General features: G+C 45.5%; 2 protein-coding genes across 3 annotated transcripts in view; one reads left to right on the forward strand and one right to left on the reverse strand.

The window, feature by feature from the left end:
- The first annotated feature begins 23,149 nt into the window (after window positions 1-23,149).
- On the forward strand, window positions 23,150-189,337 carry ELAPOR2 (endosome-lysosome associated apoptosis and autophagy regulator family member 2). Of its 2 annotated transcripts, none has more exons than XM_075599549.1 (22): window positions 23,150-23,437; window positions 108,329-108,449; window positions 121,859-122,054; window positions 126,036-126,183; window positions 127,024-127,110; window positions 128,763-128,868; window positions 130,575-130,727; window positions 132,552-132,640; window positions 132,803-132,983; window positions 146,919-147,047; window positions 154,278-154,368; window positions 155,562-155,664; window positions 157,429-157,566; window positions 159,989-160,252; window positions 161,225-161,398; window positions 164,408-164,597; window positions 168,870-168,963; window positions 170,955-171,056; window positions 172,383-172,509; window positions 181,702-181,880; window positions 187,149-187,314; window positions 188,579-189,337. In XM_075599549.1, the coding sequence occupies exons 1-22, from the start codon at window positions 23,348-23,350 to the stop codon at window positions 188,636-188,638; spliced, it is 2,988 nt and encodes a 995-aa protein (XP_075455664.1). In that variant the 5' UTR covers window positions 23,150-23,347; the 3' UTR covers window positions 188,639-189,337. The 2 variants fall into 2 exon arrangements, with proteins under 2 accessions (XP_075455664.1, XP_075455665.1); XM_075599550.1 differs by lacking the exon at window positions 23,150-23,437 and adding an exon at window positions 70,363-70,382.
- A 45,880-nt stretch (window positions 189,338-235,217) lies between these two features.
- Window positions 235,218-270,000, reverse strand: part of GRM3 (glutamate metabotropic receptor 3) — a 379,631-nt gene continuing 344,848 nt past the window's right edge. The window contains exons 4-6 of the mRNA XM_075599552.1: window positions 254,129-255,195; window positions 251,428-251,602; window positions 235,218-241,702 (exon numbers count right to left, since the gene is read on the reverse strand). Of these exons, the coding sequence (XP_075455667.1) occupies window positions 241,626-241,702; window positions 251,428-251,602; window positions 254,129-255,195 (1,319 nt within the window). The 3' untranslated portion in view covers window positions 235,218-241,625. The remainder of the gene's footprint in view (window positions 241,703-251,427; window positions 251,603-254,128; window positions 255,196-270,000) is intronic.

Below are 270,000 nucleotides of genomic sequence, written 5' to 3' on the forward strand. Positions count from 1 at the left end.
TATTTTGGGGGCACATCCATTTTGTGTTTCCCCTTCCCCTTTTCTTCTTCCAGATCTGACTCAAGTTTCACATGGGAGACATCGGAAGACAGGTAGGGAACACCTCCTCTCCAGTATAGTACCTTGAGGGACTGCGGATCAGGTAAGATCCCAGGCGGGATTGCTGCTTTGGAAATTGTTAAGAGGGGGCATCCTGACACTGGTTAATGGGTTCAGAAGTCATTCATGGCTTTTTTTTTTGTTCGGTTAGTGAGGTACACACACACACACACACACACACACACACACACACACACACACACACACACACACACACACACACACACACACACACACACACACACTACTTTTCGAAACCCTACGTTTCTATGAAAATTTAAGTTGTTTTTTTTTGCGGCCCACCTAGACTTAAACCTTGTTTATTTGGCCCTTGTTGGCATTTGAGTTTGACATGCTTGTTGTAGGTGTTCTGTATGTTTCATAATATCTTAGTAAGACTTCTGTACTATTCTTCTCCCATTGAAATAACATAAGTCTACCCCTGTCATAAATCAGCTCTGGCTGACATTTATGACCTAAAAGAGAAGGCCTTTAAGCCTTATATCTTTGTGGCCATAATACTTAGACACACGTGAGTCATATCAATAAATTCAGTCGAGATTACAGAATATAAGATTACAGATATCTGTCTCTTGCCACCTCCTAAACATGAACGGTTTGGAAGCGTTTGATTTGTCTCATTGCAACGGTTACCAATCTGTATTTGTTATTCTTGCAAATAGGTGTCAGGCCAATGATATCTTATATTTAATATAGTTTCTCTTTTGTGGAATACCTCTGTAGCCACACCCCCTGAACCTTGCATAACCCTCCAAAGAATGTCTTTGAAGGGGCTTTTAAATGGTTTTGTTTATTTCTAGTGTCGGGGAGGCCATATTTTATTTTCATCTCTGGCAAAGCAGATGCTGGTTTGAGATAACCTCAGTCCTATACAACCCAGACCTGCCTTGACAGGCCATAAAAACAATTATTGTATTCTTTAACACAATTTGTACCCAAAGTTAACCACTTAAGTACCAGACGGATTGAAACACCCAATATCTCATTATATTATCATGACAGAACTAATGATTTGTTATGGAAGGAACTAAGGTGATAAGTGTTGGGTTTTGTGAGGAGACTGTGTTTGGTCAATAAAACAAGCATTGGTACCGGCTTATAATGCTTAGCTCTGGTGCAGCAACATGCACATGGCACACATTAACGCTGCATGTTATACTCAACTCCCCCTTAGTCTTTGCAAATTGTTCATCCAGGTGGGGTGTGTTTTACTGTGCTGAGGTCGTTTTAGAGTTCTTGGCAGAGAAGTTTTCTACGCCTCAACCTGAAACTCTGTTGAGGCTGGATTGCCTTCCTCTGTAGAAAGGATTACTGGAGAATCCTGGGCGTCAGGAACTGTGGGTGACACTGGAGCATCGACAGCTGGTTCCAGAGGAGGTTCACCCTGAGCCTTTTCTAAAGTGTAGTAACAAAGGAGGGAGAGGGAATAGGTGGTATGATTTTGAACCTCTCAGGGTCTTTCATCAGGCTAATCACAAAAACAAAGTGTGGCGCTCTACACTCTCATAAAATGTTAAATGTCTAAGTGAAAAAGTGAAACAATAGTGATCAGTGACCAATCAATGTGAATTTCTCAAACAACAAGTGAAGTGAAACTAATAAATGTGACATCAAACAGTAATTCGCGACGTCGGTGTTGAAATAACAAATATATAAAAATATATATTAGAGGTGTTAACTTAAACTCAACCCTTATAAAGACTGTTTCCAGTTGTCTTTCCAAAATGTGTTCTCTAAAAAGGTAAGGGGAGCGGTGGAACGCACCGGGTGAAGAGAAGAAAAAGAAATCTACATAGTGCAATAATGCTTGTACATAAATTGAAAAGTGTAGTGTAACTTCAAAGTTTCTACTCACAAAGGAGTGTTGAAAATAGGCAAATCCCAATCAATGGCAAGTGGTGTCCCAACTGTAGGTAAGATGTCAGGTGGTCCCGGTAACCTCAGGAAGAGAAACACAACATTAGTGCAGACGAAAATGCAAGGATATAAAATGTATAGATAGAAGACCTTTGAATTCAAGGCTTACACAAAATCAATTCTTTAAAGCATCATGAGCAGACAATATCCCCATAAGCCGTGTGATCCACGATCTCACCGCTCCTGTCTATGTGGGTCCGTCTCGCTCGTTCATTTGCTTACTAGAATATTAAACATATACAATACACAATTTAATAGTCAATCAATTAAAATATTATATATATATGTTTTATTTATAAATACTCATACTCATACATACATGTTCTAGTTAGGTCCACCAGGGACCTGATAAATTATATCACACTGTGACGGAGCGGCCTGTAGGCGAGGGCAGATAGACGCACAGACAGAGGGTTCCACTTAAAGCTGCAGTTCAGTCTTTTTTTATTTAAATTTTTTTTTTTACTTCAATAGTTTAATGTGGGCAATCTCTACTTACCTAAAGAACTGCATAGCTGCAGGTCAATTCGTTCTCCATGTATTGATCGGCGAAATTTGGTGACATCATTAGAGCTGGCATATGTTTTTCTTTTACTTCTGTCACTCAGTGGAAGCTCATGAATATTCATGAGCACTCCTGCACTGACATGTGCAAGAGGGAGGGCAGGGTTGAAAAAGGGGTGTGCCAGGGCTTGTGACAGGACATGAAGGGGCAGTGCCTTAGCAAATGGTTGTTAAAATAGAATATAAGAAATTGGTCTTGCAAAGTTGTTTTTTTTAAAACAGAAAATGCTAAAAGTATTTTTTTCTTACTACAGAACTGATTTATTAAAAAAAACACACATGCAGGATATTGACTGAACTACAGCTTTAACTGGATTGGTTTTATTAACCCCAAATCAGCAACCAAAACAACTGTGAACCTTTCCTATTACCTCTGTATGAGGAGAAACAACCACAGTGTGTCCTGTCCATTCAGCAAAATGCTAGAACCTCCCAAGTTAAAAAAGGTGGGGAGGGGTGAGCTCTGGGAGGTGGGGCCACTTACCTCCAACCAACTGTTGCCAGAGGTAATAGGAAAGGTCCACAGTTTAGTGTTAGGACCTGCATTATTTTGGGTTATACCTTGACGTGGTATGCAGGCTTATGACGCTTTAGCCAAAGGGTTTAACTAAATAACCAAGTAAATATTATTATTATTGAAGTATTTAAAATTTATACTTATTACTTTATATGTTTTGTCCATTGGATGTAGCATTGGGCACCCCTCTCTTTTGTTTGTATACATTGGCCTCGCTCAGTAGCACTCTTTTTGACATAAATATATATATAAATAATGTGGTCGGTGTTGGAGTTAGAGCGTGCTGGAAATGTGTTAATTTTGCCACCTGATGAAGGACCCTGAGAGGTTCAAAAGCTTGTAACATATGAACTGCTTGTTGGTCCAATAAAAGGCATCAAACCACCTACTCCCTCTCCCTCCTTTGTTACTACATGTAAGAAAGGACCAACACGGTGACCCACCCTTCTTTGCTTTACTAAAGTGGTGACATTGCCAGTCTTTCCCATCTGTGGTTTGCACCCTATAGGATACGGGTCCTGTTACGTCAGTAACTGTAGCAGGAACCCGCTTTGGTCTACCTCTATATCTTCTCGTGAATACAAGATCTACATTTAAGATGTCAAATGCTACAATACATTTAAAGAAAGGAAGAATGAAAGAAGAAAAATGGTAGTGGATAAAGTACAAGTTGTAAACATATTACCATCATGCGTATCAGTTATACAAGAGTATTTTAAATAACACACAATGTCACATGTTATTCCTCAAGTATACAGAACAGCCCCACCGCACCTGTTTCATAGTACCCCTCAGACCACAGTTTCTCCCGCATGAATCCATTACATTTGCATAAATGTCGTGCGATTTCACAGGTGCATAGTACCATTTGAACAAGATTTTATATGAATTCTCAATTATTTTTTTTATAGAGTTTGAGGAAGATCCAGTTATTCACCAATGCTGCTGCCACTCTTCTATTGGAATTTCAGTCCCCCTTTTTCTCCCATGTCCCAGATTACTTTTTGTTTATATTTTCAATATTCCATATACTAGTTTTTTGTATTTGTATTATATATTTGGATTTAATTAAATCATATGAAGAAATGATGGCCATAGGCTCTTTTTGGCATGTGACTATACATACATATATACACTGTAGAGGTGCACTTCAGAGATTTATTTGTTTATTTATTTGTGATATATTGTTTAATTTATTATGTATTTCATTTTTGATTTAAGATGTTGCTCATTTTCTCACTTGTAATGTTTGTGTATGTGCTTTACACTAGGTCCCCATTTTTATTGGGCTTTCTATTAATCCTTCAAGATGGGGATACTGTATACTGTATTCATACAAAATGCTGATTTTTATTCATTGACATTCTTCTTGAGGTTTATCTTATTGCGTCGATGTATGGCTCTAGTTAATAGAGTGTGATCACATTTTGTATGACCGGAGTGTTATTGTCGTTAGTTTTGTTAATAAAGTTTCTAGATTCAATTTCTCGACTCATGCGCGCTGACGTCACCTGTCCCGTGTCACCATGATGGTCCGCTATTCCAGGGGTTCTCAACTCCAGTCTTCAAGAGCCCCCCAACAGGTCAGGTTGCTGCTTCAGCACAGGTGGCTCAATCAATCAGGTTTTCAGGATACCCCTGCTTCAGCACAGGTGGCTCAATCAGTGGCTCAGAACTTTGATTGAGCCACTGATTGAGCCACCTGTGCTGAAGCAGGGATATGCTGACAACCTGACCTGTTGGGCGAGCTTGAGTACTGGAATTGAGAACCCCTGGTATATCCCATTAAATAGACCGTTACCATTTGTTCAATAACATCCGACAGCATGTTTAAAGCATACATGTACAGCATCTATTGGAAATAAGGTTGAAACAGCGTCTGGCTTATTTAACAAAATCGAGATAGCTCTGAACAGAAAAATGTACATTTTAAAATCCAGCTAATAGCAAGATATGGATGCATTTGTGTGATTTCTGGTGTTACTGTATAATGTAGGGTAGGTTCTGAAAGCTGTTACTATGGTACTGCTGCGCACACTGGCATACACAGAAATCCAGCCTGCGCTCTGCAGCTGCTGCTCTATTCCGCTTGCATATTAATAATGTCTTGTTATTCTGCAACATGAAACAAACACAGCTTAACATGACAAAAACATGCATGTTTTATCATAGGAAATAAGGTCAGCCATTGGTTATTTTGTGGAACGTACAGTATTATGTGTGCATTATATCCACTAACATGTAGAAAAATAGAAGCACCTGGATTTCTACAAATAAAAATATAATACAAATAATACATTCATTTTTGGACGCTGAGAGCAGGCGTCGTAGAACTGACCTTTTAGGAAAAGAGCATGAACGTGCATCAATCTCTTTGTATGCTGATTTAGGCCCGATCTATAGTGCCTGTGCTTGCTGCGCCGTGCGTGAGCGGCATTTATAGTTGGCTGACGTTAGTCAGCCTTTCTATAATGGTGCCGCGCGCACGGCAGGGAGAGTGGAACCGGCCAACAGAAAGAATTCGTGCGGCTACCGCCGTTGAAAATGTAAGTATATGTGTGTGTGTGTGTATATGTGTGTGTGTGTGTGTGTGTATATGTGTGTATATGTGTGTACGTATGCATGTATGTGTGTGTGTATATGTATGTACAATGTTATTAAAAAAAATATTAAAGGATTTATTTATTTATTTGAAAACACACACACATACACTCACACACATATACACACACATACACACACACATACATACTCTCACACACATACATACACACACATATACATACACATACATACAGTCATACACTCGCGCACACAATACACACAAAACGTGTGCAGCACGTGCACGCGCCTTCGCACAGGCACACGCGCGCGCACGTCCGCACACACTATATAACAGCCCAGAGGTGCAGTTACGCTGGTATCTTCCTATCCTGGAGTTACTGGTGTGTAATTGTTTGCAGCCATTTTATGCATTTCCAACCAAGGAAGTAATGGGATTGAATGAAAACCACCCAAAAAAATGAAAACAGGGAAAGATAGCACAAAACACATTTACAAATGTTAAAGTAATAAAGAGGTGTGTTAGGTAGGACACACTGCACACTATATAGGCGGCTATGTATAAAGGGAAGCAATTGAACTTTTTGCAAAGAAGCATTTCAAACAGTGGCTGGGGCAGCTTCATTGAATCTGTCATGTGACATCTGCTTGCATGTTGGTGTTTGGATTGTCTGTGGAGTGGTTGGGACCTTTTGCATGGGTGTTCAGTGCCCCACATTGTAGCGTGAAGGCGTTGTTGTTGGTGTGCTTTGCTCGGTGGCCGGGTCGCGCGCCCTGTCCGCCACAGCGGAGCCAGCGTGATGAGGCAGATGCTAGGCCTCAGCGATGCTATCAGGCAGCCCAGGGGTGCAGGAAGGCGAGAGATCCCCTCTGGGTCACGGGACCCACCTGAGCAGTGTGCTGGATTCCCTGCTAGGAGACCTAAAGGCTGGGACCCGCTGCGCCTTTCGGCGCGGGCGGCCGCGTGAGCGTTCCTCACCAGCAGGGGAATCCTCCCGAGCAGGTACCAGTCCCCCCTCGCTGCTGGCTTACTACACGCTGTGACGCGTCAGCCGCCAGGGAATGCAAGAAAATTGTGATCCCGAGCGGTGACGCGTCACCTGGTGTGGCTGTGAGCCAATCAGCAGCGGGGGCGGGAGCTGTCAGGCAGCTTCCTACACAAGTTAGTGTGTGTGTGTGTACACTACCTCCCCCCCGTGCCCTTTTTTACGAGGCTTTGCCTTAACCCTTTGGCTGCCAAAACGGGCTCCACCATGTGTTGCAGGCCCATCTGGCGGTGAGCGGGTTAACCCCTTCAGTGCTGGAGAGGCCCAGTGGCAGGCGCTGAAGGGGTTTGCCCGAAATACCCTGGGTGATGATGCGTTTTGTCTGCACCTGTTCAGCCGGCCCGGGGAAGTTCTCCTCCACCCGCTTGTGCAGCTGTTTGAAGCAGAGGCGCATGCCCGGTTGGGCATTGCTCCACTGATCCTCCCACTCCCGCCCGCTCCGGCTCCATGCTCCCTACAGACCACATATCGCGATCTGTGCCTGTCAGAGCGCCGCCTGTCTGCAGTGCGGGCGCGCTGACTGAGGGAGCAGGGCCTTAGCCTGCATGTCAGAGACGGCAAGGCACTTTCCAACAACAGGAGCGGCTAGAGGTAAGAAAAGGACCTTGGCTCGGGTTTCCCCCCCCAGCTCCATTAATTTTTGCTACCCCTCCAGAGATAGCCCACAGGTGGGTGAGGCTGGTCCTATGCCCCTGGAAGCCCTGGTGTAAGGGGTCAGGCAAATAGGCCTTTCCTGGGGGCCAGTGGGAGGGCTACAAAGCAGCTTTTCGGGCCCACAAGCCAAGGGTTAATGAGCTGCCTGGTCCCACGCTTTTGTTTGTGTTTATTTATTATACGGATACAGGTATACAAGTCAAGTGACAATGACACCTGAGGTGGTTAAATATCTCTCAACTTACCTCCCAAGGCTGTTCCATACTTTCTGCCCTGAATTAATAGCTGATATGTTGTTGCTCGACAGGGCTCATACAACATTAAAACCAAAGGCTCTCCGTCCTAGCGGCTGCCAGGAACTGTTCTTCAGTAGATTTTAAGGGGGCTTCACTGCTGCTGTTCCCAGATCTGTCTCCTTTGACTCTTCAGTAACTGAGGAATCTGAGATCGGTTAAGGAGGCCCTTCGCAACCAGAATATTAAATAGCACTGGGACTTTCTGTTTCGTCTCATTGTCCTGAAAGAGGGATCTCAGGTCTCTATTAAAGACCAGGTGATGCCTCGCGTTTCATAGAGTATTTAGGGTCGGCTTTATACTCTGGCGGATCATCAGCTGTGTCCGTATCTTAATGTTTCCTGCCACCTGAGCTGTGGTGGTGCTTTTGTGCCATTGTGGCTGCTTGGTCCCCTATCTGGACAACTGCGGTGTCTGTCCCTGAGCTCATGTAGGATGTAAGGACTCATAGCTCCCTAGCTGCTCTTTTCCTTACCCAATGGTGAGATGTATCCTTCACATCAATAGATTCTGTCCATCCTGTGGTTTTCTCTTGAACAGCGAACGCTTGGGTCGTTACAGAACTCTGCTTAATCTCTCAAAGATTCATGGATTAGGGTAGCGCTGTTTAATAAGGGCTGGTTAATTCCCTGTTTTTAAATTGGAGCAGTTGATAAAGGTAGAGCAATCCCATGATTGCCATCTGTTTGTATATGTTTTATACGTATGTTCTAATATTGCACCTGTAACTTTTTCCCCTTGAGCTTTTCATATATCTCTCCTAAGCGCCCCAAGGGGAGTGTAATTGTAGCTATTTATCACATAGTAATAAGGCCCAAGTCTTGCAAATTGATATGGGCTCTAGATATCAACACGACAGGTATAGGATGGGGCAAACCTATTCTAGTGTGTTCCCCACTCAGGAAGAGGGTAAAATTCATTGACACTATTTGTTTTATTCGTAAAATACCAATTAAAGCTATTATATTTGTATGTTGTACAGCTTGCCCCTGTCTTGTTGCAGAGGTTTTGTTGGCATTCAACCCACACTCACTGGCATTCAACACGGGGGTTGGTCAAATATGTCCCTGATTGAGTATGGGGTATATGCTCCCACTCCCCTGAGGAGAGGATAGAACGTGAACCAGAGACCTGGCTCCACACTTTTACAACAACACTGAATTTGGGCTGCAACTCCTTTTTGTTACCAGGGAAGCGTCCCAGGTCTTAGCCCCGGTGTGGGCAGTACCTAGGCCTTAGGCACACCCCCTTGTCACTCTAGGGAGCTGTTTATTGCAGCAGGGCATAGATTTAACCCTAACACTTCCTGCACTGGTGCCAGGACTTATGTGTTAGGCAGGGAAATTAGTAGCCCAGGGGGTTCCTGACTACATGCTCCCCCTGGTGGAACTCGCACGACCTCGCTGAGACATCCAATTTATATACCATCCGTTAAATTGGAGGACAGGGAAAAATTACTTGGAAACATTGAATACATGGGTACAGTTAGATTCTCCCTATGCCTAAGAATCTATACCTCTCAGTAGTAGTGCTTGGTATCAGGCTTGCAAACCTTTCTGCCCTCACCATCTGGTACAGTGATCGAGTAGCAACGCTTCTGGCCCCTCTCTGAGATATACTCAACCCTGTCCAAATACTGTAGATGTTACGGCCTACCTTCCATACGCTCATTAGGTAGTACACCTTTTCTTTGTTGTAATAGTACGCCACCGTGCAGCGGGCAGCTAGATAATCTAACACGGCCTCTCTGAGCCATTCCTCATGAAATAACTTTTTTAAGGTCAATTTACGCACACAGCGATGTGTATCAATAACAGTATTGAATAGTTTTAAGTTCATTTTGGGAGCATATTTAAGTCCTTTATCCAGAACTGATAACTCTGTTTGCGTTAGTGTAACCTTAGGAAGGTTAATAACTGTTCTAACCATGATGATTTTGAACGACAATCTAGAGACCTTTTCAACAGGTTTCTGTAAGGAATCGGGGAACGCGTCCTCTGCGACGTGTTCCCTGCTTACCTAGTGCTGCTGCCGCTGCTCCACTCCACTCATGCGGGCAACCCTGCTCTGATTACAGAGCGCGCTCGCACCCGCAGCTCTTCAGCCCCTGCCACGGAGCTTGGCTCCGCCCCCCCGGACGCGCCGTGCTGCTCTCGTGCATGGTGTGCGCACGTGATGACGTGCAAAGATCCCCAACTGCATGTCAAGCATCATTTGTGCCTCTTGTCTCCTGCAGCCTATCCCAGCTTCCACTGGGGCCGCGCCCCCGCTCCACCCCCTATCTGTCTGCCTATATATACCATGTTCCGGCTCTCAGTCAGTGCTCAGCATAATTCGGTGTAGCCTCGCTGCTTCCTACAGTTGCGCCTTGCCTTGTTCCAGTCTTGTCTTTCAGATAACCTCTTGTGTACCGACCCGGCTTGTAAGTGAACCTCCCTGGATATTGACCTCGACTACGGAGACTTCTCCAACCCCTGATCACGGCTAACGGACATGGACTATCCTACCATCTATAATCCCAGACCACGGCTAACGGACTTCTACGATTCTACTCTCTCCAATCCCAGGACCTGCAAGTATACCGATTAACTACGTTGGAATGTTTTATCAGTTGACCCAGCCCTAAAAGGGAGCAGCGACCTGGGCCGGTTCAGGGTAATTTCCAGGTACTTTAAATATGGCCGGGTATATATATATATATATATACAGTGTATAAAAAAAAATATATATATATACACTGTGTTAAAAGCATTTCGTTAGCCACAGAACGGTATCATCTATTTATTTTTTGATTATATATATATATATATATGCAAATATAACTGTATGCTCATCTGCATGTCTTAGGCAGGTCTGCAACCCCGCCTTTCCCCATTATCACCCAGCATACAGCACTTCCACTGCAGCAAGGGATTCTGGGAAATGACATGCAAATGAGCACACAGTGTCACTTTTTGCCTCAATAACCATTTTTAACATGGTTCCCTATAGGCTTAAGCTTGCAGCATGGTCACAGCTTTGAGCACAGCCAGGGTTAAGGTGCATACCCAGAAAACCACCCACAGACAGCTGTTTCGACCTTGATGGGTCTCATCAGTGTGGGGTTGATTTTACTGGGAATGCAAGAGAGGCTATGGGATAGGCTAAACCATAATACTGAGTTAAGTAATGATGAGTAAAAAAAGTGACAAAAACCCTCCACAGGAAAGCAAATATGCAAATATAACTGTATGCTCATCTGCATGTCTTAGGCAGGTCTGCAACCCCGCCTTTCCCCATTATCACCCAGCATACAGCACTTCCACTGCAGCAAGGGATTCTGGGAAATGACATGCAAATGTCAATTCCCAGTAAAATCAACCCCACACTGATGAGACCCATCAAGGTCGAAACAGCTGTCTGTGGGTGGTTTTCTGGGTATGCACCTTAACCCTGGCTGTGCTCAAAGCTGTGACCATGCAGCAAGCTTAAGCCTATAGGGAACCATGTTAAAAATGGTTATTGAGGCAAAAAGTGACACTGTGTGCTCATTTGCATGTCATTTCCCAGAATCCCTTGCTGCAGTGGAAGTGCTGTATGCTGGGTGATAATGGGGAAAGGCGGGGTTGCAGACCTGCCTAAGACATGCAGATGAGCATACAGTTATATTTGCATATTTGCTTTCCTGTGGAGGGTTTTTGTCACTTTTTTTACTCACCATAACTTAACTCAGTATTATGGTTTATATATATATATATATATATATATATATATATATATATATATATATATATATATATATATACACATATACACACACACACACACACACACACACACACACAGTGTATATATATATATATATATATATATATATATTTTTTTTTTTTTTAATTTTTTTTTAATACCTTTAAGCCCAAACAAAACAGCAACTGAGTATACAGAATACAAATGCAATTAAGTGTAGCCCTTTTTGTGAATCCCTGCACTAAGGAACTACTGATGCTGTGTTCTACCTGCGGCTTCAGGAGCTCTAAGCCTCCGCTGTTGGGGAGCCTGGGGTCATACCCTCACTTATCATGGTGCAGCGCCTCCACTCACCCAGGATCCCCATAGTAGAGGATCTACCCTGAGCAAGAAAACATAACAATCGTATTGTGCAACAGGCAACCTTTACTTTTGATACTAACTAATGGAATCATGCAGAGTACACATAACAGGCATAAGATCCTTATACTCTACAATCACAACATAATACACTGTGGCTCGGCCACACCTTGATAGGGATAATGTTCTGTACACAGGTGGCTCTGCCACTTTCCCAAGGAGTATGTCCTGCAATTAGTATCTGTATGAAATAGTTTGCTTCACACTAGTGCCCCCAATTAGTTAGTGGGAGGCGGGATCAGCGCCTGGTGACCGGTGTAGGTGCACTTGTTGACTAACGATACCTCCCGGTCACTACGGTGACCACACCACTTCACAAAGGGTCCGTAGTGTTGCTCCAGCCTTGCGCCGACACTCCGCTATGCTGTGTGGTCTGTTCTCCAGACCAAGATGGCGTCCGCGACTCCAGCAGCTGAACCCGCACTAATGGGATACGTCCCTAACTGCTACGGCCGTCCCTACAAAACGGCACCCTACGATGACAGGGGTAATACTCCTGGGGGCTGGGGAATGTATCTGACCTAAGCGGAAGGGTCACTGACCCTCCGCTCGCGCACACGAGGTTCCGCCACCTTCCTCCTTCACCTCTCACTCGTGTCTCCCACCGCCCACACGCTTCCTGTCTTCCTCTTTCCAGAGTCTCGCACCCTATTGGTCCTCAGCCTCAGCTGACTCTCCCACAGTTCAGAGTTCAGAGTGCAACCCCCAAAGTCCCTCCAGATTGGTTGCCTTTCACGCGCTTCCCTCACGCATGCGCAGCCTGACTATTCACACAGTGACCTTACTGGCAAAAGAACAGTATGGCGCTTCCTTTATTAGTGACAGCGCGGAACCCTATATATATGCATACACATCCTTACATTCTCCCCTCTCCAGAATCCAACGTCCCCGCTGGACTACCTAAACAACATATAAGAACTTATTTACACAGCCCTCTCTTCCCTAGATTAGGTTACACATTTCATTGAACAGTACCACCATAGATTGCACTGCACGAGCCCACTGCTGAGCCTCATAATGGGGTGCCCCAAATTGATCGTATGCCATTCGCATGGGAGGCTGACTGGTTCTTTGACTTCGCCGAGGTTGATTCTCCTCGGCTTCCTCTGCAGAGTATCCAGTCTCAACTGGTGTTTCCATCTCTACCCTTGAGGGGTTTTCAGCATTAGTAAAGTCTCTCTGAGGTGTGAAACATGGGCTTTGTGGATCTAAGGGCTGACTCACTGAAGTCAGATTGTCGATGTTCGGGCCAAGAGGCTCTTTACCCGTGGCTCCTTCGGGAGATGCCCCCGCGGCCGGAAGGCCCCTTTGAGAGGTTCCTTCCATCGGATCCTCAGAGGTGGCAAATTTTACAGTCTCTAGGCCATCCTCTGGGTTTTCAACTTCTCCATCTATTGGCGTAGCGGGTAATTCCAACTCGTCGTTCCCTACTTGAGGTATGGGAAGCATGTGATTCCTATGCCACACTTTTACGCGGCCTTCGGAGTCTTTGATCCGATACACGGGAAGGCCAGGCATCTGTGACTCCACCCCGTACACACCCTCCCGCCACCGGTCCGCCAACTTATGTTTCCCAGGAACACCTAAGTTGCGTAAGAGGACCGCGTCCCCAGGGTGAATTTCCTTGTGACGTACTTTGTGATCGTAACGTCTTTTATTTCCCGCATTCAATTGCGCTGCCGTTCGTTCAGCCAATTTATAGGCCTGCTGCAGACTGTCACTTAGCCGCTGTACGTATCGGAAATGCGTTCTATTGGATACCCCATCGGTAGATATCCGCAGTCGCACATCCACCGGTAATCGTGCTTCTCTTCCGAACATCAAAAAGTACGGGGTGTACCCGGTGGACTCATGCCGGGTACAATTATAAGCATGTACCATTGTCTCCACGTGCTTACTCCACTCCGTCTTTTGTGGGCTTGTCAGAGTTCCTAACATATCTAACAAAGTGCGATTGAACCGTTTGGGCAAAGCATCCCCTTCGGGGTGGTACGGGGTGGTACGTGACTTGGCAATGTTCAGTAGTGTAAGCAATTCCTTTATCAGTGTACTCTCAAAGTCCCTGCCCTGATCAGAGTGAAGACGATTTGGTAATCCATAATGAATTAAATACTTTTCCCACAGGACTCGGGCCACCGTTACGGCCTTCTGATCTTTCGTAGGGAACGCTTGGGCATACCTGGTGTAGTGGTTGGTGATCACGAGAACATTGCTAATGCCCCGGCTGTCGGGCTCAATACAGAAAAAATCCATACACACCAGATCCATGGGGCCCGAACTTTTCAAGTGTGCCATGGGAGCCGCCCTGGTGGGCAGTGTTTTCCTTTGTAAGCAGCGATTACACCTTCGACAATGCTGCTCCACAGACTCTCTCATCCTAGGCCAGTAGAACCTATCCTGTAGTAGCCCAAATGTCTTATCAATGCCCAGATGGCCATGTTCATCGTGAAGGGCCCGAAGGACCATAGTCCTCAAGCGTTCCGGTAGAAACAGCTGACGCCGATCGGGATGGTTATGATATGGTATCACCCGATATAACAAACAATTGTCCATTTCGAACTTCCCAAACTCATTCAACAGGAGTTTCACCAAGTTTTTGGGGGCTTGCTTAAGTATAGAAGGATTATCTTGTTGTACCGCTTGACGGGCCAGCTCCACTATGGGGTCTTGAGTTTGGTAATGCACTAGATCCCTCCACGAGATGATATTATCTTCCGTGATGTTCATCCCTTCTCGACCTTGATAGGCCCGAGGAATGGCTCGCGAGTGGCATCCCAAAGAGTCAGCAACCCGTAATTCCGAGAATGCTACCTGATTGTCGACTACCGCAGCCACGGAGCAGAGAGCACGGATCCCGGGACCCGGTATTTCTTCCCATACTTCCTCATCAGGGGTAGATTGAAGGCCAGGTCGACGAGACAGGGCGTCGGCACCTATGTTGGTGGGTCCTGGTTTGTATTTAAGGTTGAACCTGTAGTTGGCCAGGGCAGCTAACCAACGGTGTCCCGTGGCGTCCAATTTGGCGGACGTATTTATATATGTCATGGGGTTGTTGTCCGTGCGTACTTCGAACTGTACCCCATACAGGTAGTCGTGCAGCTTGTCCACCACTGCCCATTTTAGGGCCAAGAATTCCAGTTTATGGACCGGATAGTTCTGCTCACTAAGTGTCAAGCTTCGGCTCGCATAGGCCACTGGACGTAGCCCCGTCTCATACTTCTGATGCAATACAGCTCCCAGCCCACTAAGGCTAGCATCTACATGTAGGACATATTCCCGTTCTGGATCCGCATAGGCCAAGACCGGGGCCTGAGTGAGGCTAGTCTTTAAGTTCAGGAATGCCTGTTCACATTCTGGGGTCCATTTCTCCCCAAAGGGTGTTTGCGCCGTGACCCCCTTTCTCTCGGTTTCTCCTGGATATACCTTTAGAAGATCGTTCAACAGCTTGGCTTTGCTGGAGTAGCCTTCCACGAACCGCCGGTAATAGCCACAAAATCCCAAGAACGACCACAACTCTTGGATATTATGAGGCCTAGGCCAGTTCACCACCGCCTCTATCTTCCCGGGATCGGTGGACACCCCTTCGGCCGATACGATGTGGCCCACATACGTCACTGAGGCCCGACAGAATTTACATTTGTCCAGAGACAGTTTGAGGCCCTCCTCCTGAAGTCTATCCAGTACCTTCATTAGTCTCTCGGAGTGTTCTTCTAGAGTTCGCCCGAACACTATAATGTCATCCAGGTACACTAAGCATTCTTGCGGGTTCAGGTCTCCGAGAGTCTTTTCCATTAATCGCTGGAACGTGGCGGGTGCCCCACAGATCCCTTGCGGCATGCGGGTGAACTGATAAAACCCTAATGGGCAGATGAAGGCCGTCTTTTCTTGGTCTTCCTGGCCCATGTGTACCTGGTAGTACCCTGACCTGAGATCGAGTACGCTGAACCATGTACTTCCCGTCAGAGCGTTCTTCGGGGGTCACGGGGTATATTCTGCCCAGCGGCTGGCGCCGATCAATGCTCATGGGATATGGGGAGATGTTCCGCACGTATACCCAGGTGCGCTCCGGGATTTTTCCAGGCCACTTTTTGACGGAGGCCAACACCTCGTAGCCCAGCCGGTGCTCATCCTGGGCCACACTTTCTAGGGAGAAGAGCTAATCCTCCGGGCGTCGGTCCGGGTAGTGACATGCGGTGACCATCATTCTTCCTTCCCCCGGGGGAATTTCAGTCAGTCCCCACTCTTGGCTATAGAGCATCCCATGCTCCTCTTCAGTCGCGATTTTGCCGCAGACCTCTTGGAGGGCAGGGCAGGCGGCTAGGGCCAGCAGCGGGGCTTCTCCCGCTTCTTGCAAATACATGCGGAACACCGCGCGCACAATGTCAGCGTTAGTACCCAAGATGATTGGAGCGCTGGGGTGATCCTGAGGTTCAGGGCACACTAAGGCCTCCACTTCCATGGGATGATGTTTACCAGTGTTCAGTTGGGGAATGTTTAACTGCACTTTTACTACGCCGTCTATGGGGTAATCCTCATGACTCAATCCCCTCAGTCGCAAGGCATCCGCAGAGAGCAACGGTAATCGATGTAGGTGTTGGTCGTAGAAGGGCCGGTATACGATGGTCACCTGAGATCCCGTGTCCAGCAATACGGCGGCGTAGATGCCCTCGATAACTACCCGAATAATGGCGGCGGGCCGATTCGGCTGCTTGGGGATGGAGGCGACGCCTCTCCATCCTCCAGGGTCTTGCACGGCATCGACTGCGCGGGCCGGGACGCCGTTTTCCGTAAGGTGGGGCAACGGGCACGCAGATGTCCCATCTTTCCACACGCATAGCACTGAATTTGGCTGAGGTAATTCTCGCTTCTCCCGGTTGGTGAATTTCGCCCGGTCGGGAGACGTGGCCGGGGCGTCACTGGTGCGCTAGCATCCTCGGGTCGGGGTCCCCAGGTTCGGGCACGTCGGCCTTGGGTTCCACTTTCTTGACTTCCTTACTTCCGGGCGGGGGCTTTTTCCCAGGGGCCAGGTCACGTCCTAACAACACCGTCTCGTGCGCTTGGACCCGATCCATTAGGTCGTGAAACGATAAGGCTTGCCCGGGCGTTAGGCAGCTACTGACCTGCACCGACACGGGGTGTAGGGGTAGGAGCCCCCTCAACAGCTGAGTGGTGCGCAGTCCATTGGCTTCTATCCTTGGCAACACGCCCTTCCTCACCAGATTCCATAAGTCCAGGAGCGGGAGCTTTCGGACCTGCTCGGTCACTGTACCTAACGAGATCGTGGCGGGGACATGGCCCAGCGCGAAAGCACGATTCAAGGGAATCCCGCGCCGCTGGGCCCACTTGCGCACCTCGAGCGCCGAGGGCACCGACATGATGTGGGTTGGTTGCACAATAGAGAAAAATGTGGGGGCACCCCAGGTCTAAGTCTCTCAGCAGCGCCTCCAAATGTAGCCCTTTTTGTGAATCCCTGCACTAAGGAACTACTGATGCTGTGTTCTACTTGCGGCTTCAGGAGCTCTAAGCCTCCGCTGTTGGGGAGCCTGGGGTCATACCCTCACTTATCATGGTGCAGCGCCTCCACTCACCCAGGATCCCCATAGTAGAGGATCTACCCTGAGCAAGAAAACATAACAATCGTATTGTGCAACAGGCAACCTTTACTTTTGATACTAACTAATGGAATCATGCAGAGTACACATAACAGGCATAAGATCCTTATACTCTACAATCACAACATAATACACTGTGGCTCGGCCACACCTTGATAGGGATAATGTTCTGTACACAGGTGGCTCTGCCACTCTCCCAAGGAGTATGTCCTGCAATTAGTATCTGTATGAAATAGTTTGCTGGCACACTAGTGCCCCCAATTAGTTAGTGGGAGGCGGGATCAGCGCCTGGTGACCGGTGTAGGTGCACTTGTTGACTAACGATACCTCCCGGTCACTACGGTGACCACACCACTTCACAAAGGGTCCGTAGTGTTGCTCCAGCCTTGCGCCGACACTCCGCTATGCTGTGTGGTCTGTTCTCCAGACCAAGATGGCGTCCGCGACTCCAGCAGCTGAACCCGCACTAATGGGATACGTCCCTAACTGCTACGGCCGTCCCTACAAAACGGCACCCTACGATGACAGGGGTAATACTCCTGGGGGCTGGGGAATGTATCTGACCTAAGCGGAAGGGTCACTGACCCTCCGCTCGCGCACACGAGGTTCCGCCACCTTCCTCCTTCACCTCTCACTCGTGTCTCCCACCGCCCACACGCTTCCTGTCTTCCTCCTTCCAGAGTCTCGCACCCTATTGGTCCTCAGCCTCAGCTGACTCTCCCACAGTTCAGAGTTCAGAGTGCAACCCCCAAAGTCCCTACAGATTGGTTGCCTTTCGCGCGCTTCCCTCACGCATGCGCAGCCTGACTATTCACACAGTGACCTTACTGGCAAAAGAACAGTATGGCGCTTCCTTTATTAGTGACAGCGCGGAACCCTATATATATGCATACACATCCTTACATAAGGAACCCTCTTACTAACTGTGAAAACAGGAAAGGAATGTTATTTTGCTGTGACTACATCTGAAGAACTGTATGCAGAACAAATTGCTAATTGAAAGCTGCGAAGGCTCAGGCATTATGAGCTTTTCTCTACTACATTAGGCTTGGGAGTGATCATATAGTGCACAATAAAGATAACAGTAGGAGTCCTAATTAACAAAGGTAATCAATGAAATAAGCTGCTGAAGGGAGGTGTGTACAGTATGTAGCAGATACCCCTGTTCTTACAATAAAGTTAGCCTGAAACACATTGTGGCGTGAAGGGTTACATCAGGGGTTCTCAACTCCACTCCTCAAGCCCCGCCCCCCCCCCAACAGGTCAGGCTTTCAGGATATCCCAGCTTCAGCACAGGTGGCTCAATGAGAGGGTCCGTCAAAGACTGAGCCTCTCATTGAGCCACCTGTGCCAAAGCAGGGACTGATTTAGCGACCTGTGCTGAAGCAGGGATATCCTGATAACCTGTTGGTGGCCCGTGAGGACTGGAGTTGGCCACCAATGGTCTTCCGTGTTGGGACAAAACGTGGGAGAATAAATAAATGACTGCGTTAATTAATGACTGCTTTATTACTACCTTTATTACTACCTTTGGAGTACTAGTCTTTTGTATTTCAGCTCTCCCTGAACTGAATATGCTGACCCATGCACTAAAAATGGACAGTTCTATGCACTTCCGGCCCCCAGAGCTCCGTCAAATGCCCAATCCCTGGCCACATCTGCAAAGCTTATTACAGTATGTGTTGTCCTACTCTTGCTAAGCTCAATAACATTAACAACCATGCTGAAACCCTGGCCCGAAACTCTGCTAAAAAGTATACAGAGAGCAAACTCATAAAAAAAGACATCACACAGCTTAATAAGAATGACTTTAGTCTGTTTACTTAACTTCAGTATGAACAAAGAATTCTGCACTGTCGTTACAAGTAACACGAACTTCTCTGGTACTGGATGCTGTACCTGTTTTACTTGTTCCCCTTTACTTTTGGGCAGCACTTTTTTTATTTTTATGTCTGCTATCTGGATAAGGGACAATGATTGTACCTGCTTAAAAAATGCAACTTAGCAAGTTAAACGTGACAACATTGGATTTACCATTAACCTTTGCATATGCTACACTTTGATTGACAAGATTTTCTTTGGTCATGTAGAGTCATGGCAGTTACTTTAGAGAAGCTTGTTTGCAGGGTGTTATACCATTTAGGAGGGTCCTTCGTGAATGAAGTTATAGTATACAAGGCAACACTTCCCAGATCTCTTCTTCGAGTGAACACAATACTGGAGAAGAGTTGGGGGTTTGCAGCATAGAGTTTGAGGTTTCAAAATCTTCGGACCATATCATTTACTCTTTGAAAAACGCCAATGTTGGTCCCATTTAAAAGGTATCCCAACGTATAACAAATCACCCTTCTCCATGACCGGTATGCCTACTTGAACTTAGAATGACATTACAGTAGTAAGTGTCAATGGACATACCTTACACAGGTTTGTTGTCAAAATCATTTAGCACAATTTATAGAACCTCTCACATAAAAAGCAATTATTAAAGATTCCTGCTATGAAAAACAGTGTGATTTGAAGAACAAAAGAATTTTTTTGCTAAGAGACTTTTAAACATAGTCCTAGATCAAGATGAGTTAGATTGGGGATACCGTATGTGAAACATTCATGCTTATTTGCAAATACTGACATTTCTTTATAAGTGGAAAAGTTGCAAAACTGCCATAGAGTTGCCAATTGTGGTTAATTTGCTTGATATTCACATTCAAAGACGAAGACTAAGTGACACATTTCCAGAATATTTGTCAATTTCTATGATTTTCAAAGGTGTGTTTGAACTTTGAAAAGATTGTGAATGTTCGTTATTGTACATCTGCGTCGCCTCAAAGGTGGACGCCTGATGAAGATCCCCAAGAGCTGCTCCCCTCTGCACAGGACCAGCGTGCCAAGGGTTAACATTTGCTTTTACTTTGTTGAATGTCAACCCCACCCACTGGAATGTTAATGAGCCAAGAGGACAAAGAACTTTGTATTCGCAGCTGCATTTAATCTGAACCCCTTCAGTGTACATCTGCGTCGCCCTAAAGGCGGACAGCCTTTGGCGCAGCGAAGGGCAGCCAAAGGGTGTGTGCCATTTGCTGCCGTTCGCTGATGTTTGGTGATGTTAAAGCTTCTCTATTTCAATCTGAAACTCACCAGCCCTTTTATCCCCTGTACCCAATTTTCAACTCTCTGTCCATGAAATGTCTGTGAATTGACTGTATAACCTCTGTTCTTTTAATGTAAACATATATTGTTATAACTCTGTGCCCAGGACATACTAGAAAACGAGAGGTAACTCTCAATGTATTACTTCCTGGTAAAACATTCCCCTCAATACCCGACTAGCACCCTCTCTATCCACCTTTAAGACCCACCTTAAGACACATTTGCTTAAAGAAGCATATGAATAGCACTGTGGATAATCGTGGACACATGATACATAAAGCTTGGCCCCCTGCAGACGCACTTACTAAAATTCCCTCCTACTGTCTCTATACGTTCTCCTACTTACCAATTAGATTGTAAGCTCCTCGGAGCAGGGACTCCTCTTCCTTAATGTCACTCTTATGTCTGAAGCACATATTCCCATGACCTGTTATTTATATTATTTTTTATTTATATGATTACAACATGTATTACTACAGTGAAGCGCTATGTATATTTATGGTGCTATATAAATAAAGACATACAATACAATAAGTAAAATAAACTGTAGAAAAACAAACAAACAGAAAAAAGAAACTGCGCTTTTGTGACTGCAGATACAAAACAAATGGGGAAATCTTCTCACGTCTCCTAAAGATAAAGATGCTCTAATTCTGTAAGCTGCGAAATCGAGGTTTGGGCAATTTCACATTGGAAGTCCCATTGGCTACAACAGGCTTTTCTGTGCGAGATCGCTGAAACATCGACCTCACCGAATCTCACGGAATAAGATCTCGCAGAATAGGCTCTCACAGAATAAGCCCCAAATAATGAATTGGGAAATGTGTTGATAGGTCCTCGTTCACAAGTTAACAATAATGTATTATATATTTAGTGATTTAGTGATTGTACCTTTGAAATGGTTAGTTAGACACGACAGGCTGAAAGGGTTAGATACCACAATAATCTGCTCCGCTATTGGGACTCCCCTGGCCAAAGGAAGGGGTTAGGTTAACCACTTTACTGTAAGTTACAGTGGACATTTATTGACCTACACATTGTGATTTCAATGATTTCATATTAGTCTCGCTGATTTCATATGAGTCTCGCTGATTTCAAATGAATCTCGCTGATTTCAAATGAATCTCGCTGATTTCAAATGAATCTCGCTGATTTCAAATGAATCTCGCTGATTTCCTATGAGTCTCACTAATTTCCTATGCGTTTCACTGATTTCCTATGAGTCTCACTGATTTCCTATGAGTCTCCCTGGTTTCATGAGTCTCCCTGATTTCCTATGATTCTCACTGATTTCATATGTCTCGCCGATTTCATATGTCTTACTGATTTCATGAGTCTCACTGATTTCCTGTCTCACTAATTTCCTATGCGTCTCACTGATTTCCTATGAGTCTCACTGATTTCATGAGTCTCACTGATTTCCTATGAGTCTCACTGATTTCATATGTGTCGCCGATTTCATATGAGTCTCACTGATTTGTAACAGTCTTATAGACTCCAATGGAATAGAATTAGTTTAGGTCAAGAGCCCCGAAATCGTACACGTTTTGAGGTCGACATCTCTGCACTGATTTCCTTTGAGTCTCACTGATTTCCTATGAGTCTCACTGATTTCCTATGAGTCTCACTGATTTCATGAGTCTCACTGATTTTATATGTCTTGCTGATTTCCTATGAGTCTCATTGATTTGGAGTCAATCTCACTGATTTGTAACGGTCTTATAGACTCCAATGCAATAGAATTAGTTTAGGTCCAGAGCCCCGAAATCGTACACGTTTTGAGGTCGACATCTCTGCACTGTGACTACACGTGACAGAGGACCTTATGTGGTGCAAAAGCTTGCAGTGAACACCACATGCGGGTCCAATACAATCGGATCCTTTTTGACATGTTGTGGGTGTAAAATAGATACCACTACAGCACCTCTACTTGGGCTGGATGGAGACCCCTCCAAGCCAGTCCGAAAGTGGTCCCCTAACCTCTGCAGCTTATCACACACACCAACCTTTCGTGTCAGGCCGTGTTCAGGGTGGCTGCTATGCGACGTGCGCACGCACGTCCGTCGCAATTTCAGGTTGTTCAGTGGGAGTGTTCAAACTGAAAACACCACCGGCGGCAAAGTGCAGCGTTGACGCTGCTACATTTTGCCACTACAACCAAAAATCATATGTGGGGCTGCAGTCGCGTCACGTGAGCTGGTTCAGCGAACCAGTTCCGTGACGCGTTCTCCCTGCCCCCAAATGCGGGGGAGGCACGCTCGGACGCTCGCGTCCGTAGCAGCCACCCTAAGCTCGGCCTAATAGGTACAGCTGGTTTTACAGGAGCCAGGAACATGCAGTGTACTTGCTGAATAGGTATAGTGGAAGGGTATGTAAAATAACAGCTCAACACATGCCCCCCCTTTTCTTTATTATTATTATTATTATGCCTCTGTGTGTCACCCCTTGCACTGTCACACACACTGGCTGCCCTTTGCTGCCCTGGACAACTCATGCTCCCTGTCACTTCTCCTCTCTCTCCTCCCACCTCCTTTGTCTCTCCACCTTGTCAATGACGTCACCGGCCGGCTCGGTACAACGTTCCATCCCGTGCAGTGAGCAGGTGCAGCAGCAGCATCAGCATCATCTATGCAAGCAGCCTAGATATAGCAGCCCTGCACCGTGCAGCGCCGCCCCAGCAGTGTGCAGCACCGCCCCAGCCCTGCGCCGTGCAGCACCGCCCCAGCACCGTGCAGCACCGCTGATCTTGCCTTCATCAAGCTCCCGAGATGGGGTTTTTCTGTTGGACTGGATACCTTGCAATCTGCCTGCAGCTGCTCCTGGGGACAGCGCGGAGCACCCTGCCTCAGTGCAGAGAGGTGAGGCTGGGATTTGCGTTAAGCCTATTAGCTGCGATCTGTTACTACTGTAGCTCACTGTTTTCAGTACCGTGGCACCCAGCGCGCCTTTGTTTTGCAGAGCAGATCTCTTCTGCACGGTGCTGATCTGGGGATGTATCATAAATAAACCTATAAGTGTTGGCTGAGGTTACAGGGGCTGGTTATTTAATGCGTCTAGTATCATAGGAGCCCCCCACCCCCCCAAATACATACATTATGCATAGCTCCATTACCTTACTGCTTATTGGTGATCGTTGTCTTAACCCCTCTGCTGCTGGAGTTAGAAACGCAAAGGTACCCGGCCACCCCAACAGTGATGGAGTTAGTTGAACATTGATGTGCACCACTCTCAGTCACATTGTATTCCTGCGCACATCTGTGCAAATATGTCATGTCTAATGCAAAGACCACTGCACATAAACCCATTGTAATGCGCACGCAGAACACTTCTAATGTAATGTTAGCACAGTTACAATGCTAAGGATGTATTATTTCTGTCTCATAGTCGGATCACTTGTAATTGAAACAGTAAAGGGGTGAACTCATATTTATTTACAATACTTAACCCCCCCCCCCTCTCTACGTAATAATATGTATTTACACTACTTTTAATCCCTCTCTGTGTAAAGAGAGGCCTCTTGTCAGTTCAAAGAGATCCCTTTTAGGGGAGGAGGCAGATCCCTTCTTTCAGAAATATCCCTCCCAGTGCAACCCTTCTATATTCCTGCTGTTATCTGTCAAAGCAGATCAGCTGTAATGCAAAGAATGAACAGGCTCAGCAACAATAAGAATCATCCATGATAATGGTTCACATCCCACTGGCATATCCTGGTGGAACTGGCAGCACAAAGGAAGGGGAGACAGTCTAGGCTGATCTCCCTTCTCTTACTTTAGGAGCCAGGCTTATGAAATGGGTGAAAGAGCTGTCAAGGCTGGGATTCTGGTAACAGTACATTCTGCATCACTAGGCACAGGGTGCTGGCCATGATGTCGTATATTCAGACCTTCAGCCAACTTGTTACTCCCCTCAACACTGTGGGTAGACACAACAAGACTGAGTGTTGTGGTTGGAAGTTTATAGATAATGCACTATAAATAAATGACATATTTCATCCAGTGTAAACCAATATACGAAGATATCATTTTATTATATTACTCAAAATATTCATTTTGCAGGCGCAAACTCTTAGGACCATGCACAAAGTATAATTTCTGTGCCTGAAGCTTGCATTTATAATCTCTGGAAATGAATTACACATATATTGTGTTAGTCCCAAGAATAAAAGGTGTCACCCACTATTCAAGAACTCGCTCATGGTTGCATAGTTGCAACTAGCTAACAGCTACCACTGTATTTTCCAAAAAGCAACACATTTTAGGCAACCATTGTTTTCCCCCTTAATCCTTCCCAAACTGAATATAAGTGCCAAATAGCAAGTGCACTGTCTTTGATCTGATATACATTAGATTGTAAGCTCTTTGGAGCAGTGAGTCGGTGTTCCTGTAATTTTGACCATGTGCAGCTCACTGTACCCTCCTTCTTAATTGTGAACTGTAGACACTAGTATTGGAAGAAAGGGAGCAAAACAGCCATGCAGGTTTTAATTCCATGTTACCATAATGCTCCTCCTGTCCTCATGTCTTGCTGAGTGTATGTATATATGTATGTTATGGTTGTATATAAGGTGCAGTTTACTGGCTTAGTACATATGATATATATATATATATATAAAATTAATCCAACTGTTATCTTGAAACACGTCTGCAGTTATTATATAAAATTCATATTCTTCCATGGAAAAAGCAGGTTCGTTACATTTAAAAACATTTGGGCAGCACTTCACCATCAATTCATTAAATCATTGAAAAAATTATGATAATATCAAACTAAGAAACCTAAACACACAATATATTGTATGTGCGTCTTCAATATCTCCTAAAGGAACTGTGATTTAAGCAGCACCATTCATAACTAGCCATGAAGCCTCCTGGCTACTAAAATCCCTTTGCCCTAGGTCAGGGGGGCGGGAGATTTTTCGTGTGGAGCGCGGGCGGTTTGACACGAATACAAAATGGGTGGGTGGGTGGGGGGGGGGCACGAGAGCCGGGGAAGGGAAGACAGGGGTGCGCAGCTTCAAAAGTTTGCGCTCCCCTGCTGTAGGTGCTGTCTGTTTAGTATCATCCAGCAGTGCTAGGGTTAAGTCTCTTGCACATGGGCCTGCATGTGAGATCGCTGACCAGACAGACACTAAGGCCTCGTTCAGGGTGCCGGAGGCAGGAGTTGGAGGGCGAGCGTTCGCGTGTGCGCGCGTCAGTCTGCTGGGCGATGTGTGCACATCATCCCCAGCAGACATTTTCAAGAGTTGAGGAGGCGGGGAGGAGGCGGGGCTACAGACTTGAGCTTAGGGATCGGTGTTGCTGTCTTGAAATCATTCTCAAGAATGATTTCATTGGCTGCCGAGGTCCCAGTGACGCTGCTGCAGCTTCAAAAAACAAGTTGGGTTGTTTATTGAAACTGTAGCCAGCGTCAACTCCGTACTTCGGAGACAGGGCAGCTGCTACCCTGACAACCGCAATTCACTTTACATACATTGTTTCGGACTGCCGCCCACACGTAAGCACGCCCTCCCTCCCTCCAGAGCCTGAACCCTGAACGAGGCCTCAGTAACCAAGTGCAGGTGCGGGAGCCTGGCAGTTGAAGTCACATGTAAGGGGGGTGGCTGACTAGGTCTGTGATGTCAGCTGGGCCTGCTCAGATATTGTGGAAATCTGTGTCACATGTAAGGCCGAGCTCACTGTGCCTAATTCACAACGTGGCGTGCACGGGTCCGCGTTTGCGCGCCTCTGTCTGCTGGGCGATATGTGCTCATCCCCAGCAGACTGAATGACGCGACTTGGTGGTGGGACTTCCTGTAAGACGTCATATCTTCCTTCATCCATGTAATTGAAAAAAAGAAACAGTGCGTGTTTACATTTCACTCTAATTTCATTGGCTGGCGAAATACACGTGACGCTGCTGCAGCATGAAATTACAACTTGAGGCCGAGCTCAGACTGGCTGCTACGTCCGTGTTCTTCGGGCGCGCCCCTGCAGTCCAGCGATCTGTGCTCAAACGGCAGGAGTTGGGTCGCGGCGTTTGTGAGGCGTGGCGGGGGGACTGACGAACACGTCACAGAGCTGGTTTGCCTTTATTGGCTGAATCAGCTCACGTGACGCGACTGCAGCCCCAAATTTCCATTTGGGATGTGGCGGCAAAATGTCGCAGCGTGAACGCTGTAATTTGCCACCGCAAGCAGTTTCTAGTGTTGCAACTGTCATCCACTAGCCGCAAAGAGTGACGATGGCGCGCACGTCGCAACGCGGCCTGTCTGAGCGAGGCCTGAGTTGTCTCCCTCAAGTGTAGCAGCATCACGCTGTACTCCGCCGCCAGGAGTCGTTTATATTCGGAAAACTCTCATACAATAACATCAAAGAGTGCCAAACGTCGTGCAGTAGGCACAGTGAGCGGGGCCTAAGACATTTGATAGACCAACCAAAACATAGAAATCCCTTTAAAAAAAACATACTTTTCCCCCCCTAAGTCGACTTTATGGAGTCATGTAGCGATAACCAGTATCATTATACAGTACAAAAGGATATTTTTCACTAGTGGATATCCCAACCCAGCAGCTATCACAGTGCTTTAAGCCAAATTGTTAATAACAACTATGCTACTTAAATAAACCAAAGACCATAATTTTGCAATCTGTTTCCCATTCAACAAGCTACCTGAAAAACCTGCCATGTGTCCCCGAGGCATGTGTGTATTATTTAGTGTTTCTGAGTAACAGGGACATGGTAGATGTTGTTTGCATGCAAATACTGTTAGGTTTAAGCGTTGATACGGTCAGTGGTAGGCTACCACCAGATATTGACCCTAAATTATATTAAAGAGTGCATTCTAACCAGCACCCAGTTACTCAACAAACCGATCATGCCTAATGACGCTTCCCACAATGCACCTGTCTCAGCAATGACATTTCTTTCTTGGCAATCTCTCTTCCACGTTTCTGCCTTTCATTTTGACTACTTCAAGTCTGTTATCCCTTTGAAGAGAAGGTAGTGTGGTGCAATGGGTTCGATGGCTCCTCTTGCACTCAATGGGTTAGGTTACTATAAAAAGCAACGTCGCAAGATAAACCATCCATGATTTTGCATGATGAAAGTAAAACATTAATTGTCCTGGATGCTTGTTTTTCGTTGACCAATCAGATGATGTGTGCCCGATATGTATGCTGAAATATTCATTCTAATGACACACTAAGGCCCGGGCCATGGTGCCTTCGCCCGTGCGGAGGCTGTGAAGTGACCCGCGTGAAGCGGGTGCTTTCCCTGACCATGGTGGATGGGCCGTGGGGGACGTTCCTTGGGGCGTTCCTAGGTTACTATAAAAAGCAACGTCGCAAGATAAACCATCCATGATTTTGCATGATGAAAGTAAAACATTAATTGTCCTGGATGCTTGTTTTTCGTTGACCAATCAGATGATGTGTGCCCGATATGTATGCTGAAATATTCATTCTAATGACACACTAAGGCCCGGGCCATGGTGCCTTCGCCCGTGCGGAGGCTGTGAAGTGACCCGCGTGAAGCGGGTGCTTTCCCTGACCATGGTGGATGGGCCGTGGGGGACGTTCCTTGGGGCGTTCCTAGGGGCGTCACGGAGCTGGTTCGCCCTCATTGGGCGCTCCGCTCACGTGACCTGCGTGTCACCTCAAGAAATAAGTTTCAACTGATTTCTTGCACGACGCGCGCCCCCTCCCGCCCGCACCCCGCATGGACGCGATCACTGCCTTAAGTCAAAATTATCGCTCAGCGGACACCTCCGAAAGGTCTGCGGCACCATGGCCTCAGCCTTAGGATATGCCCAATGAGTTCATTTGTATATTTCACAAGCTCTGGCTACTGAGGAAACATTCTTAGAGCATGCTATTAACATGCTATTAACATGCTATTAACATGCTATTAACATGCTAGTACTGTAAATCCGCGGATTTGCAAATTATATCAACCACTGTTTTGTGGATTAGATTCTTATTTGGCACTAAATAACACCTATCAAAAATAAGTAAGCCAAGTGTCATTGTAGAAATCATTACATCCTTCTAAAAAGATTCACTTATTCTCCATTATTGGTCTGACATTGCGGGATTTTTTAAAACAGATGGACCAGCTATAATAATAATCTCAACTAAAGTTTGTTAGCACTGGGCAAATGCAGTTAACCACTTCATTGCGGAAGGGACCTGCACATAACGCTTTGCTGTCCCATTTAATGCTATAGTAATTAAATATTTATTTTGGTTTACTGTAGGGAAGAGGGGTGTTGTGTAGATCAGGGGAGCGCAAACTTTTGAAGCTGCGCCCCTGTGCCTGCTGTCTGCACTGCTCGCGCCCCCCTTACCTCTTTGGTCGGCGTCAAATGGCGCCGCGAGGTCGTGACATCGCGTCACGTGACCCCGTGGCATCATTTGACGCCGCGTTGCCATAGCTACACATCACACCAGCCATCTGAATCATGGTTAGTAGAGTTGCAGAGCCTCACGCGATCCCCCGGCATTTAATTATAATGCCGTGGGGACAAGCACGAGGCCTCTGCAACCGCCGCGCCCACCCCTGAAAAATTCCGGTGTCCGCGCGCCCCAGTTTGCGCACCCCTGGTGTAGATTAAACTTTCCCAGGTTAAAGACACGCCATGATGTCGTGTGATGTAAATGAAGTCCATGGGTCGAAAAGAATGCATACAGTACTAAATACAGCCTAGGGGTATGGGAGGATTTATTTAGTTCTCAAGAAAAATACCCTTTTAATCAGAACTGTAGCACATTTAAACGAGGCTGGTGGGAAGTGTGTGACTAATTTGTAAAGAGATGATGTTAGGTTAACAGTGGATTGGTGGTAAAAAGTAATTACCCCCAGGCTGGAGGCAGATAATACCTTTATTATTACCAGCAAGGGTTGGGTGTCTTTGATAGTAATGAATTATGCCCTAAATCTACTTAGCCATTTACATGCAAACTTTAAAATGTACCATGTTTAGACAATGGTTATAATTATAGCATTAGTCATTGTGAAGGGGGCATATTTAATTAAAATATATCTCGGGATTCCAGTTTTGTGTGCTTATTATTTTGTAAAATTAAAGTTTATTGTTTGTTTTTCTGCGTTTTCATTTTATTTGTAAAAATCAGTGTTTATCGGTATTACCAAAGTAAAACAAATGACACACACTTGCATTTGGTATTTACCGATGCACTTTTTTTTTGTAGTTTCCATACTCCCCTTTTTTTGCGAATTTTTGAAGCTGGTCAAATTAGATTTTTCAGAGGCTGTCGCCTCTGTGTGACAGCCTCTGAACCAATCAAAGACCTGGTCACCGGCGAAGGCAATGGTTGACGTCATCCGTCCCATCGCCGTCGCGCGCACTATAAGCGCGGCCTTAGGCTACGCTTATAGTGCCAGCGACGCGACGGTAGCTGGAAAATCAAATAGAGATGACTTCCAGCGATCGCGACCAATCCGTCGCGACACGCTTACTATAAGTGCACGTGACGGCGGCAATGCATTTGTTTTGCCTCGCCGTCGCCGGCACTATAAGCGCAGCCTTACCTGTGGTTGCTACAAGAGATGAACGCAAAAGAAAATGAGACTTCGCTTCTGGTTTTTATCAGCTTTATGGAAGTGCAAGAGGATCAGACGGTGGGGTTTTTCGGTTGAAACCTAAAAGCAGAATTCCCAAGTATACAGAGTTATTATTTATACCGTTTATATGGAGAGAGAAGAGGGAAAGAAAACCCCATACGGTTACATACGGTGTGATGGATAATTGATGAGATAATAGTGAATTTTATGGCAAAAAATGAACTTTTAATAGTCATTAACCTAAAACATATGTCTAAACAAGACAAGCAAATACACACAGCGAACGGCAAAGGGTGCAGTAACCGTTTAAAATACAGTGAGAATTCACATATGGATCAGCCTTATATAGGCATTTATGATCTAGTTCTCAATAATAATAAGAGGAGTAGCTAGAAGACATTATAAATTTATAATAATGAAAATGGGTTGGTGCCTGTAAAAACAAACAAGACCTAAGGTATTAAAGGACTCAGGCAGGTGGGACCAGTTAGGCAGTCTGCGGCAAGAAATTACTTTATGCGCGGCGCAGACCTATTGCTGAAAGTGCTCTGGCTGAAAGCAGTGGTCCTGCTGTGTCCGCATGGTAGGTAGCAGTTAGTATATATATACAGTGGTCGACAAATCACCAAAAAATCTACTCGCCACCTAATACCACACGTGTGGTATAGGAGTTCGCCACGATGTTAAATCCACTCGCCCGGGCGTGCAAATGTATAGGTTTGTCGAACACTTGGTTGACCGAAACGTTGGAGGTGGTGCCATGTTACACTGAATACAGCTTTATTGGACCTACTGGACTGTGTGCTGTCTCGTTTTTTCCGGACTCCAATCTGGTAAAATCTACTTTATATATATATATAGAAACCCTGTCTTCCCATAAGAGAAGGCACAAAAGCAGCAACACTCAGATAAAGCAAAAAGACATGTATTAGCTAATACATGTCTTTTTGCTTTATCTGAGTGTTGCTGCTTTTGTGCCTTCTCTTATGGGAAGACAGGGTTTCTATATTGATTTCTATGGAGCATGCACCTTGACTTTACATTTGTTGCTTGGAGTGCTGGCTGCTGCTTTTTGTTATATATATATATATATATATAGATATATATATATATATATATATACATATATATATATATATATATATATATATGACTAGACTGTCTCATGGTCCCTAACATAGATAGCTTCAGGAAGGGAGGAATATGTAAAGAGGAGGAAAGTGGGGAAGAGATGGTCCCAAGTATAGCACGCTATCTGTAGATAAGGCTAAAGATCCCACTCTTCCTCTTAATAATAATGTGTATTACATAATAATAGCCAGAGGACGGGAGACGCCGTTTGTATAATGGAGCGGCCGTCTCTCTCTCTAGTCACAGCTTCTACTACGCCCGGTCTGGCCGCTGACGTGTGACATCAGTGGCGAATACTGACGTACCTTAGGGGTGTCACGTCACGCTTCATCCGGGTGAACTCCGTTAGGGTGGCAAGGGACGCTTTTGAAAGCGTTTCGTTGCTGTGCCAACCTATGCTCTCCATTTTATTTTACAATTAGATTGTAAGCTCTTCGGAGCAGGGACTCCTTTTCCTACATGTTACTTTTATGTCTGAAGCACTTCTCCCCTTTATGTGTTATTTGTATTATTTGTTATGATTGTCACGTGTATTACTGCTGTGACACGCTATGTAAATTAATGTCGCTAGATAAATAAAGGCATACATACATACATTTTATGTATACTAGCGCTCCCTTTGGTCTCGAGCACTGTACCGGGAGAATATATAAGTTGTATGTATGATGTCATCAAAGTGTCATTTAAATGAGTGATATTGGATTCCTCAGGTACACAAATTGGGATATAGTCATACCATAACTCTTATTAAGAGTGAGAGTGGATTCCGCAGTTTAAATAAGCTTGGAATAATAATTCTAGAATATATAGATGTATATGAATGAACTTGAATAATCATCAAAGGATGGGATGCCTCTGATTGTTAGGGAGTGCTTAGTGTTGAAGGACTTGGGACATGATATACAGTACGATAAAAATGGCCTCCTCAGGATTCTGGTGAAAGGTTTATACTGTAGATATATATATATATCCGGTTGAGGTCAGAATTTAGGGATGTGTGAATTGAAAGACTTGTATTAGGTACTTGTGTTCTTTGCAGGATATTCAGAGTCCTGCTATAAGGAGAAGAAAACAAAGCCCTCGTTTAGACCAGGGGAGCGCAATCTTTTCCCCCTGTGCCCTCCTGCTGGCTGTCCTGTTCTCCTCGCGCCCCCCTCCCGCCCTCCTCCTTACCGTGGTTCAGGGGGGGGTGTAGTTAATTAGCGGGGGTGCGCCCCCCCCAGTTTGCGCACCGCTGATTTAGACCATTGGGACTCTGTGTTCTTAATGTATAAATCCACTTTGATTCGAACTGAGGGCGTTCCCGATCCCAATCTCCTTTACGTCTGTCATGGCGACCAGTGTTTGTATAACACACTGTAAATGGCGACCAGTGTCTGTAAACCTGTACATTTAAGAACTCTTTGTATTACCTCTGTAACGGGTATTCCACCCCACCCAATCTCACATATAGTGTGGGTGAGTAGAACATGCAGTGTTACCGGTGTGGTGCGTATACCTGCAGGCTCACAGGAGGTCTGAGCCTCCGCTAATGAGAGCCTGGGGTGAATCCTCTGGAACGGATCTTCTTGGTTCAGCGCCTCCACCTATGTAGGATTCTATGGAAATGTAGAATGACCCTACATAGGAACCCAATAAGAAAATACACACACAGTGATTATATATATACTAAGGGCTTTACTATGAACATATAACACATTACATAACCTTATGCATCTCAGGCCCAATGTCTGACGTTCCCACCCAGTGTCCTGTAATCCCCCACCCACATGTCCCGTACTCCTACGGAGGTCGTGGGTGACTGCGCAGTCACTAAGTTATCTATTAGGCCTGTTGGTGCACATGTGTAGAAATACCTTCCGAGCACTCCGATGCTCGGGCCCGCAACACACTTCTCAAAGGGTCAGACGTCCGTCTGATCCTTATTCAGGTACTTCCGCCGGGAACCCCAACGAGGGTCCCACCGCTTCCCGGGAACAACGATATTTCTCTGTGTCCCTACCTACCTAAGGGACACGTTCTGCACTATAGGCCGTCCCTATAAATACAGCAACCTATGGTGGCTTAAGGGTCAATCTCCTAGGGCCTTCGGGGTTGCCTATCCTATATAGGTAGGTCTTGTACCCACCCTACTCATAATACGGGCCCTGGGCCATGGATCCCCGGACTGGTTACCGCTATGAACCCCCCCCAGTTGCCTCGTACTACGCGCAACGCCGCCCTGGGCTATGGCTCCCCGGATTGGTTACCGCTATGAAACCCCCCCAGTGGCCTCGCCACTCGCAACACGGACCCTGGGCTATGGCTCCCCGGACTGGTTACCGCTATGAACCCCCCAGCTGTCTCGTGCCACTAACTCACCTAAACGCCTGCCGCAACGCTCTGCAGACTAACCTCAAACCCCTTATCCCTTGCTATCCCCCAGCTCTGACTACCATGAGTGGCAGGGAACCTCTCTAGGACTATCCCTGGCAACACTCCCTAACCTGGGGTAATACAGGGTTAACTAGGGCCTTAGTGCAGGGAGTCTCCGGCTCCTGCACCCTACCTCCTTCCTCTGTCTGTCTCCTTGCCCTGCTTCTTCCTGACTGACACGCAGCTTCAGCCCGCCAAATGTATCTATATCCCTCCAGGGCAGTCCTGCAGCCCTATTGGCTCCTATCAGGCACCTGGTGCCTGCCTCGCTATGCCTCATGGGAATTGTAGTCCCGAGGCCCTTACAATAACATTGGGGCCGCGTGCGCTCCTCCCCTCTGCCTACACTAGCTCCCAATGGCCGCCGCAATCTCTCCCTATGCTTCCCTACTCTCGCGCGACCTCCTAATAGCTGCCTTAGCTCTCTACCCCTATCTGCGCATGCGCGACCTATCTGGGGCTCTCCTGCCCTCGCGCGATCACTGCGCATGCGCGACTTGAGGCTCAATGGCGGCGCCCTGCTCTGCGGCCGCCGAGACCTTAGAGACGCGATCGCGGCCTTAGCAACGGCCCGATCGCGTCCCCGGCAACCGGCCGCAGGCAGGAGAAGCCGCGCTGCTCCCTGCTTGGCCCCCACCCTCCGGAATGGCCGTCGGGTCTGCCTCTTGCCGCTGGCAGTACCCGACAGCGTCCGTGGCCACGGAGGCGCCCGGGGGGGTCGCAGGGGGAAAAAGATGAGATGGCTACACTCTCCCCCTGGTGAAAAACCCAACGCCCTCGCTTGGGGAACGGCATCACATGGCACAATTTTACACAGTGAAAAATGACATGGCATAACCCGTACACTTAACAGATCGGCTGCAACATCCATGAAACCGGACACATCACACCCATTATTACCCGAGGCCAGCTGAGTATCAGCTGCTTGCTGAGACCATTTGTGGGGTGCCCCTAACTGATCAGATGGGGGTACCTCACTTTTGCGTCCGTGAGCCTCCCCGGGGTGGATCTCTCGGAGAGTACACCCTAAAGCGACAGCTACTGGCTCTTCGCTACTTCCTCCCCCTGGTGGAAGGAGTAGCACAGTGTCTCTGCATTGGGCCTTTACCCGGTCATCCGCGGCAGGGAGGCGGTAGACCAGGAGGCCAGGACCTTTCCCGCGGTCCACCACCTGGCGAATGGCACGCTCCTTTCTGGGTTTAAAGGAGGCCAGTCTCCCTGGATCTTCCTTTACACAGTCCTTGTCCACATAAGTTTGCGAGGCTTCCACTGAGAAGCGAGCACTGAACAATGTCTCGGTTTCACCTGGCAGGGGGGAAAAAGTAGACACCTTACCCCTGCGGTGATTCACGGTGGCCAACAGGTCCTCGGGGACGCTGTCAGTTCCCACCTTGGTGGTATCGGGACCTGCCCCCGGCCCTTCTGGGGCAGTCCACTTACGCGCTGAAAACTCGGTAGCGTTGGATCCCAGTCCTGGGACCACTTGCGTCGGAGCACACGGGCTCACACTCCGCTCAGGAACCGTAGCTTGGGCCTTCTCAACGGCCACCTCCATCGGAGTCGGTGGGGAACAAGAGGGTTCCTTACCATTCTGCTGGCTGACGATGGGCTTCCCTTCTTCCGGAAGGATCGACGGTAGATACTGGTCCACTCTCATCTCTGGACAGCTACCTTCTAATGAGGACACCTCCACCAGGACGCGATGCAGAGGGGAGCCCTTCGCCCGGGCGACCAGACTTAAGGAGCCATCGTGCTCCGCGGTCACCTGGAGGCTCACCCCCGACACCCCTGGGGCAGTCGACTCACCCTGGTCGTCTGTAGGTACTGGTCCCATGCCTAGGACCGATGGTACCTCTGTAGTAGGTCGGACTGACCATTGTAGGGCACACGGGCCCACAGCAGGGTCCGTATCCTCTGCATCATCGTTGGGGTGGTTCGCCGGTAGGCGCATCGCCACCAAGGGGACTTCAACCTCTTCACTGGAAACTTCTGCATGCTGGGGCACAATAGACTTCAGTAACCGCACACCGCAACATTCACAGTAGGACCACCATGTCAATGTCTCTCTAGAACAGTCACAAGTGGGGCTAAAACACTGTATGCCCATTTCTCCTTCCACCTCGACGGTCCTGAAGTCGAGGGGTCCCTGAGCCACATTGGCTCCCTGAGCGTGGGCTTCTTGCAGGCAGGAGCATATGAAGAGAAGAGACTCTACTCCTGGCGCACGCCAGGCCACATACACACTAGGGTGTATCCCTTGACAGTCTATCTCGTTTTCCTGCTCAGAAAGAAAATATTCTATGTCTACGACAATGCCCTCCTCCTGGTGAACAGAAGGGTCTAATGGCTGTTCACTGTGCTCACTCCCCCTGGTGGAATTTAAAGGAGGGGTGTGCTCTATCACTGAGTGACTCTGGCTCTGCACTGAGTCACTCACATTACGGGGGCGGGGCTCTGGTTTTCCCGCCAGTCCCGGATGGTTTTCTGTAACCTTTTTCTGAGTAGCCTGGCAGTCAGAAGCACGTGTGTCATCTTGAGTTGGCGGGAGCCGCCATTTTAGGTTGGACTCACTGTTAGCCTCCCCTGCTGCAGGAGCCTCCATTTTAACTGCAGTCCTGTCAACTACACTGCAGCTTTTTGCATAGATCATGAGACAGTCCCCTGCGGAAGACTCGGGGAGTGTTAATACATGGGGAACAGTCTCTAGGCATATGTCATGCGTGGTGAACAGGAGATAGGTAATCCCCCGGCCGTCAGTATCCAGCCTTAAGTCTGTCACCCGGGCAGTGGCCAATTCCGGGCAAGTTCTTACTTGGGCGCGCATAGTGGACAATTGCGTATCATGGGATACTCCGGCCACTACAAACACGCGCCTTGGGGATAATTGCCGCGCTAAGGCCCAGTCATCGACGTCTTGCGGTGACGGCACCGCCATGATGAAAAATATGAATGGGACAATTTGAAAAAATGAAAACAGGGCACCCCAGGTCTATCTCAGCAGCGCCTCCAAATGTAACGGGTATTCCACCCCACCCAATCTCACATATAGTGTGGGTGAGTAGAACATGCAGTGTTACCGGTGTGGTGCGTATACCTGCAGGCTCACAGGAGGTCTGAGCCTCCGCTAATGAGAGCCTGGGGTGAATCCTCTGGAACGGATCTTCTTGGTTCAGCGCCTCCACCTATGTAGGATTCTATGGAAATGTAGAATGACCCTACATAGGAACCCAATAAGAAAATACACACACAGTGATTATATATATACTAAGGGCTTTACTATGAACATATAACACATTACATAACCTTATGCATCTCAGGCCCAATGTCTGACGTTCCCACCCAGTGTCCTGTAATCCCCCACCCACATGTCCCGTACTCCTACGGAGGTCGTGGGTGACTGCGCAGTCACTAAGTTATCTATTAGGCCTGTTGGTGCACATGTGTAGAAATACCTTCCGAGCACTCCGATGCTCGGGCCCGCAACACACTTCTCAAAGGGTCAGACGTCCGTCTGATCCTTATTCAGGTACTTCCGCCGGGAACCCCAACGAGGGTCCCACCGCTTCCCGGGAACAACGATATTTCTCTGTGTCCCTACCTACCTAAGGGACACGTTCTGCACTATAGGCCGTCCCTATAAATACAGCAACCTATGGTGGCTTAAGGGTCAATCTCCTAGGGCCTTCGGGGTTGCCTATCCTATATAGGTAGGTCTTGTACCCACCCTACTCATAATACGGGCCCTGGGCCATGGATCCCCGGACTGGTTACCGCTATGAACCCCCCCCAGTTGCCTCGTACTACGCGCAACGCCGCCCTGGGCTATGGCTCCCCGGATTGGTTACCGCTATGAAACCCCCCCAGTGGCCTCGCCACTCGCAACACGGACCCTGGGCTATGGCTCCCCGGACTGGTTACCGCTATGAACCCCCCAGCTGTCTCGTGCCACTAACTCACCTAAACGCCTGCCGCAACGCTCTGCAGACTAACCTCAAACCCCTTATCCCTTGCTATCCCCCAGCTCTGACTACCATGAGTGGCAGGGAACCTCTCTAGGACTATCCCTGGCAACACTCCCTAACCTGGGGTAATACAGGGTTAACTAGGGCCTTAGTGCAGGGAGTCTCCGGCTCCTGCACCCTACCTCCTTCCTCTGTCTGTCTCCTTGCCCTGCTTCTTCCTGACTGACACGCAGCTTCAGCCCGCCAAATGTATCTATATCCCTCCAGGGCAGTCCTGCAGCCCTATTGGCTCCTATCAGGCACCTGGTGCCTGCCTCGCTATGCCTCATGGGAATTGTAGTCCCGAGGCCCTTACAATAACATTGGGGCCGCGTGCGCTCCTCCCCTCTGCCTACACTAGCTCCCAATGGCCGCCGCAATCTCTCCCTATGCTTCCCTACTCTCGCGCGACCTCCTAATAGCTGCCTTAGCTCTCTACCCCTATCTGCGCATGCGCGACCTATCTGGGGCTCTCCTGCCCTCGCGCGATCACTGCGCATGCGCGACTTGAGGCTCAATGGCGGCGCCCTGCTCTGCGGCCGCCGAGACCTTAGAGACGCGATCGCGGCCTTAGCAACGGCCCGATCGCGTCCCCGGCAACCGGCCGCAGGCAGGAGAAGCCGCGCTGCTCCCTGCTTGGGCCCCACCCTCCGGAATGGCCGTCGGGTCTGCCTCTTGCCGCTGGCAGTACCCGACAGCGTCCGTGGCCACGGAGGCGCCCGGGGGGGTCGCAGGGGGAAAAAGATGAGATGGCTACACCTCCATGTTGATCATTTATGTGTGTTGAGACAGGGGTATCGATTTTATTTCCAGTTGTACCCACGTGCTCGAGGATATGTCTCTGGCGACAGGTTTTCCCCACATATCTTTGTACACAAATACATCTGGCTAGGTAGACAATGCCTGTTGTAAGGCAGTTTATAAAGTGCCTGATCGTATAGTTTTTGTCTACTTTCCAACTGGGGAAGGTTCTCGACTGTGTCATGTAAGAATTTATAACATAAAAGTAATATAAGGAATACCAGCTGGAAAAAACAATGTTTTCATATATTTAACACTTTTGCTGCTTACATTTGAAGTATGAGAAGCATCCTGAACATGAATCTGTTGGGTTCAATAACATTTTATTCAGTGACACTATTTTGCCCTAACCCGATCACCTGCAGATTTGAGAAGTAGTGTTTTTACGCCACTGAAGGAGAGTCTGTACGAGATGTATCAAGTTCAGCATTTCTGGGCATTATTCGTCTCCCTTTTTCCCAGCGCCAAAATACATTTACCAGGTCCAAGGTGACGCGAAACCTGTTTGGTTGACAAATCTGGGTCAGGGTCAGCAACTTGACAGCCTGCCGTGTCTGAGACAATAAGAATTCCATATGTGAGGCTTATATGGTGGTGAAATAAGAGGGTGTCAGGGACAAGTCACTGATAAGGCCGTGTCTAATTACTGATAAATCACTCGCTCTGATTCTGCGTCTATTTTTTAAACCTCTGACACGATTAACACTTCCAGTGCTAAAGAGGCCCACAATGCTTCACTACTGCAAAATGCTCACGCGTGATCTGCATTAAGGGTGCAGCCTTGAAAAACTCCCGGGTTGATTTTGTACAAGGATTGAACATAATCAACTACCAGAAAGGGCTTTACAAATCAACGCAATAAAGACAACAAATTATATATTGACTTAATTTTTTTAATACGCTGGTGAACAAAACAAAGATGGTCACGTGATGACGATTAATAAAAAAGAAAAAAAAGAATGAAACCAATGTTTCTTTGCAACAGGCAATACACAAATCATACTCACAAAGGGAATAGTGAGGATATAACACCCATGAGTAAAACTGCAGGTCCACAAACCTGCTTCATTTGCCCCATTGCAATGTATAATAACTACTTTTTGCATTTCAGCACAAGCCCTTGTGCTGGTGGGTATCGGTGCTGTGAGCGTGCTGTACAGCTGCATGTGTTAATACTGATCCCAGTCACCTGCTTATCACTGTTTGCTTCTACATTGTTCACCGACTAAAGTCTGAGTCGCACTGAGCTACACCCCTGTTGTTCAAATATTAAAAGTACCTGCTAAAAAAATTAAATAATAGCCCAGGGACAGAAGTATTCTGCTCATTTGTAAGAACAATCCCTCATTTCCACCGGAAACTATTTCCCACTAAACCGCATGTGTCATCTTAGGCTGAGTCCCCTGTGCCGCTGAGCGTGCGGTGCTTGGCGAGGTTGCTTCTGGCTATTTCAATTTTTATGTCCCCGCTCAGGCGGAGTGCGCGCACGGACGCTCACCAACGCTTGTCGCTTGCGTAAACAAATAAAATCTGACTTTGAAACGTGCTCAGCTTGCCTGCAAAGCCCCCCCCGCGCGCGCTTGCGAAATAGCGCAGACACTCGTCGCTAATGCTTGGAGAGTTGGTGACGTCACCAGTCTCCAAGCATGAGCGCGCTCAGCGGCACAGAGGACTCAGCCTTAAAGAGCTGGTTCTCTGAAAGCAATAATTGCAGGTGTTATATTGCACATGTTTGGAGTCTATATATAATGTGGATACCATGCCAAAATCATGTTACACACACGCAAAAGGCTCTGCTTGTATTTACCATGTCACAGCATCCATTAAGCTACTGATCGGCATGCCCCCTGTTTCCATTCTGCGTTGCGTCCTGTTACAATCGCGGGAGGGGTTTCATGAGCACGTAGGTGGAGTTATGGGCGGAGTCAAAACATTAACGGTGGCACATAGGTATTAATGCTATTTATTGAGATATCTCAGCATTCCACAAAGTGGGTTAAAAAACGTAATTTCTACCTGCCAGGACTTCATCATCATCATCATCATCATCATCATCATCATTTACGTAAATACGCGCCTTCACTTAATGGGGCAGCGCAATACTTTGCAGTCAGTTTGAGAACAACTACAATTAAATACAACTATTATGTTTCACGAGACAAACAGGCACAGCCAGAATTATTATTATTATTATTATTATTATTATTATTGTTTGGTATGCTTAAAGCTGCAGTTCAAGCAATATCCTGCATGTGTTTTTTTTTGTTTTTTTTAATAAATCAGTTCTGTAGTAAGAAAAAATACTTTTAGCATTTTCTGTTTTAAAAAAAAACAACAACTTTGAAAGACCAACTTTCTTGTATTCTATTTTAACAAGCATGCTTGTTCCTATAGCAACCATTTACATTCCCCAGATTTAAAGATGTCGCCAAACTTTGCCGATCAATAGACGGAGAACGAATTGACCGGCAGCTTTGCAGTTCTTTAGGTAAGTAGAGATTGCCCACATGAAACTATTGAAGTAAAAAAAAAAAAAAAAATGGGAGCTTGAACTGCAGCTTTAAGATTATCTTTCTACACCAGTGATTTCCAACCTTTTTTGTTTGGAGGAACCCTTGAAGTATTTAAAAAAATCTCGGGGAACCCCTATCTGGCTGACACATATTAGGTTCGACAGGGGTCAGTCACAACATTTCACACCTCACGAGCCACCTCTATTTCCCACCCTCTACCCATGTATTTCTCTCCCATCCATCTCACTAACTCTCCCCCCCTCCCATGTATTTATCCCTTGCGTCTCACACTTACTCTCTCTTTTCCTCACTCGCTCTCCTCTGCCCCCCTCTCTTCTCTCACTCGCCCCTACCTTCCGTCAATTACCCCACTCTCACTCCATCCACCCTACAAAATACATACCAAAAAACCCCACCCCAAGGGGGGGAGGGAGGGGTCTGTGGTCCATAGGAACCCTGGTTGGGAATCACTGCTCTACACGGTATCGCATAAAAATGTATTTGATGTAAATATGATTGAGGAGTCGTAGGGTTAAAAGTGTGTGCTACAGTATAACGGTTTGAAAAGACCCGGGATACAAGCCCCTGGAAGCCGGATCCAGTAGGGTGACGGAGGGTTGGAGCCAGATGGACACGACGATCCGGAACTGAAGTCGGACGCCGACAGTCTCTCAGTCAATCAGTCTCTGCTTCAGCACAGGAGGCTCAATCATTCCCTGCTTCAGCACTGGTGGCTCATTCAGTCCCTGCTTCAGCACAGGTGGCTCAATCTGATTGAGCCACCTGTGCTGAAGCTGGCATATCCTTAAAACCTGACTTTGGGAGGCTTGGGGACTGGAGTTGTGCTCCCCGGATATACCAATGCTTTAAATATTTGCAACATTGTGAGTTGTATTGAGCTACCTTATACCGATTTAAATCTTTGTACTACGTATTGCACTATATGTGTGCTTTTTTATTCTCGCTGAGTATTCCTGTTTGAAGAAATGCTTTCCCGAGGGGGACCAGACACAAGGGCACAGATTCAATATACGGTGCTTTTGTTCTTGGCCGGGGGTCGGCAACCTGCATCTCTTCCCGTACCTACATGCAGCTCTCGCAGGTTGCCGCTCACTAGCTGCTGGGGGGGGGGGCCCGGCCGGCGCTGGTTGGGCCTCTATTTGCCGCCCCGGATCTCAGCTGCTTGGCTGCTTCCTGCGCTGTCCCATGCCGGGTCTCTGTGATGTTGACGTGCACCGGAAGTGCGCGCAGAAACTTCCGGCGCGCGATGACGTCACAGAGTGGGACAATGAGGAGGTCACAGCCACCGACCGGCAGGACATTGAGGGAAAGAAGCAGCAACCCAGGACAGTGAAAGCAGGGGAGAGCCAGGCCCAAAGTAAGTAAGTGTATGTACAGTATATGTGTATATATGTGTGTATATATATGCGTGTGTGTGTGTGTATATATATTTCCCAGAATCCCTTGCTGCAGTGGAAGCACTGTATGCTAGGTGATAATGGTGAAAGGCCGGGTTGCAGACCTGTCTAAGACATGTGAATGTACTCACAGGTGATCTTTCTATTTGCTATATGCTAACGGTGGAGGGTTCTTGTTACATTTTTCACCCACTATGACTTAAAATGTGTATGGTAAATCCTACCCAGCCTTGAAAATTGCAAAGCCAGTAAAACCAACCTCACACTTATGAGACCCAAAATGTCAAAACAGCTGTCTGTGAGTGGGTTCACTGGCTTTGCATCTAATCCCAAGCTGTGCTTAAAAGCTGTGTTAACAGCAAGCATTAGCTTATAAGGGTTCCATGTAAAACTGGATTTCAGGCAAAAGGTGACAGTGTGCTCATTTGCATGTCATTTCCCAGAATCCCTTGCTGCAGTGTAAGCACTGTATGCTAGGTGATAATGGTGAAAGGCAGGGTTTTTGTGTGTGTGTGTTAAAGAGACTTATTGTGAGATGCATTTTATTCCCCCACAAACTTTAATCAGGCTTAGGGAAAGGAAAAAATGTATGTTAATGCTTTTACAGTACCTATTAGTGTGTACAGTATATGTATGTGTTTGTAGGGTTGTAATATTCATGCATGTGTTGCGGTTCTGAATATTTTGGACAAAGACATTTTTTATAAAATGACTCTTCTTCCTTGAAAGGTTGCAGACTCCCATTCTAGGCGCTTCATAAGTTGGGCTAGTTTCTTCCTTTATACTATATTATTTGGACAGTGGAACGGTCTATTTCCAGCAGCACCTATAGAAACCATAGGGAAAATACAGGGTCACCTAGCATTTGAATTTTGCCCATTACGTATCTACAGTACATGTGGGTTTTTTTTTAGCGCTTAATGTTCCTGTTTATTGTAATTCTTCACATCATGTATAAGGAATATTATATATGTATTTGACCAAGAACGATCGGCTAAAGGTACGCCAAATATCTCCTTACAACAAAGATAGATAATAAATAGACCACATTATATTTTATATAGCAACACAGATAACCGGCTTAGTCACTTTGGGGTCTATAGCCCTTATTCTGTAAGCTGTGATAAGCACAGATGGTGTTCTATTGCATGAAAGACCATTTACTTTAATGGGGCCTTTACCGCTGATAGCACATCATCTGTGCTTGTTACATCTTACAGAATAAGGACCTATTCTAGTAGCTTTTAATTTGTCAGAGGAGCAGGACAGCTTACTATTAGGTTAGGAACTCCAGTTGTATATATGTCCCCTTAAACCACCCTCCAAATTAGGGAGAGATGCCTGTGTTAAAAAATGAACATACCTGAGGTGCCATGGGATATATGCGAATGTCTATACAAAGTATATTTAAATGAGTCACACATCCTAAAAGATATCCTTAATATGAAACAGTTTAAAGACCCTTGTGATGAAGGGGATACCAGTGTCAGACCCAACAGGAGTAGAACTCACAACATTACCATTGAGGGCAGCAGCTCTAGCATTGAAGTAATCCAGATGCTGGGAAGTAGTTTTCTCTCATATCTCCCATATCTCCCATATCTCTCCATCTCTCCCATCTCTCTTATATTTCCCATATCTCCCATATCTCTCCCATCTCTCCCATATCTCTCCCATCTCTCCCATATCTCCCATATCTCCCCCATCTCTTTTATATCTCCCATATCTCTCCCATATCTCTCCCATATCCCTCATCTCTCCCATATCTCTTCCATATCTCTTCCATATCTCCCATATCTCTCCCATATCTCTCATATCTCCCATATCTCTCCCATCTCTCTCATATCTCCCATCTCTCTCATATCTCCCATCTCTCTCATATCTCCCATCTCTCTCATATCTCCCATATCTCCCATATCTCTCCCATCTCTCTCATCTCACCTATATCTCCCATATCTCCCATCTCTCTCATATCTCCAATCTCTCCCATCTCTCCCATATCTCTCCCATCTCTCTCATATCTCCCATCTCTCCCATCTCTCCCATATCTCCCCCATATCTCTCATATCTCCCATATCTCTCCCATCTCTCCCATATCTCTCATATCTCTCCCATATCTCTCATATCTCCCATATCTCTCCCATCTCTCCCATATCTCCCATATCTCATATCTCTCCCATATCTCCCATATCTCTCCCATCTCTCCCATATCTCCCATATCTCATATCTCTCCCATATCTCCCATATCTCTCATATCTCTCCCATATCTCTCATATCTCCCATATCTCTCCCATCTCTCCCATATCTCCCATATCTCATATCTCTCCCATATCTCCCATATCTCTCCCATCTCTCCCATATCTCCCATATCTCTCATATCTCTCCCATATCTCCCATATCTCCCATATCTCTCCCATCTCTCCCATATCTCCCATATCTCCCATCTCTCTCATATCTCCAATCTCTCCCATCTCTCCCATATCTCTCCCATATCTCTCATATCTCTCATATCTCCCATATCTCTCATATCTCCCATATCTCCCATATCTCTCCCATCTCTCTCATATCTCCCATCTCTCCCATCTCTCCCATATCTCCCCCATATCTCTCATATCTCCCATATCTCTCCCATCTCTCCCATATCTCCCATATCTCTCATATCTCTCCCATATCTCTCATATCTCCCATATCTCTCCCATCTCTCCCATATCTCCCATATCTCATATCTCTCCCATATCTCCCATATCTCTCCCATCTCTCCCATATCTCCCATATCTCATATCTCTCCCATATCTCCCATATCTCTCATATCTCTCCCATATCTCTCATATCTCCCATATCTCATATCTCTCCCATATCTCCCATATCTCTCCCATCTCTCCCATATCTCCCATATCTCTCATATCTCTCCCATATCTCCCATATCTCCCATATCTCTCCCATATCTCCCATATCTCATATCTCTCCCATCTCTCCCATATCTCCCATATCTCTCATATCTCTCCCATATCTCCCATATCTCCCATATCTCTCCCATATCTCCCATCTCTCCCATATCTCCCATATCTCTCATATCTCTCCCATATCTCCCATATCTCCCATATCTCTCCCATATCTCCCATATCTCTCATATCTCTCCCATATCTCTCATATCTCCCATATCTCTCCCATCTCTCCCATATCTCCCATATCTCATATCTCTCCCATATCTCCCATATCTCTCCCATCTCTCCCATATCTCCCATATCTCTCATATCTCTCCCATATCTCCCATATCTCCCATATCTCTCCCATATCTCCCATATCTCCCATATCTCATATCTCTCCCATCTCTCCCATATCTCCCATATCTCTCATATCTCTCCCATATCTCCCATATCTCCCATATCTCTCCCATATCTCCCATATCTCCCATATCTCTCCCATCTCTCCCATATCTCCCATATCTCATATCTCTCCCATATCTCCCATATCTCTCCCATATCTCTCCCATCTCTCCCATATCTCTCAGGTGTCTCCGCTGTGTTCATTGTTTTGCACAAGAAACATTGACCTGGCACCCAGAAAGTGGAAATGGTGCGCTTTAAAAGCAACAATACTATTTTCCCCACTGATATACTGAATAGTGATACGCTTCTGACTTAAACGGGGCAGTCTCTACTAGGAAGAATGGGAACTAAGGACAATGACCTGCTTAAAGGTGCAGTCAACCCCCCCTCTTTTTCCCCCATGGGTGATAAGCAGCGGGTTTCAGGAGTTGAATTGCATGTATTTCAGCACTGGAGCCCTCCTGGTCTCCCCGATACATACCGGTAAGGTAGTGCCGGCACCTTGTACATGTTTAAATCCACTTTGTCATGCAGGCCCAATCGATCGCGGCTTCCTATATGCTTACGTAACGAGATTTAAACCACCGTTTTCTTAACCCTGGAAGGGACAGTACCAAAAGGGTTAAGGAAGTCAGTCTCTGCCAGGTCGGCTATGTTGGTTCTAGAGGAGTCGCACATATTTTCCCCACGATAAGAGGTTCTTCTGCTTGATATGTTGGGTGCAGCAGCCACCATTGTTTTATGAGAGCTCATAAGCTTATGATGGATTTTTCTTCTCTTGTTTCAATCTCCTCCTTACCTTCATGGCTCTGCACTCATCTGCTCCTCCCTACACATCAGCTTTGATCTCACGCTGCTATGCCCCTGCACGTCTCCTGCATTGTACCCACAATTGTCTCCTATACACCCCTTTCACCTCTACTGCTATCTCTCGTCTTAAACCCCTTTGTCTCACTGCACATTACCTGCGGAAGTCCCTCACACTCGGTATACACCAAGCACCATCTATCCCCACCTTTAAGTCTAACCTTAAAACGCCCTTTTAAATGTAAAATGTCATTAGTTTAGACTCCTGGCTACTGTCTCACACCTACAGTCACTCCTTCCAATCACTGCACTTATTCCCCCACCTGCTGTCTGTGTAAATGTCCCATCATACCACTTAGATTGTAAGTTCTCCGGGCAGGAATTTCCTTTCCTATTGTCTAATCTTATTTGTACTATAATTCCCTGCACTGTATTGTCTCTCTTGTAAAGCTGTGGGCGCTATATTAATAAAAATATACATACTGTACATACATAAAGATAATGCTGCAAATATAGAAATAAGAATAAATAAAACTATCTTGACAGAGCCATAAAATAACAATGAATTACAGTATTCTAGAACAGGCAGCTTGAATAGTTCTGCAAATTATATTACTGTAATGTACAGTACATATGGAGTTTTGAGAACCAATACAAAACAAAAACAGATGAACACATTATGTAATGAAAAGTATGATATAAAAAAATAAATAAACAAGAAATAATAGAAATCTAAAAATATAGCTGTTGTTCAGAAGTACAGCATTAGGTTTCCATGACACTGTTGCTTTTTGTTTACATGTAACAGTTAATTGCAATAATTTTTTTTTAGAATAAGTTGGTAGTACTGTACTTGATAGACTGGGCCCAGATAGGCTATTCAAAGACGGTGAAATTTATATGAAATACATATATATACATTTTAAACATTTTAAATTGAGATCTTTCTGGGTTACAAGTACTAATAACGAATAAAATATGGAATTCATTACCCGTCGAGACTGTGATGGCAGATACAATAGATATCTTCAAAAAAAAGTACTGTAGTGCACCTTTTTTAGAAAGGAAAGGTATACAGGGATATACCAAATACGTAAACATGGGAAGGATGTTGATCCAGGGAGTAATCTGATTGCCAATATTTGGAATCAGGAAGGAATTTATTTTTCGCCTTATGAGACATCATTGGACGATATGACTGTTTTTTTTTTTTTTGTTTGCCTTCCTCTGGATCAAAATACTGTAAATACAAATATAGGATACGTATCTGTCGTCTAAATTTAGCAGAGGTGGAACTTGATTGACACATGTCTTTTTTCAACCTCATCAACTACTGTAACTATGTAACTGCTGTGTAACTAAGGGCTTCTTTTATCAAGTCTTTCAGCTGGGAAACTGGTGCAAAATACTGTGAGCTATCAGCGCAGGAAATCCCTTTGATCTCACATGAAATTCTTTTCCTTGGTAAATTTGCTGAAGTTTTCCTTTACCCCAGTTTTGCAGCAGGGACACTCGGATAAATAAAATGCTCGCTTCCATCACTCAACAGTGAAACGATGGAGTACAGTTTCTGTTTACTAATTGAATACTTGATGGCTGGAAGTATTATTATCCGGAGATGTTTAGTGTATTCAGGTAGGCATGGAGGTCATTTCGCTGATCTAAAAATAGCATCTTCTAATTATTATTTTTTTTGAAACTCAAATTTGTATTGAAGTTTTTCAAGGGAGGGATGGGATAAATCAAAAGAGGGTGCGGGTACAGAAAATAAAAAAATAAAAATATTCACATAACAGAGGAAGAGCAGAATACAGTTTGGTGGAAGAGAAATTAACAACCGTGGGTTTAGTTAGCAAATCTCTACCCTAAACCTAGAGCTAGAGGGCCAGCTTTTTTTGGAGGGTGGGGGGGGGATAGAAGAGTTAGAAGGGTATAGCTGCCCCGACCTCTCTTTTACAATAGAATTGAGTGGGGGACCCGCACCCAGAATCCAATGCAACCAGACTTTCTGGAACTCTGTGCAGGTGTCGTTATTAAGACTAACCAACTTCTCCGTGCAGCAGACTTGCCAAACTTTATTTTTCATTTTGGAGACCGATGGGATACCTGGCTGTCTCCAGACTGCCAACATCTTCTAATTTTAAGGGCAGCTACAGTACAACTTCAGAAATACTAAGATTTTTTTTCATGCTTATTCCCCAAATACCTTAGCGTTAGAACAATATAAAAGAGAATCTTAACAGAAATAGCTTTCCACGCTTGGAAATGTTTAGACTCATATTGTTTCACATTAACTTTCGCGTCAAATCTCATACTTTTGGCATCTCCCTTCAGCTTCAAAATGTAGCTCTTCATTCTGTGTAATTGCATTTCATACGTTTTGCTTTCGTGCAGAAAATAATACTACCAGGATCAATGGTATTTGCGAAGGAAAGGAACCTCTAGTGACATGTTACCTGTGAAAGCATTATATGCAAGCTGCGTTATAATGCAATCAATAAATGTTCATCCCAACTGAATAAACGGGACTTATGGAAACCCCTCTTATGGAAAGAGTTGGTAAATATTACGAGCCAAACTAATGCAGATAGATTCGCATAATACACCATGGATTACAGTTTTAAAAATAGGACATTCTGTGTATGAGATAAATTAGTGCTTAGTATTATCTGACTGAAGGACAGAACTGTGCTACAGATAAGAGCCTTTTTTGCTTAAAAAAAATAGATTGCCATTTTTTAAGTACTGCTTGACCTAAGAATGAGCGTACGAGAGATTGCTTGTGTTAAATATATATTTTTAGTCCAAATAAATAAACCTAGGACTTGCGTGCACTTTAGAAGTACCCACATTGTGTCATTGTTTGCAATTACCAAGATACTAATGTAACGGGTGTTCCCCCACCCACTCGCAGATAATACTGTGGAAGTGTAGGAACATGCAAAGTTACTCAGGTGTGGTGCATTACCTGTTGGCTCACAGGAGGGCTGAGCTTCCGCCTTGGGGAACCTGGGGTACATACATCTCATACATCTCTAGGTGCAACGCCTCCACCTGGGAGGGATCCCAACGGAGTGGGAGGAGGCCCTCACAGGAAACAACCACACAAAGCGAATGAATGTAAAACAGGACTGACTTTACTGCATAGCAACATATATCAACACAAATCAACCTGCGCCACGGCGGACGCTAACCACACTGGGTGTCACGGCGGACACTAACCACACCAGGCGTCACGGCGGACGCTACCACCTCTAGGCGTCACGGCGGACGCTACCACCTCTAGGCGTCACGGCGGACGCTACCACCTCTAGGCGTCACGGCGGACGCTACCACCTCTAGGCGTCACGGCGGACGCTACCACCCACAATGTGACCCCACCCTGAGTCCAGTAACCCCCACCCAAATGTCTCGTGCTCCCAGAGTCAAATACCACTGTACATGTGTGTGTGTGACTGCGCAGCCACTATGTTTGGTGATAGGCCTGGTTGGTGCACGTGAGTTGCCGGTTACCTGCCCGGGCTCCAGCCACGGGTACCGCGATATCAATCCGCACGATCCGACGCCGTGCTCCACACCGCGTGGGTTGAAAGTCCAGCGCGAACAATGTCTCTCCTTGTGTTAGAGTCTTTGGTGGTGTCCTGAGCCCAGAACCCACCTCGCAGGGCCGCACGGCTTCCGCTCTGTGTCCCTGACTACTTGATCAAATAATGGGGCAGTGTCCCTATCTAGGGCCTGTCCCTAAGCTCCACAAGCTATTAGGTGGCTCAGGACCTAACTGGGACCTTGGGGGCTGCTGGCCTATGCAGAGGGTCACTGACCCCTGCACCCACCTCTTACCCCTAGCTGGTCCGGATCATGAGTGCCTGCGTAGCTGCAAAACCCCGCGAAATGTATCCCCTTGCTAGCAGGGGAATCTGGCCTTCTGATTGGCTCCCTGGCGTCAGGTGTCTCTGCCCCTAAGCACCCTGGGGGCTGGCAGCCTATTCTCGCGCATGCGCGAGCTATCTGGGGCCTCCCGCGCTAGCGGCCTCCTGCGCATGCGCGAGCTCACTGTCATGGCGGCGCCCTGCTCTGCTAGCCGCCGGGCCGGTGGCAACGCGATCGCGGCCTTAGCGACGGCCCGATCGCGTCCCCGGCAACCGGCCTGCTCGCCGCTCGCGTCCCCGACAACCGGCCGCAACCACGCGCGCAACGGGGAAGAAGGGGTGAGTGCGCGAGGGGGACAAGGGAGGGGGCGAGTGCGCGAGGGGGACCTGGCTACATCCTCCCCCTGGTGAAACTCCAACGTCCCCGCTTGGACCACATAACTTACTACTATACACAACGTTATATAATAAAAATGCATCTGGTACGAATACAACTTAGCACATTGCATTAACTTTAAACAAGGTTACACAATTCTGTGAGCATCACAATCACGGATTGGATTTTGCTCCGAGACCACTGCTGAGCCTCATAATGGGGTGCCCCTATTTGATCATAGGTTACCCGAGTTGGAGGGTACCTGGCCCTTTGGCTCCTACGGAGTTGTTCTTCAGCAACTCCCTCTGGTGAGTAATAAGTACAGTCCTGAGGCTCAGCCTCTTCCCTTGAGGGGAGAAATGTCTCTGAACAGTCTCTGTTAGGCACAAAGCACGGGCTCTGTGGATCCAAAGGCTGGCCTGTTGGTGCCACCTTAGTAGGCATTGGCCTACGGGGCCCCTTACCCGTAGCTCCTCCGGGAGATGCCCCTTCTGTGGAATAGTCCCTTTGAGAGGGTCCCTCCATAGGGTCTTCAGGAGTTTCAGAGTGGGTCTCGTTATTTACAGTCTCTTGACCCACCTCTGATAGATCGGACTCACCGTTGAGCGGTGTGGCCTGTATTTCTTCTTCTTCGTCTCCCACTTGGGGGATAGGGAGGAGGTGATTACGATGCCAAACCTTTACCCGGCCGTCTGTGTCTTTAATGCGATAGACCGGGAGGCCGGGCATCTGTGACTCTACCTCATATACGCCATCTCTCCATCGGTCTGCCAGTTTATGTTTTCCGGGGACTCCCAAATTACGAAGTAACACAGCGTCCCCAGGACGTAACTCTCGATACTTGACTTTGTTGTCGTATCGTCTCTTATTGCCAGCATTCAGTTTAGCTGTAGACTTCTCAGCCTGTTGGTAAGCTCGCTGCAAACTGTCCTTTAGCCTTTGCACATACTTGAAATGGGTAGCATTGTGTATCCCATCCGTTGAGACTCGAAGACGCACATCCACGGGAAGTCTTGCCTCCCGCCCAAACATGAGGAAGTACGGGGAGAACCCAGTGGACTCATGGCGAGTACAGTTGTACGCGTGTACCAACGTTTCTACGTGACGACTCCATTCTGTTTTCTGCGTTCCCTTCAGAGTTCCAAGCATGTCCAGCAGGGTTCTGTTGAATCGTTCGGGCAAGGCATCTCCTTCGGGGTGGTACGGCGTCGTCCGGGATTTGGCGACATTCAGCATTTTAAGTAATTCTCGGATTAGAGTACTCTCAAAATCTCGCCCTTGGTCAGAGTGGAGTCGGTTTGGAAGACCGTAATGGACGAAGAACTTTTCCCATAGCACTTTTGCGACCGTGATAGCCTTCTGGTCTTTTGTGGGGAAGGCCTGGGCATATCGGGTGTAATGGTCCGTGATGACCAGCACGTTACCGATACCTCGGCTATCAGGTTCGATACATAAAAAGTCCATACACACCAAGTCCATTGGACCAGAACTCTTCAGATGGGCCATAGGAGCTGCTCTGGTAGGCAACGTCTTGCGTTGAACACACCGGACACAACGGCGGCAGTGTTGTTCCACCGCTTCCCGCATCTTGGGCCAGAAGAACCGGTCTCGGACTAGCCCAAAAGTCTTCTCTACACCGAGATGCCCGTGTTCATCGTGTAGGGACTTCAACACCAGGTATTGTAAGTTCTTAGGTAGGACTAGTTGTCTCCTATCCGGGTGGTTGTGGTATTGCACCACCCGATAGAGCAAGTCATTGTCGATTTCAAATTTGTCCCATTCTCGCATGAGCAAGGCCACCAAGTCATTGGGCGCACGTTTCAGAAGGGCTGAGTTCCTCTTTTCAACGGCGTGCCTGATGATGCTAGCAACCGGATCTCGAATTTGATAGTCTACCAGATCTTTCCACCGGAACACCTTGTCATGCGTGAGGTGCATCCCTTTTGGGTCGCAGTAGGCGGCGGGGACAGCCTGCGACTGGCATCCCAAGGAGTCGGCCACTCGTAACTCGGAGAAGGCCACTTGGTCATTAACTATGGCTGCAGTTTTACACATAGCCCGCACTCCGGGGCCGGGAAGTTCTTCCCATTCCTCGTCATCGGGGGTAGCGAGTAGTCCTGGCCTTCGGGAGAGGGCGTCCGCCCCAATATTCAATGGCCCCGGCTTATACTTCAAGGAGAAGCGGTAGTTACTGAGGGCGGCCTGCCATCTGTGGCCGGCTGCATCTAATTTGGCCGACGTATTGATGTACGTGAGGGGATTGTTATCCGTCCTTACCTCGAAGGTGACACCGTACAAGTAGTCGTGGAGCTTCTCGGTGATCGCCCACTTGAGAGCCAGAAACTCCAACTTGTGGACGGGGTATCTCTGCTCACTGGGTGTCAGACTGCGGCTGACGTAGGCTACAGGCCGAAGACCTTCGGGGTGCTTCTGATGCAGGACAGCACCCAGCCCATTGAGGCTGGCATCCACATGCAGGACATACGGTTGTTCTGGATCAGCATAGGCCAGCACTGGTGCTTCCGTCAGACTTTTCTTCAAGTTCAGGAAGGCCCGTTCACACTCAGGCGTCCACTTATCGCCAAATGGTTGCCGGGCCGACGTGGCCTTTCTCCCAGTATCTTCAGGGAATATCTTTAGCAAATTGTTCAGGGGTTTAGCTCGACTAGAGTACCCCTCCACGAACCGACGGTAGTACCCGCAGAAACCGAGGAAGGACCGCAGTTCCGTGACATTATCGGGACGTGGCCAGTTCACCACAGCTTCTACCTTGGCTGGATCAGTAGCAATCCCCTGGGCAGACACGATGTGTCCCACGTAGGTCACCGAGGTGTGACAAAACCTACACTTATCGAGTGATAGCTTCAACCCTTCTTGACCAAGACGATCTATCACCTTCAGCAGCCTCTCCTCGTGTTCTTCTAAGGTCCTCCCGAAGACAATAATGTCATCCAGGTAAACCAGACACTCCCGGGGAATCATGTCTCCGATAGTCTTTTCCATCAGTCTTTGGAACGTAGCAGGCGCCCCACATATACCTTGGGGCATACGGGTGAATTGATAGAATCCCAGGGGGCAGACGAAAGCTGTTTTTTCCTGGTCTTCCGGTGTCATGGGCACCTGATAGTATCCTGATCGGAGATCAAGAACGCTAAACCAGTGACTCCCATTCAGCGCATTCAGGATCTCTTCAATGCGCGGAAGGTTGTACTGATCCGGAATCGTGCGATTGTTCAGGGTTCGGTAGTCGATACACAGTCGTACGGACCCGTTCTTTTTCCGCACCACCACTATGGGCGACGCGTAAGGTCCTCGTGATTCCGTCACAATCCCAGCGGTTTCCATGTCTTGTATGGCGTTCCTCACATCGTCCACATCCCGAGGGGCAAGGCGACGAGAACGTTCCCGGAATGGAGTGGCATCACTCATCCGAATGGTATGTTGGGCACTGCGGCTGCACCCCACATCCATCTCGCTCGTGGAGAACACATGTCGTCGTTGCAGCAACTGGGTGGTCAACCGCTCCTTCCACCCTGTGGACAGCGTCGACTCACCGAAATTGAAGTCCAGATCGAGTATCCGCTCCTGCGCGGTCGCCGCCTTCACCTGAGGCGTGGCTCCCACCCGGCTGACCGGATATATGCATCCCAACTTCTGGTCGACATCAAACTCCATCGGAAAAGGGGAGAGATTCTGAACATACACGTGGCTTCGAATAGGGATCTTAGCTGTCCATTCCCTTACCTCGGGTAGTACTCTATAACCTCGCTGAACCTCTTCTTCTTCAGGCTCACTCTCCAGCGAGAACAGTTGGTCGTTCTGGTCTCGGTCAGGATAACAACACCAGACGGCCATCTTTTGCACTCCCCCTGGTAATATGGTCGTCAGTCCTCGTTGACGATTGTAGAGGTCCCCATGACGCTCCAAGGCATACACCCGATGGCACTCCTCTCGTAAGACGGGGTCTAGGAGCGAATCGGCCAGCGGCAGCTCGTTGGTCTCTTTCAAGTAAGCTCGAATTATAGCTTGCACTATGTCCGCATTGGTTCCCAAGATGATGGGGTATTTACAATGGTCGTGGGGCTCCGGGCATACCATGGCCGCTACCTGCATAGGGTGCTTCTTGCCGGTGTTCAGTTGGAGTATGTCCAGCTGGACCCTTGCAATCCCATCGATGGGGTAGTCTTCATTACTCAAGCCCCTAACCTTCATATGTTCGGCCGGCCTCAGCGGGCAGTGTTGAAGGTGCTGGTCATAGAACTTGCGATATATTATGGTCACTTGTGACCCGGTGTCCAATAGGGCCGAGGCGTATATCCCTTCTATTACCACGGGCACGATGGCCGCGGGGCCCACTTGACTGCAAGCTTCACCGGGGGAGGCGTCCTCACTGGGGCCAGCGTCAGCCGGAGAATCCGTGGTTCCCTGAGGGGTGTTCACCTCAGGCCCGACGGTCTGGGCTCGGCATACCATCGATCGGGCTGTGCTTCTTCGGTCGGGAGGTTTTTCTTCCGGTTGGTCCTCCTTCTCCGGACAATAGTACGAGATGTGGCCCTTCTTCCCGCAGTTGTAGCAAGATACCTCACGGCGGTCCGGACGACTCTTATACGTGGATGAGGACCGCTCAGAACTACGACTTTCCCGAACAGACGACTTGGGGGTCGTTTCCTCCTCTGGTGTGGAAGGTTTCTTACTCTTTGGGGCCGAGGGGGCCACAGGGTCATTCTTGGGGGTAGTTTTGGATTTCTTTGATTCATGGAAATGGCGCTGCACTTCATGGTCTCTTATGTAGTCCATTAGTTCCCCGTACTTAGGGGATACTGCTGCGATCGGGGCGGCCCGCATCATTATAGCTATGTTGTGATCAGGCAACGACCCCTTGAGTAGCTGTCTGAACCGGTATCGGTCTGCTTCGGCCGCGGAAATGATATGCTTGTCCAGGAGGGTGCCCAGGGACAGCTGTAGGTCACAAACGAAGGCAGATAAATCTTGTCCTTCACGTTGTCGGAGGGCTTTGAATTGAGCCAGTAGCTCATCTTCGTCGTCTTTTCTGGCAAAGGATTTAATTAGCATTTCCACTAGTTCCTGGGCAGTAACTTCTCCTTCCACGCTCCGGTGCGCTCGCACTAACCGAGCGGCGGGGCCTCGGAGGCACTCGACCAGTCTTTGTCTCTTGCTGGCTTCAGAACACGACCACTCCTCTATGATTTGAAGCGTATGGTCCCTCCATGCCTCGATCCCCTCTTCTCCGGTGGGCGTCGGCAGAATCCCAGAGAAGGCCTTGAGTTTCCGGTAGTTCTGTGCTTGCGTCGAAATGGTTACAGCTTCGGCTAGTTGGGAGACTATCGTGTTCACGTCAAGATTCCCACTAAGGGCCTGACTACGGCTCCCCGTTCCTATGCTAGGCATGGTTGGGGTCCCGCCAGACCGTTGATCAGGGTTGGGTGGGATGAGCGGGCTCCGTGCCCAGCTGGCGGTACCTCCTAATCCGCTTGGGGTGAAAGAGACCCTAGGGGGGTCCACTCGGTGAGGCGTACTGGTCACTCGTTGGCTCGGGTGTAATCCAGTACTAGTGGACGCTTCTTCAGGAGATTGAGAGTCAGCGTAGATCATGCGGCAGTCCTCTGCGGAGGGCTCGGGTAGGTTTAATACCTGGGGGGCCGTTTCTAAGCATATGTCACTCATGGTGTACAGGAGACAGGTGATCCCTTGGGCAGCAATATCCAGTTTATAGTCTATCACCCGGGCGGTGGCCAACCCCGGGCAACTTCTTACTTGTGTGCGCACTGTAGATAATTCTGTATCCATTGCTACCCCGGTCACTGCAACCGCACGTCTTGGGGATACTTGGTGCGCTAAGGCCCAGGCATGGACATCCTGCGGTGACGGCACGGACATGATAAAAATATGAATCGGGCAATTTAGAAAAAAAAATTGGAACAGGGCACCCCAGGACTCGATCTCAGCAGCGCCTCCAAATGTAACGGGTGTTCCCCCACCCACTCGCAGATAATACTGTGGAAGTGTAGGAACATGCAAAGTTACTCAGGTGTGGTGCATTACCTGTTGGCTCACAGGAGGGCTGAGCTTCCGCCTTGGGGAACCTGGGGTACATACATCTCATACATCTCTAGGTGCAACGCCTCCACCTGGGAGGGATCCCAACGGAGTGGGAGGAGGCCCTCACAGGAAACAACCACACAAAGCGAATGAATGTAAAACAGGACTGACTTTACTGCATAGCAACATATATCAACACAAATCAACCTGCGCCACGGCGGACGCTAACCACACTGGGTGTCACGGCGGACACTAACCACACCAGGCGTCACGGCGGACGCTACCACCTCTAGGCGTCACGGCGGACGCTACCACCTCTAGGCGTCACGGCGGACGCTACCACCTCTAGGCGTCACGGCGGACGCTACCACCTCTAGGCGTCACGGCGGACGCTACCACCCACAATGTGACCCCACCCTGTGTCCAGTAACCCCCACCCAAATGTCTCGTGCTCCCAGAGTCAAATACCACTGTACATGTGTGTGTGTGACTGCGCAGCCACTATGTTTGGTGATAGGCCTGGTTGGTGCACGTGAGTTGCCGGTTACCTGCCCCTGCTCCAGCCACGGGTACCGCGATATCAATCCGCACGATCCGACGCCGTGCTCCACACCGCGTGGGTTGAAAGTCCAGCGCGAACAATGTCTCTCCTTGTGTTAGAGTCTTTGGTGGTGTCCTGAGCCCAGAACCCACCTCGCAGGGCCGCACGGCTTCCGCTCTGTGTCCCTGACTACTTGATCAAATAATGGGGCAGTGTCCCTATCTAGGGCCTGTCCCTAAGCTCCACAAGCTATTAGGTGGCTCAGGACCTAACTGGGACCTTGGGGGCTGCTGGCCTATGCAGAGGGTCACTGACCCCTGCACCCACCTCTTACCCCTAGCTGGTCCGGATCATGAGTGCCTGCGTAGCTGCAAAACCCCGCGAAATGTATCCCCTTGCTAGCAGGGGAATCTGGCCTTCTGATTGGCTCCCTGGCGTCAGGTGTCTCTGCCCCTAAGCACCCTGGGGGCTGGCAGCCTATTCTCGCGCATGCGCGAGCTATCTGGGGCCTCCCGCGCTAGCGGCCTCCTGCGCATGCGCGAGCTCACTGTCATGGCGGCGCCCTGCTCTGCTAGCCGCCGGGCCGGTGGCAACGCGATCGCGGCCTTAGCGACGGCCCGATCGCGTCCCCGGCAACCGGCCTGCTCGCCGCTCGCGTCCCCGACAACCGGCCGCAACCACGCGCGCAACGGGGAAGAAGGGGTGAGTGCGCGAGGGGGACAAGGGAGGGGGCGAGTGCGCGAGGGGGACCTGGCTACACTAATATCAATTGATAATTGATCAATTGATGACCACCTGGGAAATGATCTCAGAAGTAAACCACCGTGGGTAAGGACCTCACCCACAGCTAAAACCCGATGCAAATGTAACATCCTGGGGGTGATAAGATAAGATATCGACGGCCTTTGCTGTGTAACTGCTCCCCGGTGGTGGAGAAGATTTTAGTCTTGTTCATTTGAATGGAGCGGAAGTCTTCTCCGGCACTGGGAAGTGGATTCAGAGCATACAGTATTGAATAGGGGGATATGCATGAAGACAAAACTGGTGCAATTGTGGGGCAAAAAGACTGCACAAATCTGCCACATCCAACTTCTAACAAGAGAATGTAATCTTACATATGCCGGATGCTTTATTAGCTCAAGTTTTGCACTGACACATTGGGGTTGATTCACAAAGCAGTGATAAAATCAGTGCATTTGTGCCGACTATGCATTTATTTATCGCGCACTAAGACACAAGGCCAGAAATGGTATTTACTAAGAATGAACGCCATTTTTTTAAGGCCGATAAAAAAATGCACTATCCGACTTGTTTTTTGTATCAGTGCTATCGCGCTATACATCCTATAGCGCAGCGGTGCGCAAACTGGGGGGCGCGCCCCCCTGGGGGGGCGCAAGATTGTTTAGGGGGGGCGCAGGAAGCAGCGGCGATTATTGCCAGTAGCAGAGGGAAAAAGCCGTCTGCAGCTGCAATTTTTATTTTGGCCATTAGGTGGCGCTGTGCTGTGCTAAGTAACGTGCTGTGCACAGTAGCATCTCCCTGCTTCCTGCATCAGCTTTGTGACATGGGGAGAGGGGGTGAGTGAGACTGGGACATGGGTGAGTGAAACTGGGACATGGGGAGGGGGGGGGTGAGTGAAACTGGGACATGGGGAGGGGGGGGGTGAGTGAAACTGGGACATGGGGAGGGGGGGGGTGAGTGAAACTGGGACATGGGGAGGGGGGGGGGAAGTGAAACTGGGACATGGGGAGGGGGGGGGGAGTGAAACTGGGACATGGGGAGGGGGGGAGTGAAACTGGGACATGGGGAGGGGGGGGGGAGTGAAACTGGGACATGGGGAGGGGGGGGGGAGTGAAACTGGGACATGGGGAGGGGGGGGGAGTGAAACTGGGACATGGGGAGGGGGGGGAGTGATACTGGGACATGGGGAGGGGGGGGAGACTGGCACATGGGGGAGTGAGACGGACATGGGGGGAGTGAGACGGACATGGGGGGGGTTGAGACTTGGACATGGGGGGGGAGAGAGTGAGACATGGGGGGGTGAGACTGGGGCATGGGGGAGTGACTTGGTCATGGGGAGGGGTGTGAGTGACATGAGGGGGGTGAGAGTGTGAGATGGGGAGGGGGGGTGAGAGTGAGTGTGACATGGGGAGGGGAGGTGAAAGAGCTACATGGGGATGGGGATGAGAGAGACACTGGTGGGAGGGAGACACTGGCAGGAGGGAGAAAGACACACAATGGCTGGAGGGAGAGTGTGAGAGAGACACCGGGTGGAGGGAGAAACAATAGCTGGTTGGAGAGTGCAAGAGAGATACTGGGGGGAGGGAGAGACAATGGGGGGAGGGAGAGACACACAGGGGGAGGGAAAGAGAGTGGGGGGAGACACTGAGGGGAGGGATAGAGAGGGACTGGAGGGGGAGTGAGAAATACAGGGAGAGGGAGAGACTGGAAGAGGAGTGTGAAACTGGAAGAGGGGAGAGAGTGAGAGAATGGGGGGAGGGAGAAAGAGACACACACTGGGGGGAGGGAAAGAGAGAGTGGGGGGAGTGGGGGGAGAGAGGGGGCGACACTGAAGGGAGGAATAGAGAGGGACTGGAGGGGGAGTGAGAAATACAAGGAGAGGGAGAGACTGGGAGAGGAGTGAGAGACTGGCAGAGGGGAGAGAGTGAGAGACAATGGGGGGAGACACTGAGGGGAGGGATAGAGAGGGACTGGAGGGGGAGTGAGAAATACAGGGGGGAGGGAGAGACTGGCAGAGGGGAGAGAGGTCCTGAGAGATTCTAATGTGGCGGGAAGAGAGAGATTAATAATACTGCAGAAATGGGGACGCTATTAGACAAATACCATAATATTTATTTTTAAGTGATGTAATTTGTGTTATAAATACTTTTTTTGTAGACGCGTGGCGGGGGCGTTACAAAGCTGGTTCGCCCTCAATGGCTGAACCAGCTCACGTGCGCTGACGTCATGTGATTTTTATTACATCAGGCAGGGGGGGCCCGAGAAATTTCATGGATGAAAAGGGGGGCTCGGCATAAAAAGTTTGCTCACCCCTGCTATAGCGCGATAACTGATAGACAAAATTGCCGCATGGAAGAGCTGCATGGAGACGCTTGCACGGCTCTTACAGGCGATCGTGCAATAAAAAAATAGATTTTGATAATAGGGTGTGGGAGTAGGGGTCTCCTGAGCTGGACCGCATTGATTTCTGCCTCGGCGACCCCCTACTTCCTGAGATACAGACGCCGTTATGGGGTGCTGGTATCCCCAGTGCTTTTAAATCTCCCGCGTCACGTGACCGTGGGTTTTAAATAATGGAGGATCATCCAAAGGGAGTGACGTCACATCCTTTCCAAAAATTGACTATCACATGGTTTACTACAACCAATCAGATTGGGGCTATACATCTCACAATCTGATTGGTTGAAGTAACGTGACTGCAGCCAACTTGGTTTTGGTGACGTCATCTTAAAAGGAAAGGAAGCACAGCCTTTCTGATTTGGCTGGCTTCACTCCCTTTATATGACGTCACATCCAATAAAAAATAAAAATTGTCACATGGTTATCCCAGCCAATCAGATTGTATGGAAACCATTTCTCTGTTAAATATGACGTCACAGGTTTTATATAAGGCCTGTACTGTCTCATTTGATCCTAAGGCCGAGTCCATGGTCCCTGCTGGCGTGCTGAGGCGCGCTGAGGCGCAGGGAAAGGGGGTGCTTTTCCTGGCCTTGCGGTTGCTTACTGCAAGCGCTCTCAGCAGCCGTCAGGGGGCGGTCCGGGGGCGGGCGCGTCACTGGCCGGGGGTGGGCCAGTGATGTCACGGAGCTGGTTCGCCCTCATTGGGCGAACCGCTCAAGTAACCGGCCTGTCTCGCCGGCAAGCGGGGGAATTTTAAATTCCCCCAAGACCTGCGCTTCCGGAAGCGCGCGGAAGCGCAGGTGAGCCCCTACTAAAGCCGCTCTAATTGCGGCTGTAGGGGCTCAGTGCTGAGCGGGAGCGCGCGTCAGCACGCTTACGCCAGCAAGCAGCAAACATGTCCGGGGCCTAACAAGATGAAGGAGCGACAGCTCTTCCATATTGGATTACAATGGGTACTACAGATAAAGATACAGATGAAGAAGAAGAAAGATGACCCCCGTTTGGATTACAATTAACAGATGAAGAAAAGAAAGAAGAAAACAATTTACTGTATCGGAGGACCTGGCTTCTTTGTTTGAGAGCTTCCTGAAACCCCGGTAATTGGAGGATAAAGCCATTTAAAGGTAAGAAAAACCATTGAATGTATGTTATTTTAATTTTGCAGGTTTTTTCATCGCATATTTTTATTTGTTTTTTTTTTCATTACCAATTGATTGCCAAGTATTTATATATGCCCCTTTAGGGTTATACATACATACAGTGACAAGCAATGCATTTTTTGGCAAATGCTTGCTTTTATTTCTTTAAAATATATTTTGGTTGTTTGCTTTTTTTTTTTCCAAATAGTTTTATTAGGCATTGGTACAACAGGTGATTTACAGTTTAATTACATCGCCTAATACATAAACATTTTAACTTTTTCTGGGGTAAAGAAGGGGTCACCCTAGGTGACCCTGAAAAGGAGGTCCTCTAAGAGAGAGGACAGAGGGATCAAGGGGAGTGGGTAGGGGGGGGGGGAGGGAGAACTTCACAGCCTGGGGGCCCTATCTTTGTGGTACTTGGACCTACTAGGTCAGCATTGGGGAACGGAAGGGGTTGGTTTGCTCTTAATACTAGCTTTCTGTCTGTCAGGGCCTTCGTCTGTTGAAGAACCACCAGGGTTCCCATATCTTATCAAAGGCGATGAGCCTTTGCCTCAGCATTGCCGTCAACTTCTCCATTATCATTACTTCGCTGATCCTTTTTTTAATGGATTTTTTAGATGGTGTGGATTGTCTCTTCCAGGATGCCGCGATCTCACATCTGGCCGCAGTTAGAATGTGGGAGATTAATTTCCTAGTTGTCCGGGCAATACCTGGTATTGGCCTGGCAAGTAGGAAGGTCAGCGGTTCCATAGGTAGATCTAGGTCTGTGACCTCTTTTATTAAATTTTGAACCTTAGTCCAATACTTTTCAATTTCTGGGCAGGTCCACCAAATGTGGGCCATGTCCCCTCTATGTCCGCAGCCTCTCCAACACAGATCTGACGCCAGGGGGTATATCTGGTTCAACCTCGCTGGAGTGAGGTACCAGTGGTAGAGAATTTTATAAATATTCTCCTTCGTAACGGTGCATAGGGACGTTCCTGAGGCTGCTAGCCAAATTTCCTCCCAAATCTCCCTTTCTATTATGATGTTCAGGTCGGCAGCCCATTTGAGCATATAGTCGTGCTCTTGGATGCTTTTTGGGTTATACAAAATGGTATATATACTAGAAATTAATCCCCTTTGGTATGTGTTTGCTTGACACAATCGTTCGAATTTTGTAAGGGAGGGGAATTCTGGGGATGGGCATATCTTTTGGGCAAAATGTCGGATTTGTAAGTATTTAAATGTATCCAATTCCCTGATTTTATATTTGGCTTTGACTTCTTGAAAGCTCAGGAACGTGTCAAATCTCAGGAGGTCCGCGATCGTCCCGACCCCCCCCTCTTTAAGTCGGTCGTATAGTTTAGATCCGCAACCCGGTGGAAACTTTGGGTTGTTGGATAAGGGCGTGAGTTGAGGGCTAGCCGAGCACAGCCCGAATCTGGTCTTGCTTTTTGACCATACATCCCATGTGAACAGGGACGCTTGTAGTTTTAAGTTATGCATCTGCTTATCTCCTTTATCCAAACTCCATAGGCAGGCCTGCAGAGAAGGCATTCTGGCATATTTAGATTCAATATCGATCCAGCAGTGTTTGGCTGGGTCAGCATTCCACATGACAGCTTGTTTCAATTGTGCTGCTATGTAATATTTGTGTATATCTGGGACTGCCATACCCCCTCTACTCTTTGGTGCCAACAGGACCGATCTTGCAACCCTGGGTCTTTTGTCCTGCCAAATGAAATTAAACATTCTGTTTTGTATGCTCTTTAGATCAGCGCCAGGCACCTGGATCGGGAGTGTCTGGAAATAGTACAAAATTCTAGGGAGAATATTCATCTTAACTGAGACCATTCTCCCAATCCATGATATCTGGAAACCTTGCCACTGTTCCAAATCTTTTTTAATTGTTGCCCATAACGCTGGGTAGTTGTCTTGATATAGAGCATTGTAGTGTCTTGATATATTTACTCCCAAATATTTAATATATGCAGGACACCACCGGTAATTGAAATTCAGTTTGAGTAGTTTCACTTCCACGTCAGGTAGGCTAATATTTAAAGCCTCTGACTTTCCGCTGTTTATTTTATATCCAGACACTTTACCAAAGTCCGATAGTTCTCTTTGAAGGTTCGGAAGAGAAGTTTGGGGTCTGGACAGGGTCAGAATGATGTCGTCGGCGAATAGAGATATTTTAAAATTTGTTTCTCCAATCTCGACACCCTGTATATTTATATTATTTCGAATTTTAGTTGCGAATGGTTCGATCGTGAGGGCGAAAAGAAGAGGAGATAGGGGACAACCCTGCCTTGTGCCATTTTTAATTTGAAATCTCTCGCCCGTTCCCCCTGGGAGTTTAACCGCAGCGGAAGGGTTCTGGTAGAGAGCCCGGATTCCATCCAGGAACTTATCTTTGAAACCAAATTTTTCCAAGGTCTTATCTAGGAATAACCAGTCTATCCTATCGAATGCCTTCTCTGCATCTAGGCTCAGTAGCATGGCCCTTGTTTTGGATATGTGAATATGGTCGACTATGTTTATTAATTTACGTGTATTATCTGCTGCTTGTCGTCCTGAGACAAATCCAACTTGGTCTGGGTGGATGAGTCTGGGTAGTATGGGGTTTAGCCTGTTCGCGAGTATCTTACTATACAGTTTTAAGTCGTTATTCAGAAGGGATATGGGCCTATAACTTCCACACTGGGTCGGGTCTTTCCCCTCCTTATGGATTATAGCTAAATTAGCTGAGGACATTGAGTTTGGTATTGGGTTCCCATCCATAAAGGAATTGAACAGGTTCAGAAGGTGGGGTGTCAGTATAGGTAGAAATTTCTTATAGTAGAGATTTGTGTAGCCGTCAGGTCCCGGCGCTTTGGAGGATTTGGACGCTTTTACCGCCGCTGACAATTCTTCCACTGTTATTTTACCATTTAGCCTTTCATTCTCCTCCTCTGTCAGGGAGGGAAGATTACAATCGGTAAGGTAATTTATTATTGATGCTTCTGCGGTTAACTTTGGAATAGCGGAGTCAGATCTCAGATTGTATAGTTTGGTGTAAAATTTGGTGAATTCCTCCGCTATTTTTTTCTCATTATAGATTATCTCACCAGACCCATTCTTGATCACCGTAATCTGTGATCTTTTTTGTACGCCTCTTAACTTGCTAGCAAGAAGTCTATCGGCTTTGTTCCCCTTGTCGTAATACCTCTGACCCGTCCATTTTAGGGCTTTTTCTACGTTTTCTAATTGTATTTCTTTTAATTTGGTTCTGGTGGCTGTCAGTAATTTGTAAATTCTCCTGGACGGGTTCAGTTTGTGTTGCTGCTCTAGTTGTATGATCTTATCCGTGAGCTCTTTGGTTAGTTTTACTTTGACTTTCTTCCTATATGATGCTATCGAGATAAGTTGGCCTCTAATAGCCGCTTTGTGGGCTTCCCACAGGATAGCTGGGGAGTCTACCGTGCCTAGGTTTAGTCTAAAGTAATTCTTGAGGGCTCTTTTGACTTCTTTTTCTGTCTCTTTATTATTTAGAAGAGAATCGTTTAGTCTCCAATTATATGTGTATGTTTTTATAAATGGGGCCGTGAGAAATAAAGAAATTGGTGCGTGGTCTGACCAAGTGATTGGACCTATGTCTGTGTCGGTTGTTGCCTCTAGTACATTCCTGGTGGCAAGAAAACAGTCAATCCGAGAATAGGTCTGGTGAGGGGCCGAGAAAAAAGTGTAGTCTCTTTGTCCCTGGTGTTGTGCTCTCCAAATATCTACTAGGGAGAAATCCTTTATAATGTCTCTGAAATTTTTCCCCAATCTTATTGCTTGGGGCGGGGGTGGCCGACCCAGTGTGGTCGATTTGTCCTCTGTCGGGTTGAGTACCATATTTAAGTCACCTCCTATTAACAAAGAGGACAGATAGTCCGGGTCAATCTCTTCTAATACTTTTCTTAGGAAGTTCGTCTGATTTTCGTTGGGGGCGTAGAGGTTGATCAGGGCGATCGCGGACCCCGCCAGAGATCCATACACTACCACGAATCTACCCTCTGGGTCTGTTGTGACTTTTGTTAAATTGAAGGGGGTGCCTTGTCTAATCAATATAGCAACTCCCCTTTTTTTACTACTAAATGATGAGTAGTAACTCATAGGATACGTATTTTGAAATGTTTTAGGCGGCTCCTGCGCCGTGAAATGCGTCTCCTGGAGAAAGACAATATCACCATTGAGCTTTTTTAATTCTTGAAGGGCTAGCCTTCTTTTCTTATTATTCTGTAGTCCCTTTACATTGAGAGATACTAGTTTAATTGGTCCTTGTTTGGCCATTGTCACCCTTCTCTATCTCAACTTTTTAGATCCTGCTAATCCTTACAAGGACCAGTGGCTATATGCGTAACTAGATGGTACTCTCTTTTTTTGTGGGCCTTGGTTAACCAGGGTGTGAGGGAGGGGGGGAGGGAGGGGGGACCTGCTGGGATAGTTTCAGCAGGTAACAAAAAGTGAAGAAAATAGACCTTGTTCTGGTCTTAATGGAACAGGACCGACTTAACGGGCAGTCGGTTTGTCGGGTAAAGCACCCTTAGGGGGTGGGTCCGGTGGCGATAACCGACCGGAGTGGGCGAGGAAGGGACCCTATAGATCCGTGTATTACCCGCTATTCCCTCTTGTTTTCCCCTATGATGAGGGGGGAGTCATGGGAATGAGACTTGCCTCTATTTAGTGGGGAGGGGTAAGGGGTGGTCGGCACTAATTTGGGGGATATGTGGAGAGGGAAAGTTGGTCGTCAGGTGTTGGGGCCTAACATCTGCTTTAATCTTTTCATTTTGGTTGCCTCTACTCAATCTTGAAAGGGCCTCCTGACTTTGAGTATCCTTTCTGTTTATTATAGGTTAGACTAGGTTAGCGGGGTGTTATTTTTATTCCCCTTATTTGGAGTTGTACTCCTGGATGGTTCTGTATCTGGGGGGGGGGAGGGGGAGGAGGAGGGCGTGTGGGAGGGGGAGGCGGGAAGGGGGAAAGGAAGGGGGGGAAGGGGGGAGGAAGGGGAGAGGATGGGCGGGGAAAAGGGAATGGGGGGGGGGGGAAAGGTGGGGAGTATCAAAGTGTAGCAGGGGTTACCGGAAGGTGGTATTTACACCATGAAGTCATCATGTTTCCTATAAACTATCTGGCAATATGTCATTACATTAATCACTGCCTTGTGGGGGGGGGGCAGCATTCAGTGGGAGGTCCGAGTGTCTCTGGTAACTATGGGAATCTTGGGGTTAACAATAACCTTAACTGGGGGTGGAGGTAAGGAGGGGGAGGGGAGGTGAGGGGAAGGGGGGAAAGGGGGAAGAGGGGGGGGGGAGAGGGAGAAGAGGGGAGAGGGAGAAGAGGGGGGGGGAGGGTAGGCAGGGGGAAACTTATAGGTATACAGAGGTGCAATATGTACATTTAGACATCTTTTGTTTTAAGTGGTTTATACAATCATTTGCTTTTTCGTCGAATACCTCCTCATATAGATATACAGTCTACATTCTCTGATTAAAATTTCTTTGCCACCTTTGGATATCCTGGTTTATACACTCGAGTAAGCAAGGGGCAATGGGGAGGGAGGGACTATGGGAGAGGGGGGGGAGGGGGGGGTGGAAGGGGGGGGGTGAAAGGGGGAGGGTGGAAGGGGGGGGGGTGAAAGGGGGAGGGGGGGGGAGGGGTGGGAGTGGGGGGGAGGGGTGGGAGGGGGGGAGGGGGGAGGGGGGGTGGGAGGGGGGGGAGGGGGGGGTGGGAGGGTGGGAAGGGGGGGGTGGGAGGGTGGGAAGGGGGGGGGGTGGGAGGGTGGGGAGGGGGGGAGGGGTGGAAGGGGAGGGGGGAAGGGGGGAGGGGAGCATGTGTATGTCAGTGGGGAGCACAAAAGGTTAGGAATAAGCTTCTGAGCACTTTTGTTTTATATTGATTATGCAACCTTATTTCTTCCTCATTTCTCCAACCCTATCTATGGCAGTTCATATCATTAGGTTCAGAGTTTCACAATATGCTGTCCACATTCTTAGTATGCCCATTGAGAGTGTCACTAGGTGGAGAGGGGAGAAAATGACACGGGGGGAAAGGGAGCTTGGAAGGGGGGAAACGCTGGGGAGGAGGGGGAGGGGGAACGCTGAGGAGGGGGAGGGGGAACGCTGGGGAGGAAGGGGGGGGGGGGGAACGCTGGGGAGGAAAGGGGGGGGGGGAACGCTGGGGAGGAAGGGGGGGAAAGGGTGGGGGAAGAGGGAGGCAAAGGAGGGGGGGAGGCAGGGAGGGGGGTCTAGGGAATGGGGGGCTGGGATAAGGAGAGGGGCAGGTTATCTAGGTAAATGGCCGCAATGCAGGGGGGGGTGGGTGTTAATCCTTTTCCCCTCTGGAGCCTCAGTCTATATAGCTATTAAAGTGTTACCGTTAACTTGTAAGTAAATTGACTAACATCACACATATTCTAACTATGTACAACTTAAACTTTTATATCACAGACCCTTCTGGAGCAGGTCTTTCCTCGGAAACCAGGGGAGGTGTTCAAAACTCGGGGGAGAGGCAACTGCCTCAAATCACCCCTGGACCTTGTATAGTCCCTGTCCGGTAGACCCCTTCCTGGTCGGAGGGTTGCTTCGTTCCGTCTGGAGGGGGTCCTCCGCCACCTCTTTGCCTGGGGAAAGCAGAATCCAGGCCGTGTCACGTGGGGATGGTGTAGCCCCGCGAGACTCCGCTCTTGATCCGGCGTTGAAGGTAGTCGATGTCTCCTCTTCCCGCTTGCGTGGCCAGTCGGGACCGGTCTGGGTGAGTACCATTAAAAGGCTCTTCCTTCGGAGGGGGGCTTACAAGGGGCTGGTGAGGTCTTTGTTCCAGCCGCGGGTGGGATCTCGCCTCGGCGGGCTGCTGCAATCTTCTGGTTGCTCCTGCTCGTCTGGGGCTCTGCATCGCGGCTAGGTTATCTTGATTTTGGTTGCCTTTGCTCCGCTAGACGCTCAGAGGCTCTCGTCGGGGGGTCTTCAGGCTCCTGTCTCTGAGGGCCGCGTTCCTCCACGGGCCAGGATGCAGGGGGGGTCAGTCCCAGAGCTCGCACTACCTGGGGTATATCTTCCGGGTATCGGGTGACAAAGTATTTCCCTTTATGCGGTATTACCAATCTGAAGGGAAACCCCCATTTATACTTTATTCCCTTTTCTCTTAGTAAGAGAGTCAGTGGCTTCAGATCTTTGCGGCGGTCGATCGTTTTCTTAGACAGGTCACTGTAGACTTGTATGGGTTCGTCTCTGAAGCAGATCGAGTCCTTCTCCCGGCAGGCTCTAGTTATCTTCTCCTTAGTCGAGTAACTGTGCATTCGGACGACCACATCCCTTCTCCGGCTGGGGTCATCCGATCGCGGGCCCAGCGCGCGGTGGGCTCTATCGATCTCAAGGTCTCTTTCCTCCAGATCCTTGCAGACTGTGGTGAAGAAGTCTCTGAGGTAATCTCTGAGTTGGCCCGGGAGAACCGCTTCCGGGACCCCTCTTATTCTGAGGTTTTGGCGGCGGTCGCGGTTCTCCTGATCCTCAATGTCATCTTGTAGGGCGCGCACCTCTGCTCCTAGCCGATTAATTTCTTTGTCCGCAGCCTCTTGATGTTTGAGGGCCTCCTCTAATTTGGTCTCCAGTGCTACGGTTCTTTTTGTTAGGCCTTGTATGTCCTGTTTTAATTCGTCCACCGCTTCACGCAGGTTGGACTGTAGGGATCGATAAAGTTTATTATGTAGCTCTTCTAAGAAGGCCTTTGTTATTTCTTCCTCTGTGGGCGGCATTTCTTGCTGCCGGTCCCGCTCCGTTGCCGGTGACTTTGCCCCACGTGCGCCAGGCGGGGAGGCGCCATCTTGTTTTTTGGAGCCTGAGTCGGAGCTCTGCTTCGCCGGGGGGAAATACTTTGTAACACCCTGCCCGGGCTGGGTTTTTGTTTTATGGGACATGCCTGAGTGGTTAGAGGTTTGCCTCATATATTTTGCGGTCGGGAAAGTCGGGGTAAATCTATATTTAATTTGTTTGCAGCGTTAGGGTCTCAGGAGCTCTCCTCTTACCCCTCCGTCTCGGTCGACGTCATCGACACGCCCCCCTTGGTTGTTTGCTTTTAACTATTTCTGCTATTCATTTTATGTTTTGATTTTTAATTATGGGATTTTTTGTTGTGTTTTCAAATGTTTATTTCTGTTATTTTTTTGGTGTTTGCTTTTTAATTGTGGTTTATTTTTGGTCTTTTTAATAATGGTGTTTATTTTGAGTTTTCTTTAATTCATTGATTCTTTTGGTGTTTTAATTTTTAATTCTGGTGCTTATTTGGTATTTGCTTTATTGATTTCTGGTAATGTTGTGGTGTTTACTTGTTTATTGTTTATTTGGTGATTATTTTGATTTAATTTGGTATTGTTGGTGGTTGTTTATTTTTTGGGTTGACCATTGGCTGTGATAGTGGTAAATCATGCCCATATTATAACTGTGGTTTATTGGCATTTGTAATGTAAGGTAGCGTGGGTGGTGTCCCAGGATAGGGTAGTTAAGCGTCATGGGTGGGTAGCAGGGGAGGGTGGGTTAACCCCTTAATGACTATTGCGTTTACTAACCGATAAGGTGATTAAGTGGTTAGTGGCCATTAGTTTTTATTTTTTTATTGTACTGTAGCTGTTGCTGCCCATGGAGGACAAGGACGGTGATGAGGATGAAGACAGCCTTCATCATGGCAGGGGTACAGTAAGTGCAAGTTTTATTTACTTTACGCTGCTGGTTTATGTTTTATTTTAAATGGGCAAATGCACTATTATCCATATCTGGATAATAGTAATTTTGCCCATTACTGTACTGTATGGGAGGGTGGTAGGGGGGTGTATTTATACCAATGTATTGCATTTATTTTTTTCGGCACTGGATTGGTACCACAAACACCCGTGGGGACCTGGACACCCGTGGGGACCACCTGAAGACCCCCGTGGGGCCCCCGGACACCCGCGGGGCCAACCTGGAGACCACCAGACACCCATGGGGACCACCCAGAGGCCCCCGATGGCCTCAGGATTGATAGCAGTGTTGAAAAAAAAATAATATATGCTTTTATGCATCTCCCATTCTTTTTTTGAAAAAATATTGCGAGATTTTAGACACTGATAAACTTATGACAGCTTTGTGAGTAGCCGTTACTGACAAAAAATGGCGCATTTACCTTTTTTTCCCCTATCGGATGACTTTTTTTTATAAACCATTATTACGCGCTACTGCACTGTTATCACTGCTTGATAAATAGCAGTAGCATGCTATAAGGGCATTTATCGCCCACTAAACCACTTATCACTGCTTTGTCAATAGCCCCATTTACTCCCTGTCTGTCTATATATATTTTTACAAAATCGAACATAATCCTTCAGTTTTTTGCCATGTTACCGGCCCTGCTGGCACTAGCAGGCTGAATGTAATCCAAAATCACACACCTCCCTTGTTTGTCATGTTAATTATTTGTTCTGCAAAGCGTTGCTACTCAGAGTGTAAATAACCCTGTCTTGTCTGCTCATTGTGCTTTGTGGATTACAGAGAGATGAGCGAAACCTTTTTCCTCGCTCACCAATGTGAGTTTTAGAGCTTTGGCAGCAGCTAAAAGATGCATATTAAAATCATGGGAAGCAAATTCTCTACAGGAAAACCACAGATCAGCTCCCGGGAGGGGACACCTTATTCTTGCTGATTTCAAATTGCTACATTTATTGGGTGTTGAGTAGAGATGGGCGCATTTATTTTTTGCGAATTTGGATCTTTCTCAGATTGTTTGGTGCCTTTGGTCTGCGGATTTCTGCGAATCGAGCTCAAAAAGGGACATTTGTCTTTTCCGGGTTTTATTTATTTTTTTAATCGCTGACAATCCAATACACGGATTGCAGAACCTGCGCATTGGATTGGTAAAATCCACCAGCGGATGGTATCCTAATGGCGATGTTTGAGCCACGCAGCTTGAAACTGGAACAATCCGCCGACGGATTTGACACAGCGGAACGGATTTTGAATGGCAATCTGGGGAAATTCCGGAGTGTGACAGTTTCGCCCCTCTGTAGTGTTGCGGTGGCACATCCAACACCTTTATTAGAATATAACAATTTTAGCATGCAAGGAATACATCAGCATTAGTCACTGACTTCATGCAATCTGTTTGCCTACTATGTGTCCCTACAAGTGTCACTCAAAATGAAAACGGCAATACGTGTAAAACAGGGGGGCGCAAACTTTTCAGTCTGCTCCCCCCCCCCCCCCATTACCTTGTCTCCAGCGTCAACTGACGCCGTGGGGTCATGTGACGCGTTGGCCGAAGCCGTCGGAGACAAAGTAAGGGAAGTTACAGAGGCCTCCATCGTAAACACAAACAATAGTGTGGGAGTGTGCACAAGGATGCAAGGAGAGAAATATAGTGTCTTTGAGAGAGAGTCTGAGCGTATGCGGTATCCATGGAGATGCCGTGATTTTGGCTGAGGTGGCGTATTCTTTATTACATGACAGTTTGTATGGTAAAGCACAGAGGATTACGAAGGCCGTCTCCTGTCTAAATATTGTAGCCTCAAAAAAGACACATGGGGAGGGGGATTGGAGTGCAGTCATCCAGGGAAATGGGTGTTCATGGAGATACATCCTTAGGCAAGTTGCCTTAGTGAAGATGTTAGGTTGATTGGTTAGTAATCTATTAATGACAAGAGGGGATCTTTAAACCACGGTCAGTCAATGGCTCCTTGGTAGTTGAACTTGGGTCTTGGAACTTGGATTGTTGTTTTATAACAAAAATAAACATAATGGAAGATGTCAACACTGGGAACATCAGGTGTTTCACTCTAAACAAATCTGATCCCACTGATCCCTCTGAGATGTGAATCTGTTTTAATAGCATAGCCTGTCTTCTCCCTGAGGTCCGCAGTATGAAGAAGAGAGACAGATTTGTGTAAGATGAGTCATTAAATAAAGAGAATATTATTCATTGTCAATGCACTGTAATCCTTCCAATGTCCCAAACGGCCTCAATGCGCATGGAGAGTAGACCTGCCAGACTTTAATTAAATGCAGAATTGCAGGCGGCACTTTTAAAAAACATTGTTTTTCTAATCAATACAGTATATGCTGCCTTTGATGACCTATTAATGAAACCTAAACTGCTGATCGATTCATTCTCCTGTGATCGATCAGCAGAGATCCTGCTTCCTTCGGTTCATGTAATGGCTGACTTTAGTTTTGATCAATCCTTCAGTCATTGTAACTCAGCAGCTACAATGTATCCTGGTTTTACTAAGGTAGCATTGTCTATTGTTACAGTTTGCAGCTCAGCCCAGCCCTTTGCTATGTGTGATCATTTCTTGGCACTGCTGGGGAGGTGTTCTAAAACCAAAGGATGCTTATTAGTTCAGTACAGTATATTAAAACTCATTAAAAATGGAATTAAGAGTTGAATTTATTTTTTAACAAAAAATGCAGTATTATCTAATACTACAGACCTGATTTATTAACAAAACAAAAAAAAAGAATGTAGGATACTGAATGTTTTGGAGATCTACTCTGTACACACTTTGTACATCCACGAAGAACACTCTTTTTGCTGTAGCAAAATATATTACTGCCCTGACTGACCAAGGCAGCTAGAACTAGCACTTTGCATTACACATGAAAAATTACTAGGCATATCTTGATAATTGTTTTTTTAAATGTCATTTTGCCTAGAAAGATCAAACGTATGCACGATTAGCCCTTTGAGTTCACATTTTTAAAAAGCGAACTATGCGTTGGAATCACGTTAGCATGGGGTTTGTTTGTTGGTGAATTTGCTTTCAATTAGTATCTGCAAAGGCTTTGAATATGAAAATACACGAGATGTATTATTGCTTTGTATAGAAGCCTATTGCCGCCTCTTTTATTGCAGAAAGCCCTATATTTATCCCTGGAAGGATTGGTACTTGGAGACACTTTGAGTGCATTCATTCAAAACGTGCTCATTGATTGCAAAGCATTCCTGCAAACATCTACACATCATTAGTATTTTAAAACATCGGTGCTTACTACTTACAAAGCACTGTGTGATTAAATGTGCAACCCCCTGTGTGCTGAGCTCCACACACTCACACTGCCCCGTAGCAGGTTCCTCTCCAATGTGCTCCGGACATGTGGCAGTAACGGACACAAGCGCAGCCAATAATAACAGCTGTGGAAGAGGAGGGACTGAGAGGGACATGAGCCTTTAAAGGGGGGGGGGGGGGCGGCCATGTTGAGTTAGATCTGTGTGGACCTGAGTGCTATCAGGTTCGGTTGAGGATTGTACATGTGGCAGTAGCAGAGAATTACAGTCCAGACACGACTGAGTGTTCGAGCGCCATCGGAAGGAACCCTCAACAGCGACAAGGCACAGCGGTACCGAAGCACCCTTTTGGAAGCACAGGCCTGCAACAGTTAGTACACCATGAGCTCCCACGGTTTGCCGGCACCATCACAAATAGCCAATATTCCCAGGATCGGGTGGCTAATGCACCACTGACACTGACTCACACCCGCGCAGCGTTATTGGGAACTGTATTACTATTGTATATTGTGTGTAGTGACCCTTTGCCGAGGAACATGGGTTGCCCAGGTTATTGAGTATAGACTGTACCATCCGTATACTGTCTGCATTTCTTCCACCGTCTGACCGTAGGCCACGAGTGGCCATTTAGTATTAATAGAGACTCAAATCCCCACCTCAGTAATAATCATAAGTCTGGGGGCTAAAAAGGAGAGGTTACAAATGTTTATTTTGTGATTTCTGAGGATGCTCAGACACATAAAAGACTTTAAATGTACAGTATGTAATAATGACTGTGCTTATCTTTATTTTATATTGTGCCTTACAGAATTAGCAGGTAAAAATACAGGAAAGGATTATTTAGTGCAGAGATAAACGGACCACATACAACACAATGTGTAAGGTTGTTGTGGTCATGCATTGTAAAGAGGATTCTGTAAGTAAACGCTTTACATTTAAAAGAGCAGTTCCGCCTACTTGTTTTTTTTACACAGATAGGAAGCAGGGAGTCTTCTATTTCTAAGGTAACAGACTAACAGTACTGAGTTCAGTGCTTGGAATTACAGTTATTATACCCCCTAATGTGAGACACAGTGTCATGTACACTTAATGATGCAGCTACCTCCATCCAAGTGAATGGAAATAAATGCCTGTAGTGCACAGTTAGATATAGATATAGATAAATAGATAGATAGATAGATAGATAGATAGATAGATAGATGATAAAGTATCTGTTGTCAAAATTTAGCATAGGTTGAACTTGATGGACGTACGTCTTTTTTCTACCTCATCTACTATGTAACTATGTAACTTTGTAACTATGTAACTGTTCACGATACAGTAACTTCTATTCAAGTGAATTAAAGTAGATGACTTGTTAACTGTGCGATATCTTGCTTCTTACTATAGTGAATAGGGGCCCCTGTTTCCATATGTCAGGCGGAGACCTAATGACCTTTTATGACGTCGGAGTCGTTGGCATGAACCAATACAGCAACAATCATAAGAGCGTACCAACACACTAATTTCAGGTCAACAGATTGAGTGGAACGCTAATGATATCACACTGCGCTCCCCACACTACAAGTACACATTGATACGGTATGTTCCAGAGTTCCATGGCTCTCGGGTATTAGCTACCAATACCTGAAATGGGCTCTAGTCTAGATTAACATTCCCTCTCCTTTCCCTTATCCTGTGTCTAGTGGTTTCCCAAACTGTTCAGCTAAAACGTGACTGAATACATGGTGCCCCCAAGATACCAGCGTCCTAATCTTGCCTTCCAGTGGTGACTGGAATCGGATATTTGGCCACAACCAAATATCGTAGATCGAGTTTGAGAAGCTCGCACCCAGCCCAGTTATCCTAACAATCGGCATTAGGCTGCGCTTATACAGCCGGCGATGGCGACGTGACCGATGACGTAAACCGTCGCCATTGCGACGAGTTGTATTTGGAAGTTTAGGCGACGTCGCTGGATGACGTCATAAAAGGGGAGGGCAGAGGCACGGAGAAGCTCCCGATTGGCAGCAAGGGGAGACCGTTGCCGAAAAAATTAAATATCAGTGACTACCAGATTTCTGGTAGCACTGTCGCTCTGTCGCTTTGTCGCCGTCACGTGCACTATAAGTGCACGCGACGGCAACAATGCATTTGTTTTGCCACGACGCGACGGCGACGTCACTATAAGCGCAGCCTTACTCTGCTGCTTCTGCCAACCAACAATCCAGAAACTCAACGTTGAGATGAGGAAATAGACTGGGGATTTCCAGATTTTTAAGAAGCGGTTTCAATCCGGCTCAGCAAATCCTAGCGCTGTGACACATTTTTGGCAAACTCGCTGGAATTCTCATAGCTCTGTTAATTCAAAATGGCAAAACTGCTTAACATGTTGTCTCGCTAACTCAAGCCTGGCGAAATAATGTCAATAGATGCAGAATTTCATCACTCATTGCATACACCTCATACTATACACCTCATACTATACACCTCATGCATCGACCTTGGCCCCTTGCAGACACACCATAACTCCCTCCTACTGTCTCTGTCAGTTCTCCCCACGTACCACTTAGATTGTAAGCTCTTCGGGGCAGGACTTCTTTTTCCTAATGTTACTTTTATGTCTCACGTGCTTATTCCCGTAATGTGTTATATTATTACGTGTATTACTGCTGTGAAGCGCTATGTACATAGATGGCATTATACAGTATAAATAAATATATACATACATACATCATTATAAAAAATATACTGATTCCACAAAATATAATACAAACTCCATTTCTTTTTCTTAAATATTTATGTCCTACGTGTTAATTACAGTCTTTAATATTTACATTTTTCAACCCCTTTTGGGTGCTGTTGGTGACGTTATGTTAATTCCGCTTCAAAACAAAACAGTACAAGTCGCGCCAATTGGCTGTTTAACAGCATGTAATGTCTATTTTAATAGACGCCATGTAATAGATGCAATTTCTGTTATAAAATACAGTTAGTTGTCAAATGTTCTTCCGCTACTGCCATATGACCAATGCCAAACCGCGTGGCTTGACAAACTCACAGCTCCGAGAATATTCCCCTAACATTGTATGAGCTAAACTCGCAAAGGCTTCTGGGAAAAGGGAGATTGCTGGTTTAAGGTACAATCCTGTAATTTCTTTGTTTCAACATTTTGATAAAAGCTAACCGCCAGAGTGCTTTTTGAATCGCTGACTCTTTTTTATATGAAATAAACATGGCTGGCTAACGGTTTCTGCTTTCCGAATCCTAGTGAAGCATACGTAGGATTATGCAGAGTAGCCTCTGTGAGACAAATTCAATACCCAGAAATAGTTCAGTTACTGGCAGCAATGTTATTCTGTCTCTGGACACAGACAACATTGGCGTGGTCTCTTAGAACAGGGCTCAAGTGCCACCAACAGGTCAGGTTTTCAGGATATCCCTGCTTCAGTATAGGTGGCTCAATCTATGGCTCAGTCTTTGACTGAGCCACTGATTAAACCACCCTTGCTGAAGCAGGAATATCCTAAAAACTTGACCTGTTGGTGGCACTTGAGGACTGGAGTTGGCTATCCCTTCCTTGGAGAATGTAGGACCCATTGTTGATAAGGAAGACCCAGACTTATTCTGAATAAATAATTCACAAGCGGGTGTGGTATTGTACATTGAATGAAGTTGTCAATTTTAGATTTGTTTCTTGTTGCAATCATGCTATCAATCACAAAATGTATATGTAACAGTGTTTCCCCCACCCGGTGGGAGATTTGGCCATTACTGGTCGTGTGGTACGTGATACCTGCTGGTAACAGGAGGGCTGAGTTGTCCGCCGATGGTAGTGGGGTCACAGGATCAGGCTTCTGGGGTTCATACCTCACATATCTCCTTAGCAATGCAGCGCCTCCATCTGCCGTAGGCTCCAGTAACTGAAGGTGATCTCCCACCGTAGAACTATTACCTCTCACCCCAGTGAGGTCACGCACCAGGCAGGTGGTATATGCAAACAGGAACTGTTTATTACTCTTCTGTACAGTACAGGAATAACGGCAGGCTTCTGCCCGATGCAGTCTCGCAGCTATCACTGAAGGATGGTCCCTGGACCGTCACTACAATCCAAGGGCACCCTCAGCCGTCCTAGCTCTTCCCCACCTCCCTAGCAGAGGCAAAGGTATGGTCCACACTCTCCCCCGGAGGGAAGAGGACTGGAGAAGTCCCAATCTCAGCCTTTCCACTGTGTGACCTGCCTTCTTCAGTGGGGGAAGGTACAAATACAATTTTAGGGCGGTCCTGCCCTTAAGTACTGCCAGGAGGAGGGCACCAGGTCTGGCTCATGATTTGTCATGCCCAGGCCTGATGTCAGCGCCACCCGCTGTCACTCAAGTGCAGCTCCTCAGAGGGGGAAAACCCCATATCAACTTCTAACAACCTGATTGTACCAGGGTTTACTGCCAGCCCAAGGGCAGAATAGTAGCCATCAGGTGACCTGGCTACATATAGGATAAATCGGCCAGAACTAAACATACAAGGCACTTTTATTCTCCAGAAATTGACAACTTGGTACCATTTTGCAACATGGGGGAATATAAATAGTCAAACCAAATTTATTAAAGGTAAACAATCTTACATTTTAAAGCACGAGAATAAGAATCCATTTTGAAATGTGCCTCTAAGTGTTCAGGCCTCAAGTTACTGGTCAGATTTTGCTCACCTTTTCACATTAGGCTACGGCCCCGGTGTTGGCTGCTGCACGCGCGCGTGGCGTGCTTGGCGGCGCGTGCAAGGTTCAAAGCCGCAATCTGCGGTCTGTGCTGGAGCTGCAGGGGGAAAGACGGGGGGGGGCGAGGCAGGGACGCGGCCATTATGTCACGTGGCTGGTTCACCCTCATTGGCTGAACCGCCGCCGTGACGTAGCCAGCGCTCCGTCGCCGCTAGCAAAGACGAAATTCTTGTCTTTGCTAAAATGTGGTCGCGTTTCGCGCATTGTGCCACGGTGCGCAGGCAGCTACTGGGGCCGGCCCCATAGAGGGCTGTACCCTCTGTGCGCTGGGCACACCGTCGCAGCCGCAGACACCGGGGACTCGGCCTAAGGCCTAAGGCTTACCACATGATGCGCGATACGCGACCACATTTTAGCAAAGACAAGAATTATTTCTTTGCTAGCGGCGACGAAGCGCTGGCTACGTCACGGGGGCGGTTCAGCCATTGAGGGCGAAACAGCCACTTGACATCATGCCCCCGCCACGCCTCCCCTCCCCCCCACCTCGTCTTTCTCCCCTGCAGCTCCAGCGCAGACCACATATCGCGGATTTCAACGATGCACGCGCTGCCAGGACGCCAGGCACGCGTGCAGCAGCCAACACCGAGGCCGTGGCCTAAGCAGTTTGAAGTTTCATGGATACTTTGCACATTGCATAGAGTTTGAATATCCTACACTAGCTTTCTCACTCTGATTTTATTCTGTACGACAGGTGTAAAAGATCAGCTGTTTTTGATATTGCAATTTTTTTATTTTAGTTAAATAAAGCTGATAGTTCATCTGTTAACTGGCCCTCAAAGGTATTATTTATTCACGCACGGAAGTGTGCGCTCCATGGTTTTGTTGATAAATCCCTTTAGACTACATGGCACTTGGATGCACATTGTATTGGCATCAGATGTCTGTTGAGTGTTTAGTAGTGTTTAACGCGTTGCTCTTTGTAAGGTTGTATTCCTGACACGGTCTTGCTTTTTAGTAAAACATTTACTTTAATAGAGATATTCGTTATTGGCCTCATTAAAACAAGTGCCTCCCACAGCTCGGAAAGGGTTACCCCTCCTGGGACTCCATTTTCAGGTTGAAAAAGATTTGATGTCCCCAGTGTTCAATCTCAAATAACCATAACTGGCACATTCAGATTGACATTGAATAACCTTCCAAAACAGGAACATGCTGCAGTGACATATCCAATTTCTAGCTAATGTCTACTCGCATATTTGTGACACAGACTGTAATATTTAAGGATGGCAGTATGGCCGTTAGACCGGATTATTTTAGAAACAGGCTTTTGACTTCAAAACTAGAAAAACCAGATACAGCAGGGCCCCGCTTCTCGGCGCTCCGCTTTTCGGTGATCCGCCGATACAGCGGCACCGAGAAGGGGGCCGCCATGTTGATTCCTAAATCGCACAACGTAGAACGGGCGGTTGCGCCCGGCGCGCATGCGCAGAACAGGCGGTTGCGCGCGCAAACCGGGTCGCGCATGCGCAGAACGGCGAAAATGCCGGTTTGCGCATGCGTAGAACTGAAAATCGCCGGATCCACTTTCCGGCAATTTTCACTATACGGCGGGCCCCTGGAACAGAACCCGCCGTATACTCGGGGTCCTCCTGTAATATATTTTTCAATCCATCTGTCCTGATTGTCGTCTTTCAGATGTCTATTCTGGGTGTCACTCCCAGGGCCGCCATAACATAAATACTGGGGCCCAGGACAAATTAAGGGAGCAGCCCCCAGCGTACTGGGGGGGGGGTCCCTGAGGGGGGTCCCCGAGGGGGAAAGACCAAGATAAGAGCCTTGGAGGGGTGGAGAGAGAGGGAAGGGGGGAAAAGAGTGAGGGGTAGACAGAGGGGAGGGAGGAAAGAGAGAGAGAGAGACAGATGGGAGAGAGAGGTGGAAAAGAGAGAGTATGGGAGTTGGGTGGAAGAGAATGGGAGGGGGAGAGAAGGAAAGGGAGGAGGGAGAGAGAGACACACAGAGGGGGAGGGATAGATAGGGCCAATTTGATAGAGCCATCTGTGCTGATGCCACCTGATCTGTTGGTCTTCCTTGAGGACTGGAGTTGGCCACCCCTGCTCTAGTACAATAAAGACCAGTGCCCCACATCGTTGCCTTGGTTTGTATAGTCCTAGATATATTTGTTCGCTAATTTTCTCCAGTTTGTGCTTTTAGTCAGGGGGAAGATTCATTTATTCATTCACTTTGGAGACACACTTTAATACTAGGCCTATCGGGAAGGCAAAACCGAGTTTCTGGCGGATGTCTCAGGACTGGCTCACATGGCGTACCCAGAATTCTGTTCTGTTTTGTGCTGATGGTCTCTAAAATATACATGAAGTTCAAGGTGACTCTGTGTGCTCATTTGCACGTCATTACCCAGAATCCCTGTCTGCAGTGGAAACACTTTATGCTAAGAGGTAATGGTGAAAAGCCGGGTTGCAGACCTGAAATATGTGAATGTGCTCGCAAGTGATATATTTATATTTTGTAGAAATGATCATCCATGGAAAACCATTCTTAGTGGTCAGTTGATCATTTTTCTACAGCAGCGTTCATGGTGAAAATAAAAGGGGCTACAGAACAGCAACCTTAGCTTCCCTACTTCCAACCCCCATATTTTTAGAGGCAATTTGCATGAAGGAGTGGTTTGTAGAGAGGATCAAAGCAAATGCATTCTTTAGTTTGCATTACATAAGATATATATAATATGGAGCAGTTTTGTTCCATAGTTTCAATACAGCATTACGTCTCTGCAAACAGGGGATTAGGAGTTCCAAACAATCACCTATTGTGAACATTAAGCGGGACATACATGATAAAACACCAGCTTTTTTAACATAAAAATACTCCTTTACAGAGCTGTGTTCTTCTGTCAGTAATAATTATTGTAGTTATGGTGGCGCATTACAGAGGAAATCTATGCGTGTTTTTTTCTCCTCGTTTTTTTTTAAAATACAGGTTTGAAGCAGGGGATCTTCGAAGCTGAACCCCATAAATGTCAGCTCTGGGGACCCCCTGCTTCTGCAGATACTTACCTCTGTAATGGGTGCCGGTAGCCGCTCCAGGGTTGGCAATATGGCTGCTTTTCAAAGCTCCCGGACCCTGCAGGCCAATAGGAAGCCGCGTCGTCATCCGGCGCGGCTTCCTATTGGCCTATGTGAGGCGGGAGCTTTAAACTGCAGAAAACTGTATATACCGGCACCCCATACAGAGGCAAGTATCTCCGGAAGCAGGGGGTCCCCAGAGCTGACATTTATGGGGTTCAGCTCCGGAGACCCCCTGCTTCAATTCTGTATTAAAAAATGAAAAGAAACGGGGGAAAAAAACCCCGGCATGGATTGCTCTTTTAAAGCAGCAGTCTGCATTGATCTCCAATTATTATTATTTGTATATTTACAAGACCTGTTACTGCTGTGTTCAAAGCTGTTTTTATTTTCTTAATCTGATCCTCTGTTCAGGATATATAAGCGTTTGAAATATTGAAAAGGGGATGTATCCACATACAGAAAGTGCACCTAAAGGTTGGTTTTGACATTGCTCCATTTTCTGCTCAAATTTGCGTCAAATGTATAAAAAGTTTTTCCTGCGTCTGATGCAAATTGTTAGCCAGAAAAGTTTACACCACCCCAGACCTGGCGGATTTTGGGATGCAAATACAAGATTTAAAAGTGACGCAGTGAGACGCAGAGTTGGCTATGTCTCGTTATAATCTGTGCGTGAAGTAACTCCTCCTACTGACACTCCCCACATCGCAAGATTACGCAAATGGTGCAAAACCTGGAGCAATGAAAAACGACGCAAATAGGTGCATGCTTATTTGCAGTGTTCGACAAACCTATACATTTGCACGCCCTGGGCGAGTGGATTTAACATCGTGGCGAGCTCCTATTGGCCCAAGCAGCACACGTGTGGTACTAGGTGGCGAGTAGATTTTTTTGTTTGGCGAGTTGATTTTTTGGTGATTTGTCGACCACTGCTTATTTGTATATGATGCGGTAAAAATAACGCTGACATATTCCTGTGGTAAAAAGCCCATTATCACTTCTTTATCACTGGCAATATGTCTTTAGTGAATATGTTGATAAATATAATTGTTGTAAAATACTAATAAAGTCACATTTTTCATTTATAGGCCATTAGTAAACTTAGGCTAGGGATTCCCACCCTTTATTGCATTGTGTACCCCCTAATGCAAAATATTTGAGCGCAAAACCCTAATTAATAAATCTTATTGCCTTTTCATCAGACTATCGCTAACAAAACTCTGTGACCGATCCAGGCAGTATAGTGTCCTGAGCTTGTGGGGGAATACACACTTAATAAAGCCCCAAACTGCACCTGTGTGTGCTGGCAGCATGGGGGGAATATAGCTGTCAATCACTGCGAGAACTTCCAAAGTCACGCCCCACAATGCCTTGCTGCTTTGATGCAAAGCATTGGGGGGAGTGACTTTTGAAGCTCCTGCTGTAATTGACAGCTATACCACCCAGCGCCAATGTGCAGTTTGGGGCCTTACTAAATGTGCAGTCCCCACATGTGCTCGGGACCCCACTAGACTGCTTGGATCTACCATTGCATATTTTATGGGGTGAACCCCTTGGAGCCACCTCATGAACCCTTTTGGAAATCAATAATCTAGGCCATTATTTAGAGAATCTGCCAAAGCGAATTAATAATGTTTGGAATTCTAAGACAGATACATTTGCTAAACAATCTCATTACTAACTGTGACGGTAGGGGGAATTATGGCTGCTGTTAATAAAGGTTAAGTCTGCCATTTTCCTACCTTTCAGTAATACATTGGTATTGTATTATATGTTATGTATATATGTATGTCTTAGCTTGGTTCCAGCACCTCAGGAATCAGGGGTTAATATGTTTGCAGTAGAATTGTTGCAAATGTTATGTTGCAGTTCTACCCACCAGTCAGGGCCTGCTGCATGTAGGCAGCACATTCCTACCCACCAGTCAGGGCCTGGGCATGTAGGCAGCACCTTCCTACCCACCAGTCAGGGCCTGGGCATGTAGGCAGCACCTTCCTACCCACCAGTCAGGGCCTGCGCATGTAGGCAGCACCTTCCTACCCACCAGTCAGGGCCTGGGCATGTAGGCAGCACCTTCCTACCCACCAGTCAGGGCCTGGGCATGTAGGCAGCACCTGTCCCCGAGTGTTGCAATATTATGTTTTAAGTGTATAAAAAGGTGGGGAGGGAGACCCCTAGCAGAAAGAGCCTGCAGAGAGTGAGGCCTGGTTCAGGATGCCAGAGGCAGGAGTTGGAGGGCGGGCGGGCGATCGGGAGGGAGGGTGACAGTCTGCTGGGCGATGTGTGTTCATCCTCCCAGCAGACTTTTTCAGGAGTTGAGGAAGCGGGGAGGGGGCGGGGCTACAGACGTGAGGTTAGGGATCCAAGTTGCAGTCATGAAATTATTCTCAAAAATGGTTTCATTGGCTGCCGAGGTCCCAGTGACGCTGCTGAAGCTTCAAAAAATGATTTTTCTGTTTATTGGAACTGTAGCCAGCGTCAACTCCATACTTCGGAGACAGGGCAGCTGCTACCCTGACAACCAGTATTCAATTTGAATACATTGTGTCCCACGGCAGCTCGCACGGCAGCACGCCCTCCACCCGAAGCCTGCACCCTGAACGAGGCTTTAAGAGGTGTTGCTGTGACAGGGAGAAACTGCAGTGTCCAATCCATTGCTGGTCTGAAAACCAGTCCTGTGGGCACTGGGCAAAGAGAGAACAGGGGAAATCTCTGCTAGTAGGTCCCTGCGACTAGTTAGGCAGGTTATTCCCCAGTTGGGTATGTGTGATGTTTGTTTCTTTTGTATAGTTGTGGATATGTTTTTCCAATAAATTAATTTTATTAACTCTCGTGTTCTGTCAGGCGATATTGATTCCTGGTATTAGTCCTGGTCTCCCGTGACACTAACGTTATAGGAAGAGCTACAAGGGCTAGCATGAAAAATGTGTTTGTACTTTTTAGTAGATTAAAGCTGCAGTTCAGTCTTTTTATTTTTTTATTTTTTTACTTCAATAGTTTCATGTGTGCAATCTCTAATTACCTAAAGAACTGTATAGCTGCAGGTCAATTCGTTCTCCATGTATTGATAGGTCGAAATTTGGTGACATAATTAGTGAAGGGATCTGTTTATATTCTGCTTGTCTGTCAGTGGAAGCTCATGAATATTCATGAGCACTCCTGCACTGACATGTGCTAGAGGGAGGTCAGGGCTGACAAAGGGGTGTGCCAGGGCTTGTGACAGGACATGAAGGGGCAGTGCCTTAGCAAATGGCTGTTAAAATAGAATACAAGAAAATTGGTCTTTCAAAGTTGTTTTTTTAAAAACAGAAAATGCTAAAAGTATTTTTTCTTATGTAAGGAGGTCACCCCCGGTTCCCCTGATCTTTCTTTTGCCCCCCTGCCTTACCCCTGTGGCAGTGGGGGAAGGGGACGGCGACTTCTCCCGGCGGGCACCGCCCTCTTGGTTGTGGCGCAAGCTTCGCCCATGCGCAGTAAAGATCGCGCACGCGGTCCCCGTAGAAAAGAGCTGTACCAAGAACTACAATTCCCAGCAGCCTATGGGGACTGCACTTTCACCCTTGTCACAGGCAGCATTGAAGCCAATAGAGCTGGCAGATTCTCATGCTGCAGAGTTGCAACAATGTTGTGTGCAGACAGGGTTTTTGTCAGTTGGAGCACCCTAGTTAGTCAGAGACAGGAGCTGCCCCGGGAAGGAGGTAGGGTACAGGAGTCAGGAACTCCCTGTACTAGGCTGTTACCCTCAGGGCCCGAGATAGCTCAGCTCCCCAGTAAAGTGAGTGCTGCCAGGGACAGCCCTCAGGTTAGGGACCCTGTCACTTGCATTAGTGGGAGCTGGGGAACAGAAGGGAAGAAAGGCAGCCGCAGACTTAGTGTTAAGTTGCAGGGTGTTGCTGCATGCGCTGATAGTTATCAGTTAAGTGAGTTGGAGTCAGGGAGCTGTGAGGGAAGGAAGGGTGCGGGGAGCGCGTGCAGCTCCTGCCCCATATAGGTACCCACACCCCAGGTAGGCCCCAACTCCCCACTAGGTTAGTGGGTAAGTGCTGAGGGAGGCCCAAGATAGGGACGCTGCCCTTAGTGTTAGAGTGCTGTCTTGTCAGAGTCACGGCTGTTAGTGCTGTGAGGTCTGACAGGCAGGCACAGTGTTGTGTAGCACGTTGGCTGCACACATCCAGTGGGTCACAGCTTGTTGCTGCAGGCGCTGGGATTAGTTTAGTAACAGTCAGGGCTGGGAAGAGTTAGGGGAGTGGGGCAGGTTATTAACCCCTGTAGACCCCTAGGAGTTTTCCCCAAAGCCATTACAAGTTGCTGTGCTGTAGGGACGGCCTATAGTATAGCGCGTGTCACTTAGTGCTGTAGGGACAGGTCCTATGTCAGGGATCCTGTCACGGTAGGGTAGATTAGATAGGGACACAGCGGACGCTGCGGTTCCTGCTACGAGGTTCGGATCCAAGTTGGGGTCCGCAGAGACTGTTTCCAGGTTCGGATCGTCCCTGGCGGTCCGCGTGCAAAGGAGTCCGGTGTAGGATCAGACGGAACCATCACACGACGGATCCTTTGTGAAGCAGTTGGAGATCCGAGCACGGGAGTGCTCGGCAGGTACTATCTACTACACAAGTGCACCAACGGGCCCTTAGTATAAATAGTGACTGCGCAGTCACCCATTGCCTTTCTCGGCAAGAGTGCGGGACATTGGGTGGGGTTCTTTGGACACTGGGTGGGATCACCTGGTGTTGTGGAAGCGTCCTGCTGGACGTCTCAGTAAGTGTCTCCTCGAGAGAGGGACACCTGTTCTGATATGTTATGGTACGGATGTGATGATGTGTTATATGCTGTTCCCAGTAAATGGTATTAGTTAATATATAAATCACTGTGTGTGAGTATTGCTTATTGTGATTGTCCTGCGAAGAACCACTCCCCCTCTGGTGGGAGCCATCGCAGGTGGAGGCGCTGCATCGATGTAAGTGAGTACCCCTAGTATAATTGCCCCAGGTTCCCCGTGGCGGAAGCTCAGCCCTCCTGCGAGCCAACAGGTAATGCACCACACCTATGGTAACACCGTATGTTTCTCCGCTCCCACAGTGTAATCTGCGATTGGGGGGGGGGGGGGGGGGAGGAATACCCGTTACACTTACTACAGAACTGATTTATTAAAAAAAACACACATGCAGGATATTGACTGACCTGCAGCTTTAAGAGGATCTGATACTAAATGAAGTGTTATCTACAGTGGAAAAAATGCTTGCCTGGTACTAAACATTTTTGCAATCATTTGCCTCTAGGGTTGCCGGTTTTGAACCGGACAGCTCGGTATTTTGCCCCTGCGTCCGGTATAAAATGAAAGGTAATACCGGACATGTATGTGTCCGGTATTATCTCTCTCCAAACGCAGGGTGGATGGGAGGGGGCGGGGGGAAGGAGCGGCGGTCAGAGCTGTTGCCGCCAGCCCCGGCTCTCCCCCACTGAAGGTTTCTATCTCTCTGTCTGTCCCGCGCCGAGGTGTCTGATGCTAGCGCGCGCCGGGTCCTCTGACGTCAGCGTCGGAAGTCAGCTGGGCTCAGCTTCCGGTAAGCGCCGGCGTGAGAGGGAGGTCCGGCGCGCGTCTGCGTCTTACACTTCGGCGTGGGACAGACAGGGAGAAAGAAGCCTGCAGTGGGAGGAGACCTGGGTGGGCATGGCGGCAACTGCTCTGACCTGCCGCTGGCCCCCCCGCATCCACTGCCCCCCCTCATCCGCACCCACCGACCCCCTCCCCCCAACCATCGGGCCCGACCTGACACCATCCCCAAGGTAAATCTGAATTTTAAATATATTGGGGTGGTGGGGGTATTTTGTATATGTATTGGGGAGGTGGGGGTATTTTGTATATGTATTGGGGAGGTGGGGGTATTTTGTATATGTATTGGGGAGGCGGGGGTATTTTGTATATGTATTGGGGAGGTGGGGGTATTTTGTATATGTATTGGGAAGGTGGGGGTATTTTTTATATGTATTCAGGGGGCATTTTTTAAATATGTATTGGGGAGGTATTTTTTATATGTATTCGCGGGGGTGTGGGGGTATATTTTTATATGTATGGGGGGGGGGGTCCTCATCTTTTACCATTGTGACCAGTATTTTTGGACAAGCCACCTGGCAACCCTATTTGCCTCTTCTATTCTTTTGCAGTTTTCTTGTCTGCCATGTTCATGGTCTATGGCAGGAGTGCGCAAAGAGGGGTGCGAGATTTTCGGGGGGGAGGGCGCGGCGGTTACAGAGGCCCCGCGCTCTTCCCTAAAGCATTTAAATTAAATGCCGGGGGGCCAGCACAAGGCCTCTGTAACTTCCCTTACCTTGTCTCCGACGGACATTGCAGGATCATGGCAACGCAACGTCACATGACCCCGTGGCGTCATTTGACACCGGAGACGAGGTAAGCGGGTCTATGGTTTAAGACTTTAGCATAGGATTTTTAAAGCAGCTGTTACATATTATTTGATCATATCAATTATGTAAAAGTAATGAAGTATTATTTTTTCTTTTCTTTACATTTTAAATCACAGTACTGTATTTATCTCTTTATTATGTAAACGAAATGATTTTAAAATGTAGGTGATTAAAGCCAATATTTGCAGAGCGTTTGTAATTCCATGTTCTTATTCACTTGAATCACTTGAAGGTGTTTTAGCGAATAACATCACTTAGGAAAAAGGGGCCAGGTTTAAAAAAATAATTTTTTTTTTTTAAAGCAGCAATCCATGCTATTTGCATTTTAAAACATATTTATATTTGTTTTCCTTTATCTGAGTAGAACAGCTGAACTCTAAGCTCTGGGGACAGCCGCTTGCTAATAAATAAGCCAGTTGGAATAAGTAAATAATCCTTCCAGGCAAGAAGGATTCACTCCACTTCCGGTGGCAATAGAAATGCTGCATTATTGGGAGAGGACGTTGCAGTTTTTTATTGGGGGACTTTTCAAGGTTTTTTATTTTCTAATCTTTTTTTTGCCGTAATCACCACATTGATTGGAAACGAGGGGGGGGGGTAAGGGGGAAAGAGGAGGGCGTTACAGAGCTGAAACACCTTCATTTCAGTTCCGGGTACCCCCTGCTTCACAAGATACTTACTGGTACTGTGTCCTCCAAGGAAAAATACAGAACGGAGGTTTAAAATCTGTCACGCCGGCCAATAGGAAGCCACAACGTCATCTTTCCCATCAGGGGATTTATGCCTCAGTAAGGCACCTTCTCCGGTAGTATCTCTGGAACCAGGGAGCTGAGATAAGCGCAGTTTATCTCCGGGGATCTCCTGCTTCTCACCAATATTAATAAGTAAGGTTTAGGTGGGACTGCTCCTTTAAATGCTTTTTTTCTCAGCACAGGGGGGCCTTTGGAACCCAGAGTCCTGAGGGTCAGCTCCGGGGGACCCTAACCTCGGGTTCAGATAAAAAGAGAAATCCATTCCTGGTTGGAGGGGTGGCTGCTTTAAATGTACATATCGACCTGCAACCATGAGAGTCACATATTTATTGGGTAGCATATGGGTGAGCGAGCCTTATTTATGAAAATGTCTGTTTGTAAATAAAACGTTTTGAAAATGGATTAGCTATATGGTAGTCCTCGCTAACAACGCTTTACAATGCAACCCTATGGGCTGTTTTCCAACGCCTGAATGCGTTATCCCCCGCTCACAGCCGCTGATTAACATGGGACTCACTTTACAACGGTTTCACTATCCAACGCTACTTCCAGAACGGATTCCGTTGGGTAACCGAGGACTGTCAGTATTCATATAAGTCCACAAATGGTTACTACAAGGATGAACACATCTGGGGTCAGGGAGTGATGGAGGATGCTCCAGTACTTGACACTGTTTGAGAAGAATACTGAGCTGGATGGACCATTTGGTCTGACCCAGTATTGGCAGCAATTGTTCGTATGATCTTAAGATGCATTGGATGTTTACTTCTTTTTTATGTTCTCTTTATTGTGTGATGCTCAATGTGGTAATTAAGACGCGGCCTTCCTTTTTCTTCCACCGTCAAAGTGCCCTCCCCTTTGTATTGCTCAGTTTTGGCTTTGTCTTCGTCAAGATTCCCACGGAGAAGGAAAACTTTGTTAATGTCAGAGAATAGAAAAAAAAGTAAAATTTTTGCTTGAAGGTTAATTAAAATGTATTCAGGAAAGTCAATACATTATTAAGTGAAAGAAGCATTCCAAGGGGAAAGAAATGCCTGTGCTAATGTCCTCTCCGGGAACCCCCTGCTTCCCGAGATACTTACCGCTGCAGGTGATGCTGGTACTTCCTGGTTCCGGCTTGTGTGCCGCAGGAATTTAAAACTCCATTTTGTTTCCCCAGGAGGAGGGGATTGTAGAGTCCCAGTCCCAGTACACATGGGCTAATTAGCTGGGGGGCATGGGTTAATCTGTGTCTCCACGTTAGGGATTGGATACAGATAATTGTTCACCAATAGTCTGTATTCAATGTTAAGAATAGGGTTACACAGGTATATAAACTGTGTCAACCCTACAGTTTTTAGTTGTTCTTCTTCCGATACCATCTTGAATGTCACCGGATTGCTGGAGAATTGCTAGCTGATACTTCTCCATTCCCCAACCCTAAGTAAGTGTTACCTTCTTGCCTGTTAATTGTACTATATTGCTGTGTTCACCTTTTTTAAGGAATAAATTATATTTTATTATATCTAAGCCTCGTTCAGTTCAACCCAGAGATTTGGTGTTCATTATATCTTGTCATAAGTTACCGTGACGGGGATGATGCCAGGGGAACCTTCTGAGATAAGTATCTCGGAAAGCAGCAGGTGCCAGGAGCTGAAATTACTGCGGTTCAGCTCCAGACCCCCTGTTCTTCCCACCTATGCTGTAGGTGGAACCATGCCTTTAAACACATGTTCTGTGAGCTAAATGGGACTCTTCCAAGATGGCTCCTCTCTGGACCAAAGTCAGAGCTGTCCTACTCCAACAAAAATGGATACAAAACCATAAGGGCTGGGACCCGCTGCGCCCGTGTGCGCGGGCGGCGGCGTGAGCTCAACTTACCATTCCTGTTTGAACTCACGATCGGGTCCCAGTCCCTCCTCACTTCTAACTTGCTACATGCTGTGACGCGGTAGCCAGCAGGAGACACGAGAGAATGGTGTTCTCTTGCGGCAACGCGTCACATGGTACGCGAAGGGGCCAATCATAGACTGGCTCCCTTCAACGAATGGCAAGCCAGCTATTGTGTGCTTGTGTGTGGAGCTGCTGCAGTGCTGTGAGCCCTGCTTTGTTTTGGACCCCGCCCCCCTCCGTCATGGCCGCGCCCCCTCCCGTCATGGCCGCGCCCCCCCGACCCGTTTGGCCACGCCCCCCCCCGCTCCGAGAAAAGCAGCCTGTAGACCGCAGATCGCGGTACAGCGAGTTGCACGCGCCGCCGGCAAGCAAGCCAGCCGTGCGGACGCGTGCAACGGGACCTCAGCCTAAGGCTTTAGATTGTACTGTTTAAACAATGAGCCCCGCAGCAGTTCTTTAAAATAGCTTTTCTTAATACTATGGCAACATTGCAGTAACGTTGGCTACACCTGTACCTAGCTGAAGATAGCAGTCACATCATGTTCTGTATATTTATGCTGTTTAAAGGGGCAATTCTTCCTACTCTCTTTTTTTTTATTTTCCAATTTTCCTATTTCCGGGGACCCCCTGTTTCACAAGATACCAGTGAATGGAACGCTGGGACTGTCCCCTTCAGGGGAAACAAAATGGCGGTCTAAATCTCCTGCCTCACGCAGTTCAATAGGAAGCCACACAGCCATTTAGATACACAGAAGTGGCAGCGCTGCCTTTCTGGGGAATCAAAGATCCCTGGTGCTGAAATTAATGCGGTTCTGCTCCGGGGAAAGCCCTGCTTGCTACCTGTGTAAAAAATGTGAAAGTGGGTTGGTGCTCTGTAATTGGATGAAGCATTGCCGGTGCACATTTTTATAATAAGGGCCTCATAGGGAAGAGGCGTGCCAAGACAAAGCCTTTCTTCCAAAGAACTTGTATACAAGTTGTAATGTTTTGCTCCTGGTACTGGACATGTTAGTTGTCATTTTTGGGATATATAAATATGGACGCCAGCATCCCCCTTGTTGACAAATTAATCATTTTGATGACATCACGGATACGTACTGGTGGTTAGAGTACCTATGTGTCACCGCATTAATATGCATACACTTTCCTTTCATGTGTTAATGAGCCTATTTCATGTTTTTAATTGGTGTGAATCTCAGTTTCGTTAATTAGGGGAGTGCGCCCTGTTATAGGGAAAGGAGGCTGGATGTGAGTGGAGTTGAAACTCTCCAACAGTTGCTGTATAATAATGGTAGTATGAAATGTGGTAATGCAGTATTTGCGCCCCCCCATGTTAACGAATGAGCTCTGGAGTGAAGACGGGAGGTTGACTTGACGTATGGGTTTGGAGACAAAGATCTCTGCAGATGCATTGATTTCTCTTCTACAATTTGACACTTGCATTGATTTCGTCTTCATATCTCGGCTCCAGGTTGTGGGTTATCTGAGACCATTGATTAAATGAGGCCGCTCTGTCATAAATGTGTCCAAATATCCAAATAACGAAGAAAGCTAAATAATGCTGCCACTTTGGTGTCGTCATGTGTTTCTGCGATGTTTAACCCCTTGTCAGATGAAAGATTCCTCAGATGTTGCAATGTGTTGTGGGGGCAATGTGAGTGGATGCCGGAGCACAGCCTGTAGGGGTAAGCCTGTTTACAACAGCAGGAGCTGTTGGGTGTCGGCCAGGCTGTGATTATTACTAACGAGCCCAGCTGGGTCTAGAAAGAGGTTTAAAAGGCAGGAAAGGGAACTTTCTGACTGTCTCTTCCTGGTCCGCGTTCAGGCCACACATGCATATCCTTGATCCCTAGGGACACCAGAGCGTGTAGGTCATATTTCCGTGTCCTTGATGCCAAGGGACACCTGATATCTACAGTATATAGATGTCTCTAGACTTCATATGCTGGGGAAGCTGAACTTTGGCCTAAGATAACCTTATCGTCCTGTCTTTTGCTGCACCTTGGCTGAGGAAAAGCCTATGTTTTTTTGCTGATTCACTTTGGCGAAATAAAAGCCTACATTTATTTTCCCAAAGCACCTCTGCACGCATTGCCCACAGACCTTTTATCACCAAAAGGGTTAATAAATATTAGAAAAGGTTAATACAGAGGCACAGAATGATATTGGATATGTACCGTATATTCCGGCGTATAAGACGACTGGGCGTATAAGACGACCCCCAACTTTTCCAGTTAAAATATAGAGTTTGGGATACACACACACACACACACACACACACACACACACACACACACACACACACACACACACACACACACACACACACACACACACACACACACACACACACACACACACACACACACACACACACACACACACACACACACACACCACTATACATATAAATATACATACACACACATCACTATACACACACCACTATACATATATATGGCAGTGGATATTCAGAGTTGAGTGCAAATAGCCGCACGGCTATTCGCACTCAGTAGAAAATAAAATGGAAAAAAATAAACACCCCAGCCAGGAATCGAATCCAGGTCCACTCTGTTAATAGCCTGGAGCATAACCATTGACCTATAAGACTTTCTGATCTTTTTTCCAGTGAATAAAGGCATAGAAACGTGCTGACATTACAGTGTTCATAGCAGCACGGCTATTCGCACTCAGTAGGAAATAAAATGGAAAAAAAAAAGACAGAACACTCCCCTATTGACATTCTATACACCCTGCATCTGTAATCAGCGCGGCTTTAGGCTGAGTCCCCAGTCAGCACTGTGACACGCGCCCGGCGGGGGGCGGCGCATGCACAGCGCTAGTCCGCGATCTGCGGTCTGTGGGGAGAGAGAAAGTTTGTGACGGGAGGGGGTGTGGCGGTAGGTTTGCGGGGGCGTGGCCATGACGTCCCGCGGCTGGTTCGCCCTCATTGGCTGAACCGCCGGCGGGGGCGTGGCCACGCCTCCATCACAAATGCCAATCTCAAACTCTCAAAGCCTGAGAGGGAGCGTGGCGTGCTGGCACACGAGCGCTGCGCCCTGCTCGGCCGTGCAATTTGTGGCTAGGTGCACGCTCATCTGGGGGCGCGGCCACAACGGCACTGAGCTGGTTCGCCCTCATTAGGTGAACCGCTTACGTGACACGCTTGGAGGCGGCAAATTAAATTTTGCTTGCTCTGCAAGCGTCTCAAGCCCCGATGCTCACCCTGGCCAGACACATAAGGCCTCGGCCAGGGTTCCTGCTAGCGTGCGGAAGCGGGTGCTTTCCCTGGCCTTAGACAGCGCGCCGTCCGGGGGTGCGTCGGGGGCGTGTCAGCGGGCGGGCCAGTGACGTCATGGAGCTGGTTCGCCCTCATTCGGCGAACCGCTCACGTGACCGGACCTGCGCGCCGGCAAGCGGGGAAATGTAAAATTTCCCTAAGACCTACGCTTCCGCAAGCGCGCAGAAGCGTAGGCGAGCCCCTACTAAAGCCGCTCTCATTGCGGCTGTAGGGGCTCAGTGCCGAGCGGAAGCGCGCCTCCGCCCGCAAGCACTAAACATGTTGTTTCACGTGGGACCTGCATCGCGAGACAGGTGCTTCATGGCTGGTGTCAACTGCTCTGACCCCCCATCGGGCCAGCATCAGCCCCACACCCGCAGTACACTGGTGCGCGCGTGAGCAGTGGCGTGATCCCTGCAGCGGGGCTGGCGGCAACTGCTGTGACCAGCCACCGAGCCCCCCGCTGCACCGCCACCCCTCCCCCGCATGACAGGGCAGTCCCGTCACCCCTCGCAGCCGCTAGACAACCCACACAGCCGCGGGAAACCCCCGTACTGCTGCCCCCCCCCACCCGCAGCATTGTTCCCCCAACCCCAGTACCGCCGCCACCACCCACAAGCGCACCCTCACGCCACCCCCCCCCCCCCCTGCTGGTAAGTCTGATTTTTTGGGGTGTTTAAAATAAATATTAAAAAAATAACCCACGGGAGTTAATAATAACCTTCCGGCTGCGGGGCGTTGCAGAAGGGGGGGTGTGGCGGTGCAGCGGGGGGCCCGGTGGCTGGTCACAGCAGTTGCCGCCAGCCTCGCTGCAGGCATCACGCCACTGCTCACGCGCGCACCAGTGTGCTGCGGGGGTGGGGCTGATGCTGGCCCGATGGGGGGTCAGAGCAGTTGACACCGGCCATGAAGCACCAGTCTCGCAATGCAGGTCCCACGCGAAACGGGGCTCCCTCTGATGCCGGCGTGCCAGAAGCTTAACCCAGACTACTTCCGGCGCTACCACAGGTAGACAACGCGATTTTTTTTGCAGTGATTTCTTATTTTTTTTAATTAACAGGCGCCCGGCCGCGCGTGACCCACGGGGCCAGGGACGCCAGTACCCTTTCTCCCCCGCTGTTGGCGGCCCTGATTAAGATCAATGGTGTACAGCACATATAGCGTAACCCAGTTTATAATTGGTATACATCATTATGCATAAGGCCGCATCCATGTTTAGTGCTTGCGGGCGGAGGCGCGCTTCCGCTCAGCACTGAGCCCCTACAGCCTCAATGAGAGCGGCTTTAGTAGGGGCTCGCCTACGCTTCTGCGCGCTTGCGGAAGCGTAGGTCTTAGGGAAATTTTACATTTCCCCGCTTGCTGGCGCGCAAGTCCGGTCACGTGAGCGGCTCGCGAGCTCCGTGACGTCACTGGCCCGCCCGCCGACACGCCCCCGACGCACCCCCGGACGGCGCGGTGTCCAAGGCCAGGGAAAGCACCCGCTTTCCCTGAGCCTCAGCGCGCCTCCGCACGCTAGCAGGAACCCTGGCCGAGGCCTTATGTGTCTGGCCAGGGTGAGCATCGGGGCTTGAGACGCTTGCAGAGCAAGCAAAATTGAATTTGCCGCCTCCAAGCTCGTCACGTAAGCGGTTCACCTAATGAGGGCGAACCAGCTCAGTGCCGTTGTGGCCGCACCCCCAGATGAGCGTGCACCTAGCCACAAATTGCACAGCGGAGCAGAGCGCAGCGCTCGTGTGCCAGCACGCCACGCTCCCTCTCAGGCTTTGAGATTGGCATTTGTGACGGAGGCGTGGCCACGCCCCCGCCGGCGGTTCAGCCAATGAGGGCGAACCAGCCGCGGGACGTCATGGCCACGCCCCCGCAAACCTACCGCCACACCCCCTCCCGTCACAAACTTTCTCTCTCCCCTCAGACTACAGATCGCGGACTAGCGCTGTGCATGCGCCGCCCCCCGCCGGGCGCGTGTCACAGTGCTGACTGGGGACCTAAAGCCGCGCTGATTACAAATGCAGGGTGTATAGAATGTCAATAAGGGAGTGTTCTGTCTTTTTTTTTTTCCATTTTATTTCCTACTGAGTGCGAATAGCCGTGCTGCTATGAACATTGTAATGTCAGTAGGTTTCTATGCCTTTATTCACTAGAAAAATGTCATAAAGTCTTATAGCTCAGTGGTTATGCTCCAGGCCATTAGCATAGTGGACCATGGTTCGATTCCTGGCTGGGGTGTTTATTTTTTTCCATTTTATTTCCTACTGAGTGCGAATAGCTGTGCGGCTATTTGCACTCAACTTAACTGAGTGCGAATAGCCGAGCTGCTATGAACACTATAATGTCAGTATGTTTCTATGCGCCCCAGTCGGCGTATAAGACGACCCCCGACTTTTGAGATGATTTTCCTGGTTTAAAAAGTCGTCTTATACGCCGGAATATACGGTATGTATAGCAGAAAAGTATCGCACTGGATGGTCAAATAAATCTTATCTATCTATAAGATATTATATTGTGGATATCCTAAGAACTGCTGAGATGTTCAGCTCTGCTCGGGTTTGGCACATTGCGAATCAGTTAGTTGGGAGGGGCTGGGACTGACCCGGTGATCTTGGTACATGTTGGCACCAATGACAAGGTAAGAGAAAGATAGAGGGTCCTAAAAAATTATTTCAAGGATCTAGGCCGCAAGCTAAAGGCCTGGACCTCCAAGGTAGTATTTCCTGAACTACTATATGGAGGTTAATGAATGGCTAAAAAAGTGGTGTAGGAAGGAGGGTTTGGGAATTTTAGAGTCCTTCGAGAGGTGCTATCTTTATGCTAGGGATGGATTGCACCTCAATGAAGAGAGAACTTCTGTGCTAGCGGGAGGAAGTTAAAAAGTTTGGAGTAGATTTTAAACTAGGAAAGAGGGCGAAGAGACAAGAAACAGATAATGAAGTAGACAGAATAGATAGGATTGAGGAAATAGTAAGGAGTCATGAAGGTAGAGTGGGGGGAAGTGGGAGTTTGGCAAGCAGGCATTTAATATGTGACCCATATTAAATACAGATAATACTACTAAACTTCTAAAGACTAAATCCAATTGGAGCAGAAAGGAAGGAGCAGATAAGATAACAGTAGCACAGGCTGGAAAAAAACCTTAAATGCATGCTTGCTAATGCATGAAGCCTGACAGATAAAATGGGGGCGCTTGAATTAATTAATTGCTACAAGGGAGCAGTATGATATCATAGGCATTACTGAAACATGGTGGGATGAAACTCATGACTGGCAGTTAATTTAGAGGGTTATTCCCTTTTTTGGAAGGATCAAGCAAATAGAAGAGGAGGTGGAGTATGTTGATATGTTAAACTGAATTTAAAACCTATTATGAGGGAAGATGTTTATGACGGGAATGATGAAAATGTAGAGACCTTGTGGATAGAAATTAGCAGTGGAGGTAAAAGTACAAAGAAAATGTTTGTAGGGATATGCTATAAACCACCAAATATCTGTGAGATTGAGGAAGCCAAAATACTTTTGCAAATGGAGATGGCATCAAAACTAGGTCATGTTTGCATAATGGGGGATTTTAATTATCCAGACATAGACTGGGGCAATAAGATTAATATTACAATGAAAGGAAACAGGTTTTTGGGGATGCTGAAAGCCAATTACCTGACCCAAATTATTGAGGAATCAACCAGGAGAGGGGCAATACTGGATTTGGTAATATCAAACAATGTAGAAATAATAACAAATATTCAAGTCCTGGAACATTTGGGAAACAGTGATCATAACATGGTCTCATTTGAATAAATTATCAAAAAACATATTATATGGGCGACTTTGCATTTTAGAAAGGCAGATTTTAGTACATAGGAATAATCTACAATGAATACATGAGAATGACGATTTTGCAGGGAAAAATTTGGAAGATAAATGGGAAGTCTTTAAAATATTGTTAAATAGCACACTTATCAGTGTATATCCTTGGGTAGGAAATATAAAAGAAACCAATGTGGCTAAATAAACAGGTAGGGGAGGAAATGGAAAAGAAGAAGCAGGCGTTTAGATTCTTGAAGTCAGAAGGGATGGAGGCAGCGTATCAGCATTATAAGGAATGTAACAAAAATTGCAAAAGGGCAATCAAATTAGCAAAAAATGAAAATGAAGAAAGGATTGCAATAGAAAGTAAGCTCAACCCTAAAAAGTTGTTTAAGTACCTAAATAACAAAAAGATTAGAAAATAAAACATAGGACCCTTTCAGTGTGAAATGGGCAGGAAAATTATAGGAGATAAGGAAAAAGCAGAGGTATTAAACAAATTCTTTGCCTCTGTGTTTACCAGGGAGGAATCAATTGCAAAAATAGTGCCACAGGAGGAAGCCACAACCTCCATATTAATGAACAATTTGTTAACTGAGGAAGAAGTGTATAGGCAGCTTGATAAAATTAATGTAAATAAGACACCTGGCCACAATGGCATACATCCAAGAGAGTTGTTAAGGAGCTAAGTTCAGTAATAGCCAAACCATTACTTTTACTGTAATATTCAAGGACTCCAACAAGAGAACACAGAGAAGCAGCAAGGCCCCGCCCCCCGCAGCAAGCAGAGAGCACAGAGAAGCAGCAAGGCCCCGCCCCCGCAGAGAGCACAGAGGAGCAGCAAGGCCCCGCCCCCGCAGCAAGCAGAGAGCACAGAGAAGCAGCAAGGCCCCGCCCCCGCAGCAAGCAGAGAGCACAGAGAAGCAGCAAGGCCCCGCCCCCGCAGCAAGCAGAGAGCACAGAGAAGCAGCAAGGCCCCGCCCCCGCAGAGAGCACAGAGGAGCAGCAAGGCCCCGCCCCCGCAGCAAGCAGAGAGCACAGAGAAGCAGCAAGGCCCCGCCCCCCGCAGCAAGCAGAGAGTACAGAGAAGCAGCAAGGCCCCGCCCCCGCAGCAAGCAGAGAGCACAGAGAAGCAGCAAGGCCCCGCCCCCGCAGCAAGCAGTACAGAGAAGCAGCAAGGCCCCGCCCCCGCAGCAAGCAGAGAGTACAGAGAAGCAGCAAGGCCCCGCCCCCGCAGCAAGCAGAGAGCAGAGAGAAGCAGCAAGGCCCCGCCCCCGCAGCAAGCAGAGAGCAGAGAGAAGCAGCAAGGCCCCGCCCCCGCAGCAAGCAGAGAGCAGAGAGAAGCAGCAAGGCCCCGCCCCTGCAGAGAGCACAGAGAAGCAGCAAGTCCCGCCCCTGCAGCAAGCAGAGAGCACAGAGAAGCAGCAAGGCCCCACCCCCGCAGCAAGCAGAGAGCACAGAGAAGCAGCAAGGCCCCGCCCGCACAGCAAGCAGAGAGCACAGAGAAGCAGCAAGGCCCCGCCCCCGCAGCAAGCAGAGAGCACAGAGAAGCAGCAAGGTCCCGCCCCCGCAGCAAGCAGAGAGCACAAAGAAGCAACAAGGCCCCACCCCCGCAGCAAGCAGAGAGTACAGAGAAGGAGCAAGGCCCCGCCCCCGCAGCAAGCAGAGAGCACAGAGAAGGAGCAAGGCCCCGCCCCCGCAGCAAGCAGAGAGCACAGAGAAGCAGCAAGGTCCCGCCCCCGCAGCAAGCAGAGAGCACAAAGAAGCAACAAGGCCCCACCCCCGCAGCAAGCAGAAAGTACAGAGAAGCAGCAAGGCCCCGCCCCTGCAGAGAGCACAGAGAAGCAGCAAGGCCCCGCCCCCGCAGCATGCAGAGAGCACAGAGAAGCAGCAAGGCCCTGCCCCCGCAGAAAGCACAGAGAAGCAGCAAGGCCCCGCCCCCGCAGCAAGCAGAGAGCACAGAGAAGCAGCAAGGCCCCGCCCCCGCAGCAAGCAGAGAGTACAGAGAAGCAGCAAGGCCCGCCCCCGCAGCAAGCAGAGAGCAGAGAGAAGCAGCAAGGCCCCGCCCCCGCAGAGAGCAGAGAGAAGCAGCAAGGCCCCGCCCCCGCAGAGAGCACAGAGAAGCAGCAAGGCCCCGCCCCCGCAGCAAGCAGAGCGCACAGAGAAGCAGCAAGGCCCCGCCCCCGCAGCAAGCAGAGAGCACAGAGAAGCAGCAAGGCCCCGCCCCCGCAGCAAGCAGAGCGCACAGAGAAGCAGCAAGGCCCCGCCCCCGCAGCAAGCAGAGCGCACAGAGAAGCAGCAAGGCCCCGCCCCCACAGCAAGCAGAGAGCACAGAGAAGCAGCAAGGCCCCGCCCCCGCAGAGAGCACAGAGAAGCAGCAAGGCCCCGCTCCCACAGCAAACAGAGAGCACAGAGAAGCAGCAAGGCCCCGCCCCCGCAGCAAGGAGAGAGTACACAGAGAAGCAGCAAGGCCACGCCCCCGCAGCAAGCAGAGAGAAGCAGCAAGGCCCCGCCCCCGCAGCAAGCAGAGAGCAGAGAGAAGCAGCAAGGCCCCGCCCCCGCAGCATGCAGAGAGCACAGAGAAGCAGCAAGGCCCCGCCCCCGCAGCATGCAGAGAGCACAGAGAAGCAGCAAGGCCCCGCCCCCGCAGCATGCAGAGAGCACAGAGAAGCAGCAAGGCCCAACCCCCGCAGCAAGCAGAGAGCAGAGAGAAGCAGCAAGGCCCCGCCCCCGCAGAGAGCACAGAGAAGCAGCAAGGCCCCGCCCCCGCAGCAAGCAGAGAGCACAGAGAAGCAGCAAGGCCCCGCCCCCACAGCAAGCAGAGAGCAGAGAGAAGCAGCAAGACCCCGTCCCCGCAGCAAGCAGAGAGCACAGAGAAGCAGCAAGGTCCCGCCCCCGCAGCAAGCAGAGAGCACAGAGAAGCAGCAAGGTCCCGCCCCAGCAGCAAGCAGAGAGCACAAAGAAGCAACAAGGCCCCACCCCCGCAGCAAGGAGAGAGTACACAGAAGGAGCAAGGCCCCGCCCCCGCAGCATGCAGAGAGCACAGAGAAGCAGCAAGGCCCCGCCCCCGCAGCAAGCAGAGAGCACAGAGAAGCAGCAAGGCCCCGCCCCCGCAGCAAGCAGAGAGCACAGAGAAGGAGCAAGGCCCCACCCCCGCAGCAAGGAGAGAGTACACAGAAGGAGCAAGGCCCCGGCCCCGCCCCCGCAGCAAGCAGAGAGCACAGAGAAGGAGCAAGGCCCCGCCCCCGCAGCAAGCAGAGAGCACAGAGAAGGAGCAAGGCCCCGCCCCCGCAGCAAGCAGAGAGCACAGAGAAGCAGCAAGGCCCCGCCCCCGCAGCAAGCAGAGAGCACAAAGAAGCAACAAGGCCCCACCCCCGCAGCAAGCAGAGAGTACAGGGAAGGAGCAAGGCCCCGCCCCCGCAGCAAGCAGAGAGCACAGAGAAGGAGCAAGGCCCCGCCCCCGCAGCAAGCAGAGAGCACAGAGAAGCAGCAAGGTCCCGCTCCCGCAGCAAGCAGAGAGCACAAAGAAGCAACAAGGCCCCACCCCCGCAGCAAGCAGAAAGTACAGAGAAGCAGCAAGGCCCCGCCCCTGCAGCAAGCAGAGAGCACAGAGAAGCAGCAAGGCTCCGCCCCCACAGAGAGCACAGAGAAGCAGCAAGGCCCCGCCCCCGCAGCATGCAGAGAGCACAGAGAAGCAGCAAGGCCCTGCCCCCGCAGAGAGCACAGAGAAGCAGCAAGGCCCCGCCCCCGCAGCAAGCAGAGAGCACAGAGAAGCAGCAAGGCCCCGCCCCCGCAGCAAGCAGAGAGAAGCAGCAAGGCCCCGCCCCCGCAGCAAGCAGAGAGCAGAGAGAAGGAGCAAGGCCCCGCCCCCACAGCAAGCAGAGAGCAGAGAGAAGCAGCAAGGCCCCGCCCCCACAGCAAGCAGAGAGCAGAGAGAAGCAGCAAGGCCCCGCCCCCGCAGAGAGCACAGAGAAGCAGCAAGGCCCCGCCCCCGCAGCAAGCAGAGAGCACAGAGAAGCAGCAAGGCCCCGCCCCCGCAGCAAGCAGAGCGCACAGAGAAGCAGCAAGGCCCCGCCCCCGCAGCAAGCAGAGTGCACAGAGAAGCAGCAAGGCCCCACCCCCACAGCAAGCAGAGAGTACAGAGAAGCAGCAAGGCCCCGCCCCCGCAGCAAGCAGAGAGCACAGAGAAGCAGCAAGGCCCCGCCCCCGCAGAGAGCACAGAGAAGCAGCAAGGCCCCGCTCCCACAGCAAACAGAGAGCACAGAGAAGCAGCAAGGCCCCGTCCCCGCAGCAAGCAGAGCGCACAGAGAAGCAGCAAGGCCCCGCCCCCGCAGCAAGCAGAGAGCAGAGAGAAGCAGCAAGGCCCCGCCCCCGCAGAGAGCACAGAGAAGCAGCAAGGCCCCGCCCCCGCAGCATGCAGAGAGCACAGAGAAGCAGCAAGGCCCCGCCCCCGCAGCATGCAGAGAGCACAGAGAAGCAGCAAGGCCCCGCCCCCGCAGCAAGCAGAGAGCACAGAGAAGCAGCAAGGCCCTGCCCCCGCAGCATGCAGAGAGCACAGAGAAGCAGCAAGGCCCCGCCCCCGCAGCAAGCAGAGAGCACAGAGAAGCAGCAAGGCCCCGCCCCCGCAGAGAGCACAGAGAAGCAGCAAGGCCCCGCCCCCGCAGCAAGCAGAGAGCACAGAGATGCAGCAAGACCCCGTCCCCGCAGCAAGCAGAGAGCACAGAGAAGCAGCAAGGCCCCGCCCCCGCAGCAAGCAGAGAGCACAGAGAAGCAGCAAGGCCCCGCCCCCGCAGAGAGCACAGAGAAGCAGCAAGGCCCCGCCCCTGCAGCAAGCAGAGAGCACAGAGAAGTAGCAAGGCCCCGCCCCCACAGCAAGCAGAGAGCAGAGAGAAGCAGCAAGGCCCCGCCCTCGCAGCAAGCAGAGAGCAGAGAGAAGCAGCAAGGCTCCGCCCCCGCAGCATGCAGAGAGCACAGAGAAGCAGCAAGGCCCCGCCCCCACAGCAAGCAGAGAGCACAGAGAAGCAGCAAGGTCCCGCCCCCGCAGAGAGCACAGAGAAGCAGCAAGGCCCCGCCCCTGCAGCAAGCAGAGAGCACAGAGAAGCAGCAAGGCCCCGCCCCCGCAGCATGCAGAGAGCACAGAGAAGCAGCAAGGCCCCGCCCCCGCAGCATGCAGAGAGCACAGAGAAGGAGCAAGGCCCCGCCACCGCAGCAAGCAGAGCGCACAGAGAAGCAGCAATTCCCCGCCCCCGCAGCAAGCAGAGCGCACAGAGAAGCAGCAAGGCCCCGCCCCCGCAGAGAGCACAGAGAAGGAGCAAGGCCCCGCCCCCGCAGCAAGCAGAGAGCACAGAGAAGGAGCAAGGCCCCGCCCCCGCAGCAAGCAGAGAGCACAGAGAAGCAGCAAGGCCCCGCCCCCGCAGAGAGCACAGAGAAGGAGCAAGGCCCCGCCCCCGCAGAGAGCACAAAGAAGCAGCAAGGCCACGCCCCCGCAGCAAGCAGAGAGCAGAAAAGCAGCAAGGCCCCGCCCCCGCAGCAAGCAGAGAGCAGAAAAGCAGCAGCACGGAACTTGAGCTTGTTCAGCCGCCCGCCCATGCACATCTCCTTTGGCTGCCCGCCCGCGTGCAGCTTCTTGGCCGCTCACACACAGTGTCTGCCGGCCCGCGCACACAAGGTTTCGCCGCTCGCCGCCTGCGCCCCCCCTAAATAATCTTGCTCCCCCCTCAAGGCGGCACGCACCCCAGTTTACGCATTGCTGCTTTAGTACTACAGCAGCAACAGCCTAAGGGGACGGCCCCCGGCGTGCCCTGTGCGTTCAAGCTCCCCCCACCAGTCAGGCCGGTCCCAGTTAATACCCTGTCGCGCACCTTTCCCCAGCGGTGCGCGACAGGTTTTCAGGCAGCCAGGGAAATTTAAACTCATAGTTTGCAACGGATTCGTGGCCACGCCCCGCCGGTGGTTCAGCCAATGAGTGCAAACCAGCCGCGTGAGGTCATAGCCACGCCCCTACAAACCCACCGCCACACCCCCTCCTGTCGCAAACGCTCTCTCTCTCCCCCAGACCGCAGATCGCGGTGCAGCGCTGTGCACGCGCTGCCCCCCCCCCCCCCGCCGGGCGCATGCCGCCCTCCCCCCCGCCGGGCGCGCGTGCTGCAGTGCTGACAGGGGACTCACCCTAAGGCCTTGATTATACCAAGTGCTGCAAGGCAGCAGCGCTATTCTGTGACGTCACCCAGCACTGCCGCCGAGCAGCATCTTGATTATACCGGGGAGACAGGGCAGATGAGGCTTGGAGGCGTGGCGGAGGCGTGGTCCTGAGCGGTTTGCCCTCATTGGCTGAACCGCTCACACAAATTCATGGCCTTACACATCAGCATTCTGATGATAGTTTTCTGTTGTCTTCCTATGAAAATATACAGCACTATATGTAATAGTGCGGCGCCAGTCCCGTTCTGGATGCTCATACTAAATGCAACCTGGAGGCCTAATGACGCAAATAGAAGTAACACAGCATCCCGGGGAATCCGGAGCAGGGAGGAAGCTGGCTCTCATTTTGGGCGATGAGTAGAGGGATGGAATTCTAATGGCTTGCAATTTTGTGACTTGTTCCAACTGATTGGGCAGCATTATTAAACCTGTCTTTCAATATCTCACTGTCCCCGAGTGACTGTGTGATCAGGGTAAGCCAAGGACTTTATCTGGTGATACAATAATAAGACAAATTGAGCCAATAATACTGGTCTCCTGCGGACTATTAAAGACTCAACACAACCCCGGCCTCAGCTGGCACACAGCCTATAGGTAACATCATATTTTTGTGTTTAAACTAGATACATATGTTGCAAACCTTGCGGTTCGCAGCACTTGGGCCACCTATGGTCATATGACTGCTGTAGGCCCGGCGCTGGAGGATTCATTGCTGCAGGGGCGGTCCAATTCTTAAGCATTGAGCCCCCGCGTAGACGCAGTTTCCAGATCCGCAGATTTCAGCTGTTTTCGCAGCAGCTCCAAATACACAGTAAGGTAAACAACCACCTATATATACACCCCTTACAGCAGCTAGCCTGGCAGATGAGCTCTGATGGCAATTGTGAATTTACCAACAACTCTTTTGTACCTGCAACTTGGAAATCCCTGCAGCAGATCCATTCTTTGGTTAGACATAAGCCTCTAATGAAAGCTAAATGTAACAATAATTCCATTGTTGAGATCAATTAATATGGTTAAAACTGGATAGCTATCTACGGTGCAATCCCACAGAATATCAACTTTTAGCAAAATATATTAGAGAGTGGTTGATTGTAGAAGTATCCGGACTAAAAAATAAAAAAATGAAATGCCGTGGGAGCGCACGAGGCCTGTAACTCTCTCTTACCTGCTGCCCGGTGACGCGTCGCCATGACAACGTGGCGTCAAATAATGCCGCGGGGTCAAATGGTAGCGAGTCGCCGTGGCAACCCGACATCACATAACGTTGTGACGTCATATGACACCGCCCAGGCCAGAGAGCGAGTAATCAGTGGGGTGGGGGGAGGGGGGGTGCGTGAGCAGGGCGGGAAAACAAACAGAAAAGTTTGCGCACCCCTGCTGTAACTTACTCCTTACACTAAACCCCCTAACCTTAACTCCTAATGCTAATGCTTATATTTATCCTAAAACCCTCAACCATTTCCCTTAAAACTCATAACCTTCATTCTGCTCTATTCTCCCCATTATTGTCCAAGTTTTGGAACCAGGAAACATTGATAAGTATTAAAAAAAATAATGAATTTACTACTGCATATACTTTTTTTTTCTGTAGAGGCACAAATACCACCAGGTCTATCTGTGGAAGTTTAACATCATTTAATTATTAGCAACTGCAAAACAAGAGCATCATTTTAGTACTGGCCCAAAAATCTTGTACATGTTTGAAACAGGGGGTGTCTGGAGGGGAACCGTGCTGATTTCAGCTTCGGGGACCTCCTACCTCCCGAGATACTTAGCTCCGGAGGTGCTGCCAATATTTCTGCACCCTCTGCGTAGGTAAGTCTCTCGGGAACCAGGGGGAATCCCAGAGCTAAAATCAACACGGTTCAGCTCAGGATGTCCCCTCCTTCAAAACGATGTAAATAACACATGGTGTTGCCTGGAGTGCCTCTTTAAAACACACTTCAATCTAAAACTTGAAGTGTGAGAAAAGCTGATTTTAATGTGCAATTTTTCCACTCCCCGGAAAAAAAATGTAGAGATCACAGTAGAAAACAAGGCAGGAAACCTGTTTCGCCATCAGGAAACAGATAAGCAAAAAAACCAGCACAATACCAATTCCTGAGAAGGCATTTCCTTAACTGTGATTTAGACCTGTTGAGGTGGGTGGGGGGGATTGGGGGGGTTTTTGGTTGGGGGTCGGGAGTGCACCACCTGTATAATTTTTGTGCATATGATAATGTGATGCATCAAATTCTGTATTTTCTTCGTCGCTTTTACCCCTTTGCTTTAAAAAAAAAAAAAAAATATCTCAGACAGGTCCTTAGGTGACAAACACTTCCTGGCACAGAATCTGCATTGAATGTAACACACTTCAGCATCAATTTGAAGAAAAACGAAATTGTCATGCTCCAAAAAACCTGTTGTACGTGTTAATGCAGAGATCACGTTGACCCATGTTTTCTGTCAGTGAAGAAGTATTTCTGTGCGATCTATTCTAAATACTGTAGTTTGTACTTTGAACTAGACAGAAGAAGTGATCTAGTACAGTAATAACCACACACTGTGGCTGCGAAGTGAGAGAACGTGACGTACATACAGTATGAATTCCTCCTACAAAATAAGATTTGAAGATCGAAAAAGGCAGGGACTTACTGTAGCTGCACAAATCTACAATGCTGCATGCATTGCAACTCTGCATACGATACAGTCATGTGAAAAAGAAAGTACACCCTCTTTGAATTCCATGGTTTTACATATCAGGACATAATAACAATCCTTAGTTCCTTAGCAGGTCTTAAAATTAGGTAAATACAACCTCAGATGAACAACAAAACATGACATATTACACCATGTCATGATTTATTTAACAAAAATAAAGCCAAAATGGAGAAGCATGTGTGAAAAACTAAGTACACCCTTACTGCTTCCATAGGAATTAAGATGCTAAGTAGCAGACAGGTGCTGCTAATCAAATGCCCTTGATTAATTGATCAGCAGCAAGTGTGACCACCTCTAAAAGCCGAAGTTTTAGCATGTCTGGAGCATTCAGGTTTGTGTTAACACAATGCCAAGGAGGAAAGACATCAGCAATGATCTTAGAGAAGCAATTGTTGCTGCTCATCAATCTGGGACGGGTTATAAGGCCATTTCCAAACAATTTAAAGTCCATCATTCTACAGCGTGAAAGATTATTCAAAAGTGGAAAACATTTAAGACAGTTGCCAATCTTCACAGGAGTGGACGTCCGAGCAAATTCACCCCAAGGTCAGACCATGCAATGCTCAGAGAAATTGCAAAAACCCAAGAGTTACATCTCAGACTCTACAGGCCTCAGTTAGCATGTTAAATGTTAAAGTTCATGATAGTACAATTAGAAAAAGACTGGTTTGTTTGGAAGGGTTGCCAGGAGAAAGCCTCTTCCCTCTAAAAAGAACATGGCAGAATGGCTTAGGTTTGCAAAGTTGCATCTGAATAAACCACAAGACTTCTGGAACAATGTCCTTTGGACAGACGAGACCAAAGTGGAGATGTTTGGCCTTAATGCACAGCGCCACATTTGGCGAAAACCAAATACAGCATATCAGCACAAACACCTCATACCAACTGTCAAGCACGGTGGTGGAGGAGTGATGATTTGGGCTTGTTTTGCAGCCACAGGACCTGGGAACCTTGCAGTCATTGAGTCGAACATGAACTCCTCTGTATATCAAAGTATTCTAGAGTCAAATGTGAGGCCATCTGTCCGACAGCTAAAGCTTGGCTGAAATTGGGTCATGCAACAGGACAATGATCCCAAGCACACCAGCAAATCTGCAACAGAATGGCTGAAAAAGAAAAGAATCAAGGTGTTGCAGTGGCCCAGTCAAAGTCCAGACCTCAACCCGATTGAAATGCTGTGGCTGGACCTTAAGAGAGCTGTGCATAAACAAATGCCCGCAAACCTCAATGATCTGAAGCAACGTTGTAAAGAAGAGTGGGCCAAAATTCCTCCACAACGATGTGAGAGACTGATAAAGTCATACAGAAAACGATTACTTCAAGTTCTTGCTGCTAAAGGTGGTTCTACAAGCTATTGAATCATAAGGTATGCTTAGTTTTTCACACATGGCTTCTCCATTTTGGCTTTATTTTTGTTACATAAATCATGACACAGTGTAATATGTCATGTGTTGTTGTTCATCAGAGGTTGTATTTACCTAATTTCAAGACCTGCTAAGGATTGTTATGTCCTGCTATGCAAAACCATAGAATTCAAAGAGGGTGTACTTTCTTTTTCACATGACTGTATAACAGACACCTTTCATTACGGGCTTCATATCAGCCCGTTTCTTCTTTTGCTTTTCTTTGTATTTCATCCCATGCTCCATGGAACTGATTTATCTGAAGTAGTTGGATCAGTTATCTGATCTACACCCTGCACGTTCTCTTAAGCCCATTTCTGGGCGCCATATTGCACCTAAACAACTGCATTCATGAGATGCCACTAAGCTAAAATGTTTGTCTTTTTGCTTTACAGGGTGATTACCACTTTGAATACACAGAATGTGACAGCACTGGATCCAGATGGAGGGTGGCTGTACCTAATGCCGACCAAGCATGTGTTGGATTACCAGACCCAGTTAAAGGCAAAGAATGCAGTAAGTTGGCCAACCTTGCTCTTGCTACCTTCTGTATGTTATTGAATTAATGTTTGCTTTTTGCCCCAGTAGTTTATTGTCAATTTTACTTACATTAGGACACATTAATAATTTACAGGCCTCTGACATATGTTGAGGGACAGCCAATATACTTACAAGGAGGAGCTTCAGTGGAACAAAATAAGTTATATTCCAAAAATAACTTTAGAAAAAGGAAAAACACATCAACATTCATAAGACACATTCTGTTACACTGAAAATATATGTATATATTATAATATATTTATGTAAAGAATAGAAAGATCACTTGTGAGCACATTAACATATCTTAGGCAGGTCTGCAACCCTGCCTTTCACCATTATTACCCAGCATACAGTGCTTCCACTGCAGCAAGGGATTCTGGGAAATGACATGCAAATGAGCACACCGTGTCACCTTTTGTCTGAAAAACCATTGGTACATGGAGCCCATATAAGCTAATGCTCGCTGTTAACAACTTGGAAATCAGATGCAAAGCCAGAGAAACCATTCACAGACATGTTTCAACCTTAATGGGTAGAAGGCAAGGTCCAGGCACTCGGTCTTCTTCAGTATAACAAGTTTATTACAGCAAAAAAGAACCAACTTTTCAACTGCTACACAGTCTTTGTCAAGGTGAGAGTGTGGCAGTCGAAACGTTGGTTCTTTTTTGCTGTAATAAACTTGTTATACTGAAGACCGAGTGCCTGAACCTTGCCTTCCACATGTGAACTCCTGGGGATGTTGCAGGACTGTCCCTTTCTGTCCGTGGGCACCGGCAGCTGATATCTTATTTAAACTGAGTATTTGTGTGCCAGACTACCTCCTACTATCAACCTGTATGGGTATCATCAGTGTGAAGTTGGTTGTACTGCTGGCTTTGCAATGTTCAAGACTGTATTAGTAGAAACCGGTTTAGTCAATTCTTACATGAAGACAGAAAACTTGCTATTTGTAAAACGAGATGAAAAAAGTAGAATAAAAAAACATTAGAACAGAGTCTCTAGGTGCACGTGTGATGAAGACGTACCATCCAACTTCCAAAGTAACAGGTAATAAAAAAGGCAAATTTCGAAGTCAGAAGAACATAGTGTAATATTGTTGACGCAAATTACAGTGTTATATGGAAAAAGGGGGTAAAATGCACACACAAAAAAATCCAATAACATGAGCTTATTGCAATGTCAGGTACACACACACTGTAAAAAAATTAGTACAGTTGATGGGTCTTGTTCTGTCCCACTGTGGCAAGGTAGGAGATGCAGGCAATTTAACTCAATCCCATATACCATACAAGGGGAAGCTTCTTATTTACTGAAGTGTTTATTGGGGCACAAATAGAAATAAAATGGGGAGAAAGTACTGAGGTAATACACACTAGGGGATGGGAAATAAAGGTGATAGGGACAATAATGGCAGACAGGGATAGATAAATAACAATAGCTTTACCAGGAAGCTGAGGGAAGAGACCTGAGCAGCATTCAGACATGGACAGAAAGGAAGGATATGACATGGGTCATAGGGGAAATAGCAGTAGGGCTGCACCAAATGGAAAGGGGAGGAGGAGCAGCCCAACTCGAAGAGAAGGGAGGGTTTCCATGGCAACAAGGGGAAACCAGGAAATGTGACACAGGAGGCAGAATAGGGCTACATCGTACAAATAACGGGATCTTGACACAAAGCTTCTTTGTATTACTGTTAAAATAAGAGGGTTTCATGTAAAGAACTGAGCAGTAAGCAATGTCAGATGTGGGAATAGATTAGGTACAGTCCCAATTAGCAACACAACTCAGCCACATGAAACCTTTGCTGCTATTGTAAACATTTGTTTGAGTAATCATACACTGCAGATGTATACCATTACGGGCAAATCTAATCAGTGTTCATATTCAGAAGATTAAAACAGCACACTTTATATTGTTCAGCAAATATTGTGCAGTTATATAAAATATAACCTTTGTTAATCTTCCATTTTTGATGTAAAGAAAGTGGAATCTGAGTCAAGGTGACATTTTTAAAGCGATTATTTACCTAGTTTATGGGGGTTGTGAAGATGAAAGTTGCTCGATCGGCACAATCGCAGTTTAATGAATAATCACCTAAAGGTGGGTTCCCTCTGGTATGTGCTTTAAATAATGTATATTTTATGTTTATGAAGCCTTTTTACAAAACCATTACCATAACTAAATATCTCTCATTACAGCACTTCAGGATATTTAGATAACGACAAGGTTTTAGGTTATAATGGACATTTCAGTTAATTAAAATGTGGTATTTGTCCATGGCTATCCAAGCCGCAGGCTTGGAGATTTTAGATAAATTAAATAAAAAATGACATTTTACTGTTCTCCTGAAGTCTCCTAGTAATATAGTACAGCTTCTCATTTTTCAGGCTGAGGGCACTCGGTTAGAAGCTAGGGTGAAGTTTATTGCTAATGGATGAAGCACCGAAAAATACACGTTGTCTCACCAAGCTCCTTGAACCTTTTTGTGCATAACATCCATCCTATACATCAGGGGTGCGGGCACGGCGGTTGCAGAGGCCCCGTGCTCTTCCCCAAGGCATTTACATTAAATGCCGAGGGATCACGTGAGGCCTCTGCAACTTCCCTTAATTTGTCTTCGGCAACAACGTGGCGTCAAATGACGCCGCGGGGTCACGGTGTACATAGCAACGTGATGTCACGTGACTCCGCTGCGTCATTTGACGCTGAAGACATGGTAAGAAGGGGGCGCGAGCAGAGAAGGAGAACAGGAGGGTGCGGGGGGAAAATGTTGCCCCCTATACGCTTCATTTTCTGTATCACATGTCTTTATTGAAAATAATTTGCACACTGCCCTGGTCTATCCCAGTTTATACTGACCAGCCTTACACATGCCCAATAAAAGAGGGCGTGCCAGCAATGGAAAACAAACAGCATCCAGACATCTGTCTATATATTCTGCTGCAGGTCAAGCTGCTGTTTTTAAAAAATATATATATTTTTTCCCCATTCAATATGTGCATCAATACAATCTGCACACTGACAAGTGATTAGCGAAGCTGCAGATCGATCTGTTCTCCTGTAATCGACTGTAATAGATTGCTTGCTTAGGGTTATTTAATTCAGTTCTTGCACAGCATTCTGGGCAATGTAGTTCCTAGAATATGATTGACTGGGCAGTTACTAGATACAATTGGTTCACAGCTAGAGAGAGGGCAGGTTTCAAGAGCCAGAGCCTATCAGAAGGAGAAGGGGTTGTCATTTTGGAAATGCTTCCTACATTACAAACATTAAAAATGTCTTTAAAGCATTTTTTTTAAATGCTACAAGTATTTTCTCATAGTACAGAACTGATTTATTAAAAAAACAAAACACACGTAGGATATTGCTTGAACTGCTACTTTAAGCCTGCAGAATTAGGGTTGTGTGCAGTGGATATGTTAAATTGTACTTTTGACCCTAACTCCAATGCAGAAACACATGTTATTCATAATCCATGCCATTAAAGCAATTTAAAGTGAAATCCATCACTATTTAATAAAGTTGGTATACAGCATTAGAAATGTCATCAAAATATTTTTTTTTTTTTTTTGCACTAAGGGCCTCATTCACATCAGAAATCAATGCATGTCTAAAAACTTATATTGTGTATGCTAATGCCATTAAAATGTTTATTTTGTTTAGATAATTCTATGTATATACTGTATGACTCCATACTGCAGAGCACATATAGGCATCATAGATGTTACTCACCGCCAAACAAGCCGTCCTAGGTAACATTTACAGTAAATAAGCCATATTTTTCTAATTGCCATTTTTTAGTTAAAACTTCATGTTAAGGACCCTTTGGGAAAGAGATCTACTGTAAATCAGCACCTAGACATGGACGATTGGTCCGACATATGGGAGTCAGTTAAAAAGACCTCTATCAATACATTAGCCAAGGAAAAGACCTAGAAAATAATGTGTCGCCGATATATAACCACAACCGAAATACACAACCTGTTCTGATAGATGCTGGCATGATTGTGGTCAAGAAGGCACTTTGTTCCACATTTGGTGGACCTGCCCCTCTCTGGGAACACATAATTAGATTAATATCTCAAATCCTTAATATTACCCCAGGAGTTCCATGGAGGCCCCAATTAGGAAGACCCTCCCCAGATACGCATAGGGCTGAAAACAAACTGATCACTCATATCACAGTAGATAACAGACAGACGTCTAATAAGATAGATATTGGAAATCGCAGGCAATCCCTTCTCTAACACAAATTAAAAACAATATCTGGGAAACCATGTGTATTGTGGCAGGACGGCCTCGCGGCAGGGTCAGTAAGACGCTAGACGCTGTGTAAAGCTTTAACTATAGTGGTTTATTAGCCACAAACAAATAAACATAATGGGCACTGTCCCTTTAAGTCATAATAAAACATAGGAAATAAACACTTATTCCCTTTAGGGAAAGCTAACTACACCATAGCTTTCACCCTCACTAACTGCATGGTCAGCTAAGCTGGTTCCCAAGCCAAAACATGCCCTGGCATATGGAACAAGGTAACACAGTCTCTGCATACAACAATAAAGTGTTTTTGCTTATCTGTCAGTCCTTTGGAGTAGACGTCACTGCTTCAGCACGGCCTTGCGTCCTTTCTCCCTAGGGGAATTCAGCCCCACCTTGAGCCCAGAGACCTCCTCTGTACCAGCTTCCGCAGCTGGGGAGCACTTCTATCTCCCCCTTCTCTGGGGAAAACAGTCTCCCAGCATAGCAGCTTCCTGTGTCTTTTAAAACACTTCCTCATTCAGATATGCTGATTAACTCCATTAGTTAGCAGCTGCTGCTGGCTTCTCTTTGAGGAATTAACGCTCTGTGGACTGAAAAGCACACTTACTTCACTGTTCCAGCCTACTGAGTCAGTGACTCTGTCACAGTATGGAAAACTAACAGCATATCTTAATGACTCCATGTCCGAATTCAGAAACATATGGGATCCATGGGTATTAATGTTTGCATAATCAATACATGTGGATTTATTTAGGTTGTAATGCATATTCTCACAGCCGAGTCTGTTAGTGACTTGCCCCCCCCCCACCTCTGTATTTTTACCTTGTTACTCCCTTTTCTCTCCATTCCCCGCTTCCTGTTTAATACTCCCTTAAGAATGCCAAATCTCCCCAACACTGGGCTAAAGCACCATGAATGCCCTATTTTATATTGATATTGATATATAAAATGTTCCTTCAGAACGTATTGTACTATGTTTAATCTGTAACTGTATATAACCCAACCTCACCCCACCCCTGTAATATCCCTCTTATTGTTTGGAATACCCCTTCCCTCACACCCTAATCTTGTTCTGTATATGCAAACCGGAAAATAAAAGGTTTACAATAATAAAAAAAATCTTAATGTTAAACACAAAAATAAAAAAACATATTTAATATACCACTCAAGCATGATATTATTTTGTATTTTACAGTATTTTTTATCTATATACTGTAGCTCCAACATAGCCTCTACAGGGAAAATATACACAGCATATTACAGGACAGAAAACGTCAAATAGGTGCCTAACACATAAAATAAAACATTATGGGGTAGGAGTCCCAGTCCCACACACACAGGTTACAATCTAAGATTCTAAGTCATTTTATTGAATCTAATCTTTTGACTCAGATATTCACACGATGTGAAATGATGGGTGAACCCCTGTAGACACATACAGATGTAGTGCGACTCCCCGGCAGAATCAAGACTACGAAGAGCGATAAGAAACCACCACTGATGAACTGTGTATCCTTCCGTAGGAATTAGCAAAGAGAAGAAAATCCAGGAGAATGTAATTGTCCCAGGGGAAGATTGAATAAGTACTGAATAGTGAAGAAATGCAGTAGTTATGCTCACCCATAAGACAATAGACAAAGAAGACCACAGGAACTACAAACCAATCAGTCTATTTGCAATACTTGCATTTTTTTTAACGAACATACTCACTAATTGCCAAGTAGAAGAACAATGTTCAAATATAGTGCTCAAGTGACATGCTCTGTAATTAACAATGATTTCTTGATTGAAGGGAATAGGCTGGGTATGAGGTATATAATTGAGTGAGGTATATATGGGTGCGTGTGTAGTCTGTGACCTGAATAAATGTCCTGGTGAGTGTGGGTGATGGAGATATATGAGCCCCACCCCCTCACTGCCAATGTGGACTGGTACTGACACTTGTATAAACACACCAATAAAATACCTCTATGTACTGTTTAAAGGTACAACTCACGTGACCTTGCCCATTGTGCCTTCTGGAAAGCGTGCTCCTGCTGGTAGAAATTATTCGGGTAGCCACAGATGTAGAAGTGCAGCGCACAGCGATAAACTGGATCCACGGGACAGCAGCAGTATAATGAAAATAAAAGTTCTTTATTGAGAAGTCATGGTGCAGACAGGTATGGGTGCAGGAAAAAACCTCTGTCTCTAACGCGTTTCACGCCTTGCTGGCGCTTCGTCGGAGAGTACAGAGTGGTGTGCTGTGGTTGCCCTCTTATAGAGATCCCAATTATCATAATTTGAGACCTCCGTGTAAAATTTATAAACCGGAAGTGACGCGACTCACTTGGTCTACCGGAAGTGACGTATCGCGATATGCGAGTCACTGTTATTTACCGGCTGGGTATGGTATTAGATAGCGCGTCTTCTAACCTCATGGGGAGGGGTTATCTGGGAGTGTGGAGGTAAAGCAAAGCCAAATCTATCCGTATTTAGATGTATACTAAACCGGAAATGACGTGTCGCTATGGCACATATTTTTAAAAACGGAAATGACATATCGCTATGGTGCCCATGACAATGATTTGTTTACATAATAGATATGTAGTCATGGCAACCCGTGGATTATGATAATTGGGATCTCTATAAGAGGGCAACCACAGCACACCACTCTGTACTCTCCGACGAAGCGCCAGCAAGGCGTGAAACGCGTTAGAGACAGAGGTTTTTTCCTGCACCCATACCTGTCTGCACCATGACTTCTCAATAAAGAACTTTTATTTTCATTATACTGCTGCTGTCCCGTGGATCCAGTTTATCGCTGTGCGCTGCACTTCTACATCTGTGGCTACCCGAATACTCACTAATTGGCTTGGGCAGACCCTGGATTTTGCTCAGCCTATATAATCTGTATGATTACCACTCATTTTAGTATTCGTAGATTAGGAAATAGTATTTGTTAGTCTCTCTAAACCTCAGCAACAAATCCGAAAACTCACCAAAGCAAATAAAAAGATGGGGCCTCCGTATGAATCTCAGCAAGACCAAAGTTAAACAAATGTGTCAACTCAAATTCAAAATAGATAGAAAAGAACTAGAAGAAGTGAAAAACGATGTCTCCCGTGGAGAATAAAGATGAGATGGATCGCATTTGGAAGAAACAAGACAAGCTTTCAAGCCAACCTGCCACTGTGCTTTAAGAGGAAAATGCCTGACCAATGTATTCTGTCTGTGCTCACATATGGATGTGAAAATTGGACCCTCAATGGAAAGATAATTTCGAAGCTACCAACAACTCAAAGAAGTATGGAGACATGTATGCTGTGTATTACCTGAAGAGATAGAAAAAAGAATGAATGGGTATGGGAGCAAACCAAAATCTATAACATCACAAGGGTGAAGAAATTAAAATGGCAGTAGCAAGAAGAGATGACACTCGTTGGATGAAGTTGGTACTTTGCTGGATTCCAAGAGTTATCAAAAGACCAAGATGTGAGGATGAAATTAGGAAATTTGTTGGAGCAACATGGAGAAGAAAGGTTTACAGTCAAAAGTACAGTACCTGGAAGAGAACTCAGGCAGTGAATGGGTAAAGACATGTCAGCCGGATGATCACACTGGTTAAAAACACCATGTGAGCTGGGTCAATCAAACCTCAATTATTTGGAATACGTCTTACTCGGTGGAATGAAGTCTCATTCATTGACTGAGAATGGTTTGTTTTTGTATATATTGCTGTCTCTGGTCCTGAACTCCGGGATCTCAATCTTTTGATTTCCTGCTACTTGACAGCTCCTCATGGTTGTCAGGGCAACCCAGCCCGCACTTAGCCACATGATGACTGCCTCAATTAGAACATGTATTATCTTTCTGTAGGAGTCATGGCTAATTCACATGCACAGAGCACTAGAAGGCATACAGTATTGTCCGCTCTACATGCAAGCTTACCTTATTAAAATGATCATATCAATCTAGTTGTTGTATTATGAAATCAAGGCAGGTCATCTTGTTAGACTAATTATGTCACAGACCATTACTTAGATAAGTGACCTTTTCATAGCACAGGTTTAATAACACTTGAAGACAGATGCTGTGCACAGCTGAATAGAGATTAGTGATTAAGAATCGTGCATGTGCTTTCTTTAGACGTCCTTTCTAGAATTCTTTTAATTGGCTTAAATAGTAGTGGTAAAGAATTATACCATCTTTATACTATAAAGAGCTTCCTTGGATTGTGTGTTTATTAATTTGATTTTTAATTGGTATCAGTTGTTTGAAGGTTCGCGGCCCCTCCTCCAAGGGTTTAAGCTCACCCCACCCCACCCCACATTTTAAGTAGCAAGGTTTTTTTCCCATGTTCCTGTGCAGTACAGATCCACTGAAGTTATTCTCCCTCCAGCAGAGGTAAATGAGAATTTGCATAGGTAGTGTTAGGACCTGCTTACTGGTCATGCCTTGATGTGGCTTGCAGGCTTGTAACGTTTGGCCAAAGGGTTTAACTAAATGACCCTTATTCAAGGGAATATATAAGTATTTCACTGTGTATTTTTGTCACATTGGATGTAGGATTTGGGCATTTCTGTCTTTTGTTGTATACATTTGGCCACGCTCAGTAGCACTCCTTTTGACTCTTAATATATATATACATGTGTGTGTGGTGGGTTTTGGGGCTCTGAGCTTGCTGGGATTGTGTGTGTATACTATAAAAACAGCAAGGGATAAAGGCCCAAATTACTAAGCAGCACTACTCTATACACTGGCGACACACTTTATTCGAGCTCGGCTAGTCCCACGAATTCGGGTATACCCGGGTGTATTGAGGTTTGTGACTGTTTTCTGCCCGAGTGCATTGCGTTATTTTCCAGGCAGGGATTGAAGTATTTTATTCCCGCTGGCTGCAATACTGCACAGTATATATATATATACTGCATTACAATTCATGAATTTATGCCATCTGGTAGACACGCGAAGCATTGCAGCCTATTAAATCCTAATCATTATCATTTAACAGATCAGCCGCCCGTCAGCCAGGCATGAACCCAGGCTGGGAAGGCAAACGCAACGGGGCTTGTCAGAGGTGAGGAGCGGCGCATTCCAGGTATCTGCCAGGTACATACTGGGTATTTGCTCGAATAAAGTGTGTCGCAGCAGTAAGTTGCTTTCGGCGCCAGAAAACACTTTACTACCCAACGAGTTGGATGGGCCAGAAGATGGGCCAAGTCATATGGAATAGCATTTCTCAGTAAATATGGGTCTTTCTAAATAAATCCAATTTCTTTACAAAAGAAAGGGGGATTTGTACATTTGAGAATAAAACAGAAATGTTACTCTGGGTTTGCAAATAATAAGTAATACAGTACAGTAGTTATGCAAATAATAAGTAATACAGTACAATAGTTATACAAATAATAAGTAATACAGTACAATAGTTATGCAAATAATAAGTAATACAGTACAATAGTTATGCAAATAATAAGTAATACAGTACAATAGTTATACAAATAATAAGTAATACAGTACAATAGTTATGCAAATAATAAGTAATACAGTACAATAGTTATACAAATAATAAGTAATACAGTACAATAGTTATGCAAATAATAAGTAATACAGTACAATAGTTATGCAAATAATAAGTAATACAGTACAATAGTTATGCAAATAATAAGTAATACAGTACAATAGTTATGCAAATAATAAGTAATACAGTACAATAGTTATGCAAATAATAAGTAATACAGTACAATAGTTATGCAAATAATAAGTAATACAGTACAATAGTTATGCAAATAATAAGTAATACAGTACAATAGTTATGCAAATAATAAGTAATACAGTACAATAGTTATGCAAATAATAAGTAATACAGTACAATAGTTATGCAAATAATAAGTAATACAGTACAATAGTTATGCAAATAATAAGTAATACAGTACAATAGTTATGCAAATAATAAGTAATACAGTACAATAGTTATGCAAATAATAAGTAATACAGTACAATAGTTATGCAAATAATAAGTAATACAGTACAATAGTTATGCAAATAATAAGTAATACAGTACAATAGTTATACAGTACTCTGTGTCTCCGAATATCTTCACACAAACTATTGATTCCTGCCCATATTTTCATTATTTCAATCAAACTTCAATATTTTCTGGTCTAACCCTTTGGCTGCCGGAGGGGCTGGTAAAAGAGGCAGCAATTATTTCTCATGAGCAGGACTGGAACATTTAGTCCTGGGACATAGAGGAGCAAACAGCTCTGAGCCGCACTCCTGCTCTGCCTCGCCTGCTCCAAAATGGGGCTTTTCCCTGTCCTTGCAGGCGAGGCAGTGAGCGCGCTCTGGGGGCGGGGGCGGAGCGGAGGCGTGCCAGGGGGTGGGAGGTGGGCTAGCCCCCCGCTCCCATTGGATGGGAGCGGTCACGTGACCGCTCCTCCGCTTCCCCGAGCGGCAAATTTCAAAACTGCCTGTCTCGGGAAAGTTTCTCAGCCTCCGCACGCATCAGCGCGCATGCGGACGGAGAAACTATAGCCGCGCTGATGACAGATGCAGGGGCTTTGTGCATCTGCTCAGCGCGGCTCAGCCCGCCTCAGCGAGCTTAAAACCACTATGTCCCAGGTCTAACTCTACAATGTCCAACCCCAATTGGCACTTTTATTAGGAAGCTTCTTATTCGTTGAGTAGAAACCTCACAATCCCAACTGGATTATAATCAATATGAAAAAATAAAATAATACATTAGTGGGTGTGTTGTTGTGCGCTGAATGAGAAATAACGGTGGGTATAGGTATATATATCCCTATCAGTATGGGAACAATAGTAGAATATGAAAATACATTAATAGCACAGAATAAAAACAAATGATATGCAATAGATGGCAATCGAAAAGATAATATAATATAGTACCACCACTGATAGAAGGTGTCCCTTTGAGTGCAAATCAGTAGCAAATACAAAAGTTGGTACAGTAAGTGTGGTGCAAAGATAGAAGTTGTCTAATTGTATCCACACAAGGCAAGTGCTATGACTAAGATTCGTTATAATAGGATGGAAAAGTGACCATATTCACTGTCCCATAATTGAGAGACAATAGTCTACACATGAGAGGAACACAGCTGATCATCTACGGAGGCAGTGAGAGGCTTGGGTCTCAAACACAGGCGACTATACACTTTTTTTATTTTTTGGTGAGTGCATTCTTTTAACGTGTCTATGAATTTGTCTGTATAAAGGATTTACACTATGCCTGCGCCCCCTATTTTGTGGATTATATTCACAATGTAATGATTGAAGCTGAGCGATTCACTAACAATAAGGCTATGTACATAGTTAAAGTGGCTGTGTAGATTACACAGGTGCTTTAAATGGCTGCTGGTTCAGTTACAGGGTTAGTCCCTGTTTAAAAGTGAGCTATATTAATGAACAAAAGGCTGCTGAGTACAGCATGTGGAATGCACCTGTCACCTCCATCATTTTGGATAAACTAGTGCAGCTGCATATCTTCTTGCATATTTTGTTGCTGCGGTTTATTTGCTTGGGAATGCAGACAGTATCATGCTGCGGTTTTATATAATGAGGATGGTTTTATCTTTTCATCGGGTTCCATGTCAACCACTAGAAAAATAAAAGTTTGCTGAAAAAAACAGCAATTGTAGGATAGAAATAATATCTATATTGGCTAGCCTGTGTGCCAAAAATGCAAGCTCTTACGTGTTGAGTGAGTTATCCGGGCATTGGCTGCATCTTGTTGTACACTGTACACGGCAAGACAAGTTTTACAAGCAGAGGTGTGTTTTAGCCAAGGGAACACAATATCACAGCCAACGACAATAACTGAACAGAAAATGACACGCTGAGTGGAAAGCAATTAGCAGGCAAACAGTTTAGTGAGAATGCAACATGGAAAATAGGAGATTGCCAATCACTTTAATTTAAAAAAAATACAGAATTTAGTACATTGTATAAGTATTAGGCTTTGATGACTAATTACTGTACTAATTCAGGAGATATTCTTTCCACTTATTCATGTGCTAGTTGTACCATGTGCAAGTAAACGCCTGGAAAACCTGCCCTAAAGAACGTACATTCAAACTCAGGTTATTAAACCTCTCTTCAGGGACCACCAACCACACCTGGGTTTAGGACTAACCAATACATCTGCGCCCAGTTTCATGACCCTGATTTGAATAGGAATAAGTTATTAGATGTTTATTCTCAACATCCTGGCCTTGCAAAGGATTGGAGGATCACTGATGCACTAGGAGTCATGTTCATTTATTGCAAAAAACCTATGATCACTCATAGGAAAAACTGGTGCTGCTAGAATTGTCCCCAGCATAAACTATCCAGACCTGAACAATGATAGCAACAATGTGCATATAGAATAAGGCCTCTTTAGTCCAGTGACTCTTTGACAAAGTCACTTACGTGACGAAACGCGTCAGAGTTTTTTTCTCTGTGGCAGATTTTGTATACATGCACGAATAAACCTACCATTTATTTCTAAAGCGTGAGAAAACTTCATTTCCCTGGCGGCAGCAATGACCGCCTCTTCACAACACTTTTGGCAATGTTCATTTATTGGACTGTATTCACTCTTCCTAAATGAAACTACCTCTAACATCTTAATATCTTATATATGTTCGTTAAATGTTAATGCTTAGCATTTTCAAAAATAGGCTAAGAAGTCCTATTGATGGGCTACCTCACAGACATGCATTTCTGCACTCCCCACCTATCATGTTTTCTCATTGACCCAAGCAAGCCACAGTTAGGACTAGGATAAATGTGTGTGTTAATGTTAGGGCAAGTTATCATTTTGGCAGCAGTTTCAGCAGCAGGATTCCCCCAAACTCTGCCCTCTGGTATTACCAATAGACCATATTTCCCCAGTAAGCACATACCTAACCACGTTGTCTTAGCGATAATTAGAGGTGGGTGCATTGGATAATGAAATGTTAATTGAATGATCGCTTTATTGATTAATTTAGTGATTTCACCTTTTACAAATAAAAAGCAGCTATTTACAGTAGCAGGTATATATTTTTTACACCTCTTTGAGTACAGGTGCCACAACATTCTTTTAGTACCAATCATGGCCATTCTTCTTGTAATGAGTTTTTTCTCCCTTGCAGCTTTTTCTTGTGCCTCAGGGGAGTTCTTGGAAATGAAGACCCAGTTATGCAGTAAGTGTGCCGTGGGCACCTACTCATTGGGAACCGGAATCAAGTTTGATGAATGGGGCAAGATGCCGTCTGGATTTTCCAATGTGGCAACTTTCATGGAAACCACTGCTGAGTTCTCGGGAGGTAAACCTGATAGCTGTGACAAGTAAGTGCTGCACGGTTATTTGCCACGTAGGTAATGGCCAAAGTGTGTGTGTGTGTTGAGGAAAGCACATGATTGGGAAGCAGACTGTTGCAGATGCAAACATGTCTTACATGACATTGTTACATAACCACCATCTACACAGCATATGACTCTGCACCTACTGCGTTCTGCAGCTGCTGTCTTTGTGTTGGCTGCACTTCCTCACTGTCCCTGGAACCGCGACTGGGAACCAAGAAGTTGCGGGTCCAGGAAAAGTGTCTGTCCATGCTTCTGGATTGGACCCCCCGCAGCATTAATCTTCCCTGCGCCGGGGAAGCTGCGGTTGCTTGAATGCAACTTACTCTGGTACCAGAATCATTAAGCACGGCTACTTCTGTACTTAAGAACCTGCAGGAAAACAGAGAGGGGAAGTCACCCTTCTTTCAACAGGCAGAATGTGCAATGCATACAGCACATACACATACATATAAATACATAAACTTGCACACAATGCCCATTGCCATCTGTTCGGCAAGGAGAAAATTGTTACGGGGAACTTGGGCACGGATTATCTTTTTTCATTCTTGGTTAGATAACCACCCCCAGTAAGGACTAGAATGGGAAAGTTTTATTAAAATAGGACAATCTTCTTTATGCCAATCACAGAATGGAAACATGAAGTGTAAGAATAAGTTGACCTACTTTACGCTCCCAAAAGAGCCATTTTCAAAGCGGTAGCTTTCCTTGTTAGATTAAAGCCGGGCTTCTTATTGAATTGTAGGAATAAGTATAGTGTTCTATTGCTGTCGGGACAAGATCGAAATTAAGAAAAGTAGGGCTGAAAAAAAACACGTGTGGGAAAATGATTAAATAGAAAATGTGCATTCAAATCAGCTGTTCATGCTATACATCAGGGAGCTTCCCTTTAATATCTGCTGCAGAGGAATGGAAGATCTTGGCTCATTAAAATGTAACCTCCCTGCCTGGCTCCTAGGGAGTTTATATCAGATAGTCTCTAGATTTGGCTTGTACAGTGTATTATTACCCTGTCGGGTGTTGGGTCTATGCAGCTGGTGTTGAAGGTAGAAAGAAACAGGACAGGCTTTATTTACAGAGTTAGCTGAATAACAGCTTCCCCAGATGCATCGCTGCATTCTTGGATAGGCACAGCCTTAGGATATTTTAACTGGTTACATCGACATACACGATAAAGTATTCCTTCTGTTACATGCTCTCCAAATACTTTCTGGGTCCCTGATTGGGCTGCCACTTTATATATTTGGTCAAACAGTCTTTTGAACTATCTCTTGCTGACCATCCATTTGTTCAGCGCTTCAGTGCTAGGATGGCAGAGGAGGGTCCCTTCTCCATGGGCCCTACTTTATGTTCCCCTGGGATGCTCACAGCAAGAGGGCTTCCATATAACGGCTAGGTCCCCGCTGCCTGCTGCAGCGCCTGCTATGGCGGGCGCTGCAGGGACAAGACCCGCCCCACAATGGGGCCGGGCCCGCTACCCACCTTGCCCGCCGCGTTGTGTGCACAGATTTCCCTGAAGACAATAAATCTGTGCTCAGAACTCGCAACGGAGAGCTGGCCACGCCCCGCGGCGGTTCAGCCAATGAGGGCGCACCTGCAGGGTGATTTCGTGGCTGCGCCCCCCGCCACGCTCCCACCACGCTCCCCCTGTCTTTCCCCCTGCAGCTCACTGCAGCCCGGGGATCTCAGCTGCACGCACTGGCAGCCTGGCAGGCGCAGGTACAGCGCCGACACAGGGGCCTCAGCCTTAGGCTGCGTCCATAGACACAGCAGCCGTGCGGAGGAGTGCGGAGGCGCGCGCTTTCCCTGGCCTTCGTTCGCGCGCTGTCCGGGGGCGTGTCTATGGGCGGGCCAGTGACCGCTCACGTGACCACCCTATCGCGCGAGAAATCAGCCCGCGCACTGCATAGACGCGATCACTGCCTTTAGGCAGTCTGATCACGCAGTGTGCGGACGCATCGGCGCGGTCTGCCCTTATATGGACGCAGCCTTATGCTCCCCTGTGATACTCACAGTGGGAGTGTGTACAGGGCTACTATCTAATTCCAGGGCTACTATCTAATAGGCTAGTCCCAGGGTTACTATTTGAGTAACCCCTAGGGGACACGGCCTCCCATCTGGGAGCCTGTACTTCTCCCTCATGCTAAAGATCCTAACTGCAAGGGCACTTCCCTATCTATTAAAACAACAGAGGGAATCCTACCCTATTCTACTAGTTACATAACTGTGTACTTACATATTTACAGGTGAGGCCCCCTCCTCTGGCTCTCCTCCTGGCATCTGAGGGTGAACTTCTAACCTCCTATTTATAGTTTATCTTCTATCTCCCTGTCTCTGGGTAGAAAAGGGGTAGAGCTAAGCCTCTGCTAAGTCACTCTAAACCAGGGGTCTCAAACTCAGTCCTCAGGGGCCACCAGCAGGCCATCTTTTATGGATATCCCTGCTTCGACTGAGCCACTGATTGAGCCACCGGTGCTGAAGCAGGGATATTGATCAAATATGGCCTGTTGGTGGCCCTTGAGGACTGAGTTTGAGACCCATGCCCTAGACTCATCCAGCATACTGTATTCCGGAAGGAGGGTGTGGTCAGGCCCCGGCCTGGTCACTTTGCAACATACTATCAAAATGGGCAGGGGCTCAATATCCAACTCCTTCAAACCCTTTAATTCCTTACACCATATGGTGTACCCCTCCCCCCCATATAATCCCAATGGGATTATACACATCTATGTATAACAAAGCCTTTGTTGCCAAAATGTCTCTTAGGGCCCCATTTTGTTTATCTACGGCAGCCATCTCAGGGTTGGAATCCTGTAGCACATTTCTGTTACTCTTCCTGCAGTGTAGTGAAATTACTAATGTTGTCATTTATTAATCAATTACAAGCTACCGTACAACATAGCAATGATAAACAACACTTATGAGCACAAATGTACATGTCTCAGATGGGTCCCCCTAAACAGTGCTTCCCCTGCCGCTAGGAATTATGGGTAATGACATGCAAATGAGCCCTTGGAAGATAAAGCGATTTGTCTGAGGATGGAAACAAACTGATATGGTTGTATACTCAAAAACTATCATTTAAAGCAAGGGTGCGCAAACAGGCTGGGGGGGGGAGGGGGGTGGCGAGATTCTCTGCGGCGGGCGCAGCGTTTACAGAGGCTCCGCACTCTTCCCGAAGGCATTTAAATTAAATGCCGGAGGAGCGCCGAAGGCCTCTGTTAATTTCATTTGCCTTGGTGCAGATGGCTGTGAATGACGCAACAGGGTCACCCAACGCTGCATTGCCATGGCAACATGACGTTGTGACATCAGCATGCTGGAGCAAAGGTAAGGAGGGGGCGCGAGTAGGAGGGGAGAGACGGCAGGGGGGGTGCAGGGGGAAAAGATTGTGCACCCCTGCTTTAAAGGATAGTTCCCCCTGTATGCTTATTTTTATAAAACATTTTTAAAGATTTCCTTCTTTTCTTTCACTCATTTTTTCTAAATGCGTATTTTATTCCAAAACAAAGTGTGCCAAAACCTGAATTATTAGCAGACCTCAAAGAGCCTTATCTGAGAATATTCTTTTTTTACTCATAAGACCCTTTGATGTCTGCATGGAAAAGTGCTGCCCAGTAGAGTGGAGAAAGTGAGAATGAGCAGCAGGAGTTCAGACGTAGATACTCTACTCAAATACTCTGTCGGCTTTTGGCTTCCCGAAATAAAAATGTCAATGAAAAACAGCTAGGACAAAAACCTAAAAATAAGGCTTGTCATCTGCTTTAAAAGTCGACACAAGCAGCTCACTTTCAGACTAGGTCATAGTGTGGGAAATGTCACTTAGTATTACATCACACGTCTTCTGAAAGAAAAAGTTAGCAGTGACTTTAACGAAGGTGGTGACCTTTGTCGGTCATTGACAGAGCACATGACATCCTTCCCCTTATTAATACTGTAACAAGATGTACTCCCGTGTTTCCCCAGCTCATCATGGATTCCTCGGGGAAACTACATCGAATCAAACAGGGACGACTGCACAGTTTCCCTGATCTATGCCGTGCACCTGAAGAAGACTGGTTCTGTCTCATTTGAATATCAGTATCTTGATAACAACATCTTGTTCGAGTTCTTTGTAAGTCTTTCTCTGTATTTTGGGGACCTGTCTTTTTACTTGACTTAAAATACAAGTTTCATGGTAGATGTAACATTGAAGTACACGTTCTTTAGTGGATCATCGTGAGACAGGTTGCTTTTACCCTACCGATGATGCGTTGTCACAATAGTAATCCTGCTCAGTACAAGAGGCACCGCATGGTCAGACATTCGGTGTATGTGCTTGGCTGAGGAGCCAATGGGGCAAAGCTACAGCTGTAGCAAGACTGACTGTTCTCGCTACCATTGTTCCCCCCCACCCCCCCCGGTTACGTCACTGCACCGGAGGATGAACGCTGTAGGGCTCCGATACGGAAGCGCCAACGCCCCGCGCTGTGCAGGCAGCAGACTGTCTGTGGCGCCCCAGATTTTTGCTTCTTCGGTTGCGACACAGGAGACTGTAAATCTTGCTACAGCTTTATCATCTGTGGGATTATACCTGTACGCCTCTAAGTCAGAATCCCCCCTAAGCTTGACGATACCGCAGCGCCGCGGAGCCTCGGTTGGCCTGGGATTGCCATCCGTCTGGCCGGGGGGCAGAGCCGCTCGCCTCGGGACCGGAGCGCGGATAGAAGGGGGCCGCCTCTCTCCTGTAGTGTTCCTGAGGAACTTGGCGATAAATAATTCAACAGAGCCACTGATTGAGCCGTCTGTGCTGAAGCAGGGATATCCTAAAAATCTGACCTGTTGGTAGCTCTTGAGGACTGGAGTTACCCCCCCCCTCCCCCTCCTGTCCTACACTTACTTGTGCTTGTAAATTCTGCCTGTTATACCCCAGCCACCTCCCAGGTTTGAGCCTCTTTATTTTGGCAATCCACAGATTCAGAATGACCAGTGCCAAGAAATGAGTTCCCCAGATGACAAATGGGTTCGATTGTCAGAGAACAGCGACTGGATGCATCACTCGGTAAAATACAGCTATCCGGGTTTTTTCATCATGTTTGCAAATAAGATTTTTACTTAATGAGCGAGAACCGATTTAAAATCGGATGATGGCTTTTTTTATTTATTTGAAGTTTTATTGTGGCTGCCTGGTCGGTGTATTTCGCACAAAGGAGGGACGTACAGTATATATCACGCGTTGTTGTATATTTTCAAGTTCCAACAACTGCCCCCTGAATTTATAGAGCCAGGGCAAAACAACCCTACCATTTTTACTTGTATTTGTGAATATTTTGTATGTTGGTGGAACGTGTTCCGGGCCCGACACAATCCCCTCTCTCCCTCATACACACTCCCCCCTCTCTCCCTCATACACACTCCCCCCTCTCTCCCTCATACACACTCCCCCCTCTCTCCCTCATACACACTCCCCCCTCTCTCCCTCATACACACTCCCCCCTCTCTCCCTCATACACACTCCCCCCTCTCTCCCTCATACACACTCCCCCCTCTCTCCGCCTTTTTCTCTCACCCACTTTTTCTCTATCCCCTATTCTCTCTCTCTCCTCACCCTCTCCATTCTCCCTCTCCCTCACCTGCCCCCATTCACTCTCCCTCACTCTCCCCATTCTCTGTCCCTCCCCCTTCCCTCTCCTTCACTCACCCCATCCTCTCTCCCACACCCTCCCCTTCTCTCTCCCACACCCTCCCCATTCTTTCTCCCACACCCTCCCCATTCTCTCTCCCACACCCTCCCCATTCTCTCTCCTTCACTCTTCCTATTCTCTCTCCCACACCCTCCCCATTCTCTCTCCTTCACTCTCTCCCACACCCTCCCCATTCTCTCTCCTTCACTCTCCCCATTCTCTCTCCCACACCCTCCCCATTCACTCTCCCACACCCTCCCCATTCTCTCTCCTTCACTCTCCCCATTCTCTCTCCCACACCCTCCCCACTGTCCGATTCTCTCCTCCCACCCTCCCCCATTCTCTATCCCCCTCCTCTCCCCTACCCCATTCTATCTCCCCCTCACCTACCTCATTCTCTCTCACCCCTCTCTCTCCCTCACCCCACCTCTCATTGTATCTCCCTTACCCCGCTCCCTCTCATTGTATCTCTTACCCCGGTCACTCATTTTCTCACTCCCCCTCCTCTCATTCTCTCCCTCACCACCCCCTTCCTCTCATTCTCTCTCACTCACCTTCCCTCTCCCTCCCTCTCATTCGATCTCCCTCACCTTACCCTTCCCCTTCCTCTCATTCTCTCTCCCTCCCCCACCCCTCCCTCTTATTCTCTCTTCCTCACCCCCTTCCTGTCAATCTCTCTCACTCACATTCCCCTCCCTCATTCTCTCTGTTACCCCCCGCGCCGTCTCATTCTCTCACCCCCTCCCTCTCATTCTCCCTCCCTCACCTTCCCCTCCCTCTCATTCTCTCTCCGTCCCTTCCTCTCATTCTCTGTCCCTCACCCTCCCTCTTATTCTCTCTCCCTCACCTTCCCCACCCTCATTCTCTCTCTGTTACCCCCCCACCCGCGCCTTCTCATTCTCTCTCACCCCCTCCCTCTCATTCTCTCTCCCCTCCCTCCCTCCCTCCCTCCCTCCCTCTCACTCTCCCTTCACCCACCCTCCCATCTCTTTTGAGATACCTGGAACATTCTTCCTTGTTGTTATTACAGGTCTCTTTAAAATCGGGCACTAACATTATGTATTGGAGAACAACAGGAATCCTTCTGGGATCAAATGTAGTGAAGCCGGTGCTGATAAAGAATATCACGATTGAAGGTAAGGCAGATATTAGAAATTTTGATCACCAACTAGGGTGTTTTATTTGGTAACACCTACAGTACTGTAACCGCATGCAAGATTCATTGTAGAGGAGTTTATTTAAAGTGCAGACAGTGAATTATTTAGGTTCAAATCCTTCCTCCAGTAATGTGTGCAACCAACCTTATCCCTTTGCACTTTGGTAGTAAGTTGGACCATTATTCCCTTGTGGATGGACATGGTCCCTGGTATTTGTGTACTTGGTATTCTTACATGCACCCAGAGACCTATCTTCTGTGGAATAGAAAGCAGTCAAAATCTCTCTCCCTCCCCGCAGAGCATCACAAGCTTCAAATGGCTTTGTATTAATCAGTGGAGTCTTTACTGGATGGAGTTTGAGGGTATTAAGTACAGGCTGGAGACTAGTACCAATAACATAGACAAAGGTGGCCAACTCCAGCCCTCAAAGGCCACCAACAGGTCAGGTTATCCAGGAAATCCCTGCTTCAGCACAGGTGGCTCACCTGACCTGTTGGTGGCCCCTGAGGACCGGAGTGTACACCCCTCATATAGAAGAATCATAATCAAATATAGTTAATCAGGTTACATTTTTTTAATTGAATATCATTATGTAATTACTTTAACGGTAAAATAATAGTTAAGTACAACGTAGCTAGAAGGTGAACCCTCAAGTACATGTTTAGCTTCCATGGGTGTTCTCCAAATCCTGTATGTTTAGAGGTACCACCGCCTAATCAACAGCACTGGGCCTTTTATTAAGACCCGGTAAAACCATGCATCAAAGTCCCTTTTACAGGTCCAAAGTGAAGCCGTTGGATGCTACACTAAAGAAGCCTGTTTATTAACATGTTTGCTGCCATCTCACTAGCGCCTCCAACAGGGGAGGTCTGGTAAAGATTTCCATCATTGAGTCTGCCGGTCACTTTAGTTTGGAAAACACTTGGCTCATTCACTCACCTAAAAAGCCAATAAAATACCAGGACTATTTGGCACCACAGATGGAGTATAAGGGGGTTGTAAAAGGCATATTATACCTTATGCGAGTGGTGAATCATGTTTGATTAACCTGGTGCTGGGAAAAACTGGCAACAATAAAGTATGTCGTCCATTTGCAATATATCATGGTAACATTTATGTAGCTATATACAGGTGCGCCGACGAGTATTCTAAAACTTGCCTTGGAAAATCTGGGGCAATCACCAACAAGACCCAGGTACATGCTGGGTACATGCTGCAAACATTTCAGTGACTTTTCTGCAGAGACTAATGGCCCATCGGATTAACACAGCAGGGGTCCCTGGCAGTCCCATTCAGTTTGAATGGGCCTGCCGGAGACCCCCACTGTTAATCCGAGGGGCCATTAGTCTTTCTGCCGAAATGTGTGAAATGTTGCAGCATGTACCTGGATCTTGTTGGTGATTGCCCCAGATTTGTTTTAGAATACTCGTCGGCACTACTGTACCATTCACTTACTACACTCCTCCATTATCCTTTTAGCAGGGTTTACCCTGCCTCCCAACAATAGGGTAATCTTTGACTTCCCAAGTCTTCAGAAATGGCTACAAAACGTTACACGTATCTCACATTGGTTTGCTGCACTGATGCTGATACAGTATACCAACCGCAAGCATTGATATGTTAGCATAGACTCTGCGTGTAACAAATAGTTTGTCTGGCCGGTTAACTTCAGGGGTCTCTTACAGGGGTTGCATATACATCGGAGTGTTTTCCTTGCAAAGCTGGCACGTTCAGTGATCAGCCCGGAGCCTCCTCCTGCAACATTTGCCCCAGGAACACGTATTCAGGAAGAAAAGCTAAAGCGTGTGCCACCTGTGACGAGGAAACGCAGTATTCAGGTATTCCTTGTGAATGTTTGCTTTGCTCGCTGCATGCTGAAAGACTTAAACAAAGAAGGTGTCACAGCGCTCACCAAATGAATGGATATTGGGTAGACCAATACTGAATGACTTCCTGCGCACACAGAATGACAGCCATGGGCTCAGGGCGCACTAATATCACGCTGACGGGCTTCCTTAGGGATTTTGATATCCAGGGGGCAGAATTCAGTTCTGTTCTGAGAAAGGGATTGTGAGCGCCAGAAAACGTGCTAGGAACGCGGTTCTCAACCGCAGCCCTCAAGAACCGCTAACAGGCCAGGGTTTAAGGATATCCCTGCTTCAGCACAGGGAGTTCACTCAAAAGGATTGACCCACGTGTGCTAATGCGAGGATACCCGTAAAACCTGGCCTGTTAGCAGTTCTTGAGGACTGGAGTCGGGCACCACTGCACAGCTGCAGGTATACCTGCAGGTAAAGGCTGTACTGTTTACATTGAAATCACTTTCAGATTCAAGTTAGACTGGCCCATATTATTACCTGCTGGGTTAGGAAATCCACAATAAGTCATCAGGTTATATGTAGTCTCCATCTAACTTCAGAGATGAAAGGTTTATGGGTCTGGAAGTCTGGGCTCCTCCTGTGCTGCATTTCGCTGTATTAGGCTTGTAGGATGTTTCATAGTTTTTGGTGCTATATTTCTTAAATAAGGAACAAAAAACATCATTATTTCTGAAGCGGCTGGTAAAATGTGTTCATTGGTTCTATGGGCCCTTCCACCATGTTTATGTGATAGTGCAGGAGTGCTCAACTCCAGTCCTCAAGCCCCCACAACAGGACAGGTGTTAGGGATATCCCAGCTTCTGCACAGGTGTCTCAGTCAGTCCCAGCTTCAGCACAGGTGTCTCAATCAGTCCCAGCTTCAGCACAGGTGTCTCAATCAGTCCCAGCTTCAGCACAGGTGGCTCAATCAGTCCCAGCTTCTGCACAGGTGTCTCAATCAGTCCCAGCTTCAGCACAGGTGGCTCAATCAGTCCCAGCTTCAGCACAGGTGGCTCAATCACTCCATGCTTCAGCACAGGTGTCTCAATCAGTCCCAGCTTCAGCACAGGTGTCTCAATCAGTCCCAGCTTCAGCACAGGTGTCTCAATCAGTCCCAGCTTCAGCACAGGTGGCTCAATCAGTCCCAGCTTCAGCACAGGTGTCTCAATCAGTCCCAGCTTCAGCACAGGTGTCTCAATCAGTCCCAGCTTCAGCACAGGTGTCTCAATCAGTCCCAGCTTCTGCACAGGTGGCTCAATCAGTCCCAGCTTCAGCACAGGTGGCTCAATCAATCCCAGCTTCTGCACAGGTGGCTCAATCAGTCCCAGCTTCAGCACAGGTGGCTCAGTCAGTCCCAGCTTCAGCACAGGTGGCTCAATCACTCCCTGCTTCAGCACAGGTGGCGCTGGGCTTTGACTGAGCCTCTGATTGATGCACCTGTGCTGAAGCTGGGATATCCTGAAAGCGACCTGTTGGGGGGGGAGGGCTTGAGGACCAAAGTTGAGCGCCTCTGTGGTATTGCATGAAGTTACGTGACCGATCTAATAAACACGTTTAGATTTTTGCTTTGAAAACATATCATTATATACTTTTTTTTAAGTGCAACATGGTTTAAGAATTAATTTCAAATTCGAGACAGAAGTTAGGATCATTCCCTTGGGAGACAGCCTGGTTACATTTCTGGAGAGCATTGGATAAATATACCATTTTAGAGGTTCTCTTTTATCAGAGATGTGTTATCCGTACATGTTTAAAACCTGCAGTCATTATCCTGCTTACTCATACTATTTGCCTGTATTTCAGATGAAGGATCCAGCAAATGTGTAGACCTGCCACCTTGCACAAGCAAAGATTTCTTCCATATACATACACCGTGTGACAGCGAAGGAAAGGTAATGTGAGATTCCACGATGAAACATTCACATTGAAACTCATGTAAAGCATTTTGGGTCACCGTGCTCGTGTAACACGCACTGGTAACCGCGAGGGCAGCCTGCAGTTTGTGAAAGGACAATGACATTTTGAAATGTTGGGTTTTGGACTTTTGTTTCCAGACTCAGATCTTATACAAATGGATCGAGCCTAAGATTTGCCGGGAAGATCTTCCGAATGCCTTCAAGCTTCCAGCTTCGGGAAAGAAGGAGGATTGTCCACCGTGCAACCCCGGATTTTACAGCAATGGGACATCAGCTTGTTCCGCCTGTCCTCTGGGAACATTTTCTGATGGAATACAGGGTAAGAGTTGTAGGATTGATGTCTCAGGACCACCATTTCTCCTTGATGTGGAGCAAGAATGTTATTTTGCTGTGGCAACAAATGTGTCATCCGTTTCTTGAACAAAACGGGTCATCTAAAGACCAAAGTGCCATATTGCTGTGGTGTGTTTAATCGATTTCTGTAACAACTGTCTAAAAAGACAGACAAGTGTTTTTAAGTATTCTTTTAAACCTTGATTTCATGGTAAATACAAGCTTTGGACGGTCGTATAATTATAAACGAAACTCTTTTGATTATAAGACTTTACCTGTCCTCAAATCTACAGATTTGTTTTTCGTACCTTTATTCTTTGGTTGTAAAGTGAAAATACAAAGAGTGCAGAGAAGAGCCACCAAAATAATAAAGGAGATGGAAAATCTGATTTGTGAGGAGAGGCTAGCTAAATTAGACTTGTTTACATGAGAAAAGAGGCGTCTAAGAGGGGATAACTACATAGAATTATATTAAGGCTCAAAATAACGAGTTTTCAAAAGAACTATTCATCCCAGGGGCAGTAAAAACGACCAGGGCCGCAGACAGCTTTCCCGGATTCAGGACTAGAGTTTCCACTGCCCCAACCCCTCCCGCCAGTGTTGCCCCCACCCCCCCCTATCTTTACCCTCACTCTCTTACTCCCCTTTCTCCCACTGCCCCACTTTCTCTCCCTTATGCCCCAACCTCTTTAACTCTCCCTCACACCTCCACCTCTCTCTGTCTCTGTCTTTCTCTCTCACCTCTCTCCCTCACGCACCCACCTCCCTCTCCTCCATACACATAATATCCCACTCCCCATACATGTACATAATTCCCCCTACTAATATTGTATTGTATTGTATGTCTTCATTTATATAGCGCCATAAATGTGCATAGTGCTTCACAGTAGTAATACATGTTGTAATCATATAAATAACCAAATAATATATATAACAGGTCATGGGAATAAGTGCTTCAGACATAAAAGTAACATTAAGGAAGAGGAGTCCCTGCTCCGAGGAGCTTACAGTCTAATTGGTAGGTAGGGGAACATATAGAGACAGTAGGAGGGAATTCTAGTAAGTGCGTCTGCAGGGGGCCAAGCTTTATGTATTATGTGTCCAGGATAATCCAGTGCTATTCATATGCTTCTTTAAGCAAATGTGTCTTAAGGTGGGTCTTAAAGGTGGGTAGAGAGGGTGCTAGTCGGGTATTGAGGGGAAGGGCATTCCAGAGGTGCGGGGCAGAAAGTGAGAAAGGTTTAAGGCGGGAGAGAGCTTTAGATACAAAGGGGGTAGAAAGAAGACATCCTTGAGAAGAACGCACGAGTCGGGATGGTGCATAGCGAGAAATTAGGGCTGAGATGTAAGGAGGGGCAGAAGCGTGTAAAGCTTTAAAAGTGAGGAGGAGAATTGAGTGTGAGATACGGGATTTGATCGGAAGCCAGGAGAGGAATTTCAGGAGGGGAGACGCGAGACAGATTTAGGAAAGAGTAGAGTGATTCTGGCAGCAGCGTTTAGGATAGATTGTAGGGGAGACGGGTGAGAGGCAGGAAGGACAGACAGCAGGAGGTTGCAGTAATAGAGACGTGAGAGAATGAGGGCCTGAGTCAGAGTTTTAGCAGTCGAGTAACAGAGGAAAGGGCGTATCTTTGTGATATTGCGGAGGAAAAAGTGACAAGTTTTAGAAACGTTTTGACTGTGAGAGGAGAATGAGAGAGAGGAATCGAGTGTGACCCCTAGGCAGCGTGCTTGGGCTACTGGGTGAATGATCATATTTCCAACAGTAATGTGGAAGGAGGTAGTAGGGCCAGGTTTGGGAGGAAGTATAAGGAGCTCTGTTTTTGACATGTTAAGTTTCAGTTGGCGGATGGCCATCCAGGATGATATTCCAGAGAGGAATTCAGAAACTTTGGTCTGTATAGCAGGTGTAAGGTCAGGGGTTGAAAGGTAAATCTGTGTGTCGTCAGCATAGAGGTGATATTTAAACCCAAAAGATGTGATTAGGTCACCTAGAGAGAGTGTGTAAAGAGAAAAGAGAAGGGGTCCCAGGACAGAGCCCTGGGGTACCCCCACAGAGAGATCAATAGAGGAGGAGGAGGTGTTGGCAAAAGAGACACTGAAAGTACGATGGGAGAGGTAAGAGGAGATCTAGAATAGAGCTTTGTTCCGAATACCAAGAGTATGGAGAATGTGAAGGAGAAGAAGGTGGTCCACGGTGTTAAATGCTGCAGAAAGGTCGAATAATATGAGCAGAGTGTAATGACCTCTGTCTTTGGCAGCATGGAGGTCGTCAGTTATTTTAGTGAGGGCTGTTTCAGTAGAGTGAGCAATGCGGAAGCCAGATTGTAGAGTGTCTAGAAGAGAATAGGTGTTGAGAAAGTGTAGCAATTGATAGAATACAAGACGTTCAAGGAGTTTGGAGGCAAAAGGCAGGAGGGAGACAGGTCGATAGTTAGAAAGACATGTAGGGTCAAGCTTGCTGTTTTTGAGTAATGGTATAACGGTTGCATGCTTGAAGGAAGATGGGAAGGTACCAGAGTAGAGGGAAGAGTTAAAAATCTGTGTGAGCATAGGGATTATAGAAGGAGCAAGAGGTTTTAGGAGATGGGAGGGAATGGGATCAAGAGGGCAAGTGGTAGAGGGAGAAGAGGAGATCAGCAATGACACATCCTCCTCCGAGATAGCGGAAAAAGAGTCAAGAAAGGCAGGAGGAGAGTTGGGAAGCAGTGTGGGATGGGCTGAGGCAATAGATGGGATGTTCTGACGTATGGATTCCACCTTTTCCTTAAAAAAGTCAGCAAAGTCCTGAGGTGAGATGGAGGAAGAAGAGGAGGCAGCCGAGGGTGGTCTGAGTAGAGAGTCAAAGACAGAAAAGAGTCGGCGTGGGTTAGACTTGTGTGTGTTGATTAGTGATGAAAAGTAGGTTTGTTTAGCCTGAGAGAGGGCAGAGTTGAAACAGGACAGCATAAATCTGTAGTGAATGAAGTCTGCGAGCGAATGAGATTTCCTCCAGAGGCTTTCAGAGGAACGAGTGGAGGAACGCAGCATGCGTGTGTGCGAGTTTAGCCAGGGTCTGGGGTTAGAAGGGCGAGGACGGCAGAGAGAAAGTGGGGCATGAAGATCAAGAGAGGAGGATAGGGCAGAGTTGTAGTTCCTGACCAGGTTGTCAGGGTCTGGAGCAGAACTGAGAGAGGAGAGGGAGGAGCCTAATGTGGAATCAAAAGCTGGTAGGTTAATAGAGCGCAAGTTTCTGCAAAAACGAGGGCTAGATGGAGAGAAGAGAGAGAGAGAAAATGAGATGATGTGATGGTCAGAGAGAGGAAAAGGGGAAATGGAGAAATCGGAGAGAGAAATGTTTTTAGTGAAAACCAGGTCTAGGTAGTGGCCATCCTTGTGGGTGCTGGCTTCAGTCCACTGTTGAAGGCCAAAAGAAGAGGTTAGAGAGAGAAAGCGGGAAGCCCAAGGGAGAGAGGCGTCATCAATGTGGCAATTGAAGTCCCCAAGGAGAAGAACAAGTCTGAGGAGAGAAAGAAATACCCCTCCCCATACACATAAACCCCCCATACACAATATCCCCTCCCCACAATACATAATAACCCCACCACACAGAACACCCCCCATACACATACATAATAACACCCCCAGTGCCCCATCACACACACAACCCCCCCAGGGCCCCACCACACACACACCACCCTTCCCCCCACCCCCTCCACAGGCCCAAAAACACACATAATATCCCTCTCCCAGTGCCCCAAAGCACGCACGCAATAACACTCCCCCCCCCCCCCCCATCCTGGGCCCCAGAACACGCACACCGTGGGGGAGGGCTCCGTTCTGGTGCCACACTAATACTGAAGTTGTTCCCCGACTTCTGGAGCACATGTGGGGATGGGGCTTATTTTGGAGGCCGAGCTCAGCAGCAGGAGATTCCCGCTTAAGTGGGGAGAGCGAGGCTGGCTCCCCCGCAGCCACCGGGCCTGGGATAGTTGTCCCAAGTCTCTTCCCCCCCCATCTCGGCAGCCCTACAAATGACACAGGGTCATACTCCTTAAGGTGGGAGGAAAGGAGATTTCACCAGCAACAAAGGAAAGGGGTCTTTACAGGAAGGGCAGTTAAATTGTGGAATTCATTACACAAGGAGACTGTGATGGCAGATACACTAGATATCTTCAAAAAAAAAGGTTGACGTCTTGTTAGAAAGGAAAGGTATACAGGGATATACCAAATAAGTAAACATGGGAAGGATGTCTATACAGGGAGAAATCTGATTGCCAATATTTGGAGTCGGGAAGGAATTTATGTTTCCCCTTATGAGACATCACTGGGGTTTTTTGTTTACCGTCTTCTGGATCAAAATACTGTTAATACAAATATAGCATAAAGTTTCTGTCATCTAAATGTTAGCATAGGTGGAACTCGAGGGACTTACTGTATGTCTCTTTTCAACCTCATCTACTATGTAAGTTCTGTATGTAACTATGTAATAATGATGCCATCTTCCGTCAAACAGACAAGCATAAATATGTTTAATGTCGCAGACCCGAAGTACAGGAACATATGAATTTATTACAGAATACAAATAATACATTTAAGGATTATTGTATTTTTTAAGGAAGTAAATGACACTAAAACGCGTTTTTTTTGTCAGCCTTCTAAATGCAGTGTCCTTTAAATAATAATTCCCGAAGATCAAGGCGTTTCCTGGCTGGCAATTCCCTAGCTCCCAATTAATGCCAAGCCAGAGCATTAATGGCCAGATAATGTTCTGTTCTAATTGGTTAATTATTATTATAGGCTAAATTTATTTTAAATAACCTTTTATTTTAATGCTAGCAACTAGTGCTGCATCAAATTTGTTGGCCATTAATGCGGAAACTTTAGAAAGCTTCAATTCTGAAGGTTTTAGCTTCGATTGAGTTCCTAACATCTGGCACTGTCCCCCTGGGAACAGAGATTAGCGCCACCTCAACCGTGGCGGATTTGATAGACGCAAAGTTGAAAGTTAACAACAAACCGGATATTTGGGTTCCCACGGGCAACCTTCATCAGGGTCCTGGGGACAGAGACGGCGGGTTTGATGTTATGTGACCAATAAGTAGTCGTTCAACTATTTTGAGTGTTCCGTGCTGGTGTCAATATTGTCTGGATGCGATGAACCATTATCTTCTTCCGCGCACGGACATATGAGGATACTACACCACTACATGCCGGTGTGTGCTGCCGTATCCATTTCTAGCAGGAAAAACGGCGGTGCATCTGCTGCTGCTGAAGATAGATATGAAACCCAAACTGCAAACTGCTAAAACTAGGTGCAAAAGTTTATTTGGGGCATAATAAAAACAGCTAAAAGGACACTCTAACGCGTTTCACGTGGTATCCCACGCTTTATCAAAGAGAAAATATCACTACACGATCGCATACTTAAATACCCACAATTCCCTGTCCAATCCTATGACGCTACGTTGCTCGGGCCAATCGGAAGCTATGGGGGCGTCACACCCTTCTAACTAGTGTGGGGCACGTAAGCCTGAAACACAGCCAGCTGAACTTCACTTTGTAATTGTAAGGGAGGTAATGTATCCTCCCAGCTATGACGCGACGGCCTGTCCGGCCAATCACGTGCCTATTGGGACGGGGAGTCCTGCATGTAAACAAAGAGCTTTTGAAAGTCTTTACTCGGGGGAGAGAGGAATGGTGGGTATATCAGTAAAAACATAGAACTTGCTGGGTCACTGCTATAACGCATGTTACATTAATTTGTCTTGTAATGTTGCAATAATTAAAGAAACAATGACCCACATAATAACATGAAACAGATTAAAAACCACTATCAACACTATAGTGGAACAATGTATAAAAACACACAAATAGCTGTACATTACCCTCACAATACATGTATACAGTAATATGCAATAATTTTCAAAAGAACAGTGTATCTTTAACAGAATATAGTTGCATGGAGAACATAATTGTATAGAAAACACTGTGATTGTGCAATTCAAACCTGGATTTAATGTAATTGCCACAAATTTGAAATTTGAAAATTTTAACATATAGAAATGTTAAAACGAGGAGGTGACAGATTAAAAGTTTTAAATAAACGAGAAATGTATTGGATGTTCCAATTTAATACAAGTGTCCCCCAAGGACTCAATGTGGATTGGGAATTGCATCACTTCTTGTAAAAAGTTTGCAATAGGTATGCAATTACCTGATTTCCTATATGTCTATGTACTAAGAAGTCTAGGTTTCACTATTTGATATGTTGCCATTCAATCAAATAGAGAATTGTTCATTTCATGACATGACATCTCTGGCTAGAAAAGCTCCTTTTCTATTAATAGCCCCTATTGTAATAGTATTATTATAGCCTCATTTTTGATTTACATTGAATCCAGGTTTGAATTGCACAATCACAGTGTTTTCTATACAATTATGTTCTCCATGCAACTATATTCTGTTAAAGATACACTGTTCTTTTGAAAATTATTGCAATCAAATAACATGACTTCAGCAATATAAGTGTGGTCAATACCACAAAAGGTTTTTTTTACTGTAAACATGTATTGTGTATTGTGAGGGTAATGTACAGCTATTTGTGTGTTTTTATACATTGTTCCACTATAGTGTTGATAGTGGTTTTTAATCTGTTTCATGTTATTATGTGGGTCATTGTTTCTTTAATTATTGCAACATTACAAGACAAATTAATGTAACATGCGTTATAGCAGTGACCCAGCAAGTTCTATGTTTTTACTGATATACCCACCATTCCTCTCTCCCCCGAGTAAAGACTTTCAAAAGCTCTTTGTTTACATGCAGGACTCCCCGTCCCAATAGGCACGTGATTGGCCGGACGGGCCGTCGTGTCATAGCTGGGAGGATACATTACCTCCCTTACAATTACAAAGTGAAGTTCAGCTGGCTGTGTTTCAGGCTTACGTGCCCCACGCTAGTTAGAAGGGTGTGACGCCCCCATAGCTTCCGATTGGCCCGAGCAACATAGCGTCATAGGATTGGACAGGGAATTGTGGGTATTTAAGTATGCGATCGTGTAGTGATATTTTCTCTTTGATAAAGCGTGGGATACCACGTGAAACGCGTTAGAGTGTCCTTTTGGCTGTTTTTATTATGCCCCAAATAAACTTTTGCACCCTAGTTTTTGCAGTTTGCAGTTTGTGGTTTCATATCTATCTTCAGCAGCAGCAGATGCACCGCCGTTTTTCCTGCAATCTCTCCATTTACCTCTCGGTAGGAGCACGCTGGACAGGACCAGGATATCCCCAAGGTCAGCAGTGAGTAATTTATTTACTTCATTCATGTGATCAGTTCTATACATTGCTCAGACTACCACATAAGATCTACCTATACAGGCTAGTGGTTAGTGTATGGGAGTGTATTTTTATTGTTGGACTATTTGGATTCCTAGGTCTCATAAACTGTCTCATGCAATGAAGATGTTTATATATTATGAATAAGGCAATTGTCTGCTCCTGGCAAGCATCACAAGTGGGTGGTTCCCCCCCCCCTCTTTCCTTTTGTATCCATTTTCTATATTCATAGAAACCATTGAATCAAAACCGTGATTTACTGCAGAGGAAATGAGAAATGGTTTTCAATTCCAAAAGGTGTAACTAATGCAACCAGATACCTCAGACGTGTGCTGTATTATACACTCTGCAGATCATCACAACGCTTATTGAGAAGTGCTAGTAACATAATAATATATATATATATATTTTTTGTAGCAAATCATCTTTAATTTAGCCTATACATACACAGGCTCATACTTAGGCTTAGGCCTACTAGGCTCGGGCCTGGGCGGCAAATTTTGGGGCAGGGGCAAATGTTGGAGGTCACGGTGCTGCGGTTACAGAGGCCCCGCTCTCTTCCTCACAACAATTGAACTGGCTGCCAGTGGAGGGCGCGGGGCCTCTGTAAATGTCTCTTACCTCCTCCTGCAGCGCCGCCCTCCTCTTTCTGTAGCGTAAAGTAACGCCGCAACGTGGCGTCCCGTTGTCATGGAAACGCGTCATCACGTGACATCGGGGCGCTGCAAGAGGAAGAGGCGAGGGCGGCAAAAGTTACATGCTTATAGGCTGGAGAATTCTAAAACCGGCCCTATATATACTGCTGTGCTGAGCTTTAGTGATACCTATACATACAGCTGTGCTGAGCTTTAGTGATACCTATATATACAGCTGTGTAGGGCTTGAGTGATACCTATACATACAGCTGTGCAGGGCTTTAGTGATGCCTATACATAGTACAGCTGTGCTGGGCTTCAGTGATGCCTATACATAGTACAGCTATGCAGGGCTTTAGTGATACCTATATATACAGCTGTGCTGAGCTTTAGTGATGCCTATACATACAGCTGTGCAGGGCTTTAGTGATACCTATACATACAGCTGTGCAGGGCTTTAGTGATGCCTATATATACAGCTTTGTAGGGCTTTAGTGATACCTATAGATACAGCTGTGCAGGGCTTTAGTGATGCCTATACATAGTACAGCTGTGCTGGGCTTCAGTGATGCCTATACATAGTACAGCTATGCAGGGCTTTAGTGATACCTATACATACAGCTGTGCAGGGCTTTAGTGATACCTATACATACAGCTGTGCAGGGCTTTAGTGATACCTATACATACAGCTGTGCAGGGCTTTAGTGATGCCTATACATACAGCTGTGCTGAGCTTTAGTGATACCTATACATACAGCTGTGTTGGGCTTTAGTGATACCTATATATACAGCTGTGCAGGGCTTTAGTGATACCAATATATACAGCTGTGTAGGGCTTTAGTGATACCTATATATACAGCTGTGTAGGGCTTTAGTGATGCCTATATATACAGCTGTGCTGAGCTTTAGTGATACCTATACATACAGCTGTGCTGAGCTTTAGTGATACCTATACATACAGCTGTGCTGAGCTTTAGTGATACCTATATATACAGCTGTGTAGGGCTTGAGTGATACTTATACATACAGCTGTGCTGGGCTTTAGTGATACCTATACATACAGCTGTGCAGGGCTTTAGTGATACCTATACATACAGCTGTGCTGAGCTTTAGTGATGCCTATACATACAGCTGTGCAGGGCTTTAGTGATACCTATACATACAGCTGTGCAGGGCTTTAGTGATGCCTATATATACAGCTTTGTAGGGCTTTAGTGATACCTATAGATACAGCTGTGCAGGGCTTCAGTGATGCCTATACATAGTACAGCTATGCAGGGCTTTAGTGATACCTATACATACAGCTGTGCATGGCTTTAGTGATACCTATACATACAGCTGTGCAGGGCTTTAGTGATACCTATACATACAGCTGTGCAGGGCTTTAGTGATGCCTATACATACAGCTGTGCTGAGCTTTAGTGATACCTATACATACAGCTGTGCTGGGCTTTAGTGATACCTATATATACAGCTGTGCAGGGCTTTAATGATACCAATATATACAGCTGTGTAGGGCTTTAGTGATACCTATATATACAGCTGTGTAGGGCTTTAGTGATGCCTATATATACAGCTGTGCTGAGCTTTAGTGATACCTATACATACAGCTGTGCTGAGCTTTAGTGATACCTATAGATACAGCTGTGCTGAGCTTTAGTGATACCTATATATACAGCTGTGTAGGGCTTGAGTGATACTTATACATACAGCTGTGCTGGGCTTTAGTGATACCTATACATACAGCTGTGCAGGGCTTTAGTGATACCTATACATACAGCTGTGCTGAGCTTTAGTGATGCCTATACATACAGCTGTGCAGGGCTTTAGTGATACCTATACATACAGCTGTGCAGGGCTTTAGTGATGCCTATATATACAGCTTTGTAGGGCTTTAGTGATACCTATAGATACAGCTGTGCAGGGCTTTAGTGATGCCTATACATAGTACAGCTGTGCTGGGCTTCAGTGATGCCTATACATAGTACAGCTATGCAGGGCTTTAGTGATACCTATACATACAGCTGTGCTGAGCTTTAGTGATGCCTATATATACAGCTGTGCAGGGCTTTAGTGATGCCTATACATACAGCTGTGCAGGGCTTTAGTGATACCTATACATACAGCTGTGCTGAGCTTTAGTGATGCCTATACATACAGCTGTGCAGGGCTTTAGTGATACCTATACATACAGCTGTGCAGGGCTTTAGTGATGCCTATATATACAGCTTTGTAGGGCTTTAGTGATACCTATAGATACAGCTGTGCAGGGCTTTAGTGATGCCTATACATAGTACAGCTGTGCTGGGCTTCAGTGATGCCTATACATAGTACAGCTATGCAGGGCTTTAGTGATACCTATACATACAGCTGTGCTGAGCTTTAGTGATGCCTATATATACAGCTGTGCAGGGCTTTAGTGATGCCTATACATACAGCTGTGCAGGGCTTTAGTGATGCCTATACATACAGCTGTGCAGGGCTTTAGTGATGCCTATACATACAGCTGTGCAGGGCTTTAGTGATACCTATACATACAGCTGTGCAGGGCTTTAGTGATACCTATACATACAGCTGTGCAGGGCTTTAGTGATACCTATACATACAGCTGTGCTGGGCTTTAGTGATACCTATACATACAGCTGTGCAGGGCTTTAGTGATGCCTATACATACAGCTGTGCAGGGCTTTAGTGATGCCTATATATACAGCTGTGCAGGGCTTTAGTGATACCTATACATACAGCTGTGCAGGGCTTTAGTGATACCTATACATACAGCTGTGCAGGGCTTTAGTGATACCTATATATACAGCTTTGTAGGGCTTTAGTGATACCTATATATACAGCTTTGTAGGGCTTTAGTGATACCTATACATACAGCTGTGCTGGGCTTTAGTGATGCCTATATATACAGTACAGATGTGCAGAGCTACAAAAAATGTGCACTAGTGCCCTGAATACAGATGAGTGTTTTCTGCCTGGGGAGCTGCTATTGACGGTTTGGTGGTTTAGGACAGGGGGGCGCAAACTTTTTTCCCTGCGCCCCCCTGCCGGCTGTCCCCTCACTCCCGCGCCCCCCCAACCCCAACTTACCCTCGCACCGGCGTAATGACATCACGTTGCCATAGCAACGTGACGTCACATGACCTCGCAGCGTCATTTTGACGCCGCGTTGCCATGGCGACGCCGGGAGGAAGCCGCCGGAGCCACGGGTAAGTATGGTTTACAGAGGCCCTGCAGCTCCCCCGGCACTTAATTTAAGTGCCTTCGGGAAGCGCGCGGGGCCTCTGTAAACCCCGCGCCCCCCGTCGGCAGTCTCGCGCCCCCCCTGGGGGTCGCGCCCCACAGATTGCGCACCGCTGGTTTAGGAGACACAGCTGAAGACTCGTCTCCTTGGAGTTACAGGAAGCGCCTGCTTACTGTCTCCTGTCCTCTCTGCTGTGGGTAGCATTGCTTCTTCATTCCTTGCAGCAGTGTAACGATGGACTGCAGCACGATATACAGGAGAGAGCCACCAAAGAGTCAGTCATTTTAACCCTTTGAGTGTCGTGGTCCCCCCGGTACAAGCGCGATCAGTGATCGCTCCGCCACGGATGAAGGAATGGAGGAGAGGAGTCCTCCTTCCGTCCCACTTTCTTATAGATGGCGGAGCACACAACGCAACGTCCCCAGGTACTATGTAGAGGGCCCCTGGAGTGCCAGACTCCACGGCCTTGTAGCTATGTCCTGAGGCATTCTAAGGGTTACATTTCCATGCTGAAAAGGAATACAATCCTTAGAAAGACCTGCGTCATATGTATGAAGACTTTATACACAGGACGCGGAATTGTTGTTTGAAATGATTTGTGACTCGTCCTTCATGTTGAATGCCTAAGTCAGGGGTCTCAAACTCAGTCCTCAAGGGCCGCCAACGAGATAGGTTTTATGGATATCCCTGCTTCAGCACAGGTGGCTCAATCGGGCTCAGATTGAGCTACCTGTGCTGAAGCAGGGATATCCATAAAAGATGAGCCACTGATTGAGACAGCTGTGCTGAAGCAGGGATATCCATAAAAGATGAGTCACTGATTGAGACAGCTGTGCTGAAGCAGGGATATCCATAAAAGATGAGCCACTGATTGAGACAGCTGTGCTGAAGCAGGGATATCCATAAAAGATGAGCCACTGATTGAGACAGCTGTGCTGAAGCAGGGATATCCATAAAAGATGAGCCACTGATTGAGACAGCTGTGCTGAAGCAGGGATATCCATAAAAGCTGAGTCACCTGTGCTGAAGGAGGGATATCCATAAAAGCTGTCCCGTGGGTGGCCCTTGAGGACTGAGTCTGAGACCCCGGGCATAAGTGATACTATATAAATGAAAACAGAATGATGCATATTTTTTTATTTATCACTAGTATTGGTAAATAGAAATGGTTATTTGTAATAGCCACACCGGGTAAACAACACATTCTGTAACCTAGTGAAGTATCTGTGCGGTGTCAGATAAATAGTTTGGTAATACAGTGTGACTTCACTTTGCAATAACACCATTAACAGGCTTTTTAGGGCTTACACCAAGTTGAACTTGGCGGACAATTTCGACGCTCTTTTAATTGATTTAGTGGCGCACATAATTTAGTTTTTAGTACGCACCAATTACATCTGTAGCCCAGTAAGGGGATATTGGGGTGCAATGGGAGGTTAGGAGAAGTGTTAAGTGTAATTAGCGGTTCAAGTTTTTTTGTTTATTACTGTTTTTTTTAAACATATGTTTGAAGCAGGTGGTCTCCGGGGGTGAGCCCCATTAATTGCAACTCTGGGGACCCCCTGCTTCCCGAGACACAGGCCTCCAAAGGCTGCGCCAGTATCTCTACAAAGTTTAAAACCTCCAGGTCACATGGGCCAATAGGAAGCCTCACTGGATGACATCACTGTTTCACATTGGCCCGTAGGGTGCGGGAGCGCTGAAACGCCGCCATTATGTGAACCCCACTAGCCGAGCGGCTACTGGCACACCGAGGAAGTTATCTTCAGTAGCAGGGGCTCCCCGGATGTGAAATGAATGGGGTTCGGCATTCGGAGACCCCCCTGCTTCAACCCTATGTTAAAGGAAAAAAAGAATTCGCGGGAAACAAATCGCCAGATTGGACTGGCTCTGTAAGGGGAGTGCGGGCAGAATAGGGAAAGATGAGTGGAAGGGGCGAAGGGACAACAACATAAGTTGGTAGAATTGGGGAATTGAGACTGAGTGGAATACATAAAAAAGAATAGATAAAAGTATAATGATACACAGCCCTTCTGCATAAGGCTAAGTCCCCGGCTAGCGTTGAGCGTACTGAGCGGGCGCCGCTTGCTGCGGGGAGTTACATATATAAATATATGTATGTCCCCGCTAATGTGATACGGGTGGCGCTCATGCGATGGGCGCGTAGGTAAACAAAAAAACTATACTTACCCGCGCGATCCACTCCCCGCAAGCATGAGCATGAGCGCGCTCAGCGCTAGCGGGGACTTAGCCCAAGAGAGTATGAGGCTTTGTTCAGCTATATTTGTACTAACGATAAGCGTAGCCTAAGCATGGACGCGGCCTTTCTGGTAATGTCACAGCCATTGAAGTAGGTGAACTTGGTGTGGATCCTGGTGTTTACTCCTTATTACCTTAGATCACTATCACAGGTCACTTTATCTCCCTGCGCCTGGCAGCAAAGGCAGCACAATTAGAATGTAAGCTCTATGGGACAGGCTGTGTGTAGCGCTGTGTTAGATTGTCAGCATTTTATATTATTATAACACTAAAAGCAATTCAACGTGAGGGGTTTCCGGGAAAGAAAATTGGACTGACATTTGTTATTTATTTCTGCTGCTCTTTACTAACAGATCTGTGGGTTTGGTTGAAAGGATAAACCCACGTTTATGCGGCTATTGAAGACATCAATGAAGTGAAAAGAGAAGCCGTAAATAATACATTTGCCTTTCTTTTCCCTACAGTGTGTAAACTATGCCCGGCGGGAACAGAACCAGCGCTGGGCTTTGAATTTAAATGGTGGAACATTCTCCCGGTCAATATGAAGACCTCCTGCTTTAACGTGGGAAATTCCAAATGTGACGGAATGAATGGTGAGCCTTCTAAGAGTAAGACAGTGGAAGTAATAGCAGTAGCTGTGTCAGGATGTACAGGCATACCCTGCATTAACGTACGCAATGGGACCGGCGCATGTATGTAACACAGGCATACCCTGCATTAACGTACGCAATGGGACCGGCGCATGTATTTAACACAGGCATACCCTGCATTAACGTACGCAATGGGAACGGCGCATGTATGTAAAGCGAAAATGTACTTACCTTTTTCCCACTTATCGATGCATGTACTGTACTGCAATCGTCATATACGTGCATAACTGATGTTAATAACGCATTTGTAACGGGCTCTATAGTCTCCCCGCTTGCGCACAGCTTCAGTACAGGTAGGGAGGTGGTTTTGCTATTCAGGACGTGCTGACAGGCGTATGCGCGAGCTGCCGTTTGCCTATTTGGCGATATGTCCTTACTCGCGAGTGTACTTAAAGTGAGTGTCGTTAAACCTGGGTATGCCTGTAATGAATCTGCACCTCCAGGAAGGAGGCATTTGATACCCTTTAGGGTTTCCATTGCTACAATGCATTTATACACTTAACGTTATTAGGACCCAGATGTTAATCGGTCGGTGGATTGTAGAACAGAGTGGGGATTTGATTAGTAATTTTGTACCACAAAATAGAAATATAACTTGTGAGCACATTCACATGTCTCAAGACAGGTCTGCAACCCTGCCTTTCCCCATTATCTCCCGGCATACAGTGCTTCCGCTGCAGCTAGGGATTCTGGGAAATGCCATGCAAAATGAGCACACATAAACCCCCATGCGAATAGAATTATTGAAGATTTCTGACTCTTCATTTTTAAGCTTTTTGTTACAATCAGTCTAGGTTTTTTGGACTTTGTCCCAGGTCCCGTCTTTAAAAACAATAAAATGTCATTTTTTATTTTTTTTTAAATGTCCCTTTTTTCTTTCGGCGCTTGCTGGCTGCGCATGCGCAATCCGCTCTGGCCGGACGTGCTCGCGTGAAGTGGGCGCTAAATTTGTCCCGGGAAAAATATGGTCACCCGAAATCCGGCAGATACATAATATTCTTTTAAACGGCGAGACTTGCCATTTTCCGAGAAGTTAGAGAAGTGTTGATTTGAGGCGGCTGCAGTTTTTGAAGAAATGAAAATTTCGCTTGTGAGAAAATTCACGTCTCAGACAGGTTTGCTTAAGTCAAAGAAACATTTTTTCCTGAACCTAATTTCTTGTGCAATGTCTCCCTCTGCTGGACAGAAATGCCAAAACTGTCTCTATTCAGAGGCCTCTAAGGCCTGGGACATAGTAGCTTCAGTCTCGCTGAGCCGGGCTGAGCCGGGCTGAGCAGATGCACTAACCCCCTGCATCTGTCATCAGCGCGGCTATAGTTTCCCCTTCCGCATGCGTGCTGATGCGTGCGTGCGGAGGCTCAGAAACTTTGCCGAGACAGGCAAGTTTCAAATTTGCCGCTCGGGGAAGCGATGTGAGCGGTCACGTGACCGCTCACATCCAATGGGAGCGAGGGGCTAGCTCCGCCTCCTGACACGCCTCTGCTCCGCCTCCGCCCCGCCCCCAGAGCGCGCTCACTGCCTGCCAGGACAGGAAAAAGCTCCATTTTGAGCAGGCGAGGCAGAGCAGGAGCGCGGCTCAGCGCGGCTGAACCTGCTATGTCCCAGGCCTAAGAAATTCGAATGGGCGACTGCATGGGGATGCACCTTTAAAGGGCAGGCAGCCTCTTTAAAAAGTAGAAATTAACATGTTAAAAATGCACATCTAAGCTGTGTATAATAAATTGAAGGGAAAAAAAGGTTGGTATTTGTATGACACTCCAGGTGTATGAGGCTGGAAGTTCAGACGTATTATGAATACTTCTAGGTTCTGCTTGTTTTTGGAACAACACAATCTATCTTCCTCGTTCCTGCTGCCATCTACAGTATCACACACGAGGAATGAGTGGGACAGGCAGGTTTTTGCTGTTCCTTGTGAAGTAGGAGTTAGTGGCATATCCACTGGGGGGGGGGGGGGGGGATGGGTAGTTCGTAGCCAAACTGCATTCATTTCAGCTCCAGGGATGCCCTGCTTCCCGAGATAGATCCTTCTGAAGGGGGCAGCACCTTTAGAGGTATGTATTTCAGAGTGGAGGGGGTCCCCAGAGCTGAAATTAACGCAGTCCCTGCAACCCACCGAGGGGACTATGTGTGTGTATATATATATATATATATATATATATATACAGTATATACAGCTCAACCCATTATAACGCGATCCCAATTTTCATATTTATGAATACTTTACAACACGATTATTGGTATCTTAAATACTTTATTGTTCAATGCATACAATTGTACATTATTTCTAACGCGATCCGCTTATAATGCAATGTGACCCCAAGCACACTGTTGTAAGGGTGTTGAGCTATATATATATATATATATATATATATATATATATATATATACAGTGTTCGACAAATCACCCAAAAATCTACTCGCCCAACCCAAAAATCTTCTCGCCACCTAGTCCCGCCCCCAACCCCGCCCCTAGTCCCGCCCCCAACCCCACCCCTAGTCCCGCCCCCAACCCCGCTTTAAAATAAAATATATAAATAAAATACATTTAATAAATTCCTAGTCAGAACAACATTCGTTTTTGACATAAATGTATTTATTGTATTACATTATACTACAATTAGTCCTTGTTACATGTGTGTGTGTAAATGTCGGATCTAGAAATAAAAGCCAGGTGTGAATGACTAGTTTCCTGAACCCCTTAACCAATGTCTGGATGGGGGAGAGAGAGAGAGTGTGGGGGAGAGAGAGAGAGAGTGTGGGGGAGAGAGAGAGAGAGAGTGTGGGGGAGAGAGAGAGAGTGGGGGGGGAGAGAGAGTGTGGGGGAGAGGGAGAGAGAGTGTGGGGGAGAGAGAGAGTGTGGGGGAGAGAGTGTGGGGGAGAGAGGGAGAGAGAGTGTGGGGGAGAGAGGGAGAGAGAGTGTGGGGGAGAGAGGGAGAGAGAGTGTGGGGGAGAGAGGGAGAGAGAGTGTGGGGGAGAGAGGGAGAGAGAGTGTGGGGGAGAGAGAGAGAGAGAGTGTGGGGGAGAGAGGGAGAGAGAGTGTGGGGGAGAGAGAGTGTGGGGGAGAGAGAGAGAGAGAGAGTGTGGGGGAGAGAGGGAGAGAGAGTGTGGGGGAGAGAGAGAGTGTGTGGGGGAGAGAGAGAGTGTGGGGGAGAGAGAGAGTGTGGGGGAGAGAGAGAGTGTGGGGGAGAGAGAGAGAGAGTGTGTGGGGGAGAGAGGGAGAGAGAGTGTTGGGGAAAGAGAGAGTGTGGGGGGGAGAGAGAGAGAGTGGGGGGGAGAGAGAGAGAGAGTGGGGGAGAGAGAGAGAGAGAGAGTGTGGGGGAGAGAGAGAGAGAGAGAGTGTGGGGGAGAGAGAGAGAGAGTGTGTGGGAGAGAGAGAGTGTGGGGGGAGAGAGAGCATGTGGGGGGGAGAGAGAGCGTGTGGGGGGGAGAGAGAGAGTGTGGGGGGGAGAGAGAGTGTGGGGGGGAGAGAGAGAGTGTGGGGGGGAGAGAGAGAGTGTGGGGGGGAGAGAGAGAGTGTGGGGGGGAGAGAGAGTGTGTGGGGGGGAGAGAGAGTGTGGGGGAGACAGAGGAGAGAAACGGTGGGTGACACACACAGAGGGTGGGTGATACACAGAGAGAGAGGCTGGGTGAGTGTCAGGGTTCTGCTCGCCACAAACCAGGGTCGGACCGTGAGGCTGAGGTGGGGTTGTAAAAGCACCGACCTGAGACCGCGCAGGCTGATCCGGATTGCGCAGTTCGTAGTCATATGTCGCAGGATCAGGATTGGAGAAGACAGCGTCGTCGTTGTAGAAGCCAGGGTCAGGACAGGAGACATCAGGATAAACATTGTTCAGGCAAGAGTTCGGCAACAGGTAGTCAGGAGAGCCCCGCTTCAGCTTAGGAGCGCGGGGTTGGCCTCTGCGCGAGCGGCGACCATGGCCCATGGTACTGGTCACAGGAGATGGTAGGCAGACCAGAGTAGCACACCGCTTTGCTGCACGGGTGCACCAGTGCTACAGCGCAAGAGTCCTGAGCGGGCTAGGGAATCCTCTGTCTCAGCGCAGGAACCAGGACACGGCCTCTCTAGATTAGGGAAAGAGTAGGCCCCAGGAACCAGGAAGCTGAAGATACACAGGGAAACCTCCGCTTCAGTGCAGGAATCCAGGAGACTGAAGGACACAGGGACGAAACCTCCGCTTCAGTGCAGGAATCCAGGAGGCTGAAGGACGCAGGGACGAAATCTCTGCTTCAGCACAGGAGAACAGGAGTGGACCGCTGCGTGAATATAGCAGCCGGTCACAGGAAACAAGGAGCTGAAGTGAACAAGAAGAGTACTCAGCTACAACACAGGAGACTGGAGCAGACCGCTGCGTGAATATAGCAGCCGGCCTTAGGAAACCTGGAGCTGCAGACAACAAGGAGAATACTCCGCTTCAGCATGAGAGACAGGAACAAGCGAGGGCTTGTGGCAGAACAGATAGTGACATCCAGGAAGGACTATGCTCGGCAGGGTGCATTATGGGAAGACAGTACTTAAAGGCCAGCGGGCCAATCCCCGGAGGGGGGTGTGAAGGTACTGCTCCAATGAGTGAATGCAAGTCTAGGTTGCAGTGATAGGCTGCACAGCTGCAATAGATACCAGAGGGAGTGTGTATTGCTTTGGTGAGTGAATCCAGGCTGCAGCAAACATCAGAAGAGGTGCTCCAGGACTGCACAGCTGCAAGGTAAGGCAACCAGTAAACCGCGGAGCGGATTCCTTACAGTGAGTGACTGGCTGGTTGAGTGGTTTGCTGGGTGAGTGGCTGGGTGGGGCAGGGGTGACTGGGTGGGTGAGTGACTGACACTGACTGGGGGTGGGGGGTGACTGACACTGACTGGGGGTGGGGGGTGACTGACACTGACTGGGGGTGGGGGGGTGACTGACACTGACTGGGGGTGGGGGGGGTGACTGACACTGACTGGGGGTGGGGGGGTGACTGACACTGACTGGGGGTGGGGGGGTGACTGACACTGACTGGGGGTGGGGGGGTGACTGACACTGACTGGGGTTGGGGGGGTGACTGACACTGACTGGGGGTGGGGGGTGACTGACACTGACTGGGGGTGGGGGGTGACTGACACTGACTGGGGGTGGGGGGTGACTGAAACTGACTGGGGGTGGGGGGTGACTGACACTGACTGGGGGTGGGGGGTGACTGACACTGACTGGGGTTGGGGGGTGACTGACACTGACTGGGGGGTGACTGACAGGGGGGGGGGATGACTGACTGACTGGGGGGGTTACTAACTGGGGGGGTGACTGACTGGGGGGGGGTTACTGACTGGGGGGGGTTACTGACTGGGGGGGGTTACTGACTGGGGGGGACCTCTGGTGTCACACACATACACATACTCCCATACACACATACATTCATTCACACACACACACATTCTCCCACACACACACATACACATTCTCACACACACACAGGGGAGGAAAGGCCGCGACCAGCACCACGCAAATCCCCCACCCACCCGCGCCCATCTCCCGCTCGTGTGGGGGGCAGGCCGACATCCCCCCCCCCAATCAGCAGGGTGGGTGGGAGGCACGTGGCGAGGTATCCCCCACTGGGCGCCCCAGGTGACAGTCAGCCCCGCCGTGGCCGCCACTGCCCTGCTCCCCTCGCCGGCATGTCACAGTGCCTGGCCAAGCTGCAGGCTGCTTCTACCCCCCCAGCCCGCGGCGGCATGATGCTCGTGGCGGGGGGGGGGGGGAGGCCAGGCCGACATCCCCCCACCTCATGCGGCGGCTGCGCCATCATGAAGGTAGGGGACGCATGGGAGGCACGTGGTGAGGGCCGAGCCCCCCCCCCCCGCAAGCCAACCGGGCTGCAGCAGCGGGGACCTCCCGCCCCTGACATCGATCGGTGGATCGAGGGGAAGGGGACAGGAGGAGGGGAAGGGGACAGGAGCAGGAAGAGGGGAAGGGAGCAGGAGGAGGGGACAGGAGCAGGGGACAGGAGGAGGGGACAGGAGGAGGGGAATGGGACAGGAGCAGGGGACAGGAGAGCTTCCGCGGTGGGGAGTAGGGAGCCATGTGGGGACCAGGGGGATCGCAGGGAAGGAGCAGAGGGGCCGCAGCATGGAGAGTACTTACCCTCCAACAGAGCTCCAGGCAGAATGGCCGCTCGTTGGGGGCGGGCTCATATAGAGCCTGGCCGCGCGCCCACAAAGCCTGGAGCGCGCGCCAATCAGGAGTCAGGTAGGGGAGTTTTTTTTTTTTTTTTTTTCAGCGCGAGCAGGGAAATTTCAGCGCGAACGGGGGAATTTTAAAAAAAAACACGTGTGCTGCTTGGGCCAATAGTTACTCGCCCGGGGGTTAAATCTACCCGCCCCGGGCGAGTAAATGTATACAATTGTCGAACACTGTATATATATATATACATATTTAATGGGAATGGCTGTGTTAACCAATTACTTATAAATCTCAATATATTTCAGCCTCAAGTGTCATAAATGGCACAATCTTAGTAAGCACACACACAGCACACACAGAGCTTCTACATTGTAACGTATTAGGTCCCGCACACATGTCACGCATCCCATGCTGGTGACGATCATGCTCTTGTTTTCTTTCTTATCTATGTAATGGAGGAAATACAAAAGGACACCGTATACCATTGGTAGTGTAGCAACCTGCCAAAGGGGTCACCCACACATGGTTCGGCTAAAAGATTGAACTAAATGACCCATACTTACGAGAAGAAAAAGACATATGGAAATAAATCCAATCATTTGTCGTATTGGACGGGCGTTGGGGCTTCTTCGTTTACTGATCCATAAACGAGGAGGGTCCGATGTCCTTCCAGGCTGTTTATTTACTAGAATGAACGGCAATTTGCTGGTATTTCTAAATCAGGAGTGGCTAACTCCAGTCCTCAAGGGCCACCAACAAGTCAGGTTTTCAGGATATCCCTGCTTCAGCACAGGTGGTTCAGTCTTTGACTGAGCCACTGATTGAGCCACCTGTGCTGAAGCAGGGATGTCCTTAAAACCTGACTTGTTGGTGGCCCTTGAGGACTGGAGTTGGCCACTCCTGGCATAGAGCATGCAAAGTGAGCACAGGTTGTGCGTATGGCGAGACTAAGACTCACTAATTGGTCACTGATGGCCCCTGAGGACACCCCGGCTCTAAATGAATGTTTGTCTCCTTAGGTTGGGAAGTGGCTGGAGACCATGTTCAGAGTGGATCCGGGGGCTCCGACAACGACTATCTCATACTGAATTTGCATGTTCCAGGATTTAAGTAAGGGACGCGGATATGTTTTACCAAAGAAAAGCAAAACGTAATGAATGTTGATGCAACATTTCGCAGTGACTACTTTTCCGCTTAGCTGAATCTTACATCATTTGCTTCTCTCTTTCCCTACTGTGCTTGGCGGCTGTTTTTCACTTGCGATGCTATTTTTGGTCAATTCAATGCATACTCTCTTATTTCTAACAATGACGTGTAGTAATGTAGTATTATAACAGTTCCATGCTAATATAAAAGTAGGAAATGCCCGTTTAATGCAGCAGCATCAACTGCAGATAAGTAGACAACTAGAAAACTCTAATGTCCAACAAAACAGCTCCATTCTATCACAGCTAGTCACCAAAGGCTTATTCTTGGGATAAAGGCTGAATACCGTCCTTGCCTTTGTTTTATAATATTATTTTTACGTTCCTGTCTTTCATCTCCCACTGCAGAATATGTTTACTACATAAATAATAATTCAACATTCTTCATGAAACTACAAATAGCATACAGTATATGTATATGTATATGTCCCACAGCACTATAGAGAGAATAAAGACCTGGTCAATTCAGAAGAATTCACAAAGATGGCAAATTAATTTGAATATGGGTTGCAATCCAATAATAATAATAATAATAATGGCCTGAATTGTACATGAAAAATAGAGGATCAGGTCCAGCCACTTGGGATACCCCAACACGGGGTCTCGAGGACGTCACAAATATCAAGAGGGTGCTGAGACAAAACAACTCGGATCAGGAAGATCATGAGAACAATGTATTCAAGCACACCACAAATGGGAAAGTCAAAAGGTAACAAAAAAGGTAATTTAATGACTTAAAGAAGTAATGGCCGCATCCAACGGTTCAGTGCAAACAGGCTCCTTCATCCCTGCTGTTGATCCCTGACTGGTTTCCAGTCACCATCAATCTCCTTTTACTTACATACAGTATCTATAGGTTCTCTTTTCATTGATACAAATGCCAATTTTCGAAGTTATATTCATCGGGATGAAGGAGCCCGTTTGCACGAAACGTTGGATGCGGCCAGGACTTCTTCAAGTCATTAAATGACCATTTTTGTTACCTTTTGACTTTCCCCAAATGTTGGTGTGCTTGACTGAATCGTACACGCCCATTAGCCCCGTGGATCTCAATTGATACACGAATCGACTTTCTTTTTTTTCTCTCCCCATAACCAGATCTCCCACATCGGTGACGGGCGCGACCGGGGTAGAGTTGGGAAGGGTTACCTTTGCTTTTGAGACCATTTGTTCTGCAGACTGTGTGCTGTACTTCATGGTGGTAAGTTATATACTTGGAACGAAAGCAGAGATGTCCTAGTATAAACCACTATTAACTGCACAGATTTATCCAATTCAAAATACATTCCGAGCCGTTTCTGGCTGCTGTTCATTTTTGGAATAAATCCTATGTCCAGTATAAGGACTTCTTCACGCTGTGTGTCTCAGGACTCTGCGTGTATTAGGGTCCTGAGGACATACCTTCTCTCCAACCACGTGTTTCTAACAGGCGTGCAAGCACCATGGCATCAATGAGAAGGGAACGCGACACTGCTCAGTGGGACATTAGTGTATTGTTACTTCACGTAGACGGTACATCCTTATATACAATACAAAGTGACGGGCGTGTGACACTGATTACAGATGAGTCACATATTGTATTGTAGGAACATGGAAAAGCGAAGAAAGAATACATTTATGTTCTGATGAACAGTGCCACGTGCTGCCGGGATTGTGGTTGCTATATTTAGGCAAATACTTAGTACAACATACTACCCAGCCCATTAGCTACAATTTGTCTGTAAATTGTATGTATGTATGTATAATCTTTATATATATAGCGCCATTAATGAGCACAGCAGTAATACACGTGACAATCATATAAATAACAAATAATACAAATACATAATGGGAAGAAGCGCTTTCAGACATAATAGTGACATTTAGGAAAAGGAGTCCCTGCCCTGAAGAGCTTACAGTCTAATTGGTAGGTAGGAAGAACATTCAGAGACAGTAGGAGGGTGTTCTGATAAGTGCGTCTGCAAGGGGCCAAGCTATATGTATGAGGTGTATAATATCAGCCACGGAGCTACTCGTATGCTTCCTTAAGGAGGTGTGTTTTAAGTTGGGTCTCCGAGTTGACAAGTTACCAGTAATCTCCTTTTACTTGCATATCTATAGGTTCTCTTTTCATTGATACAAAAGTCCATTTTCTAAGTTATATTTAACTTTCTTTACTTCAAGGTTGAGCTGTACTACGCTGTACAGCTCAACCCCCTTATAACGCTGACAATCACATCGCGCTATAAGCGGACCGCGTTAGAAATAAAGTACAATTGTACGCATTGTACAATAAAGTATTTAAGATACCAATAACCGTGTTGTAAAGGATTCCTAACTACGACAATTGGGAGCCGCGCTTGCACCGCGTTATATGCCGATTCGCGTTGTAACGGATCGCGTTATAACGGGGTTGAGCTGTACTAATCCATAGTGCTCCCATAACATGCTTCCTATGGGTGTCTAATGCGCTCTGCAACACTATTTAGTACAAATGAAACATTTTCTTTAATGTTACCCTCAAACAGGACCCCAGTACCACTACTATTCTGTAATGCGCCTGCACCCATGTATCGCAGCGCGACTTGAATCGATGAAAGGACCAGAGAAAACAGAGGCAGTTTCTGCAGTCGTTTTGCACAGCAAGGGGTGGATTTAAAGTGACACATGAACATCCATCAGAGAATTAATATCCTCTTGCCCCTACTAGCAAGAGTAACATCAATCATTTTAATAAATATTATTATTCTGTACACAAACTGAACTTATACTTGGCAATAAATCAACCTGCAAAATGAAAACCATTACTCTTTAATTACTGCTTCAGTGACCCCCCTTTATTGTGAAGTCGCAGATAACTGCAGATAGTAATAACTGCGCCCTCCGAATGGAAAGAAATGGACATTGAGTTACTGCGATAAGAAGCTGGATCTGCCCCTGGTTCCATCACGCTAAACAATTGTTCTGCACATTTATATTTGTATAGGATGTTAACAGGAAGACGACCAGTGTCGTAGAGACATGGGGAGGAAACAAAGAAAAACAATTCTATACTCACAGCATAACCAAAAATGCTACGTACATGTTCACATGGGCTTTCCAGAGGACAAATCTAGCCCAAGATGTAAGTATCTATACAAGAGAAAACTGACCAATAATGTATCGATGGAAACATGTAACAATGGTATCAATTAACAGCAGCAGATAAGGGTAATTTGTCCCACTTGCTCTGCCTGTTTATATTTTTTTCTGGACACAAAATAAGTTATGGTGAGTTAAAAAGTGACAAAACCCCCTCCACTGTGTAGCGTACAGCAAATAAAACACCACCTGTGAGCACATTCACATTTCTCAGAGAGCTCTGCAACCCTGCATCTCCGCATTATCTCTTAGCATGCAGTGCTTCCACTGCTGCAAGGGATTCTGGGAAATGACATGCAAATGAGCACACAGTGTCACCTTTTGCCTTTTGTCCATTTTAACATGGACCCCTAGAAGCATATGCCTGCGCATGACATACGTTTTCAGCACAGCCTGGATTAAAGAAGTGCATAGCCAGGAAACCTACTCACAGACTATCTTTTTTTCTGTAACACACTAAAGGACGATGCAGTTCAAAGTTCTAATAGCCGTATAGATCCTGGAGACGAGTATTAATTGTAGCTTGTACACTTGACTTTAAGAAGAAACCTATGAGGCTTTAAAAGTTCAAATTGAAGCAGTCAATGTATCCTGGCAGTGCTAGAACAAAACTGAGATTGTTATCATGCACCTCTGTGTCAAAGTAATTTGCTCCAATTTGCCCCTGTCCTGACCAGCTTGTGACGTGGGGAGAGTCAGTAGAAGGAATGGGGAAGTTACACGGTGCACAGAATTTAATGAGATGGATCACATTCTGCATCTCTGTGCGACGTTCTTTCCACCTTTTATTTGTCGTACAAAGTCAGCCAGACCCAAAGTGTAACGTTGTGCACAAGATGTTAGAAACTGTTCTTACATATCCATTAAACTGTACTTCAAAAAATGCTACAAAACACATACAATAATCAAGGTGAACGATACTAAGTCACTGTGCCATGTTCAGCGTTCTGCGTCACTGTCCGACTGTCATATTCCGTGATGTCACTTATACCAACAAGTGTGAGATATACCGACAATTACAAAAAATAAATAGGAAATACAGAATAAAAGTATGTATGTATATCCTTATATAGCGCTTCACAGCAGTAAGGCTGAGTCCAGGGTCGGCGCTGAGGCGCGCTGACGCTTGTCAGGGAGCCCCTGCAGCCGCAATAAGAGCGGCTTTAGCAGGGGCTCGCGCATGCGTCCGCAGGCGTGCTGAGGCGTAGGTCTTACCAGATTTCTAGTTTGAGCGCTCACGGGAGCGCAGGGCCGGTCACGTGAGCGGTTCGCCAATGACGTCACTGGCCCGCCCCCCAACACGCCCCGTACGGCGCGCGAACTAAGGCCAGGGAAAGCACCCGCTTTCCCTCAGCCTCAGCGCGCCTCCGCACGGCTGCAGTCACCATGGACTAATGAACGTGACATAATAATATAACACATAATGGGAAGAAGCTCTTCAAACATAAAAGTAACATAAGGAAAAGGAGTCCCCGCCCCGAAGAGCTTACAATCTAAGTAGTAAAGAGCAATACAGGCTGTGAGCAATCGGCCGAACACCTTTTCTATGACACTAGTCCATGCGCTCACTGATAAAGGAAGAAGTACTTTCCCCCCTAAATCTAAAAGCTTTCAAGCATGAACACGTCTTTTACTAAGTACAGCTCAACCCCCTTATAACGCTGTGCTTGGGGTCCAAAGAATCACATCGCGTTATAAGCGGATCGCGTTAGAAATAATGTACAATTGTATGCATTGTACAATAAAGTATTTAAGATACCAATAATCGTGTTGTAAAGTATTCATAAATACGAAAATTGGGAGCCACGTATACATCGCGTTATAAGCGGATTCGCGTTGTAACGGATCGTGTTATAACGGGGTTGAGCTGTACAATGATTTCCCTCTGTGCTTTATACAGTTTGGGAACGCGAGAGTCTTTGTCATACCCCTCTCTCCCTTCCGATATTCCTGGTTGTACAATAACGAGATGAAGTTCTCTTCTGCAGTAAGGGCGAGGAAGAAGAACAAGAAAGCCCCGTCGTTTTTCTCACGCAATATTGGAGTGTATTCATTATTCTCATAATAAATAGTCAGGAAAACCATTGCATATAAAATACTCTTCAATATTATGCCAGTTTGCTTATTTAGTCCATATTTTGAGATGATGAGAACATAATTTTCTGGTTCCTTGCGCACACAAATGCATAATGTGTTCTTAATAATGTTGTCCACATACATTTGAAAGGTCATTGATCACATTTCTCATATATGCAAATGCATAATATTGTGGTGCAAGTGGACGTGAAATGAAATTACACTGGCAAAGGCTGGGGCGGAAACCAACCGTTTTGCTGCTGGTGCATCGGCAAAGCATCGGAGAGGTTGGAAGAAATCTGTTTGCTGAACTTCTGCTTTCATTTCAGAGCCGGCACTATGTAAATGACATTGCAAAGATCTATTCCATAACCGCTACGAATGCTGTGAATGGAGTAGCATCGTCCTGCCGTGCCTGCGCTCTGGGACCTCAGCAGTTTGGCTCATCCTGCGTGCCTTGCCCTGCAGGATACTATATTGAGAAGGAAAGCAAGAAGTGTAAAGAGTGCCCACACAACACGTACCTATCTGCACATCAGGTGTATGGCAGAGAGGCTTGTATTCCATGCGGTCCTGGGAGTCAAAGCAATAAGGTGCGACCGCATGTTCCCTGTATCCAGCCTCACCATCAGCAGGGCCAATCTCTGATCTTTTGAATATCAGATATTCCTGTACTTCTCACTGCACCACAGCATTATGGACACATTGATACTGGTACACATAATGATATTGGTGGACACAAATGGTTATGGACAATATTTAGTAGGTGGGGGTATTCAATAAGACGCCACCTGGCACCTAAAGACACGTTATGGTCCTTTCCCTTCAATGTGCCGTAAGGTGTCTTCAGGAGCACGAAGGTGTCCTCTGGAATAGCACCGTTTAGTAAATATGGTCCTACATGTTAGTGTGATAACTGCTCAGCTTCTCAGCCCGTTGAAGCACTGGCTCACATATCTCCAAATTTGCCTTTACCTTTGTGTAACGAGCTTGTTAGTCGATGTGGGATTAATCACACTTTGGGGTTACTTGGTTGCGCAGCCGGATTTTTTCATTGCTTGTAATTGTATTGAGATTGGGGGGTTGGAGGGGGGAGGGGGATTATTTGTACTAGCACTCAGTTAAACATTTTGATTAAAACATAAGGCGTACCAAAGCGCCATCTACACATTTCAGGATGCCTAGCTATTTGCCATGGGGCATTTTGTAGTATGAGAAAAAAAATCTTAAATTATGTAAGTATGATTATATGTATTTAAGATTTCAAATTCTTTAGGGAATGGATTCTCTTTTTCTTCATTTATTTTCACACTGATAATTAATTTACTTATACAATCCCTTATTGTGCACTTAACACTTTATATCTTTACATTTGTCAATGAGGCACTGTAAAGGACTTTATACATGATTATAGCTTTAGATAATAAATGTTGGTAATAATGTAGCCGCACACAGCTGCACATTACAAACTGTGGGAAGTATGCTATGTTGGGTAAGTGATGTTGCTCTATTACCAGATGTATTTTTTCAAACCAATATACTTTATGTGTTCGTTGATTTTAAAGGATCATTCTGCCTGCTACAGTGACTGCATTCTGTCACATATGCATGAGAACCAGAGCCTGAATTACAACTTCAACAATCTCAGCGGCGTCGGGTCTCTCATTAATGGGCCAAGTTTTACATCCAAAGGGACAAAGTACTTTCATATTTTTAACGTCAGCTTGTGTGGAAATAAGGTAAGGACCACAACAATGTTATCTCATAAAATAAAGTGTATTATAGGCTAAAGCAGTAAAATTCAGGGCATTATTGAAAACCCTGCTCTCTGATTGGTTAAAATTCCGGGCATTGTCCACAGTAATGCCCTGAATTTCAGCAGCTTGCAAAATGCAGTTTTCAATCTGTTTATTTCCAGCCAATCAGCTTTCAGAACAGCTGAGACAGGGCAGGGGATTGGTTTGAATTAGTAAAAGCTCTGAGACATGGCAGGGGATTGGTCAAAAAGTATCAGCCACGGTTTGACCCCTCCCCCTACCGAGCTGACTGAGATTTTCTGAGCAAATTCAGTTGAATTGGGGGGGAGAGAGACTGCAAAGAAGTAAGTGTGTTGTATATAGAGGTGCAGTGTTGTGTGTGTGTGGGGGGGAGGGGGGGAGGAGAGGGTGTAGAGGTGCTGTGTTGTGCTGTGTTTTGTGTAGAGCTGGGGGGGAGAGTGCAAAGTTTAGTAAGTGGCTGCATTTTTGATTGTGGCTACAGTGTGTGTGCTGTGCTGTTGTATGAGTAGCAGCAGTTTGTGTGAGTGTAGAGCTGATGTGTGTGTGTGTGAGTGTGTATAGAGCTCCAGTGTATGTGTGTGTGTCAGTAGCAATGTTTATGGGTGTAGCATGTGTGTGTAGCAGCAGAATTTGTGTGTGTAGAGCTGCTGTGTGTGTAGAGCTGCTCCTGTGTGTGTAGAGGTGCTGTGTAGTGAGTGTAGAGGAGGTGCTGTGTTGTGTGTCTAGAGCTCCAGTGTGTGTGTGTGTGTGGTGTGCTGTTTTGTGTGTGTGTAGCAGCAGTTTGTGTGTGAGCTGCTGTGTGTGTGTGTGTGTGTGTGTGTGTGTGTGTGTGTGTGTGTGTGTGTGTGTGTGTGTGTGTGTGTGTGTGTGTGTGTGTGTGTGTGTACACAGAGGGGGCGGCAGTGTGTGGATATAGATATCTGCAGTGTAAGTGTATATAGAGGTGGTTTCATGTATTTACCATTTTGTTTGAATAAAAAAAATCTATTTAACTATACAAAAGTGTCTATTATTTATGAAAATAGCCTACATTTAGCCTATAATAGCAATAATCCCCCCAGAACAGAGCACTACTGGCCAATAATGCCCTGGCTGAGTTAAAGTCCCTCGGCTTCGCCTCGGGCCTTCAATTCTTCCAGCCAGGGCATTATTGGCCAGTAATGTCCTGTTCTTCAGGGATTATTACTTAAATATATCATATGTCACCTGCACTCATGTAAGAAAGTTGTGACAAGTCATAATGTCAAATGAATATATTTGTACTGCTCATAAGTAGAAAAATGCCTCAACTACATAAAAAAAGACATGGAAAGCAGGTATTTCAAATGTGTTTCTTTCCTAACAACACTGTGTGATAGAAGCAAAATCCATGTACTAGAAAAGGCAGGAAAATAAACTAATAAGCAAGAGGAGGAATCAAGGCAATCTACCCAAAAATATGCACAAAAAAAAGTCCAATTTACTTAAAAATGCGGGGTGCACATCAAAAAACTACTGTTTGCATGAAAAAATAGCATCAGACAAAAACGTGTATGAGGGCTTTGATGGGATGGGTTTCCCCAAAGAACCTTTTTGGTGGACTTGCATCAGACAAAAACACAACACAGTCAAGAAGGGGGGTCAACATTTCAGGAATAAGTATCCTCGTTCCCAGGTATCGCCAAACACAGGAACGAGATGTCTGATGGGCTGAGGGTGGCTGCTTGCAACTGCTCTGATTCTAAACGACTTGAGGAAGGACCCTTCGCAAGGGGAGGGCCGCGGTTTCTTTCATAAGTAGGAGAGGGCCAGAAGAAAGGATACTTATTCCTGAAAGGTTGCCCCCCCCCCCCCCCCGCCTGCCTCGTTGCGTTTTTGTCCGATGCAAGTCCACCAAAAAAGTTCCTGTGGGGAAACCCCTCCCATCAAAGCCCTCATACACGCAGTCGTGTCTCCGTGGTTATGTCTGTACAGTACTTAGAAATTGTAGCGCCGCCAGTGTACCTTGCACTGTACATAGAGTACAACGAGTCCATGCCCTAAAAAGCTTGCAATGTCATGTTGGTGCGAGGGACGTGCCCAAAGGGACTAGATTGATATGCCCGAAGTCACAAGGGGAACGGACATTGGGTTTGCATCGGGATCACCCGCGTTAGAGGCTTTCCATATACTTTTAAAAACAATGTAAATGTTATTGTTTAATAGATGTCAAATACATATGCACTTAATATTTAATATATATTATGTAGTATACTTGAAATAGGGCACAATATTTTCTGATATCAATGCATCACGATTGGAGATATAATGGTAACATTTATCAGTTAAATTGCTGAGCTGTGACAAAGGCACTAAATATTAGCATAATAATGAAACAGCAAATAATATTGTGAGGACTAATAGACCGTACCCCTGCAGCTAGTCCTAAAAGAAAGATGTGTATATTGTACAGAAGTAGTAAAGGTTACTGCTCGCGCTGGTGCGATATGGTGGGATATTTTGTGACACTCTGCGTTATCCCTACCATTGAATTCTATGGAAACTCCGCGATATTCTGCATTATGACTTGTTACTGTATCAGCAGGTAAAATAAAGACTTTCTACACCTGCACATTCCATGGTATTTGTTGCTGAGCAGATCATACAGATGTAGCAAGACTTACTGTCCCTGGCACCGCAGGCGAAGAAGCAAAGGTTTGCAGCGCCCGGGATAGTGTCTGCCACGATGGAGCTGTGGGTTGGTCCATGCGGGGGGATATAGAGGGCGGGGTCCCGGTTCACCCGCAGCGGTAATCCTTTGGTGCCACGACAACGCATACTGTAGCTTTGCTACATCTGTAATTAAGCTTTGAGGTCTATATCTGACAAGATACTCAACACAGCTTCAGTTTTAAAGCGACTTTGGATGTATTACTTATATAATCAATGTGTTACTGCTCAGTGGACGTGTAGCGTATTGTCATTCTGTTCTCTCTTGTTTTTTATTCTAAGGGGGAGAAAATGGCTGTCTGCACTGACAACATTACTGACGTCACCGTTAAAGACGTGGACGATGAGTCGGAAGACTATTCCAATTTTGTTAAAACCTTCGTCTGTCAGTCTACTATCATTCCCTCAGAGAGTAAAGGCTTCAGGACGGCCTTGTCCTCACAGTCAGTCAGCCTTGCTGACACATTCCTAGGTATTACGGAGTATACTCGCACAGTATTACTTGTACTGGTTAATACGTTATATATTGGTGCTATGTATTAGGTTGGACAGTGTAACGGGGACACAGAGTATAATGATAATAAGATCTATCTCTTTTAGTCTAGGGCCGCGTTTATAGTGGTAGCGATGGCGCGCATGCGTGGCGCAAACAAGAAACCTCTCAATGAGGCCGCCCATAGAGCGCGCGTCCGATGAAGCGCGACCGCGATTCTCTAGCAGACAAATAATTTTGTCTGTCGCGCAACGGGCAGGTCACGTGCACGGTTCAGCCAATGAGGGCGAATGGCTCACGTGACGTCACGGCCACGCCTCCCCGTCGCCTCGGACCTCAGTGCAGGTTTCGCGCAGGCGGTAGGCGCGTGTGACGTCATGCGCCACTATAAATGTGGCCTTAGGCTCAGATCCACAAAGGTCCATTAACTCAGTGCTAATAACGTACTGTTATCAAAATATTATGCCTGAGGTTAATGCATATCCGCAAAGCTGTTCTATATCTTATTAACATTAGGGTTACCGTAAGTAAAAGAGGACACCAAAAGCCGGACCCACACCCTCACCGCTCTGCTTTTCAGCATATACTGGAGCGGTGAGCGCCGACCGCGCATGCGTGAGCCCCGACCGTGCATGCGTTAGTGCTGACCGTATAACGGTCGACTTTCGTTTGCACGTGAACGCAGCTTGCGCATGCGTGTGTGGTCAGAAACCCGGACGCTTAAAGATATTTAAAAATTCCTCCCGGACGGCAAGTTTAAGTCAAAAAAGTTGGACATGTCCGGGGAAATATGAACTTATGGTAAGCCTAATTAACATAGGCTGAGGCCTGTTAAGTTAGCACTATGACATGTTACACAAGGCATATTTCCCAGGTATATCAGGCGGGGTCCTTTTTGTGCACAGGTGTCTCCATGTTTTGTTTAAACGTATGTTTGGGTGGTGTGTGGAAGGAAACCTCCTGTGGCGCTGAGGTATGAATGTGAGGTTGATCTTGTGCAAAAGTTCTTGTCTTGGACTAATGGCCTCAGGAAAGGAAGACAAAAATACAGAGAACACTGCAATAGTGTATTACCCAGGGACAATAGTATAAAGAGAGCAATTTATTGTATAAAACAATTAGTGAAAAACAATTAATTTAAAACAATTATGTCAGACATTTGTTTTTGACTCCTGCATCAACTGGCTATCCCACCCCACGGCGAGCGGTGTTATCTGATGTAAAGACCCTAAAACCATAGCGCATGTCCTAGTCACCTCTGGTGAGTAGGATTTCAATTTTTACCACGGCGGAGCAGTTTCATCTTCCTAGTGCACAAGCGCATGGAAGTTTTATATGTGTTTTATAGGCATTTCATGTCTGACAATTGTCTGACATAATTGTTTTAAATTAATTGTTTTTCACTAATTGTTTTATACAATAAATTGCTCTCTTTATACTATTGTCCCTGGGTAATACACTATTGCAGTGTTCTCTGTATTTTTGTCTTCCTTTCCTGAGGCCATTAGTCCAAGACAAGAACTTTTGCACAAGATCAACCTCCCATTCATACCTCAGCGCCACAGGAGGTTTCCTTCCACAGACTTCTTATCTGGTTGGGAGATGCCAGATCAACCTTTTGGGCAGCTCCAGGACTACCTTCATTGGACTTAGTATCACAGGTTTTATATCTTATTGTTGTTTATTATTGTATTTTGTTTGCACGAGCGCTATCTGCACTTACAATTTCACCACTGTATGTTTGGGTGGTGTATATATACTTATGTAGCACTTGGGACTGTAACACAGAACAGTCTCTCCCCCATCCCTAGCTCTCTCCCTGACGCTCTCTCCCCCTCCTTCGCGCTCTCTCTCCTCTGTGGATGTTGTCCTTAAGGCTTCGCTTATAATCTCGGCGATGGCTCGCCGCGTCAAAACAAGTAAACGTAATCCGTCGCGTGCGCCTATAGTGGGCGCGACGCAGCGACCAAAATCGCTGAAATCAACGGATTTTGATATTTACCGTGACGGCCGCACCACGTGACTGCAATAAGCCAATCACAGAGCCTCTAACTGACGTCACCGCCCTTTGCAGCCAGCGGCATTGCAAAAACTCAATTACAACTTGGGTGACGGGTGATGTCACCGGTCGCGTCGGTTTCAATGTAGCCTGCACTATAAGCTCAGCCCAAAGAGGCTTTTCTATGTAGTATACAGCTAATTATGTGTATCTCTTTAACTAATTACTTTACAAAGAACAACAATTTACTTGTAAATTTGATGACTGAAACAGTCTAATAACCACACGACATTAGATTAAAGCGGCAATCCAAGCTGGCATTTATTTTTTTATATATTGCATTGAAGCAGGGTGTCTACGGAGTGGAACCCCATTAATTTTAGCTCCGGGGTGTCACGGGAGATCAGAACTTTTTCAGGGGACCAAGCACCAGACATGACACAGATCAAATAAACGGGTGTTTACTTTGGCCAGAGACCACAGGCGCAACACAATATCACGAACAGAGCTATTCTCACTACAAACGAGATACATTGGGACTCCTAGCAGTCCTAGGTGCCCGGCGCCACCGGAGTGGCGTACTCAGCGCAGCTTCCACTCCTGTGGGGGATCGGGAACTCCAGGCAACGCTGGATGCACGTTGCAGCAGAGCAACTTTAAATATCCTGCTCAGAGTAGCAGACAGCCTCGGTTTCGGGTGTCTCTGGCACAACCTTGGTGTACACCGCTTAGTCCATCAACACACTAGCCTCAGCAAGGTCTGTGGAGCTGAGATCGGCTGCACTTTTTCTAGATTCCCCGCCTCCATAAGAAATAATGGAGAACAGGGCAGCAACCAATCACAGCTCAGATGCTGTGTGTTGGGCCAATTAAAGAGCAAGGGCTCGCCTGTGCTGGCCAATCTGGGATGGAGGTGTTACAGGAAGGCTGAGACAAGGAGGGCGGGCATTACAAACCAGCCAAGGAGAACAGCTCCTACGTGCCCATGTTCTCAATACTGACCGGTCTGGGCAGACAATGGCTCCCAGATAGGAGCCCATTCCCACTCTCCTTTGTCCTCAACCCCTTCATGGAACCAGCAAAACCTTGATCTCTGGGCATGTAGGCTGGGTAAGTGTATTACCAACCTAGCATACCCAGGTAACAAAGAAACTCAGTTACACAAGCACAAATACATTTTACACAAAATAATGGCTTACACATATACATTCACATAATATATTTGGCCAGATGAGCCACAATAGACACAATACATAGTATATATAGGGCAACCCTGTATATTCACCCAGACGATAAAGATATGGCTGGGCTTCACCTTTTAATATAAGAGCCTCATTGCCCATATCATCACACGGGGACCTCCTGCCTTCGGAGATACTTACCTCCGAACTAGGTGCCGGTAGTCGCTGTCCTCGGCTACCAGGGTTCACAATATGTCCTCAATTTAAAGATTTGACACCCTGCGCACCAATAGGAAGCCATGACATCATGGGTGCGGCTTCCTTTTGGCCCATGTGATGTGGGACCGTTAAACTTTAAAGTCCTGCTTGCTGAGCCTGAGCAGCTACCGGCAGCACCTAGGGAGGTAAAAATCTCTGGAAGCAGGCGGTCCTGCTTTATACAGCTGAACCCCATTATAACGCGGTCCTCGGGGGCCACCCGATCCGATCGCGATATAACTGGGATCGCGATTTAAAAAAATAAATGGCCGCTGTGATCAGGTGTTGCGTGTCCGCCGGAGGGAGAGAGCTGGGATAACTCTCCCAGCTCTCCCTGAGCACGGCGTCACAGCGGCAGCTCCTCCCCTCCCCCAACAGCAGCATGCCCCGGAAGCGGAAAGCTACGCGTGGAGCACAGTTGGGCCTCGCACAGCGTGTCATCATTGGTTACCATGTCCCTGTCCTCTGTCAGCCCACGTGCCAACCTAAGTATAAGAATTCAGTTGCACACTTTATAGCAGGTTTCAGAAGCCTGGTGCTCACCACAGATAAGGAAGAGGATTGTGGATATAGCCGGCTTAACAATACAAGCAGTACAGTACATCTGTGCACAATGAAAAGTGCTGTCCGGTACAGTCTAGCTTCTTATGACAAACTATCGAAGGTGTGTGGCATACATAATAATCTGCCCGGCTGAAGAGATGTTTTGATATCATTGAAAATGTCCTTCTGTCCATATCTGCCTCGCTTGATCGCTCATATTCAGTTGTCCGTACAATTTTCCTGTGAGTTAAACATTTTTTCTCGATGCAGGTGCTACTGTTGACACAACTCTCGGTGGCATCAGTATTAAACCAGATATGTTTCCATCCAAGAGAAAGATACCCGATGTGAATTTCTTTTACAAGTAAGTCAATGGTGTATGTTGATTTTGAGAAACTGGTCTGTCTCTCTGCAGAGTGTATAAGATGCAGCAGGATACTATCATATACAGATGTAGCAAAGTTTATTGCACCCGATCATAACACATATAGCATTATATCGCAGAATCGCACCGCTTTTGAATAGGATTTAATGGCAGTGATAACGCAGAATATCACACCATAGCAGGCCATGCGTGCAATCAACTTTCCTACATCTGTATCAAGTATTCCCTTCCATACCATAGCAGTGACTACCTCAGAGGGAACGGTAGTGTGTTCTTGTACTGTTTAGTTCAATACATAAATATCTGGGACCCCACATAAATAACAAATAACATCAAAACCCAGGTCTGGAGGTACACAGCCGCGCCTTTCTAATTTAACCATTAAATAATTGGGTAATTTCCACCCTCGGTCAGAGTGCTCCCCCTTCCGCCCCCTGAAAGCGTCACCCCGCCACCCCCCCCCCCCCCCAACTCCAGCTGGCGGGAAGGAGAGAGTCCAGGGGGCACCAGGAGGGCAGGGGGCAACAATGCATTTGTTTTGACGCGACGGTCGCGTCGCCGGCACTATAAGCGCATAGTATCATCTAACGTTTCGGCGTGTACAAGCATCTTCATCAGTGACTCACCCCAAATTGCTATCTCTGTTTAACAGCCCACTCCTTTACTATTCAGGAGTTAACCAGTTGCTGTTAGGTGGCTACATGTTGGATTGTAGAGAGAGTCTATACTTTCCAATTATGGATTCATGATTTGCAAAGTGAGCACACACTGGTTTAAAATACTGATCTTTTTGTCTGTACCTAGCATATTATGATCTATTTCACATTTCACCTTCACCATCTGGGACCTGTCTGACACCTGAGACAGGTATTGAACAGCCCCTCACTGATACCAGCATACACCTAATTAACCACTAATAGGGATTACTGTATACCGGCTCCCTGGGACAGTTTGATCCAATTAACCTCAAATTGTCGCCTTACTTAGTTACCCGGAATATCATATATATTCATCATAGGGTATCATATATGTGTGTCAATTGTTGAATTTTAACACCCATTGTTTTAATTAGTATAGCATTAAAAATTATTTTATAATTTTCACATCATACATCAGGGGGTATTGAGTGCTTATAGTGGGTTCTTGCTTCTTTACTACTCACCTTATACGTCACCCATTAGCACCTTACCCCCACACTATTACTTTGTACTTAGCTGAAGCGGGGTTCTTCTATATTGAACTCTTGAGACTTTTTAAACATTTTTTATTTAACAATCTGTAATAGAGATGGGAGACGCGCACATGCTCAGGCATTTTGGATGTTCATGGGTGGGGAGAGGTCCCAAAGATATGAATCTTTGATACAAAACGTCAGTCAGCTTAACCAGTTATCTTGGCGTTCCCCTGCTTTGTACTAATCAGCAGATTGGAGAACACTTCTGACTGAAACATTCAAGGAAATGTTGGTGATTCTTTCTTTTCTTTGCAAAAATTCAAGAAAAATGAAAGTTTTTACACATTTGCATGAAAACACTGTATGTACGGTGGTGGGGTTTTGTTACTTTTTTTTTTTTACCAACCATAACTTATATTGTGTCTGATTGCATAATCAGTAACAGCCTCACATTGATAAAACCTAAAAGGTTAAAAACGCTGTCTGTGAGCAGGTTTACTGGGTTTCACTTCTTTAACCCAGACTGTGCTGAAAAGCTGTGTAATGCAGCAGGAATAAGCTTATAGGGGTCCATGTTAAAATGGATTTGAAGCAAAAGGTGACACTGTGTGCTCATTTGCATGTAATTTCCCAGAATCCCTGGCTGCTGTGGAAGCATTGAATGCTAAGAGATAATGGGGAAAGTCCGGGTTACAGACATAGTTACAAGTCAATTGTTTTTCATGTACAGCGAATAAAAATAAGATTTGATCATGCATGATATTACACCATTATAGAGATTTTATTTCTTACCCAGATCTTCCACCACTACATCATCGTGTGAAAAAGGACGAGCGACCGTTGTATCCTTGAGGTGCGACCCCACCAATCCAGGTCAGGGAGATATTTCAGTGCCCAGGTACAGTATTTGATATAGGGGCAGAGGGCTTATACTATATAGTTCACTCACCTGCGTTATACCTCTGTAGATATCACTACTACAAGATTTGCAGCATGGGTTTATTAGGTCCAAAACAAAACAAATTTGAACACTGGAGCTGGAAAAAATGCTCTAGAGTAGAATTACTTTCAGATTTTTATTTTATTTTTGGCAATTTTTAACATCATTGGGGTATTGGCTTTCTTTCGAATAGTTGTATATTAGCTATCAAGATGTCAAAAGTCTCCTCTTTTGCTACAACCAAACACAGCAGACAGGAAAACATTATCCCACCCCTTTGCATTACCCCAAACTGGTTTGCATGGGAACAGGGAGACTTGATGGTCTATAATGCTTTTATATACAGTAACAGCTGAATTGTGAATTTTTATGTTGACCCAATATAAATTGTCACAAGCTGCAAAATCTCTTATTTCCTCCATGATCAATGCAACCTCTATAACGTGAGCTATTATTTATCATTTGGTTAAACTTAAATTAAGACACATTATGATTATTTATATTACAGATGTAGCAGGCGTGATTACCCCAGATATAGTACGATATCGCGTTACTGCTGGCGCGAGTTGTAACTCTGAATTGCTCGCGAGTAACAAGTAGCATGTGGTAACAGGAGTAATAACGCCTTCTTCCTCTGTATCCTATGGGAAGTCTGCATTGTAATCACTTCTACACAGAGGGTTCAGCCACACTGTTGGGAATGCAAGATTGGTTAGTAGCTTTCTTACACTGCAGAATGGGGTGTCCATTCGTGCCTTCATCGTCCATTCGTGCCTTCAGAGTTTGAATGTTTAAATCAGGAGTGGCCAACTCTAGTCCTAAAGGCCACCCACAGGTCAGGATTTCCCTGCTTCAGCACAGGTGGCTCCATCTTGTGCTGATGCAGGCGTATATTCTTAAAACTGGACCTGTTGATTGCCCTTGAGGGCTGGATGATCACCCCTGATTTAAGTGTATTTTCTTTCTACTGAAAATCCCTGTGATTATTTGCCACCTAGTGGCCAAATTATGCAACCTCCTTGGCAATAGCTTTAGGGGATTTTCTACATCAGCTAAAGTGGCTAATCAGGCTTTTTAAAAAATACAGCTGGACATAAAAATATTCATATCTGTGGCCAGCAGTGAGCAGACTAACGTGTTTTAACCCATTTTCTGCCAGGGAAGTGTTGTGTTACTGGCCCGAGTGCCTTAGTTAAGGATATTTGCTGTGTTTGTTTGCTGTTTGATCTCAGAGCTGTTCCCTTTAGAATAACGATCACATTATTCCTATTCCTGTTTTGTTAGAAACTGCCCTGCGGGTACGTGTGAAGGATGCAACTTTTATTTCCTTTGGGAGACGGCTGAGGCGTGTCCTCTTTGCACTGAGAATGACTACCAGAAAATCGAGGCCGCGTGCAAAAAAGGCCTGCAGGTAAAATGAAGGCACTGGCTGATATTTGGGGGATCCTGCAAGCATTTCTAGCTCCCTCAGCTGGGATCAGTTCCCATCCCACTTTTGACAAAGTGGGGTCTAGCAGAGTAGGATTAAAATGATATCTGGCCATAGTTTGGGTGCACAGACATACTGCACATATACAGTAAAGGAATACCCATGCGTGTGCACACATATATACATATAGGCCTATACGGTACATATACAGGCACACAGACATACACACATAGTCATGTACATATACAGATACACAGGCATATACGTGTACTGTACAGACACAGAGGCATACACACATAGGCATATACATATACACACACACAGGCATATACTGACATACACACACACACAGGCATATACTGTACAGACAGAGACATACATACATAGGCATATACGGTACATATACACACATAGGCATATACATAAAAACGGAGATGAAAGAGCAGAGCACTGAGTACTTCCATGCAGAAAAAGTTATTAGAGAGAGTGTTTCAATGGGAACGCTCTGTAATATTTTTTTCTGCATGAAAGTACTCAGTGCTCTGCTCTTTCTTCGCCGTTTTCCATATCCAGTACTAAGCGAAAGCACACTCTGTACCCCAGGACAAGTGGGTCATCATACCAGGATGCTGCACCTACACGTGAGTCCGTGGTTATTGCTTTCATATACTACAGTACTCAAGGTATTACCCATTCAACATTGATGTATTAAGGTCTGGACACCAGAGTGTGTTAAATCCTTACCACAGTGCGTAGTGGGATTTTTTCCAGCAATTACGTCAGATATTGGGAATTGTACATCACCATTCATGTGTGCATTACCCTAAGATACCTGAGGGGTACTTGTCACGGGAGACCAGAACTTTTAACACCTTAATTACCCGGATCCTTTGATTGAGCAAAGCGAGAACTAAAATAAATTGTGATTTATTTACAACATGAACATACACAGTCTGATCTACGAAATCATTTTCTGGGACGGGGCCAAACGAAATAAAATGTTCCCGGAACGAACTTCACAGAAGTAAAGTCTCTTGGCACCAATTCCCAGGAGCGAGGTTGGTGCGCAAAACAGAGCCGCTAAACAGTCTTTGGCTAGTGGCGCCGCTCGCAACCACTATTTCTCCGCCGAAAGTAATCTTTTCGTTTTCCCGCTGTTGGATTGGTTAGCAAGTCTTACGAACTCTTGTGGCAGGGGGCAATTCTTGGTTCCGATGTTATAATCTTTGTCCCGCATGATGAATCTTAGGTGATTCTAACTCCCGATTGGCTGCACTGACTTTTTAAAGCACCAAAGTCCTATCTCTATACTCTGCAGCCAATCGCTGCGTGGGAACCACACTTCCCACCTATGGCAAGGTTGCCAGGACTTCATGGAACCGGGCAAAGTGCCTTCAAGGTATGCCAAGGGCGTGCGCGAACTTCGCACCTGTCCCGCTTAGCATACCTAACCAAGCCCACTTCCTGTAACGCTTGCGGTGCCCACGAGCAAGACAGGACCCCGGTACTGAGGTGGGAAGTAGCAAACCACGGGATTGTGAAACATAGCCGGGTCTGGGTTGGAGAGAGTGGGTTAGTTGATACTTGCCGAGGTCTTGGAGTATAGAGTTCAGAATAGTAAAAAGTCCGTTAGCCATGATCTGGGGTTGGAGATATCAGAAACGTTGAAGTCCGTATAGCCGTGGTCTGGGTTGGAGAGATCAGCAGAGTCGAGGGTAAGCCGGGGTCAATAGCCAGAGAGATTCCAAAAACAAGCCGGGTCGGTACACGAAGGGTTAACTGCCTTAAAACACAGTACAAGGAGCTCCTTGTCCTCAATAGCAGACACTACAGGGCACAACAGACGTAGGAGCTCAAGGCTACAAGAAGTTATGCTCAGCAAGGTATGAGAGGAACTGCAGGGTTTAAGTAGCACACAGGGACCAGTAGCAAAGGAGGCGGAGCGGAGGCGCGGCCTATTGGAGGCAAGGATTGGCTGCAGGAGACAAGTGGGCTAAACAAGTACTTGCCATGCAGCTGGGGAACAGTGCACGTTGTCACGTGTGCGTGCCGCACGAGAGAGAAGCGCGGTGCGTCCGAGGGGGCGGATCTAAGCTCCGTGGCTCTCTAGAAGATCTGTGCGTGCGCGCTCTGTAAGCAGAGTGGGGGTGCGCGCTCGCGCTGGTGCCAGAGCGGAGGTCTGAGATAAGACAGGTAATGAGGGAACACGTCGAAAAGGACGTGTTCCCCGATTCCTTACACTTCCCCGGCGACATCTTGCCTACCTTCCCCCGGACATCTGGACATATGCCAGGGGAACACTGTTTACATCTCCCCCTCCCCACTTAACACTTTAATATGCGGGTCTTTTGTTAACTCCGGACCTGGTCAGACATTCTGGGACCATCCCCACAGGGTGCCTTAGAAGTCCGGGGTTAAGTTACGCATCACTTGCAGGGATGTCCTGCCATATACCTTTTGATCATGTTACTTGTGAATCAAGTGTTTCCGATGCTCCGCCGCCCGAATATAAATTCCTTGGATCTTATAATTTTAATACACCTAAGAGAGGGGGACTTTCATTCCTGACATTTCATGAAAGTTTATGAAAAGTAAACTATAACCGTTCTAATGATATCCCCCCCCAGCCGCACGCATAGCAAAAATCAACCGCTAGGACATTCCTAGTCAAAGTTATCTCACTGCTTATACGCTATGCAGCAAGCTGCCGTGTTTTAAAAACGTTTTTCTTTTCTGCGGTTGGCAGTGAAACACTGTTGCAATGCACACACATGCTACATAACTGATACATTACTTGTTGCAACACTTATACAGTTGCACTCAGAGTAATTACTGTAGTCCCCTTATACCTAGCGACACACACAGACAATTTTAATACATTTACAGCACTGCAGCCAATACTGGGCTGCAGAGCTAATACTCCACATTTTCCCAATATGACTCAGGGGCACCCAGCCGGGCATAATACCTTTATTTACTGACCTGGGTACCCCCTCACCGTCACAGTACTTCATTGCGGACTATTGTTCTTTGAAGCTATATATAATTATATCTGCCTTTGTTTTTTAGAGCACCACACAGTTTTTGTGATTTAGGCATATACATAGACATATACACATACTGTAGACATATAAGCACTCAGACATACACACGTGGGGCTCCGTCGCTGAGCTGTAATCATCAGACAGGACGTGTCCGTGACTTCCCGGCAGCTCTACAAGTATCTGAAAGGGGGTAGGGGGAACCCCCGGGGCAGATAATGACAGGTCGGTATGTTTTTATATTATCACTTAGGTAGTAAATATGATATAATAAAGGTGAATATAACACCAAGCTTGAGTAAGTGCATTAGCTATAAAAGTAAGTATAGGGAGAAAGCAATATTTGACCCTAAGAGCTTACAATCTAAATACGAGCATGGAGTACATGCAAGCGCATTGGTTCATAGAGCACAGCTATGGGGGGGAGTGTATCTTGAGAGCATTGTGTAGTTGTGTTTGAAGTTAATTAGCACCAACATCAAGTGTCAGAAAGATCCTGTGTAATGTTGCACACTTTGTCAGTTAGACAGGATGAGTCCCAGCACACGTTTAATTAGCACATACAATATGAAGCAAATCTTAGCAAGGCACATTCAAATGTGCTAATGTCATACAGCAGGGGATCTCGGCTTCAGTCCTTAAAATTTTAAGGCTTAAAACACCCCAAGCGGTCAGGTTTTAAGGATATCCCAGCTTCAGCACAGTGGCTCAATCAGTCCCTGCTTCAGCACAGGTGGCTCAGTCTTTGACTTAGCCACCTGTGCTGAATCTGGGATATCCTTAAAACCTGACCTGTTGGAGGATATTGAGGACGGGAGCTGAGACCCCCTGTCATACAGTCTGTGCGTGACATCCCTTCCCTGCTAGCACTGCATATTGCTCCATATAATCACATCCCCTGGTATTGCTCAGTGTGGAATCCTGGAATCATTTTCTACTTTTAAAGCTGCAAAACAAGCAATATCCTACATGTGTTTTTTTTTTTTTTTAATAAATCACTTCTGTACTATGAAAGAATACTTGAAGCATTAAAAAATAAAAACAACTCAGAATTATATTTTTTTATGTATTACAATGTAACAAGCATTTTATTGTTTCTATAGCAACCATTTACAAAGTCACACCCCCTTCCTCTTCTGAAACAAGCCCTGGCACACATGGACGTCCGCAGAAATGTTTTCAGGGGGGGGGGCATAATTTTAACTAGACAGAGAGAGAGAGAGTGGGTGTGGGGGGTGTGTGGGTGACGGGGTAGGTGACTGACACTTGGGTGGGTGACTGACTGACTCGTGTGTGACTGACACTTGGGTGACTGACTGACACTTGGGTGGGTGACTGACTGACTGTGGGTTGGTGTCTGTATTCATTCACAGACAGACACAAACACACACACACCCTCCCTCTCAGTCTCTCCCTCTCAGACTCTCCCTCTCAGACTCTCCCTTTCAGACTCTCCCTCCCCCTCAGACACTCTCCCCCTCATCCTCTCCCTCTCAGACTCTCCCTCTCAGACCAGACTCTCTCAGACTCTCCCTCTCAGACCAGACTCTCTCAGACTCTCCCTCTCAGACCAGACTCTCTCAGACTCTCCCTCTCAGACCAAACTCTCTCAGACCAGACTCTCTCAGACTCTCCCTCTCAGACCAGACTCTCTCAGACTCTCCCTCTCAGACCAGACTCTCTCAGACTCTCCCTCTCAGACCAGACTCTCTCAGACCAGACTCTCTCAGACTCTCCCTCTCAGACCAGACTCTCCCTCTCAGACTCTCCCTCTCAGACCAGACTTTCCCTCTCAGACTCTCCCTCTCAGACCAGACTCTCCCTCTCAGACCAGACTCTCTCAGACTCTCCCTCTCAGACCAGACTCTCTCAGACTCTCCCTCTCAGACCAGACTCTCAGACCAGACTCTCTCAGACTCTCCCTCTCAGACCAGACTCTCTCAGACTCTCCCTCTCAGACCAGACTCTCTCAGACTCTCCCTCTCAGACCAGACTCTCTCAGACTCTCCCTCTCAGACCAGACACTCTCAGACTCTCCCTCTCAGACCAGACTCTCCCTCTCAGACTCTCCCTCTCAGACCAGACTCTCAGACTCTCCCTCTCAGACCAGACTCTCTCAGACTCTCCCTCTCAGACTCTCCCAGACTCTCCCTCTCAGACTCTCTCAGACTTCCCCCCCCTCAGACACTCTCTCCCCGTCAGACTCTCTCAGCCTCTCTCCCCTTCAGACTCTCTCCCCCTCAGACTCTCTCCCCCTCAGACTCTCTCCCCCTCAGACTCTTTCAGACTTACTCCCCCTCAGACTCTCTCCCCCTCAGACTCTCTCAGACTCCCCCCCTCAGACTCCCTCCCCTTCAGAATCCCTCTCTCTCTCTCAGACTCTCTCTCTCACTCTCAGACACTCTCTCTCACTCAGACACTCTCTCTCAATCTCAGACACTCTCTCTCACTCTCAGACACTCTCTCACTCTCAGACACTCTCTCACTCTCAGACACACACACACACACACACACACACACACACACACACACACACACACACACACACACACACACACACACACACACACACACACTCACATTGTCTGGTGCCACGCTAATGCAGATAGTCCCAAGGTGTAGCCCCATCTCTTTCTTACCCCCTCTCTTCTTCATTCACTCTGCCCCCTCACCCCTCTCTTCCTCACTTCCTGTATTACACCCCCTGTCTCCTCACTCTCCCCCCTCCATTAATTATCCCCCTCTGACTCAAACCCACTCCCTGAATCCGCCCTCCTCACATTCATTCCCTCCCCCCTGATCTCACACACACACACACACACTCTCACTCACACACACTCACACACACACTCAGACACACACACACTCAGACACTCGCAACAAGGGGGAATCAGAGCAGGGGGGGGGGGAAACGGAATGGGGGGGCGGAGCATGGGGGGAATCGGAACGGGGACGACGACAACCTGAGCAGGGGGGAATCGGAATGGGAAGGGGGGACCGGAGCAGGGGGGGGGGAATCAGAACGGGAGGGACCAGAGCAGGGGGAAGATTTTGGAAAGGGGGGATCGGAGCAGGGGAGGGGGAATCAGAGCAGGAGGACAAGGGGGAAGCGAGAGTGGCATGGAGCAGTAGTCACCTGACTTGCTCCATGCAGGAAAGGGTGGGCCTCGCTATGCAAGCTCAGATAGAGCTTGCGAGGGCCAAAAATAAAAAAATCCTGGCAGCCAATCAGGAGACAAGGGAGGATTTTTTTTTTGCAGAGACGCGCGCGCTTCCTTGCACATTGTGAGCGCGCTAAATCCTGCCACGCCAGTGCCCTCTGTCCCCTGCTGTTGGCGGCCCTGGATCCAGGGCGGGGCAAGCGCCCCCCCTTGCCCCCTCCTGCGGACGCCCATGCTGGCACACCCCTTTTTGAGCCCTGCCCTCTCTCTAGCAGTGCACCAATTGTATCTAGTGACTGCCTGGTCACATGATCTTCCCCACAGAACTTTGCATCTTTGGTCCTCTTCTGCTGCAGTGACAGCCATTTAGTGAACCCCCGAGCTGAATCTTCACTGATCGATCATAGGAGAACGGACCGATCTGCAACTTAGCTAATTACTTATCATTGTGTGGATTGAATTGATGCACATATTAAAAGTAGGGGGGGGGGGGGGTGAGGGGAAAGCAGCTTGGACTGCTGCTTTAAGGGATATAAAAATAAATGGCAATCTCTTTAACCATTTAGCTGCCAGAGGGGGCAGCAATGCATTGTAACACATAACAATCAATGCTTTGCTGGCCTCAAAAGGGTTAAATGTGCTCAACATTCTGGATTTAGAACTTTAGCGCCTAAAAAGAATCCTTTCTAACCCAGCCATAATAACACATTGTAGCAATGTCAGCCCCAATATGCTGTGAACAGTTTCTCAAATTAGAAAATGGTGTACAGAGAGTGCGAGGGTCAACAGAGAGGATGTGGGGGGGGGGGGGGGGGAAGGGCAGGGGTGGAGGAGGGGAACAGAGGGTGTACAAAGAGTAGGAGGGTGTACAGTATGTTTTAAGACTACAGAGTGTATACATTATGTTGCAAGAGTGATTGTACAGTATGGTGTGACGGTGTACAGTATGGTGTGACGGTGTACAGTATGGAGTGACGGTTTACAGTATGGTGTGACGGTGTACAGTATGGTGTGACATGTACAGTATGTGTGCCGGTGTACAATATGGGGTGACGGTGCACAGTATGGTGTGACGTGTACAGTATGTGTGCTGGTGTACAATATGGGGTGACGGTGCACAGTATGGGGTGACGGTTGTTGACAGTATAGTGTGACGGTGGACAGTATGGTGTGACGGTGGACGGTATGTTGTGACGGTGGACAGTATGGTGTGACCGTGTACAGTATGGAGTGACCGTGTACAGTATGGTGTGACGGTGTACAGTATGAGGTGACTGTTCAGTATGGGGTGACGTTCGTGTACAGTATGGTGTGACCGTGTACAGTATGGTGTGACTGTACAGTATGGTGTGACCGTGTACAGTATGGTGTGACGGTTGTGTACAGTATAGTGTGACGGTGGACAGTATGGTGTGACGGTGGACGGTATGTTGTGACGGTGTACAGTATGGTGTGACCGTGTACAGTATGGTGTGACGGTTGTGTACAGTATGGTGTGACCGTGTACAGTATGGTGTGACCGTGTACAGTATGGTGTGACAGTGTACATTATGAGGTGACTGTTCAGTATGGGGTGACGTTCGTGTACAGTATGGTGTGACGGTGTACAGTATGGTGTGACGGTGTACATTATGGAGTGACCTTGTACAGTATGGTGTGACGGTGTACAGTATGGTGTGACGGTGTACATTATGGAGTGACCGTGTACAGTATGGTGTGACGGTGTACAGTATGGTGTGACGGTGTACATTATGGAGTGACCGTGTACAATATGGTGTGACGTGTACAGTATGGTGTGACACGAGTATGTTTGAGACACGAAATCCAGGGGGAGCACGGGGAAGAAACAAACAAACAAAAAACAGATCTAAGTGCAATGGGAATATGATTAAATGGATTCTTTGAGTCTTGGCTCTTGAAGAATGGCTGCTTACAAGATGTAAGAATAATAAAAGCGGTGTTGACAATCAGTCAGTGGTAGATGTATAAGTGTGGTAGTCGTCAGGGCGGTTCAGGTACTCAGATGGATGTGTCCCAAGTAAAAGAGAGAGAACAGACTTGCATAGCGCAGATCAACCAAGGTATAAAAAACTTTTATCTACGTGTAAAAAATGCACTCACAATATATTCAATAAAAACGGGCATGTCACACTATATAAGTGTACAGGAGGATATCATCAGCCAGCTGGCTCACCATCCCAAGACACTCCGTCCTCCTCCGTCGCTGCCTCCGCACTGCTGCGTTCCCGCACGGCTCGGCATCTGACGTCAGATCCGGTATCGTCTGTTGTTGGGGGCTGGACATTGCTTGACTCCTCTCCAGACTGCTCCGTTGACAAGACTCCCACTCAACGCGTTTCGCTACGTTCTCACGTCAGCTTCGTCAGGAGTGACACTCATATATCTACCACTGACTGATTGTCAACACCGCTTTTATTATTCTTACATCTTGTAAGCAGCTATTCTTCAAGAGCCAAGACTCAAAGAATCCATTTAATCATATTCCCATTGCACTTAGATCTGTTTTTTGTTTGTTTGTTTCTTCCCCGTGCTCCCCCTGGATTTCGTGTCTCCTATTGTCTACATTGGGGATGAGTGAAGACTACCCCTCCCAGTGGGTCTGAGCAGTGGGTGATACTGTATATTTTATATTTCTATATCACATTTTCACATTTTGTGTTATTTAATTTATTCACTTATTGTAAGAGTTTATTTAGATTTTTTCACTTCATACATAGTGAACACCTTTGTATTAGTTTGCGCCTTTTGTCACTTCATCACTATACGAGTATGTTTGATGCATTATCCAAGTAAGATAAGCAGCAGTTCAAACATTTGAACTCTCTATGCCTGGTCATAAAAGTCGTATTTTGAATATGTAACTCTGCTCCAGTAACAATGCACGGCATGCAAACCAATTAAAGCTAATGTTACCCTGCGGAGGCTGAAGATGCCTTTTCTTTTCTCCAAAGGAAACACATTATGTGTGGAACGAGCCCAAGCTCTGCATGAAAGGCGTCCCACTGCCTGACAAAAGTGCGTCTGCCTGTGAGTCGATCGACTTCTGGCTCAAAGTGGGAGCAGGTGTAGGAGCGTTCACAGCCGTCCTACTGATAGCACTTACCTGCTATTTCTGGAAGAAGAATCAGAAGTAAGTATATACTATATACTACTATATGTGTCATGGCTAAGTATGTCATTTCTCCCAACAAAATCTGTACAGACCATATTTTTCCCCTTATTCATCTTTATCAGATACTGCCAACGTGATTATTATTATTATTAGAGATGTGAAATAATATTTATGGGGCTTGCAGAACATGACTGCCACGGTATATTTCTTCTGAATTGTTTTCTCCCCTCCGGCTGCATCACTAAAATCACTGCAAAAATAATATTTTGCATGTACTGTACTTGTTCAAAACGCAGTTTCCTTGCTACGCTGAAGTATGATGGATGGCTTCCAGATTTGAAAAGAAATCAAACCTAGCTTGGAAAATGCACAAGCAAATAAAGACTAAAGCAGCACAGAAGGATTTCCATCTAACCCAGGGGTTCTCAACTCAAGTCCCTCCCCTCTGCCCCCAACAGGTCAGGTTTTTAGGATATCCCAGCTTCAACAAAGGTGGTTCAATCAGTATTCGACTGAGCCACCTGTGCTGAAGCAGGGGTGGAGGACTGGAGTTGAGAAACCCCCTGCTCTAACCACGTCACTGCAGGGAGGGGCCACCGCAAATTGCAGTGCAGCGCGGGGCTGGGCGCTCCTGGCAGTGAGGAGGTTAATGAGTTTCATTTTACCTCGCTACGTGGACTAGTTTGTGAACGGTCAAAATGTCACGAGACACGAAAAGGTAGATACCAGCGCTCCAAGTGAAGTAACAATAAGGGTGGGGCACTCGGGGAAAATAGCAGAACACAATAAAAACGCTGACTAGAGTAATAATAATAATATCATGTTCTTGTATAGCGCTGAGAGTTATACGTAGCGCTTTACAGAGACATTTTGCAGGCACAGGTCCCTGCCCCGTAGAGCTTACAATCTATGTTTTTGGTGCCTGAGGAACAGGGAGATAAAGTGACTTGCCCAAGGTCACAAGGAGCCGACACCGGGAATTGAACCAGGCTCCCCTGCAGCAATCTCAGTGTCTTTACTCACTGAGCCACTCCTTCGAGTAGCACGAAGACTGTTGTAGTGTGGCTCAATCCCCGATTTCCTTCAATATACCACCATTCAGTTTCCAGTGATTCTATGATTCTATGACAACTGGCTTCTGTTGGTAATAATAATAGCATGTTCTTGTATAGCGCTGCTAAGTTTACGTAGCACTTTACAGAGACATTTTGCAGGCGCAGGTCCCTGCCCCGTGGAGCTTACAATGGAGCTTGCAATCTATGTTTTTGGTGCCTGAGGCACAGGGAGATAAAGTGACTTGCCCAAGGTCACAAGGAGCCAACACCAGAAATTGAACCAGGTTCCCCTGCTTCACACTCAGTGCCAGTCAGTGTCTTTACTCATTGAGCCGCTCCTTCTCCCTACAATTGTCGCCTCTAATGGGACATTTCATATACTTTTTATATACCTTGTCTTTTAAATATTATCTATCAATAAATGTATTTTGATAATTACATACTGTATTCTCTGGTACGCGCTTCATTTTTTGTGGGGTTCTATTGTTCTAGAATCACATAGTTATAATACTATATTACGCCATTCACTTCTGTGGGGTTATGAGTGCACGCAAATTGGGGACTTGCTGATCCACCCCTTCCATCAGGACTTGGTGCTAGTCAGCGTTTTTATTGTGTTCTGTCAAAATGTCGGCAGCATATATAAGGCATTATTTGTGCGGTTGAAATGCTTTTTTATGATAACTGGAAGGCTAGATCCTCTAATTAAAGTGCAGTTCCATGTACGACATAATGAAACGAAAGATGGTTTAACACAGAAACATAGAAAGTGACGGCAGATAAGACACACATGACTCACCCATTTTCCTATCTGTTGTGGGATCCTCAGACTTTCCCTTACTGGAGGTTGGAACAAAATGATTGAAGTTTGAAAAGTTCCTGTGTGTTCATTACAATAGGGACGCTGAAAAGGGTGTGCGTCACAGCCTTGCTTGTTCCACTCCAGTGACAAAGCAATTATAGTTTACATGTAACACAGCAGAGGGGGTGCAATTCTTGGGCAACACAATTGTTCCTAATGTATCAAAGATAAAATCCCAGTCTAAGCTCTGTAATTTATTTTCTTTGATATGTGGTGCAAGTTTTTTGCTCTAGATTTTGCCTTGTTACCTCCAGATGCAGTAGGGGCTATTATTGCCCAGTTAACGGGCAGCATTGCTCTAGTGCGATACTTAACACTGCGTTAATGCGTGCGTTATTGAAAATAATGGTAATGTGCGTTATTCTGTGTTGATGGGGGAAATAATGTCTGCTAAATCTATATAACCCCCAAAGCAGAGGTGGCCAACACCAGTCCGCAAGGGCTACCAACAGGTCAGGTTTTCTGGATATCCCTGCTTCTGACTGAGCAACCTGTGCTGAAGCAGGGATATCCTGAAAACCAGACCTGTTGCTAGCCCTTGAGGACTGGAGTTGGCCACCCCTGCCCTTAACCTTTCACTTTCTGAACACCAATTAGGTAAGGGTGTAGGGTACAGTAACACGCACCCGGTTACAATCTATGCCACACTTTTGTTCGGCCTTTATACTTATTTTATTTACTTTTTAGGGTGGGTTATTTTAAATAATAGTGAGTACTTATATAAACATCTGATCGTAATTAAAATTGGCTGTGGGGATAAGAAGGGTACAGCTAATGGGGGTTGAACCTGCCTTACTTTACCACACTTATTCAGACACTCATGTGCCCTAATCTAGTATTGAGGGATAACTAATTGAACACACGTGAATGAACAGGTTATAAATGCAACATTCACAGATTGTCCTAGAAATGATATGTAGCTGCTAGAGACCCATTGAAAGATGTTGGGCTGGGTACCACTTTTAACAAATTACCTTTCTTACACAAACTAAGTTATTCGCAGATAATTATAGACCGTGCATTACCTATTGTAACACTGTGTCCAATTCTTAAACTCAGCCAATACAATCTTTATAAAACTCATATCACAGCCATTAAGTGTCCACTAATTCCTAAACAAGCTACAAATCATAAATGAACACTCGAGTCAGACTTGGTCGTCCCTCTTCTCATAGTCAAAATCAAACTTGATGGCCCCTGCCAACTGTATATTATCAGCTCACTTGAATCCATATACGGCATTTTAGAATGGAACACAGAAAACCTACAGTTTCTCAGTAGATACACACAAGGTCACTTTCAGTTTCTCCGTAGGTACACGTAAGGTCATTTTCAGTTTCTCAGTAGGTACACGTAAGTCACTTTCAGTTTCTCAGTAGGTACACGTAAGGTCACTTTCAGTTTCTCAGTAGGTACATGTAAGGTCACTTTCAGTTTCTCCGTAGCTACATGTAAGGTCACTTTCAGTTTCTCAGTAGGTAGACGTAAGGTCACTTTCAGTTTCTCAGTAGGTACACGTAAGTCACTTTCAGTTTCCCCGTAGGTACACGTAAGGTCACTTTCAGTTTCTCAGTAGGTAGACGTAAGGTCACTTTCAGTTTCTCAGTAGGTACACGTAAGTCACTTTCAGTTTCTCAGTAGGTACACATAAGGTCACTTTCAGTTTCTCAGTAGGTACACGTAAGGTCACTTTCAGTTTCTCCGTAGCTACATGTAAGGTCACTTTCAGTTTCTCAGTAGGTACACGTAAGGTCACTTTCAGTTTCTCAGTAGTTACACATAAGGTCACTTTCAGTTTCTCCGTAGGTACATGTAAGGTCACTTTCAGTTTCTCAGTAGGTACACGTAAGGTCACTTTCAGTTTCTCAGTAGGTACACGTAAGGTCACTTTCAGTTTCTCAGTAGGTACACGTAAGGTCACTGTCAGTTTCTCCGTAGGTACACGTAAGGTTCAAAGAAAATTCACACTACCTAAATTTAAAATGTAACCTTTAATATCAAATACTTAAAACATATATTACCAAAGTGAAAATGTGATAACGTTTAAAAATAAATTAAATAAGGTAACTCGTGCAAACAGGCAGTCTCTAATGTTTAAATGCTCCAGTATATCATTAAAACTGGAGAATAAGAGGCTGCTAGGCAAGGATCCCTGGAGTAGGTTAAGACCTGATTAGGAGGTTATACTGCCAGTATCAAGTTATAACAAATGATATTAGTAGCCACTACTATATTCACTATTTCACTAGGCTAATCAGTGAAGTGGTGGGCTTTTTTGCTCACTTCGGCTGTGTGCACCCTAGCAGCCTCTTATTCTCCAGTTTTAATGATATACTGGAGCATTTAAACATTAGAGACTGCCTGTTTGCACGAGTTACCTTATTTAATTTATTTTTTAAACGTTATCACATTTTCACTTTGGTAATATATGTTTTAAGTATTTGATATTAAAGGTTAAATTTTAAATTTAGGTAGTGTGCATTTAAGTGAATTTTCTTTGGAGTACAGGCCACTGTACCCCCTACTTTTTCTGATTCACTTCAGTTCACAGTTGCACATACTTTTCATTATCAATTGAATTTATTATTATTAACACTTTTTACACAATTAGTATGGTTTAGTCGATCACTCCCTTATCCCTCCCCTTTTGTACATGTAAGGTTGCTTTCAGTTTCTCAGTAGGTACACGTAAGTCACTTTCAGTTTCTCAGTAGGTACACGTAAGGTCACTTTCAGTTTTTCAGTAGGTACACGTAAGGTCACTTTCAGTTTCTCATTAGGTACACGTAAGGTCACTTTCAGTTTCTCAGTAGGTACACGTAAGGTCACTTTCAGTTTCTCCGTAGGTACACGTAAGCTCACTTTCAGTTTCTCAGTAGTTACACATAAGGTCACTTTCAGTTTCTCAGTAGGTACACGTAAGTCACTTTCAGTTTCTCAGTAGGTACACGTAAGGTCACTTTCAGTTTCTCTGTAGGTACACGTAAGCTCACTTTCAGTTTCTCAGTAGGTACACGTAAGCTCACTTTCAGTTTCTCCGTAGGTACACGTAAGCTCACTTTCAGTTTCTCAGTAGGTACACGTAAGCTCACTTTCAGTTTCTCAGTAGGTACACATAAGGTCACTTCCAGTTTCTCAGTAGGTACACATAAGGTCACTTTCAGTTTCTCCGTAGGTACACGTAAGGTCACCCAGTTTCTCCGTAGGTACACGTAAGGTCACTTCCAGTTTCTCAGTAGGTACACGTAAGGTCACTTTCAGTTTAGCAATGCCACATGCCCCTCTAACACGTTCATATTTATTGCTTTGTGCTGGAGGTCAGTCAAGTATTACACATTCATGTCAACGACAATCGTTCTGCACCCCCAGGTTGGAGTACAAATATTCCAAGCTGTTCATGAGCGCCAATTCCAAGGAGTGCGAGCTTCCTGCCCCAGACAGCTGCGCTATAATGGAAGGTGAAGATAATGAAGAAGACGTGGTGTATTCCACTAAGCAGACGTTACTGGAAAAGCTGAAGTCGCTCGCATCAAAGGTGAGGCGGAAAAGTGAAATCACGAAGGCAATTGTAAATGACATGTTATTAATACGTTAATTGCCCAATTTCTGTCAGCCCCCTCTGGCAACAGAGGGGTTAATACAAATGAGCCGTGGATAATTCAATAGTTGAAAGGAACGCGCATACAGGCGGTCCTCGGTTATCCAACGTAACCCATTCCGGAAAGCAGCGTTGCATAGTGACAGTGTTGTAAAGTGAGTCCCGTGTTAATCAGCCGTGGCAAGCGTCGGAAAACGTCCCCATAGGATTGCACTGCGACGTGTCGGATATGCCATCCGTCGTAAAGTGAAGCGACGGATAACGAGGACGCCTGTACTTATCTATCTTTGCTTGACGTGAGCTATGCTGCTGCGCTTTGCTGCCGTGCACAAGCAGTCGTGCTGAGATGTAGCCGTGTTACTTAAACCATAACAGTCATGTCCCCAAAAGGTTGCTATTGTGTTGATTAACGCCCACATTACAATGCTGTCGAAACAAAGTTATTGATGGCAAATATGGTCCGCGTGACTCCTCCAGTCCGGCCATTTATTAGATGTTTGTAAGTATCAGATCCTACTTGTTGCCTGAGCTTTTGCCAAAAGTAGGAAAACCTTGTGCCATTCCCCAGCAACTCTGAACGCCGTTATTATATTAACCCTTCGAGTGCCGGTGGGGGTCACGTGACCGCGCCTGCCCTTAACCTGGAAAACTGAAGAGGAGACCTCCTCTGCCATTTCCCTTCACTTCGGATCGCGTCCTGCGCTCCACGGGAATACAGAACCGGATCTAAGATGGACAAAACCCCCCCGCCCCCTTTTCCTTGGGCGTGATGTAGTCCAGGGGTGGGCCACTCCAGTCCATCAGGGCCAGCAGCAGGTCAGGTTTTAAGGATATCCCTGCTTCAGCACAGGTGGCTCAGTCTACCTGTAACAGTTTGTCTCAGGGGCCTAGTCTATAAGCTCGGAAGTGCGCCTTAACCGTCTGAAAGCTCCCATTTAGGGCATTGGGAGTTTGTGATTGGCCACATATAATAAGCTATCGACGTCTCTTATCCAATGTCTTATCAATTCAACCACCTTTAGAACCCACCTACAGAAAATTATTACCTTTTTTTGGTTTATTTTTATTTTCAAACATATGAATGGAATTAAAGGCATGCTAAAGCTTAGCACCCTTTTGTGGATCTGGGTATAAAAGGTTACAGTTTTATAAGTATCTATATTTAATTCCAATTTTTTTTTATTTATTTTTACCATTGTAGGAAAAAGAACACTATTTTGAGTCCGTTCATCTGAAATCCTCCCGGCCACAAAATATATGACGACCTTGAATTGCCTTTCAGACATTGAAAAAGATTTTTCTAGGAATAAACTTGCAAGCATATCCTAAATAGAATCCTATTTGTGGTACCTGTGCAGATCGCTGAAGCAACAGAAGGAAAAGAAATAACATTAAAAAAAAAAGATAATAATTGCTTGGTTGCCTTATTACATGATTGAGTCTTTTTGCCAAAAAAATGGAATGTTAGTTTGGATTGCAAGCTCAACTCAGGAAGAGAAAACCGACGCAGACCATGTTATTCAGCCTGTTCATTGCTTGTGCATGCCATGTACGTCTATTGTACCTTTAATCTTCTATCACTTCTAGCAGGGGAGCAGAACTACGCCTTGCTACTCATCAAATCTAAATGTCACTTAATGCCACTCTACGACTGTTCATAGGCCCTTTCCTTACTGAGGAAGTTGGTGCTGGAAAGAAGTTGAGCGACGTCCGTGGAGAGAAAATGTGAAAGTTTAGATTGAGGTGGCGATGGGAAGATTTAGAGGTGCTTAGCACGAGCAGTGTGTGTTGGAGAGTAAACCCCAAGGCGATAGAAAAGAAGTGTGAGATATACAGCCTTTGCAAAACAAAAAGAGAAGTGTATTTTAAGCCAGAAAACCTAATTTGCTTTCCTTTTTAATAACAAAGACGCACATTTCCCACTTATTTTCCTATAATATAATAAAAACTGTGAAAGCCAGCCCCGAATATTGCTTTTTTTTTTTGTAAAGGTTTTATCATGAGAAAGATGTAGGTGTCAGCACATTCCAAGGGGTTCCAAAGGCAATGCAATCATCAATCACATTTCTTCATTATAAGCAAAGAGAAAAGGGCCTAACCGTGGTGAAACTTTCCCATATTTTACCCCTCTAACTTTCTCAGAAGATTCAGTTATTTGTTAAAAGCAGCAATAACACATTCCCCTCTTTTTCTCTCTTATTATTTGTATATGTAAAGCATGTGGCAATGTATCAGTCTATATTCTTACCTAAACTGGCAATCGTTTGGTGCGCCTGTTATAAATCTGTCAAAATCCTGACTGTGTTACTAACATAATGGCTGCTTCAGTCAGCATCTACAATGTATCCTTATATTACTAAGGTAACATAATCTATTATTACAGTTTGCAGCTCAAACTGCTGGGAATATTGGCAACAAATGATTACAAACAGGAAAGTGTTGCAAAGATCTTGCACTGCTTGGGAGGTGGGCTAAAACCTGCTATAGAAATCAAAGGATGCGTTAAAGTAGATTGCTCCATATCCAACATGTGTGTGTGGTTTTTTTTTAAATACATCAGTTCTGTAGTATTAGATAATTAGATAATACGTACTACCTTTTTTTATTCAATAACACCATGCTATTTGTAATTAATTTTAATATACTGATACTCCTTTGATTTCTGTAGAAGATTTAAAACCCTTTCCCAGCAGTGCAAGATCTTTGTAACATTTTCCGGTTTGTGATATTTTGTTGCCAATATTCCCAGCAGTTTGAGCTGCAAACTTTAATAATAGATAACATTAACTTAGTAATATAAGAATACATTGTAGCTGCTGAGTGACACTGACTGAAGGATTGAGTTGAAAATTAAAGGCAGCCATTTAGTGAACCCTAGGAAGCAGGATTTTGCTGATCAATTGGCAGCTTAGGTAATTCGTTTTCAATAAAGGTAATCAAAAGCTGCATATATAACAACAAAAAAAGTATTTTTTAAATTTAAGATGCTTACATTGCCTCTTTAAAACTCATTGATAAGGACATTAATAGTTGTAAAATAATAATTAAAAAAAAATGCAGTGAGTATGATCTAATACTACAGAACTGAATTATTAATATATATATATATGTATGTATATATATATATGTATGTATATATATATATATATATATATATATATAATTTCACGTGTTTTTCTGCTTTAAATCCATCCTTTGATAGACATACTGTACATTTGACACAAATGCCATTTACCACTACACTGCTATAAAATAGCTGCTATTCATCACTAGATTTTTTTTATACTACTAGAATCATTGTAGTATTAAAGAATTGTAGAATTTTGGGGTGAAATTACCATTTAAAAATGTGTTTATCTTCTATTGTGGTATTTACCCCTCTTTGTATATATTTTAACGTTCTTTTACGATGGTACAACGATAAGGCCGCCAGCTGTTCTTGTAGGCGAAGAATTCATATATGACTTTCAAGGCAACAATAAAAAGGAAATCAAATAACCAGTGCTGAATGTTTTATAAAAAAAACAAACCTTTACTTTTGCCGAGTTTTGGATTAACACTTTCGCTGCCAATGGGATGCTGCCCTGCGTGGCAGTCACCTCTGGCAACGAAAAGGTTAACGCGTACTGGAAGGATTGCCTCTTTAACAGAGCAGCCCGCAGTAGCCGCCTCCTACAGTAGATGTCAAAGTATTGCTGACGTTTGGTGGGTATAAATCTGACTACCAGTATAGAATATGGGCAGCGCTACCAAAGAGACATGTTAATTATATTGGCTCGCTAGCACTAACAAAGGCCCATGCTGTACTGATCTCCCATTGGACCATTCTGCGACCCAGGCTCGATAGATTGTGCTGCATCCAGATGTTTCAATGCAGGCTGGACCAAAAGTATGTCTTCATCTATGTCTGAGCGTGTTTTCATCCTTCTACATAAAGGGGTTTATGAGAGTTATTTATTAAATTGCATTAGTTCCAATCATGGCACTATCAAATGCAAACTCCCATTCATTTCAGTTGCCCCAATCGGCACTATTGTAGTTTAATCAAGAAAGCTTTGTGCTGCATATCAAGATCCAAAAACAGCAATGTTGGTGTTAAATTGAGTCAATACATCAAAGTACTGTGATCTGGTTTTACTGTGCTTGAAAGGGGAGCGACTGGGAGCAGTAAGAGTAACTTGATGCCTTTTTTTAAATGGGTTTAATGCATTTTGGCTTCATTGTTATTGTGTTTTAAGAAAATAGAAAAATGACACCAAGTCTGAGCTGCATGTAAAATGAACATAAAATATATTCAATTTGATGCATTTCATCTGTGTGACACAGACATTAAAGGACGGAAAAGGACACGAATGATTGATTACAAGTTGTTAATGTCATTTGCTTGATACACAGATTACAGAGGCGATCACAGACTCCTAATTCAACCACCATAGCACTGGGCGGAACTGCAATATATCCTGAAGTAATGCGTGGCAGCTTGTGCATGTGACTGGGAGTGAAATTCTGAGCCACATGGAATTATTATTTGTATTATTATGAAATATAACACCGCTACAGAAGTCCAGGTTGGATAGCATGGCTGTTTATAACAGATAAATGCATTACATTAAATAAGGCTTTTATTTGTCAACGGCAGGCGTGGCCAACTCCAGTCCTCAAGGACCACAACAGGCCAGGTATTGGGGATATCCCTGCTTCAGCACAAGTGGCTCAATCAGTCGCTTTGTTGTAGAGTTGGTCCCTGGTCTACGGTATCATCTCCTGCAAGTCACTGACCTAAATAAACTGGTTAAAACACTGAACATTTTAACTTACAGAGAAAACAAGAAAGAGTAAAACTGTCTGGAAAGGGGGTGCATTTTATGACTCAATTGGTTACTGACTTGTGTTTTTATAAATAGAATTCATCACGTCATTAAAAAAAAGCATTTGCTACAGTATTTTACGATAAGTTTTTTTTTTAGAAATAATTCATTGCCCTCCTAACGTTGAAATTTTCTATGAAAAAGAAGAAAAGAATCCTTGTTGCGTGTAATGTTGCCATTGTCTGTTTTATTACGTAGCCATAAACATTGGCTTTTTTTGGGGGGGGGGGGGTCCAAAGGGAATAATGTGGTGATACGTCTGACACTCTTGTTTCTGTGAGACTGGAACGACACGCTTGTGCTAAATCTGGAATATATTGAAGTATCTGGGTCATTAAAGGATCACAGTGCAGTGGGTGCACAGAGCAGCTCTCAGCTGGGAAATTGTACTTTGTGTTCCTGAGTAGAGTGCGCATTGCACCCCATTTACAAGCTAAGAACTGCTTAGCACTGCAATCTTTAAGTGACTCCCTACTGTATGTGTATTGTGTTACATTCATAATATTGTGCCCCAAACACGTCATTCATTTTGTTCTGCCATTCTTTTTTTGTCACAGATTGATTACTGTGTCTCTTTGTAATACCATGTTTGTTAGCGTTTACGTGTTTGCTGTTATTCCTTTTTTCTTTTGATTCAGATGAAGTTCTATTTAAACCTGACCGTGCTAAATATTTTCCTTGTCCAATTTCTTAAAGCAAATATAATATATATTTGAAGCGCAAACATTGCCTATGTGATCTTTGGAAACGGTTCTAGATGTGAAATTGCATGTGCAGCCTAAAGGGTCTTGAGCTTTGACTTTTACACTGGGGTCCTTCAGAAGTCGCTTAAAGTTAAGATGGTTCCGATGCCATAATACAATCTTCCTTAATGTTCTTCAAAATATTAACTGTATACTGAGCAATCTAATATAAAAATCCAACTGACTAATCAGCATTACATTACATCTAGTTTTGACAATATCACTTCCAACTGTAAGGAAAATTGTCGGCAAAATTCTCCCCAAAATAGCCTTGGTAGCAACATTTTAATAAAAAAATTTTTTTACACCTTTGTATTTGACAATTCTACTTCTGGAAAATGGTCTCTTTAGTATCTGACACTTTGTAATTAGTTTGTCAAACGCTAGCTAGCATGATCTAAAAGAAGTAAAGGTGTGTAGAGAACACATGGCAAAGGTCAGCTCTGAAATAGATCAATATTATTGTTTTCGTGAAACGGTTATAGTGATCTATAGTGCAAGATACAAGCCCCCAGGCCCTATAACATACACATGTAAAGACTGCATTATTCTGCTGCATGATCTACAAAAGTATCTTATTGACTCTCAGTGTTAATATTATAATTTATAAGGCCCCAACATATTCCACAGTACAACGGATGTAAAACATGCACCAAGTAACATCTAAAAATATGTTAACACATACTTAGGGCCTCATGCAGTAAGCGCCGATAAGGCTTTTTTGCCATTTTTTGCCCTCCCGATTCAGTAAGCGCCGATAAGTGGGAATTATCGGCAACTTTTCTTCCCGATAAAAAATTATCGGCATCCGGCTACCGATAAGCCACTTATCGGCACTTTTTGAACCCGGCTGAATTCAGGTAGCCCCGATCAGCTCTTCGGTGCTGATCGGCACTCCAGAATGGAGAGTTTATCGGGAATCCAGCCCGCCAACTAAAGTTGGCAACTTGGTGGAGGAGAAGCATCGGCAAGGGCGACACTTAGAAAAAATCAGCCCTTTTTCCTGCCTGTGACTGATGCCGGGGGTCTCCGGAGCTGATACCCGCACCGGAGCCCCGCGGCATGCATCCGAGGCAGGAAAAATGCATGTACAGCCCACTTCATTACCTTAGCGGCTAACCGCTAAGGCAATGAAGGGGTTAACCCACCGTGCCAGGTTTATTGTGGGTAGTGGCGGTGGGTGAAGGGGGTATTTGGCCCTGGGTGTGAGTTTAGGGCTTGCGGGGGGGTTGCGGGTGCACTTAACCCTTTCACGACCGTAGCAGTTAATACCGCTACGGTCATGAAGGGGTTAAGCCCTCCCGCTACCCACCCGCAAGCCCTAAACAACCACCGTTGGGGCTAATACCCCCTTCACCCACCCCCACTACCCACAATAAAAAATAATCACACACACCAACCCCACAATAAATAAATAAATATAAATAAATAAATATCTCTATATAAATAAATAAATATATATATATATATATATATATAACCCCAACAACCCCTAACATACACATATATGCACATCAATGATACTATAGGCCGGCGGGGGCCCTCGGGTGTTACCCGCAGGCCTGCAGTACCAATTATGTGCCCCCCCAAATTAATGTCTAAACACATACATACGTATAAAGAAATAACCCTCCCCCCCCTTAACACATACAGTATAGTAATGGCCACAATTACTATTATCCACAAAGGGATAATAGTGAATGTGCCCATTTGAAATACATAAACAGCAATAAATACATTAAATACATATAGTACTCACCACCCATGTCCGGCTGCCACGATGAAGGCCATCCTCCTCTTCATCCTGCCCATGGCCCCCTCCGCTGCTGCAAAACAGACACAAGAATGAAAACATCGAAAGTAATGTCCCCTAACCCCTTAATCACCATAGCGGTTATTAACCGCTACAGTCATTAAGGGGTTAACCCACCCTCACCCACCACTCGGGACGCCTACATACCCTCCCACACTAACCCCCCACCCCGTGAGGCCTAACCACCCTAGCCCACTACCCACAAGGGAGGCCTACCCACATACCGTTGGGGGACCCCCACCCCCAGTACCCACAATAAAAACAATACAGTGACACATAATAAACATCATTATATTTATTAAATACATTACCCACCCCCTGTGCCCCCCCATAAATACAAGATTTATCCTTTTACAAACAGGGTTCATAACACAGCCCCACGCGAGTCCCCGGTGGGCTGGCGGGGCACCTGACAGACCTACAGGGTACCAGCAGCCCTTTTCAAACAGGTTCTGGAGGCCTGTTGGTGGGTCCCGCCAAGCGCCATGGCCCCCAGGTGGTCTCCTTGGGTCACCGTGGGCCACAATTGGGTCCCCACGGTAGGCCCAAGGATGTCTGGGAGCCCTGGGTCAGACCCACAGGTGTCTGCGGGGCCTCGGGTGGTTCCCACGGGGGTCTGGGGAACTCACGAGTGCTCACTACGGGTCTGCGGTGCCCCCACAGAAGTGGGACCACCGCTTCATCCCTGGACCTATGGGTCGGCGGTGCCCCCACAGATGTGAGGCCACCGCTTCATCCCCGCATGTGTCACCCGTGGAACCCGTGAGATACCCGAGGAGACCTGCAGGTGGTCTCCAGAGGTCCCACGCAGAACCACGGAACAAACCCTGAATGTAAAATAAATAAACCTGGCCTATACATTAAATACATACACCCCCCCCCCCCAACACCTACAGTACAATAATGTGCAAAATAACTATTATCCAGATAGGGATAATAGATTATTTGCCCATTATTAAAAACATTAACTAGCATATTCAAATAAATAAAGTACTACTGACCTCATCAATAAGAAGTCTCCGTCGCCAGCAACATCCTTGTCTTGCCCACAAAATACATAGCCAAAACAAAGCCAATACATTGCAATTACATTCAGATATCAATTAACCCCTTAAACACCTTATCGGATAATAACCGCAAAGGTAATTAAGGGGTTAAGCCACACTGGGCCGATACCCACCTTTCACCCATGAATTTGTACATTGGCTTCATCATGCAAATATATATATATATATATATATATATATATATATATATATATATATATATATATATATACAGAGATATATATATATATATATATATATATATATATATATATATACACACACACACATGATGAACCAATATACAAATAAATGTAGAAGGGTTATCAAACATGCTGTACTCAAAATAACAATTCTCCATAAAGACACACTACAATAAAATTAATTTCCTTTCATAATCCTAACTGAACTTACAATCACAATCATCAAATGCCAATCAAATACCTCTAATGCCAATCAACACATTGCATTTACATTGTATATATGATACATACAATCTATGCAGCATATACATTCTGCAAATGAATGTTAACAATAACATTGCAAGCAAAATACAAATACCTCCAAACAAGTATACTATTTTATCCAATCCAGTAAACATAAATCAATTACCATTCATTAATGACATCCCTAAACAATTTACATTCCATCCCTAACAATTAAACAATTAAAAAATTCAAGCCTTTAACATAATAATTTAGCCTGAGAAAAAATATATGTACCAACAAGAATACAAAATTGAAAACCAAGGCTAACCCTGACCTCAAGAACATCATACAATATCATCAATTACATCTATCTAATTTTAAAATACTTTAAACACACAATAAAGCATAGCAGCATAGACAAATTAATTTAAAACACATCAAATTAAGCTTTTAAAACAACATCATTTCTTACCCTGTATGTATATATACAACAATGGGGGAAGGGAAGGGGATGAAAACCCTCGCATCAGCCTATAATTAAGTGAAATAAACAACGGTGCAATAAGGGGAGAGAACAGGATGAATACTAGAATTCTAACAAAGACACCCTCAGGGCAGCACTCGTTGTATATGAAAATGTAGTGATGATAGACTTAAAATTAAAATGCTTTAATTATGTTAGTTAAAATAAGTGTCAAAATCGTTGAAATAAATGAACAACTGACCGTGGTAAAACAACACACAAAACAGACAAAAATACACAATACTTAAACTGACATCTAGGGGGAAAGGTAGAGATCCTACCTAGCTGCTAATTAGCAGTGATGAACAATCATTAACTGAATAGTTTGCCCCCTGGTTCAGCAATAACAAGGTTAAAAAGCCTGTAAAATAGATACAGGTGACGGTGGACTGACATGCAAAGATATATGCCAAAAAATGTAATGCAAAATATGCAGTAATAGAGTGAAAGCTCACTGGTGATGGTATAGTGCAGCCATAATCAACTAAAATGTTGAAATAGCTCTGGTCGTGGAGGATCCCTAATTATGGGATAAAACAGCTTTAACTGTAAGTTGGTAAAGTAGGTGATCTAAGTGTTGATAAACAGTGCGCACAAGAGCTCACAAAGTGTGATACTTAGCTCTGGGGCACGGTTCTAGTCCGTATCCAGTTATAGCCCCCTAGTTCAAATGTGCCATTGTCACGCTTATTGAAGCCTCTTAACACGCAGAAAACACAGATAGTTGAATAGTTAAATGACTGTCGATAGCTAAGTGCACAAGAGCTTACAAAGTGTAATATCCAGCTCTGGGGCACGGATCTCGTCCGTATCAAGTTATGGCCCCCTAGTTCAAATGTGCCACTATAGCAAATCCGGTAGCAGGTAGCAGAACCAAAGTGAGCAGCCACATATAGTTAGCAGAGGGAAGGAAGGGGTACATATATTGCAGTAATAGTGATATGCAGCAGTTACATTTGAATATTCAGGGTAGGGTAATAGTAAACACACCGTGCCCCTATCAAAAGTATATACCAAGCCCTCGTCAGAGCTTGCGCAATGTAGTAACGCTGATGTGAGTTAGTTGCCAGCTCAAAATTCAACAGGCAGCGAAACAACATAAAATCCAGAGTGTCTATTGCATATAAACATTGTATCCCTTCATGCATACATTGTATGCATATATCGGCACTTAGCAGTGCCTCTCACCCTCTGCCCGGCAAGTACACGTCAATACGTGATGACGTCAGTCCTGTAGCCGCCTCCCACCTGACGCACGTTTCATAATCCTAACTGAACTTACAATCACAATCATCAAATGCCAATCAAATACCTCTAATGCCAATCAACACATTGCATTTACATTGTATATATGATACATACAATCTATGCAGCATATACATTCTGCAAATGAATGTTAACAATAACATTGCAAGCAAAATACAAATACCTCCAAACAAGTATACTATTTTATCCAATCCAGTAAACATAAATCAATTACCATTCATTAATGACATCCCTAAACAATTTACATTCCATCCCTAACAATTAAACAATTAAAAAATTCAAGCCTTTAACATAATAATTTAGCCTGAGAAAAAATATATGTACCAACAAGAATACAAAATTGAAAACCAAGGCTAACCCTGACCTCAAGAACACCATACAATATCATCAATTACATCTATCTAATTTTAAAATACTTTAAACACACAATAAAGCATAGCAGCATAGACAAATTAATTTAAAACACATCAAATTAAGCTTTTAAAACAACATCATTTCTTACCCTGTATGTATATATCTCTCTAGACATACATACATACATACAGTGGCAAGAAATGATATACCACAAAAAAAAAATACACATGTTAAAAAAGCTTTTAAAAAAATTAACAAGTTAAATAAAATACATTTCTTTAGTTCACTTACCATTACTTGCCCCCACCGACTCCCGTTGAACTGGTTACTCACGTACAAAACCACCAGGCACAGGAACCCATAAAATAAAAAACCATATAAACATTAAACTAAAAATCCAAATCAATCCATGGGTCTTCTATTTGTAATCCATCTTCATCTGTATTTTTCTTTCTTCTATCTTCTTCCGGGGTCTTCTTCCCGTCTTCGGCCACGCCCTGGTCTTCTTCTGTAGGAGGTCCTTCCTCCTCGGCGGCTGGCTTCAAAATGAGACGACATAGGCTTTTAAAGGCCTATGACGTCACATTTTCGTCATGGTTCCCACGGCCCTGATTGGGCCGTGAAAACCATGAGTTTTGGCCGAGAAAAAAAAAAAATGATAACGTCACTTAAAGGCAATGAAAGCACAGCCAATCAGAATGGCTTTGCTTCAATTGCCTTTTAGATGACGTCATGAAAAGAGACATGGCCATCCTCACATGGTACGGTAGCCAATCAGAGCGTGGGAACTCCATCCCTACTCTGATTAGCTCTAGTATACCATGTGACAGAGGCTTGGGGGAGAACGGATGTGATGTCATTGAAAGCCTGTCACATGGTACTAGAGCCAATCAGAGTAGGGATAGACTGCCCACTGTGGGGGCACCGCGGACCCGTAGTCTGCGGGGATGAAGCGGTGGCCTCACATCTGTGGGGGCACCGCCGACCCATAGGTGCATTGATGAAGCGGTGGTCCCACTTCTGTGGGGGCACTGCGGACCCGTAGTGAGCACTCGTGAGTTCCCCAGACCCCCGTGGGAACCACCCGAGGCCCCGTAGACACCTGTGGGTCTGACCCGGGGCTCCCAGACATCCTTGGGCCTACCGTGGGGACCCAATTGTCGCCAACGGTGACCCAAGGAGACCACCTGGGGGCCATGGCGCTTGGCGGGACCCACCAACAGGCCTCCAGAACCTGTTTGAAAAGGGCTGCTGGTACCCTATAGGTCTATCAGGTGCCCTGCCAGCCCGCCGGGGACTCGCGTGGGGCTGTGTTATGAACCCTGTTTGTAAAAGGATAAATCTTGTATTTATGGGGGGCACAGGGAGTGGGTAATGTATTTAATAAATATAATGATGTTTATTATGTGTCACTGTATTGTTTTTATTGTGGGTACTGGGGGTGGGGGGGGGGGTCCCCCAACGGTATGTCGGTAGGCCTCCCTTGTGGGTAGTGGGTGAGGGTGGTTAGGCCTCACGGGGTGGGGGGTTAGTGTGGGAGGGTATGTAGGCGTCCCGAGTGGTGGGTGAGGGTGGGTTAACCCCTTAATGACGGTAGCGGTTAATAACCGCTATGGTGATTAAGGGGTTAGGGGACATTACTTTGGATGTTTTCATTCTTGTGTCTGTTTTGCAGCAGCGGAGGGGGCATGGGCAGGATGAAGATGAGGATGGCCGTCATCGTGGCAGCCGGAAATGGATGGTGAGTACTATATGTATTTAATGTATTTATTGCTGTTTATGTATTTCAAATACACAGGGGGTGTATGTTGTTTTTTGCTATGTTTATTGGGGGCAAATGTCCCCAATAAACATGCTATTCTGCCTTAACCCCTTCATTGCCTTAGCGGCTATCCGGTATGGTAATGAAGCAGCATTTATATATTTTTAATAATATTGTGGGGAAGCTGAGCTGAACCGCATTGATTTGTGGCTCAGAGACCCCCTGCTTCCCGAGTTACAGGCCCCGGTTTGGGGCACCGGTGCCAGTGTTGCCGCCATATTTATAGCGGACACGGCGCGAATGGGGTGCAATAGAGATGGCGGCGACACTGCCACCCAATGACACATTCCGGGGCCTGTAACTCGGGAAGCAGGGGGTCCCTGGTCCACAAAGCAACGCGGTTCAGCTCAGGGGACCCCCTGCTCACAGTACACTATTATTAAAAATACATTCATGCTGCTTCGTTACCGTAGCACATAGCCTCAAAGGTAAGGAACGAGTGTTTATTGATATGTGTGTTTTACTGATAGTGTAGATGTGCAGAGGGAATAGAAAAAAACGGGTGAACCCAAAATACTGAGGCTACAACTAGGTAGTAAAGAGCACACCTTAGCCACTTGATAGAAGACTGACACCAGCGAATATAAAAGAATAAAACTATTCAAGCCTCCGGTATTAGCGTCAGGGAGTTGGGCAATGATAAAACCGGATAGAGGTACAGTGGGACACCTCCCAAGGGGGCGCCCCTAAGTAAATCACCGCCCGGTAACCAAACGCCTCACCTATCTCCCTGGAATACCGCGTGGAGGTGAAGAGCCCATCGGTACTCACGAAAGCCGTCCCTGTTGATTAGGAAAATCCTCAGGCGGCTTGCTCCTCTGTTGTTGCTGTAGTTAGGTAGTCCGCGGATCACAGCATCTTCAGCAGCCAACGCATGGATATAAAAAACTTTATTGATAGCTAGTAACAAACATCAGTACAACCACTCTGACGCGTTTCGTCCAGGCTTGGACTTTTTCAAAGAGTGCTAACAATGAATAGTAGCCATCTTAATATAGGGGGTGGTGAGTGTAGACCACCAATGAGAACAGGAAAGAACCTGTAACCGCACCTGCAATTAATTGAATAATTAGGTGGAAGCTTACCACACATCACTCCCCATATCAGTGGGCACATACACAGTGACAAATACACATATATATATAGAAAAACATTAAAACAAAGAGACAACATGACACATGTTGAATAAGGTTTAAAATCACACCAACTGATGGTTCAGATACTAGTATCATTATTATTACAGTAGAGGCAACGTTTATTCTAACATTTGCCGTAAACTAGCCGGGTTACATTCTGGATATGTGCTGGGTATGTTCTGGGCTAGTTTGAGGCACGTTTAAGGCATTTCTGCATTGACTAACGACCCATAGGATTAACACAGCAGGGATCCCTGGCATTCCAATTCAGTTTGAATGGGACTGCCAGGGACCCCCGCTGTTAATCTGATAGGCCATTAATCAATGCAGAAATGCTGGGGCTAGTTTAAGGAAAGTTTAAGGCATGTATTCAGAATGTACCTGGGTGTTTCCTGGTTTTTTTGGGGAATTGCCACTGGTTTTTGTTCGAATAAGAGTTGCCTCTACTGTATGTTTTAACTCTATCATAAAGGTAGAAGGTAGTGGATAAAAAATACACAAAATATACACATACTCATAAAGTGCATTATAAAAATATATTCTATTGCTAAATAATAAGAAATTCTATCGATCTATACTGAATACAGATATTGTGGATAATATAACAAGAGCATATATTAAAGATAGTGTGCCCGTGACCTTAAAGGGACAGCTGATGTGTTCTAAATGCCAGGAGCTGGCAATTGCAGGAAGGCTCCAAATTCGAATGTCCATAAACGTCCAGTACCAAACATAAAGTGACTATGTCACCTGCCCTACGCGTTTCGTAGACGTTACTCTACTTCCTCAGGGGCTACCATCGTAGAGGCGCGCAGAGACATCCTGTGCAACCGGAGGAAGAAGTGAGGAGAGCGGCCACACGTGGTGTAGAGCTGTGGACCCCACCAACTAGCCTCCGTCACCGGCACTGTTCCGGTGAATACCTGAAGGGCGGTTTCGGACTTGAGTCGCGGCGGAGCAGAGATACAAATCTGCAAGGATACCATCTGCGCCAAGAGGACTCGTTCCTAACAACGCGTGTTTATGCCTTGCTGCTTGGCCTGTCAAGCAAGTGTGCGGATCCCATGAGGAATACAGGACTTTCCATTGATTATTTGGCGCCAGGTTTCTTTTTCTTTATCACGTATTTCTGTTAGTACTGGCAGTATTACCAGGCCGCCTACCTTTATTATAAGATATTTGTTATATTTCACATATTGGTATTTAGACTTTAGCGCTTATTCACATTTTTTTCCTTCACATGATGTGAATGACAGATGACTGATTATGGATTAGGCAGAGTAGAGCTCTTCTGGTACAAAGATAACCCGAATCTGGTTTGCAGCAGAGCAGCTGTGTAGCAATGCCGGTGTAGGGTCAAGAGTAAAGAAGAGCTGTGCTGGGATGCAGGCAGCTGTATTCATATTAAACAGATGTGCTAGGACACATGACTGAACCACAATGTAAGGTGCAAGGAGCCAGGGCACAAGTACTCGCAGAGAGACCTGCTGTTTACCAGCTGCATCAGGTTTCAATACTAGAAACTACGCCTCGTGTTCAAACAGCAGTCAGAGTTCAAGAGCCACTGGAAACCGATCTAGTAGAAAACATCAGTGCTTTGAAAGATCAGGGGGCCTATGCAGTAAAGGTTCATTAAAAAAATCGCTGGGCCATTTAAATCGCCGTTTTTGTGAGCGTTGCTATCACGGTATTCAGAAAGCGTTGATTACCTGTGATAGCAAAATTCACAAAACGGGCGAGTTGCCGGCGACGTGATAAATGCCTCCCTGAAAAGGTCTTAACCGGCGAGTTATATCTGCTGCTGAGAGAGCTGCTCAGAGAGAGACGCCTCTCCCTGCGCAAATCTCGCCCAAAATGTATATATTTTTAATTTAAATTGTTTTACTAGTGTAGATGAGCAGGGGGTCTCCGGAGCAGATTTCCAGGATGGGGACCCTCTGCTACAATACACGAGTAATAAAATGTATATTAATATAAGTAATAACCACCAAAACACAACCCACCCCCTGTACCTTCACATAAAACCATATTTTATTTTGTATACACAGGATTGATACTATAGGCCGGCTTGGGGTCCCCGGTTGGTCCTCGCGGGTGTCCGGGGGCCTCCAGGTGGTCCTCGTTGGTGTCTGGGAGCCCCACAAGGGGTCCCCGTTGGTGTCTGGGAGCCCCACAAGGGGTCCCCGGGTGGTTCCCGCTGATGTCTGGGGGTCCCTGGGTTATCCCCACGAGGGTCTGGGAGCCCTCGGGTGGTTCCCACGGATGTCCCCGTGGGTGTCCGGGGGGCTGAGTTGGTGATATTAATGGGTATCAGCTCCGGAGACTCCCGGCATCAATCCGATGCAGAAAAAAAGCATTTTTTTTCTCTAAGTCCCATCTCGCCGCTTCTCAGCAGGTTTCCAGCACGTTCACGTCAACTTTTTCTGGCGTGAGGATTTGGGGAGAAAATCACCATTCTAGAGCGGCGATAGGCGTCGATAACCTAATCGCTGCTACTAGAATTGCATGAGTTTATGAACATGCTGAAAAGCGGGGAAAAGTGGCTAATCACCACTCCCTCAGCGATGTTTTTTTTTTTTTGACCAATTTTTTGGGGGTGATGCAGCCTTTTTTCGCCCACTTATCGCCGATTACTGAATAGCAGTAGGCATTTTGGGTGATAAGTGCTTGATAAGTGGCTTATGAACGCTTACTGCATAGGCCCCCAGGTCTCAATTGTGTTCTCCCTAATAATCTCTAACAATAGGAGTCCCTAAAGAAGTACCATCTGGTACACCTTTAAATGTGTGAAGGGTGGTGGAGAGCCTGATTGGAGGCTTTCCAAAGATGACATGCATGATAGTTTGTAGAAGGCTTGCTCTTTGTGGATCAGGTAGAAACGTTTGCAACTAGTTCAATGCATTCATGACAATCTGCTGGAAAATCACACACACACACACACACACACACACACACACACACACACACACACACACACACACACACACACACACACACACACACACACACACACACACACACACACACACACACACCACACACACACACACACACACACACACACACACACACACCACACACACACACACACACACACACCACACACACACACACACACACACACACACACACACACACACACACACACACACACACACACACACACACACACACACACACACACACACACAGGGGATTTGCAACCAAACAGTCAATAGTGCTGGTCTCAATACATCTAGCTCCTACACGAGTAAGAGATAGTAAATTGGGGGCAATTAATGGTCACAAGTGAAACCAGTAGTTACTCAGTATTGTTATAGCAGTGTCCATGCAGGTCTGTTGTGGGACTTTCCTTCTACTGGGATCACATTCCTGTATAGTCAGTGACACACCGAGTGATCTAAGTTTGAGTGTAGACTGTTATTTTTAGCATTCATAATGTAATTTTCCTAAGGTGCACAATTACAGTTCTATATTTATAACCTTTCACCTCTCCCTTCCATTACCCAGCAATTACATGGTTAAATAATCACCACGGGGGCGCTATTCGGAATATGTAACAATGAAGTGCTGAAAATATAGATAAACAACCAAAAAAATGTTAATCTAAAACATTACTTGTTTCCAATAGATTAGCTTTTTTTGGGATCTATTAATCAGCATGACATGTTTTTAGTTTGCCTTCATTAAAAAAGGATCTGGGTGAAAATCTCTTTTGAAATTGTGTCCAATGATGCATTGTTATAATATTTATTATTAAATATAATTGCCATAACTTGTGACAAAGTTAATATATATGTAAATCGTGGCTGGTCACAACTGTGTTCCTGTGAAGAATGGAGAAGTTAAAACTTTTGCTGTATTAATAAATCACGAAGTATAATTGAATTTATTGCATTTCACAAAGTTTAGTCAATATACAAATATCGAACTCTAATTTTGTGTACCTTAGGAAAATTACATTATGGGTTCTGCCTGAAGGCAACTCCATTTATATACAAACAATTTTACTCTTAGTTCTTTCCTAAAACGTTATTGTTTGACACTTAAATGAATTAGATTCATCTCCACAAACGTGTGCACAATGGATTAATTGAAGCTAAAGGTTAAAACGGCAATTGCATTTTAACTTCTTGTTTTGTAGTATACTGTAGTGCCGACAAGTATTCTAAAACAAATCTGGGGCAATCACCAACAAGAACCAGGTACATGCTGGGTACATGCTGCAACATTTCAGTGACATTTCTGCAGACAGACTAATGACCCATTGGATTAACAGCGGGGGTCCCTGGCAGTCCCATTCAAACTGAATGGGACTGCCAGGGACCCCTGCTGTGTTAATCCGATGGGCCATTCGTCTCTGCAGAAATTTCACTGAAATGTTGCAGCATGTACCCAGCATGTACCTAAATTTTGTTGTGATAGCCCCCAGATTTTCCAAGGCAAGTTTTAGAATACTCGTCGGCGCACCTGTACTTATTTAGCAGAAGATCTACTTACTGTATAAACAGTATGCTTTCTATCCAAAATGCTCATGTAACATTAAACATGTAGTCCTTTGCTACAGAAATACTTACTGCATTACAACAAAAGAAATATTAAAAAGTATATAAACCAATTAGGGACAGGTTCATGCCATAATTAGGGATAGATTCATTTGCTATTTAAATTTTGCTGCAAGGAAATGGGAGTCATACTGCAGCTGAATGGAGCCTGATCGTGGCTTCCCCATGCCCAAAAGCTCTTAACACTAATTTCCCATAAGGATTAACACAGCGACTGTCCCTGCTTCTGATTGGGACTCCTGCTGCATTAATCCTACCTGGCTGCAGCAGCCTGGAAGAGCTGCGCAGAGAGAACAGAGAGAAGTTGTCCCTCTCTCTGTGTCTCCCCACACAGCTCTCTAAAATTACATTTGTAGCCCATGCTTCTGGAGGTACAGGCCTCTGTATCGGGTGTCGGTATCTCCTGCAAGTATAAATGTCCCAGTCACGTAACCGGGACATTTAAACTTGCAGGAGATACCAGCACCCTATACTGGGGCCTGTACCTCCAGAAGCAGGGGTTCCCTGGACTTGAAAGTAATGCAGTTTAACCCCCTGCTTTAACCCTACTGTGATAAGTGAAAAGAAAATATTAAAGTGTGCTACTACAAATTCTCTAATGTTCAAATGATATAAAATGATACCCAATAAACATCTATGTGATTGTAAGTAAAGACAACAACCTATAGTTGATTGAATTAACGTCTGCTGCTGTGACAGGAATGGAGTGACTCAACACCCCTAAAACAGTAAAACCAAAAAACCACAGCGCAAACACATAGTGAAGTATGTTTTTGATTGTGTATTGTTATGCAAAAGGTAAGATATCTGCTTACATCAGATAGAAATAAAATAAGCTTTGCATGCACTCTGGCATATGTTAACCAGCGCCGCGCGTCACCAGCAGTAGGGAAGCGCGAACCCACAGCATACACAGGAACCGCTGCACCGTCAGGATGGAAGCACAAGATCTCTAGATAGATCTAGTTTGGCATCAGGACATGTCACTCAGGATTCTACTGACACAGTCAATTGTTATCCCTGAAGAAGTAGCGTATGCTACGAAACACGTTGGATAAATGATTTATGGTTGATTTCATTTCCATCTTTTGCTATCTCTGACTCCTGCAACCGATACGTGCTTCACACGTTCTTTGACTGCCGAACACTCGCGACGCGGCTACTACACTGCACCGCTTTCATCAATAGCATGTCGCAAAGTGTCGTAAAGTGCCGCAAGGAAAGACTGCCGTAAATCGGATGGTGATTTTTTCAACTCTGGTACTGGAACGAGTCCTCGCTACGACGGGCAACCAACGGAAGATCGGTAGAAGCCTGAGTGACATGTCCTGATGCCAAACTAGATCTATCTAGAGATCTTGTGCTTCCATCCTGACGGTGCAGCGGTTCCTGTGTATGCTGTGGGTTCGCGCTTCCCTACTGCTGGTGACACGCGGCGCTGGGTAACATATGCCAGAGTGCATGCAACGCTTATTTTATTTCTATCTGATGTACGCAGATATCTTACCTTTTGCATAACAATACACAATCAAAAACATACTTCACTATGTGTTTGCGCTGTTGTTTTTTTGTTTTACTGTTTAATCCTACTGTGTGTAATAAATATAAAAGCAGAGCTGCTAACATAATGAAGGGGTTAACATGCCCGCTACCCTTCCTGGAGGCCTAATCACCCACACCGGGGCAACTACCACCTTCACCCACCCCCTTCTACGCTCAACACCACACACAGGAATTGGCAAATGCTCTATTAGCCAGATATGGCTAAAAGCCCTTTTGCCCATTCAAATATAATGTACAATAAAATACAAATTCCATAAATAAATGTTTTACTTACCCCTGCCCGGATGAAAGCCGCTCTCGAACGCCTCTTCTACGTCTTCACCGGTACCAACATCCCAGAAAGGGCTAATGCCCAACCATTAATACACCAGTAACCGCTAAGGTAATTAAAGGGTTAAGCCCGCCATGTGACCGGAACATTTAAACTTGCAGGAGATACCAGCACCCAACCTCGGGAAGCAGGGGTCCCCCTGACCTGAAAGTAATGTGGTTCATCTCCAGAGACCCCCTGATTCAATCCTACTGTATGTACTACAAATACAAATGTAATTACATTTTTTAGAGAGCTGTGCAGGGAGAGACAGATAGAGGGACTGCTTATCTCTGCTCTCTGCACAGCTCTTCCAGACTGGAAGTGACCCGGAAGATTAACATAGTGGGAGTCACATTCAGATGCAGGGACCCCCGCTGTGTTAATCCTTATGGAAAATTCCCCGTGCACTCGGCCGCGATCATGGCCAAACTTGGGCCACGGTCCACTTACTCCAAGTGACGTGCATGGTGAAGATGAATCATGCTACATCCAGGGGCATAGCTATAGCCCAGTCAGCCCGTACGAAGTCTGTGGGCCCGCGCTCTTGGGGGGGCTGCTCTCCCCTCCCCCCTGTTGGTGGTTCATCTTTCAGATACAGACAGGCAGGAGGAGATGGTATGCAGCGGCGAGCTCTCGGCGTTAAACAGAGAATAAGCCGGCAGAGGAATTAGCAGTTGCTACAGAGGCAGTGAAACAAAGTGAATAAAGTGCGCTACTATAATCAAACTCAATAATAAACCACAAATAACCCAAGTGAAATAAGTGGTTAAACAAAAGATAATTGTAAGAAAAAGGTTACGTGATCCTAAAATGTAATAGGAGAGAGCGTCAGTACCTGTAGATGCAGGGGTGGCTCAAACACCACCTAAACTATAACAGAGAAAAACACAAAAAACAACACCAGATGACATCTTGCTGAGAGACCTGGTCTTGTCGGTTGGCGCTTGGGTAACAATATCCCTTGAAATGCTATTTTAATTCATCATTGATGTACGCAGAACACTTACCTTGTACTGTCTAACCGAATAATATTTTATTTAATGCACTATGAGCGGTGTGCGCTGTTTTTGTGTTTTTCTCTGCTACAGAGGCAGGCAGGATGGCCGGGGAGGAGCGCTTCCCAGCGTCTGACCTAGAAGTCTTTCTTACTTCCAGTGTCTGATGCTAGAGCGTGCTCCTCCCAGGCCATCCTGCTCTGCTTCTGCAGCAACTGCTTATTCCTCTGCCGGCTTATCCGCTGTTTAACATCTGCCGCTGCCGCATACCATCTCTCCCCGCCTGCCTCTATTACCACCAGGCATGGAGGAGGAAGGAGAGAGCTGATAATGATGATGAGGGGAGAGCTGCTGATGGTGATGGTGAGGGGGAAAGCTGATGATGATGGGGAGAGAGGTGCTGATGGTGATTATGAGGAAGAAAGCTGATAATGATGGGGAGAGAGAGATGATGATGATGATTGTGAATTGTCCTTTACTCCAACGTTAGTATGGACCTTCCTCTTCAACTCGGTTAGACCCTCTCGAGAGGCCACGACCCTCTAAGGTGCTGATTCAGGAAAAGAACGAGCGCTTGGAGGATTAAGTAAACGAGACAGAAACAAGCTCAAATAATTCTTCCTACTTTATTAACAGTTTTCAATCAGATTATATTGCTAAGCAAGTGAGCGAGTATACTTGCAGAAAACTTACTTCCCATTTTCTAACATTAACTCCTTATCTAAAAGTCACACTAGTCTGTCTTTGAATGAAGTCATAAATTCTGACTCGAGACTTGAGACACTAAAATGCTGAGATAGTACAATGTGAAATTGCGTATGTGTCCAGACTTCCTGCTTTTACAGGAACTGCCATCTGAACACATACTTGGCATTTATCCAACATATAGGGGCTAGGTGGTGAACAACAGAATGGCTAGATTATTACAAAGCAACTTTATAAATCAATATGGAGTACCCCCTATAAAATACACATCATCAATGATGCTGATGGGGAGTGAGCTGATGATGATGATAAGAGGGAGAGCTGAGGAGAGATGAGGAGGGATGATGAGAGAGAGAGGATCAGGGAGAGGATGGGGGGAGAAAAAAATTGCAGTCAGAATTATCTTATATTACTATGCTGATTTATGTAAAGTGTATGGTGAATTTTACACAACTTTGTAGAAAAAAGCCCAATAGTATTTGAGAAAAAAAAGCTATTGAATCACACCTTGGATGGGTGCAGAGAGGTTCCCACCCTCTACTTCACCAAGTGACAGATTTCCCATTAGGCCTGGGCCTAGCAAGTAACATTTTGGGGTGCAAAAAATGTCCACCCCATATACATTTGCTGCACTCTCTGGCCTAATGTATCACATCATTGATGTGTTTGCTGAGCGAAAAGTGCGGAAACAGAACTTCTAACTTAAAAATAAATGGTGAGTACATGAGTAATCTATGTTTTATATTTAATCTATATGTATATGTTTGCGGCATATTTAATTTTGAATTTACAGAATACGTTCACTTATAATGGGGCCCTGTAACATGTTTGCCCGGGGGCCAGCGCATGTCTAACTACGCCACTGGCTACATCTTACTCATACAACAGCATCAAATGTACCAAAGTAATGTTTTAAAGTTAAAGAAGTAGTGGGCAAACTAATTTTACAACACACAGAAATCTAGGAATTTATAAGAGCATCAGTGCCATTTTTCATACTGTACATAAGGAAATTGTCTTATGTCACTATATCTCCAGGTCCTGGAGTTAAATAAAGTCAATATGGTATGTTATTTTAAATAAGACATTGTGATTTTAAAATATTTAAATCTGCCGAATGCTGAAGAAATTGTATCCGTGTGATTGAAGCCATTGTCTAACTTGATTATTGTTTAGAGAAATGAGAGTGGTTGCACATTGAGTCCAGGCAACACAGCATATTATGAATACAAAAGGAACAATCACAGTAGTCCAGTAGTAACTGCCATGGGTGTTCAAGCACCCACAATGAGCGGAGTTCAGATCAGGAAAGTAAAGAGCCAGCACTTCAAAGGACTTTTGGTGTAAAGGTTAAGGTTTATTGACAAAGGTCCAAATAAGGGCCGAAACGTTGATCCCTCAATAAACCTTTACACCAAAAGTCCTCCGGAGCTGATGCTTTACCATCCTCAACATAACATATTAGCCATCAAGAGGCTTCAATGTACAGTATTATAAAATAACATACAGTGCCTACAGTGTCTATTTGTTACTGTATCTCAAAAATGGAATGTAGATCAGTACCGTGGATAGTTCCCTTTCTGAATCAGTATTTGGCAAGTAATCGCCCTTCAAATTGCTGTTCCATTTAGAATCAGCAAAAGCATTTTAAATAATTTTTCAAATTTTCATTTAGTGAGTTTCTAAGGAAAAGGACTACAGTATGTTTCCACTAACCCAATGCTAACATAATGAGGTCACCCTCTATGAGAGCATGTGACTTATGTAACGGGTTCCCCCCCCCCCCCCAATCGCAGATTATACTATGAGTGCGGAGGAACATACGGTGTTACCATAGGTGTGGTGCATTACCTGTTGGCTCACAGGAGGTCTGAGCTTCCGCCACGGGGAACCTGGGGCAATTATGCTAGGGGTACTCACTTACAACAATGCAGCGCCTCCACCTGCGATGGCTCCCACCAGAGGGGGAGTGGTTCCTCGCAGGACAATACACAATAACCACGTACAACAGATTGGATAACAACTGGTGACTTTACTAACGGCATATAGAGACAAGTAACATCAACACATAGCAACAAGGGTCCCCCGCTAAGGGCAACCAGACTACGGCGTCTTACAGGATACTAACGCTAACTTGCACCACGGCGGGTGCCTACACTTTATACGTCACGGCGGACGCTAACCTCTTAGGCGTCATGGCGGACGCTAACCTTTATGCATCACGGCGGACGCTAACACCTCCACAGAGTGATCCCACCCCGTGTCCAGTAAACCCCACCCAATGTCTCGCACTCCCAAATCACATACAAGTGTGTGTGTATGACTGCGCAGCCACTATGTCTGGTGATAGGCCTGGTTGGTGCACGTGAGATAGTGGGTTACCTGCCCGGGCTCCAGCCACGGGTGCTGCTATACCCTCGGGGTTGGATCGTCGTGATATCCTCCTACGCGTGGGGTGAATTCCGGCGTGGATAATATCACCGCAGCTCCACACCGTTTGTGCCTTGGAGAGGATCTGTATGCTGCCCGCAGGCCGCAGTCACTGCTGGCTTGGCCTCCGTGAGGATAGTCCAGCTCTCTGTCAGCAACCGATCAATATTCTTGGTTCACTACTAATAACTAGATAATGGGGCAGAGTCCCTAACCTAGGGCTTGTCCCTACAACACTCAGCTAGGATGAGTCAGGGTTATCTGGGGCCTAGGGGAGTACTGGCCTAGTGCAGGGAGCCACTGACTCCTGCACCCTACCTACTTCCCCTAGCTGCTCCTCTCACCAACTGACTAGCGTGCTCTAAGCCCGCGAAATGTATTACTATGTTGCAAGCAGTACTCCTGCAGCCCTATTGGCTCCCTGGCGTCATGGGACCGCTCCAGAAGCTCATGGGACTTGAAGTCCCCTTACAGAGCCCTCCTCTGATTTGCCAGGGCTTCGCGGGCCTTTACTGCTCCACTCTGCGCATGCGCGAACTCCCTGGAGTCCTTCCGGTGCTCCTAGTCCCTGCGCATGCACAACGCACCCAACAATGGCGGCGCCCTGCTCCGCGAGCCGCCGGGGCCGCAGCAACGCGATCGCGGCCTTAACAACGGCCCGATCGCGTCCCTGACAACCGGCCGCAACTCCAGGTAACGTGCGGCTCGCGCACCAGTACCCCGCACTCCCTCGTACTCGGCGGCCCTGCGCAGCGGAAGGAGGGGGGTCAGTACAGAAAGGGGGACCTGGTTACATCTTCCCCCTGGTAAAATCCCCAACGTCCTCGCTTGGGACACAACTCAATGTAACTATATACAGAAGTTATATATTGAAAATGCATTTGAAAACATAACTTAGCACATGCATGACTCTACACGATATTGCACAATTCTGTGAGCATCACAATCACAGATTGGATCTTGCTCCGAGAGCGCTGCTGAGCCTCATAATGGGGTGCCCCCATTTGATCATATGTTACCCGAGTTGGAGGGTACCTAACTCTTTGGCTCCGTCGGAGCTGTTCTTCTGCAACTCTCTCGGGGGAGTAATAAACACAGTCCTGAGGCTCAGCCTCTTCTCTTGAGGGGAGAAATGTCTCTGCACAGTCTTTGTTAGGCACAAAGCTCAGGCTCTGTGGATCCAAAGGCTGGCCTGTTGGTGCCACCTTAGTAGGCGTTGGCCTACGGGGCCCTTTACTCGTAGCTCCTCCGGGAGATGCCCCTTCTGTGGAGCAGTCCCTTTGAGAGGGTCCTTCCATAGGATCTTCAGGAGTTTCAGAGTGGATCTCGTTATTGATAGTCTCTTGACCCAGCTCTGATACGTCGGGCTCACCGTTGAGCGGTGTGGTCAGTATCTCTGTCTCTTCATTTTCCACTTGTGGAATGGGGAGAAGATGATTACGGTGCCGTACCTTTACCCGGCTGTCAGTGTCTTTGATGCGATAGACCGGGAGGCCAGGCATCTGGGATTCTATTTCATACACTCCGTCTCTCCATCGGTAGGCCAATTTGTGTTTTCCCGGGACTCCGAGATTGCGAAGCAACACAGCATCCCCAGGAAGAAGTTCCCGATATTTGACCTTATGATCGTATCGCCTTTTATTGTCAGCGTTCAGCTTAGCTGTAGCCTTCTCAGCCTGTCGATAGGCCTGCTGTAAGCTGTCTTTGAACCTTTGCATGTATTTGAAATGGGTAGCGTTGTGTATCCCATCTGTCCAGACGCGAAGGCGCACATCCACTGGCAGTCTCGCCTCTCGCCCAAACATGAGGAAGTATGGGGAGAATCCAGTTGACTCGTGTCTGGTACAGTTATACGCATGCACCAAGGCCTCCACATGTCGACTCCATTCGGTTTTCTGAGCACTCTGCAGAGTTCCGAGCATGTCCAGTAAGGTCCGATTAAAGCGCTCGGGCAGTGCATCTCCTTCGGGGTGATACGGGGTCGTTCGTGACTTGGTGATGCTCAGCATTTTGAGTAGTTCTCTGATCAAGGTGCTCTCAATGTCCCGTCCTTGGTCAGAGTGAAGGCGGTTGGGGAGACCATAGTGTACGAAGTACTTCTCCCATAATATTTTTGCAACTGTGATGGCTTTCTGATCTTTCGTGGGGAAGGCCTGGGCATAACGGGTGTAATGGTCTGTGATGATCAACACGTTCCATATTCCCCGGCTATCAGGCTCAATGCACAGAAGTCCATACACACAAGGTCCATGGGGCCAGAACTTTTTAGATGGCCCATGGGGGCTGCTCGAGTAGGCAGGGTCTTGCGCTGTATACACCTGGTACAACGGCGACAATGTCGTTCAACGGCCTCTCGCATATTGGGCCAGAAAAAGCGATCTCTGACCAACCCAAAGGTCTTCTCTATCCCAAGATGTCCATGATCATCATGTAGGGACCTCAACACCAGGTATTGTAAGTTCTTAGGGAGAACTAGTTGTCGCCTATCCGGGTGGTTGTGGTATTGCACCACCCGATATAGTAAGCCATGGTCTATTTCGAATTTGTCCCATTCCCGCATGAGCAAAGCCACTAAGTCATTTGGTGTACGCTTCATAAGGGTGGGATTCCTCCGGGCAACGGCTTGTTGGATGATACTGACAACAGGATCTCGTATTTGATAGTCTACCAGATCTTTCCACCGTAACACCTTGTCATGCGTGATGTTCATCCCTTTTGGGTCGCAGTAGGCGGCTGGGACAGCCTGCGACCGGCATCCCAATGAGTCGGCCACTCTTAATTCTGAAAAGGCCACTTGGTCGTGGACGATGGCGGCCATGCTACACATAGCTCGTACTCCGGGTCCTGGGAGTTCCTCCCATTACTCATCGTCCGGAATAGCACTTAACCCGGGCCGTCTGGATAGAGCGTCAGCCCCTATATTCAAAGGTCCCGGCTTATACTTCATGGAGAAACGGTAGTTACTTAAGGTGGCCAGCCAGCGGTGTCCGGCGGCGTCCAATTTGGCCGAGGTGTTGACGTATGTGAGGGGATTGTTATCCGTCCTTACCTCGAAGGCAACACCGTACAGGTAATCGTGGAGCTTCTCGGTGATAGCCCACTTGAGAGACAGAAACTCCAACTTGTGGACAGGGTACCTCTGTTCACTGGGGGTCAGACTGCGACTGATGTAGGCGACAGGCCGAAGGCCCTCAGGGTGCTTCTGGTGCAGGACGGCGCCCAGTCCATTGAGACTGGCATCCACATGCAGAACGTATGGTTGTTCGGGATCAGCATACGCAAGCACCGGTGCTTCGTCAGACATTTCTTCAATTTCGAGAAGGCCTGTTCGCACTCAGACGTCCATTTATCGCCAAACGGTTGGCGAGCAGATACAGTCTTCCTCCCGGTTTCTTCGGGGTTTATCTTCAACAGATTGTTCAGGGGTTTTGCCTTACTAGAGTATCCTTCCACGAACCGACGGTAGTACCCGCAGAATCCCAGGAAGGATCGCAGCTCCGTGACATTCTCGGGACGAGGCCAGTTCACGACCGCTTCTACCTTGGCGGGGTCGGTGGCGATCCCTTGGGCGGATACGATGTGTCCCACGTAGGTCACTGAAGTCTGGCAAAACCGGCACTTGTCTAGGGACAATTTCAGCCCTTCATTCCCCAGACGGTCTATCACTTTATGTAACCGCTCTTCGTGTTCTTCTAGAGTTCTTCCGAAGACAATGATGTCATCCAGGTATACAAGACACTCCCGCGGGCTCATGTCTCCGATAGTCTTCTCCATCAGCCTTTGGAAGGTAGCAGGCGCCCCACATATACCTTGGGGCATACGTGTAAACTGGTAGAATCCCAAGGGGCAGACGAAAGCTGTTTTCTCCTGGTCTTCCGCAGTCATAGGCACCTGATAGTACCCGGATCGGAGGTCGAGCACGCTAAACCATTGACTTCCATTCAGCGCATTCAGGATCTCTTCAATGCGCGGAAGGTTGTACTGATCTGGTATTGTGCGATTGTTCAGGGTTCGATAGTCGACACACAGTCGCACGGACCCGTTCTTTTTCCGCACCACCACTATGGGGGACGCATATGGTCCCCGGGACTCCGTCACAATCCCAGCGTTCTCCATGTCGTGTAGGGCGTTCCTCACATCGTCCACATCACGTGGGGCAATGCGACGTGAGCGTTCCCGGAACGGAGTGGCATCGCTCAGTCGAATGGTATGTTGGGCACTGCGACTGCACCCCACATCCATCTCACTCGTGGAGAACACATGTCGTCGTTGGAGCAGCTGGTTTGTCAGCCGTTCTTTCCACTTGCTAGACAGTGTCGACTCACCGAAGTCGAAATCCAGGTTGACTACCCACTCCTCCGCGGCCACCGCCTTCACCTGAGGCGTGGTTTCTACAGGACTGACTGGATATATGCAACCTAACTTCTGGTCGGCATCAAATTCCATCGGGAAGGGGGATAGATTCTGCACATACACGTGGGTTCGTAGAGGGATCTTAGCGTCCACTCCCTCACTTCAGGTAGTACCCTATACCCTCTCTGAACCTCTTCTTCTGCAGGCGTATTCTCAAGAGAGAACAGCTGGTCGCTCTCATCTCGTTCGGGATAACAACACCAGACGGCCATCTTTTGCACTCCCCCTGGTAATATGGTCGTCAGTCCGCGTTGACGGTTGTAGAGATCCCCGTGGCGCTCCATGGCATATACCCGTTTGCACTCTTCTCGTAGGACCTAGGAGAGAGGTGGCTAGCGGCAACTCGTTAGTCTCCTTCAGATATGCTCGGATCACCGCTTGTACTATATCCGCGTTGGTGCCCAAGATGATCGGGTACTTGCGACCAGGGCCGCCACATGCATGGGGTGTCTCTTGCCGGTGTTCAGCTGGGGTATTGCTATTTCAACCTTTACAATCCCATCGATAGGGTAGTCTTCATTGCTTAGCCCCCGTACCTTTACATGATCGGCCGCTCTCAGGGGGCAGTGTCTGAGGTGCTGGTCATAGAACGGGCGGTATATGATAGTCACTTGTGATCCCGTGTCCAGTAGTGCCGCCGCATAGATCCCTTCCAGTAACACCCGTACTATAGCTGCGGGGCTTACTTGGCTAAGGGCCTCCCGGGTGGAGACATCATCCCCGGTGCTGGCGTCAGCAGGGACATCGGTGGCTCCCGAAGGTTTTTCCGGGCTCGACTCGGCAGTTTGTACCAGGCATACCATCGACCGGGCCGGGTTTCTTCTGTCGGGCGGTTTTTCTTCTGGGGAGTCCTCCCTCTCCGGGCAGTTGTAAGAGACGTGGCCCTTTTTCCCGCAGTTGTAGCAAACTACTTCGCGACGCTCAGGACGCCCCTTGTACGCAGAGGATGACCTCTCGGGAACATGACTTTCCCTGGCAGGCGACTTGTGAGTCGCTTCTTCCTCTGGGGCGGAAGATTTCTTACCCTTCGGGGCAGCGGGAACCGCGGGGTCACCCTTGATGGTAGTTTTGGATTTCTTTGGTTCATGGAAATGTCGCTGCACTTCATGTCCTCGGATGTACTCCATTAATTCTCCGTACTTGGGGGGTGTTACAGCGGTCGGTGCAGCCCGCATCATTATAGCTATGTTGTGATCCGGTAGCGATCCCTTGAGTAACTGTTTGAGTCGGTATCGATCCGCCTCGGCCGCGGAAATGATATGTTTGTCCAGAAGAGTCCCCAGGGATAGCTGTAGATCGCAATCGAAGGCCGATAAATCCTGTCCTTCCTTTTGGCGAAGAGCTTTGAACTGAGCCATTAGTTCATCCTCGTCGTCTTTTCGGGCAAAGGACTGGATCAGCATTTCTACTAGTTCCTGGGCAGTTACTTCTCCTTCCACGCTTCGGTGAGTCCGTACCAACCGGGCGGCGGGGCCTCGGAGGCACTCGACCAGCCTTTGTCTTTTGCTGGCTTCAGAACACAACCACTCCGCTATGGCGGGGAGCGTATGTTCCCTCCAGACCTCGATCCCTTCTTCTCCCGCTGGAGTCGGCAGAATCCCAGAAAAAGCTTTTCGTTTCCGGTAGTGCTGGGCTTGGGTCGAGATGGTGACAGCTTCTACTAGTTGGGAGGCGATCAGATTTAAGAAAAGGTCGCCACTGCTGTGTCCAGCTCCCACACTAGGCATGTTTGAAGGCCCGCCCCCGGACCGTCTATCAGGAGTAGGTGATGTGGGTGGGCTTCCCGCCCAGCTGCGGTTCACCCCGATACCGCTCGGGGTGAAGGAGACCTTGGGGGGGCCAGTCCATTGAGGAGTACTGGCGGTCCAGTGGCTCGCGCTTGGTCCAGTAGGTGCGGCCGCGTCGTCAGGGGCCTGGATGTCAGGATAGATCATGATACAGTCCTCTACAGAGGGCTCGGGTAGGTTCAATACAAGCGGGACAGTCTCTGAACATATGTCATGGGTGGTGGCCATAAGGTAGGTGTTTTTTCGGCCTCCGACCTCGAGTTTAAGGTCTATCAGCCGGGCAGTGGCTAGTCCCGGGCAATCCCGTACTTGAGTGCGCACGCTGTAACAGACCGTGTCGGTGGGTACTCCCGCCACTGCAACCACGCACCTTGGGGACACGCAGCGCGCTACTGCCCAGTCATGGACGTCTTGCTTTGACGGCACGAACATGATGAAAAATATGAGTTGGATAATTTGGAAAAAAAATGGAACAGGGCACCCCAGGTCTAGCTCTCAGCAGCACCTCCAAATGTAACGGGTTTCCCCCCCCCCCAATCGCAGATTATACTATGGGTGCGGAGGAACATACGGTGTTACCATAGGTGTGGTGCATTACCTGTTGGCTCACAGGAGGTCTGAGCTTCCGCCACGGGGAACCTGGGGTAATTATGCTAGGGGTACTCACTTACAACAATGCAGCGCCTCCACCTGCGATGGCTCCCACCAGAGGGGGAGTGGTTCCTCGCAGGACAATACACAATAACCACGTACAACAGATTGGATAACAACTGGTGACTTTACTAACGGCATATAGAGACAAGTAACATCAACACATAGCAACAAGGGTCCCCCGCTAAGGGCAACCAGACTACGGCGTCTTACAGGATGCTAACGCTAACTTGCACCACGGCGGGTGCCTACACTTTATACGTCACGGCGGACACTAACCTCTTAGGCGTCACGGCGGACTCTAACCTTTATGCGTCACGGCGGACGCTAACCTCTTAGGCATCACGGCGGACGCTAACCTTTATGCGTCACGGCGGACGCTAACACCTCCACAGAGTGATCCCACCCCATGTCTAGTAAACCCCACCCAATGTCTCGCACTCCCAAATCACATACAAGTGTGTGTGTGTGACTGCGCAGCCACTATGTCTGGTGATAGGCCTGGTTGGTGCACGTGAGATAGTGGGATACCTGCCCGGGCTTCAGCCACGGGTGCTGCTATACCCTCGGGGTTGGATTGTCGTGATATCCTCCTACGCGTGGGGTGAATTCCGGCGTGGATAATATCACCGCAGCTCCACACCGTTTGTGCCTTGGAAAGGATCTGCATGCTGCCCGCAGGCCGCAGTCACTGCTGGCTTGGCCTCCGTGAGGATAGTCCAGCTCTCTGTCAGCAACCGATCAATATTCTTGGTTCACTACTAATAACTAGATAAGGGGGCAGAGTCCCTAACCTAGGGCTTGTCCCTACAACACTCAGCTTGGATGACTCAGGGTTATCTGTGGCCTAGGGGAGTACTGGCCTAGTGCAGTGAGCCACTGACTCCTGCACCCTACCTACTTCCCCTAGCTGCTCCTCTCACCAATTGACTAGCGTGCTCTAAGCCCGCGAAATGTATTACTATGTTGCAAGCAGTACTCCTGCAGCCCTATTGGCTCCCTGGCGTCATGGGACCGCTCCAGAGGCTCATGGGACTTGAAGTCCCCTTACAGAGCCCTCCTCTGATTTGCCAGGGCTTCGCGGGCTTTTACTGCTCCTCTCTGCGCATGCGCAAACTCCCTGGAGTCCTCCTGGTGCTCCTAGTCCCTGCGCATGCGCAACGCACCCAACAATGGCGGCGCCCTGCTCCGCGAGCCGCCGGGGCCACAGCAACGCGATCGCGGCCTTAACAACGGCCCGATCGCATCCCCGGCAACCGGCCCGATCGCGTCCCTGACAACCAGCCGCAACTCCAGGTAACGCGCGGCTCGCGCACCAGTACCCCGCACTCCCTCGTACTCGGCGGCCCTGCGCAGCGGAAGGAGGGGGGTCAGTACAGAAAGGGGGACCTGGTTACATCTTTTTTTCAATACTGTAGTCATATCAAGCACTCATTGTTCTCTGCTCTTAGCAATGTAACTAATCATTGCATTATGATTACATTCCAAGGGAAAAAAGGGAAGCTGTTAGGAGGTTATACTTCTTCAGAGAAAGATATTTTACTATAAAGCAGATGTAATAAATAAATATAATAAAATGTGTATCTGCCCCACTCTCCTTGTGTATATATATATATATATATATATATATATATATATATATATATATATATATATATATATATATATATATGTGTGTGTGTGTGTGTGTATGTGGGTCAGTAACCTAGATTAACAAATTACATGTATCACAGCCATTAGTTTACCTTGGATTGAAAACGGACTGTTCTGTACAACAGGGGTGAGCAAACTTTTTATGCCGAGCCCCCCTTTTCATCCATAAAATTTCTCGGGCCCCCCCTGCCTGATGTAATCAAAATCACATTGAAAAAACAAAACAAAAAACTCCTTTATTAAACGGTATACAATATAAATCCAAATATGTCTAAATACTTACATATTTCAACATCTCGCGCTTGCAAAATTAGGCTGTGTCCACGCTGCCGCTGAGAGCGGTGACATCACCAACTCTCCAAGCATGAGCACAGGGTGTCCTGCATAATTTTGCAAGCGTGGATCGGGGCTATTTTTGTGTGTGTTTGTGTGTGTTTGTGTGTGTGTGCATTGGCTGCTGCTGAGCGCTCTTCAAAGTCAATTTTGTTCGTCTCCCCAAGCGCCAAGAATAAAGGCAATACTTATTGGGGGCATTCATCCACTTCTTTGCTACCTCCCTTCCCTCTCCCCCCCCTTTTTTTCCCTTCCCCTCCCTGCTCTTTGTCTTGCTATCCCCATTGTCATCCACACTCCTGCCTACAGTATTATTATTTTTTTTCCGTTTTCAATGTTGTGTTTTCACTTATTTTTTACATTATTTCTGTACATTCATAGTATGATTGATATAGTGGCAGCCTATCCTTTCACTTGCAGAGGATCGCAGCGAAGCAGGTTGCCAGCGGAGGAGAGCAGGACCACAGCGTTATTGCAGGACAGACACTGGGAGGGGCGTTTGACTTCACTGAGCTCGGGCGTGCTCCTCCCCGTACCTCCGAAGCCCCAGCGCGTGCGCACACACACCATCACATGGCCGCCACCAGCACTAACCTGTTCAGCCACCTGCACACATCTTCGGCTGCCCGCCCGTGCACATCTTCTTGGCCGCCCTCGCGCACAGCTTTTTCATCCTTCCGCGCACAGCGTCTGCCGGCCCGCGCATCCAGTTTTCGCCGCACTCCATCTGCGCCCCCCTAAATAATCTTGCGCCTCATTGTCCCCCAGTTTGCGCACCACTGCATTACAACACACTCTCTCTCTCAATCAATCAATCACCACATACACACACACTCACCACATACACTCCATTAATCACCACACACACACACTATCCCCCCCCCACACACACACTCAATCCCCACACACACACTCAACCCCCCCACACACACATGCAATCCCCCCCACACACACACTCCCCCCACACACACACACAATCCCCACACACACACTCTCAATCCCCCCCATGCACACACACTCCCCACACACACACACACACACACAATCACCCACACAGACACACTCTCAATCCCCCCACACACACACTCTCTCAATCCCCCCCCCCACACACACTCTCTCAATCCCCCCCACACACACACTCTCAATCCCCCCCCCACACACACACTCTCAATCCCCCCCCACACACACACCCTCACCCACCCCCCACACACACACTCAATCCCCCCCACACACACAATCACCACACAAACACACACACATACACACTTAATAAGTCACACAATTTCACCTGGGGGGGCGGGGGGCAACATGCTCCGATCCCCCAACCCCCCATGCTGCTGAAAACTGGTGCGGGAAGCAGACAGGAAGAGGAGGGGCTGTCTGTGTGCAGAGAGAAGCCCCGCCCCCTCTGCAAGACACAGAGCTTCTGGCCGCCCGTGCACAGCTCTGCCCGCCCCCAGGTTACCCTGCAAGCAGCCCGCGCCCCCCTACATAATCTTGCGCCCCCCCAAGGGGGGCGCGCCCCACTGTTTGCGCACCGCTGCTGTACAACACTGTGTATAAAACATATAATCAAAAACAACAGATGTTTAAAGTGTCTTCATCTCAGCAGTCCAGCTTGCCTGACTCCTTGAAATCCAGTTTGGCATGACTTTGTTTTGCCTGTCTGTAACTCTGTGTGGTGTGGCCGTGTCATGTGGCCTCTCTGTCCGAAGTCCAACTTTACTACTTGTGTCCACTTCCATCTATTCCATTCAGTAGGATTTTGGATCTTCCATCATATAAATCACATGGTGGGAAAGAGCAATCAGAATTTTTGAGGAAATTCTCTTGTTCCTGCCACGGGTGGTCACAGATCCAGACAGCTGGTTTGGTATAGCACAAGATTTAGAAAGCAGAGAATTGGCACTCCAGTAGACGTACAAAAAGCTCATATTTAATTACACATTATGAAAAAAATCGTCAACGTTTCAGCGTTTTGGTCCCTACGTGGACCTTTTTCAAGATCTTGAAAAAGGTCCATGTAGAACTGAAACGTTGATGATTTGTTTGTTAATGTGTAATGAAATATTAGCTTTTTGTATCAGTCCACTGGAGTGCCAGTTATATGCTTTCTATATCTTGTGCAATATAGATTTGTACAGCCTTGCACGTCTTGGTATTGATGCAGTCCATCAGCCTGCTTCCTGTAGTCTAGCTCAGTATAACATTGCAGTGCAATCCATGGCTACTTTACCTTGTTTAGTTCCTATACTTTTAAGCATGGACCTCTGAATTAGCTATCAATGTTTTACCATCTAACCTCTAATACTGGGTTCCAATTTGTTCTAGTGTAAATAACCATGGGCAAATGTAAAGGGGCAAATACTAATGTACATATTAGAATATGTAATATCCTCTTAGCCAGCACAGTTATTTGATATGGGGTAGCCTGTTTCAATGTGGAGTGCTGTATAATAATTGGTAATAATCATAAAACAGTGGTTCTTGTGTAGTATTCACCCTGGAAGTATGAGAGAATACTGTTCTATAAACAGCTAAATAAACATGCAAACAATTTTAAAATGCAAGTAGAGCCTACATTATTTGTGTATAGAGAAATATGGCAGCTACTGCTGCGGCACAGTTTATTCGAGCATTTGCCCGTTCTGTGCCGCAGCAGTAGCCTGGCGCGCGCCCGAGTGTGACGGGCGCACGCCGAAGCAGCGGAAGAGCGCCCTCCGATCGGGGCGCTCTCCCTACCGCTGCCGGGTCCGCCGGGTCCCCCGGAACCCCCTGCCGCTGTCCCGCGATCGCGGGACACCAGGGCTCCCTCGGGGAGCCCCTGGACACGCGTGCAGCGGGCGCACGCTCCCGATGACGCGTGACCGCGCGTCTATGACGCGCGGCACGCCGAGGGGCGGCCACTAGCAAGCCGGGAGATTTCCCGGCTTGCGGTACCGACCACACTTCAATAAAGTGTGTCGGTAGTGTATCTACTATATATTTGTGAAATCACTGTATGTCTGCGTCCCAAGGGTCAATCGCATTGGACCTTGGGCCTGTCACTCCTGCTCAGGCCATGCCCGCCCCCGCACACCTCTCATTGGCCTACGTCCAACACCAATGCCACACTGTCCCACCCCTCACTGACTCTCATTGGCCTGCGTCCAATGCCCGCCCCCGCACACCTCTCATTGGCCTGCGTCCCACCCCTCACTGACTCTCATTGGCCTGCGTCCAATGCCCGCCCCCGCACACCTCTCATTGGCCTGCGTCCCACCCCTCACTGACTCTCATTGGCCTGCTTTTCACAGCTATCAAAACCTTCACGTCTGCTACCACAGACTGCCGAATCAGGTACAGCAGTGTTTCCCAAACTGCGGCTTGGCTAGAAGGGCGCCGCGATCAGGGCCGCCAGCAGCGGGAAACAAGGGCTGCTAGCTCATTTAAAAAAAAAAAAAAAAACCTCTGAGGGGAAGCAGAGGAGCGGTCACGTGACCGCTCCCATCCAATGGGGCTGCAGCCTGCCCGGCATTGCAACTGCAGAGCCACCAGACAGCACCAAGGGGGGGGGGGGGGGGGGGGGGGGGGGGTGTGTGTGTGTAAAACGGGCTGCAGGGTGTGTGTGAAAAACGGGCTGCAGGGTGTGTGTTGTGTGTGTGTGTGAAAAACGGGCTGCAGGGTGTGTGTGTGTGTGTGTGTGTGTGTGTGTGTGTGTGTGTGTGTGTGTGTGTGAAAAACGGGCTGCAGGGTGTGTGTGTGTATATATGTGTGGTGTGTGTGTATATATGTGTGGTGTGTGTGTGTGTGTGTATATATGTATATATGTATATATGTGTGTGTATGTGTGGTGTGTGTGTGTATATATATATATATATATATATATAATGTGTGGTGTGTATATATGTATGTGTGGTGTATATATGTATATATATATATATATATATATATATATATATATATATATATATATATATATAATGTGTATGTGTGGTGTATATATATGTGTGGTGTGTGTGTGTGTATGTATGTATATATAGATATATATGTGTGTGTGTGTGTGTGTGTGTGTGTGTGTGTGTGTGTGTGTGTGTGTGTGTGTGTGTGTGTGTGTGTGTGTGTGTGTGTGTGTGAAAAACGGGCTGCAGGGTGTGTGTGTGTGTGTGTATATATGTGTGGTGTGTGTGTATATATGTGTGGTGTGTGTGTGTGTATATATGTATATATGTGTGTGTATGTATGTGTGGTGTGTGTATATATATATATATATATATATATATATATATATATATATATATATATATATATATATATATATATAATGTGTATGTGTGGTGTATATATATATATATATATATATATATATATATATATATAATGTGTATGTGTGGTGTATATATATGTGTGGTGTGTGTGTGTATGTATGTATATATAGATATATGTGTGTGTGTGTGTGTGTGTGTGTGTGTGTGTGTGTATATATGTATGTGTGGTGTATATGGATGTGTGTGATGTGTGTGATGTGTGTGTGGTGTGTGCGTGTGAATATATTTATCAAAGTTGCACAATGTTAATAAATAATTTATTCTCACATGTCTTTTTTTTTTCCATTTTTAAATATTATATAATGTACACACACACACACACACACACACACACACACACACACACACACACACACACACACACTGACAGCTACCAAGTGACAAACACACACACACTGACAGCTACCAAGTGACAAACACACACACACTGACAGCTACCAAGTGACAAACACACACAGTGATACCCGCCTACCAAGCGCGCTTGCTGTCTCCTCTGCCAGGCAGCGCTGATTACAGATGCAGGGGCTTTGTGCATCTGTTCAGCCCGGCTCAGCGACGCTGAGAGAGGGAGGCCCGGCGCGCACGCTGGAGGAGCAGCAACGGGAGACTGAGAGAGAGAGTGAGGTCAGAGAGAGAGTGATGTCAGAGAGAGAGAGAGAGTGAGGTCAGAGAGAGAGAGAGTGAGGTCAGAGAGAGAGAGTGAGGTCAGAGAGAGAGAGAGAGAGGTCAGAGAGAGAGAGTGAGGTCAGAGAGAGAGAGAGTGAGGTCAGAGAGAGAGTGAGGTCAGAGAGAGAGTGAGGTCAGAGAGAGAGAGTGAAGTCAGAGAGAGAGAGTGAGGTCAGAGAGAGAGAGAGAGTGAGGTCAGAGAGAGAGAGAGGGAGGTCAGAGAGAGAGAGAGAGGTCTGATAGAGAGAGAGTGAGAGAGAGAGTGAGGTCAGAGAGAGAGAGAGTGAGGTCAGAGAGAGAGTGAGGTCAGAGAGAGTGAGGTCAGAGAGAGAGAGTGAGGTCAGAGAGAGTGAGAGTTTGTGAGGGAGACACCAACTGCGCACTGCAACTGTTAGGTATGTATATACACCTTTGTTTTTACTTTGGGCGCCGCGTAAAAATCCTGATCGCCTTGGGGAGCCTTGAAAAAATTCTGATTGCCTTGGGGAGCCTTGAACCGAAAAAGTTTGGGAACCACTGAGGTACAGAATCTACACACAACGCACAAACACAGCACACACACACATTCACACAACACCAAACACTGCAGACTGCCTCTTCAAACCCCCCCTCCCCTCCACGCCACACATCTCCCTCCCGCAACCGGACCGCGAGGCCGCGGCCTCCACTCACACACCATGGCAACGATGTCCCTCCCCCTATCCCGCTACCTCACACAGTGTAGCTCCCGCGAACCGCACAGCACGCCACATCTCCTGCACCTCACACAGCTCCCTACCGCAACCGGACCGCGAGGCCCCCTACCCCGCTACACCATGCCACCAATGTCCCTCCCCCTATCCCGCTACCTCACACAGTGTAGCTCCCGCGGACCGCACAGCACGCCTCACATCTCCTGCACCTCACACATCTCCCTCCGCAACCGGACCGCGAGGCCCCCTACCCCGCTACACCATGCCACCAATGTCCCTCCCCCTATCCCGCTACCTCACACAGTGTAGCTCCCGCGGACCGCACAGCACGCCTCACATCTCCTGCACCTCACACATCTCCCTCCGCAACCGGACCGCGAGGCCCCCTACCCCGCTACACCATGCCACCAATGTCCCTCCCCCTATCCCGCTACCTCACACAGTGTAGCTCCCGCGGACCGCACAGCACGCCTCACATCTCCTGCACCTCACACATCTCCCTACCGCAACCGGACCGCGAGGCCCCCTACCCCGCTACACCATGCCACCAATGTCCCTCCCCCTATCCCGCTACCTCACACAGTGTAGCTCCCGCGGACCGCACAGCACGCCTCACATCTCCTGCACCTCACACATCTCCCTCCGCAACCGGACCGCGAGGCCCCCTACCCCGCTACACCATGCCACCAATGTCCCTCCCCCTATCCCGCTACCTCACACAGTGTAGCTCCCGCGAACCGCACAGCACGCCTCACATCTCCTGCACCTCACACATCTCCCTACCGCAACCGGACCGCGAGGCCCCCTACCCCGCTACACCATGCCACCAATGTCCCTCCCCCTATCCCGCTACCTCACACAGTGTAGCTCCCGCGGACCGCACAGCACGCCTCACATCTCCTGCACCTCACACATCTCCCTCCGCAACCGGACCGCGAGGCCCCCTACCCCGCTACACCATGCCACCAATGTCCCTCCCCCTATCCCGCTACCTCACACAGTGTAGCTCCCGCGAACCGCACAGCACGCCTCATCTCCTGCACCTCACACAGCTCCCTACCGCAACCACACCGCGAGGCCCCCTACCCCGCTACACCATGCCACCAATGTCCCTATCCCGCTAGCTCACACAGTGTAGCTCCCGCGAACCGCACAGCACGCCTCACATCTCCTGCACCTCACACATCTCCCTACCGCAACCGGACCGCGAGGCCCCCTACCCCGCTACACCATGCCACCAATGTCCCTCCCCCTATCCCGCTACCTCACACAGTGTAGCTCCCGCGGACCGCACAGCACGCCTCACATCTCCTGCACCTCACACATCTCCCTACCGCAACCGGACCGCGAGGCCGCGGCCTACACTCACACACCATGGCAACGATGTCCCTCCCCCTATCCCGCTACCTCACACAGTGTAGCTCCCGCGAACCGCACAGCACGCCACATCTCCTGCACCTCACACAGCTCCCTACCGCAACCGGACCGCGAGGCCGCGGCCTACACTCACACACCATGGCAACGATGTCCCTCCCCCTATCCCGCTACCTCACACAGTGTAGCTCCCGCGGACCGCACAGCACGCCTCATCTCCTGCACCTCACACAGCTCCCTACCGCAACCGGACCGCGAGGCCGCGGCCTACACTCACACACCATGCCACCAATGTTCCTCCCCCTATCCCGCTACCTCACACAGTGTATGACAACACCTACCACTGGAAATCAGATGTTCGTTGAAATAAAATATGTTTTCCTAACTATTTTACTGTCTGTATAATGTACACAACACTCACCCACACAAAACCCCCTCATACACACACACACACACACGCAAACATCCTGTCATTCTATGCCACACACTACACTCAAAAACATGCCTTTTTTAACATGTGTATGACCAACAACACGCACTCACACACGTCACACACACAACATGCTTCATACACACACACACGCCATCACACACCAGCAACACACACACATGCTCTCACACACACCACACACCATGCCACCGATGTCACTCCCGCTATCCCGCTATCTCACACACTCTACCTCCCGCGGAACAACCAGCACGCCTGACATCTCCTGCACCTCACACATCTCCCTCCGCAACCGGACCGCGACGCCGCGGACTACAGTCAAACAGCATGCCACCAATGTCACTCCCGCTACCTCACACACTGTATGACAACACCTACCACTGAAACTCAGCTGTTCCTTACAATAAAATATGTTTTCCTAACAATTTCACTGTCTGTATAATTTATTCTAAAACACTTCTCACACCACCACTCACACACAACACTCACCCACCCAAAACCCCCTCATACACACACACACACACACACGCAAACATCCTGTCATTCTATGCCACACATAACAACAAATCACACCTCACCTTCACCCTCATAATACACACACTACACTCAGAAACATGCAATTTACAACATGTCTATGACCAACAACACGCACTCACACACGTCACACACACAACATGCGTCATACACACACACATGCCATCACACACGCCACATACACACATGCTCTTACACACACCACACACCATCACACACAACACACACACAAATACACAAACACATGCACAAACACACGCACTCAGCAACGCCACACGCCCTCAACCACGCAACACACGTACTCACACACACACACCAACCTCCTCTGCTGATACAACACACAAAACAACACTTCAACATAACCTTAACTACCACACACAACACAACCACCACTAAACAAACACACACACCCAACCCACTGTTCCAATTACCTACCCTTCACCATACACACTACACTGAATACAATGCACATTTACACGTCTCACCACCCACTCCCATTGCACATCAACATCCCACCACACACAAACATTAACAACAACACAACACCTCCGCTACTAACACACCTAGCACAATAAATCACCTCTTCCTTTCAATAACATATTTTACACAAAACATTACTATTTACACATCTGTCTAATTTATTGCACACAAACACTCAACTAATCAACACTGACACACACACTCACACACCACACACTCACTATCACATCACACACTCACTCATCCACACACACACCCCACACAATCAACAATCACACACAATAATTACATACACACACTATTCTGCCACACACACAGCCAACATTAACACAAAACAAAAACACACACAACATTTCAACACCTACACAAACGCACACCAAACACAAATAAATACCCCTCACCTCACACAGTGTAGCTCCCGCGAACCGCACAGCACGCCTCACATCTCCTGCACCTCACACATCTCCCTACCGCAACCGGACCGCGAGGCCCCCTACCCCGCTACACCATGCCACCAATGTCCCTCCCCCTATCCCGCTACCTCACATGAGTGAAGATATACTTCACAAAGCACAGAGACACAACCCATCACTCAATGTTACCTTTTCATCTGACATTTTCAACGAGGTACTCATATTGTTAGAAGATACATGTCTCTCTATCAATAACAAAACACTACTTCAATTAGGTCTAGAAGCTCCCCAACGTCATCATCACGATGTACTCAATACAGACCTTATGCGAGAGAAACAATACAATATTTCCATACTACAAGAATATGTTGCCACAAGAAAACCAATGTTAATTCCACAACAACTTAACACCTATGACAACATCATGCAGCACATAAACAACGAACAAGGTGCAATCCTGTTTCTTGATGCTCCAGGTGGAACAGGCAAAACATTTCTCATAAATTTACTCCTTGCAGAAATAAGAATGCACAATCATGTTGCACTTGCACTTGCATCATCTGGCATTGCAGCCACTCTTATGGATGGAGGAAGAACTGTGCACTCAGCTCTTAAATTACCACTAAACATTGCTCATGAAGAAAACCCAACATGTAATATTACCAAGACATCTGGCCAAGCCCGTGTTCTTCAAATTTGCAAACTTATTGTTTGGGATGAGTGTACCATGGCGCATAAAAAAGCACTTCAAGCCCTTAATAGAACCTTGCAAGACTTGCGTAACAATAAACAAATAATGGGTGGTGCTGTCATTCTTTTAGCTGGTGATTTCAGACAAACACTTCCAGTCATACCACGATCCACACCAGCAGACGAACTTCATGCATGCCTTAAATCCTCTATTTTATGGCGACATGTCAAACATTTTCCATTAACAACCAATATGCGAGTCCAACTTCTCGGCCACTCAAATGAACAACTTTTTGCACACACACTTCTTCAAATAGGTGAAGGCACTTTACCTACTGACTTAACATCAGGTGAAATTGCTTTTCCCACACATTTTTGTCACATGATGACATCACTTGAAGATCTCATACATCACGTCTATCCAAATCTCTTACACATTACACAAACCACCAGTGGCTCTGTGAAAGAGCCATCCTTGCTGCCAAAAATACTTCTGTCAATGACATCAATCATCAAATTCAAGACATTATTCCAAACACAATTACTCAATACAACTCAATCGATACAGTTGTGGATTGCGATGAAGCCGTTAACTATCCACCTGAATTCCTACACTCCCTCGAACCATCAGGGATGCCACCACATCATCTTCGCCTCAAAGTTGGAGCACCCATCATGCTACTTCGCAACCTACACACACCTAACCTTTGTAATGGAACCAGACTGTGCATAAAAACATTGATGCCCAACCTAATTGAAGCTACTATCTTAACTGGCAACGCCAAAGGCCAAGATGTCTTCATCCCCCGCATTCCACTCATTCCTACAGACATGCCTTTTACTTTCAAACGGCTACAGTTCCCCATCAAACTAGCTTTTGCTATCACCATTAACAAAGCACAAGGACAATCTATAAAGTGCACTGGTATCAACTTAGAATCACCATGTTTCTCCCACGGCCAGTTATATGTTGCGTGCTCTAGAGTTGGATCCCCCCAACAATTGTACATCTTTGCTCCAACTGGAACTACCAAAAATGTCGTTTACAAACAAGCATTACAATGAACATTGACTTTCCTCAATTTCCATGAACTCTACATATTGCCATAAGAAATTACAAAAAAATGAAAGACACTCAATACACTACTGTCATCTTTTATTACTACATTATTTTACAACACACACTTTAACATTACATCAAATACACTCCTCTCAACAATGGACATTCACATCTTTCAAGAAGCATTTCCAACAATAACATTTTCAAAAATAACTACCGTAACAACTAACATACACTTCAAACATTTGCCCTCATATACATGTGCTTTCTACTACTGTTGATTTACAAACACAATTCTAACTAATATTACATAACATTGGCATCACATTACAACTTTCACATACAACATTTACACATACTTATTCACACTTCACATCCCGGGCAACGCCGGGTTTCTCAGCTAGTTTGTCTATAAAAATATAATCTTATTGCATATCCTTGGTCTATGGAATTCTATGTATTGGATTGAAAGTAAGATTAAATTCTCTTTTTTGTCTATTATATTTTGTTAGTAACATCAACATGTTTAGGAGCAATATTTGAACCATTATTATATTTATGGAAACCAAACATACATATCTTAAATAACTGTAGACAAGAGTGAAAGTGTGCTGGTAATCTGGGGTATGGAGTCACACAGGATTTTTATATTCACACCCCTTTTTTTTATATTCACACATACTTTTTTTTTTTTTTTTTTTAAACAGTGCTTTTGGGTATGCTGTCTTTTTCTTTTGTTGTAAAATACAGATCAAGAATCTTAGCTCGGTTTCATACATTTCTATATAAGCTTAAAGGAGCCCACCGCTCAGCAATAAAAAATAGTAAAGGTGGCCTTAGAGGGTGCACCTAAGGGAACAGGGAGAACGTAAAAATATCCACAGGGGGATGAAGAGGAAATAGTCCCTTATTCAGTGCACAACCTCTAATGGGAGGGGATACCGTATGTGCTAGAAATATAGCTAAAGTGGGTGCTAATGACCCATAAGATGAGGCATCTAAGAATAATGGATAAACTAAAGAGACAAAAAAGAGGACATGTAAATCACATATACATAACAGTGTGAAGATATAATGTGAAATCTAAAACCGTATTAAATAATAGTGGGTAGTCATATATTGAAGTGGGCTTGCTAGCTCAGTGTCCTTCCTTTGTGTCTCTTTATATTATCCATTACTCCAATAAAGATTCATTTTTATACACACTCTTTACCACGCAGTATCACGGTTTCCTTTTTTCTTCCTTGTGGTCACACCTTATGTCACCTCCATTGCTGACACCATCTTAGATGCCTCGTCTTATGGGTCATTAGCACCCACTTTAGCTATATTTCTAGCACATATAGTTGCCCATCCCATTGGTGGCTGTGCACTGAATAAGGGACTCTTTCCCCTCCATCCGACCCTGTGGATATCCCTGTTTGATAAATGTAGATATTTTTTAATCTGGCACAATCTGGAAAAAAATCACTTTGGGCACTGACTGTGAGCAAAAAGCTTATGGCTACATTCTTTACTTCAGGGGTGTGCAAACTTTTTAGTCTGTGCCCCTCTGCCTGCTCTCCCCCCTCCCTGCTCATGCCCGCCCTTACTTGTCACCGGCGTATCTGACATCACAATGTCATGTTGCCATGGCAACACGACGTCCTGTGACTCCGCTGTGTCATTTTACGCCAAGTTGCCATGGCGACACTTAGCTAGAAGACGCCGGAGATCAGGTAAGGGAACTTACAGAGGCCTTGCGCGATCCCCCGGCATGTCATTTAAATGCTTTGGGAAAGAGCGCGGGGCCTCTGTAAGTACCGTGCCCCCCCCACCAGAAAATCTCTGTAAGCGCAAGCCCCCCAGTTTGCACGCCCTGCTTTACTTGTAATACATCTTACAGAGTAACTACTGTATGTTGCCTCATGGTCTTGGAAACTTGGTTACATCAGCATGATTAAATAGCTGTCCACTATTGTGGTGCTGATTCTAATCACTTTGGGAATTACATATCACCAACGTCTATCAAATGACACATAAAGAAAAAACCGATCCATAGTTACATGAAATTAGCGCACAACCTTTATTCACTCACTCAAGGCCGTTGGTCGAGAAATCATATTTTATTATTCAAAAGCAGCATCAGAACAACAGCAGCATAATAGATTTTTCTGTGCTAAAAAGACTCACAGCTGTGTAAGTTTCTTCACAAGTGATCACATATTCAGAATTTATAAGATATACAGGAATATAGGAATACATTCTAGTAACGGGGGAAAGAGTTTACAAAAAATTAGACAAAATCATTTCTAAGTAAAAATGACCATAATGCAGGAACAGGTTATTAAAATCAAAAGATATTAAAAAATAAAATAGAAAAATCACATTCTGCTGAATAACAAACTAGCGTATCTCTGGAAATATTTTTAAACAGGACCTACTGTGCCTATTGGCTATTTTTTCGCTACTTATATGTAACTAATCACAGTGGTTTTACAAGAGGGGAACATCTTATGACCTGATGCATTTTCTCATCTCTTGAGTACTTTTTAAAGCATTTGTCTGATGTTCCATTATTATGACACACAATATTACACTGATTACATAAGGGAAAGTATGTTTGTTAAGTGGGAAATTGACGTGACAGAGTGTTATATTCCTTGAGCATGTCTCCTCTACTGCTAGGCTGTCCTAAAGAGGTGGAATTTCAACAGAGACTTCAAGATGGGGACATCGGCAGACATTAATGAAAAGGAAATTTCAAAGAATGAAAGGATTTATATATAAAGGAGTGGTAGAGATGAGAGGGTCAGGAGAATATAAATTGTATTCAGAATGCAGGCTTCAATAGAAACAGAAAAAGTTCAAGTCAGAAGCGCTTAACATGATCGTGGAGACTGTGAACTCTCCATATTGGTCCATTCCAAAGTATCATGAGTTGTAAACTCATTGGCCCAGATACATGAAGCAGTGGTAAGGAAAACTGGAGATGTTATCTCCAAAAAGTAATACATGTTTGGTCAGCGTGCATGCAGTTTTCCTTACCACTGCTTCGTGTGTCTGGTCCATTGACTATTTTATGAGAAGAATCAAGGAAATGTCTTAAATGATTTGCAGGAATTTAAGGTACATATCCTATAGCTGAGTAATTTAACATTGGGGTGTAAACCTCACCAGGAACACAGACAGTTTATTTTACCTTTAAGCCCACTGCACGGACCAGATTAGCTCTTTACTTTAACTAGACATGCATGCTATCTAACACCCCTAAGGCCTACTAGAGAAGTATCCTTTCAGTAGCAAGGTGACATTACCATTGTAAGATAACAATAATTTGTATGCCTATTTTTAATTAGAACTGAATTGGGTAACAAAACACTCTTGGGTTATACACACCAATACTACAAGTCCCATCTCTGGGAAAGAAAGCGGAAAACAGCCTTCGTCAATCTCGCAAATGGGAAAGAGAAATACAGTTCTAATTATCACTTTACTAAATTAGGGCACAAGAAGATTATGCATAGACAGATGATGGCTTGATCATAGTCAACTGGTGTTTGTTGCTGAGGCAAAGACCATTTTGCTACATTCTTTACTTGTAGTACATCTTACAGACTAACTACTGTATGTTGCCTCATAGTCTTGGAAACTTGGTTACAGCAGCATGTTTAAATAGCTGTCCACTATTGTGGTGCTGATTCTAATCACTTTGGGAATTACATATCACCAACGTCTATCAAATGACACATAAAGAAAAAAACGATCCATAGTTACATGAAATTAGCGCACAACCTTTATTCACTCACTCAAGGCCGTTGGTCGAGAAATCATATTTTATTATTCAAAAGCAGCATCAGAACAACAGCAGCATAATAGATTTTTCTGTGCTAAAAAGACTCACAGCTGTGTAAGTTTCTTCACAAGTGATCACATATTCAGAATTTATAAGATATACAGGAATATAGGAATACATTCTAGTAACGGGGGAAAGAGTTTACAAAAAATTAGACAAAATCATTTCTAAGTAAAAATGACCATAATGCAGGAACAGGTTATTAAAATCAAAAGATATTAAAAAATAAAATAGAAAAATCACATTCTGCTGAATAACAAACTAGCGTATCTCTGGAAATATTTTTAAACAGGACCTACTGTGCCTATTGGCTATTTTTTCGCTACTTATATGTAACTAATCACAGTGGTTTTACAAGAGGGGAACATCTTATGACCTGATGCATTTTCTCATCTCTTGAGTACTTTTTAAAGCATTTGTCTGATGTTCCATTATTATGACACACAATATTACACTGATTACATAAGGGAAAGTATGTTTGTTAAGTGGGAAATTGACGTGACAGAGTGTTATATTCCTTGAGCATGTCTCCTCTACTGCTAGGCTGTCCTAAAGAGGTGGAATTTCAACAGAGACTTCAAGATGGGGACATCGGCAGACATTAATGAAAAGGAAATTTCAAAGAATGAAAGGATTTATATATAAAGGAGTGGTAGAGATGAGAGGGTCAGGAGAATATAAATTGTATTCAGAATGCAGGCTTCAATAGAAACAGAAAAAGTTCAAGTCAGAAGCGCTTAACATGATCGTGGAGACTGTGAACTCTCCATATTGGTCCATTCCAAAGTATCATGAGTTGTAAACTCATTGGCCCAGATACATGAAGCAGTGGTAAGGAAAACTGGAGATGTTATCTCCAAAAAGTAATACATGTTTGGTCAGCGTGCATGCAGTTTTCCTTACCACTGCTTCGTGTGTCTGGTCCATTGACTATTTTATGAGAAGAATCAAGGAAATGTCTTAAATGATTTGCAGGAATTTAAGGTACATATCCTATAGCTGAGTAATTTAACATTGGGGTGTAAACCTCACCAGGAACACAGACAGTTTATTTTACCTTTAAGCCCACTGCACGGACCAGATTAGCTCTTTACTTTAACTAGACATGCATGCTATCTAACACCCCTAAGGCCTACTAGAGAAGTATCCTTTCAGTAGCAAGGTGACATTACCATTGTAAGATAACAATAATTTGTATGCCTATTTTTAATTAGAACTGAATTGGGTAACAAAACACTCTTGGGTTATACACACCAATACTACAAGTCCCATCTCTGGGAAAGAAAGCGGAAAACAGCCTTCGTCAATCTCGCAAATGGGAAAGAGAAATACAGTTCTAATTATCACTTTACTAAATTAGGGCACAAGAAGATTATGCATAGACAGATGATGGCTTGATCATAGTCAACTGGTGTTTGTTGCTGAGGCAAAGACCATTTTGCTACATTCTTTACTTGTAGTACATCTTACAGACTAACTACTGTATGTTGCCTCATAGTCTTGGAAACTTGGTTACAGCAGCATGTTTAAATAGCTGTCCACTATTGTGGTCATTTACTAAACTGTCAGCTGTATTACTGGGCAGAACCAGTGCAGTGAATTTTACCAGATCCACCAAAAGAAAAAACAAACAATTGCTTTCAATGGGATTTCTTTCGTTTGGTAAATGTGGTGCTATTATATTCACTAATTGTGCCCCGATGTATTTTTTTCACACTTCCGTAGATATATCCCTTTCATTGATATAGCATTTATTTTCTCCTGTAAAACACTTTCCTCCTGTATTTTATACATCCTCTCTCACTCTCGGAGGTGAGCCATGTATCAAACTCCCAATCTGCAAAACTGGGGCAATAATATAAAAAAATCAACTGCGTTCAAATTATTAAAGAACATGCCTGTATAGTCCATTGATTTTAGTGGTGAGTTTATTTTATTTTTTAGATATGCTGCTGTATTGTAGTCAGAAGGCTTTAAGAAATAGCCCCTCGGGTCCATATGTAGCAATGCAAATGGGGTGCAATTCTAGAGCAAAAGTGTGCACTAGATGCATCAAAATAAAAATCTGTTTTCAATCAAAAACATTTTTTATGATACACCTGGAACAATGTTATTGTCCCAGAATTACACCACTTTTGCCTAAATACATATGCATAATTTTGTATTAAAACACCATGCTAAGACACAATGACAGATATCTGCTGCACACCAAAAATAAATATACAACAATATAATCACCGGTGCTCCTGGCTTAGGGACTCCCTGTCTATACTCCAAAGTCAGCGAGCCAAATTAGAAGCAGGGCCTGCCAGCTACACTTGAGAAAGGCAGTTATCTGCCAAAACGTCGGAACATTGGCTCAACACATAGTTTTGTTTTTGCAGAAATCCGCAGTGCCCTGCTTCTAATTTGGCTTGAAGACACAACGACAAGACATTTTGGTAAAAACCCTAAGTTATGTATCCTTCATTATACTAAATATATACTGCAGGCCAGGGCTGGCCATCCCCAGTTCTCACGGGCCACCAACAGGTCAGGTTTTAAGGATATTCCTGCTTCCTGGCTCAATCAGTGGCAAAGTCAAGAACTGAGCCACCTGTGCTGAAGTAGGCATATCATTAAAACCTGACCTGTTGGTGGCCCTTGATGACTGGAGTTGGCCACTCCTGCTGTAGATTATCTTTACATGTTACCCAATTACAAAGTTATTGGTGCGTGCACTCTAGTTGCGTGTGACAAGTAACTAAAGCAGTTTTTTGACTCGCTGTGCAACTGCAGACTTGTAAACAAAGAGAATCAGACCTAAAGGTTCACTATTGAAACATATAAATATTTATTGGAAACTTGAGATAACATTCTGAACGTCATACATTACAAGCAGCCCTGCTTTTCATGGCTACCAACATGCTTATCTTAAAGTGTGATATACATCCAGAGCTGCCTTATACTAAACACATTGTTTCGTCACCATGTGTTATAACAATACTGTACCAATGCTATCTATACAGCAGGAGCCACCGACACCTATTGCTCTTAATTACTTTGTCATGCAGCATTTGTAAGATGATAATATGACTATAACAAGGATAGATATATACTTAAATAGCCTAGATATTCTGCTTTAAGCAGCCGTCCTTCCATTGTATTTTAAAATAAACCTTTACTATATGTAACCTCCATAAAAAAAGCTTTGGGAGCTTATGGGATTGGATTCACAGTACATGATTTATTAAAATAACGAGTGCTGAATAGCTTATGCTTGCTGTGCTTATATTGAACGCAGTACTTGTGCTTAAACAGGGTCCTTGTCATGAGTTTGTTCATTATTTGTGCTTATTCAGTGTTAGGCAGTGAAGCAAGGTGCTGCTTCAATAAGAAGAGGTGTTATTAATGAGCTTGTGCTGCAAATTGCAACTCCTATTAGTATTGGATATCCCATGCAGAATGAATTGAAAATGTAAGCAATGATCTGAAGAAAAGTCAACAGAATGCCTCATGTACTTAAACATACACCATGACCATGGGACCATGTATTAAGGCAAAATGTGTCCAATTCTAGGGCAAAACAAACTGCATCAGCTGCATAAAAGAACATTTCCTATTGATTTCAACGAGGATTTTTTTTAATACATAGGGTGCACATTTTTTGCTCCAGAATTGCACCACTTTTGCCCTGATACAAAGGCCCCCGTGTGCTGTAAAAATAAATATGATACATATATCAAAACCAGTGAAAAGGATCCGGATCGGTATATTCCATTGCTTTGAATGTGATTCCCTTGTCCATTTGATAAATCTGGTGCAGGTGTTATGCACGTCTTGCTTCTATATTACAAACGGGAGTCTTTATCCTCAAGGTGGAATAAAAATGTGTTTTGACGCAATGTTCAGTTTTGTTGGAGCAGAGCAGAGAAGTCTCCTCCCTCCCTGTCTCTCTCTTCCTTTCTTTCTCTTCGATGTCATCACATTGGTGCAAAGGGAAAACGATGGTGCTTACAGAGTCATTTTTTTCACGATCCAAATTGCCTGCAAATATCCTTGCGCAAAACCCGCAAAGAAATTGCGCCTCGAATTTTAACACATTCGTCCCTCTCTATGTGTCACTACTTCACACTGAATTAGTCAAGTGAAGAAACACTTAACATGACATCTACACGTGTTACACAGGTTCCCAAGCATGTTTCAGTCTCTACGATAACAGGTTTTGATTGCAACGATTCTGCTGCTGGGAATTTATGCAGGATCAGAGTGTCAAAGTCACTATAACTTGCAAATACTGTACATTTTGACAAAATGTATCTAATGCATTCTTAAAAGTTTAAGGGCATGATGTATCAAGGCAAATTTGGAGCAAAGTTTTGCGTATTTTTGAGTCAATATATCAAGGTTATGGCTCCAAGTTTTTCTCCGTGTCTGGCAGCAAACTGTGTCAATAGGAGGAGTTAGGTAGAAGTTACATGACACACAGATTTTAATGAGATGTATGTGTCTCTATGCGTCACTTTTTCATCTTGTAGTTGTTTTAAAAAATCAGCCAGGTCTGAGACGGCGTCAACTTTTACTGCCTACAATTTGCAAACGCAAACCGAAGCAATGCTTCCAAACAAACTGCCTTTCGCACTCGCCTTTCATTGCGACTTCGCCCCCTGAAGGACTTACTCTATATCTGCCAAAGGGGCCGATCAAGATTTTGAAAGAAATTCCCTATGGAAGTAAATGGAGAATTTCAGCAGATCGCCTGCTTTGGTGGGAATAAAGAATATATCCTAAGTCACTTCTTTTCAAACGATTAATGGAGTCAATCTGAGTGAACACTTTTTTTTTTACAGAAGAACCAAATAGTGATAAATATGTTTAAATACCTTTTAAAAGTTTCATTGTAAGCTGAAACTTGGAAGAGGTTTTACTTCCTTTAGCTACTGTGTTTTGTGCGGAGCAAACTCTCGCACAGGTAAAGTCCCCTCCCATCTAGTTGCCATTTCGCGTTCGTGGCTCCCTGACACGAGGGGAGCTGACAAACAGTGAACAAAATACTTCATTGACATGTAAATTACTTTTCTACGTTTCTGTTGAAAAGCACATTTCTGAAGAAACTAAAACTGCAAAAATGTCCTTTGGGAATAATTGAATTTTTACAGGAAAGAATTCAGACGTTAAGATGTTTACAAAAATGTATATGATCATATGAAAAGTGGATTTCCATTGGATGGGAAGGTGTTTTTTTAATAGATGGTTAAAAGTCAATTTATGAGGATAGAGGAAAATAATGAAGAAGGTGTCAGATTATTTTATGAGAGCTTTTTGTAGGTGCAGCAGTATTAGGACCATACAATAGTATGGGCCATAAAGTGGTTGTAGGCTTAAAATACTTTGGCCAAAGAACTGAAATAAATGACCATTGCTTATAAACAGATACGTATTTAGCCATATAATATGTCAAGTTAGATGTAACACGACTTTTTTTAATCTTTATGTTGTATACATGAGGTCACAATCCTAGTAGCACTGTTTTAACACAATACAGTATAGAGTATACAATGTATATGATACGGTGGATTGGGGTTCTGAGCTTACAAGGGCTGTGTGCGAAGGTTCTAGAGTAGACTCATAGATATACCTAGAACAAAACAGAAAGCCTTCCTATCTGTATAAATATATGCACTATAAAGATCCTGTGTGATATTAATCCATTGCATGGTTGAACAGCACGAAATTCATTGCCCTGCGTGGATATCCAGTATTGGAAGGGTTGAGTTAGAGGTATAAAAATTATTTTTGGCTGGCTAATACTGTAATGATGTTTGGCTACCTTCTCAGGATACGTTAAGCCATACATTCATTTCACCTTATTAAATACCCAGCAACTCCTGTATCAGGGCAACAAGGAAGTTTAAATTACCAAGAAGGAACATGCTAAAAACCTCAAGAAAAAGGTTTTATTACTGGCATCTTTACATTAATACTGCTACGGTTGTGCAAAAACAATCAGTTATACGTAATGTAACTGTAATTAACAGAAATGCATTCTAAAATTGGTTACAACAAGAACCTAATTTACAAAAACCTCATAAGTAAAATACCCTTATACTGAAACAGCAGTTGTCATAAATCACTATTACTTCTTAGTGGTCACGACAAATTGTGCAGAGAATGGACCTTATTTACACGTTCTCTAGATTTATGGGCAACATTGGTCAGAAAACCAGTCTAAAAAGCTCTAGAACATCATTGTATGCAGTCCTCAAAAATATTATTTTTCTAAAAAAAAAAAGACGTAACTGCACAACAAGTGCATATTATCTAACAGTCTAAAAACCAGGAGGGCGGAAACGTTGATCACGATTATAAAGACGAGGTGGTGGAATCAAGAACTTCCCCTCCGTTGCAAATGGTAGGTGTGTAATGTGCGCTTGCCGAGGCTGAAAAGTAAAAGAGAATTGGGTTAGTCGTATGGAAATAATGTTGGAAACCAAGTTAGTAAGGGCAGGACCAATGGCAACTGTTTAATTAGGTGCGGTAGTCAATAAAGTATACCTGTAATTGTATTGTATTGTATGTCTTTATTTATATAGCGCCATTAATATACATAGCGCTTCACAGTAGTAATACATGTGGTAATCGAATAAATAACAGATAATATAAATAACAGATCATGGGAATAAGTGCTTTAGACAAACATAACATTAAGGAAGAGGAGTCCCTGCCCCGAGGAGCTTACAATCTAATTGGTAGGTAGGGAGAACGTACAGAGACAGGAGGAGGGAGTTCTGGTAAGTGCGTCTGCAGGGGGCCAAGCTTTATGTATCATGTGTTCAGAATGTTCACAGTGCTATTCGTATGCTTCTTTAAGCAAGTGTGTCTTAAGGTGGGTCTTAAAGGTGGATAGAGAGGGTGCTAGTCGGGTACTGAGGGGAAGGGCATTCCAGAGGTGTGGGGCAGTCAGTGAAAAAGGTTTAAGGCGGGAGAGGGCTTTAGATACAAAGGGGGTAGAAAGAAGACATCCTTGAGCAGAACGCAAGAGTCGGGATGGTGCATAGCGAGAAATTAGGGCTGAGATGTAAGGAGGGGCAGAAGAGTGTAAAGCTTTAAAAGTGAGGAGAAGTTGTGAATAAGAGAGGGTTGACATACTGAGCACATAATCAATACCTTACATTATATATATATATACGTGCTGTCATTTTTTATTATTGTAGTGATTGCTTTAGCTTGGTATTAGTTATTTTTAGTTGCAAAAGAGCTTACACTCTAGTATTCTAAAATGTGCATTGGGCCCCTCACATCTGTAGCAATATATATTTCAGTAGAATAAGGCTGTGTACGGAGCTGAGAAGCTGATAAAAGCAAGGTCGAGATATGTAATATATTTTGGTTGGACCAGACAAGGAGGAGACAATTAGTGTCTCATAGCAAAAATAAGAATAAACTCTAGTGAGCTATTAAAATTAAATATTGATTAGGAGGTGTTGCATGACTAATATTATGCGAATCATGTAGTAATAAATAGTGCATACATTTGATTGCTTTCATATATTTCTTTGTAACAGTTCTTTCCATCCCGCTGTTTCCCTGCTTGTGAGAGGCAGAACACATTCTATACAGCCTAACTAGATCATTTATTGTCGAGTCTTTAGGAACATTACATTGGCCCGACTCATTATACAAACCCCTAGTGGACTGGGTGCGTCTGCATCCTGATTGGCAATAGATTGAGGATTGCCACTAATAATAGACAAGAGTATTAATCGCAGATAGTAGTAACATCATTCTGATGATCATTTATTTATAATTCACCAATGCGGTCTGCAGCGCAGTTCAAAGAAAGTATAGGAGAATTCTTCGAAGCGGGATTGGGAGGTAGTTATAAGGGAAGAGGAGAGGAAGAGGTTCAAGGCAGAGCAGAGAGAGTTTGTAGGGATGCAATAAGGGAGAATGTCTGAGTGTAGGTAGGGGCAGTGTTGTGAAGAGCTTTGCGAGTAAGGACTAGGCGTTTGAATTACAATGTCTGTTCTCATTTTTGTATTCTAGGTAAATGGTTTCTTTAATTTAAAACCTGCAATTTTTTTTTTACAAATAAAAAATGGAATGGTCTTAATTTAGAAAACATCTATACTATTTACAGTACTTAGTGGTTTTCATGTGTTTGGGAAACATGAAACATACGCCAACAACAAATATGAAACATGCTCCAAAGTTTAATCGCTAGTGTCAGAATGGACTCTCCTAAAATGCTTATTTGAGATCCTCTTTAATGTTATAAGAAGTAATTTGTCCCCAATATAGAATAGAATTGAAAGGTTTAGAAATGTAAATATCTGAAAAAGTACAAGTGTAGCATTGAAAGGGAGTCATTGTATAAGCGTATTTACCCAATATTTAGAAATAACTAGTACTGTTACTCCTGTATGCATTCTGTATGTTATTCCTGTATGCATTCTGTATGTTACTCCTGTATGCATTCTGTATGTTATTCCTGTATGCATTCTGTACAGTATGTTATTCCTGTACAGTATGCATTCTGTATGTTATTCCTGTATGCATTCTGTATGTTATTTATGTATACATTCTGTATGCATTATGTATATCATTCCTGTATGCATTATGTATGTTATTTCTTTATGCATTCTGTATGATATTCCTGTATGCATTCTGTATGTTACTCTTGTATGCATTCTGTATGTTATTACTGTATACATTCTGTATGCATTATGTATATCATTCCTGTATGCATTATGTATGTTATTTCTTTATGCATTCTGTATGTTATTCCTGTATGCATTCGGTATGTTATTCCTGTATGCATTCTGTATGTTATTTCTGTATGCATTCTGTATGTTATTCCTGTATGCATTTTGTATGTTATTCCTGTATGCATTTTGTATGTTATTCCTGTATGCATTCTGTACAGTATGTTATTTCTGTATGCATTATGTATGTTATTTCTGTATGCATTCTGTATGTTATTCCTGTATGCATTCTGTATGTTATTCCTGTATGCATTCTGTATGTTATTCCTGTATGCATTCTGTATGTTATTCCTGTATGCATTCTGTATGTTATTTATGTATGCATTCTGTGTGTTATTCCTGTATGCATTCTGTGTGTTATTCCTATATGCATTCTGTATGTTATTCCTGTATGCATTCTGTATGTTATTCCTGTATGCATTGTGTATGTGATTCCTGTATGCATTCTGTATGTTATTCCTGTATGCATTCTGTATGTTATTCCTGTATTCATTATGTATGTTATTCCTGTATGCATTCTGTATGTTATTCCTGTATGTTATTCCTGTATGCATTCTGTATATTATTACTGTATGAATTCTGTATGTCATTTCTTTTATGCATACTGTATGTTATTCCTGTATGCATTCTGTATGTTATTCCTGTATTCGGTCTGTATGTTATTCCTGTATACATTCTGTATGTTATTCATGTATGCATTCTGTGTGTTATTCCTGTATGCATTCTGTGTGTTATTCCTGTATGCATTCTGTATGTTATTCCTGTATGCATTCTGTATGTTATTCCTGTATGCATTCTGTATGTTATTCCTGTATGCATTGTGTATGTTATTTCTGTATGCATTCTGTATGTTATTTCTGTATGCATTCTGTATGTTATTCCTGTATGCATTCTGTATGTTATTCCTGTATGCATTCTGTATGTTATTCCTGTATGCATTCTGTATGTTATTCCTGTATGCATTCTGTATGTTATTCCTGTATACATTCTGTATGCATTATGTATATCATTCCTGTATGCATTCTGTATGTTATTCCTGTATGCATTCTGTATGTTATTCCTGTATGCATTCTGTATGTTATTCCTGTATGCATTCTGTATGTTATTCCTGTATGCATTCTGTATGTTATTTCTGTATGCATTCTGTATGCATTCTGTATGCATTCTGTATGTTATTCCTGTATGCATTGTGTATGTTATTTCTGTATGCATTCTGTGTGTTATTTTTGTATGCATTCTGTATGTTATTCCTGTATGCATTCTGTATGTTATTCATGTATGCATTCTGTATGTTATTCCTGTATGCATTCTGTATGTTATTCCTGTATGCATTCTGTATGTTATTCCTGTATGCATTCTGTATGTTATTCATGTATGCATTCTGTATGTTATTCCTGTATGCATTCTGTATGTTATTCCTGTATGCATTCTGTATGTTATTCCTGTATACATTCTGTATGCATTATGTATATCATTCCTGTATGCATTCTGTAAGTTATTCCTGTATGCATTCTGTATGTTATTCCTGTATGCATTCTGTATGTTATTCCTGTATACATTCTGTATGCATTATGTATATCATTCCTGTATGCATTCTGTATGTTATTCCTGTATGCATTCTGTATGTTATTTATGTATGCATTCTGTGTGTTATTCCTGTATGCATTCTGTGTGTTATTCCTGTATGCATTCTGTGTGTTATTCCTGTATGCATTCTGTATGTTATTCCTGTATGCATTCTGTATGTGATTCCTGTATGCATTCTGTATGTTATTCCTGTATGCATTCTGTATGTTATTCCTGTATGAATTCTGTATGTCATTTCTGTATGCATACTGTATGTTATTCCTGTATGCATTGTGTATGTTATTCCTGTATTCGGTCTGTATGTTATTCCTGTATACATTCTGTATGTTATTCATGTATGCATTCTGTGTGTTATTCCTGTATGCATTCTGTGTGTTATTCCTGTATGCATTCTGTATGTTATTCCTGTATGCATTGTGTATGTTATTCCTGTATGCATTCTGTATGTTATTCCTGTATGCATTGTGTATGTTATTTCTGTATGCATTCTGTATGTTATTTCTGTATGCATTCTGTATGTTATTCCTGTATGCATTCTGTATGTTATTCCTGTATGCATTCTGTATGTTATTCCTGTATGCATTCTGTATGTTATTCCTGTATGCATTCTGTATGTTATTCCTGTATGCATTCTGTATGTTATTCCTGTATGCATTCTGTATGTTATTTCTGTATGCATTCTGTATGCATTCTGTATGTTATTCCTGTATGCATTCTGTATGTTATTCCTGTATACATTCTGTATGCATTATGTATATCATTCCTGTATGCATTCTGTATGTTATTCCTGTATGCATTCTGTATGTTATTCCTGTATGCATTCTGTATGTTATTCCTGTATGCATTCTGTATGTTATTTCTGTATGCATTCTGTATGCATTCTGTATGTTATTCCTGTATGCATTCTGTATGTTATTCCTGTATGCATTGTGTATGTTATTTCTGTATGCATTCTGTGTGTTATTTCTGTATGCATTCTGTATGTTATTCCTGTATGCATTCTGTATGTTATTCATGTATGCATTCTGTATGTTATTCCTGTATGCATTCTGTATGTTATTCCTGTATGCATTCTGTATGTTATTCCTGTATACATTCTGTATGCATTATGTATATCATTCCTGTATGCATTCAGTATGTTATTTCTGTATGCATTCTGTATGTTATTCCTGTATGCATTCTGTATGTTATTCCTGTATGCATTCTGTATGTTATTCCTGTATGCATTCTGTATGTTATTCCTGTATGCATTCTGTATGTTATTCCTGTATGAATTCTGTATGTCATTTCTGTATGCATACTGTATGTTATTCCTGTATGCATTGTGTATGTTATTCCTGTATTCGGTCTGTATGTTATTCCTGTATACATTCTGTATGTTATTCATGTATGCATTCTGTGTGTTATTCCTGTATGCATTCTGTGTGTTATTCCTGTATGCATTCTGTATGTTATTCCTGTATGCATTCTGTATGTTATTCCTGTATGCATTCTGTATGTTATTCCTGTATGCATTGTGTATGTTATTTCTGTATGCATTCTGTATGTTATTTCTGTATGCATTCTGTATGTTATTCCTGTATGCATTCTGTATGTTATTCCTGTATGCATTCTGTATGTTATTCCTGTATGCATTCTGTATGTTATTCCTGTATGCATTCTGTATGTTATTCCTGTATGCATTCTGTATGTTATTCCTGTATGCATTCTGTATGTTATTTCTGTATGCATTCTGTATGCATTCTGTATGTTATTCCTGTATGCATTCTGTATGTTATTCCTGTATACATTCTGTATGCATTATGTATATCATTCCTGTATGCATTCTGTATGTTATTCCTGTATGCATTCTGTATGTTATTCCTGTATGCATTCTGTATGTTATTCCTGTATGCATTCTGTATGTTATTCCTGTATGCATTCTGTATGTTATTTCTGTATGCATTCTGTATGCATTCTGTATGTTATTCCTGTATGCATTCTGTATGTTATTCCTGTATGCATTGTGTATGTTATTTCTGTATGCATTCTGTGTGTTATTTCTGTATGCATTCTGTATGTTATTCCTGTATGCATTCTGTATGTTATTCATGTATGCATTCTGTATGTTATTCCTGTATGCATTCTGTATGTTATTCCTGTATGCATTCTGTATGTTATTCCTGTATACATTCTGTATGCATTATGTATATCATTCCTGTATGCATTCAGTATGTTATTTCTGTATGCATTCTGTATGTTATTCCTGTATGCATTCTGTATGTTATTCCTGTATGCATTCTGTATGTTATTCCTGTATGCATTCTGTATGTTATTCCTGTATGCATTCTGTATGTTATTTCTGTATGCATTCTGTATGCATTCTGTATGTTAGTCCTGTATGCATTCTGTATGTTATTCCTGTATGCATTGTGTATGTTATTTCTGTATGCATTCTGTATATTATTCCTGTATGCATTCTGTATGTTATTCATGTATGCATTCTGTATGTTATTCCTGTATGCATTCTGTATGTTATTCCTGTATGCATTCTGTATGTTATTCCTGTATACATTCTGTATGCATTATGTATATCATTCCTGTATGCATTCAGTATGTTATTTCTGTATGCATTCTGTATGTTATTCCTGTATGCATTCTGTATGTTATTCCTGTATGCATTCTGTATGTTATTCCTGTATGCATTCTGTATGTTATTCCTGTATGCATTCTGTATGTTATTTCTGTATGCATTCTGTATGCATTCTGTATGTTATTCCTGTATGCATTCTGTATGTTATTCCTGTATGCATTCTGTATGTTATTCCTGTATGCATTGTCTGCCATGCACTCCTTATATTCACAGGGGTCAAATGCATTCAAATGTTATAGTGCAAGATTGGGGCATCATCGCACAGAAACGCTCATTCACTTCATCGCTAGTTATTCATTCATTTACACGGTGATCCAAGAGGGATCAAAAAAGATTACCCATATCTGCACTCAGCAAAAAAATTCCTAATACAATAAAGTAGACAGATACAGTAGTCTTCAAATAATGTTCAACATCTATCTGTCTACTTTATTGTATTAGGAATTTTTTGCCGAGTGCAGATATGGGTAATCTTTTTTGATCCCTCTTGAATCACGGTGTAAATATAAGAAGTCCATTACCCCATGCACCCCACAGATCCAGATACTTCATTGTTACTTGTTTATTAAGGTTTGAGCGGTTAGTATTTTTCTGTGTTTAATTATTGGGAGTTTCTCTACTACACTGCCCCGATTGATACTATCACAGTTTCATGAGTATACCCCGTGGTATTTGAGTGGTGTGGATTACACCTTAAGGAATTTGTTCACTATTGTTGAAACCATTACATATTGTGAAGTAAAATTCCTGCAGCTACTAATGATCCCTTCCCTAGTTGTACTACATGAATCAAGCAGCTTTTATTATTCATTGAAAGAGTTCAACACCCTTGTGTCTGATCCTTTTGTGATTCTTTACACAACGTGTGGATGACCTGCCACTTATGCCCCAAACCAAATGAAACACCCGTACGAACATATAAGGCCATAATTCACAGGTGATCCCTTTCAATGAATAAGAGGAACCTTTCTAAATATTTCAGTCCTGACTCCTGAAGAAGCGCCACGTTGCACCAAATGCATCAGGAAAGACATCTGCTCTTCTCCTGCTTAGTAGTCATGGCAAAATTGTATAAAGAATGCACTTTATATACGGATTCTCTAGATTTGTGGGTAACCTCTACAAAAATGTAGGACATCATTGTATATGGTAGTCCTCAAAACCGGCATTCTGGCAAACACAGATGTTGATAATTATTATAAGTATGATGTGTGGGAGTCAAAATCTTCCCCTCTGTTGCAAATAGTAGGTGTGTAATGTGTCAGTGACATGATTAAATAGCACATGCTGAATGAGACGAATCTCTCTAACTGATTTATTGGAACATGGTGAGTTGATGCACGTAACACAGCTTAGGATATATGTGTTTCCTTTATGAGAAGTTGTAGTTTTAGGATGATAACATAAAAGGGAGAAGGAGTGGCTCTGTGAGTCAAGACACTGACTGGCACTAAGTTTGAAGCAGGGGAATCTGGTTCAATTCCTGGTGTCGGCTCCTTGTGACCTTGGGCAAGTCACTTTATCTCCCTGTCCCCCAGGCACCAAAAAATAGATTGTAAGCTCCACAGGGCAGGGACCTGTGCCTGCAAAATGTCTCTGTACAGCGCTACGTAAAACAACAGCGCTATACAAGAACATGCTATAATAATAATAATAATAAAAGGCTCATGTTTTAAAAATGTTGTTTGGGCCTCAGTGCTAACATTGATGTTGTGTGTCAGGCTTCATTATCTGTCTTATTGTGCTTGAAATGTAATGGTGCTGATTGTCGCAGAAGATCTCAGCCTCCCATTCATTTGAACTTTCCTATATTAGTACTTTTGAGAGTGGTTGTAAAGGTTGCCGAGCAAAAGATATCTGAAAATACAACCTGATTACTGCTGAATAGGTACAACGCCGAAACAGGGAAGTACAGAGATTCCGGGTTTTTTTGGAAGGCTAGTCCATCAAAGAGCTATATTTATAATTCAGCAGTGAGAAATTAGTATACAAAGACAGGACTGTGACATGTAATAACCTCCCGACCGTTAACTCTAACTAATCACCCTTACTTTGTTGAGTAACCGTAGTTTTGCCAGGCTTTCTTGTGCTGATGAAATTAATATAGTTTTCAAAAGAGAGCAAGTTCTTGGCGATCAGCACTCTAATGAGAATCAGGAAAGTCCCCGTCAATGAAATAATATATATTTAAAAAAATGTTGACACAATAACATCTTGTAAGTGGGCAAATTTCCTTTGAAAAAGTAAGTTACACTCATCTTTGTAACTATATAAGGATAGCATTTACCCTATTTCCTCGATTCTAAGACGCACCTTTTTTCCGATTTTCACATGTTTGAAATCGAGGTGAGTCTTAGAATCAATGTATTAAAAAAATGAAAAGAAATAAAAAGTGCCTACAGTACTAACCCCCTCTTTCACTTACCATGTTTCAGGAGAGGTCCCATGTCAGCGGAGGATGAAGCAGGCGGCAGCAGTAGAAGAGGTCCCACGTCTACAGATGGTTGAAGATGGACAGCTGGCAGTTGTGCGGCGGCGGCGGCGGTAGGACAGGTCTCAAGTCTGCAGGTGAATGAAGATAAGAAGACGGCGGGCGTGCGGTGGCAGGAGATCATAATAGCAGGAGAGCTGAGTCGGAGCAGAGTGGCATAGGGGAACGGCTGGGGAGGTGCACACTGTAACACCGGAAGTTGACCGGTGTCTGACGTCCGGTTACAGTGCACTCTTCCCCAGCCGTTCCCCTATGCCACTCTGCTCTGGCTCAGCTCTTTGCTATTATGATCTCCTGCCGCCACCGCCACTGCACGCCCGCTGTCTTATCTTCATTCACCTGCAGACGTGGAACCAGTCCTGTTGCCGCACTCCCGCCACACACTGTCCATCTTCAACCATCTGCAGACGTGGGACTTCTCCTGCCGCCACCGCCCGCTTCATCCTCCGCTGACATGGGACCTCTCCTGAAACATGGTAAGTGAAAAAGTAATTTTCCTCAATTTTAAGGGCCAAATCGATGGTGCGTCTTACAATCGAGGAAATACGGTATATTGAGAAAATCTAACTATCCGTGACATAAAAGAACTACCGTACAGGACATCTAGTTCAAGTCAAATTGGCTTGCCTTTGAAGGCCAACTCTAAAAATGATGGACTCCGTCAGACTAAATTCCAGTAGAATAACTTACACTGGGAGTAGTTGGTTGCTGTGCCGCTGACACTGAATCTGTTCAGATGGAGTCTGTGAGTAACAACATTCTTCTGTGGTTGAAACAGGATGATGTGAACTTTTGGGGCAAACAAGCAGCCCAACACTACAAAACCACTCAGACTTACTGAGATGCACATGGTTGTGGTCTGGACCTGTAATGGAAAAACAGATGTCTGCTTATTGTCAAGTTGCATATTATGTTCTTCACTGCCTACACACACAGATACACACACACACACACACACACACACACACACACACACACACACACACACACACACACACACACACACACACACACACACACACACACACACACATTAGGTAGAATACCTCAGCAGAGGTAGGAGGTGCAAGGTAAAGGTAAAAAATAGAAGTCATTAGTGATCACCCTGTTTCGGTCCCAGGAGGGACCTTCTTCCCCCCTGAAGAAGGTACCTCTGGGGACCGAAACGTTGGGATATATCTGCATGATAGACTGAAACACTTTTCTCTTCTACTCCCTGTGCTATGCTAGTATTCTGATCACCTTGGTGATCATTAATGACTTATCTATCTATTTATCTATCTATCTATCTACACTGTATATATATATATACAGTACATATACATTGATTAAAGTGTGGTGGTACTGGAAGGTACTGTACCTTCTTATTAACAATCTTATTAGAGTACCACTACTTTTTGATTTACAAACTTAAACATTGCAAATGTAAAATGTATTTATTTTAGGAGACTTCTCTCAATTTCTGCCTTCCTAGCAAAAATATTGTTGGCATTTTTCAAATACCTGTATATAGACAAAATCACTTTATCCCACTGTACAACACACACACACCTAACCTAATTGTCTTCAGTGTCGGCGCCACCCACAGTAACGCAACCGCAGTGGTACAGTAGTCGCACGGGAAGATTAATACTGTGGGGAGTCCCATTCGGAAGCATGGACCACGGCAGGCACTGTCTCTGGCGCCACAGGCTTTCACTTTTATGTCCTTGCCACCAACGAGAGTAAGTCTAGCTACATCTGTATATATGCAAAAGTGGCAATAGAATCGCTACAATAAACCTATATTTCCCCTGCTTTACTGCTTTATTAAATGTTACCTCCCAAAATATTTTTGGGTTTACCATTGCCGTTACGTATGCTATTTAGGAATATTACACAAGATCACTATGCAGAATAATAAGCAATTATCCCACAGTATTTGTGTGTAGGAATGGAATGGAATAACCAAATCCCTATTGATAGCAAATAGTCCTATTCATGGTGCTTGCCCCCAAAAATATTATAGTAGCCGGCCCCATACTCTAACGAAAATGTTTTTTTGGAAAAGGTGATATAACCTTTAATACAGATGTAGTAAGACTTACAGCCTTCGTGACCACGGACAACAGGCTGAAATCTGAGGCCTACGTGCGATTGGCTCGCGGGCTCCAGAAAGCAGTACATTTTGCAGTACATTTTGCTCTCAGTCAGAGAGAGACTGTTTCTCTCTGTGACTCCTCTGCACAGCTCTTACATACGCGTGGCTGGCCCGGCAGGATTAACGCTACAGTGGTCCCATTCAGAAGCGGGGACCCCACTGAGTTAATCTTCCAGGGCTGCTTACTGCTCCCTTGACTGCGATCGAGCCCCGGCCCGGGCCCCGTTCTGGCCCTCACACACTTTCACGGCCCCCCGCAGGCAGTAAGTCTAACTACACCTGTACTTTCCACAGCTTTGATGCTTATATTTGCAACTGTGCAAGAAAAGATGGCCGCCATTCCATTCATACGAATAACCGAAGTAAGCTTAAAGATATAAATTATATTGAAAAACAACAGAATGTTAAATAACTCTGGGGTTTCGTGTGCTATATTCCCAAATATCTTTGAGAGAGACTGCTGCTCTAGACACAAAATCATAAGTGAAGTCATTTATTACAAGAACAAAGTTTGGTTCTGAGAAATATATGACACTTTGTTCCCAGATTCACAAAGTTCTGTTAACTCAGGGCTCACATTAGCATCGGCCTGACAGCATGTTAAGTTAGCACTACCTTACATTAACTCCCTCCAGACCCTTAAATAGAGCATTAGAGCAGGGGCTAGGGTGCAAGAGAGTCTTATTTTACTAATGTCTTAAGTGCTATATACAGTATATTCTCTCAAACAACCTGTGCATAGAAATGGGCACACCTGAGATACCTTGTATATTTGCATGTACTTTACATATCCTATTAGCATATATCTCAAGTGTGCTCCTTTTTGTGCACAGGTGTCTCTTCACCTGTTGTTTAAAGGTGTGCTTGAGAGGATATACTGTATATAGCACTTGAGACTCTCTAGTAAAATAGGACTTTCTCTGTTGCTTGCTCTCCTCGTCTCGCCACCAGAACCCATATTTCAGGGTCTGGAGGGATCTAATGCCACCTTTCTGTATGACATAAGTAATACATAATTAAATCCCTCTGTCACAGAGCTCTGTGGATAGGCATTGTTTGGGGGAACACCTCTTTGGCATATAAGTAGCACTAACGTTCATTATAGCAACGCAAGGGCCCGTTACGGTTGAAAATAGCTCTTAACACTGCGTTATTGACCTTTCACAATGCCCGTCAGCACTTCTCATAGTTTCTAAATTCACAAATGTGCATTACAGCAAACAAATAAGGTAAAAATGCAGTTGGACTTACTCTGTAGTCACTTGACGTCACATAAAATATAGGGAGGAAAGCGAGCCAGATTATGCAGGTTGTGTACATTGTAAATCCAATAAACTTGGCTTCATTGAAGTTTTCTGGGCACTTCCTTGTTTTGAAGGCATACACAGTACACAATATGACTAGGACCACATCGTATGTTAAAGAGATTAACATACTGGAATCTTTGACATTGCATTTTAATATAACAGTTTCCCGTTTCTCAGGAAGCGTGTACCGTCTGGTGCCAGGAAATTCCAACATGAGCCACACAGACACAATAACAATCTGAATTAAGATGAGGCTCAAGCATATGATGACCTGGGATCTGGGGCTGATGAATTTAGGTCTTTGAGCGCCATCGTTTACACCACTGAATATCCTGGCAATACGATTCGTCTTTGTCAGAAGGGCCGAATAGCAAACCACGAAAGATGTTCCAAGTCCCAATCGGCGAAGAGTGCATATGACTGGGGACGGTTTTGCTATAAAGAAGAATGTCATACAATAGCACAAAAAGACCCCAATCAATAGAATGTAGCACAGTTCACGGCCTGATGCCTTGACCAACGGAGTGCTGTTGTGCTTCATAAAGACTCCGGCAACCAGGCATGTGCACACAAAGCCGAGACACGCAATGGTCACTGGTCCTATTGCCCACGCATCTTCCCACTTGATGTAGTCTTCTGGTAAATCAAAACAGCTTGTTAAGTCAGCAGTTGGCCACTGTCCTGGCCCACAGTCAGTGCAGGTGAATTCATCAGTAAGGTACTCATAAGTTTCACATGGGATGCAAATCCAACAACATACATCTCCTGGTTGCATATTTTTCATTTCGTTTGGAGCGCATGGATCACTGCACTGTGATGTTGGAACTAAACTCTTGGACCACTGTATCAAATCTATGTCCAGTGACAAGGTTTCGGCCCAATGACCGATTTTAAGGTAGGAGTATTTGCCAATGTTGTACTGAAAATTGAACACGTTGTATCGGCCAATTCCATCTCCATACGTGTCAAATTTCACAATGTTGTCTGTATCACTCGGTGGGTTAAATGGAGCTGTTAAAACAAATGAGAAATCATTAATATTTATCGTATTAACCAGCCACCCGAAAAACATAATGATTTGCATTTCTTACAATATTGTGTTATCATTCTCTGTATTATATTATTTATGTTGTAAGTCAATGCATACATTGTTGGTGATATGACTACAAATATAGATGCTTCTATCTATATTTTTACAGATGGCAATTTATCTGGATGAGCAAAAGTCAAGTTTTAAAACATACTAATTTAACAATAAGAAACCAAGATAAATACATTCTTAAATCATAGTGGTCAGTTTTGAAATATATGAAAAAATGGATGACAATTTGAAAAATGAGGAGTATTAGGAATTTTGTCTGAAAACACAAATACAATATTGTAGCTATGCAATAAGATGAATATTTGTACTTACTCCCACACCTACTGTCTCTGTAAGTTTCCCATTAAACTCTTAAGATTGTAAGCTCTTCAGGTAAGGGATTTCCTTTCCCATTGTCTGATTTTGCTGCACTTATTGTATAATTATAATTCCCTGTACTGTATTCTTTGTGAAGCGCTGAGTACACTTTTGGCGCTATATAAATAAAGACATACAATACAATACTTTAAAAACAAACTATACAAATGACCATTACTGTATTTCAAAACATACAGTTCTAATTTTGTCAACTTGAGCAGTGTGACAGCTTTCTCAAACTAGTGTTACTATGCCTGGCTTAAAATAAAGAATACAAAGTGAAAAAACAGTGAAACCCCCAGAAATAGGTAAAGTATTTTTTACTTATTGTGTTGGCCACACATGCATGTTGTCTACCTCCATGAGATTTCCATTTTCACAATCTTTACGTTTATACTTGAAATAAAGAAAACATACTGAATGTGTTTTGTTTGTAGAAGACCTGGAGAACAGGACCATGGAAAGCACTGCTCCAATAGCAAAAAAAAAAACGGGGATCCAGACAGGAAAAGTTTATGACGGGTAATTTACAGGTATTCACAAACCGGAACCACTAGCCACATTGAGTTGTCTTGTAAGTGTTTTGTTACCTGCTTTATTTTAAGAATGACAAGTATCACTAACTAACACATGCAATCCCGAGATGTCTTCAGAGTGGAATATTTGTATTTGTCTACTGTAGGCAGATACATTGCTGGCAGAAAGGACTCTTGAATTAGAGGTGTCAAAGCAGCAGTGACCTCTCCTTAGCTGCTCTTAAATGCGTGGCAGAGTCAGAACTGAGCATGCAGCTGTTACAAACAGAATTCTACCAGCTATTATATTGATACTCAGGGATACCATAAAAGCAGGAGGCATCCTATTAGCAACTGACCTGAAACCAGGCAGGACATTGACCACCTGCCATACCAGTAATCACTGCTATTAAAAGCTGTCTCTCCATGCAAATGTAAAACCGGCCAAGAAAGTGGTACAGATGTATAAACCTTTTCTTGGTTTGTTATTGAAGAAATATGAAGAATATGTAGTTAAATGGACAGTCACAGTTATAGGTTCGCCGATGTTTCACTCGAACCTTCAAAAATGCGAGAACGTTCGATGGAACCTTTTACCCGTAAACGTTTTGTTAAAATTGACAACCGTAAAGCGAAATGCTACATTTTTGTTCTAATTTCACCAGGGTGGATTGTGCCCTGAAATGGGCGAGAGAGAGAGTAGGGCCCTTGATTGGCGCCAACATGGTATCCATAGTTATGAATTTGTTATGAATTTGTTATTTGTAAATGAGATTAGTGTATAAAAGGAGATATACACAAACTGTGACAATCCCAAAGTGAAACATGTAGTAAACATTAAAAAAAGGCTATGAATGAAACAAAATATTACCAAGAAACAAAATATTAGATTATTATAAGTAAATGAAAGTGAGTACAACATGTCATTGTCATGCCAGCAATATATAGATTGTAGGAAACTGGAAAGAAGGTGTATAAAGACCGTAGATTAATATTAGTCATCACAGTCCATGAAAGATAACAAAAAAGTTCAATGTCATATTTTTTATTAATGTAGTCCCAACATTATAAACAAATCCTTTGAAGAGAGCCTAATAAATTGGGATTACTAACAGGGATGTTGTTATCTATCCAGCACAAAGCCACAGGGAAATTAAGGGACTAGTCTATGTTCATAGTCCACGGATCACCTGTATAAACAGTGACATAGAACACTAATTAGGAATACTGCCAGAACCTGGTTACAAAAGTCATGTCAGTATGAAATTTGGAGATGAGTGCACAAATAGTATAGTAATATGTATTGTTGCTTGTGAGGTAATGAATCCTGGCCAGTCACCACACATATCCTCAGATTTACGCATATCAATGTCCCCTGTACAGCCGTGTCTCTCATTGGATGAGGAGGCAGTGGGGAGCGTGAAGTGGCAAAGTACCTTCCTATATGGGCATCATTGTCCTATGCAGCATTGTATCTGGATTGGTCGCTTGGCGTTCTCTCATGATACACCAATCTAATATCAATAGTGTAGACACAACCCTTTGCTGTGAACACATAGCAGGTTGGATGTCGTAGCGAAGTACCATCCTAATAAGATCATTAGTGGAGTCAAATCATCAATATTCGGAAAAAAAGCAAGTACGGTATACGTTGGCTCTCACTCCCACCTACAAGACTTCTCTCATGCTGCCCCCTCTTTCTGGCATTCCCTACCATGTACCATCAGACTCTCCACCAGCTTACATACATGTTTGTCTCTATTTGTATGTAACTCTATTTATGTAATCAGCAGATCTTTACACTGCGCTGTGGAATAAGTTAGTGCTTTACAAATAAACAATAAAAATACAATTCTTTTGATCATATAAACTGTAGAAGCTGAACAAACCACATCCACCGGTGACTCAAATGAGCTTCCATTATTAGGCATTACCACGAAAAGCTCAAGAATGAGGCCCATAGAAAAATAATGGAACCCTTAGTAGGTGACATACGTAGAGCTGCCGTGTGAGCTGGAAGAGAGGATGCCGATACAGCACTGCTGCAGTCAGTGCCAATCATCCGAGGACTCAACCCGGAAGTGCGGAACCTGAACAGCGAGACGCAGAGTACACGGAGGAGGGGAGCTGAGAGAACGCCGCCGATTCCCATCCCTTTTAAAGATTTGACACCATGTGAGTGTTGAATTTTACTTGTTTATTGTTACTATTGTATTTTCTTCTTTATTTCTATTTTGATCTGCGCTCCATATGACCTGGAAGTCTGCACATTGGGATTGGAAAAAAGCCATCCACACAAGGGTTTGAGCTACAATCAACACTATTTCTACAGTATATACACTGGTTTGCTATACACACCTGCCTGGGTGTGCTACACTGGCGACACACTTTATTCGAGCTCGGCTAGTCCCACGAATTCGGGTATACCCGGGTGTATTGAGGTTTGTGACTGTTTTCTGCCCGAGTGCATTGAGGTATTTTCCAGGCAGGGATTGAAGCATTTTATTCCCGCTGGCTGCAATACTGCACAGTATATATATATATACTGCATTACAATTCATGAATTTATGCCATCTGGTAGACACGCGAAGCATTGCAGCCTATTAAATCCTAATCATTATCATTTAACAGATCAGCCGCCCATCAGCCAGGCATGAACCCAGGCTGGGAAGGCAAATGCAACGGGGCTTGTCAGAGGTGAGGAGCGGCGCATTCCAGGTATCTGCCAGGTACATACCGGGTATTTGCTCGAATAAAGTGTGTCGGTGCAGTATGTTCACTACATTTGTAGCTCACGTCTATGTTAAATAGTGATTAACCTATTCACAATTTATTTATAAAATATTTTACCAGGAAGTAAAGGTTGAGAGTTACCTCTCGTTTTCAAGTATGTCCTGGGCATAGAGCTAAGACAAATAATACATGGTTACAAATACAGGTACATAAATGAACAGGGTACACATTATATACAATACATTGCATGCACAGTTAAAGAAAATATATATTATAGGCTTATGTAACAGTTACAGACCAGATTAAAATGTGCCTTAGTTTTGAAAGAACTTAAACTTAAACAATTAGTCACTTATTGAGCACAATTTATTTGAAATTGCACTTATTAGGCTTAAGCGCCACTGATAACACTGTGTTCCCCATAGAAAAATAAAAACATTGCTCAAACCAAACTATGAAAAACCCCATACATATAAAAGACACGTTTTTAATCAAGCTGAGTACAATTTGTCTTCAAGTGAGATCAGTTTGCTTGAAAAGGAAAAAAAAAAGTGGAGTTGTATAAAACTCAATGTAACCTGAGGCTTAGGGACTTCTTCAGCTCTCATAAAGCTCAATTACAGAATAAATAAATGAAAAAAAGCTGCAACTTTGATCCTTTCTCAGAAGACGGCTATTAGGACGGACCTCTGCAAGATTGTCAAAAATGCCAAATATTCGAAAATTGGCGAATATTAGATACATTTAATTGAACTTTTTAGAAAATTAGAGACTATTTAAAGATATTAAAACTTTAATAAATATATAAAAGAGATCAGTGTTTTCTCCAAAAAATGACAAAGGAAATTAAATGTGTACTATAAATGTGGACAATTTTGCTCCCATTTTTGACCCTTAAAGTCAGCCATTTTTTAAATCTTTTTAGCAAGTTTCGACACATGCTCCCAGCTCTATTATTTGTATGCAGAGAGCTATAAAACAAAATGGGACACATTTCTCCAATCTCACATGATCCTAATTTAACGCAATAGATAGTCTAATGAGAAACAATAAAATTATCATAAGGGGTGTCGTGTCGAGCCTTAAACAGTAGACAAGATGTGACATGGCAGCCATCTTGGAATGAGGAATTCTAACCTGCTGCTGTTGCAGATAGACACAACTCTATGCAGCTCCTGAGGCAAAGCAATAAGTACTCTGTTATGTTAAATAAATACGTTTGTTTCATACTTACCTGTGTCTAGCAAGTGTACTTGGAAGAAAGTAATGAATTGTTTCAGTATAACTGAGAATATAACAATGGGGACGAGCAGTGAATTAGAAACCCAGAATTAAGGACAGATAACTGTTTCAAGACAAGGTAAGAAAATGATAATACATTTATCAAACAAAAACAGCAGTTAAGAGTGAGTATAACTGAAGATTTAAGGCCATGATTATACCTAAAAACGCATGTGGCATCGCGTGTAGTGATGCCACGCGACGCCAAAACAAGTAGCACACTCAGTATCCTTACTAACTGAACCACTGTATATACACATAGAACTGTATGTACACAGATATAGACATATATACACACATACACACGTATACATAAACATTTCAATTCAATTTCGCATGTACCCCCCAGAATTTGTTTCGCAGTGTAAAATCCACAGACGGATTTGGTCGGTTTAAATCCACGCGGATTCATCAAAAACTGCCATTGGATGCAATCCGTCAACGGATTTGTAGAATCCAAATCCACGGATTCAGCAACTCACTGGTGGATTCTAACAAATCCGTCAAACAAATTGCTGAATCCACGGATTGGATTCTACAAATCTGGAATCCGCGGAGTGTATTGGCCATATTAATTAAAAAATCCACAAAATGCGAATCGCCCTTTTTGAGATTGATCCGCTGAAATCTTCGGACCAAGATCTTCTGCAGATAAAAATCCGCCCCAAAAGTTCACCCATCTCTACTCATTACCCCTTCAGTAATTGTAAAATGCGCATCTTATACAGTATGGCTGTGATAAGTGATCTCCCCATGTCTGTTATATTCTCTCTGTTTAAAAAAACAAAACAAAGTTGCGCGATTTTTGCTGAATGTTTTTTCACACGGAATGTGTGATTTCAATAGACGACATTTTTCAGAAACTGAAACTCTTGCAGAATACGAGATCACAACTCCCCTCCCTAACTCCCCTACTCCTATAGTCTTGTCAAAAAGTGTCACAGGTCCCAAATTCTGCATCGGATGTAAAAAAAAAAACTGTTCTTGCAAATGCCGCAACTCTGCCCCGAAAAACGAAGCAGTGAGTCAAAACGTATGTTTTCTACAATAATAAGAAAAAATAGATGTTCCAGGGCACTATGGAATTATCCAAAAGAGAATTTATTCAATCATTAAACACAACGTTTCAACCAACTGCATGGTCTTTTTCAAGTGAAGATAGAATCTACTGTATCTTCACTTGAGAAAGACCACGCAGTTGGTTGAAACGTCGTGTTTAATGATTGAATAAATTATCTTTTGGATAATTCCGTAGTGCCCCGGAACATCCATTTTTTCATATAGTTCTTGGAATTTTCTTAGACAAGTATCCCCTGGACCAGGAGAACCGGTAACTGCAAGTATATTTTTGTTCATTAAAGTGTGCAGCATTACATCTCTTATGTATTGTATTCTACAATAATAAAACATTGACTGCTGTGGGCTGAGCTGGCTCACCATGATATTGCTGCTTACTAAAAGGTGGCTAAGATGTGTAGGTGTTGGTGCAGATTTAAATGGCAGGTTTACAGTATGTAATACATGGACATGAAGTTGTTCTCAAAAGCATAGCAACAAAGCAACCTCTCTTCTCTTTTGTATGTATTTATTCCAGGGACCACCTCAATGTTGTCATCGTGGAATAAAATATATATTTTCTGCTGCCATTTCCCATTATCTAGCTTATTATCCCTAAACACCAATATCCTTTATATGAGAACATTTTAGATGTCACCACATACTAAAAAACAACATTAGTCTTAGAAAAAAAAGTGCCACCGCTAGATAAGAGTGATAAATAATGACCTTTTTTTTAATAATAAAAGCAGCATCATTCTAGTACGCAGACAGTATTCTTCACGCTATGGATATTTTAATGTGAAACACTATAATTCCAGCGATAAATGTTCTCATTATCCAGACTACACGAACTATATTTTACCTATGCCAAAGTGTAAAGTGCATCACTGATATATCTGTGCAATGATTGACAACAAATACCTCTTCTTGTAACATGTTTTCATACAATGTAGCTACTTACAAATAAATTGAAGTTATAACTGCTAATGTACATTTTCTCTAACCTTTTCAGTCCTGGAGATCCAGCAGCACCAGAGTGCTCTGGACTTCCAAAATCGCTTTGGTAGCAGTCTGTCAGGACACCCACGTACAGGGACTGCTTCAACCTAAGAGGCTCTTTGGCGGTCAGCCACGCTGACCGAAACACATGACCTCCATGGCCTATAAGGCTTCGGATATAGTAAAGGCGCGCGTGCGTGCGACGGAGCGCATGGGTCATGCCCGCCTGTCGCCTGAGCATTCTGTGGGCTCAGATCACTCACGACGGGGAGGCGTGGTGGAGGCATGGTGGAGGCGTGTGGTGACGTCACAAGGCTGGTTCGCCCTCATTGGCTGAACCACTCAGGTGACGCGGCCGTGATGCGGCCGTTGCATGAAACATCACTTTTTTTTGTCGGCTCAAAATTCTGACGCGCGGTCACTCTTCCTCACTCGCGCGGTCGCGCGCACTATGTCCGGCCAGATAGAACAGCTGTATTTTGTTTGTGCTGCGCGTGCCATCGCTTGGGCCATCGCTCGCACTATGGACGCAGCCTAAGAGAACACCTCTCAGAACTCCTTGCTTAACAATAGCTTTGCTTGCTGGAGTGAGGTTGTGTTGCTCCCTTGCTGCATTGCCTGCTATTAAATATCCTGTGACTTCCTGTTTCCTGATCCCGGCTTACCTCTGATTTCCCTCTGCCTGCTATTGAACTGACCCCGGTTCGTCCAACTATTCTTCTGCTTGCTGCCTGCCTTCCTCATGGCTTGCCTGACTACCTCTTTTGCCTGCTCCTCCTGGAAACTTTCCGCTGGCCATTGCACCGCTGATTCAGAGTCCAGACTCCAGCTATCCGTGATTAGCCGAGGTGATTCTGTACTACTGACTCTATCCGGGGATATCCCCACGGAGCCTTGTACAGTCATATGGTCGTTGTCAGCCCCCTGATGATGAAAAGTGGAAGTGGAGCACCCTCCACTTCTGTTTCAATTGTATTCTATGAGATTTCCCTAAGAAAACAAGAAAAACATGCATGACTTGCCTGGTAAGTCACATGAGCCCCATAAATGCCAGGTATGTTAACAGAGCACTGCAAAGGTTAACTAGCCAGTGCTATGATCAAGTTAATTATTACACTGCAGTTGAAGACTTGGTAACCATTCCCGCTTTACTTGATTTATTCAGAGCAAGACAAGTGGGGGAATGTATCAATGTCTCAGCTGAAAAACTGGAGCATATGTATAAGATTTATCAAAGCACAACATCTATTGCCAGTGCTTCACATGGCACTTTTTATTTTTGATAAATCTGAGGCAGTTGTTTGGCTCCAGTTTTGCTCCGAGAGACTTTATCGTAACACAGACTTTGGGGGACATAGATGAAACCGTCTGGACACACTGGCTTCTTAAGTCTGAACTTAACAGCACAGAGTTGACAGATCACGTACAGAAGCAGAAGAAAAAAAGTTAGGGACTCGCAACTGAATCTCTCTCACTCACTCACTATCTGCCGACTTACGCTTATACATATAAGGAAATCCTCGCTCAGCCTAAATGAACTGGAGTAGGTGCTCCTCTGGGATAAGTTCAAAGAATATACTACACAGAGAAAAGAACGTATCTGGAATGATGTAAGAGGATTTAAAAAAATAACTTTTAACTGATTATCTTAGAAATAGTTGAGGATCAGAAAAAACGATGCTTAATAAGAACAACCCCCAAAAAAGAGTGACTAAGTAAACCATGAACTGTGAAACAACAAATCAACTAAGTCTGCTGTAATCAAATACACTGGTGATATATCCTACTGTGCTATAGATAGAGGGGGTTAAATCAATCCCTCTTGTATATATAATTATGTTGGTGGCGTACTATGTGACCTCCTATAGTAGTTTGATAGTGTCCTAAAAGGTCAATCGCTCAGCTCAGTATAGATCTATATTAAAATATAGATTAATGTGTTGAGGAATGCAATGTTATAATGATGATAGATCAAGTAATCTGAGCGTAAAATAGCTACCATCATTCTCCATGGTGGAGCCCAAGAGTAAAATCACTAGCACCTAGCTAAAACCTAAGGTCAGTAAGCCATCAGTGCCCTGCTGTAGCTAATAACAGGCCTATACGGACAGGACCTGTGACCTGTTAATGTAGCCAATTCTGTATTCATTTAACAAAAAACATCCGTAGCAGACACAAGTTGTGAGTCTAAAAGGATCTGAAGATGCTGTGAAATGACAGATTCAAATTGTTACAGTGAGTGATTAACAAAGCAATCAAGGTAAGTATTAGATAGATAGCCTGAGGCAGTCGTATACACCTGAGAGTGACCATGTATTCTGATAGTGTGGATCGCGGGAGAGTTTGAGCAAAAAGCTGACAATACTGGTCTCCCTATCTTGATAATAGCTTGTCCAATCCTGTCTCAGTGATCCTGGGTAGCTTCACGCTACAATGTATCCCTTTAACTCTATCGCAGAGTAATGCTCGACTTGACGGGCGTGAATAGCATAAACTATGAGACGCTGCTGATAGCCACAACTAATAAAGGTAAGGGGACATCTATGGATATAGTGAAGCCGTATCGCGTAGCATGGGTGCTGAGGTGAGTTAAAAACTGGGAGGTAATTACTATTAATTAATATTAATATCACAACTGGGAGGTAATTACTTAGACAGCATCTGTACAATTACCTCCCAGTTGTGATAGGTATCCGTGATCTCAATTAACACCTATATTGCCAGGTCAACCACTTTTGCAGGTACACTTACTAAGCCAGCTATAGATATAGGTAAAATGTACTGTGGTATCTATCGGGATTTGACTCATTATGTAAATAATTATTCTGACATAGATATAGATAATATTTGGTAATAGTCATTAGATGTGTCTTAGAGAAGTGGTGCCATAATGCCAATTGTTTCCTGTTGCTGTTTATTTTAAAGTATTAGTGCTGGAGATCAGGAATGACAGAGTACATGGAGAAATTAGTTAATGATTAATACTGACATACTTTTACATAGTTTTTGTTACTCTGTCATTACTGATATCCAGACCTAATGCTGTAAAATGTACATACTAAAGTCGAATCTCAATGATACCACAGTACATCTTTACCTGTATCCATAACTGGCTCAGCAAGTGTACCTGCAAAAGTGGTTAATCGGGCAAGATAGGGATCAATTAAGATCACGGATAAAAATTAGCGATGTGGTAAATTCCTACCTATCACCACTGAGGAATAAGTAATTAGCCTGAGAAAGCATCTGAACATGCGAAACGCACACGTCGGCAATATCAGGCGATAGCTTATGTCACTGAGGTTAGTAGACCACACTAAGGCGTCCATGTAATGCCGCAGCCCACTTTTTAAACTCACCTCAGCACCCATGCTACTTGATATGGCTTCACTAGATAGCAACAACTAATATAGGTAGGGGGACATCCGGAGCATCTCAGAGTTTGTGCTGTTCACGCCCTGTTAAGTCGAGCATTACTCTGTGATAGAGTTAAAAGGGATACATTGTAGCGTGTACCCAGGATCACTGAGAAAGGATTGGACATGGTATTATCAAGATAGGGAGACCATTATTGTCAGTTTTTTGCTCAAACTCTCCCGCGATCCACACTATCAGAATACATGGTCACTCCCAGGTTTATACGACTGCCTCAGGCTCTCTGTCTAATACTTACCCTTTTTTCTCCAAAGTTGTGTAAGAATCATCATAAACTTTAAATAAATCAGCATAGTAACACAAGAGAATACTGAGTGCAATTATTTTCTCCCTCTCCCCATCCTCTCCCTGATCCTTTCTCTCATCATCCTTCCTCAGCTCTCCCCCTCATCACCATCATCATATTGTCCCCCTCATCAACATCCCCATCAGCTTCTCCCTCTCAGTCCCCTTCATCAGATCTCCCCCAGGCCCCCTCATCATCATCATCAGATCTTCCCCAGTCCCCCTCATCATCATAGCTCTCTCAGTCCCCTTCATCAGATCTCCCCCAGTCCCCCTCATCATCATCATAATCATCAGATCTCCCCCACTTCCCCTCATCATCATTAGATCTCCACCTGTCCCCCTCATCATCATTGGATCTCTCCCAGTCTCCCTCATCAACATTAGTTCTCCCCCAGTCCCCCTCATCATCATATCTCCCCCCCACCAGATCTCTCCTATGCCTACCTGTGGTTATGGAGATGGTATGCGGTGGCGGGCCCCCGGTGTTAAAGGACATGCAAGCCGGTAGAATCATCAGCATTAGAATCAGTGGCAGAGCAGGACAGCACGTTGTGAGGAGCGCCCTCTAGCAGCAGACACCGGAAGTTAGAAAGACCCCCGGGTCAGACTGCTAGAGCACCTTCCTCCCTTGTTGTCCTGCTCTGCCACTGATTCTGATTCTTCTACCAGCTTGCTTATCCTTTAACACTGGGGGACCTCTGCCGCATACCATCTCCCAATGAGTGGGGGGGGGGGGGGGAGGAGAGAGTGGGACCCCAAGAGTGCAGATTTAAGGACCGGCTCGGCAAACTTGGGAAATTCTAGGAACAGGTTTGCATGAACCTGCTGAATCCCACTACTGGTTCTCTCTCTTGTCACGGTCTTTCACAGTTTCTGAACATGGACAGAGGTACAGGAGAAGAGTCTTACGAGACTATATCCTTTACAGATCAAGACACTGCCTGGCATATTTGCTAAGTGGTGCTTTGCCAGCTCTTATGGCCTATTCGTTTGAATTAGCCATTAGGTGTCTTTAGATGCTGAATGGGGTTTTATGGAATAGCAATGCTTAGTAATGATGGGCCTATTTGCTTAATGCTGTCTTGTGGGGAGCAAGGGGATTTAATTTCTTAGCGGTACAAGAATGGTATACTGTAGGGTAATTCTTGTTCTGCGGACATGTGGACAAGTAACCCCAGAGTCAAGGACGTGTACCATAATAGTGATCACTACAACAAAAAATAAAATTCTTCCATAAATGAATGTCGTAGGCAAGAGAAAAAAAAAGAAAAAATGAGAAATATAGACACAACTATAAAATATTTCATTTGAAAAGAGTATTATACACTCATGTATAACAAAGCAAGATAAAATGTGAATAGAACAAAAGAAAGAGATAAAAAAAAGAACAAAGAGAGAAAGAAACTCGAATCATACAGCATACTGCTGTATCAATACTGCTCTGCCAATTTAAAATGCATAGCACTGAAACGTTTTATAAAAAACTGATGAACCTTTTCAACATCTGAACTGTAAAGCTGATTAATCAACATTATAGGCTAAAGCAGTAAAATTCCAGGCATTATTGAAATCCCTGCTCTCTGATTGGTTAAAATTCCGGGCATTATTCATTCAGTAATGCCCGGAATTTTTGCAGCTTGCAATGTGTTTATTTCCAATGTGTTTATTTCCAGCCAATCAGCTTTCAGAACAGCTATGAGACAGGGTAGGGGATTGGTCAGGAGGCAGGCACAGCTCTGAGACAGGGCAGGGGATTGGTGAGGAAGTAGCAGCCAGGCAGTGACTCCTCCCCCTCCCTCTGTGAACAGAGCTGACAGATTCAGTTGAATTGTGGAGGGAGAGAGGGTGCGTGTGTAGCTCCAAAGTAAGTAAGTGGCTGTCTGCAGTTTGTTTGTGGCTGCAGTTTGTGTGTGTGTGTCAGCAGCAGCAGCAGCAGCAGCAGTTTGTGTGTAGCAGCAGTTTGTGTGTGTGTGTGTGTGTGTAGAGCTGATGTGTTGTGTGTAGAGGTGCTGTGTTGTGTGTAGAGCTGCTGTGTTGTGTGTAGAGCTGCTGTGTTGTGTGTAGAGGTGCTGTGTTGTGTGTAGAGTTGCTATTTTTGTGTGTAGAGGTGCTGTGTTGCATGTAGAGGTGCTGTGTTGCATGTAGAGCTGCTGTGTTGTGTGTAGAGCTGCTTTGTGTGTCTGTGTGTGTGTAGAGCTGCAGTGTGTGTGTGTGTGTGTGTGTGTGCATGTGTGTGTGTAGTGCTGCGGTGTGTGTGTTTGTGTGTGTGTACACACAGAGGGGGCGGCAGTATGTGGATATAGAGAGCTGCAGTGTAAGTGTATATGCGGTGGTTTAATGTATTTACCATTTTATTTGAATTAAAAAAATCTATATAACTATACAAAAGTCTCTATTATTTATGAAAAAAGTAAAATAATTTCGCCTATAATAGTAATAATCCCCTCAGAACAGGGCATTACTGGCCAATAATGGCCTCGGGCCTTCAACTCTTCCCGCCAGGGCATTATTGGTCACTAATGCCCTGTTCTTCGGGGATTATTACTTAACTATAGTATGGGGTGTTTAGTAGCGATATGGAGGGTACAGTAGGTATCACTCTGAAACAGCAACTTTGAAATGATAAAGCTAATAATACTAGTTGTGGAAGGGAATGAATGTCAGTATGTTTTCAGTATACAATAGAAACATGTAATAAGCCTCAACAATCACAAATCAAATAATTTGGAAGGTCCTTAAAGTTCAATAAAATATTAATGTTAATTCTAGCTAACGGGATGTCATTGTAATTAAGAGCTCCTGACATGGTTAGGAAAATAAGTAATGTAATAATTAAATCCTACCAGTCCGTTCCATAGCAATGAGGTGTTACTGGATGCATAAAAAGTACATCACCCTATGGATGTTACCTTTTCAGTATATCGTGACTATCATGAACTCTTTCTACTTGAATGATCATCATTTCTATAAGCTCTCCTAGCTCAGCATGTAATTTATTAACATCATTAGTAATAGAGGTGCAAAACAGGAATTTTAGAGATAAATAGGAAAATGAACACGGATCTCTGTATGCTGCACTCTCTTTTACAATAAATTTGTAATGATAGATTTATTCATATATAACCTTTATTAGGTATATTTTAAAATATAGTCAGAACTTTTATAAAAAACACAAACAAATTAGTGACAATAATATAAACATACTGTAGTGAATAGCACAAATAAAATTGTGATTATACCGAGGGCAATATTTAGAATGTAATGTTGATTTTTAATTTATAAACGTAAATGTTGTGTGCATGTAGCAGTCATGGCTTGTATAAACCCAAGTTGCCATCGCTGAAGTAGTTATATATCAGGTTGGCATAAATGTATGGATGCAGCGGTTGTTTTATTATATTGTACTTGTTAGGATCAATATAAAGGTGGAATATATATATTAAGCAATCTGTATTGGTTTATATCTTCAATATTTGCTTTTTAGATATTGGTTAAGCAATATTCAATCTTGATGTATTATAAATGATATCTGCTCAATATATATATATATTTTTGATGTTTTATGTGAAATAATCCCTCAATCATTGAGTTAATATGAAGGTTCCTGTATACCATGTAGTTTGTAATGGACTATATTTATGAGGAGTTGTTCAGCATATAGGTAGAAAGTTATTATCATTGTCACCAAGTAAGTAAGATAAATACAATTGTTAGTGTTACTTGTTAATGTTACATGGTACAGTATTTATTTCTATATAATCATTCAGTATGCTGGGAACTTCGGAGTACCTGTCCTTTTTTGAGAGATAGATGTAACGGGTATTCCCCCATACAATCGCATATAATGTGTGTGTGCGGGGAACTTAGTGTTACCAGGTGTGGTGCGTTACCTGTTAGGCTCACAGGGGGCCTAAGCCTCCGCCACGGGGAGCCTGGGGCACGAATAGTAATAATAAGAGTAACCTCGTACTCGGTGCAGCGCCTCTACCTGCGATGGCTCCCACCAGAGGGGGAGTGATCCTCTCAGGACTATATATATATAGATCA

This window comes from Ascaphus truei, chromosome 5 (assembly GCF_040206685.1).
Source record: "Ascaphus truei isolate aAscTru1 chromosome 5, aAscTru1.hap1, whole genome shotgun sequence".
NCBI lineage: Eukaryota > Metazoa > Chordata > Amphibia > Anura > Ascaphidae > Ascaphus > Ascaphus truei.

Excerpts from the sequence above, each read along its gene's own strand:
- ELAPOR2 (XM_075599549.1), top strand. The coding sequence starts at position 23,348 with ATGGGGTTTTTCTGTTGGACTGGATACCTTGCAATCTGCCTGCAGCTG. Across the intron at positions 108,450-121,858 it reads AGTTAAAGGCAAAGAATGCA|CTTTTTCTTGTGCCTCAGGG; the intron begins GTAAGTTGGCCA and ends TCTCCCTTGCAG. Across the intron at positions 122,055-126,035 it reads AAACCTGATAGCTGTGACAA|CTCATCATGGATTCCTCGGG; the intron begins GTAAGTGCTGCA and ends GTGTTTCCCCAG.